At 39.5% G+C, this 270,858-nt stretch overlaps 3 protein-coding genes across 3 annotated transcripts; all 3 read left to right on the top strand.

The window, feature by feature from the left end:
- The first annotated feature begins 47,314 nt into the window (after positions 1 to 47,314).
- Positions 47,315 to 166,438, top strand: LOC111573629 (ephrin-A2-like). The gene is made up of 4 exons (XM_055019435.1): positions 47,315 to 47,478; positions 153,965 to 154,257; positions 157,505 to 157,570; positions 162,349 to 166,438. The coding sequence occupies exons 1-4, from the start codon at positions 47,315 to 47,317 to the stop codon at positions 162,471 to 162,473; spliced, it is 648 nt and encodes a 215-aa protein (XP_054875410.1). The 3' UTR covers positions 162,474 to 166,438.
- Positions 166,439 to 185,686: 19,248 nt separating this feature from the next.
- Positions 185,687 to 231,122, top strand: st3gal3a (ST3 beta-galactoside alpha-2,3-sialyltransferase 3a). The gene is made up of 11 exons (XM_055018229.1): positions 185,687 to 185,891; positions 187,825 to 187,976; positions 197,226 to 197,268; positions 197,504 to 197,596; positions 206,852 to 206,946; positions 215,644 to 215,707; positions 217,579 to 217,674; positions 218,638 to 218,824; positions 225,380 to 225,526; positions 225,941 to 226,087; positions 227,306 to 231,122. Exons 2-11 carry the CDS (start codon positions 187,862 to 187,864, stop codon positions 227,408 to 227,410), a joined length of 1,092 nt encoding a protein of 363 aa, XP_054874204.1. The 5' UTR covers positions 185,687 to 185,891; positions 187,825 to 187,861; the 3' UTR covers positions 227,411 to 231,122.
- An 11,278-nt stretch (positions 231,123 to 242,400) lies between these two features.
- On the top strand, positions 242,401 to 270,119 carry LOC111564037 (neurturin). The gene is made up of 4 exons (XM_023263368.3): positions 242,401 to 242,783; positions 252,999 to 253,060; positions 260,381 to 260,543; positions 266,646 to 270,119. Exons 1-4 carry the CDS (start codon positions 242,753 to 242,755, stop codon positions 267,053 to 267,055), a joined length of 666 nt encoding a protein of 221 aa, XP_023119136.1. The 5' UTR covers positions 242,401 to 242,752; the 3' UTR covers positions 267,056 to 270,119.
- The last annotated feature ends 739 nt before the right edge of the window (positions 270,120 to 270,858 follow it).

The raw sequence follows: 270,858 nt of genomic DNA, 5'->3' as shown, positions 1-270,858 counted from the left end.
TGACACACTGAATAGACAGCTAGTGGACCATGAAGAAATATTCACTGGATTTGACAAAAATATTGGTTTAGAATTGTGTCACGTGATTCTAAGTTGTATCACCTTACACTAAGTACGTTGCTTCGAAGTTGAACAGTAGAGTATTTGCTCATGTAAATTTTTAAACTAACAGTTTAGATTTATGACATTAACGGAACAAAAGTCAGTACTGAGAGTCTGTCATTTGTTTTCAACATCTTGTATTTTCCACATCTATTTTTAGTGACGGACTCGATCCTCCTCCACATGGAGTGTTGTGCTACTCATCAGAGATTATTTAGTTCAGCTGCTCTTTGCTGGAGAGGTTGTGTTGCTCTGCCTTTTTCTTTAAAATACTTCAAGCTGTTCTGTTAAATCTACATCATATGACATACTGGTTCATGTCACAGCTTTCACTTTGTGCTTCTTTAGAAACTCTCGTGTGATTTTGCCAGTGTGCTACGGGTCCATACAGGTTGATAGTTCTTCACACTGGCTAAGCTGTCATAGAAACTCATAGCTGATTGGGAATCACAGTTACACTCAGTTTTGTTTCAGTGATCACAGGTTTATTACTCTGCCAAGAAATGCCATGGATTTATGTGACCATCGGTGTCTGTCTGTTAGCAACATTACTCAAAAACTGACAAGTGGATCTGGATGAAATTTCCAGGGAAGGGAAGGGAAGGTCGGAAATGACCAAGTGATTAGATTTTGGCAGTGACACGGCATAAAGTCTGGATCCACGGATTTGTTACAGATTTCTGTATCATTGCAAGATAGTGGCACGGTGTCACTGTAACTATGACAACAAGTGAACACTACGTCAGCTGCCTGCTAACGATTACATGATTGTGATCCTACTAATCCACCGCTGTGGACTTATCGGGACTTATCTGTGGGAAATGATACAACGACCGAGCAACCTCAGCAGAGTACTGCACTTTCTAAGTGCTTTTCCTGCTCATTTTTGTTTTAATTTAAGCTTTGTGGCCTGTATTATTAGCATACTCTTTGTAAATTTACTTGACTGTTTTGTTCAAGCGGAGGTATTCTACTTGTCTACATAGAAAAATGCAGTTATTGAGAAGTGCTTCAGTTGTGAATATTTTGACATTTAGGTGATGATGCACAGGGGTGTGCTCACTTCTGTTATATACGGTATTAAAATGTAACTTTTTCAGTGCATATGATTAAAGATAAACACACAAAATGTTTGTTTCTGAAATGTTCTAATCATTCATAGACGTCAGAAAAATGTGTTTGTTCTAACTGGATGAATAGTCAGGTCAGACTGATATACTTGTTTCTTCTGTCTTAGCTTCCAGCCAGCTGTTGCAGCCTCCCACATCTGTCAGCCCAGTAATGACTAATCAAAGTCACATGCTTCTGGATATTGCACACAGCTACAGTGCTCCACTTTTTTGTGGTCGAGCATAGACAAAGTGTTTCCAATCATTGTTTTTGCGAGAACTTTTCAGCTGAAATGGTTCTGGTTCTGGATTTCATCAGCCTTAGGAAATTGTGGCTTCTCTTTCCTTTACTGCAACCGTGGCCATAGCAACCAAAGACCAGTATTTCAGCAGAGAGTTTGCCAGATCGGGGCTGCACAGTGGCGTAGTGGTTAGCACTTTGGCCTTGCAGCGAGAAGATCCCTGGTTCGCGTCCCGGCTTTCCCGGGATCTTTCTGCATGGAGTTTGCATGTTCTCCCTGTGCATGCGTGGGTTTTCTCCGGGTACTCCGGCTTCCTCCCACAGTCCAAAAATATGCTGAGGTTAATTGATTATTCTAAATTGCCCGTAGGTGTGAATGTGAGAGTGATTGTTTGTCTATATATGTAGCCCTGCGACAGACTGGCGACCTGTCTAGGGTGTCCCCTGCCTTCGCCCGAGTCAGCTGGGATAGACTCCAGCCCCCAACTAGGAGGAAAGAATGTTTGAAAATATTTTTTAATATACCAAATATGTCTGGAGTTCCCCCTAAAATACCATTTTCCTCTTGTCCCACCCCCTTGATGACCAAACTGAAGCTCAAATAAAACTGTTAAAATAAATTTCAACTGAATTTTTTCATTGATGTCTCTCATAATTGTGGGAACATTTTTCAATCAACATAATATTTTAAATAATTATCATACAGGGCTACAAGGTGGTTAGCACCGTTGCCTCCCTCGCAGCTGGAAGATCCCCAGGTCACATACTGGTTAGACCACCTGGGACCTTTCTGCATGGAGTTTGCATGTTCTCCCTGTACAGCGTGGGTTTTCTCTGGGTTCTCTGGCTTCCTCCCACATAGTCCATGAGCCAGATAGGTTGGTCAGTACCACTCAATGGGGCAAATTGCCACCTATACCATTTTATTGTGCTGCCCATGCATATATCAATTTGGTATGATAGACCTCTCAAAGTGGCAGCTTAATGTATTTTATGCAAGTTGCAAGTTTTTGCAGACTGTGTCCCAGTAGAGCAAAAGGGCTAGCCATTTACCAGCCTATCCCTTGCTTTAGTTTGGGAAGAATGTCTTGAACATTTCCAGAAATGTTCCAGAGTACATTTTGGGATGGCCCTTTGTGTTCAAAACAGAACTTGATGTAATCTAAATGAATAAATTTACATAAATGATAATATTTTTATTGTTTTCATATGGCTGTAATAAGCTGTTTTCCCTAACGCATGAACTGGCTGAGTATACACTGTTGCTATGACTGTGGGCAGCTGTGAGCTGTCCTAGGTGTTAACATTACAAATAGTCCATAGGCCAGACAGATATTGGTACCATCTCAGGCAACCAAACCTAAGTGGTACTAAAATGTACATTGGGTTAATATAAATACATTAGGATGTGAGAGCTTTTCCACACTGGCAGCTTTATCACTTATTTGTGAAACAGTCACATTTGCCATAACCGTGGTTTTGCACAATTCTTTTAACCCTCTGAGGCCCACAGCTGCAAAATTGCAACATTTTTTTATGGCTGTCTCGCTGTACCTATTTCTGACTGAATGTAGACAAACAGTACATATCCCAGCACAAGACACTCTGAACTACAAAACTGCAACATTTTTGACAGGAAAATATTAGTACAGTGAAACATACCACATTCCAAGTTCAAACATGTCTTTCCCAGCTCTAGCTTTAGGAACAATTTCAACAATTTTCCTAGTAAGTATTTGACCTGTAGTATTTTTTTCTTCATCCTAAACATGTTTAGCGATAGACAACTCAAACTATTTTTTTTAGAAGTATAATACATGTGATTTTTAGGATTTCTTTCAATGGTTCAAAAATGCAACACTGGGCCTTAATGGGTGCTACTTGTTTACACAGAAGGCCCCATCACAGGTCATGAGTTAATTCATCAATTGTGCCATCTATGGCAATATACAGTGTCTATACTGTATCTATACAGTCATGGAAAAAATTATTAGACCACCCTTGTTTTCTTCAATTTCTTTTTCATTTTAATGCCTGGTACCACTAAAGGTTCGTTACCTGATGAACATGACAAAAAAATGCAGCTGATTCCGTAATACTTTATGTCCTATTTGACATGCTTAAGCTTAACTGTATTCCTAGGGCAGTGTTTCTCAAATAGTGGGGCGCGCCCCCCTAGGGGGGCACAGAGGCATGTTGGGGGGGTTCAGACTCCAAAGTACAGACTCCTGAGAACGGGAGAACGCATCGTTAATGTGCAGTCGGAACACCAGCGTACTTGATCAAGTCACGTACTCGGCTCATCTCCTCCGATTATTTTCACCAGCAATGTCAAACATATGGCCTGTGGGCCAAAATCGGCCCACCAGACGGTCCATTTCGGCCCGCGGGACGACTTTACAAATGATAATAATTACAACAACATTAACTGTAAATTGTAAATTTGTAAAACTGTAAATTTAAAATAATTTCTAGAACTTGACAAGTTGTTCTGATCATGAAGTGAAATACTAGATTGTTCAGTTCCAGATAGCTGTGACTGAATGTTTTGTATTTTTGTAGATAAACTGTGGTCTGGCAGTTACAATGCATGTGTAAATGATGAACTGAGGCATAATAGGCTACTGTTGAAACTTGTTTTCCTTAAGAAATTTCAGGTTCATAATATTTTGTAAAAAGATACTTCATTAAATGTGAACATTTTCAGAATGTACTTTTTTTGAACTAAAACAAAGGGGAAAGTTGGAGTTGTGGTTATTTATAGGTTATTATGCTGTGATTTTACTGGTGGGGCCCACTGGAGATCAGATTGGATTTATGTGGTCCCTGGACTAAAATGAGTTTGACACCCCTGATCTTTACTGTGAAAAACAACAAAATGGAATCAGATAAAATAACACAGCCCTGCATATTCATGTTTTCACAGATTTTATATATATATATATATATATATATATATATATATATATATATATATATATATATATATATATACATATATATATATATATATATACATATATACATATATACATATATACATATATACATATATATATATATATATATATATATATATATATATATATATATATATATATATATATATACGCACAAAGTTTTTGGGGGGACACGAAAGTTTTTTGTCCTCCGAAGGGGGGCCCGACAGAAAAAATTTGAGAACCACTGTCCTAGGGTATATAAGAGGACATTTCATGTCATAAGCAGCACTGCACATGCAAAGGCCTAGAGTGGTTTCCTGCTGACATTCAAGCCGTCGCACAACTCAGAAGCTGTCTGCTCTCACATAACGCCTAAAACTAAAGAATTACTACGTGAAGCCACAAAGGCAGCCATCTTGGCACTGCTGGAAATTGACATGAGTAAGAGACAGGTAGCGAAAAAACTGAAGATCTCCAAGACAGCCATTCATCACACCAAGAAAAAACAAGCCCAACATGGTTCTACCAAACTGCTAGCTGGTCAGGAAGCGTCTTTCTACCAGATGACCATCACTCATTTGTTCCTGTGTCAAAAATCGTCCTCAGACCTCCAGGGACCTTAAAAATGAGTGAACACTGTGGAGAAATGGGACTTGTTCAGCAAGGATAGTGGGAAAATGACTTGTGGAAGCTGATCTGAAGTCACACAGGGCAGGAAGAAGCCCTTCATCAAGGAAAGGCAGAGGAAAGCCTGGTTACTCTTTGCTGGGATCACAAGAATTGGACTGTTGATGATTGGACTAAAGTTCTCTTCAGGGATGAATCCAGTTTTCACTTGATGCCCACTCCAGCCAACTTGCTGGTTAGGAGGAAGCCTCGAGAAGCTACAAACCAGACTGTCTGCCCCTACAGTAAAACATGGGGGTGGATCAGTGACCATCTGGGGTAGTTTCAGTCTGGGTGGAACAGGGCAAATGCAATTGTGTGATGGGCCAATGAACCAGGGTATGTACAGGACTACTCTGGAAAACAGTCTTCTTCCATCAGCTGTAAAACTCTTTCCTGCTTCCAATGACTGGATTTTCCAACAAGACAATGCCAACAAGACAATGGTTATGGGGTTAAGGTTAAAGGTTAACCCTGGTACAAGGACGGTCAGAGAAATTGATACTGCTTTGTGTTTGCAAAAACGGACTGAACACTTCAGCTAAAAGTGTTCCATTGCCACCTAACATCCGGCTTCATGTTCCGACAACAGTGACATGGGACAACATTGATCACAATGAAGAGACACTATCTGGGCCTGGAACATCACACAGGGTAAATTGTATAATTGTGCAACCAAAGGTGTATGGCTCAATACCTGAGCCCAAACCCACAAATATCATCCAAAAAGACAAGCAGATGACTATTGAACCAAGATAGGTGTTTATTCTAGTTTACAATGCAGGAGAACGCACTGGCTCTGCCCCATGTTGCCTTAGAATGTGAGGAAATACTGAGAGATGCTTGAGCAAAGAACCTGCTCTGGTTGTTAGCTCGCATGCATTGTTCCTCCAGACAAACTGTAAGTGTATGGACTGGCTTCAATATTCAGACAAGAGATGAGGAAGAAGTTATCCAAGACACTCTGGGATATCTTCCAACATTTCCAACTGACTTATCAGCAGTTCTCACACAAACTCTGAAGATTAAGAACATGTTGCAACTGCCACATATAGTGGTAGTTTTTGACCAAGCCTTCTATCCAAAAGCCACTGACATTTTGTGAAAACACAGAGGTTTCCGAACATCATTCAGAAGATGGGAGCCTTCCACACCAAATGTACGCTGCTAGGAGTAATTGGCAAAAGAGTCCAAGACTTGTGTATTGAAGCAGGCCTGATTGCAGAGGGATTGGTAGCTGGTGCTATAGAAGGACGCAACTACAACAGGGCCATCTGACTACACAAACTACTGTATGAAGCTTTGTTCCGCCTTATATGGAAAGGCTTTCTTTCTTGGATTCAGCAACAAGAAAGTCCATGTAGACAACATTTCATTGTCTATGGAAGAGCTGTGTGAGAATGTGAGACAACAAACACTCCAAGAAACATTGAACAATCCATCATATCCATATTTGACCCTTTTGAAGAGTATCTTGATCACCTGTGGAATCACAATGGAAAGTTGTCATCTTATTGGCTGTCTTACATGGATAACCCTTATGGTGACCCTTAATACTTCCATGTAATGGTCAAAGCCCAACCACAGAGGTGGCAAGGACATAAAAGGTTATAAGGACACATTTTCCCCTGCTCTATGTCACACTAAAGATGTATTACATAAGTGATGGATGTGTTACAATCTACCAGAAGGATGACAAAAATTAGTGTTAAATGCTCTGCTTTAATTTCAATTTCTAAGCTAAAATATGTGGATAAAAACATTCTTTTAAGTTCTTTGTATCACAACATATCAGTAATAAACTCATTATAGTTTCCAATGCTTTTGAATGTCTTTTATGAGTGCAGTTATCAATGTATATGCTTGCATTTACCGTATCAGAGGCTAGAAAATTGTATTGACGTACCTATTAAAAACCCATGGATATCTCACATAAAGCTGCCACCTGTGCATGTCTATCATACAGGAATAGTTACTAGGGATATTGTCCTTAACAAAAATTCATATGAGCATTTGCCCCCCAAAGTGGTACTGGTGACCCCAATTTTACCTACTTGGCTCATAGACTAACAGTCCAAAAACATGCTGAGGGTAATTGATGATTCTAAATTGTCCGTAGGTGTGACTGTGAGCATGCTTGGTTGTTTGTCTCTAAGTGTAGTCCTGCGATAGACTAGTGACCTGTCCAGGGTGTCCCTGCCTTGACCCTAAGTCAGCTGGAATAAACCCCAGCCCCACCGTGACCCTTGTGAGGATTAAGCGGTGTATAGATAATGGATGGATTTTCATGCATGGAATGTGTGTCCCACAGCATGTTATCATAACTTTTTTAGCTGGAAGAAGAAGAAGAAAACAGTGATTCACATGAAACGCTGGAATTACAGTTTTTTATGATTGCTTAAGCACGATTTTGAAAACAGGGCTCGGAATTTCAAAACACTACACACAATTAACACAGCCACACATAATATGCAGAACACCTCAGCTCCTCTGCAAAATGAAACACTCTTGCAAAAACAAAATACACATTTATAAAAACCATATTATGTTACCATATGAAACACATGCATTTCATAAGGCTTAATTCTGTTTGAACCAGTTACACACTGCTGTGTTTAATTTAAAACACTTTTAGCAATTCTACCTCAGTGAATCGATTACTGCAAGTGAAGTACACAGAGAAAGTGCAAATACACAACATGGTAAATTCACCAAACACAACACAAGATCAATGCTGCAGACTATTGAAAATATGATTTATTTCTCTTCATATAACCAAAATCAGTCAACACAGACAGTCACAGCAAAACATGTCCCAACACTGTAAGCCCAGAAAATAGAAAAATAAAAATATTGTACTACCAGTACAGGTTAAAAGTACTGTAAAATAAAAGAAGAAAACAAAAAGAAATCTGAATAAAATAAATACTACACATCTCTTTGCCTAGCTGGATCTGACCAGAGAATTTCATCAACATCGCTGGCAATATCCTCATTGGCAAGAACCGTCTTGAATGATGGATCCATCCTTGTACAGATTTGGTCACAAACCTCCTCCATGGCCTGAATGAGGGGCACCTGAGCCTGGGGTCAGAGATCATAAACCTTCCACCGCCATGCTGAAAAAAACTCTTGGATGAGGTTTAGAAATGGAGAATATGGTGGAAGGTACAGTACTGTAAACTGTGGATGGTGTTGAAACCAGTTCTGGACCACAGCAGAGTGGTGGAATGACACATTGTCCCAGGTGACAATGTGTTGCATCTGGTACATTTAGTTAATTACTGTAACGAGGCTGTGCAGTCGGTCCAAAAATATGAGAATGTGATCTGTGTTGTAAGGGCCCATATTGGCATGATGGTGGTTTTATAGTGCTCAAACCTGATTGGTGTGTCTACAATAAAGCAATCGTGTTTGCACACCTGATGTGTGTGTTTAACCAACTGACTCATGGGTGTAGTGATTTATCAGTCAGTGCTTTAAAAGAAGTGACATCATGATATACTTCTGTGTCTAATGTATACAAGTGTGTTTAGTGTTCAGCAAATCACTGTGTATTGTTCTGCAAAAAGTGTGAGGCTGATTTTGTGCTTATAGTGGTGAAAATCTATTCCAATGTTTTGCTCCTTGAGTGTAAGGTGTTGATAATTAAGTGATTCTTTTTAGTGTTTATGCAATCATAAAAAAAACTGTAACATCGTCAGTTTTCCTAAAGAATGGGTTATGTCCTCTCTACTATTTTTCATATTTTCACAACCTTGTCAGTCTTGATTGAATGTCTCACTCTACCTCATATTATCAGGATCAGACGAATTCTTTTGATTTTTTTTCTTGACTTTTTCCCCATCACTAAGTTTGTCCTCATGGTCAGCAGTAACAGCTAGCTAAATATCTAGCTTCTACTGCTGAGAAAAAGCTAACAGTAGCATGGATTAGCAACCCTGTTACTGTGATTAGAGTAGGGTTAGCAAACAAAACAATAAATGGAATAAAAATGGTCCCATTGATGTGTAAGCTGAGCTAATCAAGCCTTTGATAGTTTGTTACCGATTATTGATGAATATATAACAGAAAATTGTAAAAGAGAAGGTGTATTTTTCATAACATTTGAAGCTCAATTGTCCTCCAATTCTGGAGTGACCCTTAGTGTGACTTCCTGACATATTATCCTCCTGGTCCTCTGGACCCCACTCCGTCACTGTGGGGTCTGCTGCTGGAACCCTGTCACACTGTTGTTACCACAGTTCCACTCTGCTGGTGTCACAGTGACACAAGACACGTTTCCACCAGCAGGGGACGACTGTGAAACAGGAATGACTGAAGCTGCTGTCTGTCTGCAGCTCTAACAGGACGGCAAGCTTAGAGTTTTTGTTTCAGACAGCGCCACCTACCGCAGTGGATGACTGATAAAGTGTGCAACTTTCAGTTTCAAAGGCAGGTTACACCCGAAAGTACTACTTGATGTCCAAGTACTTACAGATTCAAAGGTCATTGTACCAAAATACTACTTGTAGTGTTAAAGATTTATTCCACCCAAACAGTACTTTCTGTCTAGTTATGGATTTAAAAATTTATCAAGATAAAATGTGTCCTTCATGTCCAAGTACTGATCATTTTAAAGGTTTATTCCACCCAAATAGTAGTCTCTAACTAAAAAGTTGTGGTTTTAAACCTTTATTTCAAAATACCACTTTCTGTATTTCTTCCTTACTTAGAGTTGCATTAGAACAAATTGTGTATAGTGCATACTGAAGTTATTATCAGGTCAAATAAGACTCGAATCATAAGTTATGGGCTTTGTAGTCACTTGAATTCACGTTGGAAAGTTGGAAAGGTAAGAGTTGGCTTCACAGGAAGTTGTAATTATTTAAAATGACAGTTGACAAAGTCTGATAATAAGTTAAAACTAGTGGTGGGACGCGAGTTTAAAAAATTAATCAAATTAATTACAGGCTTTGTGATTAATCATAATTAATCGCATTGTCAAATCACAATATTTGACACAATAAGTAATTATTTTCGATTCAAATAAATTTTGGTTGACAGTTGAATCAATGAATAGACATATATGTGTTTATAATTTAAAATGTATGAAATTAATATAATTTTAAAATGGGACATTTAGAAAAAAAAGTGATTTTCATGATTTAAGGCCTGAATTTAGTTAAGTTTTCCCACTGTATGGCACATAATATCAGCATAAGCAGTTCAAGGAGCTTCAAAAAGTTGAAAATCCATAGATTCATTCTGTTTTCATAGTTTCTGGGTCTGATAAATGGTGTCATTTTGATGGTTCTTTTAGGAATATACATTTTTATTTATAAACAAAAATATTTTTTCATATACTAAAAGTTTATAATTAAGTTATTAAAAGACAGACATTTTTGTGGTTTAACTTATTATTCTGCTGAGGCTACGCCTCTTTTGCAGTGTAAAAACTTAAACCACAAAAATGTTTCATTTCTACTTATCTGCATTTTTCATCTGTCAGCTACATTGAGATTACTGCAAACTCAAAATGCAATTATAGCAATTATATTCAACATTTTACGAGTTTTTGTAAACTGAAGCACTTTCAGTGTCTTCTAAAGTGGTCTATTATGGGATGGCTACACCGTTAGCAGGACTGTTTTAGCTAACATGAGCTCTGGTGCTAACAGCAACATGTTTTACACTGAGGTGATCAGAAAACTCGTTGTTGCTCAATTTACACACAACCAGGCTTTTATCCAAGCTGTCATCAGGAAGATTTTTAAAAGAAAACTTTCCTCCCAACAAGCACAATGTGTTCTTGTCTTCCTTCCCTGTTCACCAAACATCCTATAGGCTGTATCTTCTTCATGGCTGCAGACCATAGACCGTATGCTGCAGACATAGATTATTACCGCCACCTACTGGGCTGGAGTGTTCATCAGTGTTACCGGTGTGCCATAAATTAGGGAACTGAGAAAGGTGCGATTAAATGCATTATTTACGTGGTAATTAATTAATCGAAATTAACGAGTTAAAGTCCCAGCCCTAGTTAAAACATAGTTTGTTTCACACACTTTGGCAGGTAACGATAACTGTGCTGTGCAACATCAGAAGTGTTTTAACAATAAAGCCTGACTCAGATTCAACAGTCACACTGCCGCTGCTACTATTGCTCAGAAAGGACGTCTCCTGCAGACACACTTCACTTCAAAACATATTTAAGGTAAGTGATGGTGTGTTAATAATGTCCTTTAAATGTGAAAGTTCTTAAAATGTTGGAATTTTTGTTAGTTTTCTTTTTAAACTATTAATTATTAATTTTAGCAAGTGTAAAATGTGTTATTGTTTTAGTTACAGGTTAATAGAGAATTTTGTTTTGATATGTGATAGAATTGTGTAAAGGATATTTTTAGGTTTTTAATGTATTTTTCCATTATTGATTTTATTTTGGTATGTGTACATTTAAATTCTACTATTAATATTGCTTAATGTTTAACTCTGTTATTATGAATATATGTTATTATTTTATGCAACTGTTATTTTAATTTATGTATATACAAGCTTGAACAACTTTCTTTTTTAATAAAAGGAAAAATTAATGTTTTGAGCATGGTCCAATGCCTCTGAGTGCTTCTTATGACAAGTTATGAGGGAACAAAATACTTCTAAATTATGTACGATGCTGCCTATATGGATGAGAATTTGGAAGTACTTCGAAGGCTCATATTTCAAAGTAAGATACAGAGAGAGCTTGCAGACAACTGAGTGTCATATATATATATATATATATATATATATATATATATATATATATATATATATATATATATATATATATATATATATAAATATAAAAAAGAGTGTTTACTCTGTCCATATTTTGACTTTATCCAAAGTGTAAACTTGCATATTTGAATGAAACTGTTGGAGAGCTTTCTGAAGTCTTGGTGACCTTGTTCAAAGTTTTCAGTAATAGCTCTTACTCTGCTCTTTTGAAAAATGTCCTGTTGTGATGCCACAAAGTTGGACCCAAGTTGAAAATCTTGTGTTTTAAATGGGAACTTGTAACCCTCAGAATCATTTCTTCAGAACATTCCTGGCCACATTTCTATCCAGCGGAGCAGGTTTGTTTTCTAGTCATCTCATTATCGATTTACTATCAGGAAAAAATGTTGTGGCTTGTTAAATAATCTGAAAAAGAAGTAAAGATCAGATTTCAATAGTTATAATAGCAGTGGCTAATGTTTTTCTTGGGGGCTAGAATATTTCCTTAATATATTTATAATTATTCCAAAACATATCAGACAAGTTTGATATGATTGAGTATTAATACTTTGATGAGTCTGCAGGCAGTTCAGAATTCAAAATTTGCAAAAAATGGATTAACGGATTTAGATGAAATTTTCAGGGAAGGTCAGAAATGACACAACGACCAACTCATTACAGTTTTGGCAGTGATACAGCTTATAGTCTGGATCCACGGATTTGTTAAAGATTTCTGTATCATCGCGAGATAGTGGCATGATGTCACTGCAACTATGACAAGTGAACACTACGTCAGATGCCTGCTGATGATTGCATTATTGAGATTATACTACAGATCCACTGGTGCAGACTTACTGGTACTGATCCGTTGGAAATCATACTAGGAACAATTGATTAAATTGTGGGGGTGTTTCAGAGTCCCATCAATTCCTGTCGCCCGCTACATATTTAGGTCACGCGATTCGGTATCTGTACATAACATACACATGCATAACACACACCTGTGCACAGTGCAAGGTCATTTTGTTTGTGGGTACATCTATGTTAAATGGACACACTCTATGTTGTCGTGATTTCTGATCATCAATAACTAATAAACAAATATTGCATTTCTGACAATGCCATATGGGGGAATGAACAGCCTTGGCAGAGAACTGCACTCTCTGAGTGCTTTTCTAGTTTAAAAAGATGGAATTGTGTTCAGAAATCAGTGCATTATCTCAAAAAATGCTGTTTTTGGTTGCTCTACAGCCTGTAGAGAAAAACAATAAGGTTCCAATAGATTGCACATCTTGCTTTTGATGTACGGCTAGATTACAGTTGGGATATGGTTAAATTAATACCAGTTAAAGATATTAAGATTAAACTAAAGTTAGATTAAGGTTTATGGAAGGCTAGATTTAGGTCCCAGTATTTATCTATGAAGCCAGATGAAACTAATCAGCTAGCAAGACTGCAAGATTGTCTTAAGGACATAAAGACCTGGATGACCTATAATTTCTTACTACTAAATTCAGACAAGACTGAAGTCATTGTATTTGGCCCCAAACATCTTAGAGAATTGCTTTCAAAGCATATAGTTACTCTGGATGGCATTACATTGGCCTCCAGTACTACTGTGAGGAACCTCGGTGTTATCTTTGACCAGGACATGTCCTTTAACTCGCTCTTAAAACAAATCTGTAGGACTTCCTTTTTCCACCTGAGAAATATTGTGAAAATCAGGAACATCCTGTCTCAGAGTGATGCAGAAAAACTAGTCCATGCATTTGTTACTTCTAGGCTTGACTACTTTAATTCCTTATTATCAGGTTGTCCCAATAGCTCTCTGAAACATCTACAGCTGATCCAAAATGCTGCAGCCAGAGTACTGACGGGAGTTAGCAAGAGAGATCATATTTCTCCTATACTGGTTTCTCTTCATTGGCTCCCTGTTAAATCTAGAATAGAATTCAAAATCCTTCTTCTGACATATAAAGCTCTTAACAACCAATCTCCCTCATATCTTAAAGACCTGATAGTACCATATTATCCTAGCAGAACTCTTCGCTCTCAGACTGCAGGCTTACTTGTTGTTCCTAGAATCTCTAAAAGTAGAATGGGAGGCAGAGCCTTCAGTTATCAGGCACCTCTCCTGTGGAACCAGCTCCCAGTTTGGGTTCGGGAGGTGGACACCCTCTCTACTTTTAAGACCAGGCTTAAAACCTTCCTTTTTGACAAAGCTTATAGTTAGGGCTGACTGGGGGACCCTGACGGGGTGAGCTGGTGTTTTCATTTGCACAACTGACTTCCCCTCTAAAGGTCCCTTTAGTTTGCCCCTAGTTATGCTGCTATAGGCCTAGGCTGCTGGGGAACCTCTCTGGATGCACTGAGCCCTTCTCTAACTACCTATGTATTTACTATATTTACCATTATTGCATTACACTCACTCTGTTTCTCCCTGTGTCCTTTCTCCGAGTGTCCCTGGTCCCAGAGCTGGATGCTGGATGCTTCAGATGTGTGGCTGTGTTTTATGGTCCTTGTGTCCCACCCCCCCACCTCTCTATCTCTACCTCTACACCTCTACCTCTTCCCCTCTACCTCTACCCCTCCATCTCTATCCCTCTATCTCTACCTCTTCCCCTCTACCTCCATCCCTCTATCTCTACCTCTCTACCTCTTCTGTCTCTCTCAACCCGCCCGGCCAGCAGGCAGATGGGTTCCCCCACATTAGAGCCGGGTTCTGCTCGAGGTTTTTTTCCCTGTTAAAAGGGTGTTTTCCTTGCCACTGTCACCTTTTGGCTTGCTCTGGGGGTCAGGCATATGGGTTCTGTAAAGCGTCTCGAGACAATTTGACTGTAATTGCCGCTATATAAATAAAATTGAATTGAATTGAATTGAATTAACGTTAGATTTAAGTTGGGGTAAGGTCAGGGTAATTTTAGATCAAGCCTCAAGTTAGAATAAGGTTAGGGTTTGATTGGAGTTAAGTTCAAGGTTGGCTTAGAATACCATTAGAGTAAATGCAGGTTAAAGTAAGGCTGTGTTGATGTAAGGTTATTGAGGGTCTCGATAAGGTTAGGTTAATGTTAATCACTTGGGCAGTGATGGAAGTTGCTAACTTTCAAACCTGTGTTGGCTCTCTGATGCAGGGAGTGAACTGGGTCGAGTTTTTCCTCCTCCAGTTATCTAAAGAATCAGACATGCTTAAAATATAAAACTGTATAATCTGATTATTGTTAAGAATAAAGAAACAGAATAGCTGGAGCCAAACTTCCCAAAATTCAGAATAGAGCTTCTCAGTTTTTACAGCTGCCATTTTGCAGAGAGGCTTTAAATGAGATCATGTGGCAGGCTGCTTCAATTTAAACATTTCAAGCTGTAATCCTGAATATAAATACAGACAGTGGAATTCAAGAATTGAATTGCTCTGTTAATTAACCTTAATATGAAACACTGAAGCTTAAAAATTGAAATTAGATTTTTTCTTTAGATTTTTTTTGGGGGGGAGGAGGAGGCTTCTGTCTGTCGGTGGATGTAAATGGTAAATATGTAAACCTATGTAAAGTGATCTTAGAAAGTTTGACTTTGGTGCAGCAGGATGAGGTTTATCTGAAAGGACGATCAAAGCTTCTGCTGCTCCGGGTAGACAGAAAAACAGAAGGGGAGAGAGGGAGGGAGTGGCAGAGATAATAAAACTGAAGAAAAGGGAAAAGAAGAGAAGGAGGAAGAAGGAGGGAGTAGTGGAGATATTACACAAAAGAAGTAGAGAAGTGAAGCGTTTACTTTCACACTCAGTCCGGTGGACAACAGAAGATCTGAGGCTTTACAGACTGGAGGAAGTTCATATCCGTGTCTTCTTATTCTCACCACCACCACTATGTTGGACCAGTGACACGCAGCCGAACAAAGAGGGATTGTGGGGAAAAAAATACTGGCACGCCAGCTTGGTCTAACACGGCTGTCAAACAGAAATCCTTCCAGTCCAAACAGAGTTAGCATAATCCCCTGAATCTCCCATACCACATACACACACATACATCCAGAGTTGTGTGTTCAGAGAGCAGGCAGAAAACAGAAACACTAGCATGAAAGTGTACGTCTCCATCAGAAATAACTGGAGAATTTAAATGTTTCTGTAAACTGTTTCTGTTTTTGCTGCAATTAAACAAGCAGAAGTTTGAACCGAAGCTGTTCAGCTGAATTTGTTTTTAACCCTTTTAGTCTTTGCCTAAAGGCCCATTTTTCATGAGCAGTCGATAGCTCATATGATTGTATCATCTCAGCCCATCTACTGCTGCCATCCCCTGGTTGACCTCTGGAGGGTGTTGTGAACCATAAACTGTAAGATGCAGCTATATTTGTTCCTTTTACAGTGGCTTGCAAAAGTATTCATACCCCTTGAACTTTTCCACATTTTGTCACACTACGACCACAAACATAAATATATTTTATTGAAATTTTATGTGAAAGATCAACACAAAGTGGCATACAATTGTGAAGTAGAAAGAAAATCACACATGATTTTAATTATGTTTTTTTTACAAATAAAAAACTGAAAAGTGCAGTGTGCAAAAGTATTCAGCCTCCCTGAGTCAATACTTTGTGGAACCACCGTTTGCTGCAATTACAGCTGCAAGTCTTTTGTGGTATGTCTCTACCAGCTTTGACTGAAATTTTTGCCCATTCTTCTTTGCAAAATAGCTCAAGCTCAGTCAGATTAGATGGAGAGCGTTTGTGAACAGCAGTTTTCAGATCTTGCCACAGATTCTCAATTGGATTTAGGTCTGGGCTTTGACTGGGCCATTCTAACACATGAATATGTTTTGTTTTAAACCATTCCATTGTAGCCCTGGCTTTATGTTTAGGGTCGTTGTCCTGCTGGAAGGTGAATCTCCGCCCCAGTCTCAAGTCTTTTGCAGACTCAAACAGGTTTTCTTCCAAGATTGCCCTGTATTTGGCTCCATCCATCTTCCAATCAACTCTGACCATCTTCCCTGTCCCTGCTGAAGAGAAGCACCCCCAGAGAATGATGCTGCCACCACCATGTTTGACAGTGGGGATGGTGTGTTCAGAGTGATGTGCAGTGTTAGTTTTCTGCCACACATAGCGTTTTGCATTTAGACCAAAAAGTTCCATTTTGGTCTCATCTGACCAGAGCACCTTCTTCCACATGTTTGCTGCGTCCCTCACATGGCTTCTGGCAAACTGCAAACGGGACTTCTTGTGGTTGTCTTTTAACAATGGCTTTCTTCTTGCGACTCTTCCATAAAGGCCAGATTTGTGCAGTGCACGACTAATAGTTGTCCTGTGGACAGATTCCCCCACCTGAGCTGTGGATCTCTGCAGTTCATCCAGAGTCACTATGGGCCTCTTGGCTGCATTTCTGATCAGTGCTCTCCTTGTCTGGCCTCTAAGTTTAGGTGGACGACCATGTCTTGGTAGGTTTTCAGTTGTGACTCTTTCCATTTCTGGATGATGGACTGAACAGTGCTCCGTGAGATGTTCAAAGCTTGGGAAATCTTTTTATAGCCAAACCCTGCTTTAAATTTCTCCACAACTTTATCCCTGACCTGTCTGGTGTGTTCCTTGGACTTCATGATGCTGTTTGCCCCCCAATATTCTCTTAACAAACCGCTGAGGCCGTCACAGAACAGCTGTATTTGTACTGAGATTAAATTACACACAGGTGGACTCTATTTAGTCATTAGGCCAACATTCGATCATTCAGCAATCATCAGGCAACTTCTGAAGGCAATTGGATGCACTCAGAGAAAAGGGGACTGAATACTTTTGCAGACCACACCTTTCAGTTTTTCATTTGTTAAAAAAAAATAAAATCATATATAATTTTCTTTCTACTCCACAATTGTATGCCACTTTGTGTTGGTCTTTCACATAAAATTCCAATAAAATATATTTATGTTTGTGGTCGTAACGTGACAAAATGTGGAAAAGTTCAAGGGGTGTGAATACTTTTGCAAGCCACCGTAGCTCTGTTCTTAGGCTCCACCAGCTACTAGCTGCTATCTGTTTTTTTAACTATTTTCTCTCAGAAAACAACAAAACTGCAATACAGCAAGATTTGGCAGACAGAAATGCTTTTGACATTTACAAGCTCTGGAGATGTTTAGGAAGGGCTCCATTTAAAGGGGAAAAAAGTTCTTTTAGTTCAGACAGACAGCAGAAACTAAGAAGATGCATCTTGACTGACAAGTTGCACTTTTCTCTGAGAACGATTTCATAGTTACTTGTGATTTCTTTATTTTATAGGCACAGAGAAGTTCTTCACTATTTTTTTCTTAAAAATGTAAACTTTTGGCCACTTTTGAGAAAAATGTCCTAGTAACAACAAATGAACTGAAAAACAACTAATCAAATTGCAGTGTGGCAACAGACAGTTAGCCCCACCCACCATCTGCTTTCATCACCAAAAATAAAATAACTTTTTATGTTACTAAAGGGTTTTCCTTTATTTTTACTGGGGATGTCCCATGCCAACCTCAAAGATCAGTATCAGGGCTGATCAGAGCATTTTTAAACATAAACCTCATTCTTTCTTTACATCTGCTGTCATACAGGTGCCATAAAGAGAGAGGAGCACAATTTGTGACCGAATGCAGAAGATGCAAATTTTGAATAATTTTCTTACTGACTACAACAATGCCTATTTTTAATTGATTCACTAAGAACACAAACTGAGCACAGTGATCATGTGTACTATAGTGATTTAGCTGTTGTAGATGGCAGGCACATGCAACATGTGTCATTATGATATTGGAACTCTGTCATCGTAAAACCCAGATTGCAACATAGAAGGATCTCTGTAGATGTCATGTGTCAAGTGTCTCAGAAGTCTTTGTCATTATGGCCTGTTGCTAGCCAAAAGCCCCACAATGCTCTCTGTTTGCCAACACACAGCAGCTAGTAGTCCACACGACCACTTCCTCAGGTCACTAGAGGTTTGGTCTGACTCAACATATTTAGTAGAAGCCTGCTATTGGCCAATTATCTTAGTTGGTATTCACCCTCATTTTCGCTTTCAACAGAAACATCCGAGCAACCAAACTACCACAATGAAAATGAAGCTGAAATGAAAATTTTGCCAAGAATTTAGATGATACAATAAGGCAGCTCTGCTTGTTTTTTTGTTTTGTTTTTATGGTGGATGATCCATTTAAATCGCAGTGCTCATCTCCCTGCTACAAATGTTCCACCACAAGTTCAGCCTTCACTATTTTGAGGGAACACAGAAGTCACTTTCTTTGTCTAGCCCAGCCCACTCTGACTGCAATCAGTTTAAAGAGATACAATCAAGACAGAGCATTACCCATGGCAGAATGATGATAGTGTGGTGCAGCTAAGTGAGACTACTATAGATTAAAAAGAGAGGCTCCACCTGGTGCAGCAACATATATGGTTTAACATAGGAAGACAAAAAGAGCACTTGCTGGCTGCTTTTCCTTTACTGTGCACTCCAACTCATTCCAAACCATCCGAGCTGAGTTCATCGGAACATGTGATGTAGCACTCCACCACTCTGCATGTTGGCCAAACAGCTAACAGAGTCTGGAGGTGTTCTGGTTCACTGCCCTGCTGAAAAACTAATGGGGGAGTCCCTCCAAACCCAGACCAGATGGGACGGTGTGTCTCTGCAGGATGCTGTGATTGTCATGCTGGTTAAGTGTTGTCTTGATTTCTGAATATATGTCCAACAGTTGTCTGCTGCTTGAACTCTGGGAAATATTAATGTAGCTCTATCTGAGCTGTTGATTTCAGTGGCTGCTAACTCTAATGAACTTCACATCACAGTTTGATAGTTTTCACACTTGAAGAAACATTTTTGAAATGTTCTTTAATGACCGACCTTCATGTCTTAAAGTAACAACAGACTGTCGTTTCTCTTTATTTAACAGTCTAGCAGTCTAGTTCTTGCTTTAATATGAATAGCTGCAGTAGTTGAATTGTTTGTTGAATTATTTGTTTGCGGTATACCAACAGTCCCTTAATACAACACAACTGATCGTCTCAAACACACACACAGAAGAATGAAATTCCACCAGTTAACTTCACCTGTGAAACTATTTCAGTTGATATCCTCATGAAGCTGACTAGCAACAGTGTGTGAAGCTATCATCAAGGTAAACTGTGGTTACTTTAAAAAATTAACGTATACAACAGATTTTGCTTTGTCTGCTTCTTTTTGGGGCTTTTTGGGGTTTGTGTCCCCGCCTTCCTGGGATCTTTCTGCATGGAGTTTGCATGTTCTCCCTGTGCATGCGCGGGTCTTGTCCGGGTTCTCCGGCTTCCTCCCTCAGTCCAAAAATATGCTGAGGTTACTTGGTGATTCTAAATTATCTGTAGGTGTGAATGTGAGTGTGATTGTTTGTCTGTATATGTAGCCCTGTGATAGACTGGCAACCTGTCCAGGTGTCCCCTGCCTTCACCCTAAGTCAGCTGGGATAGACTCCAGCACCCCACGACCCTACAGAGGATTAAGCATGTTTAGATAATGGATGAATGCTTCTTTTTGGTCCACTACATGTAGTTCTCATATCTTTAGCTTTGTTTCACACTGTAAGCTGTCAAAACCAATGAATGAGCAGGTATTTTCAAACTTTTGACTGCTACTGCGTATATATTATGTTGTGTTCTCATCCTGTGGGAGTAAAAAGTAATTATACAAACCTTCCCATATGTATGATGCCACTTTTTCATCTACTTGACTAACCATGGCAGCCGCCACTTATGCAGTAAAAGTTTGATTTACTTGACTGTGTTAACTGACAGTATAAATACGACTCATCATTTAAATCTTCAGGACAAAAGGTGAAATGTTTACTTGTTTCATAAAATGTTAAAACCTCCAGAAGCCTGCTGACTTAAAAGTGAACCAGCTACAGTTTACAAAGTGCATTTTATGAACATGCCAGAGAGCTTCACATTGTATTACTGAGGCTAAAGGGCACACTGACCTGAAAATTTCCTTCAGACTGATCAGAATTCAGTTTCATCAGAAGTAACAAAAGCATCTTTCCTGTATTTCTAATCCATCAACACCATCGCTCTCCTCCCCCTCCTCCTCTAAGAATGACAGACAGTTCAAAGGACTCGAAGAGACGCAGCTTGACTCGATACTTTTTTTTCAAGATGCTGATTAGAGGGTTTTGGCTTTCAGTTGACCTTTAATACTTAAAAAAAAATCCTCATTTCAGAACAGAATTATTTATTTGGCTCCACTCTCTTCCCTTTGTTTTTTTTCTCACTTTCTGTTCTGTCCTTTTCAGGAAACTTCATGTCTGTCAGCTCACCTGCTCTTTCTTCTTTTTTCTTCACATTTTCCTTTCTTTTGTTCTCTGACTTTAGCCCTCTACACTCTCCTCCTCCTCCTCTTCCTTGTTCCAGACTGAACAGAAGGTCTGTCCTCCCTCTCCGATGTCTCTGAGGCTGCTGGACGCTGAGCATATTGCGTTTAATTTTTGTAGTTTACTGGTCCTCTGATGCAGAAGCCACTATTATCCTCCCATAATACTACATAATATTTTACTTGAAATAATTGACTTCTGTTTTTTGCTCTGTGACAACCGGATTTTTGTATGCTATATTTTTGTTATTGTTTTGTCTAATTCTTTTTTGAAGATTTAATAAATGTATACATTATAAAAAAGGAAAAGGGGATGTTAGTGATGAAACAAAGTCAGATTAATCCCAGTAACAAATTCCAGTCTGCCCTGCAGCTGACAATCGACTCACCTGCAAATTAGCGTTGACTTTTTCTTGTTTGAATGCAATTACTTCTGATAAGTCTTTAAAATGTGTCATGTTTGTGGTATATGTTTAATCTGTCCCTAGAAAACAGAAAAAAAAAGTTTTCTATTTCATTTCACTGCAGACAGGCTGAACTTTGAACTTGTGTTCACTTAGTTTCCTGCTGGGAAACTTTGTAGTTTTGTGTTTCCTGTGGGCTTTAATCAGAACCTGCAGCGATGGACTCTGTGTGAGTCTTCATCTTCACCTGTTGTTTGCCCAACAGAGAAGAGGAGGATTTTATTTGGATGTTCCTGCAGGCTGTGATTAGAAGATCTGAGGAGGGGGAGGAGGGTAGTGGCTCTTCCTCCTGACCCCGCCTGCAGCCATGATGCAGTCACTTCATTTTTCTGCTTAGAAAATGAATTGAAGGCATAGTTACAGGTTTTATCTTTAAAAAAAAAAAAATAAACAAAAAATAACCAAAACTTGAAGTTAAGCTGGAAAAAGCTGTTTATGCCAACCAGCCTGCTGCAGTCCACATCCAACTGGTGCAGAGCTCCTAAACAAGAATTTTAGGGTTTAACTTTAAAGTTTGTCTGGTTAAGAAACCTCCAACTTCCCTTTACATCTAATGTGTTGGTCATAGTTAAAGAAAATTCTGATGTGAATGAAACCAAACCAAGAGGAAATAAAAACAAGGATCTTGCACTGCTTCCAAACAAACTTTGGTGGCTTGTTTAGTGTGTCTCAGATTCCTTTTGAATGTTGTCCTCTGCAAAAGTGGACAATGTAGCCTGGATGTGATCGATTTGCATTGATTGTAAAATCTCTGTGGCTGCTCCATTCTGATTATTGTCATCATTGTCATTATTGTTACAACGTGTTTGCAGATGCATGATTTCACAAATGACAGCACATAAGCATGGACACTAGCATCAAGGGCCAGTTGGCAACATTCAGTGATGAGCCTTCAGAAAGTTCTGCCATTCAGAGACTTTGGGGGTAAAACCATCTCCAAGCGCTGTTATGAAATTGGCCAAATGAGCTCAAACCTAGAGCACCCAAAGTGTCAAGGGCCAGTTTAGAGCCTTTGTTTGAAACACGTCACACTTCACAAAATTTTGAGTTGAAAAATAATTATAATTATTACAAGAATTAGAAGACACAAAATGAACACAAAGAGGTCTACTTCTGCTCCCACAGACACATCAGTTACACGGAGATACAAAACAACTAAGAAAAGACTCAAAATGATTGTAAACGGTGAAAGGCAGACCACAGAGACACAACACAACTCTAATGTGTCAAATAGACACAAGACTACGATGAAGAGAGAAAAAGTGATGACACAGACACTACCACAAACAATTACATAATAGGAAATAAAGTAATATGTGATATATATATATATATATATATATATATATATAAGATATACATAAGATGAGAAATAAAGTAGTATGTGACATATATATGTATATATATATATATATATATATATCTCACATACTACTTTATTTCTTATTTGACATGCTTAAACTTAATTGTATTCTCAGGATATTTAAGAGGCCATTGCATGTCATAAGCATCACTGCACATGTAAAGGCCTAGAGTGGTTTCCTGCTTACATTCAAGCTGTAGCACAACTTAGAAGTTGTCAGCGCTCACATAATTCCTAAAACAAGAGAATTATGTGAAGCCACAAAGGCAGCCATCTTCGCACTGCTGGAAATTGGCATGAGTAAGAGACAGGTAGCGAAAAAAAACGAAGATCTCTAAGGCAGCCGTTCATTACACCAAGAAAAATAAAGCCCAACATGGTACTACCAAGTTGCTAGCTAGTCAAGGCAGGAAATGTCTTTCTACCCCACAAGATAACCATGCACTCATCCATTCCTGTGTCAGGAATCGTCATCAGACCTGCAGGTCTCCACTAAAAATGAGTGGGCGCTGTGGAGAAATGTGACTTGTTTTGCAACGACAGTTGGAAATCGACTTCTTGAAGCTGATCTGAAGTCACACAGAACACGGAAGAAGCCCTTCATCAACGAAAGGCAGAGGAAAGCCTGGTTACTCTTTGCTGGGGATCACAAGGATTGGGCTGTTGATGATTGGGCTAAGGTTCTCTTCAGTGGTGAATCCAATTTTCAGTTGCTGCCCACTCCAGCCAACATACTGGTTAGGAGGAAACCTGGAAAAGCCTACAAACCAGACTGTCTTGCCCATACAGTATAACATAGGGGTGGATCTGGGGTTGTTTCAGTATGAGTGGAACAGGACAAATGCAATTCTGTTAAGGGCGAATCAACCAGGCCATGTACAGGGCTACTCTTGAAAACAGTCTTCTTCCATCAGCTGGAAAACTCTTTCCTGCCACCAATGACTGGATTTTCCAACAAGACAATGCCCCTTGCCACACAGCGAGGTCAGTTAAAGCCTAGATGGAGAACCAGAACATTAGAACCATGCCTTGGCCTGCTCAATCACCAGATCTAAATCCAATTGAAAACCTGTGGAAAATCATCATCAATGCAAAGTAGAGAACCACAAGCCCACAAACAAAGCAAATTAGTTTGAATTTGTGGAACAGGAATGGGCTGCTGTGACAGCAGAACAATGTCAGAAGCTGGTGGAGAGCATGCCAAGATCCATGGCTGCAGTCATCAGAAACAATGGTTATGGAATCAAGTAGTAACTCCTGTGTGTATCATGTGACTAAAACAGACAGAAAACATGGAATGCTTAAAAGCACTGTTTTTGGCAGTAAAATGCCATAGCTATTGATGGAAGAACTTAAGAGACTTTGGTAATCATCATGAAAACCACAGAAAATGGCTAGATATCAGCTCTGAAATTAAACTCTTGTGAGCTATTTTTGTTGTTATCATTATATTTGTCCAAACAGGCATTAAAATGAACAAGAAACTGAAGAAAACAAGGGTGGTCTAATAATTTTTCCATGACTGTATATGTATATATATAGAGAGAGACTTCATGTGCCAACTACAACCTGCTATCAACAGTGAAAGTACAACATCAAATTTATTGCAGCATCTGATACAGCAGCCTAACAGCAATGTGAAACTGGTCTAAACAAACATCAACACTGACAGGGAGGCCTCTGCTGCCAAAGATGCATGCACTCCAACTAAACAATTTCAGATGTAGTGGTGGAGGGATGTAAAGTGGATATGATCCAAGAAGCTCATCACTGGGTGCATCTTAGAGGAGATTTTTACCAACTTTTACAATTGACTCACTTTGTCGCGCTATACAGAAAATAGCCGCGGATGCCACAGAAAAATGTTTGCTGGCTCCAAAGGGAAAAAACGCAGTGATGGAAACTGATTTGAAGGCCACACTTAACAAGGCAGACCTTGTTTCCACCACTGCTGAAACTTTGACAGCAAACAATAAAAGCTATAGAATCTGTCTGAAAAATATGATTTACACGTATTTAGTGCCGTTCCTTTGATCCCTACATGTTCCAGTCTCTACAATAAGATGCTGTGATCAGCTGTATCAAATGTAGCACTGGGATCCATTGAACAAGGATAGAATCTAGTCCACTGTCTGAAGCTGATAACAGACTGATAAAGCAGCACTCCATGTATCTCATGTCAGAAAAGGGGGTTTACAAGACTCACTGTTGTTATGGAACTTTACAGTCTACTCTTTGAGTCCTGATGTCAACAACCCTTGCCTTAAAAGACACCCTCTGGTCTTCTAGATGTCACAGTATGAAGGTATGCCGATATTCCCTTATACCTTTTTCGTAGTTGTGCAGTTTGGCTGACTGATTCCTCCTATAAGAAGTAGGAGGCCATGCCAGGTAATAAGTAACATAATACTAATATTAATATATATCATTCTGAAAGGGTAATAGGTAAAAAGTATGACACTTCGTAAGCAACACCAGAATTATAAAGAGACACAGAGGTAGATGCTTTAAAAGGAGAAGAAGTCATTGATACACAAAAAACACAAAAAATTGCCATCTGTCTGTTTGTTGAAATTCAGCTTATAAATTCTAACTGCGGGGATTGAAATATTAAAGCGTCATCAGCAAAGTAATCATAACTTTTACATGTGAGAGATTATTATTCCATTGTGATGCTGTTGCTGATACTTCAGTGAAGGATTTGAATTTTTTCTTCCTCTGAGGTGAAGGGATTTTAGATTTTTTCATAGTTTGGGAGTTTTCAGAGGCCAGCAGGGAACATATTGGCTGAGCTCACCAAGGTGTGCTAATGCCTGGTGGGCAAGTATTTTAAATGCTAATTCTACCCGCCTTCCATCCTGCACCAAAAAATATCAGCCGTTAACTACCTCTGAACCAATCTCTTCCTCCACATTTTTGCCTCCACCCCCTCCGCCTGGCTGCTCCCTGCTGAGTGACCACCGCAAACAAACACAACCAGGCTGTCAAACTGCTAATCCAGCCGCTGACCGCCCAAACACACTGTTTGTCTCATGAGCGGCCACCACTCGATGAGAAGTCACGCGTGTTTTGACATGTTTGAGGGGTAGAAAAAGAGGAAAACAGTGTTTAGGCAGAGAGTAGGAAAAGAGGAGAAGCTCAGCATGCAGCTAATGGCCATCCGGCTGACAGATCCATCATGGATTTAACCGGCCGCCTCGGCTGCTTTGCATCTGTCTGACAGCTTCAGTGCTTCTGCCTAAAAGGCAGATTATGCAGACGTTCGGTTCACTGGCCTCCATCACCACCAGTACCTCCCTGACGGTCCACCATCAGCAACCCCCCCAGGCTGCTCCATCCTGGTGTTTCTGTGATTGGGAGGCGGCAGGTAATTCTGTCCATGTGTGATGAGATGTGAATAATCGGCCATTTTCAGGTGTCGAACCAACGGTAGTCCTCTGGGTGATAATTAACCCCTTAATTCTCTCTGAAAAGGTACCAACTGGTTGGTTTGTAGGAGACTTCTAGAACACATACAGACTGGTATGATAATAGTTGGGAGGACCCTCATTGACACATAGCATTCTCTGGTACCTTACTCTAACCTAAACTGATTCTGTCTAAACCATGAAACGCTTTGAAGCAGCAATGTAAAAAAAGAACCTAACTTTACCCCAACATTACACCAAGTTTTCAACCTAAAATGTCCTCATTTGCATCTGGGAGACTTGATTTGTTGTAGCCGCAAATGGAGATTGCCAACAATGTGATGTTGCACACAGGTTAATGTCCCCACAATATCAGTAATACACTAATACAAGTACACACACACACACACACACACACACACACACACACATACAGGCAGCAGGTCAATTAAAGGCTGATGGACGAATCAGCAGACAGTCCATTAAATCGTCTGTCTGTTTGATTCAGAGGTTGGACCCCTGCAGAGATGCTTTGTCTCCTTCAGCAAGGACAAACAGAGAACTGAGCTTTGGACTTAGCAGCGTCCGAGGCTCTCTTTAGAACCAAACACAAAAAGAACCATTGAACTCAAATAAAAATCAGACCTGATTTCCACCTGGTGTGGACCTGTGATCTGGATCTGGTTCATACTGGGATCAGTATGTAGAAAAACCCACACTCCCCTCTAAAAGTATTGGAACAGTAAGGCCAGTTCCTTTATATGAATGAAAACATTTGGGTTTGACATCAAATGGTGAATATGATGACAAGAGATCAACATTTCAGCTTTTATTTCCATGTGTTTAAATCTGGATCTGATACACAACTTAGAAAATAGCACCTTTTGTTTGAATCCACCCATTTTTATGTGAGCAAAAGTATTGGAACATGTGACTGACAGGTGTGCTTTGTTGTCCTGGTGTGTCCTATTACATTTACTATTCAAACAATAAATTGCGGCCAATGTCTAGGTTCAGTTTCAGATTTGGGTTTTGCCCATGTAGACTGCATCTGTAGTTAGAGATGTAACCAACATGAAAACCAGAGAGCTGTCTATGGGTGAAAAACAAGCAATTGTGAAGCTGAGAGACGATGGAAAATCAATCAGAGCCAAACAAACATTGGCCATAGCCGGTAGAAGCATTTGGAATGCCCTGAAGAAGAAAGAAACCACTGGTGTACTAAGTTATATGAAACGGGTACACCAAGGAAAGTTGGTGACAGAAACATTGTGAGAGCTGTAAAGAAAGACCCTAAAATAATTGTTAGTGACATCAGCAACAACCTCCAGAGAGCAGGAGTGAAGGAATCACAATCTACTGTTCACAGAAGACTTCGTGAACGAAGTACAGAGGCTACAACAGAAGATACAAACCACTCATTAGGAAGAAGAATAGGATGGACAGGCTGGAATTTCCCAAAAAGTACAGAGATGAGCCTCAAAAATTCTGGGACAAAGTTTAATGGACTGATGAGACAAAGATGAACCTTTACCAAAGTGATGGAAAGGCTGAAGTTTGGAGAAAGAAAGGATCTGCTGATGATCCCAAACATACAAGCCTATCTGTGAAACACAGTGGAGGTAATGTCATGGCTTGGGCTTGCATGGCTTCTTCTAGGACGGGCTCATTAATCTTCACTAATGATGGAACACATGATGGCAGCAGCAAAATAATAAACCCAGAAGTCAACAGAAACATTTTGTCTGCCAATTTAAAGAATGATGCCACCAAACTGATTGGGAGACCCTTCATCGAGCATCAAGATAATGACCCAAAACACACTGTCAAAACAACAAAGGAGTTCATCAGGGACAGGAAATGGAAGGTTTTAGACTGGCCAAGTCAGTCTCCAGACTTCAACCCCATAGAGCTGCATTTTACCTGCTAAAGATGAGACTGAAGGGAGTAACCCTCCAAAACAAACAACAACTGAAAGTTTGGAAAAGCATCACAAAAGAAAAATGCAAAAGTTTGATGATGTCAGTGGGTTACAGGCTTGATACAGTTATTGCAAGCAAAGGATGTGCCAACTAAATATGAAGTCTTACTCACTTAAATCTATTTTAAGTCTATCTGTTCCTATACTTTTGGCCAAAAAAAATTGGTGTTCTGTTACAAATAATGCTATATTCTTAGCTGTGTATCAGATCCAGATATAAATACTTGGAAATAAAAGCTGAAATGTTGATCTCTTGTCTCATATTCCTCATTTGATGTCAAACTCAAATGTTTTCATTCTACAGTCACTGTTCCACTACTTTTGGAGGGGAATGTATGTAGCTAACACTTCCTCCATATCCCTTACATACTTTCTTGGAAATATCCTGTAATATATTGCTAAATAGGGCTGCACAGTGGCTTGGTGGTTAGCACTGTTGCCTTGCAGCTAGAAGATCCCCAGTTCACATCCCAGCCTGGGCCTGGGATCTTTCTGCATGGAGTTTGCATGTTCTCCCTGTGCATGTGTGGGTTTTCTCCAGGTTCTCCGACTTCCTCCCACAGCCCAAAAACAGGCTGAGGTTAATTGGTGATTGTAAATTGCCTGTAGGTGAGAATGTAAGTGTGACTGTTTGTCTCTATATGTAGCCCTGTGATAGACTGATAGAAACACCTGTCCAGGGTGTCCCCTGCCTTCACCTTAAGTCAGCTGGGATAGACTCTAGCTCCCCTGCAACCCTAATGAGGATTAGTGGTGTATACAAAAAGGATGGATGGATGTTCACCTCCCTCCAGTTCCTTTTTGGTTTTTGCTTTTTTTTTTTTAAAGTTTGCGTTTTGTTCATTTAATGCCTGCTCTTGGTGTCTAAATTTGGGTCCTCCTAACTCACTGTTTCATGTCAATGCCTTTCATACTTAGAAAAGGTGATGAATGCAGACTGGACTACAGTAATGCACTTTACAATTACAATTTAATTAAGCAGACACTTTAATCCAAAGCAATGTACATCTGAGAGGTGATACAACACAAGGTAGGTAGGCGAGGCAGTACTAAGGACCTTGCCTGAGGTTCCTCATTGGACAACTGCGAGTGAAATTTACAGAGTTGGTTCAAAATATTGCTGCCAGATTTGTACTGCGTATTAAGAAAAGCAACCACATGACTCCAATCCTTGCTGCACCTAGCTTCCGATCTCTTAGCTAGTCACCAGAAGTAACTGGGTCTTTGATTTTTTGGCCCCTTGGCCTGTGGATCTCAGGCAGACAAACTCAGCAGTCTCTTTTAAATCTTTTCTTAAGAATCACTTTTATTATATTTATTTTTCTTAGCTGATGGTATTTGTTGTCACTACACAAGTCCTTGTTATGCCCTCCATGCAGTTAAAGTCTACTTGTCCCGTCATTTGCTCCAGTGTTTATGTTCTCTGGCTTGTTGTCTGTTTCTGTTATCATGTCTTCTCTCCCATTTCCTTCACCCGGTCAGGTGGATATCCACCCTCCCTGAGCTTGGTTCTGCTGGAGGCCCTTTCCTGTTACAAGGGAGTTGTTTCACTCTGTAACTACTCCGGTCTGACGAGTAGAAGGCCACACTTCATACAGATGTCTTTAGACATTTGTTTTCCCACAGTCTGCCGACACCGTGAAAACTAGGACAATAAAAAATATACAAATATGTCAATTATACAAAAAATTTTTACAATTTTCACGTTTACAATTAGACAGACTCCAACGGTCTCTCAAACTAGCCGTCCGTCGCTAGACGGGTCCCACACGCCAGTACAACACTGTACCAAACAACACACTTGAACAAATAATAGAAAAAATATAAAACAAACAAAACCCAAAAGTCACATCACCGTGTGTCTCTCTCAGACTGCGTAGAATGGTGAGGATCCTCTTTGTGGCAATAGTGTTCTCCTCTGAAGCAACGATAGTAATCTCTGTAGCCGTGCTGCAAACGACCCTCAATCCCACACGGGTGACCCCACGCTAAACCGCGGCCACATGACTTTTTAAAGGTGTACATTCACCTTTCCCAACATGAACAATCATACAAATTCAAGCATTTATAAAATAATCACAAAAAAAATGACAACCAACTTGAAATTCCAAAATCACTGTCTTTGGACAGTTAGACACTCCACTGTCTAAAATAAAATATAACAACAGTCGCAACTTCAATACGTAATCTTGTCAGTATATAGGTGCTTTTGTATGCAGTCAAACAAACATTGCATACATAATACTTTTTACTGCAAGGCACTTTGGTGCAATAGCAGCAGTTGTCGGGGTAGAAGTATTAAGAGTCATTAGGAGTAGTGGTATAGAGTTAACAGTGATTTGGATTTTCACATCCGATTTAAATTCCAGTTTTTAATGATTCTTGACTGACTGCAGACAGGGTCAAAACAGAAAACATACCTATTTCACTTAAGTTGGCAAATATTTTGGGCATTTTTATCGTGTGTTTCATAGTTCAAGATTCACAGATGTCAAAATTTTCATTTTGTTTGTTGATTAATTAGTAGTTAGATTAGTTAATTAAGATACATTTAATGATTTTGAATGAATTTATCTTGTTGGAAGAATACAATAGGTCAGTTTCTCAAAATAATGACATAATTTATCACAAGAAAACCGATTGTTTTCTGAAGATCAGTGCATTATTATGGAGAATGTAAGGAGTTTCTAATTCACTTGATCATGCCTGATTTCAGTATTTAAGATAGTTGTCATGATTAAACAATGTCAGGATGATCACTAACAAGCACTTTGCTGTGAAACGGCAGATGAGTTAGGTCAGACAGGACTTGAAACAGTGCCCCAGCTATACATAGTTATCACGTATTATGTATAATGTGAACTATTCATGGCCATTGAGCAATACTTGATTGTGTTCAGGCATTGGAAATGGTCATATGCTGCCGAGGATGAGTGGAAAGAATGGGTCATGCAGCTTAGGTGAGAGTCCACGGTGTTGACATCGGATGTGGAGGCAAGCAAACCAAGGCCCGGACTGGGCCTTCCCAGAGTCCTTGTTGAATGAAAGCTCATCTTGCATTGATTAACCCTTCCAGTACTGACTCATAGAAGAAAAAGAACAGAAAGCAGCTGAGCGCTGGCAATGCAGATCAGAGCACCTTACAATAGTATTAATCAGCCTAGATGCCTATGGTCAATGAACTGCTTATGCTCATCTGGAGAGAAGACAGATATAGTGAGGTCATACAATAAATAGATTTTTTCCCTGCATGAAATGAACTTACAAGCACCCTGAGCCCACAAGGACAACTGTTCGAAGATGGTATCTTCTTATAACCCTGGACATTGAGAACTGACTTTGCACCAAAAAAATATATTAGTCAGATGTTTATTGTTGCCTTCTGAATGAACTTCTTTGGTCCACTGAAGAGGAGGTTAAAATATCCTTTCCCAAGAAAGCAAGAACTGCAGGGTGTCGAGATGTGCAGGAGATGATATAGTATCTTTAAAACTTCTCCAAATACATCTAACTTGTCCTGGGGCAGATACTCATTTGCTGTAATCTAGAGACAAAGTCAAGTTGCCGATAATGTAGCATATTTAAAACAAGAGCTGTTGTGTCAAAGTGATCTCCAACAGAGAAATACGAAAGTACGTACTACCTAAATGAGTAAAAGTATTGTGTTTAGGTCCATATAGGGTTATGATGGTGTGAATTTCCTGTAGTAAAAGTATTGGTTTAAGTCTCTTGAACATATATGATACTACTTTACCTGACAATAATACTTGGAAAGACCAAGACCCTATGGTGTTATTAATTCTGGACATTAACCCACCCAGTTTAATATTATAGCTCAAATTTATGTAATGTATGCAAGGTGTTATTAAGTGTGGAAATTTTGTTCCATTTTACATCAGAAAATTTACCTAAATTTAATAAAATATCTCACAGATTTCAATGCTATTTTAAAGACAGATCAGCCCGCCCAAGCATTATCATGGTCAGAAGATAAAAACAAATGTCCAAACACTGAGTTTTATAACCTGTATGAGGGATTTCTGACAAGGAGATGAACGGCAGCAACGATTTGTGGCTCTTTAGTGGCTGGAGTAGCATTGATGCAGTGAGTTTGGAGCAGGCAGAATGAATGAACACTGCCTCAGTTATAAAGCACATTAAATGGGTGGGCTAGACTTCCGTAAACGATTGACAGAAAAGGGCCTTGTGATGCCCTGATTCAATGCTTGTGTGAATTGGCGCAAAGCTCCATTACCCTTACTCTAAGGTGTTAACTCTAAAACCAGATCTACACAATATTTTTGGCTTTTCCAGAAAAAAATGACCAATGCGAGAGGACTGTGGTTGGACGTAGCTCCAAAATGGTGCTCGTAGGTCAACAATTGTAATTGCAGCTCTTGGATTAGTATCAAGCCAACAAACACACACATACAAAATGTAGTACATTGCAAAGTCATGTCACTCTTTTGACAAACATAATTTACATTTTAAAATAATGTGACACTTATTGTCTCTGGAAGGCCTCACAGTTGAAGCAGTAATAACCTATTCAGTCCTCTTCTGCACTCAGCAGGGAGTGCAGAAGAAGGTTATTGTATGTTCACTTTACATTTCCACTATGTATTCCATTGCATTAAATTGAAATTAGTGGGCTAAATTTGTTAACAGTTAACAGCTCGACTTCCTTATCTGGTACAATTATCGTATTAGTTCATGTGAGTAAAATTAAATGTCTTATTTAAATCACTTGTGCATAAAACTCAGGTAAATAACTCTAATTTGCTCAAGTGTGTAAGTAGTATAGTGAATTAGATCAAATTGCCTAATTTAAAGTATAGTGGAAAACAGGTTTCACCTTGGCATCATTTAACAGGTTTCATAAATGTATAATAAAATCTAATATAAGAGGTTACATGTCCATATTTTGTCTTTCATTCAGCTAGATCAAATTACACAGCCATCAGTGCTAACAACAACACCTGGATAATTTTGACACCAAGGATCTTTTCTCATCAGCATACGCTGCACAGGACCCATAGCTGCAGCATGAAGCCTTACGTAGTCCAAGTTCAAATTTCAAAACAATACCAGCAAAAAATGCACATGTGGACAAAATTGTTAGTACCCTTCCATTAAAGAAAGAAAACCCCACAAAGGTCACTAAAATAACTAGAAACTGACAAAAGTAATAATAACTAAAAATTTACCAAAAATGACCTGATGAAAATCACACATTGCTTTTAAATCATGGTTCAACCGAATAATTTTAAAAAACAAACTAATGAAACTGGCCTGGACAACAATGATGGTACCCCTAGAAAAGATTGAAAATAATTTGACCATAGGGATTTTTTTAAACTAAGGTGGGTCCTGTAATTAGCTTCACAGGTATCTTCAAATGTGTAATCAGTCAGTCTGCCTATTTAAATGGTGAAAAGTAGTCACTGAGCTGTTTGGTATCATGCTGTGTATCACACTGAACATGGACCACAGAAAGCTAAGGAGAGAGTTGTCTCAGGAGATTAGAGAGAAAATTATAGACAAGTTGTGTGTCAAAGGTATGTTAAAGGTAAAGGTTATAAGACCATCTCCAAGCAGACTGATGTTCCTGTGACTACAGTTGCACATATTGTTCAGAAGTTTAAGGTCCACGGGACTGTAGCCAACCTCCCTGGATGTGACAAGAGGAAACTTGATGACAAATTGAAGAAACTGATAAAATGATTATTAACCAAAGAGCCCAGAACAATTTCCAAAGAGATTAGAGGTGAATTCCAAGGTCAAGGTACATCAGTATCAGATTTCACCATCCATCACTGTTTGAGCTAAAGTGAACTTAATGGAAGACGACTAAAGAGGGCACAACTGTTGAAAACAAATCATAAAAAAGTGAGACTGGAATTTGCCAAAATGCATATTGACAAGCCACAAAGCTTCTGAGAGAATGTCCATTGGACAGATGAGACAAAATTGGAGTTTTTTGACAAGTCACATCAGCTCTATGTTCTTGGATGCAAAAATGAAGCATACAAAGAAAAGAACACTGTACCTACTGTGTAACATGGAGGAGGTTTGGTTATGCTTTGGGGCTGCTTTGCTGCATCTGATACAGGGAGTCTTGAATCTGTGCAGGGTACAATGAAATCTCATGACTATCAAGGTATTCTAGAGAGAAATGTGCTGCCCAGTGTCAGAAAGCTTGGTCTCAGTTGCAGGTCACTGGTCCTCTGGTCCTCCAACAGGATAATGACCCAAAACACAGCTAAAAACATCCTGGAATGGCTAAGAACAAAACATTGGACTATTGTGAAGTCCAGTGATTTAATCCTATTGAACATCTGTGGAAGGATCTGAAACATGCAGTCTGGAGAAGGAACCCTTCAAACCTGAGACAACTAGAGCAGTTTGCTCAAGGGAGTGGGACAAAATACCTTTCAACAGGTACAAAAGTCTCATTGAGGGTTTCAGAAATTGCTGGATTACAGTGATTTTGTCTCAAAAGGTTGGGCAACAAAATATTAAATTAAAGGTACCATCATTTTTGTCCACATGTGAATGTATTTTACACATTTTTCTACAGGTATGTCTAGGAGTTTACTGGAAAACATCATTTGGGGATTCCAAGGAGTCTTGGTTTCCATAGTCACATATACAAGGGTACTTCAATAAGTTGTCACCAGAAAACATCCCAGGAGAGAGATTGTTCTTGCATTATATTACAGCAGTATTTTTTTTTTTTACCTTAAATGCACTTGATCCACTTTGTTCAATCTACAGTATCCATTTGCAGAAGAAGCTCACATCTTGAGCAGAGCTGGGATTTGGATAGGCAAATAACAAAGATTCAATCTACCTGTTTTAGAGGCCAGTTGTTCCTAAAACAACAACAACAACAAATACAAATGTGGTAAAAGAAGCTGTTGTCACACTACAACAGAAACACACACACACCTGTGCAGACTGTTATCCAGTGAGAAGTCTCGCTGACTAATTATGACTCCCTGCTTGGACTCTAATTAGGTTCATTAACTCAAGCACTAATTACCTGAGGTGAGGCTAAGAACAGAAGAACAGCTTTCTGAAACTCATTCATTCGGAATCATTTCTCTGCCAGTGTGGTTTGTTGATAGACAGACTCAAATCAGCATTATCAGGGAGTGAGAACTCACCAGTAATTTTAGCAGTAGAAGTAGTAGCAGCATAGAGACTGTAGTAGAGGTAGCAGAAGTTTTAGTGGTACTAGCAGTAGTTGAGACATAGCTTTGCTGTAGTGGTTGGGGTGTTAGAGTAGCTTTTTAAAATTATTAAAAAATTTTAATTTACACCTATACAATTTCAATCCTGTCAGGGTATTCGACTGGAAATCAATTTAATAGTTATTAAATCTAAAATTCCTGAAATTTTTATTTTGTATGCTGTTTTACAAAATCAGTTAGGGGCATCCTTATCCAACGGAGATGAAGGTTTTATAATGTTTGCTAATATAAGCTTCAATTCTAACTGAGAAATATAGCAGGTAATTACAGTAGTGCTTGCACGTTTGTGAACTCTTTAGAATTATTTGTATTTCTGCATTAATATGATCTAAAACATCATCAGATTGTCTCCTAAAATGAGGTCATAAATCTATTCTAACATCTAGTACAATAGTTTACATGTCTGTGTTTTGTCCTCCAATCAGCTCAAATTTTACTGCCATCAATGCTAATGTTGAGTAACACGGCAGTAATTCTGACATCAAAATCTTTCCTCATCAGTATACTCAGCACAGGACTCACAAAATCTGTGTCTCGTCTATACTGGACACATTTTAGATTGTTTTCTAACAAATATGAAGCAAGTCTTTGCTCAACCCTTGATATTGTTAAACATTTGCCAGAAAAACACAGTTATGGCGGAATCGTCATCTAATTCCATACTCTAGCAGCTTATGCCATGCAGAATGAAGAAGTGCTTAGGGGGGATTTGTGAATGGTATAAGTGAACTGATAAAGAATGAAAAAGCCCCTCATGACAGACCTCCCATGTAAAATGAGGTAGAAAAAACCTAATTAAGCAAATGACACAAAAATATTCTAATTGTTTATTCTATGAGTGGCAAAAACTTTTGCGCTGTCTATGACTCCATTGTGTGGAAATAACTGCAATAATCAAGGCTTAACAAGCTGTCAGTTACCAACGTGTAACTAGTGGCTAGAACTAAGAATTGGCAGTCAAAGGCTAAAAAAGACAGTTGTAAACTAACAATTCCTACCTCCTAACAAACAACCAGCATCCAACATACAACAACTGGCAACAACAACTAACATGCAGTTGCCAAAAATAAAGAACCACTCATCAACATAGTAGCCAGCTATCAGCTACCTACTAACTAACAACCAGGAACCAGTGATCAACAAAAGGAACCCCAAGATAACACTAAGTATCCATTAAAACGTAGTGAGCAATACATGACAGCGATTAGTCAGAACTAAAAGCCAGTTGCAAATAATCCCCCCAAAATCAGTTGCTAACATATATAACTAACAACCAGTAGTACGAAATCAAGATTAGTACTGTCAGTAACCAGAATGAAAAGCCAGTAGTCAACAACTAAATGCGGTAGCCACAAGTTAATATTCAATAGAATGACAAATAGAACGAGTTCTTCTCTCTGATTTAAAGGTATTCTTTGAAACCAGTCAGATGGCTTCTTAAGAGCAGAAGGACCAGTGGAGAACCTACTTTCCTTCTGGTTGATGTTACCTGGACCAGATGTTTCCTGAGGGTTAAAAAAAATGACTGAGGTAATGCAGTTTTCCTATTGTGCAGTAAGTTCTCTCTCTCTCACTCTCTGTATACATGGTCAGTGGTTGTCGAACGCCCGGCGGTCTCTGCATTTATTCATGGGACCCTCTGAAAGTTTAATGGTGCAGCTCCATTAATCTGTGGGCCCATTTTAAAAGCAAGAATTAAAGATTCATCTACATTATGCTCTCTCTCTCTCTCTCTCTCTCTCTCTCTCTCTCTCTCTCTGTCTCTTTCTCCCTCTCCCACTCTTTTCCCTCTCTATCCCTCCTCCTCGTTCTCTTGCTTTCCCTCCGAAGCTGGCACTCTGAAATATTTATGAATGCTGAATCACTGGATGAATGGAGGAGAGTCCTTACTGCATCAGAGAGTAGAGTAACGGCTTCACTGCCATCTGTAGTCAAGAAGTACTAATACTATACATTCTTAAATAAAAGCTGCTATTCGGGAAATAGCTCAGTGTCAAATAGTACAACCTGGTATCATAAAAAGGTGTGTGAATAACAAGCTAAGTCACTTTGTGTGTAATCAGAACGCAGTTTCTGCATTTAGTCTCAGTGCAAACAAATGACTTCCCTCCCCCTGACCTCAACCCTAGCCTTATGTCATGGGTCGTGTTTTGGTTTTTGTTTTTCCTTGCTCCTCTCATCCCCTCCCTGTTTTTGTTGTCATACCCTTTAAGTGTGTAGTTGAGGTTGGGGCTTGACTCACTGCAGCTGGCTGGTTGAATGCATCTGTAAATCATCTCACCTCATCCAGCCCTCCATAACAGCCTTGTTTGCTACTCCACAAAACTTCTATGTTGTAATGTATAGATCCTTCTGTGTCCTTCACTCAAGCAGTTAATCCTACTCACCGGTGTTCCAGCTTTCTTCATGTTCCGCCAACTCTTCACACCCACCATGCCGTCTCCTGTTGACCACCTCCACCAGCCAGCCATCAGCAGAACATTTGTACTGATTTTGGGTCCAAACAAAAAACAAAACTTAACCGAATAATCTGGACCCAGCAGAAACTGAGAAAATCCGGCAACCTCTCTCCACCCAAGGAACCCTTGTCAGGCAGTATGAGGTGGCTCTGTGGGAGATCTGCAGAAGCCCTGCATGGAATAACTGCGGGTGTGTTGCAGCTGAGCAAATGCATGGACCATGTGGCCACCATACTCACCTCCATGGCACCCGTATCCAGCGGTATTTCTTCTTCCTCTCTAACTGTAGCTCCAGTCTCCACTTTGAGCATTCCTCGCTAGCCCTTCATCCTCACTCCCACAAGATACTCAGGTGACATAGGGACATGCAGTCAATTTTTACACCAGTGTAGCCTTGTTTTTGACCACCAGCTTCAAACACTTAGCTGCTAAATGCCTGCTCCATCTGTGCACACAGCAAGGCTTTACACCTACCTCCTTCAGAAGGTAACACTACAATTCACACTATTGTTGACAGGTTTTCTAAGGCCTTTCACTATGTTTCACTGCCCAAGCTCCCTCTGCTTGAGACACGGATACCCTCCTAGTACTACACATATTTAGACTTAATGGTTTCACACAGGATAATGCCAGATTGTGGCCCCCAGTTTGTCTCCCCAGTATGGAAAACCTTCTATCAGGCACTGGGGGCTGTGGCAGTCCTGTAATCTGGATATCCCCACACAGACAGAGTGGGTGAACAATGGGCTGGAGTTGACTCTGTGTTGTGTTGTCCACTCATCATCCTGTCTGGTGGTCAACAAATAACTCTGTGGTCAGCTCCCCCACAGGTATGTCTTCGTTTATGGCAGTGAATGGTTTCCAATCCCCACTCTTCTCTACAGAGAAGACGGAAGTAGCAACAACTTCAGCATGCCCATTGAGCCTGGTGAGAAGTTTGGATCACACTCACCAGAACCTCTGCCAGAAATCAACAACTTGCAGATCATCACCATACCCCACTTCTTGTGTACCAACCTGGTGACAGAGTTTGGCTCTCTAACAGAGATCTTCCACTTCACATGGACTCCGTAAGCTAACTCCCAGATCTTTGAACTATGTGAAATAGAATAGGTTACATAACCTGTCTCAACCACTGATCTCTCGTGTTCTTGTGTGTTGATCTTTCTGTGTGCTTCACTGTCAGTAGCTAATTTCTCCAGCCTTCTTCGTGTTCAACCAAAGCATCACACCACATCACCTCCAGTCAATCACCTCTTGCCAGCCAGCCTTCAGCCACCTCTGCTGCTCAATAAAAACATTTTTTAAATAAATTCACCTTTTCTTCAACAACTTTGTGTTGTTGTCAGGCTACCTGGCCCAGCCCCTGATTTGCTAACAGTCTCTGGTCGTCTTTTCCCTCTCTCCCAGTCTGTATGAGCTGTTTCCTAATCAGCGGCAATCTGCAGCAGCGGCCATGGAAAAGTCGGAGCAGGACCAGCCGGTGAGGGGGTAAGGCAGAATCGGGCTGGCGAGTGTGTCGCCTGTGAGAAGCCGGAGCGGAACCGACCGTAGGCAGGGCAGGGTCGGAAATGATGAGTGTTTCACCGATGCAGGTCCGCCAAGAAGCAGTGGCTCGGGGACAGCAGACGGGAGAGAGCTCGAGGACCGGCAGGAATCCAGGAGGCTATGGTCTGGCGGTGAGTGAATGATCGAACTAGGCTTTTATTGACTGGGGTGATTACAGACAGGTGAGCCAATCCCCGCAACTGTTTCCAATCACTGTGATCAACAGGTAGCAGGCAGAGCAGATCTGATAAGAGAGGGAGAGAGAGGGTGAGTGAGGGCGAGAGGAAGAGAGAAACAGAGACAAGGAGAGAGGATAAGAGAGAGGATGAAAGGGAGAATAAGTGAGGGAAAGACAGAGAGGAAAAGGGGGACATAGAGAGAAAGGGAGGGGCTGGAGCAGGGCTCATGACACACTCCTCTCTATAAAAACCCCAGCTCACTGTCTGCCAAGCATTGACTTCAACCTTGATACGTGCTCAGGCTGGTTCCCTGTCTGAGCATGTATCAGTTCTCCGTTCTCCACTCTGGATCATTTTCTACCAGGTCCTACTGCCACAAACTCTGCACTCTGAAATAGTCATCTCGTTTTCCTGCTTGCCTCTTACCAACCAGTTCTGTCAGTTAAGCTATTCCTAGTTTTGGTCTGCTTTAATTCTGTCTCTTAGTTCAGTCATTAATTTATGTCTCATCTTTTCTGGTACTTTGTGTTCCATATATAGCATCCCTTGCCTCATGTGAGTTGGCGTTCTTGGCTCTCAGTATTCAGCTGAATACAAAGGCAGCTGCCTTTGGTAGCTGAGCTTTTTGTTTAGTTAGCTTGTCTGTTACACTTCCTTAGTTCATATACCTGTTGTATAGCCACTGTGGTGGCTGTATCTTAGTGTTTGACTCAACACAAATCCAAAAGAAAATAATATCCACAAAAAAAGTTTTAAAAATAAGGCATTATTTATTGTAAAATAAATTTCTTGAAACTTAGAAACAAAAAAGGCATAGGATGCTACAGATAAATTGAGGTTGAATTTGCTGCAGGCCTTGGATGTGTGGTGCCATCAAAAGACTGACTCTCTCTGGTAGGCCACACCTTCCGGCAGCCTCCCTGGCTTTTATCCCCATCTTTCAGCCACTAGACGTGGATGGCTCAAGAAAAACGGAAATTAATAAAAGAAAAACAAATATCCTGGCTCCTACACCTGTTAGTTTGGTTTCTGTTTTTGTTTTCTGTATATAGAAGTTCACCTGGTCATCTCCATCCATCCATCCATTATCTATACACCGCTTAATCCTCACTAGGGTCGCGGGGGGGGGGCTGGAGCCTATCCCAGCTGACTCGGGCGAAGGCAGGGGACACCCAAGACAGGTCACCAGTCTGTCGCAGGGCCACATACAAAGACAAACAAGCACTCTCACATTCACACCTACGGGCAATTTAGAATAATCAATTAACCTCAGCATATTTTTGGACTGTGGGAGGAAGCCGGAGTACCCGGAGAGAACCCACGCATGCACAGGGAGAACATGCAAACTCCATGCAGAAAGATCCCGGGAAAGCCGGGACGCGAACCAGGGACCTTCTTGCTGCAAGGAGTGCTAACCACTACGCCACTGTGCAGCCCCCTGGTCATCTCACTCATTGTAAATAAAATCCTTCTTCACCAAGTCTCTGATCCCCTCGTCCTCATTAGCATCTACACCTGGGTGCTACCTCACCAAACCATGACAGTTCTGCATTTGGGACCAAAGCAAAACCCATATGTTATTTTAAAGTCATAAATGGCAAGAAAAAGCTTAAAATGTGTAGATATAACATGCAATTCATGTCTGAAATGGTGTGATCCCATTCTTTAATGTTAAAACAGACAACATTATTAATCAAACCTGTATGGCCAGAAAATACAGTAAATCTGAATAGTTTTCATTTCCTCTTTTCAAAGATGAATCATCTCATGTACCAAAGGCTTTTGTTTTGCCAGACTGTTTTAAGGCAATTAGTTTTCATTTGTCTCAGTGAAGTGTTGATAAGAATTAAGCCAGACTGTTGGATTGCAGTTTCTCACTTAGGAACCAGTAGTCAACAACTAATAGTTACAAGCCAGAACTAAAAATTATCTGACAACTTGTTACAAAACCTTGAAAGTTGTCAAGACCCAAGAAAACAGTAGCCACTAGCTAAAAATGCAGCAGTCAGCAACTAAAAAAAGCAATGGTGGCCAACAACTATTAGCCCACAACTAGAAAACATTTGTCACCAGCTAACAACTAATACCCAAAACTAAACACAGCTATGCTCTAATAACTAGTACCCAGAATTAAAATCAGCAGTCAACTTCTAACACATCATACTCAGAACTAAAAACAGTATTAAGCAAGTAGCCACTAGTCAGTAGAACTATGAACAATAATATAAATGCAATGACTAAAAGCAGAACTAAAAACAGTTGTCAACAACAGCAAAACAGTATTCAATAACTAAAAATACATTAGTGAGCAACTAAGAACTTGTAGCCAGAACTGAATCCACTGGTCAACAAACGACAAATAGCCAGAATTAAAATCCAGTAACCAACAACCTAAAAAAAATAGTTGGCAATAAATACAAAAACTAAGAGCAAGTATCTAAAACTTAAAAAAGTAGCCAATAACTAAAGAAGTACTAGCAAGAAATGAAAAACAAGCACCCAAAACTAAAAATCCAGTAGGTAATAATGAAAAAGCAAGAGCCAGTGATCTAAAAACAGTAGCCTGTGGCTAATAACTAGTAACCAGAACTAAAAACCAGTAGCCAATTATGAGAACTGAATAAGTAAAAAAGAACTAGCCAATAGCTAAGAACTAAAAACAGAAGCCAAAGCCAAAAATCGAGTATTTAACAATAATAAAGGAGAGGCGACAACTAAAAAAATTGTTTGGTATAGGCAACAACTAAAAAACACACAACCAACAACCATAGAACTAGTAGCCAGAACTGAAAATAGCAGTTAACAACTGACAACTAGTGGCCAGAACTAATTGTCACGTTTAGTTACTTTGAGTTGCAGTCACTTAAATTACAACACACAGTGTGTGTTTAAAATTGATTTATTAGCACTTTGACAATACATTATTTTTTGGATTGAGCATGCACATTTAGTTTACGTTGTTTGCCATTTTGCTATTTGCTTGTATTAATTCATTTCTCCTTTGAGTTACATGGCTGTTGTGTGGCATTTCCTGCTTAGAGACAGACACAAATTGGGGCTGAGGGTGGAGCTGGGCTTTATGCAGAAATCCCTCTCACAGACCAGACCAAGAGCTTTTCCTCATGGGGGCATCAGGGCTTCATTGTGTCAGTTTTAGGTATATTGTATATAGCTTTCCCCCTGTGTGTTAAATGTGGCCTGTTCAACCACTATATATGTTTCCCCAGTGTCTCATTCTGGCAGGTCTGTCAGTTGAGTTGGTGTACAGTTTTTGTCAGCCGTATTGTCAGTAGATTTATTTATTAAAAAAAAAAAAAAAGTAGATTTATATTTAGTTTACCTCTTTTAAAGATTCGATTTACCTTTAGTCATTTATTTTGTAAAAGCTACTTTTTTTTGAAGATGAATCCATCCTTTTTTGGAATTTTAAGTCTGTGTTTTTTGTGCTTGACTGCTTGGTCCATGACACACACACACACACACACACACACACACACACACACACACACACACACACACACACACACACACACATATAGTCAACAACTAGTAGCCAGAACTAAAAAAACGAACAAAAAAACAAAACACTAGCCAACATCCAGCAGAACAGGAGGGAAATGATGTTTTGCAACCACAACAACAGATGGACTCCAAATGATTTCTCAAAACTATAAAGTCACATGAAAAAATAACTACATCCCATGGAAACTGTTGATTTGTTTAATTTGAATTGTTTGACATACCTGAACAAGGAAACACTCCCCAGCAAATTCAGCCCAACAGAAGAATATATGATGCAAAAACAAGTTTCTATGAGCCCCATAATTTTATCACATGAACTACAGGTAACTCAGAAACTGGTCCTGTCACTGTGCTGCATCTTCAATCAGAAAGAGGTTCCACAAATTTGACTTGCAATGGAAATGTGCAGGGAAAAAGCCTTTGCTGTTCAAAAATTCCATTAGGACAAGACTGCAGTTGTCAATGAACATACAGGCAAAGGTATAGGAATAGTGCCTTCTGGCAACTCAAAAATCGTGTTATTTGGCCACAATAATAACAGACATGTTTGACACAAAACTAAAGCAGCTTTTCACGGGGGAGAATCTTATACCATGTGTGAATCATGGTGGTGGCAATGTTCTAGTTTGGGGTTGCTGCTCTGCCTGAGGGACTGGGCACATTGCTCACTGATACAACTATGAATTCTGCATTATATCACACTTTGAAGAGTGCTTGAAGATAACATGAGGCCATCTGTCTGAAAGTTAAAGAGGATGTTTTCGCAGGATAATGATGCTAAGACCACTAACAAATCCACCACAAAATGGCTAAAAGAGAAAAGAAGAAGGTTTGTGGAATGGCCTAATCAAAACCCAGATGTTCCAAAATCAACAGAGGGTTAAACAGAAACTTGGCCTTCTTGTTCTGTAAAAGAAATCCATATCTGATTTCTTTTAGACAGAAACCAAGAAGAAATCGTCCTGGCTGGGAGCAACGTTTAGCGAGTCAGTTCTGTGTTCTTGAAGCGGTGTGATAAGACAGTGGTTAATTTTAATCAATGATGGGGTATTGAGGAGGAAGAAAAAGATTATTTCTTGTTTTGTATTTGAAAGATTTTAAAGAGGGCGGTCTCCAGCCTGAGAGGACAAGAAAGTGTCATCAGATTCAGTAGAATGATCCAACAACAGAATCCTCAAAGTAATGAGACATTCTACTCAAACATCACGGAAGCCAAATGGTTAAAACCAACAACCCATCCCACTCTTCGTGTTTGCCACTACCAGTCATCCTAAACTCCAAGGCAGGCTTCAAGTCTTGCTACTCATCCCTCCAGTGTGTCTGTCCTCTCTCTAAAGGCCTCTACACACTGTGTGATTTTAACAACCTTATAATTTCACAGTGTACTACACTGTACGACGTGAATCTAATAATCTTTGGGCACGATGTGAAGTTTGCTCTGTGCAGACTGCACAATGAAAATTCAGCTGAATCGCAGCCTACGATGTACGTGAGTTGTGCAAGAAGAATGAAGAATGTGCAAGAATAAATCGTCATAAACGTGCACCGTCCATCCATGAAAAATAAACAGCCAAAGCATAAACGGAGCGCCTACAATCACAGGGAAACTCGCCAAACATGAACGGAGCCCTCGCCCTTGTAACAGGAGAAAAATCCCCCAAAAAAAGGAGAAGGAGGAGAATATATCCTTCCATGCTTCGTCCTTTTCTGTCCGGTTGTGGTATGAGCTGGAGGACACGTCAAAAAGGCTTCTGCTGCCACAACTTTGCTAAGCTGTTTTCTTTGTTTAAATCCCACATACTTGTTTTGATGCGTTTTTCCAATGTCAACGCAAATCATCTATTTGGGTTTAGCGCCAGTGTTGCGCTGATCAGTACATCATTTCATACTGCATTTCTATTGGTTAGTTAGTTGTTGTTGGTTGCAACAGCAGTCACACTGTGAGACGATCATCCCAAATTTGTGATACTATCAGAATTGTTTCGCAGCTTGCCTTTGATTGAAAGAACATGACAACGGTAGTAAATCTAAATTGCTGTTAAACTGTATGTCTTATGTCAACATACAGTCTAACTACTGTATATGTTTACACAAAAAAGTATACTTCACCTTGTATATATATATATGTATATTTGTGTGTGTATATATATATATATATATATATATATATATATATATATATATATATATATATATATATATATATATATATATATATATATATATATATATATATATATATATGCCTTAACGTTAAATATTTCCCAAAAACTTTTAAGTCTGGAACAGGAGCACAATGCATTTCACTGCACATTATACTATGTATAATTGTGTTTGTGATAAATAAAGGTCTTGAATCTTGAGTCTTGAAAAGCCAGTACTCTATTGTTCAACTTGCAATGCAAAAAAGTCATACAAACTTAATTTCACAAGGGGTATTCTTACTGTTGTTGTATACTGTACTTTCATTGTGAAAAAGGGTTGCCTGATATTGTTTTAGTTCATATTCAGCTCATTGTGTTACATAAAGTTAATTTCATTTATGTGTGTCAAGTCATTAACTTACAGAAACCCTCAGACAATTGATTCAATCAGAGGACTCAGGCTGCAACCATCACTTACTTTCATTCTGAATACATCTCACAGCTGATTCTTTTAAACAGCATTGATTCAGAGTCTAAATGTCTGGAAATTATGAAAAATGTCTACTCTTACTCTTTTAAGCCCCCAAATAACAAAGACAAACAAATATCGATGTGTGGAACGTTGAAAATAAAGTTTTTATTTTATTTTTTATATTTAGTTTAGAAGAGTCTGAGGTGAGCAGGTGATCCTGATGTGAAGTGGGTCAGCAGGAACCTCGGTCCAGTCTGGAAGACATCAGTGATCATGGTGTTATGATCGTATATTGCACTCTCCCATGTTGATGCTCAGCTGTCCACATACTTTTGGTCGTGTGGTGTACTACTGATAGGGGAGAGAGAGCGGGGAAGAGAGGAACGCCGTGAATGTGAAGCGCCGCCCTCCAGGACGCACCGGGAGCAGCAGTTTGGAACTAAGCCGGTAAGCAAGCCAAACGCTCCTCCTGCTGCTGCTACTAAACTTTCACTAGGATTCCCCCTCTTTGTTCTTGTCTTTCGTGGTCTTTTCTCCGGTCTCCTTGGCTCAGCGCAGCTCGGGTTGGTTCTGTCTGCAGCAGCAGAACAAGAAGCGAACCTCGGAAAGTTTGGCTCCACGTTCAGAGAGAGGACGGAGCGGGAGAGGAGAGCCGCTCCTGCTGCGGACTCACGGCGGGGACTTGAACTTCCAGAGCGGCTCCTAACGAACGGCGGGGACACTGGCAAAGGTCGCGGCGGAGCTCCAGTGAACGGCTCGGTGCTCTGAGCTGCTCCTCGGTGATATTTAATCGTTTGCAAGACAGCAGCGGTCTCTAAAAGTGTGGAGCAGTTACATAAGAGACACAAAGAAGACATAAATCGTGCCTGGGAGGCCCGCGGTATGAGCAGAGACTGATCTGGACTTGTGCCCTGCGCGTAAATGTGGAACTGAGTTGAGCGGAGAGGGAGCAGGACGCACATGAGGACGGACTGTGAGCACACGGTCCAGCTGCGGTGCTCATCTGGTTCTGACTGAGTGAAGATGAAACTTTGGGACAGTTGGTCCCATTGGCCGCGGATTTGGAAACATTTTACGATTTTTGTGGTGAAACCATCGCCGTGAACATTTATTCGTCCACACACGAAGAAGTGATTCCTGCAGCGCTGCATCTGAATGAAATGGATTCTTGTCAGTCTGCCTGCTGGGAAATAAGAAGTTCAGCGTGTGAAAGCGGGAGAATGAAGCCAGTAATCACTGATTACTGAGTATCGATCTTCACTCAATACATTTCATTTCCTCTCTGTCTTGAACCCCCGGAGCCGCACAGTGTTTGATGAGTTGTGGTTCTCCGGCCTGCGGGTCACATCGCGCTCAGAGCTGAGTAGAATACACGCGAATGTTTGCCGGGACGCAGCGCGCCGCGCCCCCGCACATGGAGCTCTCCGGGCGGCCGCTGCTGCTGCTGCTGCTCGGCCTGCTGCTCCGACTCTGCTCCGCTGTCACCGACGACCGCATCATCTCCGACCGGTACGCAGTCTACTGGAACAGCTCCAACCCCAGGTGAGTCCCGGGTGAAAACAGGGGAGACCGGACAACTTTGTAGAGTGAAAACCCTGGAAACATGTTCTAATGATCCTTAAATCCAAAGCAGTTTTCTTTGTGCGTTCAGGGGACAAAGCAGCCTGAGCAAGTACATCCTCAATGAGAGGAAATGTTGAAGATGTTAATAATGAATAGGAGCAGACAGCAGGAACATGTAGTGCTCTGCTCGGATCTGCTGGAGGTCAAGTTCGGCCATAAAGTCTTCTTGTGACTTCAGCTGCTCCTGGTTTGCAGACTTTTTGAATGTTTGAGTGTCGTCTAGAAAGGCTCCTCGTCTTTCCGAGTCACATTTCTGCACATTTGTGTCACATGAGGAGAGAAAAGACAACATTTCAGAGGCATGTCAAAGAAGGACGTTGACTGTCCATGATCTTCTGGAAAAATAAAAACCAGCACATAGCAGAAATAATAGAGACCTCAGATTTTAATGTAGAATAAGGGGGGTGGGGGTATCTTTACATCCCACTATATTTAGAGTTTATGGAGGCACTATATGTAGAGTTTCCAACATCCTCTCTGGCAGAAAAAAACAAAACTATGAGGAAACAGCACAAGAGATGTGAATGAGGGTCATTGTGTGTGTTCAGTATTATATTTCTAATAAATCAGCTGTATACTGCATAAAATAAAGCTTTCTGATGCTCCATGGACATCCAACAAAGATCATAGGGCTCATTTTATTCAAAATAGATGTTTATTAAATATTGAGTGTTATCTCATCCAGGTTTTGTTAAGCATGTCAGAGTGTGAAGGTTGAGCTGAAAAATAGTTCACTTTGCAAAATTTAAAATGTGGATGTTTAGTTTTAAGTAACTGAGAGATTCATGGAACCAAAGCTCAGGTCTCTGAACAAAACAAGACATTTGAAGATGTCAACTTGGATGCCTTTATAGTATTTCCTTTCATTTTGTAGACTACATGAATAATCCTATCGTGTGTGAGGTGAAGAATTTAACTGATAACAGGGACACTAGTGCTGATTTATTTATTTTTATCTCTCTATACTCTTTAGATATTTTTTTATACATGTAGTGTATGAAATATAAAGAAAAGAGGAACAAATGGGCAGCAGTCTCGCTGAGTTAAAGGTGACATTTTCAGATGTGCTGTTTTCCAAAAAAAAATTCATTTCAAATGAAATATGACAAAGTAATACACAGAATCCTCCCGTCTGAGAATGTGGGGATTTTTCTTATGATGTTTGTTGATAAAATGACTAAAATGATTAATAGATGATCAAAAGAGTTGCAGAATATAGACAAACAAGATATCTGAAGATGTCACTTGGACATTTTTATAGACAAAATAAATAATCAGTTGATTGGTAAAATAAGCCGAAGGTTAATTGATAATTTCACTGCTTCTGAGTGTCAAATAATCTCCCAGTTATTTTTTGAGTAATTGATAAATATGTGGAATAATGCCTAGCGCAGCTTTGCTGAACATCTTCAGTCTTGGTTTGTTCAACCAGAAAGCCAAAATCTCAAAATTTTCAATTTACAATAAATTATGACAAAAAATATCAACAACAAAAAACAGACAAACAAAAAGAAACAGCTGGAATATGACAATTTGGCCAACTTTTCACTAATTTTACTTGAAATATGGCTGAAAAAGTGAATCGATGATCAAAGTAGTTCAAAAGTAACATTTTTGCATTAAGCAAGAAACTCAAATATTTGCTGTTTTAAGCTTCTAAGTTGCGGCACTGAAATTTTTCTTTGTCACATGATGGTAAACCGAATCTCTTTGGATTTTCGACTGCTGGATGAAAAAAATCAAGAGATTTGAAGACATCACTTTGGTCTGTTGCAAAATTTCATACATATTTAGCTGTATTTTCTTCCACTTGACCAGTGGTTTCAGCTTTATAACGAATCATTAGTGGCAGCACACGCTCAGATTGAATTTGTAATGACATGAGAGTTTAGGGACTTTTTACATTTGTGTTTTCTTTTAGCTTAATAAGCAGTAATTCAGCATTTCTGCACTGAAACTGGGTCACAAATTATCAAGTAATCCTGTATATAAAGGTGACTGCAGCTGCCACAAAAGCAGATGATATTCTTGAAAATCCGTTGTTAAAATTTGGTCAGAATGTGCAAAGTGGTAAAACAGACCCCAAACTGACGCTGGCCTTTGACCTCTGCTGGCAGCATTTCACTGTGTTGGCTTTTCTCCTGTTCTTTTTCAGTAATATTTCCATTAGAGCTCGCTGTATTCTGAGCCTGGTAGCAGAGACTTCACGGCTCTCTGTTCTGTACTCTGATTGGCCGGCTGATAGCTCTGTCCAGTAGGATCCTGAGGTGTTTGGATTGTTTTGTAATCTTGGGGGGGTTTATGGTTTTAATTCGGAGGTCTTACAGAGGCTTCAAAATGTTTCGATTTTAAATAAATAACTGTGTTACTAAAAAGAAATGAGTCACTTCTGGAGACTTCAGTACCCAGCTAGACTCTGTGGCAGGAAAAGCTTTTATATTCCGGCTTCATAATGTGTTCAAATGTGTGTGGTCCTCCAGATGTGAACAATATCCTCAGTTTGCAGCTGCCTGATCTTTAGTGCCCATGTAGTATTCCTGTAATGCTTCATTAGCAGTATTCCTCCTTTGAGCTGCACTTTCAGCTTTTAAAAATTGATGTCATCTCCTCAGAAATGACTTATTTCACATAATATTTCTCATGTGAAATATCATAATCCACTTGTGTCTCAACAAGAATATATATCACATCTGTAAGTTCAGGAAACTCCCAAAAAGTATGTTTCTGTAAAACCAGTCTGCTACTTCAAATACATTTGAAAGGAAATAACTAGATTGTGTCGTTATGTTACTTTAATCAGAAAATGCTGTACATTTATGTCGTTGACAAGTTGCAAATATATCCTGAAAGTGTCAGTATTCATTCAACCAAAATATCTGACCATACAGTCCTGTTTATATCTGTACTGTCAACGTTCCAGTTCAGGCAGCTCCTGGTTCAGGTTACAGAATGATTGTGGTCTTCTTAAGACAGAATAAGTCCACAGTGACTTTTGATTCATATTTGTTCACACTGCCCCAAAACCACTGTATTTCCCACAACATAATGCACTCATACGTTGTGCTGCACCTAAATGTGACGGGAAAGACAGATCAGGTGTGTAGAAACATAATTTCTGGGAGTCATGGTTGGTTGATGACAAAATGGCAGCTCCGCCTGCTCAGGATGAATATAACGATGATAGAAAATTCCAGAACAGAGCGTGCTCACGTGAAATTTTGTATGTGAAATGGCTGTTGTGACGTGCAAATCTGTGGAATTATCAGATATATAGATGTGACAAATGTGAAATGTATCTAACAGGGAATTTTACTACAATCTTCACATGCGTCTGAATACTCTGTATGCTGAAACACAGCTTTGCTGAGCTGAGACCAATGTATTCCGATACCTTTATTTTCTTATTTTTGTTTAAAAAAAAAAAAAAAAAAAAAATCACAAATATTAAAGGTCGCGTCAACTAATAGCAGCAAAGTCAGCAAATATCTCGTCACTGTCCGCTGTGTGTTGTGTGTATGTGTAGTGCTGTAGCTCATAAGGTCATTCTTGGTCTCAAGACTACGTTTTCAAGGTCACGTCTTAAAATCCGATTTCAGTTTGCTCAGTCTTTCCTTGGTTTCAGGCGTAGAGCATTCCATTAAATTGCCCGTGCCTGTCTGACTTTTTCGTCAACATCATTACTGTGATCGGATGTAAAACTTGCTCATACAAATGCAACAAATAACTTGACTCATTCTAAATACAATAGAAATTTGTGTTACAGTTACTGGCTGTCACCCTTCCCTTCCCCTTTGTACACAGCAAAGAGATACTTATTAAGACGACTGGGACCCCTTAAATGTTTGTCATCACACAGATGCATGCAGACAACCACGGCAGTGTAGTTGTTGTTTTTTACTGCTTTTCTAGTCTGTTGGAGTCTGCTCTGTTCCAGACATGTTCAATACGTCATATCTACGTATAATGCACATACATACTACTATCCTTATAGAGTATTTTCCATGCAGACTGTGTGCAGAGTGGTCCACATGAACTCTGGCGTTACTGAGAAAATGACTGAATGTACATCATATGCAGCCTTGCACACTTACACAAAGCTTAACACTGGCCATGAAAGTGATGCAAGCACAGCTAGCTAGCAAATGCTAACAATCTTCTTCTTTCTCAAAACTCTTCAGAAATCTGTTAACCCCCTGACCCAGAGCGATTTATCAAATATGAACTATACATATTATCTACTAGTGCATACAGTGTATGTTTCAGGGGACTAGTTTTGGGACTCGTACTAGTCTTGACTACAAATCCTGTGTAAATAAATGGTGTTCGTACCCAGCACTGTCTCAGTAAACGGTTAAAAGCGTCTCAGACTGACACACAACACTGTTCCAGTGTGTCCGGTTCATGTTTGATCACAGTACACGCTCTGGCACATTGTAACAACGTCAACACATTAACTAGCCAAGGCTCAACAATGTTTCTCTGAAGTTGCAGATTCCACCTTAAAATTGACAGTAAAAGATGACAAAGGAAAATGAGAATTCCTCTCATCTGACGGGCCGGAATCAACGAATTTCTGTTTATTGTATGTAAACATGGTTGTGATACTATGCCAAAAATTCTAGTGCACAAGCTCTAACTGAAATGTGTGTCTATCAGCTAAAGCATGCTAGCTGGATAAACCGTGAAAGCTTGCAGACTGAACCAGTTTTATCAAACATGTATGATGTGGTCATCAATATTACTTGGTGAGCTTTATTAGCTCACTGCATGCCATGTGGAGCTAACATTGAGCACTTTGATTGTGACGTCACCCATCAGTTTGTGGACAGTGTTGTGGGGCCTCAGCTTTGGAATATGGTCGCCCCAATCCTGGCTTTTGAAACTGAATTTCTATGCGATCAGACATTTGTTTGGAAGCAGAGCAGGAGCCCCCTGCTGGCTGATTAAGGATCTTTTGCATTGGCTTTACTATGTAGACCCGCAGGCTACATCCATCTTTTCTTCATTTCCATAACCAGTCTGTGGTAAATACCAAGCCTTTGTCCAGTGACCATTTCAAAAAAGCCTTTTTCCAACAAGATGGCTGTGTCCTCACTGTTGGAGAGAGAATGGCAGTGTTTTTTACGTACAGTTTTTATAGCTGAAACTGCATTGCTGGATTTAATGGTGAATTTAACTTTAAGTACTTGTCTTAACAGAGCGTTTTTATTTAATTTATTTTATACTTAAGAGTGAACAGCTCAGAGTCTTACTGTCAGTATACGGCATTTGAGAGCTTTGACAGTTACAGTGAGAATTGTGGCCAGTTTGGACATTTTTGAACATTTATTAATTTATGGGCATTTAAATATTTTCATTTTTAGAAAATACTTAAACTTCTGACACCTAAAAACACTGTTAAACATTTCATCTTGTTTAACCACAACTCCAAAATTGCAAAATATTCAGTTTACACTGAAATATAAGGAAAGCAGGACATCCTCCCATCTAAAAGGCTGGAACCGGAAAATTCTGGTCAATGTTTTCATTATTTTTGGTTCAAAAATGACGGAGAGGCTGTTGTTCCGTTACTGTGTGTACACTGACTGTGTGCAGAGTAGCTGCTCGCTATTATCTTTCCTCGTCTCAATGCAGTTGACAAAGAAATCATGTCTAAAAACATTTGAGTATAAGTGATTGAACAAAATCCACAAACATCCACAAAGTTCAGCTGAAGTTAATGTGAAGCTTCAGGAGTTGGAGATTTTCCAGTTAGTGTTTGAAACAAAACAGCGTCTCTGGGTCACTCAACAGGGACGAGAAATGAAAGGAGGAATTTTAGAGCCTCTGCTCTGCTGGTTAGATAGTAATTAGAACATGGATAAAATACGCACTGCACACTTGTGTGTCACAAATCTATCATGATATAGTCACTTTTACAGAAATTCAATATAGAATGGAATTATTTATGCATAAATCTGACAGGAATATCTGTTTTTCCTGTAATCACAAGATTAAATCCGAGCTGCAGATCGACAGAAAGGCAGCTGTTTTGGTCATGAATCATTGTAGTCCTTTTTCTTCTCAAATGTTACGCTTTTCGGCTGTTCGTAGTTACTTCTGATCGTAAAATGCACGTCGTTGGTATTTGGTCAAATGAAAACATCTGAATTTATCGTCCTAGGTTATGAGAAACAATGGGATGCCCCTCTTGCTGTTTATTTGTTTTTGCCATTTTGCAAACAAATTAAAGAATTAAGACTAAAATAATCATCCATTCTGAAATAAGCAGTATTACTGATATATTTTCACTATTAATTAATTATTACGGAGATAAAACATTTCCATCACGATATCCCAGAGCAAAAGCACTTATGTCTGAAACACAAATATTCAGTTTTTGATATAGAATGAGGGAAATCGGCACATTCTTCAATTTGGAGACACTGAAATTATAGAATTTTTGATTTTTTGCCAGAAACGTGACTTTAAAATTGATTAATTATTAAAATAGTCGGTGACTAATTACTTTCCATCGACTAATCTTTGCAGCTGTAAAACCTCAGCAGACACAAAAGCTTCCACAATTTAAATATTCCAGAAATTTGTGTCCTCTCTCATTATATTATTATATTGTCCATCCATATATATGTAATTCTGTGTTTTTGGCTCCACATTTTATTTCCTGTAGTTTCATTTGCACGGCAGATGTCAGTGCGCTGATCCCGTCTACTGGAGCTCCTCTGACCTGATGTGACCCTGTCGTATTTTTACTACCAGCTACTTTTTGCTACAGTTTGGTACTTTCCTCTCGCTCTGATTGGCTGATGAGCTGCTGGTTTTCTGTTCTTTGGACGCTTCTGCACGATAGCATTGCAAATATTTCATGTCGCTGGTATATTTCTGTGCTTTTCTACATTGTGTGTCGGCGGAGGATAAAACTTACAAATACAGTACAGGCAAATAGAATTTATCTGAGGAGTCATTTCTGTTTATCCACAACAGTGCTGTCAAAAATGACAAATGTGTTGTCAATTGTTAAAATGGAGAAAATCTGATGTTGGAGTTTTGTTCAATTTACCAAAGAATTATGTTTTGTGAAATTCCTTAATAACGTCATGAAAATTTGTATTTGTATTTGACTAAAGGTCCTGTATTTCGCTCACACTACATTTAATCGGCATGACTGGAAGATTCTGCATCTGCATTTATTGTGTTATGAAAGTTTTGAGAAAGGAACGTTTCTACAGAAGTGCCTCATTTCAAATTCCATTTAAAGGTCAGTGTCTATTTCCACACCTTGCAGTTTGACTTTATCACAGCTTGTTGAGAGAGTTTTTCGGTGCAGATGCAGGTTACAAAATCATAATGTCCCCAGTTGTCTCATGTTTGGAAACCTTTTTTGTGTTGTATGCTCCCACTCTGTCTCTCTCGATGACCCTTTCTCTGGTTCTGTGATTTCTATTAAGGCCAAAGGCTCTTTCATTTGTTAAAGTATTTCATTTCATTTTCAGGTCAATTCTTTGTCAATTTATTTGAGGCCTACCAGATTATACTATAATATTTCTGTTAGACTCCCAATTATTCATTAAATATTAGATGTTGTAAGTCCATATTTATTGGGATTTGAGCAAACTGTATGTGTATACTGGGACCTGTAGTAGATTTATGAGACATCATGTAAAAGTTATGATGTAAACTCTTAAAGAAAGAACTTCAGTATCATCGTGGAGCCTCTTATTTTTTTGGTGAAAGAGCAGATCTGGCGTGTTTGGTTTGCCTTCTACTGTTGTAGTGGCGTCACTCATGGCTGCCCACAACTATTGCTGCTCTTGTGATCAGCCCAGCACACTGCCACCTGCTTATTTAGGACACAGAAATGTCTAAATGTGAGGAATGAAAGCTACAATTGAATTCACATGGTATTTCGAAAACAGGTTATATTATTTTAATGTTTTTATTTTTTTTAGCGCAGACAAAATGAAATGAACACGCAAATGACAAGAGCACACAAATGAATGCAAGGAGGAGACAAACACAAATAAAATAAGTCCCACTGAAAAAAAATAGTTATAAAGCCAAAATAAAAGCCCTTTTTAAGTGAGCTCTAAAAGATTTTTAAAAAGGCAGACACTTTAACACAGTCAGGCATTGGCTGATCTGGTTGGAGCATGGATCTAATGAACTTCTGGTTTTAAATATTTGAATGATGTTTGAAAATTCTGTGAGTTCAAATGACCAGGGATATTTCCTTACTGACTTGTCATTTTTATGTAAAAATGCATATTTGAGTGAGTTGAAATTCTGACAGTGAGGAGTCGAGGGAGATGCGCTCATTCAGATTATATCATGTTCTGCGCTCATGTGCTGCAGAATAAGGCAGACTAGCTGTGGTTCACATGTGAGCTTCCGTTCTTTGCTATTTAAATTATTCTTGTAATTTCCAAATACTTTAGCTGAAGGGCTCATCTCTGCTCTGAAATTTGGGGTAAAAATGAACTGGATGGTGACGTTCTCCGTGCAGACATGTTTGATTAAGACAATATATGTGCTGCAGTGTTCTCTCCTGAACTTCATTTCAAACATTGTGTGTGTGTGTGTGTGTGTGTGTGTGTGTGTGTGTGTGTGTGTGTGTGTGTATATGTGTGTGTGTATATATATATATATATATATATATATATATATATTTTTTTTTTTTTTTTTTCTGTAATTAATTAATCAAGATTAACACGTTAAAGCCCCAGCCTTAATTAATATATTAGGGCTGGGAAAATGAATTTGTATATATGTGTATATATAACGCATTAAATCGCTCCTTTCTCAGTTCCCTAATTTCTGACACACCGGTAACACTGATGCACACTCCAGCCCAGTAGGTGGCAGTAATGCACGTACAGTCTGTTTTCCAGCCATGAAGAAGATACCCAGGATGCACTGAGTGATGTCAACACACAAGAAAGTTTGGTGAACAGTGAAGGAAGACGAGACCACATTGAACTTGTTGGGCAGAAAGTTTTCTTTTAAAAATCTTCCCGATGGCAACTTGGATAAAAGTGTGGTTGTGTGTAAATTGTGCAACCAAGAGTTTTCTTATCACTGCAGCACTTCAAGCCGACGGTATCACCTCAATGTAAAACATGTTGCTGTTAGCACCAGAGCTAAAGTTAGCTACTACAGTCCTGGTACCTTAAAGCGGTGTAGCCATCCCTTAATAGACGACTTTTCAAGACACTCAAAGTGCTTGAGTTCACAAAAAGTCAGACAAAAAATGTTGAATATAATCTCGAAAATTGCACTTTGAGTTTACAGTAATCTGTGAATGCAGTAGACAGATGAGAAATGCACATAAATAGAAATTAAACAAACATTTTTGTTGTTTAATTTTACATATATGTCTGCTCATTGATTCAGTCATCAACAAAAATTTATTTCAATTGAAAAACTTTGCTGATTGTGTCAAATATTGCTGTGATAAAAATGTGATTAATCGAAATTAATTAATTAGAAAGCCTCTAATTAATAAGATACATTTATTTAAGTGAAGTGTGTCCCACCACTAATATATATATATATATATATATATATATATATATATATATATATATATATATATATATATATATATATATATATATATATATATATATATATATATATATATATATATATATGTATGTATATATATATATATATATATATAGTCCCCGACTAATGCAGTGTTCATGCTGTTTCTCTGCATCTGTTCACATGATAAACTGCATTTCCTTGTACTGGAACTTACTGAAAAGTGAAACCAGAACAATCTGAACCCCAGAATAAAATGAAGTGAAACAGTCACTGCACGGCCATTTTCAGATTTCTTACAATAACAATCTATGACAGCAATATCTTTACAATATGGACTCCAAAAAGCCTTTTACTGTACCAGGCCATATTTTTACAGGAAGTCTTTAACGAACAGTTAATTAATCAGGTAAATTAACTCATTATGCTTCAGGCAGTTTTCCACAGCCTTAAGGCAAACAGATTCAGTTTACTGTGACAGGAGACTCAGTCACATTTGAGGAGTGAGACACTTTATCTTTAAAAAACAACAACATCAAACAAAAAAACACATGGACAGATAAGAATTTATTGATTATTACAGGTGAAAATAATTGATAAACTTCCATTCACAACTTCTCAGAATGTGATGATTTTCTTTGTCACATGTTATTGCCAAATTTATATTTTGAATTTTGATCAAATTAAGCAAATAACCAGAATTTTGCCCATTATTTTATCCAAAAACTCTAAATATTCCCTTTACTGAAAGCAACAAATTTTCACATTTGAGAAGCTGCAATCATTTTTTTTTGACATGTGGCATTTTAGTGGGAAAATGACTTCAAGATTAATTGCATATGAACATTGTTGGTGATGGTTTTCTTTCAGTCAACTAACTCATATGCCGAGTCATCTTTGCTTCATCAGCAGATACAGGAATTTCCACAATTTAAACACAATAAATGATCAATCAAACAATCAATCAATCAATCAGTCAAAAAAGGATCCATCAACAGTCCTTTTTTGCTGTTAGCTGTAGCCCTGCCAGATCATAGACTTACCCCTCAAGTCACGGGAAAAAAGCCACCTGGCTGTTTTTGTTCAAGAAATCTGCTAATAATTCTTTAAATGTTGGTTCCTTCTGTTCAGCTACATCAGAGCTACACGTCAGTCTACAGGAATGGAAGTGATTGGTTAAATGTGCGACCTTTTTCTCCTGAATGATGGCCTTTGTCCCTGTTTGGTTCGGTGTTCCTGCTGATGGTTTTGCTTCTCGTCGTACTAAAGCCCTTTGTGTTGTCTTCCTGACATTTTTTGTCTCCAGACTCTCTGCTCAGACCTTCTGCTGTTTGGGGGTCAAATAAAACATATTTTAGTTGTGACTGGACTATTTCAGTAAATGAAATTATGAGGAAATTAAGTGGTTCTCTGTGGCTGTGGCGTCTCCCTGCTGCCTCCCCGCAGCCAAAAACATGAAAACCCCAAAAATGTTAACTTCATTAAGGTTTCCTCAAAGCAGAAAACTCCAGAAATGTCCCGAGGCTAGAAAAAAGCAAACACCCGAGTAAAGACTTAAGTGAGCAGAGTGGAAAGCTCCTGATGGATTTAATAAAAACCAGTGTGTGAGTCTGACAAACAGCGGAAAACATGTGCTCACCCTGAATGAATCCAGTGCAGATGGATCGACTGTCTGCAGGCTCCAGTTCTGACTGTTTTTTTACAACATGGAAACTTGTAGAAACAAATGCACAAATCTTGAGTCTGCACTTTTAAAGCAGTTGTTTCTTTTTGCTTGGCCACTGTGTGTGTTTACTGACTTTACGGGAAATATTTTATCTTATTTAGTGGTAGAACGCGATTTTAAAAAAATTATCTAATTAATTGCATCTTTATAATTAATTAATTAATCAATCGCAATTAATCGCATTTCAAATAGCAATATTTGACATGATAAGTAATTATTTTCAATTCAAATAAATTTTGATTGACAGTTGAATCAATGAATAGACATATACGTGTTTATAATTTAGAATTTATAAAATTAATACAATTTTAAAATGGGACATATAAAGAAAGAAGTGATTTTGATGATTTAAGGCCTGGATTTAGTTTGTTTTTTCCATTGTGTGGCACATAACAAAAGCATAATTAGTTCAAGGACCTTCAGAAAGTAGAAAATCCACAGATTCATTCTGTTTTCATAGTTTCTGGGTCTGATAAATGGTGTCATTTTGATGGTTCTTTTTTTTTAGGAATTAAATTTTTATTCATAAACAAATATGTTTTTTCATGTACTTGAAGTTTATAATTAAGTTATTACAAGACAGACATTTTTGTTTAACATATTCCTCTGCCGAGGCTCTGCCTCTTTGACAGTATAATAACTTAAACCACAAAAGTGTTTGTTTCATTTCTATTTATCTGCATTTTTCATCTGTCTGCTACATTCAGATTACTGCAAACTCAAAATGCAATTATAGCGATTATATTCAACATTTTACGACTAAAACTAAAGCACTTTCAGTGTCTTCTAAAGTGGTCTATTATGGGATGGCTACACCGTAAGCTGTTAGCGGACTATCGTAGCCAACGTTAGCTCTGGTGCTAACAGCAACATGTTTTACATTGAGGTGATACAGAAAACTCTTTTGTTGCACAATTTGCACACAACCAGACTTTTATCCAAGCTGACATCAGGAAGATTTCTAAAAGAAAACTTTCCTTCCCACAAACACAATGTGGTCTAGTCTTCCTCCACTGTTCACCAAACTTCCTTGTGCCCTGACGTCACTCCTGTGTATCTTCTTCACTGCAGACCATAGACTGTATGCTGCAGACAGACTTTAGGTTCATTAATGCCACCTACTTGGCTGCAGTGTTCAACAGTGTTACTGGTGTGCCACAAATTAGGGAACTGAGAAGGCTGCAATTAATACATTAATAAATACATTTATTCAATGCGTTATTTTTGCTGTAATTAATTAATCAAAATTAACGCGTTGAAGTCCCAGCCCCAATCTTATTATAAGGAAAGTGTTGAGGAGGATTTTAACATCAAACTAAAGCAAAAGCTTCCCCTGACCTTTTGTGGAATGAGATTAGTTTAAAGCCTCCGGTTGTACGTCGGCCTTTGTAAACCCGTGAAAAACTCTCATTATAAATCCAAATGTGCAAATGTTTAGAAATGATTTGTAATTGTATATATAGAGTATGTGAACAAATGATATCACCAAGTGTTTACACAAATACTCTGCTGCCAGGATGTCGGGGGTCAGACTGAAAGCAGAAAACAGAGTCTACAGACACAAATTCAAATTGAATTAAGTACATTTACTCAGAACTGAGGCATTAAGAAAGATGCTCCACCTGCCCACCAAGTATCGTGTTTGTAATGTAGCTATTTATGCTGGCCATAGGTCCATCCAGAGGAGACATTACAGATGATTTTTGCAGGGTAGCTCTGTGCGCAGATGCATCCCTAATGGGGTTAAATTAATTAATTAATGCATTTGATTCCATCACCACAGTTTTACAAAGAACCATTGGACATAGAGAGGCAGGAGCAGGGTAACAGGGGCCTAATAGTTAAGGTTCCTCCTGGGGGTTCCTAGCATGCTGGTCCCCCTGCACTGATGGGCAAACTCAGTTTAACACTGGATGGAACTCTTTCTTGATGCTGGTAAATTGGGGAATCTGACCAAATGCGCTGTTGGTTTGTTTTCTGTCTGATCTCGCTCTGATTAACTGCAGACTTCAAAGGAAGTGGAGCCTGATGGTGGACAACATGAATGTTCAGGTGTTATTTATAAACGTCTCAGTTGGCTTCCATTCATTTCTGCAGTCAGTTTCTGTTTGTTCCGGATGTCCAAAAACACAACCAGAAAGCAAATCAGAGCTGACATTTCAGTTCAAGCCCAGAGGGAATGACAACAGTCAAACATGTACAGTAAAAACTGTCCATCTTCTCTGTCATTGGATATTCAAATGAACACACAGCACATTAGAATATAGGTCCTTACAGTATTAAGTCATCTGATCGCTCTGATAGTATTTATGTGACTGAGATCTTCGTTGGACACATCTATTCAGCCAAAATCAAACTTTCAGTTTTTGATTTTCACGGGTAATTTTGTACATTTATGCTCTGAAACCCAGCACCTGCCAGTGGGTTTGAAAGGCATGTTAGGTTTAAAAATGTCTAGTAAATGGTACGATTCAGCAGAGTTAGAAACTGTAAAAAGACAAACTATTGTCAGCTTTTAATCTTTCCGACGGTCCTTGAACAAGTCATATGTGACACAATTTGCATTGGAAAAATCGGCATTGCATCATATTCTGGATAATCGTAAAAAATCTGCACTCCTTCGCACAACTGAGAAATGAGTGACTGAGCCATGACTCAGCTTTGACCAACAGTTACATGACAGAAACCTTTTGACTAAACTGCAGGCTGTTTTCTTTTTTTTTTTCACATTTTATTTTTATTTGGAAAGAGCACATGTTTACAGTTACCAATTCACTCTTTATGCAGTACAGACTTTGCTTTTATATACATTTTTGGGCATCTTTTACTTATAATATTGTATTTGGTACATTTCACTCACAGGCCCCCATATACAAAAAGAAGAAAACAAAACAAAAGAACAATCAAACGTACAAACTTTGTACAGATGAGGGGGCATTTACAGCCTAAAAATTCAAATATTGAGTGATATTATACCGAAGCACTTATGCGACTTAGAGAAGTCATAAAAAATCCGCTCTCATTGGGGTTATATAAGTAATCCATCCATCCATCCATTATCTATACACCGCTTAATCCTCACTAGGGTCGCGGGGGGTGCTGGAGCCTAACCCAGCTGACTCGGGCGAAGGCAGGGGACACCCTGGACAGGTCGCCAGTCTGTCGCAGGGCTACATATATAGACAAACAAGCACTCACACATCCACACCTACGGGCAATTTAGAATGATCAATTAACCTCAGCATATTTTTGGACTGTGGGAGGAAGCCGGAGTACCCGGAGAGAACCCACGCATGCACAGGGAGAACATGCAAACTCCATGCAGAAAGATCCCGGGAAAGCCGGGACGCGAACCAGGGATCTTCTCGCTGCAAGGCGAAAGTGCTAACCACTACGCCACTGTGCAGCCCTATATAAGTAATCCATTTCTTCCAAATAATATAGAATTGGGGTTTTTTTAGATTTAGTGTATAAGTCAGTTTCTCCATTTTAAAGATTTCAAATATTATATCAATCCAACCATTAAGAGATGGAGCGGTTGAAGTCAGCCACTTTTTTGTAATATTTTTTTCACTTGCCGCCAGAAGGGCTTGTAACTATTTTTTATCCCTTCTACAGTCATGATAATTAGAGTAGCCCAACTAAAGGTTTTCAAAGTTAAATGGTATATCAGTTCCAAATACACAGTTAAGTGTTCTATGTATCTTTTTCCAATATGTATTTCATTTAGGGCAGGCCCAAAATATATGATAATGGTGAGCCTCCTGAGAGCCGCATGATCTCCAGCACATTGGTGCAGTAACATATTTACCCTGTGTAGGGCTCTTAAAGTATCTAACCACATTCTTCCAACAATGCTCTCACCAGAATAACGAATTAGTTGAAGACCAGCAGGCCGTGTTTTCACAGTGAAAACACCACAATTAATTAAAATGATTATTAAAAGCATTGCATATGTTGATTCCAGTTTTTTTTTCAAATTATGTAAAATAATAAAGTCCAATTTTGTCTTACCATTTTTAAAAAGATTTATGGCATTCTACTGTGTTATACTGCACAAAAGATATTTCTGCATTTTCTCTATGTCTAGCCATGGCCGTGCTGTTTCCATAGAGGCGCAGAACTTAACATTGCAGTGAAAAATGTAGCCACAGTGAACAAAAATGTAACATGAGCGACAAAAAAAAAAGTAGCTGCTTGCAGTTCAGTGGGTTATGGCAGTTTTTAAAAAGAGAATTAGTGATGTGATTCCCTGAGTCTCCAAGCACCATCATCACCTGTTTATCACTTCCTCATCTCTGTTAATCAGCGGATAAAGACAGTCTGATTGATTAAGTGGCTCGTTAAGCCGCCTCCCACATGGTTTGGCAATTTTTATTTATTTTTTTTAATCCTTCCCAGTTTGGTCCGTGTTGGTCCGCCTGCCTCTCTGCACCACTGGAGGAGAAAATGGCGGACCGTTTTGTGCAGATTCAAAAACAGAAATGCGCTGCTGCAGCCGCCATTTTGTTCTGCCTCTTAACTCCCTCCCCTTCCTCCGCTAACCTTCACCCCAACCAGCATTGAAGATCAGCCGGGCGTTGCCTCAGACAGACAGCGACGGGACAGAAATAGATTTACTAAAACACACCAAACTGCTCCGAGCTTTTTTATCAATTAATACTATAGTCAGTATCTGGCAAATTCAGGAAATGTATACGGAACCAAAGAAATCCACTGTATTTACTGATGGAGGAAAGATTGCAAATTTGATGGGAAAAATGGGAAATGATCCATGTCCTTGAGTGATATATATATATATATATATATATATATATATATATATATATATATATATATATATATATATATATATATATATATATATATATTTAAGTTTGGGGTCACCCAGGCAATTTCATGTTTTCCATGAAAACTCCCACTTTTATTCATGTACTAACATAACTGCACAAGGGTTTTCTAATCATCAATTAGCCTTTCAACACCATTAGCTAACACAATGTAGCATTAGAACACAGGAGTGATGGTTGCTGGAAATGTTCCTCTGTACCTCTATGTAGATATTCCATTAAAAATCAGCTGTTTCCAGCTAGAATAATCATTTACCACATTAAAAATGTCTAGACTGGATTTATCATTCATAATGTTATCTTCATTGAAAAAAACTGCTTTTCTTTCAAAAATAAGGACATTTCTAAGTCACCCCAAACTTTTGAACAGTAGTTTACACACACACACACACACACACACACGCACACACACACACACACAATATAATATAATATAATATAATATAATATAATATAATATAATATAATATAATATAATATAATATAATATAATATAATATAATATAATATAATATAATATACAAACTCCTAAATTCAGAAGTCCAAAATCTTCAGATTGTCTGAATACACACATTTCTCATAGAACATTTTTCATTATAGGACACATTAAACTGCTCATTAAATCCTCATAACTCATAGCAGAGTTTATCATCACCATCATCTGGATTCAACTAAAGATTTGGAGAGTAAATGTGGAGGATTCAGCCTAAGAGTCACTCTGCAATTATCTGAGACTGACGTACGTTAATAATGGTGATCATCTTAGTGCTGCTCTCAATATTTGGTTTAGTCAATAGTGGCTTGACAGCAACCATAAAAGAAATAGTAAAAGAATCCAAACTTTGGTACTTTTCTTGAACATCACCAAACTTGCTTTGCAGTGCTCATCATCCACCTAAATGACATGAAAAATTGGAGTATCTCACTGCAGACAGCCTCCAAATTTTACAGTTAAAACTGATTTCATATTTCCGATAATATTTCGGGAGAAAGACATTTTATTTTGCAACTCTGCACTAACAAGTCTGTCTGGGTGAACTGAATGAGTAAATTGTGGACAAATTAATAATTTATGTCTAAATTACAAAAGCAGTCCAGTAAGAATAGAAATAATATTATGAAGACATTTGTATTAGCAAGTGCAAAACAAAAACAGCAAAAATGTATTAAAATCATTAGGATTTGCTTCACCAGTCCTGTATTTGAGATAAGCAAATATTACATTTTACTTTTTAACCAAAAATGAATGAAAATCCACCAACCTTTGCAGAATCTCATGCAGAAACTTGCTCTGAATTGAAAAATTAAAACAGAGCCATGTGGACTTTGAAGTGAACTGTGGATGTGCATGTGGTTGTGTTCATACTACAATAGATCTGCACACGTCTACGTAACTGTTTGCATTTTCCCTTATTTCACAGAAAAACATACAGGGCAATTCTGACAAGATGTAGAGCTATTTACAGATTGGGTAGTAACACCATGTTGGTGACTATTCCAGTGGTGTGTCGAGCACACTGGGTGACACCACACAGGACCTCTGGAGGTTTTCAAACTCCCAGCTGTGTTTCGACTTCTTCGATGGAAAGCATGAATGAGTCAAAGCACCCCCAAAGTCTGCAGTGATCACTCAATTACAACTCTTTTCAGGATAAATTAAAAGAGGTCTAGAAGCACACACGTCTGTGTTTGTAGATGCGGAAAACATTAACTGGCCTCTACTACATTACTTTTTATTACCGTGTCTGTGTTCTGTCAGGGTTTTTAAATTGTCTTAAAAAAACCAACACATCACTTTTGTTTTTTGATCATAGTGACATCAGTGATTTGCCTCAGAATTTGTCTTTGTCTTAGATCAAACTGAGCAAAATTCAAAGTTCTTCCACTTTAGAAACAGTTTCCATGAACACAGTGATTGTGTTACTGCTAACAATCATGCTAAAAACTTCAGTCGTCTGAACGCAGACTATAGCAGATAATCTCTCATCAAAATGCTGCACTGGAAGGTGATTTTCATAGAAATTAAGTGAGACCAGTCGCTGGAAGGATTACCCTAAAAATGCTGGAATGGTTCTTAAAACATGACAAGGCTTGATGTGATGTGATGTAACAGCATGATGTGATATGATGCGATAGAGCAGCACACTAAGTAAGTAAGTGACAACAACAAGTGGTGTAAAGTTGTAACCTGATGTTTGGTGGACTCTCCTCCTAAACTTCTTTCCCTCCCACTCCTCCCACATGCCCTCTGCTCAGTCTCCACCTGCATACACTCCAACTGCACTACCTGTGTGATGGAATAGTGATGTAAAAGAGCGATGTGATGTGATGCTAAGTAACATTGTGAAGTGAAGTGAAACATCAGCAGGGCTGGAAACTCTTGATGAGGGTAAACGTGCTGTGATGGAACAGCTTGATGTGGTGTAACACTATGGTGTAAAAACAGTGAGATGTGATGTAATGATGTAAGCTGGTGTTGGGATGTGACGACACACGGCAGGACATATGATGTCATAATAGTGTAACGTGAAGGATAACATGGTGATGTCCTGTGATGAGAGGGAGTGACGGGATGTGGAATCATATTTGGTTGTTGGCCTGGTTTGGTCCAGTCTGACTTTTGATAAGATAAAATAACTTTTTACATACTGAACTTCAGTGAAAGTCCTAATTTTTGGTGTTTTCAGCTGAACTTTGTTCTGTCGTTTGACATTTGAACTTGTCATCTTGGACTGCTTCATCTTCACGGAGGTAAGCTGCCTCTTGGTGTCAGAAATTTTGGTGCATTTAGTTGGTTGGTCAGATCACATGATCACAGATGCTGCTCCTCTGCAGGCTGAATAGAAGATAGTTAGCTACCTTGTGCTTCTGGTTCTGATTTATCCATTGAAAACAAACCATGGTGCGCCATTAATCTGATTGAATAATTATTTTTTTTATTGCTAGTTTGAAAATACGACCAGCATTCCTGACAATCATCCATGTTGTCTCAGATAAGTGTGGGTTTGTGTTGGTGGTGATGGGAGCTGTGCAGATCGTCCAGGCAGGAGGAAAGATGCTTCTTTCTTTTCCTGTTTTTTATTTTTTTCTGTGGTTGTAGGGACCAATGGCTTGGCAGCATGGTGTCAGCAGGGAGAGGTTTCTGTCAGAGCTGCTCCTCCAGTTATTTTTATATTCTCTCCTCCTCGTGTCTCAGCACTTCATCATGCTTTCTGCTCCCCGCTCATGCATTTTAATGTCTGACCCACATTTCATTGGATCTGCCTGCACACACACACACACACACACACACACACACACACACACACACACACACACACACACACACACACACACACACACACACACACACACACACCAGGGAAACTTTGAAGTCCTGGCTTGAGCACACAGAGGAGGAGGAGGGTGAAAAGCTGCAACCTTTCACTGTTTTCTGATGAAATTTGCCCTGAAAAGCATCAAAAGAGTGGAGCAGGTCAGATCAGGAGATGTGTATGGCATCACTGCAACCGAACCCCTTGGAAGACTTCAGATGATGCTTTTTTCACTGTTTCTGTGCAGCATGCATGCGGTTATACTACAGGAAATTTATTTTAAAGGAGCTTGTATCAGTTTCATGTGTGTGTGTGTCCAGTACAAAGATGCTTGTAGTTCAGTATGTGTTTAGCCTCGCTCATTCAGTGGACAAAGAGAATACACCTTCCAACAACTGCCAGTGTGTCTTTTACCAGTCAGACCAGCAGTGAAAAGTCCTTTTTTAGAAAAAGTCAGCAAGTGATGTTAGATTGATTCTAAACAAATTCAAGAGAGACTCTGTTCAAATTAACAGTTGCTTGTCTGATTCTGTGCGGTTTCAAGATACTGAAGCTTACCGTTTCCAGAAACTAATTTTTAAACTGATTAGACTGATGGTTCTTTCTTGTTTGAAGAGAGCCTGTAGGCCTTCAGATGAGAAAGACCTCTTAAAATATATGTATTTTTAAAATGTAGTCCTGTATGTTTGAGGATTATGTAGTCTAATGTCTTGAGTTTCATATTAATGGACAGAAACAGCTGCTGTTTTGTATCTTGAGTGTTGAATTGGATTTCCATAACTTTAAGGGTCTTTAAAAATGACTGAAGAATAATTTGTAATCTGTAATTACGTGAGAATGAATGACTGCTAAGAAGCAGTTCTCAACCAAACTCTAATGTTCAACCTGGGAAATAGTATTTTTCTTTAAATGGGATCCTAACATTATGAAAAAAATAATCCAAAAAATGAAGCTTGGTCTAGCAAAAATTCATATATGCAAACATTAAATGAAGTCATATTTACAATACTGTAAAAACAGTATTTTTTTCGTGACTGCATTGTATACAGTACGACCCTTTGCAAAACCTCAGTTGACCACGAAAAATGGTCTTCTTCATTTTTATGAAGTATCAAATAAATCAGGAGACTGCAACGTTGCATATATAATTGTGTGTTTATAAAGTGGTTTACCAGTGCTTATTATGGTAGACGTATATCTACAGGATATTTGTGTCTTCGTCTACAATGATGTTATTGCAAAAGGATCTATCAGTTTGAGGTTCAGAAGGCGCTGAAGTCTTAATATGAAGGGACTATTACGTATATACTAACATTTAATGTTAATGTTACTAACCTGCCTTTTTCTTATTTTGTGTTGTATGTAAGCTGCTGAACACTTGAATTTCCCTCGGGATTAATACAGTATCTATCTATCTATCTATCTATCTATCTATCTATCTATCTATCTATCTATCTATCTATCTATCTATCTATCTATCTATCTATCTATCTATCTATCTATCTATCTATCTATCTATCTATCTATCTATCTATCTATCTATCCATCCATCTATCTGTAATATTTTGTGGAAAGTAAGCATAGTTAGGTTCCATTAAAATGAGTAGGAGGTGATATCAAATTTCCTGTTATACTTTTTATTAGCATCATGTATAATTGGATAGACTGGGGAGCTTTGGATATGATTTACTCAGCCGCTTATTATTCAGCCAACTCTTAAAGACCTACAAAATGAATGTGGACGTTTCATTTATGCCTGTGAATACGAGGGAATTCCCTGTCTAGTGTGTGTGTGTGTGTGTGTGTGTGTGTGTGTGTGTGTGTGTGTGTGTGTGTGTGTGTGTGTGTGTGTGTGTGTGTGTGTGTGTGTAGGTGTGTGTAGGTGTGTGTGTGTGTGTTACAAACCATCCATAAATCCATAAAATGAATAAAGTGGCAATCATTCAATCAATTCTGGTTTTAAAATGATTACATTTTAGATTTAGATTTACATTGGTGATGATTAGATTGAAGGAACAATGAAAAAAGACAAGAAAGGCAGCAATTATTTGTAGATCCTATCTGACATCTAGTTATAATGTGAAACAAGAGAAAAATGTTTTTTATATTTATGTATTAAGGCCTTGTAGCCTGTTGATTTTGGTGAAATGTGAAAAAAGAAGTTGGAGTTTAAATCGGCACACTGGTTTTAAAGAAAAAGATTATTGAAGTCTATGCAGATTTTGGGATTCTTTCAGGATTCTAACTCACTGTCTCAGTGAGTCGCGGTGAGATCAAAATCTGATTTTTTTTTAGACATGAAATACAGAATAAGAACACTGTCACAACAGCAAATACAAAATAAAGAGCCCGAAGATGACTGCTATGAATTTCCAAATCTAATAAAAATGAAGTAATTTAAACTGAGCTCCAGTTCAGCGATAAACAAAAATTCATTGAGTCCTGATGGACCCGAGTCCTTTTAAAATGCATTTTATTGCTGCTATAGAGATCAATTTGAACTGATTACATCTTGTACCTATAGCTAATAGTGCTATTATGGATTGATGATGACTGTATTTTGAGAAATACAAATAATTTTGAGCAAGAACTCTCAATCTGTTCGTACCTCTGTGTTAAGCTTCAAACACAACATACAATAATTAAACTAATACATCACAAAGAAATTTAAGAAGAAAACACAGTAAACTATCAAATATAATCATGTATTTTAGACTTCATAATACGGATGCTTTGGTCAAACCATGTTTGTTGAATGAGTTTTTGCTATTTTAAAAGTAAATGCATAGATTTGTTACAATTTTATATTAATAAATGATTCAAGTATTCATTTAATTTGACATATACAATTAATAATTCAATATTTGTTTTAATCTGAAAAATTAATGTTTCACATGGACAAAAAAAATAGAGATCGAATTACACTGTGTGCACAATTATGACACAAGTAAGTATACTGACCTTCTCATTATTTCTTTTGCACATTTTCCAGCTTCAAACTTCATAAACTTAATTTCTCGTTGGACTTAATCATTTTATGGTCGTATTCATTTGTGTACTGAGGGAGGCTGTGGCCTACAGTAATAAACACCTCATATGAACTTGTGTATAATTATTAGGCAGCTTTATTAGCGTAGCTAAATTGTGCCACAAAAGAGATTTAACACATGCTAAAAAAAAAAAAAAAAATTGTAAAGTAAATTTCAGAGGGATGCAATGCTCCTGAAATAGCTGGTATATTGAGGCGTGACAATCAAACACGGACACGAAGGAGGTAAAACACTGAAATGTGGCAACCACTAAAAAAAGATTCGAAAGTTGAGGATCAGGATCGAGTGAAGAAACGCCTAAAGACAGCTTGTTCACCAGTTTTATTAACAGATGAAATTAGAGCGACTGAATGCAGCAGAAGGATGAAGGTGTCAGGATCCCTGAAGGACGTCAGACATCCCTGTGTGTCAGCACTGTCAGGGTGGAGGAGGGCTGCTGGTACAGATTGCCATCAATATTATGAGCGACTTTTATTAATATGAGCTAGTTGGATGTTTTCAGGTTAAAAATGAACTAAACATCAACTCCTGCTGCCAGTTTCTGGATGATACTCTCTTCAAGCAGTGGTTCAGGAGAAGTTTTCAGGAAGGCCACGGGGTTTATGCAGGACAATCCTCCATCACATGGATTCTGATACTCCACTGCTTGTAGGTCCTTCTCAGATGTGATATTTACAGTGAGTGAAGACAACACACATGTTTGAGCAACATTTATGATTCTGTGGTTTCACAGAAAGTTGATGATGAGCAGATGAAGAAAGGACAGATTTCATGGACTGAAGGCTCATGACACTTACTGAACAATATGGCTATACTGGCCACTGAATATTCAGGAAAGGCCAAATTTAGTTTCTTATGTGACATTTACTCTAAACAAATAGCAATGAACAGTGAGTTGGGATATAAATAAGTTGCTCAATCATTGTGCACACTTTTGTTTTCCTCTGTAAAAGACAAAACTCCCCTTTTCTGGAGAAATGGACTCTTTTTCTGTATGCCAGTGTGTCAGGAAGCAGGGCTCAGACTGCAGGGTCATCCACGGTAAGGTGACCCCAGAGCAGACGGGGTGAAGGGCCCAGTAGTGATTACTTGGGCTTGACCCCAAGGCCGAACCCACAGCTCCCCACTACATGACATGGTGTCACATTGTGATAGTGTGATGTTACGTGATGCGTAAGTGTTGCGTGATGGTGCGATGTGCCAGTGTGCTGTAATGTTAAAATCTGATGAAACAGTGGCGTGATGTGACATGAATGTGTCATCACTATGTGGAGTTTAGTGGCACAACATGATGTGTGACAGGACATGAGAATGTGATCATGTGACAGTGTGGTGTGACATGATGTGAGACTTACAGTGTGTTGTGAGGTGATAACTCAGTGTGACATGATAATATGTGATCATGTGATGATGATTATTCAGTGTTCTGTAGCTATCATACTTTACAACAGATGTAACTTTCTATTAGTTAGTGATGTCTTCGTATATGTTTTTATGCAATAGCTGTGAATTCTCTAATTCACGGACTCAGTATATTAAACATGAATACATAAACACATTAGTGCTTCCTGAAGTAAAGTGTGTAAAGTGTGTCACTACCTGATATGAGTCACTGTGATGATAAAAGCATAGACCACCTTCTTACATATGGAATAAGGTCACTTATTCCTGTTATCTCAGCTCAGGAGTTCTGGAAGACCACTGATTTACCAAAAATATAAGCGTAGCTTTGCCAGTTCATCGTCGTCGCTGAAGCCTGCTGTGCTGAGGAGGTCTTTCAAACTGCAGGGACAGTGGTATAGTTGTAAAAAGGTGTGATGGTTGGAAAGATCTCCAGCACCATCCATCATTTGAGCCTCCACTGAGTCAACAGCATTAGCCCGGCCTCAGGTTGACGAAGAGCAGCTGGTGAGCACCTTGGTCCGTTATCATAGAAACTATAGAAGCCGAAGTTAATGCTGCTCTCAGTCTGTTGCTGGCCATCCCATGGTTAGAAAAGCCCACTTAGGATCCAGGATTTTTCAGCACTGCCTGTCTCTTTACCTCCCCTCTCTGTGTGCCTGTCTGTCCAGGTTTTCCACTTAAAATAATAACGTTGGTATCAGAAACTGCAGGAATTCACAGAAACATGTATGCAAGTACTACAGAAGTATACAACTTGTATCTTTACTGACTTTATTGTGAGTTTACATATTTCTAAAATAACCTCAAGCTAAATTTAAAAGCTGATCGCTAAATAAGAGTCATTAAATGGTTGCGCAATTCATAATTCCAGTAGTTATTCTTTTCACTAATTGATAGATTATTCATCTATCAAAATAGTGGTTACTGGCAGCTCTAATGGGTAACCTGATGCCATGTCGCAGGTGGCTGCTGTTGGATTCTCTACTTGTGCATTCTGCCCTGTCTCCTGATTGGTCCGTGGGGTCCTCGCTGAGGGAACTGGAGGTTTCTGGAGCTCAGAGCAGATGGTGACTTTTAACCTTCCAGGCAGCTTGAGAATCGAGGAAAGGAAAGAAAAACAGTGTAACATTACACATGAGATCTCTGAGCAGACTGTCGGCGCTGTCAGTCGTATGTTCCCTGGAAGGTTGTCTTTAAATGTTATTTTCTTTTTCGGGTGAAAAGATGGATTTGAAGAAGAACCTCTCGCCCCCTGCATGCCACACTGACGTCCTGTCAGAGCACCTTCAGTCGTAGACTCAGACCACTGAGATGCACCACAGAACGCCACAGGAAGTTCTTGCTACTCGTGGCAATGAAACTGTACAATTCCTCCCCTTCTGCAGGAGGGATGCATAATCAACAGACTTAATTCCATGTGCAATATCATCGAACATTTCCTTAATAATCTCACTATCTGTATTATCATTGTTCAGGTGCAGTATTTCTAGTGCAATACATCTGCTTACTTTCAGCTCACTTTCTGTTCATCTGTTTCTTGGTATTAGTACACAGTTTACATTTTGTACTTGTGTTATTTTATTTATTTATTAATTTGTTTTTTAGACAGTATTCCTTGACATCCGTTTCGACACTTCACACACTTAGACACTTTTCATTTTGTACTTTGTATTCTTTTTTGATTTCTATTTTACTACAGACATCTGTAATTGTGTATATTCCACTAACCTTTCTTTATTGTTTATTGTATTGGACTCTGGAAAAACTATTTCCTCTCAGATGAATAAAGTTGATCTTATCTTAAGAAGCTGTCTAAGGTTACTGCTGGACAAACAAACCCACCTGTTGTGGTCAAAGACAGAGAATGAAACTTGCTCTTTACCGACTATCTCTAATACTAAGTTGGTACCAGTAATATTAGCTCTGTGTTTTGCCGTTTTAGTATCGGTTTCAAATGACTTGTACTGTAAAAGTTTGCTGCCGCAGTTTTGGATTTCTTCTTGCAGGCTTAGATTCTTTCAAATGTTGTTTGTTTAAGCTGGTTTTGATTTTCAACACTGACAGAGAGTTTTCACTCTGCTTGTTTTTGGAATCAAACTCACTTTCAACATAAATCATCAAAAGCAAAACAGACCTGTTCAGATGTTTCAGCTCTGGAGTCACTGTGGGATTCTGTTGATGGAGTAGAGCATGTAGAGGGAGGTTAAAAAAGCACTAAGTGCAAATTAGTGGAAAGTTGGTTTGAAACAAAAAGCTTTTAAAAATTCTTTTCTGGTATTTCCGGGACAGTGTTTGACCTTCTGCATTTGGAGATGTGTGTTGATCTTTTCACTATGCTTCCTGAAGTCTCCTATTCAGTTTTTGTTTTTGGTGAGTGCTGATTGGCTAGAATTGGCTTGCAGAAGTAACTAGGGCTGATAACGCTTGGCATGTTTGAAATGAAGGTGAAGAAGTTTGGTTTCTTAGATCAGGAATGCAGTGGAACTGTCATGCTCTGTCAGTGTGATGTGATATGATACGTGACTCAGGTGACATGCTGCACATGACCTTTAATGACCTGTCTTTTGACAGTGTGATGAAACATAACTATGCAACCAAACATCCTGTAACCTGAAGCCACAATTGGCAAATGACATGAAGCTGTAATGTAACATGACTCTGACATGTGATGCAATGTAACATTGTTACATGTAACACATGATGTGATTACACAGTGCGATGTAACATTACACAATGAAGTGATATAACTCTGCAAAACTACTCCATGCCACACAGTGATAACTTGTGATACTGGAGTAATTCCACCATACATGTTTGGACGAGGGCTGCACAGTGGCTCGGTGGTTAGCACCTTCACTTTGCACCTAGAAGATCCCTGGAGTTTGCAGGTTCTCCCTGTGTATGAGTGGGTTTTCTCCGGGTTCTCCGGCTTCCTCCCACAGTCCAAAAACAGGCTAAGGTTAACTGGTGATTCTAAATTGTCCATAGGTGTGAATGTGATTGTGATTGTTTGTCTCTATATGTAGCCCTGTGATAGACTGGTGACCTGTCCAGGGTGTCCCCTGCCTTCACCCGAGTCAGCTGGGATAGACTCCAGCCCCCCGCGACCCTAATGAGGATTAGCGGTGTATAGATAATGGATGGATGGATGTTTAGACCTGAAACTGACTCTGAAGAGGAATAATTAAAAGACCAATAAAGACGGGTTTTAACAGGACAGCCCCACCTTGCAAGCTGACAGGACTGATTATATAGATTTGTTACAGACACCCTAGAAGACTGAAGTGATGTGTTTATCACTGGGTTCTGTCCACTACAATTTTAATGCAGAAATACTCAGCCAGTGCTTATGGTGTGTCTTCTAGCATGTAAAAACATTATATGTATATGTTAACATAGTAAAAACTGCATTTTAGCCTGATAGGGTCTCAAGCACAATGCTGTAGGAGACCAGACTCTTCCATTAAGCAGGAGCTTAATGTTACCTTTCTACATCCATGACTGCTATCCTTTCAGAAAAACCTCAGGTTTCTAAAGTCTTCATTAGCCTTTACTGTCCGGACCCACTCTGCAGTGATTTGCAGAGGCAGAGAGGCTCCATCGTAATGTTGCATGAACCAGCCCTTCACAGTGGCTATCATACCTCTATATCTTAGTTGTCACAATGCAGCAGAGAAGCAGTCGCTCACTTCCCAAAGTCACAAAGTACTTGTGAGTTATTATCCGCTGCCTTATGTATGGTATTATGCAGTAATTAAGGAAAATGTGGGTGTGCCGTACTGCAATAATTAAATAAAAATGATTTAATTTAAATGTCTATATTTACTTTTTACAATTCAAATTACATTTGTCTTACTACAGAGAGAGAGTAATATAATGAAAAAAGTAGTTTGGTACCAGTACTAAATTCCAAGTACCAGTACTGGTATCAGTTCAAGTGTGCACCAAACAATAGTACAGCTTTACATAGAAAGATACCAGCTTTAATTTTTTGGATTTGTCAGAATGTGAGACTTCAACTGCATGCTTGTTTCTAAATATTAAAAACAACTTTATGAACACAGATAAACACATATTTGGTTTGGAATTTACATTCATAAAAACAAATGTGTAGTGCAAGTGTGTATACCCCGATGAAAAATCAGACTCATGTCACGGCCACCTCACATTCAGAGAAAGAAACAGCAAAAGTCAGCACAGAGCTGCCTCAGCAATCCAGTGTCATCTTTCAGAATTTAAAAATTGTGAATTTTCTGGCTGATGCTCTGAGAGAGGGCGTTCGAGGACACAAACACTGAGGTGCAGTGAGAGACTGAGTTAAAATGAGCTCAAAGTCTACAATTTGAGTAAAGGAGATGAAGCAACATCGAGAGACACTTTGAAGTCTGATGCCTCAAGGTGCATTTCACATAAAAAGATCAGGAAGAAACGTTTTTATTGGACTAGATGGAGCCCAAACTGAGTCAAATCTGGAAACCAGAGTCCGATAGTGTCAGGACGGAGAGACAGAGTTGCTGTCAGTGACTAACTTCTTATGAAGCCACGACAGATCCAGTATATCATAATGAGACGAGGTGCCGGGAACAAAGGAAGAAGTAGGATCCTGTTATAGCACCTCAAACCCATCTTGAGGGAAACACACCGCTATTGCTTACAACCGTGTCCATTGTTTTGTGTGTAAGGAACCCAGCTGGTGCAGTGTGTTATTGTTCCCAAAGCTTGATTTATGCTTCTGCACTGAATCTGTGCTCTAGGTGTGCTGTACCTGTGCATCCTACACTAAAGCTTGTGCCATAGCCAGACCTGTAACTACATGACACAGCAATGCAGACCGCCATAGCTGTGATTGGTCTGCTGGACTGTAAAATGCCACGGCATACTGATTTGTACAATGGTAAAGCTCAAGTGAAACAAAATGTGATAGGTTGGAGTTGTATTGTAAATGTATTGGTAAAGCACATGTAAGAGCCACTATTATACATGTGCAGTCATATATTGTTTTCTTTTTATAGCTTATCCTTGTATAAACTCACTCCGTTCTGACATCTCTTTTTTTTGTTACAGTATTTTCTTAGAAATAAATGTTTCACATTCATTAGCTCCAACTTCAACATGTAGAAACCGCACCGCACAAACATAAATACTCTAAATGATGGAGGCCACTTTCTTAGGTTATTGTCTAGGCTCTGTGGAGATTCATCATATTGTACAAATACAGCTTCAACATGCCAGACTACATTATCTCCTCATTTTTTCCATCACAGTAATATCTGGAAGTCCGCTTCTGTGCTCAGACTTTGATGTGTTCTGTGTGGCACGTTGGATGGAATACTGTAAGACTAAAATACAATGACCAAACAGCATGGTCACATTCCAACAGTATCATAGACTATATAAAGAAGGAAGAATCCTTCATGAAGTCACCCAGAGGTTTCCTGCAGAGCGGCTTTGAGAGCTGATCATAGCCGTGGTGACTCCGGCTGTTGCCATCTTGGCAGTGCACTACTCCTCCTAACTCCCAGCTAATCCTAAGACGGCACCCACCTGTGACCCAAAACATCCATGGCCTTAATTATGCACATGCATCATGCTTTATTTTTCAGCCCTTGCATGTTGTTGCTTGGCGAGAATGGAGCATTTGTTTTTTCTTTGTTTGTTTTTTTTATTTTATTATCCCTTATTAATAGCACGAGGGGAAATTCTGATTTTCGCATATCTCCCCAATTGGGGGAGTCAGAGCGACGGGTCAGCCACGTTACAGCGCCCCCTGGAGCAGGAAGGGTTAAGGGCCTTATTCAAGGGCCCAACAGTGGCCACATCAGGGCTTGAACCTCTGACCTTCTGATCAGCAGTCCAGAGACTTAACCGTTGCGCCACCACTGCCCCAAATAGTAAGCTAAGATTCCCACAAAATCTTTTGATAACGTAACATTAACATATTGAGCACTTCACTTCTGTGAACAGATGTCAACACGATGGATTTAGGTGTTGTATGCTGAGCCTATGTTTGTTTACAAATTTCTTTTTGCAGTATACCCATAGTTGTATAGATAACTTCTTAGATTTCTAAGTGGGTTTATGGGAATTCATTTACAATAGATATCAGATATAATGATATCCTGAGGAAGTGTAAGTTACACTGAATCTAATGTGTGTTTGATGTATGTGTGTTCAGATCTGAGTTATGAGTCAGACACAAATGGCATCAATCAGGTTGCAAATGTTTTAAAGTATCCTGCCCTAATTTAAAATGTCGATGTGCTGAACCTCCTGTTGTGTTTTGAACTCGTACAAGCACTTGTTCATTCAATTTGTGTAGTATTTCTTCCTCTGCACTTCTCGTTAAAGTTGGAGTACAGACCAATTGCTGAGAAAGCTGGAACCTAAACTGATGTGTAAATATTAGCCCAAATTATCACCACCCTCCCAAATCAGTCTTTATCTGCCCAATTAAAGAAAAAAGTAGCCATCCAGGTGTTGTTTCTGTCCGCTGTTAAGGCTCAACAGTCTGTTTACTGTGTGTGTGTGTGTGTGTGTGTGTGTGTGTGTGTGTGTGTGTGTGTGTGTGTGTGTGTGTGTGTGTTTTGAGGTTTAAACAGGATTAGCCTGCAGCTCAGGTGTTCCTCTAACAGGATTAGTGAGTCCTCCTGAGCGTTCACGCCAGTGTTAATCTGAATTATCGACCGCTGAAAACAAAAGGTGTGTCTGTGGATGTAGCTGAGACACAGAGAGGAATGATTCACGGCGGCTGGTGTTACTGTGCTGTATGTTCTCTCTGGCCTGCACGAGTCCTTCAGGTGCTTCAAGCACATCAGGCTCCAATTTGGTCTTTCAAGGGGCAGGAGGAGCCTTTTGGTGAGCTGGAAGGCCTCAGGTTGCTGGTTCAGATTCCTTTGGTGCAGCTGTGGAAGCATCAGGAGGCAGACATCCAGCAGTTTCCTGGCCTGATGCTGATGTGCCCTCGAGCAAACTGCACTATTTAGCCTGTTCACCTCCTGTTGGGGCTGTTTCCTGCCGATGGGATTCAAACCTGCCGCACTCAATTTTTCCTGCCAGCTTCTATTTTTTTTCATTTTCACTTAATCTCAGGACGAAAGCATGATTGAAATATTATACACTTTGGTTGTAGTTAATACATGAATAATATTAGCCTTTTATTGCAGTTATTTCTGCAGTTAAATAAGAGACAAATGTATGTTAAAAGAAGATTGAAAAACAAATTGCAGAAGCTCAATTTCCAATAAAATTCATCACAATCTTGAAATAAACACTTTGCTCTATAGCTCAATAATTTACCACCAATAAGAAAAAAATGCGATGTGAAAGATAAATACAGATGGCATTTGAGTCTGCACCTGCAATTAATTCATTTCAATTTTCAATGACATTTTTTTTGCTGCTTCCCCATTTTCCTCATTATTATTACCAAATAACATTTTTGTTTCTGATAAATGTGAGAAAATTATTTACTAATTGCTAAAATCAGTTCTACTTTTACTGTTGAATAAATGTAGCTGCCAGACTGTTGGGGATCCCCACTCGACCAGAAAGACCCCAAATAAAACCTGTTTGTTAGAAAGTGAACTGCAACAACAGTCTAATGAAAAATTAAGTAAGGTACAGTTTATAATAATGTGACACATAGACATTCAGCCACTTTTTAAATTAATCTCAGTTTCTAATCAAAGTGAAGACGTCGCATTGAGCAAAAAAAACAAAAACAAAAAACCCCCAAAACAAGCCAACAAAAACCTGTTCTGTTCATCTGTTCATTGATATAAAAAATAAAACATTTAATTTATTTCACATTAAAACCTCAGACAGGGATTTTTGTATTTCTGACAGAAATTCATTTCAGCACATGAAATGAATGTGTGACTGCATCAGCCAACACATCAGCACAGAGCAGATTTTATTTTCCTTTTTGCTCAAAGTATAGTGTGATTGACATTGATGTGGAGATGGATTTTAATGAGGAGCATTTGAATTCTGCCTGGTGACAGCCCAGCAGGGCAGGTGGAGTTTAGGAGGGGTAGGGGGACTACTGATTCGGATATTTGTGCTTTTTTTTTAAAAGCCAAGTTCCTTCATTCTTCAGTTGAAACCTCCCACCCTTCTCCTTTCTTCTCCATCCTTCAACCAGCCCAAAGGTGAATTAATGTCCTTGAGCTGATCTGAGGCCAGTCTGGATCCGACCTCTTCATGTATGAGCACAGATGCTCTGGCTGTGGAAGCCGTTAGCAGTGGAGCTATAGAAACTAAATTTTGATATTATTTAAATTTAGATTTCAAAGAAATTGGTCAGAAGATCAAAATAACTTAAACCCTAAATGCCAGCCTTAATTATTATTCCTACAATAAGAAGGTCTTGTGGTGATAGGCCCCTATATGCCGTAGAAACTATCTGGTTGTAATGTGCGGATACAGGGGGGAAGCAATAAAGGATTGGATGAGTGACATGGCTTGTGTGTGATTCACTGACATGTTGGGTGTCCTGAAGGTCTATCGTTGTACCTAAACAACAGAACATGGTGTTAGAAGTCAAACAGAAAGTCTCTAGAAAGTAACAGAACATAAGTTTGAAGTCATATATGCAATGTTTCGTCTAGGATTTTTTCCTGCAGCGGCGGCAGGCTCCCGACCCACCCCCCACCCCACACACCACACCGCCACCACGCACACACAAAAAAAGAGTGGATACTGAGAGCACCACAGTTATCTGTAGTTTACCTTAGTACTCGCGAGTACCCGACACAGTGCAGGACTGCTGTGAAGGTGGAGACATGCGGCGGTGGTGTATTTGCGACGATTAAAACAAAAAACAAAACAAAAAAAATTTAAAGGAGCGGCGCTGGGATTTTAGCAGCGGTGGGCCACCGCTGCTGAATGAATGTAGAGGAAACCCTGCGTCTATGTTATATCACAGAGTTGTGGTAGTTTGGAAAGTTACCGAGCCAGTAATGTCAGTAATGTCAGCTGCTAGCTTGATTGTGTTACGAGAATGTACCAGTTTCAAGTCACCCCACCAGAGAAGTTTTCCTACAAAAGCAAAGACTGAACAAAATGGATAGAGCATTTTGAGAGGCACTGTGTCACCTCTGGTTTGGATACACAAGCAGAAGAGAACGAAGTCAATGCTTTGATGTACACAACGGGCGAGGAAGCGGAGGATATACTGGTTTTCTTGCAACTTACTGCTGAGCAAGCGAGTATGACACTGTCAAAGAGAAGCTGGATGCTCACTTCATAGCTCGCAGGACAGTAATATTTCAGAGGGCCAAATTTAATCTCTGGCAACAGGAGATAGGTGAGTCGGCCGACAGCTTCATCACTGTGCTGCACTGCCTGGCGGAACACTGTTAATACGGTGCTCTACATATCAAAATGGTGAGGGACAGACTTGTGGTTTGTCTCAGAGACAAGCGCTTGTCCGAACAATTACAAATGGACCCTCAGCTGACACTCGAAAAAGCTGTAACAAGAGCCAAACAAAGTGAACTGATGAAAAAGTAGCAAGAAATCTAATTTTAAAGGTGACATCTCGATCACACAGTTCAACAGCATGACAGCAGTGGCACTAGCGTGACAGCAAGACAAGCCAAGTCACAGCCTAGACAGACACCCCAGAAAGCATCCGAAAGGCAGGGGCTCTGCAAAAGATGTGGAAACACAAAAGGGCACAGCAGTGTCCAGCTAAGGAAGCTACATGCAATAAATGCAGATAAGCAGGACATTATGCCAGAGTGTGTAAAACAACACAAATGTGTGAGATGAATGTTGCTACAGCAACTGAGGACTCTGATGTCTATGAAGTTGCATTTCTTTGACACAGGATGTAGACAGCAGTTCATGGGTGACTGAAATAAAAATGGACAACTACGCAATGGTTAAGTTCTGGACTACTGAGCCGAAGGTCAGAGGTTCAAACCTCGATGCGGCCACTGTTGGGCCTTTAAGTAAGGCCCTTAATCTTTCCTGCTCCAGGGGCACCGTAACATGGCTGACCCTGCACACTGACCCCCCAATTGGAGGGATATGCAAAAAACAGAATTTCCCCTCTGGGGATTAATAATAAAAGGTACGAATGCAGTATTCAAGGTGGACATCTGTGCAGATGTGTCAGCACTCCTTGAATCACTGCACACTGAAGGTAAGTTCTGCAGTTTAGTGAAGGCCACAAGAATTCTGAGGGGCCCTGGAAGGACACCTTTGGGAGTGAACGGCAAGTTTAAATCCACTCTTATCAGAGAAAACAGAAGCATGATGGAAGATGATGTCGTAGAGGGACTGAGCACGCCACCACTGAACCCACTGCCACTTCCTTGAAGTTGGTAGCTAAGCTGGATGGCATCAGTTGGGATACTAAAGAGACTGTAAAGCAGGAGTTCTTAAAGCTTTTCTGTGGGGTAGACAAGGTGGAGGGTGAGTACAACATTCTACTGAAGCCAGGAGCAAAGCTTTTTGCCATCTCAACACCTAGGTGCATATCCCTATCTCTGCTCCCAAAGGTTAAAGAAGAGCTGTATTGTATGGAGCAGCAAAGGGTCATCTCAAGAGTGGAGGAACCCACCGAATGGTACTCGCCGATGGTGGTGGTGCCCAAGCACACATGCAGGATAAGATTATGCTCTGACCTCACAGAATTGAACAAGTCAGTGTTGAGAGAGAGGCATCCACATCCTTGGGTAGAACATACTCTGGGTCAGCTTGCCGGCACAAAGGTGTTCTCAAAGCTGGACGCCAGTGCTGGGTTTTGACAATTTCCGCTCTCAAAACAGTCTTCTCTGCTGACCACATTTCTCACACCATTCGGGTAGTACTGCTATAACCGGCTGTGTTTTGAGATCTCATCAGCTCCAGAGCACCCCCAGAAGTGCATGCAGTGAATCCTGGAAGGACTGGAAGGTGTTCTGTGCCAGGTGAATGACATCCTCATTTGGGGAGCCACACAGGAAGAGTACGACAAGAGGCTGTGGAAAACACTGTCACGGTTACAAGTAGGCTTGAGTGACACTCAGTGATAAACGTAAGTTCTTCAAAAGCAGCACGATGCTACTTGGGCAGATCATCGAGGCATCAGCAGTGAGTGCAGATCCCGACAAGGAGAGCGTTGTGAAAGCCATGAAGGAACCCAGAAATGTCAGTGATGTGAGAGGTTTTCTGGGGATGACAAATCACCTGGGAAAATTCCTGCTTCATCTTGCTGAGAAAACATGCCCACTCAGAGATCTGCTGAGGAAGTCAGACATGTGGACGTGGGGTTTACAGCAGTAGCAAGCCTTCGACAAAATAAAGGAAGAACTTACCACTCCCCCAGGGTTAGCACTGTATGACCCAGATGCAGGAACACTAGTCTCAGCTGACACATCGTCATATGGACTGCAGACTGAAGGCCTGTGGCATATGCTTCAAGGAGTCTAAGCAGCACTGAACAGGGATGTGCAAAGATCAAAAAGGAGTGCATGGGTCTGCGAGAGGTTTGTCCTCAATGGGTGAACCTTTCTCACTGAAACCAACCACAAACCTCTGGTTCCTCTACTGGGCTCAAAAGGTCTTGACAAACTCCCACCATGCATACAATGCCTGCGCATGTGACTGATGAGATTTTCTTTCACCATATCTCGTATGGCCGGCAAGGATTTTGCAACTGCAGATGTGTTGTCAAGGACCCCACTGGACAGTACGACAAAAGGTCTACAAGAAGAAGAAACCAACCTATAAGTTGACTCTGTAGTAGCAAGTCTGCCTGCTTCTGAAAAGAAGCCCAGAGAAATCCAGATGCACCAGGACAAAGATAACATACTGAGGCGGGTCAAAAAGTTCTGTGCGGAGGGATGGCTGGACAAGTTTTCAACTGGAGTGGTGTTCCAGCCTTACCTGCGATTCTCCGGTGACCTTATGGTTCAAAATGGTCTGTTACTCTTCGGCAGCAGCATTGGGATTGCATCATCACTCAGGGAGAACATACTATCCATGTTACATGAGGGCCAGGCCTCAACAAAGAGTTGACAAAACTAAAACAAAACTGTAATATACGTGCCCGTGAGAGAACCAACCTGAAAGAAACTATGCTGCACAGAATTCCCACAAAGACCTTGGTCTACTGTTGGAGCAGATGTGTTTCAGACTGACAACAAAAACCGCTACTTAGTTATTGTAGACTGTTTCTCAACATACTTATTATTATTAGCCAAACTCACATCCACAACGTCAGAAGCTGTAATAGCAAACTTCAAGTCCATCATTGCATGTCACGGGATACCTGAGGTGGTATCTCAGACAATGAACCACAATTTGCCTCTGAGTTATTCCAGTTTTCTTTGGTGTAAGTGGGTTGCTTCTGGAATAGGCATGTTCCACCTGCTTCCAATGTTTGTGCTAAGCAAGGCTAATCACATGATAGACTATAGAAAAGATGCTCAGGCTTTTTAAAGCCCGTGGATGTAAAACAAATTCAAGTTTATGGAAAAAATACTCAACATTTCTCTGGTATTTGTTCCTTCAAACACGGCCAGAAGTATAATAAACGTGTTTATATGGAACTTGAAGTTTTAACTTTACCTCAGATTTTGTTCAGATTCTGAACCATAATGTGTGCTAACAGCAACTCTGCAGTTGGACCAGACTAACACAACTAAGCATGCCAGCAGTGTACATTTGTGTGCTTGACGTGAGTCTGAAAGAGAATGTTTCAAACCCTGGATCAGTGTCAGACACACACTGATGTGGATGTATTTAGAGCACTTGGCCCAGTGTCTACAGCCGGTTGGTCTGCATCAGTTCAACCTGTCCAGCAGACAGATTCAGCTTAAATTATCAGTCTGACTCTTTTGGTGACATCTCGCTACAACTTTTTACAACTATAAACCTTTTCTACACTTATTGTAATGTTTACACTGTGAGCGTCTAGCTTTGAATCTGAGCATTCTACGGATTCAAAGCTTTACTTTGTACTGAAGACCTTGTCTTTATTAACATGGATGTAAAGCTGAAGAGAACAGAAAGTTAAACATATGGATATGATGTTAGATTGGAAAACACACACACACACACACACACACACACACGCACGCACACACACACACACAGCGAGTGTAAGCCGCTGACTCAGCTGTGTCTGATGAGCTGCTCAGACCGCACCGTAAAAAATAATGTGAAGTTACTGCATTTAAATCTGCACTAAAAATCAAATGATCTGCCAGATACCCAGTTGTCCTGAAATAGACCTGTGTCTGGACACACAATGAAAGCTCTGTTTTTAAACTGTGTAAAGGTTAAAGGTGAAGGACACAAAAGCACAAAACAATATTCACACACATAAGTCCAAAGTCCAACTGCTGGTGCTTCATTAGAATTAGGACTCAGTTTTTCTTCTGTTACATTTCATCTAAACAGTAATTAAATCAGATGTTTCATTGAAGATCAAGATTAAGAGATCGGGTGTGATGAGTTCAGGTTTCTGGGATTTACTTAAGGCATCTGTGATGAGTGATGAGTTTGTGTGTCTAGGATAAGTTTGGATATTTGTAATGGCTTTAGCTGTCTGTGATGAGTTCAGGTACCCATTATGAGCTTAGGTATCTGTGATTTGTCGTGAGAATGATGTGATTATGTGTCTGTTATGAATACGTTCAGTTTTTGGCGTTAGTCTGTATTTCTGTCATGAAACAGCTTTCTGAACGTACATAGCTGTTCTGATTTTTTCGAATAACGTCATGATTATAATATGAGGATAATATATAAAAATGCTGCAGTGATTTTACCAGCAGTTTGAGAATGACTGCTGGTTTTTAATGAGTTGCATGAATTACAGTTTTATCTTCGCTCACTGGTGTGACAGCAGAAACTACCCAATACTGTGGGGAATCAGTGAATGAGTGAGGCTCACTGTTTAACTATGGTAGATCAGCAGGTTGACTTCACAGGATCACATCAAACTATGCTTTTATAGATCAGTAGGACCGTTTTGCTATTCCAGGTGTTCCAGTTGTCACTCTGCTTCTTTTTTTCCTGGCAGGATTCCTGACTGTGTCGATGCTTTTTCAGTCCTACTCCATGACTGTAGGTCAGAATAATAGGGGAAGACTTCAATAATATCTAAACTCTCTGTCATCTGATCACCCCTTTTAGAATGATTAGCACAAATATATGCCCTGTTTTATCCGTAGCCTTGGTTTATTTGAAAAATGTTCTTACCGTATGTGGTGGTGATGCTTTGTTGGTGTTTGTAAGCTGAAAAGAGCTTGAAGAAGAAGGAACTTCACCTGTTTTCATGTCCAGGTGTTTACTGTGGATGGAGGATTTTTCACCTGTCCTGATTTGATTCATTTAGTTGACCAGCCACTGTTCTGTGTTGGTTTTAGTTTGCTTAGAGTCTCTGTTTTTTTGTGTATCTCTGCTGAAGGCAACGATAAGTAGTGGAAGAAAAACAGAGGTAAGAGGGCTCATAACGACAAAAAATGTTAGGTCCTGCGTCCAGACTGCAATCACTTTATTGGCTGTACAGATCTACAGCCTAGAAAATAAGCACTGACTGCTTCTGAATGGTTATATGTGTCAGTCCAACTTCTTCTAGCCCATTTTGTGTGGGGCTGTTCATTGAGAAACAGTTCCAGCTTAGGACTAATTTCAAAATTCAGGTTTGGAAAGAATAATAACCAAATTTTGATTTTGATTTTGCTCATCACTTCTGAATTCCATTTGTGCCAGTTTCAAACAGCAGCTATATATCTACCAGGACCTCCCTATCTGTCGGCATTGTTGGTCATGTGCTGAGTTCTTTAATTAGCACGTGAACAGTACTAACTGTAGATTGCCTTGTCACAGTCATCTTCATTTAGCAAATGCTGCTACACAAGGCTTTACAAGGATGCTGCTATCATTACAGTAATGCTGCTGTGGAATGAGAAAAATAACTGTTGCTACTGTTACCATGATAAGTAACACTTTATATGACTCTACTGTGAAGAATGCAGAAGGCTGTCACAGTAACACACCATGACCACGGACTTTATTCTTTGTTTCTCTTCTGTGTGGTTGTATCTGTCAGTCTAACTGGGTCTGTGTGCTGGTATCCAGCAGATGTAAGTGGTTCTTACAGGTTCTGCCTGTATTTTCTGGTGCAACCAAACACTTTGAGCTCTTCTCATGGACTTCCTTACAGATTCTCTTCTCTCTCAGGTCAGTATTTGTGTTATTTTAGTGTTTTTCGGAGAGCTCTGTCAGTACACGTCAGAGCAGGAACTCTCTTTAATGTTTGCTGCCATTCATTATGAATGACCCGGAATTCCTGCTTAGAGACGACTCATGAATCATTGAAAGCAGACCAATCAGAGCAGGAACCACTCTGTGGTTTTTGTTTTTTTTTGTTCTGCATGTCATCAGAGGGGGAGGGGGTTCTGCCTCTGTCACTTTACCTTTACAGTTATTCTGAATGTATTGTTTGTCCAGAATTTGTCAGCAACAAATTTGTCAGACTGATCTATTATCAGACTGATCATCAATTAATAATGAGTTTAGTAGAATACCTAATATCTACCTGATGCTGGTTTGCAGTTGGACAAAGATATTTCTCTCTTCTGATTCTTCTGATTCAGACGAATAGTTACAGGTAGGAGTTAGACTGATTTAATGAAATATAGGGTTTTGGTTCTGACATATCTGTAAACCTCTGTCTGTATCTGGAAATTCAGTTTTTAAATTGATTTCACAGAAGATGTATTGTTTATATATGTATTTATACATATAATATTTATTTATATTTTTTATAGTTAACATTGAAATAATATGAAACACACAGGATGGATCCACTTTGTCCATTTTATGACACAAATGTACAATCTCAGTATCAATAAAGGTATTTTCCATTATAAAATAATGTATACGATTTCTGAAAGTAATATAAACATGTCTGGAAAAGCTGTTTTTATTGACGTAACATGCACATTGATTGTGCAAAGTCCTTGCATGCTTCCCCCCGAAATAAAACATATCTGTATAGTCTTTTTTATCGATTGTTGGAGGCATTTGTTCAGTCTGTCTTTTGTCTCCATGTGTTTCTGTTTAAACATATTAAAGTTCTTGATTCAGGTTCAGGGAAGATAAGGGTCTTCATTAAACACTGAAAGAGTCAGTGCTGACTTGAAGTATAAGACTAGATGTGCTGAGTGTTCAGTATTTCGCCTTGACCAGCAGTCATCAGTCCAGATGCTGCGATGTATATTTTAAAAAAAATGAGTCACATTTTTATGAAGACTGCTGTCGTCGACATATCTTGACCCCTTTTTACTTTGTCATCCAAGTCTACTCTGAACTGTAGAACACAAAGCGGTTATTTTCTCTCCGTGGTTCATTACTGTTTCCCTCAGGAAGCATCTGTGGTTAATTAATCACCAGATCACTTTCCTGCTTTTTTTTTTATCCACCTTTTGATCTGTGATGGATGTTTCATTTCCGTTGTCGTCTTTGAACTCACAGCCCTCTGGATTTTTACTCTCTGTTACACAATGGTAAAAAATCAGTTTGGAGAAACTCTTAAGCTCTCTGCAGCCTGTTGAGGCTTCAGGTTTTCCTCAGTGAGGTCAAATTTGCTTGGAGTTGAAGGAGCAGCCAGTCGCTGTTTTACGAGTGTCGGTGTGGCGGTGAAACACCCGGATTTGGTCTGAATTTAAATCTGACCTACTTTTCTTGTCATCAGAAAGCATGAATCTGTTTTTCTTCTCCATCTGAGGAGGAGGAGGAGTGAGGGGAGGAGGAGGAGTGGGGAGACAGGAAACTGTAAGCGGACCTCTCTCCAGACATAGGGGAAGCACCACCAGATTTACACCCGGATGAAGCGTTTAGACTAAAAAGATTTTTATTTTGTCTTGTCAGAGCAGCTTTGGCTCAGTCTCCATTGCCGCCCAAAACTGTCAGGCCTCTTATTTTCGTCGTCTTTCATTCATTCAGGAACCTGACACACACTAAATCTGCCTTTTCTCTGCCATTTTTTCTTCCACCTGAGCTTGAGCTCCTGGCGGCTGTGGCGGTGTTGTCGGCTGCAGCGCTGCAGCTCCAGAGTTAATGGGATTATGCAGATGGCAGCGTTCTTAAAGCGCCCATTTGAAGTGTTTAATGGAGATTATGGAAATGGTCGAGTGGCTCAGACCTTCGCTTGCTGAATGAAAAGACGACACAATGACAAGAAAGGAGCAAAGCAGCAGCTGCTGAGAGGGTCGGCTCAGGAAAGTCGGGGTGAAGGGTCGCCTGGTGACTGACAGCTCGGTGCCTGGCTCTAAAGCCCTTCAGCAGGAGGGGGCAGCATATTTATTTAACAGGGCCGTCCAGTAAACATTGTTTTGCACAGATACATATTGTTATTTACAGATAGCACTTTCTAGGGCATGTAAACATTGTTGTGCCCTAAATCATTATGCACAGTTACATGTGTAGATATGACCCTGGTTTAGAGGACATTACAAGAAAGTGCTGTCAGGCCTTAAAGCAGGTGTGACTCAGAAGTTGTCTTCAACAGTAAACTTTGAATTGAACGTTTGTTGTTGAATGTTTCATTTACGGATGACGGACAGAAAAATGTAAAAAATTACCTCTTTGAAATGGATCTAAAGTGGCGCCCTTAGTCTGCTGCGTGCTCCTCAATAGCAAATGTAATTCTAAAATTGTAACAATAAATTATTTTTCCAGTAATGAAATTTTATCATGTACGCTAAAGTCTGTAAAAGTCCTGAAAGAAGATAAAAGCCATCTAAATGCTAACTCTTCATCCTGTGAAAGTCTTGTTAAAAGTCTTGTTGAATGACTTGTTAAAATGAACATCTTCAAGTGATGTTCTGAACATGGAGAGTTCGAACCTTGCAGTAATTTTTGAGGAACTTATTTTTTTCAAAATTTTCTTTTGTCATTTAGTTTGAGAAGAGTTTTTGTGTAGTTTACTGCAGGAACAGTAAACGCAGTTGTGGTGAAGTAAAATTTTGACTCTAACCTCTGTCTGTCTTTTATTTGTCACTGGATGGCAGAGAGTGTGTAAACTGAAGCCTCTCAGAGAGACTCCCAGTGATTATTCTGCCTGTATTTCTCTGTACAGTCGGCTCTCAAGGTCTGTGTTCTCTGCAGATGTTTCTCTGCAGATCTCTGCTCTCTCACAGCTTACTCATTCATAAAAAATGCAGTGTGGTAATAATAAAACCTAATATTTCTGCAAGTTGAACAGCTAGGGTAAACATGGCAGCAGAAGAAAAGAGGAATGCTGTCAGTGTTTCATGCTCTGATTACTGGGATATCTGAACGAGGCTTACGTTGTCAGAGGATGAGCTTCAGGTCCATACCAGGTCAATGTAACACACATACAGAATATTCATCTGAGACCCACAGGAGACTGCTGGCATGCACTAACTGCATTTATATATAGTGTAGAAACAAAAACAAACAAAAAAAGGCCTTCTTTCACAATACATGCAATCCTTCCCACCAGAAATGCATCAAGGGGATTTGATGTTTTTCACAAGGTGAAAATTTACCACCAGGCTTTAGAGGTGATTTTAGCACAGTTTAAACATGACCAGCGTTGTGTAACATGTAGCAAAGCAGAAGTCCACTGTTGGATACACACACACACACACACACACACACACACACACGCTGATGGAGTGTCCTCCGAGTCTGTGTCTGTCTTTTAAGGTCCACAAAGTTTTTCATGATTTTGTTCCCAGTTTTCCTCACCACATTCCTGCTGATCATGTTCCACATTACCCAGTTTGTAGAGTCATTTTCTTCCTTTCAGTCAACTTTTGGCTTCACTTGCTTTCTGTGAAAATCGTCCTGCAGGAACAAGTTTATTTTTCCTTTAAAAGCCAAAATCAGACTGGACTTATTTCTATGACTGATTTTAGAGGTACATCGACTTTCCATAGATTTTAATTTTGTTCAGAGTTCATGTATGTTGTCTATTGAAAGTGTGAAAGAAAGTAGTGAACAGTCTCTGTTACACCCAAAGGGATGTACATAAATTGCTTTTTAATAATTTCAACTTATTGTTGTATGTTATAAACAAAAGCATCATAGTCTGAAATTTGAGAAGCTCAAACTAATTCATATTTCATATTTTTTCACTTTATTTCTCTGAAAAAACATTATAACTACACTAGTCACCTGATAATTGATTATGTTTTGGCTAACGGACTAATTGATTCATCAACTAATCCTTGCAGCTCATATTAAATCAGAAAAAGAGTGAGGGGAGGAAACACGTAGAGATGGAATTGAAGAAACTCAAACTAGGTGAGCTGGAAATCAAAGGAAAGCAGACAGGAGGAGAGATGTATATTTGGCACCCAGTTACTGTGATCTTTGCATTCTGATTGGCTGACATTCTAGCAGCTCTGTGATTAGTTGACAGTTCGGGGAACTCTGTGATTGGCTGATGGTCTGCAGACTGTTTTCAGCAGCCAGTAATAATTGATGGAGTCTGTGCTTCCATAAATATATAATCCTCAGCACCTAGTTATTGTGTTTGTGTTTGTCGTTCCATTTAAAAACATTTCTTTCCTTCTTTTAGTGAACTCGACTTGATGTTGTTCCCTTCATGTGACTTTCTTGAAAATGTACAAATCACCTAAACTTGGAACTACTGCTGTTCACTGTGTTGGGGCCACAATAAATGTTTTCAATATTGAAAAGTCAGGCATTTGGTATAATATGACTTCAAGTTTGGATCCCTCTCATCCTGCTCTGTGTCCTCCCAGCAGCCTTTGCAGCCCTGTCTGCTGCCTCACACACAGGTGTACATGAGGAAAACAGCTGAGCTGATGACATGGCTTCCTACCTCCCTCCCTCCATCCTTCCTTCCGTTCTTCCTCGCCCCCCATCCACTGTCTCCTTAACCAGCTCTGGGCTCCATGGAGAATGTTGCCACGGTGATGTCTTCCCTGGCTGCCATGGTGATGAGTTGTTGGCTGCTCAGGGAACAGGGTCAAGACAGCTCAGGGTTTTCTCTCTCTCTGTGTTTTTCTTTCTCTCTGACCTGTCCCTGTGTGTCAGAGCTCTGAGGCATGCTGGGAGCTGTAGTTCTTTCTCTGCAACACATTGACCAGATGTGCAGGTTTGCTACCTTAAAAGTGGAGGTGTCAGCAGAGCGTTAATACGAGTTATCTGTCGGAGATGATGTGACAGCAGTGACTCTGAACAAGACGGTTGGGTCACAGTTTATTCTACTGGTCCTTTATTTACCAGCTAGTTTAATGGCGATGTTCCTTACAGTGACTGAAATATTAATTACTATTTAACTGTAAATTGTCAGCAATTTTTGAGAAAGTCCTATGCAGTTTATTACTAATTCATAGGCAAAAGGGAAAGTCTTTGCTTTGTCTTTCACCCTCAGAACCCCAAACCCCACAACTGGTTTTGAAAGGCACATTATCTTTTTAAAAATCCCCACAATTACACCGTTCAAGAAACTATAATAAAAAAAAGAATTGTAGTAAAAGAAAAGAAAATGCATCAAAATGTAGTTTCATTGGTCAAAACAAGCAAACCTAAGCTTAAAATTGATTTTTTTTTTTTTTAATCATGCTGAATCCATTCTACATGTCTCCGGTTGCATCACCAGACACTGTAAGAAACTCAAAATGTTGCACTCCTCATAGCAACTGCGCAGCAGTGACTGACTCAGCAGCGACCAACACTCACGCGACAGAAATTCACTGACTTTTGGACTGAACTGCAGGTTGTGTTTTCCCTAGTCTGATAGGACAAATTTTCAAGCTAATTTTACATGTAAAATTAGGTAAATACAGTCAATACTTTTTTGTAGTATTGAAAAATGTTGGACAGACCAATTCCAATTGTTTTTAAATTTTTGTAAAATGTATATTAAAAGAAATTCTTTCTTTGTCTTCTATGACATTATAACTTTGTTATGCTGCTCGAAAGACATGCCTAAGTATGTTGCTTTATTGGAGGTACATTACTTTATATGTCAGTGAAAAATGAGCCAAAATCAAGTAAAATACATCCAGAAACTGCTTTGTGTCCATAACATATCCCTTAACCATCATCAGTACACGTGGCAAAACCTATTAGTCCGTACACTTGGGGTCCAGCTGGACCCCAGTAGTATTTCATCTGTTTCACATTTCTGTACCTGTCCATATCCTCTCAGTATATATGTTCCTAAAACGTGTGTCATTTATAGATACAAATATGAAAGAAACAATGAAATTACTATTGATCATTACTGGCATGTATTGCTTACAATATTAGTGTAAAAACTCCTGAATTGAAATGAAACACAATGCAATTGAAGCAGTCCTCACAAGAGCAACATAACACAAACATACATACATAAAAGATGCACAGTCCAGCTGGGGTCTGGCTGGGGTTCCCGTGGACCCCAAATAAGTTTCCTATATATACACCACAAACCTAATTGGAATCAAATAAGCCTTGGTGTATGTGATGGCAACTATGTGGGTGACAACTTCCTAAAGGGACTGAAAAATCCAACTTGTAAATAAAAAAATATGACAAGTTATATACCCCTGGGGACCACATGGACCCCAGGTGTACTGATGAGGGTTAATATAATAATATTTTGGTGGGATCCTAAATAACAAAAAGAAAACAGCATCAGTTTATTTTAAGACAACACAGTACAGGACTGGACAGGTGTTATTCAAAGAGGAAATTTAAAACTGGATAAAGCTTTGTGTCATAAAACGAGATTGTTAAGTGAAATACCCAAAAATTCTATGAGAATTCTATGAGATCCGTGCCTCCAGTCTGCAGGGACTAGAATGCATGCTACTTTTATGCATACTGGTTCACTGCTACAGAGAAACTTAATGGAACTGAGCAATTGTTAAAATTGTTCATTCAAACTGTGCATTTCCTGCTCTGACAGACTAAAATGTCTACCGTGAAAAAACTTTATGAGACTGGCTTGACCTATAGAAAACAAGCAGGTAATGTCTGTGGGTTACGGGCAACATGGAGGGAAGTAAAACACACCAATGAGCCACACCATGAAACCTATGACAGGTGAAGTAAGTAACACCAATTATCTTGTTACACCTGTCACAAGTTGGAATATATTAGACAGCAAGTGAACAGTCAGTTCTTGAAGTTGAGGTGCTGAAAAAAAATGGGCAGTGTGAGACTCTGGCAAGCTGCTGTAGCACAAACTGCTGAAAATCTAAATGCTGCTACAATAGAAGTTAATATCAGAAATATACTTAAAGGATCTGCTGCACGTCTTGGTGCCTGCTTTGGCAGCCAGAGGGGGACCTAATAAGTATTAGACAGGTAATGTTGTGGCCAATCTGCATGTTCTTGACACAGATATATGTCCCAATTTATATTGATTTTAAAAAGCCTGTTGGAAAATGGTGAAGTTTTCCTTTCATACTGGGGTTTGGGTTAGGGTTCATACACCAAGAAGACAATGACCCCCAGCATACTTCAACGCTGTGCAGAAACTACTGGACCAAGAAAAAGGAATCTGGAGTACTGGAACTGATGGACTGGCAAAGTCAAAGTCCAGACGTGAACAGATCTGGCATTTATCAACTTCAAAAATAGATGGTACAAAAGCTGCATCCAAAGCAAGTCTCTGGGAACAGTTAGGAACTATTTGGAACTCAATAACAACAGAGACTGTAGAAAAGTCCATAAAAACAATGGCAGCAAGAATGCAATATTTTATATAACCAAAGGAGGTCATATAAAATATTAAGATGTTTGGTTAATGTTTGTGAATAAGGATGATTTAGTTGTTCCATTTTGTTATTTGCCAAATAAATAACAATACAACTTTTAATTTGAAACAAGTTTTTGCCAGATTTCTAAAATATTTGTATTTTCTTGTTCTTATGACAGGTGGTCTAAAAATGTGTTAGGCACTGTACATATATATATTGCTTTGGGGGGGTTTGTTCTAAAATATGTAAGTAGTGACACAAATATATTAATATATAATAATTATATTTAAATTTCTATGTTTCAGGTTCTACAGCATAAACTCCAGCTGTGCCAATGTAATTGGAGGTTTCAGACACCTAATAATCAAAATTTTTCATTTTCACCTTCAGCTATTAAGTTGCACAATGGTCATTTTCACGTCTATTGTATGATCATCAGCAGACAGTAGTGTACATACTGTGGACTTTAATTTCTATAAATTATTACTGTTTCTCATGTTCTTTGTATGAACTCTGACTCTTTGTTTTTGCACTGTGAACATCAATTGAAAAAAGAGTGGTAAGAACGCAGGGTTTAAACATGTTTTTTCATGTTGTTTCTTGGTAATGATCACATATGAGTGCTTTAAATTGTTTTCTTAAACTTTTTGGTTGTATTATACAGTATTATATCAGTTTCCAAATTATTTTCTATATCATCCAATTTTACCAAAATGCAGATGAAACAAAATGGCGACAGTCCGTACAATAAAACAGGGATGTCAGATCCCTAATGCCTAAATTTAATGTGTGGATGAAGCAGACTTTAGATCCTTCAAATCAGCTCAGACATGCAGCTCCAGTCATGCCTCTCTTCAGGAAGGCATGGGCAGAGTCATGCTGTTAGGTCAAAGAAACTCACTTTAGTCTTCAATGAATACATAAACAGGCCCCCTGTCACTTTGTCCTCCTGTGATGCCTTACAGTCATGTATTCGCTGTGTTTTAAAGGAAGCGGTGCCCGCGGAGCCCATTTTCCCCAAAAAAGCGACCCCAAACAGTGCCACCCCCACCCCCACTGCATGCTAGGAATACACCTTCCTCTTGCCATTCATCAGCTGTCTTCATCCTCTATGCAAGGAGCGTCGGCTTCCTCAACTCTTGCTGCAGGCCAGTTATGTTTTTGTGTTTTTAGCTGAAGTGAATTGTGGTGTAGATGAAGGTCAGAAGGCTCAGAGGAGAAATGCCAGCAGTTGCCTCAGTGGGAATCAAACTGTCCACTCTAAGTTCTGACTCAGCCATCATTGAGATTCATGTAATAGTGGAGCTCCTGGACTCCCCAGGACTCCGAAGTTGCTCACAGCAAGGAGAAAACACATTCTGTGTTGAAAATGTTACTCAAGTAAAAGTATTAAGAACATTAAAAGTCAAAGTACTCACTGCAGAAAACTGTTATACCGCCACATATTTTATATTAATGACAATTATTAGTTAAAGCGGAATATATTGCTGTTCTTTGAGTAGAAATAATTATTAACAATTTTATAATAAACTGCAATTACTGCTATATTTATTTTTTTTTATCATAGATCATAGAGTTACTTTGAACAAACTGCAGAATTAAAGCAACAAATCATTACATTTGAGAAGACAGAATCATGACAACATTTTTGCATGAAAATGTAATCATCAAAAAAGTTGATAATTTTGTCTCAGTTGACTGGTCAGTGTGTCCACTAATCATTCAGCTGCTCTCATATCCACTATTGAGTGTTGTCATGTATAACTGAGCATCATTTGATATGTTAATTGTTAGAAGTGTAAAATAGTATGATAAAAAAATACTCAAAGTAAAAGTACCTCAAAATTCTACTCAAGGTGTAATGAAATATACAAAATCAGTGTGATGCTGTGTTGTATTCAGGTTTGTAAGAATATCTCATTTCCTCCAAGCAATGTTGTTAACAGATCTATATCAGCTGGTAGTAGAAAAACCTAATCAAAAAATGAAGCTGCTCCTTAATTTCCTCCGACACCAAACTTCTTCACAACTTATCTGTGAGTTTTAGGTTGTTTTCAGACCCAGATACAGAACACTAAGAGAATATTGTGAGATGTGAATTTATTACCAAAAGCAGCGTTTGAAGTTGAGTTGTGATGACCAGAGGACTGGCTGGAGATGATCGGCATGTGGCGGCGTGAAGAGTTCCGTATGGCAGTGAAGGCTCGGGCATGTAAAACACAGAGCACAGGTGAGGTGAATCAGCAGTTGAAGGCACACAGGAGGATCCACACATGGACGTAGAATGGATCAAAAGAGTTGCAAACAAGAAGCACTAGAGAGTTATACTCTGCTGCTTCACAGGTCAGGACTGGAGAGCTGCTGTGACGGTACCGAAGTCATGGAACAGTCTGCCACTGGAGAGCAGGAAGAGCCAGGGTTTTATAGATGTATATTTATATTTCGATGGGATGAGATAAGCTGCAGATTGCAGATGTGTCTGCACCTCAGCCAGGTGAGGAGAGCCCCGCCAGGCCCTCAGCTACACACTGAAAGGGATTGAGTTGAACAGAAAGGAGGAGGGGTACAAGGGGAAAAAAACTAAAATAACCTAAACACAGAAAATGACGGTACACCCCTCCTTGCATCCCAGGCTTAAATGTATTGAATCACTTCAGTTACCAAAATTTAAAGAGCAAAACATCCATGAATGCTCCTCTCAGCCATAACCCTCCCAGTCCACCAGGTACTGGTATGCATGCCCTGTCTGTGCATGTCCAGCAGTTGTGGAAGGGGTTCAGCAGGAGGGCTCACAGCACTGATTGAGACAGGTTTCAGGAGAGACACTTTAAAGATGGCAGTCCGAGCGAGTGCAATCTGTGCTTCTTGCCAGACTTGGTGAGCAGCTGAAGGTTTTGCTACACCAAGGAGACATCCACTAGTGTCTCCTATATTGTGAAGAGTGGCGGTTGAAAACAATTACAAACCATGAAGAAAGACGTACAGTGTTTAAATTTTTTAGACCACCTGTCATAAAAACAAGAAAACACAAATAATGTAGAAATCTGTCAAAAACTTGTTTCAAACTAAAAGTTGTATTGTTATTAATTAGGCAAATAAAGGGGAACAACTAAATAGTCCTTATTCACAAACATTAACCAAAAATCTTCATCATATTTAGTATGACCTCCTTTGGCCCTGATAACATCTTGTATTCTTGCTACCATTGTTTTTATGGACTTTTCCACAATCTTTTTTGCTACTGAGTTCCAAATAGTTTCTAGCTGTTCCCAGAGACTTGCTTTGGATGAAACTTTTGTGCAACCTGTTGTTGAATACAATAAATCCCAGATCTGTTCAATAGAATTCAAGTCTGGACCTTAACTTTGCCAGTCTATCAGTTCCAGTACTCCAGATTCCCTTTTCTTGGTCCAGTAGTCTCTGCACAGCATTGAAGTAGGGTTGGGGTTGTTGTCTTCTTGGTATGAAACCATGACCAATCAGGTTCAATCCAGAAGGAATTCCATGATGCACAAAGATGCTGCGGTAAACCGTCTTGTTTATGATACCATTCATTTTAACTTATTTTCTAATTTTTCACAAATGGAACCCCTTACCATAATGGAATCTCCACCGTGTTTCACTGTGGGTACAATGATGATGCAGTGCAAAGATCAGCAGTGGTCTTCCTTCTGTCTCTGGTGTGGCTGGTTCCACTGAGCCTCTTGGACCACCTTCTCAGTTTCTCATCTGGCTGCTCTAACCACATGGGAGAAGGGGAGAAGGGTTTTTCCCGTGAAGATTTCTTCAGAGGGTGTGAATTATTGAGAGAGTTTCAGACTTTCTGTTCCTCTAACGGGGGCTGTAGGTGAGATTAGGAATGGACTGATTATTGACCCAACTGATTACTGATGCAGACGCTTGCCATTTTTCCATTGTTGGTATCATTATTTTTATTGACTGATTCTCACAAAAAATAAATAAATGCTTTTTTCTCTGTGGCCTCAAGCAATGTTCCACCTACAGCTATATCTGATGGGCTGTAACATGTCATGAATAACAGTCAGCTTCAACTACTGTTTATACAAGAAGACTGAGAGCTAATTTACAGAGAGCAGCTCCAGTCAATTAGCTTAGGAGGTCAGGTAGCAGATACAGCTGAAGGTTTAATAAAAATCACAGTCTTCCACAAACACTCCTAGTCTGCCTGTTGCACAGAAAAGACCCCAATAATTAATTTGTGGGGGCTAACAAGTGGTTCAATTAGAAGTTACTTTGCTGACAGTGGTAGGTTATGGCTATTGCTAAGAGGTTTGCTGTGTTTCTTACCTATAGCTATCGCTATCTGGAGTACTCAGCATCTTTCTGAAGTCAGATTCAATACTCTGATATAACTGACAGATGCTTCTCTTAAACAGAGACAGCCTGCAAAAACTGAACCAGAAACACAGCCATCTGTACAAATTAGGATATTAGCTGCTTTCACAGTGGCCAAGTTAGGAAACGATCGAGGTAACTGTCAAGTCAGATGTAACAATTCAAAAGAAGGAAAGATGAATTCACCATACTTATTTACAATTCAGATATCAATATTTAAAATGTGTTCAATTAGTCTAGTTTGCATCAGGTTTACCTCAGAGTCCTGCTCTGTGGGGTCTAAGAATTTATACTCATCCAATTAAACTTTAAACTAAACTGCTTTAATCAGCAAAACATCGTCAAGAATCATCCAGAGGTTTATAACAAAGTAGAGATAAATAATCGTCAGAGGAGAACAGGTTTCTGATTATATTTCAGCAGAAAGAGAGAATCAAAGGCTCATTACCATGAGCTGAACCTCCTGCTGATCATTTGACCTACATGAGTCTGAAAACAGCTGAAAGTTGCAGAGGGGCTGATTTATTTACAGATACAGTCCACGAACAGCTTCATGAACACACAGATGGCTTTATTCTACTTGACTTCTCATCAGAGCTTTGGTGAGGTTCTGGAGCAGGAAGGTAAATCAATCACTCTGCCAGCAGTAAAGATCTCTTTCTGTTTGTCACTTGAAAACATTTCAGAATTTTAGATTTTTACCAAACTATGAATCTTAATGATCTCAGTGACTACTTTTGCTGACTTTTGCTGACTGATATATAACTGTAAATTCCTTTGACGTTTCCTGGAAATGCTAAAAATTATATCTACAAAAAACATTTTTCTCCAAACAACGTAAACAATTCAACGAACATAGAGAAATAAGGTTTCGAAGCTATTTAATATTTATTTGAGTTTAAATGTAAAATCTCAAGAGATTAATTGATTATTATATTTGGAGTGTGATGACTGATCAGACCAACACTATCAGTCTGGGTCAGTTGATGTGTTCCAGTCAGACTCAGTCCGGTAAGGTCTGGTCCATTTGGAGTCAGTTGAGCCTGATCTAACCCAGTCTGGCTCAGACTTTATCACTTAGCATGTTCCAATACGGGTCATTTGGGTCAGTTTAGCCGCGTCTCTTCCACTTAGGGTCAGTTGACAGACTGCTGTTTGTTTAGAGACAGACCAATCGCTTCTGTAACATTTAGGATGAGGTGAACATTGGGATCAGGAAATGCATAATGTCAGTGATTGTCCTCTCAAGCATGGTCTCTCTCACACACACACACACACACACACACACACACACACACACACACACACACACACACACACACACACACACACACACACACACACACACACACACACACACGCTCTCTTCTCTCTCAAGCTGTCCACAGGTGAAGTCTCTGACTTTCTGGCTGTAAATACCTGTCGTCTGTCCTCAGGGACCCTCCCCTTCTTGTTATGTCATCTTAATTAGTCCCATATTAATCACCCTCTCCCTCTTCACATAATTACTGCAGGGTTGGTTTTGATGACCAGCGGGGCCAAACAATTAGTGTGTCTATTAGTGTTTGGACAGGAAGCATCACCAACAAACGCGCACACACACACACACACACACACACACACACACACACACACACACACACACCCACACACACACACACACACGCACACACACACAGATAATTAATTACTGTAACCACTGACATTACAAACCTTCAAAGCGGAATTGAGAAAAATCGACTGAAAATCAAAACTGGGTCTTTATTGTCGTTCTGCAGATAATTATTACTTGAAAAATCATACATAAGGAAGTTCCTTATAACTGTATAACATTTATGGGTACATTACAAATAGGAGTTGCTCTTATAATGAAAATAAGACAAAATGTAAAACAAGCAGAAGAAGAAAAAACCAAGATATGCAAGTTATGCCAATTTATTGCTTATACTATGTTCTCTATGATATCTTCAGATTCTGAATACTGTGTGTACTTTGTGTACTCTATGTATTCTGTATGTGGTATTTACTGTCTTCGTAGTCTGTATATTCTTTGAGCTTTCTGTATATTTTCTCTGTATCTTCTGTGCACTTTATATATTCTTTTTACTTTCTGAGTACTCTGTATATATTCTGTACTCTGTCTATTCTTTGTATACTGAGTACTCATGTATGTTTTGTGTATTCTCTGTATGCTTTTTGTATTCTCTGTCAGTCCTCTATGTGTCCTTGGCGTCTCATCTTCATCCACCCTCACTGCTCGCTCAATGCGTGTCTCCTCTTCATTAATTCGCTCCCATGCTGCCCCCTCCCTGCTTTCTGATTGGCTGCTGGGTGGGCCCGCTGTGGTAAGACGCCACATTTATACGGGACGGTTTCTGACAAACAGGCCGCAGCGTGTTGCTGATGAACTGAGAGAGATTAGAGAACACTGAAGCTGAGTCTGAACACGAGTGTAAACCAACGCTAACACATTTCCCACAATGCAGCTGTGAACCGTCGGTCCACAGGCCTGCAAATCTTTCTGTTATCACTCCACTACATTTACTTGACAGCTTTAGTTCCTGTTTTATTTGTTGTTGCAGATTTTAAATGCACAAGACATGATGAGCTGATAAATGCAAGAGTTTATAAAGTGGTTTAAAGTGGCTTCACCTTGACCTCCTACAGCAGTAAACTGTAGCATCATTTCAGCCGTGGTAACGGTAATGACCCACTATTACAGTGGAACCCACAGTGGACATTTTACACAACAGTTATTTGCAGTGAAATGTTAATATGCTGGAGAGCTACTTTCTGAATCTGAATCTGCATTTTAATTTGGTTATCTAACGTTATGCTCGCTTCATCATCTGCTTCCTTAGAGTGATCATCACTCCTAAGTGTTGGCTCATGATGTTTAAATGTCTTTTAGTGCATCTGTTGACAGACACAGTCAAAGCCGGAGAACACCTTTCAGTCTACCTACATTTTTTATCCCCTTGAACATTTGTTCTGCTGGTTTTACGGAGGTTTAGTGGTTCTTTTGTCTTCTGTGATCCTTGATGGTTTAGTCAGGTACTCTACTACTGATTTTCCAATGAAAAGCTCTGGTTCTAGAGCCAGTTCTTGCTTGGAACCGTGGAATCAGAATGTCACCCCCTGTTCCCGCTGACATTTTTACCGATTCTTAGCAGAACCACTGTGTCACCGTAAAGAGTGAATGTAGACCAGGGGAACCCAAGCAAGATGACTGATTGTATTGCTAACCTGCAGCTTTTATTTTGTGATGTTCTCTTGTTAGCTTGCATCGTATGATTTGCTTATTTCTGTCAGGTTCTTTGTAGCGACGTTCTCTCTGGTTTGTTTAGGACTTTGGTGTTCCTGTAGGTTCTACTACAGTTTTTTTGTGGTTCTATCTGGTTGTTTCCCACTGACTTTTGTGCCAGCTGTCTAATTAGTTTGTGCATTCTAAGATCGACTGAACCTGCTGATTTATTTTATTTTTTTAATTTTTAGACAGTACAAAAAATGTACTCCTATAACCTCTTGCAGCTTTTTCCACACCTGCTAAAGTACTTTAATAACCGTACACACACACACACACACACACACACACACACACACACACACACACACACACACACACACACAGTTACAGCTGACCTGCTGGGTGTAGAAACGTCCTCTGTATGCTCTCAGCAATCAGTTTTCTCATATTCATGTAAAAATGAATGATGATTTCAAAATTTGTTTTACACTGTTTCCTGCAGGTCAAAATGTCAATATAACTATTGAAGAGTTTATTAAAGGGTCAGGACACTATTTTTACTTATTTTATCTCATTTATCGTTTTAGCTGCTAAACTAGACCAGTGCAGGTCACATATTACCGTTTTTAAGCTTTCAAACTTTTTTAGCCCAAAATTTCATTGGGCTTTGACAGATCAAATCAAGGCACAAAAGTAGAAATTGTCCTTCAGCATGAATAACGCAATAATGTGACTATAACATAGTCGTAGCTTCATTGTCTTTCTATTGAGCTCAGACAACAATATAACAGATTGTGGATCGTGCTTCTGAGACACGATCAATAAAAGAACAATAAAAAAAAAAAACGCATTTGCTTACACCACCTATGAAATTCATTTCAGTGAACACTGATACATTATATACTGTATGTCATTAAATTAAAACACTTTGTGACAGATTTGTGAATTGATTCTTTGAAGCAGCTGGCTCCTTCGGATTTTACAGACCTCAATTTAATGAAAATCGAGGACGCAAGTTATTTTGGGCAAGTCAAGCACAGAAAATCAGTGAAGAAAAAAGAGTTTACTATTTCAGCAAATATATCACAACAATTTCGGCAGCTAAAATGCACAGTTTCGACTTCACTATAGTGCTGCTGTTGCCATCTGTAAGCTGGCGCTTTCAAATTTATAGATTTCTGGAGGAGAAAAACACAGTGAGAAAAAGCAAATGTAGGTAACTCAGTGTGGAGATAGTCAAATAGTGCCAGCATCCTGTTTCATAAACACATCATTCAGTCGCTGCACATAAATATAACTTGCATGTTGCAAATTTCCTCAAACAGCCTCCAGATGCAGAAAACCCTGCATATGCCATTTTCCACATGAACTGATATTCATGACAGAATAATGCGTCTCTTCAGGCAGACTTCAGATGAGCATGCACTTCTATAGCGCTGCAGGTGAAATTATGAGATTTAATCTTAAAGTAAGACATTGTTTGTTTGGCTATGTTGGTAGATTTTTCAAATTTTTTTTGTTGTTTCTGAAATCTGTGCCACAGTTAAAAAATATGTTTATATATGGGCCTAATTTTAAATGACTATTTATGAATGATGCACTTTATCTTTTTTTTAAATCACCGTAATTACTTTCTTTGTCAGTGATCTTTAAATAGCTTAAAATGAGCTTTACTGTAAAGTCTTTCTGTCTTTCAGGCATTTAATAATATGTGTGATAAATGAGCTGTCACTGCAGTGTGTAACAGTTGTGATGAAGACAGCTGCTCTCCTGATGAAGAACCTGCTAATGTGAAAGTCACGCAAACTGTACTTTATTTTTGCCACTTTTGTAATTTTCTCTACAAATAGAGGCTCAAGCATATCTTTATGTCTATTTGAGTTGAACTGTGATAGTGGAACTGAGGTGTGTACAGCTTTTTCAATCTGATGAAAAGAATGCATGTTTCTGCACCTTGTTTTACTGCTGAAGTAGAATCAGAACCTTTTATTAAGGCTGCATGGAAATTGAAGGGTTTTTTTTTGCATCAGCTATATGACAAACTGTCAGTGATTTCCATCAGGCGTTTCTGTGGCTATAGTCAGTTGTCACTCAGATGGTGCTGACTCAGTCAAAAGAGAAAAAACAGTGAATCCTGTATGTGTTTTCAAATCTCGCTACTTTTTCTTTATCAAAAACTAGCTGTTCACATTTCACTTCACACACACACATATTCCCTCTCTATAATCCCTGCAGTGGTCTGGTTATTTTTCCTCCTGAGTTGAGTCTTCTTGATGAATTTCTAAATGTTCTGTGTGTTTCTATTGGAGTCGGAGCTCAAAGGTCAAAGGCCATCTCTGCTTTGAGTTTGGGAGTCAGACAACAGACAAAAATTAGATCCATTCTGAACCCGGAGGATCAATAGAACCTGTGCAGGATTTTACAAATCAGCAGCAGCTAATTCACAAGAAACAAGCAAAGCACTCAGAGAGCGCAGTCCTCCGCCAAGGCTGTTCATTCCCCCATATGGCATTGTCAGAAATGCAGCCTTTTTTTTTTCTTTTTTAGAAATACAGAATTTGTTTATTTATTAGTTATTGATGATCAGAAATCTCGGCAACATAGAATGTGTCCATTTAATATAGATGTACCTACAAACAGAATGACGTTGCACTGAGCACAGGCGTGTGTTATGCATGTGTACGTTATGTATGGATACTGAATCGCGTCACCTATATGCAGCGGGTGGCGGGAATTGATGGGACTCAGAAACGTCCCCGCAATTTAATCAATTATTCCTTGTATCATTTCCCACAGATAAGTCCCGATAAGTCCTCAGCATTTGATTTGTAGTAGGATCACAATCATGTGATCGTCAGCAGGCATCTGATGTAGTGTTCACTTGTTGTCATGGTTACAGTGACGCTGTGATGCTATCTTACAATGGCACAGAAATCTTTAACAAATCTCTGGATCCAGACTATAAGCTGCATCACTGCCAAAATCTAATCACTTGGTCCTTGTATCATTTCTGACCTTCCCTGAAAATTTCCTCCAAATCTGTTAATCTGAGTAATGTTGCTAACAGACAGACAGACAAACGTACATTGATCATCACATAACTAATGATTATTATGAGGAAAGCCTCCAGGAAAATAAAGGACCTGTTAGAACCGTTTTAGAGAAAAGACAAAAAACAGAGAGAAAAAGGTTGCATTTTAAGGAGTTGTTTATTTCACACCGACTATGGATGTACACTTACAGAGACATCAGTTGGAGGTTTTCAGAAATTAAGAAAATTGAAATATAATGATGATATTAATAAAGTTTTTTTGATCCTTTATGGTTATTAGCTGCCAATCTTTAGAAAATAATGCTGGAAAGAAATGAATCATCAGTACAGGGGAACAGTGAGTCCTTTGTTTAACTGATGCTGCACCAACTCCTGGTTTGTGATTCCTCTCAGCTGGTTTTCTTCGGTCTGCTGAGTTCGTCTGTGTGGCTTTGACCTGTCTACAGGAAGGAGAGCATTATGGGTTAAACAGGCCATGAATTTCTGGTTGAAGGATGAGTTTTACCTCGGGATAAAACCTTTCACCCCCCTGAACAGGAAATGATCCGTCCCAGCTGACTTCATCTGATGAGTTATAGTCGGGCTGAGAGGCTCAGAGGATCAGCTACAGCAAGGTTAAACTCCTGGAGGGTGAGAGGAGGATACAGAGACAAAGATGAGGGAGAAGACAAGATTGGACAGCTGGAGGATGAGAGAGCAAGACAACGAAGACAGAGAAGACAAAACATGACGATGACAGAGGCAAGTATGAAGAAGATGAATGCAAACACGAAAACGGAGGAGATGAGGACGGCAATGATGAAGAGGAAAAAGGAAACCAAGAAAACAAGGATGAGGAAGGCAAGAAAGGTTAATCATCTGGTAACGAGCAAGACAAAATAGATGAAGACTCTGAAGAGGAAAATGAAGAAGACCAATACAAAGATAACAAAACGATGTAGTCGAAGAGGAAGTCCAAAACAGAAAGCAGTCAAATATCCATATATATATAAAAAGACTTAGGACTTCAAAACAGCAGGTTAGTTATTGTAGTTTGGCTGCTGCTTCATCCTACAGTTTATGTCAAGACTGCATCACCAATTGCTTCATTATCATCATTGCAATGTGCAGGACAGCCACATCATGGGAAATGCAATACAAGCTAAAGCAAATCAACTCAAATACATCAGGATACTATTTTTTGCTGATTGATACAAACAGAGAACTTACAGCGCACAGTTCTCATTTACAACAGAACTCTTTCTATTTAGAACATCATTCACGACAATTTAAGTGTTCTTGGATAGACATATTTCAATTTTAAATGTTTAACTTTATTAACAAGATGGAATTTGTTGACATGCAGCCTCCACATCTGTACAGCAAAATGAATGAGGAATAGGAGATACTCACTGAAAACAAAGATGTAGTTGAAAAAAATAAGTGCAATATCCATTGTTTATTCAGGACACCTGGTGAAAATTCTATGTAGAAATGACATATTTCACAGAAAACATAAAACTTGCAATGACAATGTCATGCAGCCATATTCAGCACCAAAAACCACAGTCTTCAGAATGAGAGCTCAGTTCAACTGTGAATCTTCATTCAGTGTGACTTTTATTTTCATGTGGGTAAAATTATTCCCGGTGTCAATTAATATCCTTTACTCACAGCTGCAGTACTTGCCTGATAAATCATGGCATTTTTCCATTTCCTATAGTATCACAGTAATCTGGTAAAAATGTTCTGTTCATTCATGGCTACATTACAAACAGAACAGAGCTCCTTTTCAAGCTGACAGTTTGACCACATGCTGTCTGATTCACCAGGTGTAGGTTGCAGGTGTAAGGCTGCCATTGGTCAGTAATGTCAGTCTGCATTCGCCCACCTTCCACTGTCTGTGTGTTACACTTCTCTTTGCCAAAGGAAACAACAACAAGCGCATGGGCTGCAACCTACTGCACTGCAAATGAAACTCAACGTTTTGCCAAGGATTTGAGTTGCACGGTCAAGTGTCTCTGCTATTTTTTTTCAGTGGATTATCCATTTTATTCACAGTGTTTGTCTCCCTGCATGCAAATGTTCCACCAAGAAAATTCCACCTGTCACTATTTTGAGGGAACAAGCTTTTGAAGTATTGCTCCGCCCACAACGACTGTAATTGATTTAAAGAACTGCAAATAAGCCAGAGTGTTTTTTCCTTCTGTAGCAGAATGATAATGTGGTGCAGCCGGACCATTATGTTCTACAGAATGTGGTGGCAAAGCAAGACGAGACTACACAAAAACAAATGCACACGAAAAAACAAAGATGTCGTTCTCGTGATTGCTGTTCATTGTTGCGATGGTTCCCAAACAGGGCTGTACGATGATGCTAACAGGTTTTCATCACACTGGCAAAAAGCATTTTGACACAGAAGTTGAATTTCACTCAGAGCTGGTCAAATGCAGGTGAAGGAAAAACCTCAGAGATTTACTTTAAAATACAGGGATAAAGCTCCAGACAGGATTTAAATTACAAGAGCAGCAGCCAGTTCACTTAAGAGCAGGAGACCATTTCAGCTGTGATAATTACTGGGCAGGGAGTGAAAAATGATTCTAATATGCTCTGGACTGGATTGAAATTACTGAGGGGAGCAGGTAATATTAAAATTACCCTACCTCCCCTCCAAACAGCAATCCCTTCTAAATGGAGCCTTAAAAATCCTTTGAGGACAAGTCTGTCAGTGCAGTGAGATTGTGTCAACCTCTTGACACCCGATGTTTTTTTTTTTTTTTTTTTTTTTTTTAATTGAAATAAAATTGTGGTCCATTCTTTTCTCACACTACTGGAATTTAAAAGTCCCACCTTGTGCCCCTTTTAACCCTCTTCAGTACACGTGGTAAAACCTATTAGTCCGTACACTTGGGGTCCAGCTGGAGCCCAGTAGTATTTCATCTGTTTCACATTTCTTTACCTGTCCATATCCTCTCAATATATATTTTCCTAAAATGTGTGTCATATATAGATACAAATATGAAAGAAACATTGAAATTACTCTTGATGGTAACTGATGTGTATTGCTTACAATATTAGTGTCAGAACTGAATTGAAATGAAACACAATGCAACTGAAGCAGTCATCATAAGAGCAATATAACACAAACATACATAAATAAAAGATGCACAGTCTGGCTGGGGTCCCCATGGACCCCAAATGATTTTTCTATATATACACCACAAACCTGGTTGGAATCAAATAAGCTTTGGTGTACCTAAAGGGACTGAAAAATCCAACTTACAAATAAAAAAATTTGACAAGTTGTATAGCTCTGGGGTCGGCATGGTTTACATTGACCCCAGGTGTACTGATGAGGGTTAAGCAAATGAGTGAACATCTCGTATCTCTAAAATTTCATCTCTAACTACCACAAAGGTGCTTCACATGACAATGACTGTTTAACCTCTGATTTTAGCATTATTCTAAATGAGCTGTTTCAGTGTCTACAGCTTGCAGTCTGAGCTGCTGTTGTCCACTCCCTCTTTAGAAGGAAAACTCTGCATCCGTGACCACACAGAGCGAACAGCTGACCGCACGGCTGCTGATGCAGATGTGAATCAATGAATGACAGCAGGATGTTCTGTCACTTCTAACTTTCTCTCTGAACAATCATTTTGCATGGAGATGGAACTGAATTCACAGCACAGTCGCTGTTTATACCTCATGTTTGAAATAGCTCTGTGGTGACATCTGGTTAACATGTAGTCTTACCGGGCTGTGCTTCAGTCACTATTTACTCGTTCCATTGTCTGATAACAGAATCAGAAAAAAACATCTAAATGAGAGCAGCTTTGAAGGGAATTCAGCTGTATTAAAATTGCCTGTGAGCACAGAGAGCATGAGGCTGCAGATATTCTTGTAATTTACAGTCAAATAGTAGCACAGTTTTAGGAAATTATTAGAAATGTTTCCACCAAAATTAACTTGAAAATACAGAACCTATATGTGCTACCATTAGTAATCTGAGGAAAAAAGAGAGAAAGGAATAAAGATCAGGGAGCTCTGAATTTTGTTTTAAACACAGAAAACCTGCAGTGTTTCTCTGCATTTCCTAATTCTTATTCTTCTCTCTTGTTTTTTTTCCTGGTGGCTGTCTACCTGCTGCTCCTCTAAAGGTAGGTGACATGATTTTTTTATTTTCTCTCTGTTTGATGTGCATTTCCTCTCTCTGTTCAGCAGAGATAAATCTCCGGTGTAACCTATTCTTATTCTATTTGGTTTCATGTCACCTGATTTTATGGCGGGAAACAGAAAAACGAGCTGCAAGTGTTCAGCTCATGATATCAGGTTTAACAGTGGAGAAATTCTCTGTGAGACTTTAGAGAAACTTCCCTCTCGTCTGTTCTGAAGAGAAAATCTGAATTAAGAGACAAATTCACCGTGAAACAGTTCATCACTCAGATTCTGGAATAGATGGCACACAATGTAATTATTACACACAAACTAACAAACTATACATACTTCAATCAAACAAACATCACTACATAATTCTGAGCATTTAAGCATCCATAAAACCCAAAAAAGAAATTTGCGACAAGATTTTCATGAAAAGCATCAAAGATGGAAGTATAGTAAGATTATTCAAGTCACAATGGAAGGAAATTGAAAGTCAGTTAAAATAATAAAATAAAACCAGTTTTAACGGTTTTAAAGTAATATAAATAAAAAAAATTAAAATTTGTCCAAAGTTAATGGTTAAACTGGACATTTATGTCTTGAGTCATTTATTGTATCATAAATGTGCACTGTGATTTGTTCTGAATGTTTGCTGTGAGCACACAAAAAAATAGAAAAGCACTTAGAGAGCGCAGTACTCCACCAAGGCTGTTCATTCCCCCATATGGCATTGTCAGAAATGCAGCATTTTTTTTTTAAATACAGCATTTGTTTATTAGTTAATGATGATCAGAAATCTTGGCAATAGAAAAGAATTTGTCCATTTAATATAGATGTACCCAGAAACAAAATGACCTTGCACTGAGCACAGGCGTATGTTATGCATGTGTACGTTATGTGCAGATACCAAATTGCGTGACCTAACTATGTAGCGGGCGGCGGGAATTGATGGGACTCGAAAACACCCCCAGAATTTAATCAATTGCTCCTTGAATCATTTCCGACTGATAAGTCCCGATAAGTCCACAACGGTGGATTTGTAGTAGGATTGTAATCATGTGATCGTCAACAGGCAGCTGTAGTGTTCACTTGCTATCATAGTTACAGTGACGCCATGACGCTATCTCACAACGATACAGAAATCTTTAACAAATCTGTGGATCCAGACTATAAGCCGCATCACTGCCAAAATCTAATCACTTGGTCCTCGTTTCATTTCTGACCTTTCCTGAAAATTTCATCCAAATCTGTTAGTCCGTTTTTGAGTAATGTTGCTAACAGACAGACAGACAGACAGACAGACAAACAGAACAGTACGCCGATCGCCACGTTCCTTGGCGGAGTAATTAAACCCCTTTACGACATCAGCTACCCTAACAATCACATTTCTCAAATAGACAGACACTATTTTAATGCTACTCAGTCTACTTACCAGGATTAAACTGATCTAAAAGCTGGTGCTCTGCTCCTGTCTTGCTTTTGTCTTTTGGCAGCCTGGACTCAGTATTTTTAAAAACAGGATTGTTGGAAGTTTGTCTTTGTATCCGTGCATGAGCCCAGCCTGGTCATCTCTTGTCAGTCAGAGGAAGACGGTATGTCTCGGTGTCTGTACAGTCGTATACAAGTGGAGGGACTGCAGTTATCAGATCGAGGTCGTCACTTCCTCCAGCGTCAGGAGAGACGGCAGCAGGCTACCAACGACTAGAGATGTTGTGCGACCAAAATTCTAGTAGTCCGTACCAATACAACTGAACTTGCACAATCCTCAATACAAAAACAATACAGTTAAATGAATGCATTGTAATGTAAACTCCTTTATTTTGTCTGTCTTTGAGCAGTTCAGATCAGTTGGAGAAGTTTGCTCCTTTACATACACTGTTTGTGTTCTGACTTGTGCTGTCTATAACCTGTCCCTGATCCTCGACTCAAACACTAAATATCTCCTTACACAACTCTTGGTGTAGGTTTCAGCAGTTCCCGTGGACCTCTTACTGTAGTTCACATGTTGTTGTTGTTGTCCAGTATGTGCAGAACTTGCAGCACCTACACTGTCTTCACTACCAGAACCAGAGAAACACAAGCAGTGTCACGTAAAATATTTCAGCTTTAAATAGTTTCGAAGTTGATTGTCAAATTGAGATTATTTTCTGTCCCGTTAAACAGAGATGCAACTTGGGAAATGTGTACAAAAATCTTTGTCATTCTGGAGATGAATTTGGAATGTTTTCATCAGAAGAGTCTTTAATTATTTTCAGAAATACTTTCAGAACAACGTGTGTTTTAAGGACCTTTTGGATTTTTCAAACTGTAAATGGCTTTTTAATAACCAAACTGTTGCGTGTGACAGAACGTCTGCTGATAGATGAGTGTAGAGTCCTGCATGGGACTGTTTTCTTACTCTGCTCCCATAAGGTGTACAAGATAAAGTTTCACTGATTTTTGTGTCTTCTCCCATCCCATAGGGGAAACATGTTATTTTACTGTATAGTATTGAAAAAGAGATGCATACTTGTCAGAAATAAAATAGCCGAATTACAGTTACTTTCATAAGGATTTTTCCAGGGCAGTAAGTTCACATTTTTCTACAGTACCTTGTTTAATATATGTCAAAAGACCTGGCCTATCTTTGAGGAAGAGCTGATTTTGACCAGGGAGAACAGAGCCGGAGTTGCCTCAACCCAGAGGTGGCAGATTTGTGACTGCTATATCAAGGATGTGCACATTTGTCACAACAAAGTCCTGTTCATTTCAATCTCTGTCAGTGACATCTGGGAAATGTATCCATGTCAGCCCTGCCTTGCTTTTGTACTGCTAAAAAGTATTTTAATCTTCTTTTTAAACTTCATCTATGATTCCATCACTCTGGTTGTGGTAAATCCAGGAACCTGCAGTTTACTTTTGACCATCATAAAGGGAAAACTAACCGCTCCTGCAGTCCTCTGCATGACTGCTTCAACCTGAAACCTGTTCTATCACAGCGTCATAGAGCAGTTCGGTTTATTACTGAACAGCAAAACAGACATAAAGGAGTAATGAATATTAGAACTAAATATGCAGCGATGAGCAGATGGAGTCAGTCTGAGTGAGTGAATGAGGTAACGACTGCCTGGATGTTACACTGTAGCTGTATATTCTTTCTGAATGAGTTGAGACAAAATTAGAAAATATTCAAGATTCATTCATGATTCCGATGCCAATTTGTACTGCCTGTTTGTACAGTAGTAAAATAATGCAGTGTTACAGTAAAGCTGTTTCCAGGACAGCAGCTCCCATCAGCCGGCACATCAATAAACAGAGTAGAATAGAAGGGCTTTCCTTGCTGCTCCTTCAGCCTCCTCTCCGCTCAGAAGCCACTCACACCCCACCTCCTCCACCCTAGTCAGGATGGAAATCCACTTCCTGTTGGATCAAGGAGGCAGTGGAGCTCAGGACGTATCCAAGTGTTAAATCCTGTGAAGGCTGTCAGCCGACTCTGAGTCAGTTTATCAAACAGAGACAAGCCAGCGTGACCTGATTAGAAACAACCAATCAGAGTCTGAGCTCCTTTCATGAATGAATGAGAGAAACCGCCTCATGAAGTCTGAAAGGATCCACAGTGTGACAGAGGTCAGAGGTGACAGAAACAACAAGCACTGTTTGAATGTGGAGGTCAGGGCAGCACAGTAATAAGTCTGGGCAGTAACAAACAGATGATACAAATACCATAGAAATAACTGCAGGGGCCTCAGTGGAGGAATTTTAGTCGTAGCCACAGTGGAGCTGTCCTGAGGGTTAACACTGGCGTATTTTAATAGATCACATCAGCTGAAATATTTTTTGTGTGGTGCCTTTTTTTAATATTTGTTAGAGACAGAAGATATACAGAAAGAGAGAGGGGTGGGATGACATTTATTAAAAAATAGGAAAGAAATGTGAAGCTTGTTAAAGCTGAATTTAAGACAATCAGATCTTTCTGTCCTGAACTCTACTGTGCGTTGCCCCCCTCAGAGGGACACTTAGCTATGCAAGTTCTTGTACTGAGCCGAATCTGCAGCTGCTAAAATGATGACTCCCAGCAGCACAGAAACACTGTTAAACCACAAGGTTGGGTTTAAAGAGAGATGAAGAGGTTTCAGGCAATTTGGCCTCAAATGAGATGGGAATTGTTTAACTGACTGAAACCTCTTTTCCATTGGTAAAATCAGCAAGAGACTGTCTGACAGTTTCTTTAAGTTTGCAGTACAGTAAATGTCTGCACTGGTTTGTGGAATGTTAAAAACATTTGTTCCACTGCAAGCTTAGCTTTAGTCAAATTTTAGCCATTTTTCTACTCAAGTTAATTTTTAACAGTGTTCAGTGTAGTTAGGTTTCAAAACTGCTTTGTTCAACCAAACCTGTAAACTGTCATGATGGGTCTGGGAACCCACACAACTACCAAATCTCATTCAAAATATAGGCAATACCCACATAATTCTAAACTAACAACATAGGGAGGAAATATACGAAAACCACAGATTCATTAACTAAACTAAGCTAACATAGCGGGGTGCTTACGAAAGGAGGGAACTCAGCTGAAAGGGGCAGGCAGACTCTGGGGATCCGGGGTCTGGAGAGAGGAGCCAGAGCTGGTGAAGGCCGGGGAGAAGCCGAAACGGGGCGTGCAGCAGGAACAGGCAGGATCGGTGTGTTCGTGTGTGTGTGTGTGTGTGTGTGTGTGTGTGTGTGTGTGTGTGTGTGTGTGTGTGTGTGTGTGTGTGTGTGTGTGTGTGTGGGTGTGTGTGTGTGTGTGTGGGTGTGTGTGTGTGTGTGTGTGTGTGTGTTTGTTTGGTTGAACCATTTTCTTTGATGTAATAGATCCATCCATCCACTATCTTTACACCCCTTAATCCTCATTAGGGTCATGGGAGGATTTAGGACCAAATTAATGGAATGCTGCATTTCTGTGGAACAATCTAAACAAGGAGTCAAGAGTATAAGATTATCATAGTGTTTGTTATGAGAGAAAACTCAATGAGTGAGAGTAGCTGTGCAGACCTCTCCGACATTAAAGTCATTTTGTTTTTTTGTTTTTTTAAATGCTCATTGTAAACTGATTGTTTGTTATAAAGGTGTAGATTTCATAACTTTATTCTTCTTTCTGTTCCCATTCATTCAGACATTTAGAAACTTCTGTTTTTGTGTTGTTTTGAATTGCTTGAAAAGTCTAGTTGACTGACTTTTTGGTAAAGAAGGTGAATGAAAAGTGCTAGTTTTACAGGCTGTAGATTGTGCCTGCAGATCAGAGGAGATAACATTTTCAGCAACTCTCTAAGCCTTTGACCTTTGAAAGCTCAACCATATAGAATGACAGACAGATCTCCATGTTCCCACCTGCAGTTAACAGCTTTGTAGTCACAGTTGTAGGACACAGTTATTGTAGACGTGTTCATTGTATCGAGTTTATGAGTAATTGCTGGTTATCCAGATGAATTCAGTGGAAAGAAACATTTCAACCCATAAGATATTCACATTTTTCATTTATTATTTGGAACGTTGTTCTTTGCTTATGATGAATTGCAATCTTACCTGCAGATAAATGTCATATTCATGTTCAGCACAGCTGCTGTACGTACACATGTACAGTGCTGTATAAAAGTATTTGCCCCCATATAGAAGTCTTCTATTTTTTGCATATTTCTCACACGTAAATGTCTCAGATCAAATTTTTTTATCAATATATTATACAGAGAAACCCCACAAAACATAGCATGCAGTTTTTAAATGATGATTTATTGAAAACCTATATCACCCCTGAGAAAAAGTGACTGCCCCCTGAACCTAATAACTGGTTGGTCTAGTTAAAGGGTTTGTTCCAGCTTATGGGAGGAATTCTGGTCCATTCTTCTCTGAAAAATAGTTTTAATTCAACCACATTAGATGGTTTTCCAGCATGAACTGCCCTTTTAAGGTCTCACCACAGCATCTCAATTAGGTTCAAGTCCGACTTTGACTTGGCCACTCCAAAACCTTCATTTTGTTCTTAGTGAGTCACTCAGAGGTGGACTTGCTTGTGTGCTTTGGTTCGTTGTCATTCTGCATAAACCATTTGTGTTGAGATTTAGGTCATGAACTGATGGTGGATATTCTCCAGGAGGATTTTCTGAGCAGAATTCATGGCTCCATCAGTGATGACAAGTCATCCAGGTCCTCAGACTGTCACACTACCACCACCATGTTTCACTGTTGCTATCATGTTCTTCTTGTTGAATGCAGTATTAGCTTTACACCAGATGTAACTGTTACAGAGTGTGTCGGTGTTACGGTGTGCTGTGTCTTTGTCACACGCAGCACGACAAAGACACAGCACACCGGTACTTAAATGCAAAAATGATTAATTTACAATACATTTCTAAAGACATATGTATACTCAGGCCAGATAAGGGAAACCAAAACGAGGAGTAGCAACTAAACAGGTTATGCACGAGGGTGTTACTGAACACGGAGGCAACAACATAATACACTATACTGTGAGACAGAGTAAATCATACAAGTAAGATTTCAATATGAAGATGACTGACAGGACTTGGTACTACCAAGCTAGGAAAGCGAAACAGGCTGAACCCAAGTGCCTAGGGTACTGACAGGAATGATACGATACAGGCTGTAAGGGCAGAATTACTATTGAAAATACCATAGGCTACAAGTACACAATTTTACTAAGCACTAGACCAGCTACGAGAGGGGGAGTAACTTAGTTGGCAACCGGGTAGGGAGAGGAGCCGAGGGAATGTGGACGGAGTGTGACACGTGGCCTGGCAGATGTGGCATTGCAGATGGAGTGACGTCAGTAACCGGTGCAGGTAGGTGTGGAAGGTGGCGATGTGATCGGGGAAGCCCAGGGTGGATGACAGTGATGTGTATTTCAAGACATAGGCATGCTAACCTGGCAGGTAGAATTGGCAAGCAGAGCAGGCAAGTGGAGCAAGCAGGAGTTTTCACAGAAGAGGGTTATTAAGGGGGTTAAGAAGTTCCACCTTTAACTCATCAGTTCAGAGGGTGTTATTCCAAAAGTCTTGGGGCTCATCCAGATATTTTTTTTAGAAATGTCGGATGAGCCTCTATGTTGGTTTCGGTCAGTAGTGGTTTGACTCTCCCATGATGCCATTTTCACACAGTGTCTTCCTTATTGTGGACTCATGTAGACGGACTTTAACTGAGGCAAGGGAAACCTGCACTTCTTTTGATGTTCATCTGGGTTCTTTTGTGAGCTCCAGGATTCAATGTCAGTGCGTTCTTGGAGAAATGTTGGTCGTTGGTCTCCTCCTGGGAAGGTTCACCACTGTTCCATGTTTTCTCCATTTGTGGATAATGTCTCTCACTGTGGTTCTCTGGAGTCTCAGAGCCTCAGCAATGTCTTTGTAACCCTTCAGACTGATGAATGTCAATGACTCTGTTTCTCATCTGTTCTTGAATCTCTTTCGAATGTGGCAATATGTGCTGCTTTTTGAGGCAAGCTCTATTTAGTGATGTTTAAAATCAAGCCTGGCAGTAGTCATATATGGGTGTGGCTGGTGAGACTGAACCCACCTACCAAATGAATTTGGTAATTTGGTAGCTCGGTAGCTAAGAGGGCAATTACTTTTTCGCGTAGGGCAATGTGGCCTGGACACCATTTTTCCTTCAAAAACTAAAATGATGTTTCAAAAACTGCATTTTGTGGGGTTTTTTTGGTTATCTTTAATCTTTTTTTAAAAACTAGTCTGATGATCAGAAACATTTAAATAAATATGCAAAAATAGAAGATTTCACTGAATACTTTTGCACTGCACTGTACATATATAAATGTGTTGATATATACATTTACATATATATGTATATATGTCAGTAAACTTGTTTATAGTGAGGTCAGTCTGAGGTCAGTTACCCAGTTAGTGCTCTGGGGGTGATTTTGGCAGTGCGCTCTGACTGACGGGCTCAGCAGATCACGTGCTTATCAAGCTGCAGCTGATTGGCCAGTCAGAGAACCAAACAACAATGGTGGCTCCCAGCTAACCAGGACGCAGAGCTGAGAGAGGAGAGCAGCTCCAGTGTCAGAGCTTTCAGTCTTTCTCGTCATGTCTCCTGGCAGGATTTGCGTTAAATATTAATGAGGGGTCAGATTAGCAGAACTCCCAGCAGCCACGGGGGCCATGTAATCCAGGCCGTGTCGGGGTGGTGATAAGACCAAGCAGGGGTCCACTGAGACCCCTGTCAGGAGCTAAGGGCCCGTGGCTCCCCTCCTCTCATGTTTGGGTTCAACACTGTCGCTAGGTTGTAGAAGAGAAGTGCTCTTAACACAGCAGTGAAAGCAGGGACGCAACTTTGAAGCTATCCTGATGATGTTGAGTTGAGCTTCTTGGTAGTTACTTAGATTGATGGGTATTGACTATTATTCTGTAACAAACAACTATTCTCATTACCGTTCTGTCTTTAAAATGTATAGACATAATGAAATGTGGCTTTCAGAGTTTCTCACAGCCCAGGCTGAAGTCAGAATTAGCATGATTGTTGTAAACAGACTCAGACTCATAGATGACTTTGTCAACAGAGAAAAAGAAATATTTTACAATAAAACTATTATAATTCAGGAACAGTAGACCATAAACAGTGAAGATCAGCAATAAAGCAATTTATTTGATTTCTAGTTTCTTTCAGTGGTATGTGGATGCTGGCATCTACAATTTGTTTCTGTGGGAAACAGCATTAACTTAAACAAAGTATTGTATCAAACAATATAGAATTATCAGTTCATACATTACGAATACATGTGAGGGTGCTGTTGATGTGTTGTAATTAATAAAAATTGCAGACTGAGTGCACCATGTGGACATTAAGGCTATTTAAAGGCAGTTCGTTTAACTTAAATATATGCAATAAAATAATTTTTGATAGTTGTGTATTCAGTGCCCCAGAGGCCCAGTACCCAGAGATAAATAATTTGACTGACTAAAGGAATAGTGGTAGTAGAAATATTTAGATATTTATATGTAGAAGTACAAATATATCCCCGTAAAATATGTGAGCTCCTGCATTACCATGTGTTTGCAGTAAAATGTCCCCTGTGACTGACGTTATATACACCATTATTAGACTGTCTACACAGATACAGTAACATTTTATTGTCAGGGCTGCTGTCTGTTCAGTTTTTTGAGTTTTCTGTGGATGGGAAAACCGTTTAGTGACATATAAGCATAATTTGAAGTTACAGACTGAACAGAAACTCGGACACTATCAATGTGTGCCTGGAGAGACTGTCTAGAAGTGGGACTAGTTATGTCCATATTTAAACAGTAGCCGGTCCCCCACAGTACTCCACCTTCCACTGTGGATAACTGGATCACTTCGAAACAAATGGGGTGTCAGAATGTGGACAGACAACACAGTTCTTGATGGTTGTAGCATCATATTACAGTGTAATAAGATGCTGTAAAGAGTGAGTGAAGGTTGAACAGGACTGACGGCATGTTGCTGGATCACTCAGAGGATCACTGGCTGCAAACTGATCTCCATAAACTTGAAGATGATCAGAGAGGATTTCATGGTAGCAACTGTGTACAGCGACAGAGCAGCCTCAGGTTTCATCCAACACAGCATGGACAGGGGAGGGTTTGGGGGCCTGCTGAGTAAATTAATGGAAATTACACACTTGTCCATTTTGGTAAGATTCAGTGTGGGGCTGATTGCAGCTCATTGATCAGCAGGACATCTCGACCTGTTGAACCAAACTTGTTTCTGTTGGGTTCTCACCCATCTGCTCAGGGACAGGGGTAACAACAGCATGTCCATGACCAATTGGTAGGCCGGGGGCGGGCATCTCTTCTCCACCCACCCCCATAGACTGAGGAGGGTTAGTGAGAGGACACACTGTTCCCACTGAAAGTGACTGCTGATCTGTATCATGCAGAGGAAACTTGAACAAACGGTTCAGGTTCTACTGATGGACTGTTCTGATCTCACCTGTAGGTTTAAGTGGAGCCTTGTTAAATGTGAAGTCTTTCTTCAGTTATATTTTTGGCATAAACACATTTGACATATAAACTGCTTCTTCTTTAGGATTCTGCTAGCAGGAAGTGAGGTGACGTTGTAGAGCAGCAGAATTGGTATCAGGAGGAGGTTGGAGCAGACGCATAGGTCAATAGAAGGTTGGAGTCAACATAGAAGGCTACTGTTTATTTGCTGTGTTAAACCAATAGTAATAATATATAAATAACAAAATATATAATATATTAATATATAATATAATATTAATAAAACCTAACACAATACCCATCTCTAAAGCTCTTTGCTGCTCACGTCTACAGTAGACTTAGTGTTCATCTGTTGGTTCTTTAATCAGTGAATCCCAAAGCACCTCACATGTTTTTAAACCTCCACCATTCTGAGTGTCTTATCCATGTTTCAAAGTACATTTGGTGGAGATAATTTTGTATCGACTGATGTTTGGTCTCTTCTTATTTTGAGCGAAATGTCAGATATTCTCTGGTTTCACCTTTCCAAATGTGGCAATTTGATAAGTTTCTATCAGTACATTGAATCTCTTTGGGTTTTGGATTGGTTGACTTGTGAGATTCTAAAATGGGAATATCTAAAATTTCATAGACCAAATGACTGCAGATGAAACACAGCATTTCAAAATGCACCAGACCATTTTATCACAGATAATCTACATCCACATACTTACTTGTTCTGGACTTTTCAATCACACAGTCGTCATCAGGTGATGGTGCTGGATATAAACAGTGACAGTCTTCTGCTTTTCCTTAAGCTTTGGAATATTTTAATTTCATTTTGAAGTTTATTTAGTTGATAAAACCTGTATTATATTTAATATTCATCAGCAATAATATTCTAATAAAAAAATAAGACTCATTTTATTTCACTGGAAACTTTTAGTTTAATTACTTATGTACAGTTTGATTATCCTTACACACTTTTACTTAAGTAGTAACATCAATGTTGGATTCTTTTTGTAATGGAGTAATTTAACAGAATGGACAGAATTTTTACTTACATAAAGGATCTGAGTTGTTGTCCGTCTACAGGCTGTAGGTGCTTAAACTGCACTTTTAGGGCTTGTCACCCAGTAAGAGGACAGTGAGTGGAGACAGTTTCCTCAGGTGCTGTTTCCAAAGTCAAGTCCAAAATCTCAAAGTCATTTGTCCAAAAAAAACCTAAGCCAAAACCAAGCAAGAAAGATCCATTAGAATATGAAGCTGGAGAAGGAACTGAATCTTGTAAAACCATAGAAGCACTTGATTTTTTAATGTATTTTTTCATCTGAATGTCATGACAAAAGCTGACAGAGGTAAAAAAAAATAATAATAATAATAATTAAAAAATGATTTACACTGGTTTTAAATAAAATTTTAAATTTTGAAAACTCTCAGAGAGCAGACTGAAGGTGGGCTTTAAGGTCAGAGGTCTACAGCGTTTGATTTGTTGCTCTCCAGACGGTGAAACATGAAACCTTCCTGCTCTGCAGAGACACACTGAATGTGTGCACCTTATTTTTGGAAAATACTCAAGTGTAAATCTGATCACTCTGTCATCTTCTGTACCAGACTCTGTTTAATGTTTTCATATATTTACAATTTCAATCACAACTGTATTTTTCGGCCGAGTCAGTCAGATCTGTCACATTGTGCCCATCATTTAACTGAAAAAGACGTCGTTGCTGCTATTACAGTGCTTTTCACTCTGTGTGCTCTCTGTGGATGTAACAATAAAAACACCATAGTGATGTCATATCGATGGGTTTTCAATTTTTTGTTACTATAGACGTTATTAAATACCTCTCATATCTCTGATGTTTTATTTTCAAACTAATTTTGATTATTAGACGTACAAAAATTGAGAGTTCAAAATGTTTGGTTTGGTGCAGACGAAGACGTTTGGAAAAATAGGTTTTAATCATTTAAATCACAGGAGCTCACTTTGTGCAGCTTGAGAAAACCCTACGATAAGTTCAAATAAATAAATAAAACTGAATTGTCATTGTGTAACCTAGAGGCTGTTTTTGCAGTGAGCAACTTGTTTCCTTTTGCCGATAACAAGAAGCTGAAGTCGGTCATCTGTGTCACATTTCATCAGTCGGCAGCATCATGAAATCTGCATAAGGATCTGGTAACCACAGGGAAACACAGAAAATTAAGTCTCCATGTGTTTCATAATTATCTGTATTTCCTCAAATGAATCTGATCAAAGTGTCACTACTAAAGTCTGCATTCTTTGTAAACCACAGCTGAAATGAATCATTTCAAACAACTCTGAAAAGTAAAATTTTTTTCAATTTTTCAAGCACAAATTTTCAGAATTCAACTTCTAAGATATGAATATTTGCTTTCTTCAATGTTTTCCCTAACAGTTAACTGAATCTCTCGTTTTTTTGCACAAGCATCGGAGAAGTCTCTGATGGACATTTCTTTGCAATTTGCAGGCATTTCTTCTTCAGCTACTGTAGCAAACAGGCAAGTCTTTGACAAATGCAAGTGAAAAACAAAGTGTTGATTGCAGCACTAAGTTAAAACAGGTATGAATATCCTGCAGTTAGTAAATTACTGTAGTAAATTAAGTTTTACAGTGAAGCTGCAGGACAATTTGGGCTCTAACACAGTAATGTTAGTTCAGGAAAAGATTCAACGATTTAGATTTCAGTGCAGAACTGAAGAAAACGTGTAAAATATTACAATATATTTCTTTTTTTTTTCAAAATCGCATGGAGGACAATATTCACGTGTATTGTTTAAATTCTTAGAAAAGATTAAATAAATGCGCTAAAGATATTTTAATTTTTTATATTCTTTTATATTGTAGTTTTGATAATGTTTTGTACTGTGTTAATATTGCTGATTTTAACAAACTGAATCAACACACACACACACACACACACACACACACACACACACACACGTATTTATTTATGCCTTTTACTTTCATCACCGCAAAAACAATTTGATTGTGTTATTAGTATTATTATTGTGTTATATTTGTATTAAGGAAGCCCATGAGAATAAATTGCATATCAGTAATACTGTTAAAACTGTATTAATATACTATTATCAAAATATATTAATACAAAATATATCATTATTATAGAAAGCCTTTTCTATTCAAATTCATACATATTATCAAAATGTGTGCAGATTTTTCCATTTTTATATTTGAATTATACTAGAATTTTGTAAAACTTAAGCATATTAGAAGTTGATGATAATAGTTATCACCAGCACTCTTTTTAAAAACTACTAATACTAGGACTGTTATTATTTTAAATATGAGATGTTTTTGTAGTTTTGAAAATGGAATGTAGAATAAAATATTCTTTTTTAGTCATACAAGGGGAAATTTGCACTCCATGCAAAAATGTCCCAGGCCAGGACATGAACCAGGGATCTTCTAGCTGCTAGGCAGCCATGCTAACCACCGAGCCACTGTGCAGCCTAATGCCTTTAAAAAGCAGCTAAAAATACAAATCTTTTATTTGAAGAAAAAATATACTGAAAAGACAAAAGTCTGGGTTCAAAAAAATAATCCAATATTGAAAAAGTGGAAAAGACTAGAATCTAATTGGAATTTTTAGCAGCTATTAAAAAGCTGTAATGGAAAATTAAATGAAAAATCACATAAATAAAAGAGATTATAAATGTTGTTTTTTACAAAGCCGTTCAGGGTTCAGGTTTGGACTGAACTCTGGGTTCCGTTCTTCTTTGTGACCCTGCTGCCCTGCAGAGCCACCGGAGGGGGGAGGGGGGTCTGCAGGGTCTGGGCGTGAGAAGAGGCGTGAGTCTAGGGGGTGAGGAAGGGCTGGATTAGTTCTACTTGGTCGACCGTGACCCCCCCTCTCTTTGTCCCAGCTGTCAGAGGCAGACACGCTCCACCAATCACATGCTGCCGTCAACAATAGCTGCCATCATTCCCAGAATTCCCTGAGAAGACGGAGAGTTTTCTCTAAAGCAGGACAAGCTCCCACTCCTCATCTGACCTCCAGTCTGGTTTTATCAGGGAGGGTTCGGGTCATTTACTTTAGTGAAAGCAAAATTCTTCAGTGTAAAAATACACCGGTACAGGCTTGTGACTGTTCGGCTGTTATATAGTGGGATATTAGGACCTGATGCATTCATGTAGAAAGCACATTTTTACTGCTGCTGTTGGTTTAGGTGGACAAATGTGTTTTGTTTTTTTTAGCTGTTCAACATTTACAAATAATTCATATTAGGGATCCACCAGCTGATAATTTACTGAATTCATTGATTATTTTGTCAGAAAATAGTGAGAAACGCTTTCACAGTGACCCTCAGTGACACCTTCACACTGTTCGAGTCCAAGTCACAAAATAAATAGAAAAAATTATTTAAAGTTGATAAAAATCCTTAAAATACTGTGAAGGAATGTATATGACCATTAGTCAAAAACTCAAAATGATTAAAAATAACTCTAATTATTAGAATGATTTAAAGGAATTTATCCAAACCAATATTACTAATCTCTAAATGAATAGAAATAATCTAAACTATTAAAATTAACAGCAGGATTTTTCCTAATACTACAAACCTCTGAAATATTTGACAGATACTAAAGGTAATGGAACAATTCATAATAAACAGAACATTATTCATTTAGCGAAATAAGTGAATGGGGGGAAAAAAGCACTTACACTCAGTGTAAAAAGACAAGTTAGTCAAGTCATGGTGGAATTTTTCTGTGCTTAGTGGATCTTGGTTTTTCTCTTTTTTCTTTTTTTTTTCTTAAACCAGAAGCTGGCAGTCTAATGGTACATTAAATGAACTGCATGTCATCATGCAGACCTCCGTTTTCATTAAAGAGCAGCTTGTTTCAAATCCAGACAAACTACAGATGCTTTTGTCCACACTGCAAACAGGAATTACTAATGATCAGTATACAGCCTATCAATAGTTCATGGTTTAAATTAAGTTAGATTGTTATTTTTAAGGCTCAGTGTTCCTTCTTTCAAATCCCTAAACCATAAGAAACACTTTACAACACTTGTAAAATTGTCTGAGATAATGACATTTACGTTTGTTTCTTTCATCTTCATTTTGAAACCAGCCGCAGTTGAACTAACCAGTCCACTGGCTCCAGACATTCTAGTTTTATTTTCAGTGCAGCAATTTGGGATGTTTAGTGTGTAGGCTCATGAAGTCATTTATTATTCTTCTGTATCACAAATCCAGCTTCAAGCATGAACACCTGTGAGCGCTCCTCCCTCTCAGCAGGTGACTTTTTATTAACAGAGGGATAATCAACACTCAGGCTAAACAAAGGACTGCTGCGGCCTCTCAGGACCCCCCCGATCATTGAACTACAATGCGTCCCTACTGCCAAGCTCAGAGTGTCTCTTTATTTTTGTGACAACACCGACTGAAGTCTTTGTTTCAACAAAGACACAAAACAGAGAAAGACTGTTCAGGTTGAGCTGATTCTGGATCAGGTCTCATTGTCATCAGATCTGTTCTGATCCAGTGTGGCTTTCCTCAGTTTGAGTCTGTCTGTTTTTAAAAAAAAAAAAATAAATCATGCACACACATCAGAGTTGGTGAGATTCTTAATTTCAGATCATCTGTTTCCCGGTAATAATAGGAACATTTTCTAAAAGTTACAAATGCTCTCAAATTTCTTCATGTATTTCCAAAGCAGCACTGGGGAGCAAGTTCACTCTGTCAACCACTTCTTAACATCAGCAGTCTGTGAAGCGGATGCTGAATACACTTTAATAAAACCCAGCTAATGTAACCTTGAGTAATCAGTAAAATAGTACAAATAATTTTTAAGAGTTGGAATTGTTCAGTATTCAAGCCAAGATGAATGTGCAAAAAAACTAGTATTTGGCCTCAACACTCGGACCATGGATTCACGGTGCACAACGAGCATGTTGCTCCTGACCTGATCCGCCTTGTCTGGTTTTAGAAACCTTCCATCATGAGAATTGCTGTTTCTTCTTTCGCTGGTTACTGTAGACCCACCACTCATCACCAATCATCATGTTTGCTAAATAACACAATGTGATGCTTTCTGCTCTGCACCACGAACACTCCAGAAATTTTTAATCACCCCTCGTAGACCAAGAAATATATATAGACTTACAGGAGTGCATAGTTTTTCAAAATGATGTCTTTCCAAAATCCCCATATTACATTTTACATGCATCTCTCCAAAGCCAGAAGCCTCTGTCTGTGTTTTGTTCATTTTCCTCCATAATTATGCAGCATCCTTCTGGCTCTTGAAGCCCAAAGTCAAACAGTTGCAACAAAGTTTACAGGGTGTGTTGCAAGGACTCATAATTTAGCCTGAAAAAGGAACTCCCTTTCCAAATATAAAGCCTATCCGCCACTGTAGCTTCCTGTAAACAGACATTCAGTTCTACCTTTTTCCACCCTGTACTTCACACAAATATTCACAACACACGGAAACATTCCATAAAATACGTTCACATAAACTCTCTGAATTGTAAGAACTTATATTTTGCATTAATGCAGTGAGTCTGGGATTGATCCACTTCTTGAATTACTCCAATATTACTACTTCCCACAGTGTAGAGTAGTGTAGTGTAGTGTAGAGTAGCGTTACAGGGTTTGAGCAGAGTTCTTGGTGAGCTGGTGTGCTGAGCTGCAGCGAGTGCAGAGAGGTTCATTGCTCTTTACTGTCTAAAGGAGTGAACAATGCAGCGCTACATCTACGCCATTTTTTATAACCCATTTTTTTTCATCAATCTGAAAAATTTAACATAATATAGCACAATGGAGAGATTATATTGTTACAGACCTCTCCCTCCCCACAACCATCCCTCGCTACCCATAGAAACATGAAAATAAAGTGGACAGTGTGAAATGATATATACATATACTTAAAAGATAGTAACAGTAATAGTAAATAAATACATAAATAAAATGAAATTGAAATTAAGAAAAAAAATAAAGGACAGATAGGAAGGAAAAGCAAGCATACCTCCAGGCCACCACCACTACCACTATTTCGATCCACACAGTCGCCCAGCATGTAATTCTGAACCCGTCTACATCCAATGGTTATGTTCCTGGGACCCTAGTCTAATGAAAGGGCCTGCAATGTTCTGAAATGGGAGAATGAGACGTTGCCAGTGTTTGTAAAATTTTTCAGATGAGCCATGGACAGCAAATTAATTTTTTTCTAACTTCAGAAATGACATTCAGTCCTGCAGCCAAGAGAAGTTTGAGGGAAGTGATGGATTTTTCCATAGAAGAAGAATACAACGACGAGCCATTAAGGAAGCAAAAGTGGTTATGTTACGTTGTTTAGCAGTCAGTTTAATGCCCACCTTGGGGATGCCAAAGATGGTTATCTGGGGTGAAGGAACCAGAGGCAGCTCCAGTACCTTGGATAAAATCAAAACAGGATCTCCAATATTCCTTGAGACTCAGGCATGACCAGAACATATGAGACAAGTCTGCTGGTCCCTGAGAACATCTGTGACAATTATCAGACAGGTTTGGATAAATGTTCATCTACACCATTTTAAGGCAGTTTTGAATGTCATAGAAAACTTCTAAATATGTAAGTTTGAAACAGACATGATTTTTTTAGGGGTTAAAACATCGCACTGAGAATTAATTCTAGCTACTGAAATGTGGTGTTTCAGATGTGAGGGACGGTGTAGCAAAAAGAGACGACAAGGACAAATACATATACTCACACTCGCTGTATACAACAGCAGATAGGGGCAGGTGAAGTGAGACTGATGACAAGAGCTGAGGTGTGTGCATGTGTGCACACATGCACATACACACACATACACACACACACACACACACACACATGCACACGTCTGCCTCAGCACGTGTGTTTCTCTGGGACTGTTCTATTAGCTCAGTAGTTTCTGACCACACACATATAATCAGGAGCTCATGTTACACAGCTGAAGCCCTAACAGATGTTTCCTCCATCAGCTGCATAGTACATACTACACACACACACACGTTCTACATACTACACACACACACAGACACGTTCTACATACTACACACACACACATGGTCTACATACTACAAACACACAGTCTACATACTACACACACACACAGTCTACATACTACACACACACACATGGTCTACAATGTAGACCATGTGTGTGTGTGTAGTATGTAGACTCTACATACTACACACACACACACACACGGTCTACATACGACACACACACAGTCTACAAACTACACACACACAGACTACATACTACACACACACAGACTACATACTACACACACACACAGTCTACATACTACACACACACACAGACTACATACTACACACACACACAGTCTACATACTACACACACACACAGAGTCTACATACTACACACACACACACAGTCTACATACTACACACACACACAGTCTACATACTACACACACACACACACACAGAGTCTACATACTACACACACACACACAGTCTACAAACTACACACACACACAGTCTACATACTACACACACACACACACAGAGTCTACATACTACACACACACACACAGTCTACAAACTACACACACACACAGTCTACATACTACACACACACACAGACTACATACTACACACACACAGTCTACAAACTACACACACACACGGTCTACATACTACACACACACAGACTACATACTACACACACACACAGTCTACATACTACACACACACACACAGAGTCTACATACTACACACACACACAGTCTACATACTACACACACACACAGTCTACATACTACACACACACACACAGAGTCTACATACTACACACACACACACAGTCTACATACTACACACACACAGAGTCTACATACTACACACACACGATCTACAATACTAGACACACACAGTCTACATACTACACACAGTCTACATACTATACACACACACACACACACACAGTCTACATACTACACACACACACAGTCTACATACTACACACACACAGTCTACATACTATACACACACACACACACACACACACACACACACACATGACACAGTCTGATTAGTGAAACTGTTACTTCCTAATGAGGTTATGAGCAGCGAAGATTGATTTGATTGGTTGATTGGTTTAATGAGGGGAAAAAATGAGACACTAATTATTGAGTGTGTGTGTTTGTGTATCATGGGATGTGATTTGTTTCTGTGTCTCTTTATGAGGCTTCAGGGAGCTGTGGTTGCTGTGTGTGTGCGTGCGTGCGTGCGTGCGTGCGTGCGTGTGTGTGCGTGTGTGTGTGGGTGTGTGTGTGCGTGCGTGCGTGCGTGCGTGCGTGCGTGCGTGTGTGTGCGTGTGTGTGTGGGTGTGTGTGTGTGTGTGTGTGTGTCACAGAGGTCGCTTTGTTTCTGAGAAGCTGTTCAGACACTAACAACTGTACCTGAGAAAGAAGAATGTTTGTAGTAAAGAAACATTTCAATATGGCTGTTTATTTATTTGCTTGTTGACACTTTTCATGGGTGTATATGACAGTGTCAACCAAACCTGAACATTATAGGCACCATAAAAGTGAATTAATACCCCTCAGTTTTCATCAGATAATTGTCCGTTAAGACTTGTTAAAACACAGAATGCTTCATGCTGCTAATGTTTTGGTGAAAGAAACATGCTGTGGAGTAAACTTTTGATTCTGGTAATGTGAAGGTTTTTCTCATTAACTGGTTGTCCATCCATATATGGCACAACTTTTTCACAGCACATTCACAATAGAATAAAGAAATTGCAAACTAATTCCAGATTCTCTATACCCCCTTTAATGCAGTATTCAGTAGATGCAGTTGTAGCATTCACCCTGCATGGACAGGTCTCAATCAGTGTTGTACATCTGGACACTGCAATTTTTCCAAATTATTCTTCACAAAATTGTTGCATTGCACAGGGATTGTGTGTGAACAGCCCTTTTTGAATACAGTCACAAATTCTCAGTTGGGTTGAGGTCTAGGCTCTAACTGCCACTCCAGAACATTCAACCTTGTTGTCTTTAAACCATTCCTGTATAGCTTTAGCTGTAAGCTTTTGGTTGGTGTCTTGTTGGAAAACAAATCTTCTCCAAGTCTCAGTTGCAGACACCATCAGGTTGTCCTGCAGGATTTCACCTAAACTTTGCATTCATTTTACCTTCTACCTTTACAAGACTTCCAGCACCTACTGCTGAGAAGCATCCCCACATCGTGATACTGTCACCACCATCCATCACAGTAGCAAACATAGTGTCTAGTTTGATGGTCGGAAGGCTCTATTTTGGGCTGATTAGACCACAGAATCATCTCCCAGTTGAATTCATGGTCTTCCACATGCCTTCTGATGAACTCTAGTCAAGAATTAAAATGTGTTTTTTCAACAGGGGCTTCCTTTTGCTACTCTCTCATACAGCTTTGCCTGGTAAATAACTTGTGCCTGGCCAGCTCTAGGCAGATTTACACATGTGCCATATTCCTCCCATTTCTTAATGATGGATTTAACTTTACTCCAAGAGGTATTCAGTGATTTTGACTGACTCATGCTTTTCAGTCAACTGTTTGAGCTGAGACTGTCCTGAGGCCTCTGCTGCAGGACTCCTTGACCATAACTATGACATTTCTATTTCTACAATTCTATTTGATCAAGTTATCCTCCTCGTCTTCCAAATACCACTGTCCTTTATAGTTGTGTAGTAGGGCTGGACCCGAATGTCCGAATATTCAGTCCCGACGGTGGTATCCGGATATTAATTTTGAGATCCCAACATTCGTCGCAGTTCAAAGCCATGCATGATAGTTTAATTAGTAATTTTAACGTGACTGTAAACGTGAGAATGGGTGTGCATGGTTAACTTTAAAGGCAGACTTTAAATTCAACCCACATTCATTTCTAGACACCTCAGATTGTACTTCAGGATGGTTCTTGGAGGATTGGGGAAATACTTCGGCGCTCTGCCGGTATCTTATTATTTAATCACTAAGGCTTAGCACCATGTAACATTTTTTTCTAAGCGCCAACATCTTTTTTTCAAAAGTTCCCCATGATGAGAGAGCATAGGAGGCCACATGTTGCTAGCTAGAGAGAAAGTGCTGCACCCAGTGTCTTTTTTAGAGCTGCTGCTAGTGGTTTAAATTGAAAATAGCTTTTTCAGAAAGGCGCTGGCGTCGTCACTGTCACTGCCTTTTCAGGCAACCAGTCATACCTATCACTCTAAGAGTGGTGTGTGTGGTGATACATTGTCAAGATGTTGCATGGCTTTTTTAATGAAACATTGGGATAGTGCGCTCCTTGACATCCTGCCAATGTCCACATGCCCCAAGTCTGTTTGGTCTCTTTCTTGCAGCTTTTCCACCTCAGCCAAGCAGGGTAATTTTTTGGTAATATTTTAAGACTTAGTACAATTTTTAGTGTTTCCACTTAAGCACAAAATGAGATTGCACACAAACAGGAGGATGTAAACACACTTTTAGTTTCATGGAATGAGCGATTATCTGATTAGACTGCATCTGTGTGTAAGTGCTCCTCTACCTCTAGCTTTGTAGGAAGTAATGTGTTTTTTAGACCTTCAGAGTAAGGACATTTTTGGAAAGTGAGAACATCACTTTAAAACAGATCCTGTTCAGTGGAAGGGGTGAATTTGTTTTGATGAGAGTCTTCGCAAAGATGGGCATGAGCATCACAGGTGAGGGCTGCTACTAAGGTGAAAGGTGCATCATGGGAGAGGAGGTCATGTTTGTACTTATCTCTTTAAAACTAATAGTACCTGAACTCTAAAAGCAAATCTGAACCCCCAGACAGCGTTGTGAAGTCCTGCCCCAGAGAGACAACCACACAGCATGTCCTCACAATGCACGTGTCCTCACTACAGTAACCAAATTTGTCTACACAAGCATGCAAACACAGATCAACACACACACTCTTCCTCTTTGATTGACACCCTGGTGAATGATAAATACCATGCTCTTCTTCTTTCACACTTTCCTTCATTTCTTCCTTCCTTCTTTCCCTTCTTCTTTCCTAGCTCAGATTAACTTTCTGCTGTCACCTTTCTCCTTACTTCCTCGTCTTTATCAGCTCAGTGCACATCACTGTTTGTCGTTGCCACAATAACAACAGTAAGGAGCTGATCAGTGTTGAATCTAACAGACTCAGAGGGACGGAAGGAAAGAAAGACAAGAATTATGGAGGGAATGAGAGATTAGGGTTACGGGAATAGGAAAATATAGGAAAATAGAAGGAAGGAAAAATATAAAAGCAACAAAACAAACCATAACTCTAGCTTCAGCAAAGAAGGTAGAGAAAGGATGAATGGAGAAAAGAGAAGAAGAAAATAATAAAAAAAGACAAAACAAAGAAGACAGAGAAAAGAAAAGAAAATGGAAGAAAGGAAGAAGCACAGAAAAGAAAGGAAGGAATGTTGAAAGAAAAACAATAAAAGAGTTGAAAACTGATGAAAAGCCTGCAGCAGATTTCACTTTTCTCTCAGAGTCGACAAGAAATTTGTTGAAGGTCACCAGCATCACTGTTAGTTTTAACCCCTCCTCCCCCATTTAGTCCCCCTCCATACAAGACTTTAACCTACACTCCCCTCTTCGCCTCCCCTTCCCTCCCCTTCCACCACCTGAAGAGCTTTGAAGTGCTAACGAGCTGCTGAATTTTACACAGAGAGAGAAACCACCACGCTGCATTCATTACTGCTGCCACAGGACCGTGTTCAAAGCTGCACTGGGGGGGGACTAGTGGGGGGAGGGAGAGGGCGATTCAGAGAAGTGGTCGCTAATAAGTCTGTTTCTTATATTTTTGGGGAAAACCTCTGATTCTCCTTCGCTAATGTCAACCAGTTTTATTTAAGCTACAGTTCCTCCTTAAGAGCTGCAGTCCAGGCTCCGTTTACATGACAACGGTTTTAGGATGAAACACAAAGGTTTTGTTGCCTCCCTTTTTTTTTTACACAGAAACAGCGTTTTAGACGACCTAAAATAGAAACTTCTGAATACGGCCTCCACAGTGGAATTTATCTCAAACGCAACAGCAGCCGTCGCCGTGTGAACGATGAGCCAGAGTTTTCAGTGAGAACTCTGTAGTCATGCTCCGCTTTGTGTATTACACTTTTATTGTAGTTGCCATGCCCAAACCAGCATCAACAGTAACAATGGTGGACTACCATGTTGGGCTTGTGCTGCTGAGTCTGCTGAATTTATTGAATCTCCTTCAGCAAAATGTGCATTTGTTTCAGCAATCAGCGAAGACACATTCAATATATATGTCAGATAATCAGCCCACAGCTATATCGGCAGCTGTACTTCTTCTGGTCTGTGGAGAAACGAGTAGTGATCACGCCTGGTGTGTTTCTATAAAGTAACATCACTGAGTACCGGTCTGGCATGCATACTGCAGCATTTTCAGTCCTTCCAGCGTTCCAATGTAAACACAGATTTTTTTTCACTCTGTGGTCGTGTAAACCCGTGTAATGCTTTGGTGTTTTCGGGTGAAATGTTGTTGTGTAAACGGGGCCTAATTGTGTTTCTCATATTTTTGGGGGAAAACTCTGATTCTCCCTCACTAATGTCATCCAATTTTATTAAAGAGACAGTCCCTCATTAATAGCTGCAGTCTAAAGGAGCTTTGTTTTACATCTGAATTTATCTTGACAGCATGAGACTGTCGGTAAAAGTATCTTTTCTCACTATGTAGTCTCATTTCAATATTGTTGTTTAATGACCTCATCATAGAAGCTCAGACTCTCCTAGATAAGACAAACCAACCACAGTTTAATGTTCTGACAATCAGTTTCAGTTTTTTCAAGTGTTCCTGTGTAATTAAACTCATTCAGATATGTATTCCTCTCCATTTCATCCTCAAGTCTCAATAAACACCCTGCTAACTTTCCCCTTTTCTTCTTGTCAAATTAACTTTGGCACACAATTTACATCTTATAGCTACACTGTGAAGAAAAGCGAAGGTAAGACTAATGAAATTCAGAAGTAATTAATGTAATCCAGGATTGACAAAATGTGGACAGGAGCTAAAGTCCATTCTGTTGCTCCCAGCTGTTTGTAAGAGTCTTTCCTCTGAGTTTCTTAAATACCTTAAATAACAGCGGCAGGATCTCAGGTGAGAATTTCAGGTAAGCGTTTCGAAAGCAAGAGAGCTGTTGATATTTATTTAACATCATTAATTATTTATAATAATAACTTACCCCTGAAGTTATTATTGTAAGTAGATGAAAATCTCACAAAAAGTCACAATGTGTACTTTTCTTGATCTTCAACAGGTGAACTGTCACACACAGAATCACAGATTATCAGCTGCATTCAAATCATTTGTTACATAGCGGATTCAGTATTTTGTTTATTAGCAGCATTATGAACCACTTCTACTGTTCAATTTCTCTCGTTCGACAGATATTACGCACGTACCATGGCTCTTTCTGTCAGGGTGGTAGGTATGTCTGAGTGAAGCTGTGAGCAACAATAATGTAAAAGTCAGACTGATGAAGGTGCAATTTTATGTATCCATGTCTGTAAAGGGTTTTAGTCCGTTTGGTGTGCAATATATACTGCAGTATATACTTCCACTGGGAGCAGAGAGACAATCACACACAGGTGGAGCACATTAGTGTGGGGCAGGTAATCACATAGACAGGAAAGCAGACAAATGCCGAAGAGTGTAAAAAAACCCTGCAATGAGACAAGGGCAAGTACAAATACACAACAGAAAATATCAAAATACAACAGAAAGTACACAAAACATGACCTAAGAGCGGGTATTGGTTGTGTCAGTACCTTCCCTTCTAGGGCCAGCACCTGATGGCCAGGCTCCACAGGATGAATGTGGTGAAAACTTTGGATGAGTTCAGGATCTTGGGTGTTGCTAGTTGAAACCCATTACCTTGTAGGAAGGTATACCATAAGTCAAGTGGGTGGAGGAGGAGAAGGTGTGGCTGTAACCAACAGCTTTTAAATGACAAGCTTGGCACAGCTGACATTGAAAGTGAGTTGGATCCTCATCAATCAAGGGAGTTTCATCCTCACAGCAGAGGGATTAATAACTTTTTGACACAGGAATAGGACCAACAAAGTGTCAACTTATGAGACTCTGTGCAAGGGAGGTCCTGGGTTGCCAGCCACACCTTGTCACACACATTATATTGGGAAACAACGGTCCAACAGTAGCCCATGACTTCTTGTAGCGGGTGGCATTCCAGAGGAATATCTGTCGGGCGCAGGTCTGAGTGCACACTACACTGTCAAATAAGGGCCAAGGTAGATTGTGCCTCAACCTCCTTTTCCAGGGCAGAGAACAGGGGTGGTTGGTAACCATAGACATACTGACAGGGTAGAAACCAGTGGCAGAGCAAGGCAGGGTGTTGTGGTCGTATTCAACCAGAATGAGCTGGTCAGCTAGGCAGCAGAGTCAGTCTCCAATTCCTGGTTTAGTCTCTCCGTCTGTCCATTAGACTGGGAATGGTATCTGGAGGACAGGCTCACCACACCCCCAACAGAGAGCAAAACATCTTCCCGAACTGGGAGATGAATCAGGACCAAAAACATTGTTGCGAACAGTGTTCTCTTTACTCCAGGGTGACAGGTGAGGACAGACTAGCGAGCCCAGTGAATAACCTGGGAACGAAGGTTAGAGGGAACAAATAGCTGTTTTGGGGGGCACCCTTAAATCTGCTGAAGAATGGAGCCCAGCTGGCCTGTCTAGTGTTTAGCCTCTTGGCAGTGCAAAGATACTCCAGATTCTTGTGATCAGTCCACACTAGAAATGGTTGCCCCTCCCCTCCAGCCAGTGTCGCCACTCCTCCAAGGCCACCTTAATGGCCAGCAGTATTCTGTTAAACTCATAGTAGTATCTTTCTGCTGAGGAGAGTCTGCAGGAGATGAAGGTGCAGGGGTGGAGTTTCCCATTACGTGGGTCTTGTTGGAGAGGATGGCACCCACTTCAGAGGCTTCTACCTGCACCACAAATTGCCCATCAATTTCTGGTGACACTGGCACTGGAGTGTCCACGACACTTTCGTTTAGCTTCTGGAAGGCTTTTTCAGTCTGAGGGGTCCACTGGAACCTGGTCCTAAAAGAGGTAGAAGCATGCAGAGGGGCAACAATGCTGCTGAAATTTCTGATAGAATTGCAGTAGAAATCGACAGAGCTCAAAAAGCTCTACACTTGTTTGCGGTTTGTAGCAGTGAGCCACTCCCTGACCACTGTCACATTCTGTTCGTCCATCTTCACCTGCTTCTTAGACACCATGTACACAAATAAGGAGGAGGAACGTCTAACTCACACATTTCCACTTTCATATAAAGCTGGTGTTCCAGGAGGCATTGGAGAACCCAGCAGACATGCTGGATTTGGGACTCAAGGTCAGGAAAAAAGATGATATCGTTCAGATATACAAACAAAAACATATTAAGCATGTCCCTCCGAACATCATTAACCAGGGCCTGAAACACACGATGTTGCTGAGTCCATAGGCATGACTAAGTACTCTTAGTGTCCACTGGGAGAGCACTCTTTCATTCATCTTCCTCCTTAATTCTGACAAGGTGGTAAGCATTTCTGAAGTTTAACTAAGTATAAACCTTTAGAGAGGTACAGGTACCCTCTAGGTGGTGAGGTTACCAGGCTAGTTACTGGGGTAGTGTGGTGGGTCTGTGTTCTTAGATAACAGAAAATGTTCTGTAAAGTATCTTATAGGCTTGTAGCTACTAGGAAATGTTTTTAAAATGTCTCTTTACATCTCGAATCAAGTTCTGCAAAGAACTGTTTCAAGTTTGCTCTAAAGAACATTTTAAAATGATTCGGTTTTCAGCAGGAAACTACACTGATGTTTTTGCTCTGGTCTCTCTGTAGAAACCTGGTTCTGTTGCCCTCAGCACTGCTGTAAAGCTAATGTCACAGAGCTCAGACCTCCTGACCAGCAACACGTTTACAATCTACAGGCTTGTAAACCACTCAGGAGGAGGAAGAGGAATGATAGCAGCCTCCTTCTCCTGCAGCTCAGGCTGGACATTCAGAATGTGACCGTCCTGAATCACTAATAACTCACAGACACAAATCCTACTGCTTTCCAGAAGAGAAGAAATGAGGCAGAGTAGGGGAGCTCTGCTTGTGTGCATGTGTGTGTGTACATCTTTAAATCTGTTTACACAGTCACACTGGGACTCATGGGGACTCCACTTCCTTTGAGGATAAAAAGCCAAAGTCCCCATAACGTAAGTCATTAGGGTGAAGACAGGCTTGGGTAGGACTGGGTGATACAGTATCCAACAGAAGAGCGCTCCCCTGTGCAACATATTTAAATGTCTTGTAATATTAAATTGTATCATTTGAGTTAAACAGTAGGGTGTTTGCTCTTTTGCAAAATAAAATCTAATAGTTAAGATTTAAAAACACAGACCACACAGTAGAAACTCAAGCAACAAAAGTCAGTACACCTTCAATTACTGAGATTCTTTCAGTACTTCATATGTCCACTATGATTTTTGACTATAGACACATGGAGGACACAAGTGTTGCACTTATTTCTAGAGAGATGTTCAGTCATTTTTCAGAGACTATTTTTTAGCAGCGTTTTTTTGTTTTTTTTTTTTTTTTGCTGGAGGTGCTGTGTTGCTCTACTTTTCACTTAAAAATACCCCAAAAGGTTGGGTTGTTGGATTTAAATCAGGTGACATACTTGGCCAGCTCATAGCTTTCATTATATTCTTCTTTTTCTTCTTTGAAAAATATTGAGTGATTTTGGCAGAGTGCTTTGAATGTTTATCATGTTGGAATATTCCTCTTCTGCCAAACCCTTGCAGACTGGGAGTCAACCTTGGAGCTTTGACAGTCAAACACACCTAAATGATAGCAGCAACAGCCAAGTTAGACCAAAGGCAGGTCATTTCTAACTACAGTGACATGGAAACTCTCCATTTTAACAATGACTTATGTCAAACAAACAGTTACATGGTGCATTGAACTGAGTATAAGGAAAACATTTCCCTGATATGTCATTAGTCCAAAGAGAAAATAGTACTCTTCACTGAAGCATTTTCTCTGATGGAAAAAATGAAACATGAGATACAGTGATATGTCAAACCCACATTAGTGTATCTGGTCTATCAGTGACAGACTCACTCTCACCTGTCAGGCTTTGGAAGCTCTGAATATTTTCTTTGACAGTTAGTATTTTAACACTGTCTTTTTGAGCTCATCATCTGTGACAGCTGTAATTCTCCCTTCTTCATTTCAGCAGTAAAGATGTCATGAGAGTCCATGATCTAGTTTTCAGTTGTCAAGTATTTCCTGTGTGGCAGCAAAATATGTTACTGGAGTCTTTAAAAAATCATTTTTAGTGCTTGATCACTACACACTAGCCACTGTCACTAGAGTTGCAACATCAAGGCTACCAACATCCCATGAACTAACCCTGTCCATGGAAGAACTTGTTAGTTACACTGCTACTATGTCCATTCAGAACTATATCTGTCCCATTTCTAATGTGCACTTCTTTTAAAACCTAACTTTTACATAAAATGTCATGATGTTCAGGTCTATAGAGTTATCATTGCATGATGCGCACCAGCAATGTTTTATTTTGTTTAAAGTGATATTTTTTAATAAAGCAAATATTCTGCACTGATGCGCTGGTGCTGCTGTGTTTTGTTCTTATTGCTTAGCTGCTTGTGGTGCATTTCTTTCCAGTAGGGGCAGTCCAGTACCTGTACAATATTAGATAATATGCCAGAAAGATGTAGAATGTCTTGTTACATAGTATTGCAAATGGAGTGTGCAAAAATACCAGAATGTCCTGCTACATCTGGTTAGATTTTGGAATTTACAAACCAGCAGGTTTTCTGAATCATTCTGAATCACAATCCTCTGTACAGTTGCTTCACATATGTACCAGTTTCTTGTTAAGTTATAAGCAAGCTTGAGATGTTGAGAGTGCACAGACAGATGACCGATCATTTTACACCACAGACTGTGATGGATACATGATGGTGAAAGTTTAAGGTGCAATATTATGACCATAGAATACTGCATGTATTTGAAACACAACCAGTGTTTACAACATGGAATGAGATAACAGCCTTACTTGTGATGCTTTGATTTTGTTGGCCTTGTACATGCAGTCACAGTTTACTGAGTGAAGTAAAGTAATGAAAAGAAAACTATGTATTAATCATGCTTTGTTGAAGTTAGTACCATGACCATTTGCTTTGCTTAAAAAGCCACTAGTGGGCTGTTGGTCGGGAACCGTATTGACATTCGCTTTCAAATAAAATCCCCATTTTGTCCAAGACCAAAGTTCTGGTTTATTATGCAGATTAATTCAGCTCACCACCTGCCGATGTTCGACAGTGTCCACTTTATTACTGTAGATGAAACAGGACGAGGTCCACAAAGACACGTTGCAAAATAGTTGAACAAAATAAAATCTGCATCCTGATAAGCCAGCAAAACATAAAGCTGATCAAACTTGACTTCTTTAAGGACAAGAAGTCGAGTTATCCTTAAAGAATCTCACTGATCTAAAGAGGAGAGATCTGCTTGGTGGTCTGAGTTGTAAACGTAGGCTTAAGTTGAAGTTATTGTCAGTCTCACCTGACCAGGAATATAATGTAAGCCAATGTAATGCCTTTTAAAGGAATTGATTTGCAAGTGTGTGTACATGTGATTGTAACTGTTTATGAGGACCAGTGTGAGCTGTTGACCTTGAGAGTGAAGATGTTGCACCTTTGGGTCTGTCCTCAAAACTTCACAAGACTATTAATGGATTCAACTGTAGGTTCAGGCTAAGAAGCTAGACAATGTCAATGACCTCATCAAGAGACATTCAAATCTATGTGTGTGTGTTTGTGTGTGTTTGTGGGTGTGTGGGTGTGTGTGTGTGTGTGTGTTTTCGCGGTTTCTCCCCTGAGAGCTGAACCCTGATTCTCGTCATGCAGCTCTTCATTTCTACATTTTCATCCCTGTTGTCTGTGTGAATCCCTCGTTCACATCATGTTGCTGAGATTAGAGCAGCCAATCAGCTTTAACTCTGAAGACCAGAAGCAGCAGGACACCAAGAAGAAGTGGTGGAAAGGTCATAGAGGGATTGAACAGGATGTAGTTATGGGCTTAAGAGGAAATAAATGTTTTTATTAGAAAATCTGTTCAGAGGTGACCAGAATTCCAAAAACCCTCCTAAATATTGCATTTACCCTCATGGGCAACAAATAAGACCAGCGCATCGTCTATTATGGATGATGAAATCTGTAAATATTTGTCATCTTCATTGGTTTTGCTTGAAAATTGATAGAAATGAATAACTGCATATCAAAATAGTGCTTGTATCAGAAGGTATCAGTAAAATATCTGCTGACAACACATTTTCTGTTTTGATGGTTTGATGGTTCTGTTTACATTCAGCACGTCTTGAGTTAGGTTCTTAAAAAAGAGTGGCTTGTTTATGACTAGAGATACAAGGTATTTATTCCCATTAAACCAAAACCACCATCATTCCCACACATTAAGATGTGGCTCATGCAGCATCATGTGGTGCATCTCAAGCAGAAGTGCTCAACAGGTGGTGAGGACAGTTTTCACTTTCTTTCCTCTTCAAAAAAATCAAAACCAGCTTTCCACAAAGACTTATTTCAGTCCATGATTTACACAGCACAGTTAATGACTCGTCAGATAAAGCTCTTACAAGACTTATTGATCATCCTTAATCCTGAGTGCAGCGCCCCCTGGTGTGTGGATGCTGTTTTTTCTGCAGTTTGTCTTTTTTTTTTAACGTGAACAAAGTTGCTCCTTAACCACAACCACTAAGTACATTTATAGTAAATCTATATGTGCTGCTGTAATTTTTTGAATTATTAAAAAGATTTTCCAAAACTTTACACTTCTATTACAACTGAGTGCATTTTCATTATAGCAACAAGTAATAAACATTTTCAATCTGAATATATGAGCTAGTGAAAAAATTCTTAGGGCTAAGATGGTATTTATTGATAATACTGTCAGAGACTTTTTTATAGTGACCTATTGGAGACTTTTTAAAAGCTGTAGAGTTCATCTGTCCCGTGAAAGCAAACAGAACAAACCTTGTGTAATCCACTGAGCGGCAAAGCTGTGACATGTTGCATCTGCAGCTCTTTGTAGAGAGTTTATCAGACAGAGGATAGCGAGGTGAAGGGGTGAAGGAGGGAGGTGATGGAAGGATGAGGGTCACATTTCCTCCGTCTTGTGTATCACAGTACAACCTCTGTGAAATTAGTCTAAACTCTTGGTGTCTGCAAGCTGATTTCAGAGAAGGAGGTTAATTCCAGGATTTTCTACAGCAGAAGTGTGAAGTGCGAAGCGTCAAGGCAGCAGGCCGTGCCGGCACTGAGCCAGCGTCAGGCTGGACTCAGAGTTAATAGATGTGATAAAGAGGCTGCCAGCTGGCAGGAAAAACCTTCCTGTCCGCCTCTGTGAGCTGGGATAGCACCAAAATCCTCTGGAGACCAGCAGCGAGGAGCAGAGGGTGGCTGAGACAGGACTCTTATTCATGTTCAAAACTTGTTCTTGATGGCTTGTTGTTCAGGATATTCTTGTTCTCTGTTGTCTGGGACAAAGGCTAAGGTCTCTGACACGCCTATTGGTCTGGAATTTTTTTTTTTTTTTTAAAGTATTTTTTTCTGTTTTCTCATTTGTTCATGATTTCTCTGAGACTGGAAAACTGTCAAAGATCAGTGGAAGAGTTTTAAAAATGTCCAGGTTTGTCAGGATGTATCGAGACATGGTCCAACATCTTCAACCAGCTATTTCTTGATGCCTGTCTAGATAAATCCACCTGTTTGTTCTCGCTTCTCGTCCTCTACCTCCCTCCCTATCCTTCTGCCTCTTTTTCCTGTCTTCTGTTTTTTTTGCTGATTTGCGACTAAGCTTTTTCCCCACACCACATCAGCTCAACTCAGTCATCACCAACATAATGATCCTTTGCATGCAATAAACAATCGAGCTTTAAATCGATGGTGTGGTCCTAGCTAGTGAACTGTTTGAATATAGGCGGCTCTCGGCCCTCCTCTTCTTCATTCTCAACTGTTCCACTGAAAAGGCTTGATTGACAGGACAAAAGATAATAGAAGGCCAAGCGGGGTCCCAGGGCCGAGAGGGGCCACCTGACCCACACCAGGGAGGGGAGGGGTCGCCGTGTGTGTGTGTGTGTGTGTGTGTGTGTGTGTGTGTGTGTGTGTGTGGGTGTGTGTGTGTGTGTGTTAGTATCTGACAGGCTTCACCTCTGGGATCAGAAAACACAAGGAGCAGCAGCCTCATATTGTATATTTCTTTGTTGGGTTGGGGGCAAGGGGCGGGTTAACAATATGGGTGGGGTGAGGGCGGGGGGCACTTTGATTGACAGATGGTGAGTTTTTGCATCTCTTTCTCCCTTTCCCTCTCTCAGCTCTTTGTCCTGTTGTGGACTTGACATGTCTAACTTTAATCTTAATCTTACTTCAAACTCAAAGCATTCTGGCTAATCCTGAAGTCTTTTGTGTAGTTAAAGGACAATATCGATATCAGTTTCAACTCTGTAAGTCCAGGACAACATGCAAGTCAAACAGAAATAGGTAAAAAGGGAATTTGTTTTCATAATGTGGATGATGTGGAGCTACGCTAACAGTTTTCCTGTACTTTCAGCATTTGAGCTAAGCTAGGCTAACTGCAGATCATTTTTTTACAATTTGACATTCAAACTGATTTATACACACACACGCACACCCTGTGTGAAGTTCATCATGGGTCGCCGTGGTAACACCAGCAAACAGGCTGGAGTCATGTTACAGGGAACATGTGGCCGCTGCTGCTGCTACATGTGTGTAGCATGTTCCGTTAACATGATCTGACATTTTCTGAATATTACAGCACTCAGGAATCTCAAATCACCACAACATCTGCCAGTTCTGCAGTACTGCCACAACCTTTCTGCATCATTAGTGCAAATATCAGCTTTCAATACTACTGTAATACTGTAGTAAAATAATGCCTGTAGCACTACTACTGTTACAGGGAGTGTGGTTTTAGTGAACCCAAGGTGAGAATTCACAGAGAGATACACAGGTAAGTACAATCAGAACTCTTTATTTTTAAATCGTAAAAATAATAATTAGGGTGGGAGGGTGTTGGGTGTCACATGCTGTCCATGACAACTACTACTACTACTACTACTACTATCTGTCTGGTAGTGCTACTCTCAGGACAAACTTTACATGTGAGGCTTGTGCTTTGGTCAGAAAAGGTGAGATGTAGTTCAGTCAGAGTGGACTGAAGGTGCACATCAGAAATTCTGCAGTTAGTCTGAAGGATTTTATAACTCAGGTAAGTTATCCCTGTTAAAAGGGTGTTTTCCTTGCCACTGTCGCCTTTTGGCTTGCTCTGGGGGTCAGGCATATGGGTTCTGTAAAGCGTCTCGAGACAATTTGACTGTAATTGGCGCTATATAAATAAAATTGAATTGAATTGAATTGAATTATCAGAGCATATTGATTACTTTTCAGAGGATTTTAGGCTTTTTAAAAGTGCTTTGTCATGAGATTAACCCTCAGCATCACAAAACTGGCATTTATTATTTGATACCAGACTTACTGAATAATTATGATGTGTGTACTATGCAGTCCCTCCAGAAATTCACAATGTTGCAATCGCGCGAATTCACACGAATTCAACCAATCTCCGCGAATTCTGCGCGACCTTGCAATTTTGTCCAATCACCGCAACTCTTCCGCAATTTTGCCAGTAGTCCCCAGCACAAACATAATGTGCGTACGTCACCAAATTCACTTCCTTGTTTTTGGTTTGGAAATGCAGACATGTCCCATTCTAATGTCTCTCATTTACCAACAAAAATTACTGCTGAAGACTGTGCAAAACAATTAACTCCCTGGTGTTCTTCACCTAAGTGGACGTAAACTGTTTTACACCTGTGCAATACTGTGGTCGAATAAAAAAAAAAAATCATCAGTTGATAAACACTTTTCTACCATGAAACATCTCAGGAGAATCGCTGAAACAAACGGACCACAGACCCGACAAATCACCGCGATAGAAACTTGCATCCAGATCTGTTGGAGCACTGAAAGAATGAAGGGAAGTTAGATTATTTATTCCGCCAAGGAACGTGGTGGAGTTATGTGACGATCCGTGTATATAAATCCTTCCTCTGTTAGCAGTATTACTCAAAAACGGACTAAAGGATTTGGATGAAATTTTCAGTGAAGGTCAGAAATGACACAAGGACCAAGTGATTCGATTTTGGCCATGATGTGGCTTAAAGTCTGGATCCACCGATTAGTTAAGGATTTCCCATTGACATAGCGGCACGGTGTCCGATAGCGGCACGGTAACCATGGCAACAAGTGAACGCTACCCCAGCGGCCTGCAGACGATCACATCATTGCAATCCTACTACAAATCGACCACTGTGGACGTATCAGAAATGATACAAGGAACAGTTAATTAAATAGTGAGCATGTTTCTGAGTCCCATCAATTCCTGCCGCCCACTACATATTTAGGTCACGTGATTTGGTATGTACACATACATAACACACACCTGTGTTCAGCGCAGTGTCAGGTAGTGAACAGTCTTGGCGGAGTACTGCGCTCTCAGTGCTTTTCTTGTTAATTGACGTGACAAGCCATGAGCGTGTGAATACGTGTGTGCCAGGAAGTGAAATGAACTTTTTAAACCACTGACAGATATGTCCAAATGTGATTCATTCAATAGTAAATTATGATTTTGTGCCTTAAATCTACCAGCCACTTCATGTTAAATCAGTATCTGGCTGCTGCTAATTTCCCACCATGGTGTGCCAGCTTTTGTGTAAATGAGTTGGAGCATTTAAAAATTAATTTTGGAATAAATATTGTCAATTATAATGTTGAAAATGTTCTTAAAGCTGAAAAAAATGCAACTTTTTTGCAATTGTCACTGTCTCCAGCAATTTCATCACAACACATAAGCTTAAAACATCGCAACTTGCATCACAATTTTTTAGAAAAGCTGCCGCAAATTCAGGCATTTTGGGCCGCAACAATCTCAAAAAATGCCCACGAAATCCTGGAGGGACTGACTATGATTGGTCCAGTGTTTCCTGCAGATTTGCTAGTGGCTTAGCTCACAATTTAGCCCTGACTTGGTTCAGTATTCTCTGGTGTTTTTAGATTTGTTTGGCCAGCCACAATCTATCCCTGTTGTGGGCTAAGTAGTAATCTCTGGCGATGTAGCACTGGTTTGGCCAACAGTTTAGCCCTGGTATTGTCAAACATGACCTTGTGTTGTGGTTTTGGTGTGGTCCAGTATTTTGTCATGTTTTAGTCCTAGTTCGGCCCCCAGTTTGCCAAACTAGGTCCCTCGGGTTTGCTAAACAATTTATCCCCTTATTCAGTCAGTTTCTGTGAGGATAGCATCAGGCATTTAGTCTGAGTAGGGCCTCACTTTGCGCTGGTAGTACAGTATGATTTTTGTCATATTTTTACAAATAATTCACAAACTGTTGTTTTGTCTTATCCCCTGTCAGTCTGGTGGATTTTGAAGTTTTTGAACTGAGCAGTGCATCAAGGGAGGAGATGGAGGTTACTCTTTCCAACAAAACAAAAATGGTGTGTGTATTCTGCAGGTAGGATCAAGTGTTGGGACAGTTGATCAGATAGTTTTGTCTTGTAGCTTGTAGCTTCTTGTCTGAACCTGAGGGAAACACTGTGGGTATTGTAGCCAAGCCTGTCAGGACAGAGTCAGGTTACAGTAACACACAGCAACACAATGGACTGCCGAGTATCTCCAGGGGGCAGTGATCATGTGACTGTTGGACAGAAATAATAAAGCTGCTTTCTGCTTCTGCTGTGGGAAAATCCTGCTCCATGATGGACTCTAGATAATTCAATAACTGCAACTATGTGTTTACCTGGTGCTGACATCATACCTCTGAGTCTGAAAGAAATAACTAGAGGTAAAAGTAATTATGTGCAACTAAAAAGCTTTACAAAAACATTTGCAAGAGAGATTTGCAACTGTATATAGAAGAAAACAGAATAATTGCAACTATGTTAAACTTAAAGATGCATTAAGCAAAATCTGACTACGTGGGGGCAGCAAAATGCTGAACATACACATTCCTACAAATCAAAAATGTATTACAGCAAAATATTCTCTTTCATTTTATTGGATATGTCCAGTATTCTGTCCTGTTTTAGTCCTGCTTTGGTCTAGTTCAATATTTTAGCTCTGAATTTCTGTGTTTTTATATACTGTTTTTTGTCCAGTATTCTCTGTGGTTACATCTCTGCTTTGTTCCAGAATCTGGGCTCGGTTTGGTCCAGTACTGCTTTGGCCCTGCTGTAGGCTTTGTTATCCTAATTCTGTTTTAGTACAGTGTTCTCTGGTGTTTTAGTCCCTGTTTGGTCCACATCCTCTGGTCTTTTAGGTCTTGTTTGGACCAGTATTCTGTCGTGTTTTAGCACCAGTTTGATCTTGGTCATTGCATGATTCTTTCAGATCAGGTTTTTATCCCAGGGATCTGTGGTATTTTAGATCTGGTCACTATTTCAATACTGACTAGATTTTTGAAAGGCATATAAACAGAAAATTCTAAGTGACAAATGAAAACTGAAAACGTTATGCTATAACATTGAATTGAGAAAATGTTGGTGGAAATGGATCCACAAACTTAAAATCCTTGCTTTTAAATATGCTCTTCCACCCTGTCTGAGACCGCCCTCTCAGTTCAGACCACCTGAGCAGAATAAACCTGGTTCTTCATTCTGTGGTTCACATTTATGCTGTGTTGACTGTCTGAACAGATCTGAACATTAATCTGTCAGCAGGTCACTTCTGCTCAGCTCAGAGGATCGTTGGTGTCTCGGCTCTGTCAGGAACTCTGACGAATGACCTCGACCCGTCCCAGTCCACACCAGACCTGGATCTAATCCACCTAACCTTCACAGACCTGCACAGATTAAACAGTAAATCACACAGAGGTATGCTGGAAACTGTGACATCACAGGTGTGGATGGAAAAGAAATATGTTTCTTCTGCGGAGAAACCAGAGATTCAATACAGCTGCTGGAGGAAAAACCAGAAAACAAGCGGAAATCTCTCAGAACTACAGAGAAAATGAAGGAGAGGAAGAGACGTGAGGAAGGAAAGGATCAGACACACTAAAGGCATCTTTAGAAGCTGCATGTCCCGTTTCTTTCAGCGATGTGTTAAATCAAGGGTATGTTCTCCTGTGTTCTGGATTATAACACATACAGGAGCAAATGATTTGCATCCAACCAATGAAATGACAGAAAGAAGAAATGACTGAAGGATGAAGGAAAGAAAGCTCCTCTCCAGATGTTTGTATAATCACAAAACATCTGCGCTGCTTACATTTAGACAACAGTCACTTTGTTCAAGAGCTGTTTCAGATTTTGATGCAGGCTGTTGGACTCTGATATGTATTCTTTTTACCAACTTTGTACATGAAGCAGCAGCCATGTAACAGTTTTTACTGACATATGGGCATAGGTCCAGTATCTTCTGAGGTTTCAGTCCTAGTTTGGTCCAGTATTTTTTCTATCAGTATTAGTTAATTATCTGCTCATTAATTTTCTGTCAGTAGACTGTTAATCAATTAATGATTGCCAAGCTAAAGATAATTAGTGATGCAACTAAAGATTTTCATTGCATTTTTAGCATTGATTAATTCAAGTGTTTTTGTAGTTCACTTACTCATTTTAAAAACATTTAGTCACCTTTAAATGTCCTGCTCAAAGACTGAATTTAATACTGTTTAGATTTTTTTGCACAATTTGTACTTGAAAAATGACTCAAGCGATTAATTGATTGTCAAAATAGGTGCATTTTTTTTATTTAGTCAGTTTTCCAATCAATTAATCTACTAATCGTTGCAGTTCTAGGGATGATCATGCTGATGGTGGTGACCCAGCTGGGACGGAAACAGAGCCTCCCTCCATTAGAATGATGAGTGATGATGTGAGAGCTGAGGGGACAGAGTTCAGTGAATGCATCAACTGCTCTCTGAGCTGTTAGCGTCACCCGATCCTTCAGCTAACAAAGTTAGCCTGCACTTTGCTAATGGTGTTAGAAAAGACAAAGAGGGTGAGGCGGAGGACTGATGTTTCCCTCCATTCTCTCTCGGCATCAGGATCGTTGTTCCAGCTGCTCTCATCCACCCTGCAAACTCAATCAGGACAACACTGATGCTGCGTTTAGGTCAGACGGGAATAATCAGCATTGTGATTCAACCAACAAACTGTAAAGGGAAACTTTGTGTTTCAAATACTTATGATGCTGTGGTTTTAAGGAGACTTGTTTGTTGTCTATATTATATTACAGGTCCATTCAGAGAAAAATAGATAAAACAGTAGGGTATTTTTTAAGGCACGGCTTGTTGTTCTATCAGCATACGTAGTGTCAATTTCTCCAGTTGGAACCGCTACTTGATTGTTACATCCGGTTTCAAAAGCCCGAGGTGGTTCCAAACTCAAGTCTTCAAAACAGTTTTCCATAAACCAGTGGATGACTTCACGGTTGCTGTGTTTATCTTTTATGTACAATCTATGGTTATACCACAAAAGAGCATCTCTCAAGTTCGGCTGTGGAATGTAATAAAGTATAAGTACTTCGTTACTGTACCTTGCTACGCTATCTATGTATCAGTACTTCAAGTAGATCTAGTTAAGGGCACTTTTGACTTTTTCTTACAAAAATTACTATTTACACTGTACAAACACTGTGTATCTTTTGGTCTGGCTCTGTACACACAATCACAATCATAGAGAATACTGCTGACTTCAAAGTTATCCAGAAGACGATCATCAACATCCTCTACAAGGAGGGTAGATCACAGAAGGTCACTGCTTTAAAGGCTGCTGCCAGAGGGCTGTTTTGAAGCATATTAATTGAAAATTGACTGGAAGGGAAAAGTGTGGTAGAAAAAGGTGCACAAGCAACAGTAATGACTGCAGCCTTGAGAGGACTGTCAAGAAAAGTCAACTCAAGAACTTCGGAGAGCTTCACAAGGAGTGAGGCTGGTGTCAGTGCATCAAGAGCCACCAAGCACAGATATCTTCAGGAATGGAGCTACAACTGTGGTACTTCTAATATGAAGCCATTCCTGAGCGAGAGACAGTGTCAGAAGCATCATACCTGGGCTGAGAAGAAAAAGAACTGCAGTGTTACTCAATGGTCCAAAGTCCTTATTTAGGATTAAACTGAATTTCACATTTCATTTGGAAATCAAGGTTCTGGAGTCTAGAGGAAGAGTGGAGAGACACAGAATCCAACATGTTTGAAGTCCAGAGTGAAGGGTGTACTGTGTAATGCTAATGTTATCTGCTAGCGTTGGTCCACTGTGTTTTATCAAGTCGAAAGTCAATGTAGTCATCTACCCGGAGCTTTTAGAGCATTTCACGCTTCCATCTGCTGACAAGTTTTAAAAAGATTCTGATTTCCTTTCCTAGCAGAACTTACCACCTGTCCACAATGGTGTCAAAACTACTACAGAAATGGTTTGCTGACCATGATATTACAGTGCTTGATTGGTCAGCATACTCACCTGACCAGAACCCCATTGAACCCCAAATGGTGTATTAAGAGGAAGAAGAGAAGCATCTGACCCAAAGATACAAACTGAAGGCCACTATCCAAGCAACCTGGGCTTCAGTAACTCCTCAGCAGTGCCACTGACTGTTGTTGGACATCTCTGTATTGTAAGTCCTCATTTTGATTGATCTTAGGAAAGTTCCTATTATTTAAGATACTGGATTTCCTTTCCAGTACCTGTTTTTGTTATGCAAGCATTTCCAAAATAATAATCACAAACATCTTGATCAGTATTGGGATAACAATTATTTATATTATGTGCCACATTATGTGCATTATGTGCCTGTTTTGCATCAAGACAAGATTTAAAATAGGATTCTTCTTCACCTGAAATCAGAGTATCTCTTAGAGGCCAAATATAACTTAAGTTTTACCCCAAATGACTTGCTGAACATCTGCTTATCGATAGACACTGTGGTTCTGTGGTAGAACCGAGCCTGGCGGCTGTGCACAAGGAAGCCTCTAGTCTCCACTCAGTTCATGCAGAGCAGCAACTCAGACAGGTGTGTAACTGTTTTTTTTTTTTAAAGGCTGAAATAAGGCATTCCAATGTCACATTTACCCAAGTGCACATGTACATCGCAGTGTAGATGCTAAAATGATGTATGTAGCAGCCATCGCATGTGGCACATTTTGTGTCGCCCTTATTACAGATAACTATTCCTATAAATGATTCAGTTCGTAACTCAAAAGCCATCATGCAAACTGAACCGTGAGTTTTGTGATCTGTTGCACCCCTTATCACAAGTCCAAGTGTGAACTGTGTCACAGAGAATCAGCAAAATAATAATGATTCACTTGCAAATAATAGATATTAGATTGTTTGCCAGAGTAGCACCATCTGTAGCATTCTTCATTAAAATGTCATGGCCCAAAGTATTTTATATTAAATAAAATATGGCTTAGGTAGGAAAGCTTACTGATAGTGTAGACCATTGCACTGGAAACATTACATCAGTCAACCTTTGTGCCTGAGATTTTGAATTTGACAAAGAGTGATTAGTATTCACCTTGCTGTTTCTGTATCTAAATCTAACAGAATCAGTTTGATTTAATGGGTTTTTAATTTGAGGCCAGTAAACAGTGACTCATCTCATCACAAATTCCTCTCCCCCACACGTCCCACGTCAAACATGCGAGTCACACTTTTTTTTTTATTGTTAAATGAAACCAGAGCTGAATTTAAAATAAGCTGTGATTAACCAGCACTGTTCAGCCAATCAGGACGGACCCTGAGAAACCAAATCAGTCAGTTCAAACCTCATTACCAAAACCCAAATTAGCTCAGTTGATTGGACGTTCCTGCAACCCCAGTCAGTGTGTAGGACAAAGGATTTTAACTTCACTGTTGTTCCATAATACATGAATATTCAGAAAGACATGAAGTTTGATTAGTTTGTTTTGTAAGATCAATTGTTGCATCTGTCAGAGTATGACGGGCTGTGTGTTTGTGCTAAATTAAATTATGTAAATTACAGCAACAGTGTGACCGAGCAGCTGTGACAACGAATCATGAAACAAAAACACTTATTTTTTTACCACTGAAGACAAACTCGACGTTTCCATCAAATTAGTTTTGTTACAAGTGCAAACTGAGCTCTTACAGGTTCTATCGATCTGTGAGAATCTATAAAGTGATATCTAAAATGTATGAAAAAATTAGGATTGCAAATGATAAAAACTAGTGTGTGGTTACTAATGTACACTTGATAAAGATGTCGCAAGCTTTTGCAGACAACACTTGTTTCTGACACTGTAGGGCAATACAGCACCTTGTCTTAGGGTGCTTTCACACCTGTTAGTCCGCTAGAGTGGTTCGTTTGGACCCAAAAGTTGTTACAATGTTGCTATTTTCAACTGGTTCGGTTCGCATTCACACCAGTGTTTTCGCAGTTGAACCTACTCCAATTAATGTTATATCTCCCCCCAGTCGTTTGGCGGCGCTGTTTACAAAACAAGTTTGTCCCCTGTTCATCGTAAACGCAGGCTCTCGATCAAACTCGTGTGGAGAATGTGGTTTAGCTAGCGCGAGTTTTTTTGCGCCTCCCAAAATTCCCTGTGCAGGTTGCTACGGAAGCTCCCGTAGACCAAAAAGTCTGCTGCGCCATCAAGCCGGTCCGAATGGAGACAGGTTTGTGTTCTCACCAGGAGCGAACCGAACTGGAGTTCACATAGAAGCGGACCGAGACCACCTTCCGAAAGTGGTCTCGGTGCGGTTCGTTAGTCCGAACCAAAAAAATCTGGTATGCTTTCACATCAGCCCAAACGAACCGTACTTGCAGGTGTTGCGGACTCCAGTCCGCTTTAAGCGGACTAAAAGACGTAGGTGTGAAAGCACCCTTAGATGCACAAACATGCTATAGTTCAGTAAGGAAAAGACAGAAAACAAAATGAAACCACTTCCCCCGAGGTCTTTCATTTTTGACACATTACATGCAACAGTGCGATTATCAACAACACATTCACACTACAGCCTGCCCTTTACCCTGAGTGGACACAAAACGTGTCACCAAACCCTGAACCGTAGAACAGCATGCACATGTGTTTTGACAACCCAAATAAATATCTTTCTTGTCAGTTGCAACTAACCAACACCATATCTGAGCTACAAATATGTTCCAATGAGACTCACATGGTTTCTGTATGTCAACAGCCAGCTCTGGTGCATATTTGTGTATAGCCAGAAAATAAAATATGGAATACATGCCCACTGTAGCACAATCAGGCACAAAACATTTTGAAAAAGTAAAATCCTAAAGGTACTGCTTTTTACCAAAAACTACAAATAGCAATGACAGTAGATGTTTTACTAGTGTTAGCAATGTTTCAGCAGTCGTCATATTCTAGGAGTAGTGAGAGTGTTTTAACTGTAACAACAGCACAGTGTGTATTGAGCACTGGGATGAGTTGTTGAACAGTTCATTTCCAGAGAGACAAAGAGACACACTAATGAGGTTGATTTTTGAAAACATGAACACACACTCACACAGCTGGTGTCAACACCCGCCCACCTGGGAGTAAGTGGAGGAGGATGCAAACTGCTCCAGGTTGGTCCCTGCAGACGAGTAGAGAGAGAGAAGCACAGCATTTTAGTCACTTCAGAGAACATTACATGGATTCAAATTCATTTCCGAAGTCAAACCAAGCCTGCTTTGTGTCCCCAAATGGATGTCAAATCTGCACAGTCTAACTGTGGAGAGAGATTTATATCAGCACAGTAGGACTAATGCAAGTACACACTCATTTTGTGTGGCATCAATGCATCCTGAAAAGTCAGTTTAACTTGTTAAAGCTACAGTAACCCTGAGGAAATTGTACATGTGACCTCCAAATGTCAGCAAAGTTGATGTTGTTGTGTTGTCTTTCAGACCAAATGTCCGATATTTTCAAGGTCCATCCTGCTGATGTCTGCTCTATGTAGGGCTTGAAGAAAGATGATGTAATTTTCCCCTGATGGCATGTAGGGATATCAATGACTACAAAATTATTCACAGAAGAAACATCATTGATACAATCATAGGTTTAGTTTGATGTTGACGTGCAACTAAATATAAAATATGTTTTGTCTGACATTTATTAATATGTGGAAAATTGTCATCTGGTGCAAGATCCTGAATAAAAGGGTTTTATTCTGCCAAAAAATAAAGAAAATGAGAGGGGAAATCACTTTACAAAAACAAGCACTAAAGTTCTCAGCCCTTAAAAGAGGTCAGATGAATAGAACTAAGCTCAGGCTATGATAATGAAATAACTTAACAAACCAACTGAACTGACCCAACACACCTCAGACCTTACAAACCAAAAAGGACCCATATACTGGGACACAATAGGGGTAACATAAAACAGCACAGTTATTCTGCCTTCCAGTATATCAGGGTCTTATACATGTCCATAAACATATAAACACCTAACTTAAGTGAAATGAAGTACATGACTGCTGCTTCCTAGCTACCATCTTTTGCCCAAACCTGGCCAGACAACAAGAGCAGTGGATGAACGGACACCACATGATACCAGTTGGAAATATAGTACAATTTCAGATAACTCACACTGGCGAAATATAGAATTTTCAAAAGTTAAGCATATGTGCAGGCTACAGACAGAAGTAATATGCTAATTCATATAATATAAATTAATATAACAAATGTTTTGTAAGCCATGAGTATGTTGTTTGAAATCATGGATCATGTGACATGATTCATGTGTTTGTGAGTGCAATTTGGGTGTTAATAATGGCCATAAACACACTTGTTCCTATGATTCTTTGAAGCCACTGTGGGAACGTGACAGGGGGTAACATTTAGTTCCGAAGAGTGGTCCAAGATGAAGTACTTCAATTTCAATACAAGAACAAAATTTAAAATTTTTTCAGAGGACTAACTTTACACCTGTTCATCTCCAGAGGCTGTTCCCTGGCAGCTCTAGCCTTTGTTGCAAATGTCAAGCTTATAAGGGGACACTCATTCATTTGTTTTGGTCATGTGATCATATTCAATCATTTTGGAAAGATGTACACTCTGTCATACAGGAAGTCACTGGCAAATATTTGACATTGTCCACCTCATTTTATTTGTTAAACCAGCTACGGGGCAGTCTTTTTGATACAGACATTAGGTCCTTGTTAACAGTTTAAAAAATGCATATTATTGGAGTGGTCTGCTCCCCAAGTACCTACAGTAGATATGTGGTTATCACAGATTTCAGCTTTCCTCCGTCTGGTAAAACTGACTTATGATCAGAATCATAAATTTGAAGACTTTCGGAGAGTCTGGCAACCGTTGCACACTTTCATACAAAAACTCTAACTTTGCCTTTGTTGACTTTTAATTACTTCCTTTTAACTGTTTCCTCTTAAGAGGTACTATATATTCATTTTTGGAATTCTGTCAGATGGATAGATGATAAGTGGTTTTAAATGTTTATATAATTTCTATGTGCAACACACTGCAGCGCTTAGTGTTAATGTTGTGTTATTTTTTATGGTGGGATTTTTCTGTTATTTATTTTTACTTGTATGTGTTTTTGTTGTGAATGTTCTTTCAAATAATAAAAAAATCTATTTAAAAAGATGGCATTAGACTAAGAAAACTCAGGTGTACATGTGTATATACGTGGTGTGATCAACCTCTTCCATATTTGTGCGGCTGCAAGTGAGGCCATCATAGGCAACACAGGCTTAAAGCACTGTGAAGTGATATCAGTTTGTCAAACTGTATGAGACGGATAAATATGTTGCTCTTTTTGAAAAAAATATGTATGAAACAGGTACCAAGTTGCAATTTACTAAGCCTGATTGAGCTGCATAATTTAGCACATCATATAAATGTGTGTGTGTGTGTGCGCGCACAACACCTGTCTTGTTTGTCTACTAAAAACAGCATTAGCAAACACAACAAAATGCTTCTTTTAAACAAGCAAGAAATGACCTCATATGTCCTCTTCCTCAGGTTTTTTCGGGGCGAGTACACAGTGGAGGTGGCAATCAACGACTACCTGGACATCTACTGTCCTCACTACGAAGGACCGGGGTCGGCAGAGCGCATGGAGCACTACGTGTTGTACATGGTGAACTACGATGGATACATGACCTGCGACCACCACAGGAAGGGCTTCAAACGCTGGGAGTGTAACCGACCACAAAGCCCCAACGGACCACTCAAGTTCTCTGAGAAGTTTCAGCTGTTCACACCCTTCAGCCTGGGTTTTGAGTTTAGGCCGGGACATGAGTACTACTACATCTGTGAGTACTACATACTGTATACTGTGATACAATGCTGAGCAAGTTCCTGAGATTATCATGCTTCCCATTTTTCCTGTTTCGAACACGAGCTTCAAGAACTAAGTGTACACTTTCTGCCTAATACATCCCACCCACTGCATTGTAATGAGGTAATCATTAGTCACTTCACCTGTGGTGACTGATCTTTGTATATTTCATTTTAATTAAAACAAAACAACAAAATAAACACCAATAAGCACATTGAAAAAATAAAATAAACTCCCAAATTTTTGGTCAAACATCACAGAATTCTCCATGATGTTTTGAAGAAATACATTTGAGCTACGCAGTGTTATAGGAAATAAAAGCTGATACTTGAAGCATTATTTTCAGCAGACACTGACCTGGCAATGTTAGTGTTATGGTTAGGGTTATGTATTTAGGATATGTAGTGAAGTTCAGATTTTGAGTAAGCCAGCACTTTTAAAAAAAAATTCCAACTGGCTGTTCCAGGTTTTCTGTATTTCATTTTTTAAAATTTTAGTGACCTAAAAGGACATGAAAGCTGACCACGCAAATAGACCACACAAAGCAGACATATGTGTTGTTAATTGTGTTGATGCATTGTTGTGACCACTACCTTTTACAGAGACTGGCTCCAGTTATGGTTGGGGTTTACTATTAAAAAAAAATCACCTGTGATGAACAGTAAAACATGTCCCATCCTGACACCCTTGGAGATGTCAAGAGATGAACTTGACCAATAGGAGCACAGAGACAGTAACCATGGTGAAGGCAAAGACACGCTCAAGGACAGACAACTTATAGTATCCTCTTGGTGTGACCCATTATTTGATCCATTGTCTACGGATACACACCAAAGTCCCTACTGTCCTACTATAGTATGCCAGAAACAGATAGAGTATGTCCTCATACATAGTATTGAAAGCAATATGCCAAAAATACCAGGATGTCCTACCACATCCGGTTGGGCTTTGTAGTTTGCAAGCCAGCATGCTTTCCTGGTCATTATGATCCATAATCCTTTGTAATTCTGTGTAGTTACATCATATATGACAGTAATATGAGCAAAGCCCCAAACTATGACAAAGTAGTATGTCTCAGTGGTATGCATACTACATGAAACACTGCATACTTTGCAAGGGCAGCTGTAGTACGTAACTAAAGTAAAAATAGCTGCAGTTAGTAAGTAAGTGAGCATCAGTATTTCCTCAATAGGCACAAATGTTCTAATAATAGATACAGGGTTTAATGTGCTGAGCAAGTTTATCAGCAGAGATGAGGCAACATGTTGCTGAAGGGAAAGAAAGCTTAAAACCCAGAGAAACACAAGCTTTCTATAGTCTGTGTGTTTCTGTCTAGACTTAATTTGTCCTCCAACCTGGAAAACATTTCCTAAATTGTGGCTCATTTGGGCTGAAAGGCGTCCCGCAGAGACACAGACACATGGGCAGTTTGTTTTAAATGACACTTAATAGCTGTGTGTGTGTGCGTGTGTGTGTGTGTGCATGTGTGTGTGTGCGCGCGCGTGTGTGTGTGTGTGTGCATGTGTGTGTGTGTGTGTGTGTGTGTGTGCATGTGTGCGTATTTCCGCACGTGTGTGTGCGTGTGTGTGCATACTTGTGTGTCTCTTTGCATGTGTGTGTGTCTTTGCACATGCATGTGTGTTTTGCGTGTGTGCGTGCGTGTGTGCGTCTTTCCACGTGTGTGTGTGTGTGTGTCTGTGTGCTTGCATGCATGTGTGCATGCGTGTGTGCAAGTGTGTGTGTGTGCATGTGTGTTAGTGCGTACATGTGTGCTTGTGTCTTTCCACGCGTGTATGTGTGTGTGTGTCTTTGCGTGTGTGCGTGCGTATGTGTGTGTGCATGCGTGTGTTTGCGTATATGTGTGTGTATGTGCGTACATCCGTGCGTGTGTATGTGTGTGTGTTGTTCAGATAGACCCATGAATGACATGTCCTGTGCAGGTCAGGTGAAACAGCTACTGCTCTCTGAGCCCAACAGTAGAACAGAAGAAAAAATCTGAAATTGGAGTTTAGTTTGGACATTAAAAAATGTTTTTTTATTTAAATTAAGTTCACCTTTAAAGACTTGTCCAACCTGAAACACAAAGAGTGAATTTAACTTAGTAATCAGGTGACTGATGTGGCCGACCAACAAATGACCTGCATATGGTAGATATCCACTGTTCAACCTCTTAAGGAGGCCTTCAACAAAGAGGACAAAATAAAAATACTCCAGTTTCTAACCACAATCTGTCTCCAGCCAGTAATGAAGGAGGTGTCCTTCATTACATTTATTAGCGCTGTACATTAATTTTTACAAATACCAAATCAAATATATGGACTGTGCAGTGACTTGGTGGTTAGCAGTGTCGCTTGCAGCTAGCTAGAGATCCCCGGTTCGTGTCCCCGCCTTCCCGGGATCTTTCTACATGGAGTTTGCATGTTCTCCCTGTACATGCATGGCTTTTTTCCAGATGCTCTGGCTTCCTCCTGCAGTCCAAAAACACGCTGAGATTAATTGGTGATTCTAAATTGTCCATAGGTGTGAATGTGAGTTCTGCTTGTTTGTCTCTGTGTAGCCCTGTGATAGACTGGTGACCTGTCCAGGTGTCCCCTGCCTTCACCCTAAGTCAGCTGGGACGGACTTCAGCCCTCTGTGACTTAATGAGGATTAAGTGGTGTATAGATAATGGATGGATGGAAGATCAAATATATGGCCTCCAGAACTCTCAGGTTGTCTTTGCAAGAATCTTCTCACTGCCCCTGAGTTTAGACTGGAGAGCCGACACGTTTGCTGCTGCCTTTAATTAAATTAGAGTTGGGGGTGCCCATATAGCTCAACGCGTTGAGTGGGTGACCCATGTACAGGGGCTGGTCCCTGACGCAGCTGGCCCGGGTTCGATTCCCGCTCGCGGCCCTTTGCTGCATGTCTTCCCCCGACTCTTCTCCCCTGTTTCCTGTCTCTCTCTCTCACTGCGCCTATCTAATAAAGCCCACAAAAAGGCCAAAAAAATAACTTTCAAAAAAAAAAAAAAAAAAAAAAATTAGAGTTGGGAACTTTTTTATCTTGTACTGCACGTCTTATCTTATATTTTATTTTACTCTTTTGCGTATTTGTTTTGCCTTTTCAGATTGCTTCATGTTTCCTGTACATCTCACCTCTGTGTGTTTTTGCCTGATGCAAACAGCAGGTTGCTGTATAAGTAAACATTCCTCCCTCTGCTCTGTGTTTTTCTTCTGCAGCGTCGCCACATCCCAACCTGGCTGGAAAACCCTGTCTGAAGCTCAAAATCTACGTCAAACCAACCAGTGAGTTACCTTTCTTTTGCTACTGATGTTCAAATCATTGAAGAGTTCACATTGATTCAGTCTGAAACAATCGTCCATTTATCAAACCTCTACGTGAGTTCCACACATGAACTCAGTATTTATAGCAGGGGTTGGGAACCTTTTTGGCTTAACGAGCCATGAAAGCCAGATATTTTAGAATAAATTTCCGTGAGAGCCATGTAATATTTTTTAACACTAACTACAACTAAATACATGTATTTTTAAGTAAGACCAACAATTTTAGAGTATAACAAGAAAAGCACTCACAGAGCACAGTGCTCCACCAAGACTGTTCATTCCTCAGTTTGTGTCTTTGGAAATCACAGCAACATGGAATCTGGCCATTTAATATAGACCGACCCACAAATTAACTAAATAAATAATAATAAAAAAAAAAACTTGTGTGACCACAGGCATGTGTTGTGCATGTGTACATTATGTACAGATACCGAACTGTGTGACCGAAATATGTAGCGGGTCAAATGAATTGATACAGGTAACTGACACAGCGTTCACTTGTTGTTATGGTTACGGTGACGCCGTGCCAGCCGCTATATCTCGCAATGGGAAATCCTTAACAAATCCATGGATCCAGACTATAAGCCACATCACTACCAAAATCTAATCACTTGGTCCTTGTGTCATTTCTGACCTTCCCTGAAAATTTCATCCAAATCCGTTGGTCCGTTTCTGAGTAATGTTGCGAACAGACAGATTCATAAATGCACAGACAAACGTACACCGATCGTCACATATCTCCGCCGCATTCCTTGGCGGAGTAACAAGATAAGCACTCAGAGAGGGCAGTACTCTGCCAAGACTGTTCATTCCCTGACCTTGTGCTGAGTACAGGCGTGTGTTATGCATATGTACATTATGTACAGATACCGAATCACGTGAGGTAAACACGTAGCTGCTGCCGTAAATTGATGGGACTCGGAATCACTCCCACAATTTAATCAATTGTTCCTTGTATCATTTCCAATAAGTCGGCAGTGGTGGATTTGTAGTAGGATCGCAATCATGATCATCAGCCGGCAACTGACAAAGTGTTCGCTTGTTGTCATAGTTACGGTGATGCCCTGCCGGCTGCTATATCTCGCAATGGGAAATCTTTGACAAATCCGTGGATCCAGACTATAAGCCACATCACTGCCAAAATCTAATCACTTGGTCCTTGTGTCATTTCTGACCTTCCCTGAAAATTTCATCCAAATTCGTCACTCTGTTTTAGAGTACTGTTGCACAGGGACAGACAGACAGATTCACAGACAAATGTACACTGATCGTCACATAACTCCGCCACGTTCCTTGGCGGAGTATTAAGTCTCTGAATGTACTCTTTTTTAATAACGTTGTTATACTGAAGCTAAACCAATGATAAATAAAGTACTTCTCACCATTAATACAAAGGCAATTTCTTCTGTCCATTCGTGCTGAAATGTACGGTCCTCCTCATCTTTTTTGTTTTCGCCATCTTCTTCGTGAAAAGGGTTTACTCTGCATAAATTATCTAGCTGACTATTTGATTAAAAGACAAAAACTTCCCTCCTTTTAAAGGGGGGAAGTTTACTTCTTGACCTCACAACGACCCGTGTAGGCTACCCAATAAAAACAGAGTTTTGGTGTCGGACCCTCCTGTACCCTGAAGGACAGCTGGGATTGACTTCAGCCAACCCTGAACAGGAGCGGTAGAAGATGGATGGATTAAAATGCATGACAATGTTCTATGTTTTTAACACATTTCTGTAACATTTTACTTTAAAATGTTAGCAGAATTATTCATTACTTATCGTGTTAAGAAATGTCAGCTAAGATTTATCTGTGAGCCAGATGCAGTCATCAAAACAGCCACATCTGGCACCACGAGCCATAGGTGGCCGACCCCTGATTTATAGTATAGTTGATTAGTACTGTCAAACCGTGATCCTTGACATGATCTTATCAATAAAAGTGATGATGCAGTTACTTTGTCCTCTCTAAGCGTACCTAAAAAGGCAGGCACATAGGTTAGATACCCTTCTATGCAGAAGAATGGATTAAGAACAAAGGACCCCTGCTGACCTTGATTCTCATTCTAAGATGACTTAGTCTTGCTCATCTGCTAATCGACTATTAAAACCAGTAATATTTTTACTGTGAGCCACACAGTCTTTAAAAAAGTAGAAGAGATTGATTTTATCTCTCTCTTTGACAACTCTCTGAGGTACATACATTGCTGGACACATTATACTGACTGAGCCTCAGCATCTGACCCTGATGATGAGCCAGGATAATGGGACTGCATGTTCCACCAAGTTGTTGATGCTGCAGATTTGGTCATTTGGTCCCTTGTAAGCATGATAAGTAATCGTTTTATGGGTTTATAGTCTCAATTAGGGAAGTCCCGATCCAATATCAACGGCCAATTTTTTGTTCACGTCCACTGTCACACAGGCGTCGTACAGGGAGGATGTCAGTTCTTCAAATGTTGAAATAGTTTGTGAAGCAATAATTGCCATCATTATCAATCATGAATTGATTAGTACATAACACAAACTGCACAGTGGAAATTTACCCTCTGCTGAGATCAACTTTGTTACATATTCTACTGGGACAAAGTAATGTTGCGCTATTTGATCTCGACTTGTTTGGATGGTATGAGCTCTGGCTACAGACCATTGAGTGACCACCTCCTCGGGTTGCTACAGTAATAAACAGTCAGAGGCTGGTGGAAGAGCTAATCAACAAAACATTATCTGAAATGCATATAGCCATATAGAGAATAGTGAAAAAACATCTGTTAGAGCCTTTGGAACCACAGTAGACCCTACCTTGTCCACACAAGTATGGAGAAAACAAAGTATCAGAGCTTTACAACAAGGTTCCTAATTCCCGACATAACATTAAGGAACGGTTCAGATGCAGAAACACAATTTTTTCTTAGTGCATTGTATAGCTATACAGTTTTAAAGCATGTTTATTGAATTCATGTTAATAACTTTAATGTAGTTGAAGTGTGGGTTATCTAGGAGAAGGGTATTGGATTAGGCCTTGGTATCGGCAAGTACTCAATATATAAAATGACACCCACGCCGGCAGAGAACATACACAGAGAAATATCCCAGATGTGAAGGGATGTGAACCCAGGACCTTCTAGCTGTGAGCCAAAAGTGCTACCAGTGTAACACCCTGTCACACTCATAGTAATCCTTTAACATTAAATAACAATATAGACTAAATAATCTTTTTGAATAATGAGCACAGTTGGTGATATGTTTTTTCAAGCCCTTGGTAGTGTCGGCAGAGCTTCACGCCAAGCTGCAAGCAACTGCAACCAATAATACCAGTAGGCACATACGTAGTTTATGACACAAAATCCAGAGCAAAAGAAGGTCAGAAACACCTTACTGCTGCTTGTTTTTTTGAAAACACTGAAGAAGCCTCAGTTGATTAACATTCTTCTCTTCGTGTGAGATGGGCAGGTTCCACAGAGGACAGTGATCAGTGACTTTAATCAGAAAATTTGTAGTGAAACTTTAAAAGTAACCATTAGCGACTGTAAATTACATGTTTAAGGTGGAAGTGCTACTGTATAACACCTTGCTTTGATTTAGTGTTAATGTAAATATTCTCCAAAGGAAGCCAGTTCTACTTTGAAGCTGACAAGTGTTTGTCCCTAAGAGTTCTCTTCTACATGCTGTACATCTTGAGTGAAAACACCCTTATCAACAGTTTATTCAGAGCTGGGTGTTTACATGAAGTTTTTTTTTGCATTTGATCTTCAGTGAAATAAAAGCGTCGACAGTCACTGAGTGATGAGTCAGGCTCAGATGAAATATCTCTGAATTCTTAATTAATCATTCCTCCATGATATAAAACTCTAAATGTCAGTTTGAAGCAGGGAAAGTGTGAAGACTCCCAGCTGTCACAGTGAAGGCGTTAAACAGTTCCTCCTCACAGTTTTAAAGGAGTTTCTGAGAATTCAAGTGTCACAACAGAAAGCCACATTAACACATTAATGCTGCCATTGGCAGGAAATCCTCCTTCGTCCTAAGAAAAATCCGCCTTCACCAACACCTGTGCTGATGAAAGCTGATCTGTGACTGAAACACAGGATTGGGGACTTGATGCCGTGTGTTGCTGAGCAGGAAGAAAAGATGTTCACAGATGTTGCAAGTGGATTGTCTGCACAGGATACTGCTTCTGAAAATGTCAACCAATGAAAACACAGAATGTTACTATTTAGGAGAGAAAACATAAACTCTGGACACCCTAGGTTCCCAATCCCTCTGAAACAGAGGATTTACACCACTCTTTCTGAAACAAGGACATAGAATATAAAAAAATAAAACAAGTGTAATACTATGTGTCTTTATCAGTCCATGCATTTGTACAGATAGGACGTCCGAAGTTGATGGGCATAATGTTGAACCAAATTTCACCAAAGGTCCACATTATATAAATTTTGTCATCTGCCCAAGTCTGCAACAGTCTGAGTGGACACCTCCATGGACGCTAACATGCAGCCCAAACTTTGTCTGCATGGCAACTATTCTACAAAGACAATTGTGTACATGCTTTAGTGTGTATGTGCAGAATACGTAGATGCCAACCCACTGCATGTCATAACTTGTAAAACCAAGTATCTTCTGCTGGCCACCTATTTAGTGTTAACCTCAGTTCCAATGAATAATGCCAATCAAGTGTTTTGTTACTTCTCCCTGTTTTTAGAGTCTGTATTGATTAATGCCATTCCAATCCGACATCTCTTCCAGATGACTCAGTGTACGAGTCTCCAGAACCCTTCCTGACCGACGACACCACCGGCGGCTGCAGCCTCATTCTGCCCTCTGCCATGTTGCTCACCCTCCTCCTCATCCTCCTTCTCGCCTCCTCATAGCACCCCTTCTCTTCTGGTCATACTTCTTCCTGTTGGGCCGAGCTCTGTCCTCCTCCCGCTGCTCTGAGGACACCCTGAGGCAGGACAGTAATCCAGCACCGTCACCTCCAGCCTTCACTAGAACGCCACTCAGCACCTCCACCAATCAGAGGAGGCTGAGGTTTGTGGTGGGAGGAGCTTGGAGCTGCGTATCTACTCCACATAGAGTTTCTGGGATCATCTCTGCTCTGTGATGTTGTTTCTGTTGAAATGTCAAAACTGTGTTACAGATCAACAAGCTGAGACTTCATTGACTGCCCTGTTTCTGGTTTCTAATACATAGAATATAATGCTATAATGCCTAATTCTACGTTTTAAAGACTCTAAGGATGATTTACTGCCTTTTGAGTGCCACAGATTCTTTGATAATTTGGGGTTTAATTTTTTGTTTGTTTTTTTTAATTCTGTTGCTGAAAATGATGCGCCAATTCAGGTATGATGCCAAAACTAAACTTTTCCTAGTATTAAAACCTTTTTCTACAAATTCTTTTTGAATTTCAGCCAATCCTTAAGACCACACCAGTGGTTTAACAAGTTTTTAGCTGTTTAAAAGTCATTGTAGATTTGTAGTTATATTGCATGTAGAACTTTCTGACTTGTGTGCACAAGGAACTGCCTAGATGCAAAGCAAACAAACTTTTTTCTGCTCTCACAAAACTATAATCGTTTCCTCCTTTGTGGCTTTGTACAAACAAAGAACAACATAACGTATACATACAAAATTTTGATGTAATATATTGTCTAAAACTTTGTGTAAGATTTGAATGAAATTGTGGCTGTTTAAACTACCTTTTTTAATGACCTCAGTATATTGTTCAATTGTTTTCTAAAAAATATATATAAAATTATGTAGCTGGTAAGTGAAAAATATTTCAATTAGAGTTGATTAGATCTATTTATTTTGCATCCATCTGTGAATGATCTATACTGTACAGCCGCTGAAAATCAGGAAAAATCCACTGAAGAGTTTTAACTTGTGTTTCAGAAAACAGACAGATGCTGACATCAGTTCATAAACCATTTTTTACCAGCCTGGTAGATTATTTAGTGCTTTTCTTTTAAAACGTGGAATACAACTAGCAGGTTGGATTTTTTTGGAAACATGTTGTAATTTACAGCCAGAGAGCAGCTAATTCTGATGTTTTTTTAGTGTTCCAGGCAGCTGTTTAGTTTCATTCATGTTAATCCTGAATGAAAATCTTTCAGCAAACTCTTAACAATCAGGTGATCTTCAGGTCTGTAGTGATCTGAAATTAGTTTCTAATCAATTTACATATACCCTGCTTTATCCTGCCGCAATAATGATAACAAGAAATGTAGACATTAAACTATTTACAGAACACCTGCAGTCCCAAAGACATAACTTTTCTTAATCTTATGCAACAAGATAGTGTATTTTTTTCCAAGAGTTTATGCACATCTTGTTTTGCACCTCTTATATCTTGTATTTCATATTTTGTACAAGATACTGTACAAACAGATTATTATCCTGTTGCAAGCCATGAAAAGAAAACTTTAATTAGGATGTGTAATGTAGAGTTAAGCAGCTGAATCTTGCTAAAACATTGATGTGGTCTTTGAATTTGAGAAAAAAAAAAAAAGATTTAAACCAGGAAATATTTGACAAATAAGAGTCAGTGTCAATCAGAGAAGGGATCACTGCATGACAGTGATTCAAATCAAAGCATCTTCACACACACTGAAGTTGTTAAAAAACAAGACTGTCATGATGGTGTCCTGTACAGACTGAAGTATGGCAGTCAGTGGAACTTTAAGACGCTTTGGTCTGTTTCTCTGGAAGGCTGTAGAAAAAGGATGCTGTTACACAGAAACACATCAGCTGAATAAAACAAAGCCTGAACTCATCGGGACGATTGCCATCTTCAGTATGTCATCCTCAGCGTTCAGCACAGCTCTGGACTTCATCAACAAACAGAATGTCATCCGGTCTACATGAACACCAGCACAGACGGGCAGACTTCCTCAGATGATCCCAGCAGCGTTCACAGCAGCTCTGCAGTGACTTCTATCAACCTAGTTAGTCCTGGAAACATCCGTTTTATCTCTCGGACCTCTTCACTGATGACAGTCACAGAAACGAGCTGCAGTGGCCATGTAAAGAAGTCAGAGTGAATCTGTGAGGCAAACAAATCTAAAAAGACTCCGATGAATGGACATCTGACTGGGGTGTCACTGGTCAATTTGTTTAATGAAACAATTAACAATTTTGTCAGAAAGTACTCATGAATACCAATCTTCAGTTTCTAGCATCCAGAGTGATACTTTAAACTGCTTCAGACACACAGGCATTCATTTTATAAATCTTATCTTGTGTGCTCTGTGACAGCTGGGACAGTGTCCAGCCCCCTGCAACAATCTGCAGGATAAAGCAGGTATAGCTAAAAGACGGATGAATTACTAAAATCCAAACTTTTAGAATCTGAATATTTATGTTTCACAGTTTGAAGCATTCTGTCACTTTGATACTTGTGGATGTTGTGGCTGATTTCTGTGACTATAGTCTTCATCAGTGTCGAAAACAAAAATACTAATCAGAGGAGAGGAGCAATCTCTCATCCACCTCCATCCCTGCAGCAGCACACTTCTCTGTTCAGTCTCTATTCAGCCTTTTGTTTCTTTAAATCTGCCAAAGACTCTTGTTAAACTTTTCTAGTGGATGCTTGGGGGTGGGTAAAGTCATCCAGCAGCTAGGGGTCATCTTGACCCCGCCTACTTTGAACATAGGGGTGGAGTCACTTGAAGGGGTGGAGTCTTTCTCTTTCTTTTTCTTTTTGTTTTTTTTAATGGTGTCATTTGTTGTAAGAATAAAAACGAATGTTCTGCGCAAAATACAAACCAATCAAAAATGGCCTTTTCCCCCCACTGGTGCTGAATTTTTAATGACATGACTGACAAACAGCGACACTGTGTGGTCAAGGTGAAGCTTTTCATCAAATTCCACACTTTTGTTCCCTTCATCTCTTCATGCTATCCCTCCATCTCGCTGATGGAGGAAGAGTGTGTCCTTGTAAGTGGACGAGCAGGGGCATGCTGGGAAATGCAGTATATGTACTGGAAGCACTGTGACGGAGGACAGATGGACGATGTAGCACTTGGACTCCTGTGGAGAACGATGGAAACAAACTGGTGTCAATGTTTCCATGTCGGTACGAAAAGAATGAAAATTCAAGTTTTTTGTTTTATGTTTTTCATGTTTGAAAAAATGCAGGAGAAAATTCATATAAGATATGAATTCATTAACAGAGTTATGAAGGAATCAGTCTGTTTATTGTTGTTGTTGTTGTTGTTGTTGCTGCTGTTGTTGCCCCCCCCCCCCTTTTTTTTTTGTTCCTGCTTGCATCACAATGCATTCTGGTCCCTGTAGTCTTGTTTGTCCTGGTTCTGTTGGCAAGTAGTGGTCCAGTGGGTTGTCTGACTCTTCATATTTTTCTTCATTGATTTCTGTGTGAATGGAATCAGTTTTTAATGGCGTAAGGGAAGTTAAAAAAGGAAGGAAATTTTACAGAAATAAAGTTCTGCTGGTGGTTTTGTGAATGAGGGTGACACCTCCCTGCTGTCTCTGGTTTAGTGTCTCTGAGAAGAAAATGTTTTTCTACATCCAAATGTCTGCATATTCTATTCTTTGAAAGACAAAAAAATATGTTTTTGTATATTTTCATATTGGATTCTATAAAGTCCTGTTGAAAAGAATGCATTTATCTGATTGGCTAAAGAACTAACAAGGGGTCAGAGGTCATCAGGACATTTTCTTTGCCTGCACTGCATGAGCAGGAAAAATACAACTTCAAAATACATTTACTTCATTAACTTTGAAGAGGATTTCAGAGAGAAAATGTTAAGAAGTGTACGAATCTGTGTTTGATAAATTCACCACCAATAAAAAGAAAAAAGTTCCACGAAAGATTTTTTTTCTGCTTTGTCCAGTTTGTTCCAGGTTGTCTGCATTCAGAGAAAACATTTTGGAACACGTTTTGGAATTGTAACCACTTATGAGTGCAGTGGAATATAAAACTAGGAATGTGTTCACCAATGACTGCATACTCATGTTCACTTTCAGTAAATTTTTTTAAAAAGTAATTTTTTTTTTGGGGGGGGGGGTCGAATAATTAGAGGTCAAGGTGTCCTGATTCCCTTTTATCAACACTGTTTGTAATTTCTTTCAATTGGGTTGCCTCTGAAATAAAGCTGAGCTTTCTTTAGTTTAACAAACTGGAGTTTTAAGTCAGGCTCAGAGAATTATAAAATCCTTTTTACAAACCATCCTAAGATTACGATGTGTTTCCCAAAAGCAGCAAAGCTTAATGAGTAGCTTCTCACCACTGAGTGGGTCTTAAGACCTGCAAAAGGAACCCAAAAAAAAGTTTTTCTTTGATTTATGTTTGTATTGCTTTTGTTTATTTTTCAGTCTGTGATGTCATCCTGACCATGGACATTCCTTGGTAAAATTATAAAAATACACGACAAACACCTGACCTGACCAAGCCCATCCTGTACTTATTCCTGCACTTTAAACACATCAGCAGCCCCATTTTAATACAATCAAACAGAGACTGTCATTTGCCACATTTTGATTTTACTGGAAGTCGAACTCTGGAGTGTCTTTCAGTCCTTTCCAGTTAGAAATTAATTAAAACTCTGTTAGCACAACAATCATTCAGAGCAGCTGCTTTCAGCAGCTAAATCAAAAAGAAGAAGACATTTTCAAAAATAATAATTTAAGAAATGTCCTATAATGATACATCTTTAAAAAGGGACAAATAAAAATAAAATATTTCACTTTTTATTTATCGAAGCTTGTGAACAATTTTGCAGTGGTTGAGAACATGATCTAGACTACAAATTCACAATTCAGCAAACTGCAGGATTCAGCAATGCTTACAAAGGTAAGGAGGCACCACATCCCAACATGCAACATGGAGTCACATTAGTTTCACATTCAGACATCAGATCCTGTAGATAACTGCAGTAAAATAACGGTAGTGTTTAAGGTCACTAATGAAACCTGGATGATCAGCGGCAGCTTTTTAACAGCAGCAGGAGTTTCTCTCTGCAGAATCCAGACTTGATCTTCAGCTGTTTCCATCAGAGCTGCCAGTCAAACAAACAGTGAGTTTCAGACCAACTGCAGAAATACTGAGTTAAGGGAAGAAGATGGCAGTGCTCCAGTTCAATCATACTGCCATTATTGTCTCATTGAAAGGTCATGTTAGAGTTTTTCTCTGTTTTTCTGAAGAACTGCCTCACTGGGTGTCTGGTTAGAGGCCAGCTGTGTTTGGCACAATGCCTGGACAGCCCCCATCATCAGAGAAGAGAACAGTGTGGTGACAGCAGTGGAAAGTAATCAAGTACAGTTACTTCTTTATATCTATTACATTTAATTTACACACCATTTCTGAAAATGATCATTTCTGGTGGTTAAGAAAATGTAATGATAATTTTGACTTTTTATCTCATTATTTTTGATTCCAGGTCAAAACCATGACATACTCTGATTTTGAAGAAAATGGATCATTTTAATTATCTTCTTTTTGTAAATTATTATTATTATTATTTTTTTTTTTTTTTTTACAAAATGTCTGTTTCTCACAATTTTCCAAAAATATAAGGTAAAAATACAAATGATAAATTCCTATGGGAAAATTGACAGATAAAACATCAAAAATATTAAACAAATAGTCAAACATATGGCTTATAATGAAAAAACATTTTAAAGATTATTTCTAAAATTAAGACAAATCATTCTTTTCGATTTTTTTCTTTCCTATGTTTCACACTAAAAAAAATTTCCAATATGTAAGCAAATTTAGTTAATTTCAACTTGAATGTATAAACATCTGTAGACCTGAATTCCCCAAATCAGTTGTGAATGGAAACACAACAAGCTCAATTTTTTACACACACACACACACACACACACACACACACACACACACACACACACACACACACACACACACACACACACACACACACACACACTCACTTCACCAACATCAGACAGAGGTCATCACATGGTGGGGATAGTGTGTTTGTGATAATGAGCAGTGCTTCGTTTCCACCAAACATAGTGTGTTGGCTAAGAAGCTCAACTTGATCTTATCTGACCAAAGAACCTTCTTCCAGTTGACTTCAGTCTCTCACATGCATTCTGGTGAACCGGTGATTTAATATAACATTTTTTAAGTATGTCTCCTGTAAAGCTTAAACAGTTGTATCAACAGTCTCTCCCATCTCAGCCGCTATAGCTCATGAGTCCCTTAGAGCAGTCATATGTTTTTTGTCTTGGTGGCCTCCCTCAGCCATCCCCTTAGTAATGATGGGCGGAGCTCAGAAAAATGTGCAGCTTGGTGTTCTCTCAAAATATGGAACTCTTGTATTGGAACGTTTGCACACAGCGAGACAAGCACTGCGATAAAAATGAACAATACCCTGAAAAATAAACTAACAGGGTTGTTATAAGCATGATTCAGATCTTTGACAAAACTTTGAGTTTCTGTTCCATTTTCAGTGTGGAAGGTGTAGCTGCCCTGAGCATGCTGCTGTTGTTTTCTGGGCCAAAGAAAAAGGTAACCCACAGATAACGGAATGGAGAGAGAAATTGAAAATTTTCTTGTACCATCCCCTGAATTATCTTTCAATAACCTTTTCACAGAGTTGCTTGGAGTGATCTTTTACTTGATGTGTAGTTCTATCCAGGAATAATCCACCGGTGACAGGACCTTCCAGATACAGGTATCGTTATACTACAGTTACTTGAGACACATTCACCACACTCAGTTGATATCCATTTTCAGTAATGTGTGACTTGCGCTGCTGACATGAATTGGCTGTACTTATTTTGAGAATCAGGTGAATCACTTTAAAGGGGACGAATACTCGTGCACTTCACTTATTTTAGATATTATATTTTTAAATAATCTACATTTATTTCCAGAAATCTGTTTTTACTTTGAAATAAAACAGTCTTTTTTTGTAAAATCTTGTCTATGTTTGTGACATCTTGTGGTCAGATTGTATTTTCTATCCAAATCATGCAGAAAACCAGGTCGGTCTTGCCACTGTAGTTTGATTCTTCCCTTTGATACAACTAATAGGAGCATAGTGGCAGCAGGAGACATGCAACAGATGAACTGTTGAATCTCCCTGTCTGAAAGCTACTAGCTCTTGTATTCATGCAAATAATAAAATCAACAATGCTGTTAAAGGTTTGGTAAAGTTTAGACACACAACTTGGTTAGATTAAGTGAAAAATTATACTTTGGGCTCAAATATAAGTTTGTTTTCAATGAGGGATTCAGAGGGATTCACGAGTGTTTGCACTGACTGTGTTTGCATGGTGGAACCCTGTATCTTCTTCCTGAGTCCAGTAGAATGTATTCGGGGTGCAGTGCATGAGCGGTATCTGATAAAACATTGTCTGCCTGTCTGAGGGTCATTTGTTCGAACAGGTCTGGTGGGGCTTCAGGTGCAGGAATACTGATGACTTTCCCTGCTGTCTTTAACAGATTAACTATCTGAGCTTTGACTTAACTGTCAAAATTCCGAACCAGCTGATAATGCCATACCGTAACACAGACTCAGCTGTTGCTCTGTAAAAAACAATCAGAATATTTCTACAGACATCAAACACTCTGAGTCCATGGGAAAATGCAGGCGTTGGTGGATTCAGGCAGACACTTGCCACTTGTGTGTGCCAGCTTAAAGTCATTGTCGATATTCACACCTAGATGTTTGTATGACTTGACCCGCTTAATGTTGTCCAACATATATCAGCATCAGCATGAATACCACCTGGTAAATATTGTAAACATCGCAAAGAAGCTCCTTCAGCCTTAATGAGCAGATTACCCCAGATGAACAGAAAGACAGGAAGCCAGTAAGGCCATCCAGATGTGTGTAACAGTGTAAGGGCTGTGTTCTGTACTATTTATATATGTAATGCTGAATTTGCACATTGCACTTTTGTTCTGTTTTCAACCAGAGTGATAATGCATTTGCACTTTTATTTCCACCTGTGACTGATTGTAGTAGATTCTTTTTTCTTCTAGATGTTTGTTATTTTATTGTTGTAAGAGTGGTTTGTGTTTGTCTGTTGAGCAGACCTCTCTGTCCAAGACAAATTTCTCCCAAGGGAGACTAATAAAGACACCTTCACCTTGATTCAGATGTGTGTTTACATATTTTTACAGCACTGACTCTAAACAACAGCTGTACATGATAAAGAAGACAACAGCCTCCCGAACGGCTGCAGGTCAGACATCAGTGAAAGCCTTCAACTGTAGGAGCAGTTATTGTCAGAGTCACACTGACACCTGCTGGTTGGGCACAAACACTACAACCTGGTTGACCGAGCAGGTCTGATAATCAGCCTTTCTTGCAGTCATCTGATTGTCCCACCTACAGCTCTACGTGTCTGCATACCATGAGTAATAGCCAATCAACACTGGAGGATAAATGTTAAACAGTTTTCGTAGAGCAAAACATTTTCCAAGCATAAACAAAGACAATTCAAAAAAGTTTTTGTGTAGTTGCTGTTTTCTGTATTTTTGCACTAAGATTGTCATTTGTCCTGCCGCTGCATTTCCATTTGAAATATGGGTCTCCTGGATCACTGATAATCTGTATTGGACCAGGGAAACAATGTGAAAACATTTGTTGAGCTGAACCACCTCTGACATAAGTCAAACACCAGTATTTGTTTGGTACAACAGTGTCATTAATTTAATGGATTTCATGTTATGTTTTTTGTTTGTTTGTTTTTTTAAGAGCTTGTGGTTATTTTTGCAGAGATGGATAAATATCCAATGAGATGATCTCCACCAGCTAATGAGACAAGGTCAAATCACACAGTGAAGAGGTACAAAAGTTCTTGGACTTTGACACAAAAATGAAAGATGTTTCAAATATCAGAAAGGCTTTTTTGCAAGCTTTTTAATATTAATGAATAAATATAGTTCATGTGTAAAGAACACTGGTTAAATCAGTGTGTTTGTAGGTGATGAATGTATCAAGGAGAACTGGATATCATACTGACAGATGATGCCTCCTTACTTGAATTAAAATTGCATTAGCATTTCCCTGCTGGTCTAACCTGTGGGTGGTGGGTGCCACTTTGCCCTCAAACTTTTCATTGTAATGATGTTAGAAATAAAGCTAATTTTTTCCAAGATGCTAGGGAGATCCTCAAGCACTGTGGATTAAAAATGTTTAATTGAAAAGAGCAATACACAGCCTTGTTTGTAGGTGGAGATTTCCTGTCAACATTTTTGCAGACATGCTCCTTTTAGTGGTTTTTGTCCAACCAGGAAGGAAGAGAGGAATTTCTGCTTGAAAAATGTCTGTAATGTAGAAGCTTAATAGTTCAAGCACTAGACTATTGGAGATTTCACTATTAGTGTAGCACAGTCATTCATCTGTAAATGCATTGAACAGGTTTTATTTACAGTAACAGGATTTAGTATTTATACATCATGTACAGACAGGCTGTGCTATGAAGAAGGACATACATTCACATTCAACAGAATAAAAATGTAAGAACCTCATGAGGTGAATGTTGGTTATCAGTCATCAGTAAGAGGATGGGGTTCGCTGAATTTACTCTTTACAGCTTCTTTTTGCTGTGTACCAGTAGATGTACTGACAACTAGCGGCAAATTATTTTGTTACTGAAGAAATAGCAAACACTTGCGCATTCCCAGGCAAGCTCTAAAGTGTTCCTATTCTTGTCCCATCACTCTGTTGTACATTATTTCACAGTTACAAGAAAAGTATCTCAGTATCAGGAATAGAGTGCACATTAGATTCCACAGAGTGAGTCAATGTATCCATGTACAGGGTAGGAATTGGAACACGTCTGGTGAAGACCACAAAGAGACTGAAAGGGATTTACATTTAAACTGAGAGCTATGACTATGGGGAGGCGGTCTAGCCAGTGTACATAGAGCTTGTCGTGGGATTTTGCTTGTACTTTTGACTTGAGGTGTAAATTTCTGTACAAACAAAACAACTTAATCTTAGTATCAAATTCCTTTCAGAGTAGGTAGGGGCAAACGATAATCCTTTGGCAAATCCCTGTCTGAGGAGAGCACTCAAGTACTTTCCAGAGATGTTAATCACATACTACTGTGGGGTGGCAATGGCTCAGGTGGTACAGTGGTCTGTCCACTAATCACAAGGTTAGCGGTTTGATCCAAGGCTGTAGTCTACGGTACGCAGGTATAGGCCGTACACCCACTAGAAAAGGTCCCGAATTTCCGTATAACCACTTAAAAATGCGGAAAAATACGTATCAGTATGTTTTTTGACATAATGTTCACTTTCCCATTTATAAATTCTCCTTCTCTGTGTTTGGAAGCGGTGAAGTTGTAATGGGGAAAGGCTGAGAACAGGGGTCACTAAACTGCGGACCCAGACGCCGTCTATACGGGTCTAAATTTGACGGGTCGCTTCTATTTTACCTGCGCTGCTTTCCAGTGTTTATCGCTGGTCAGGAAACATACAGACCAATTACGTACGAGTTCAGCCATCCCACGTGATGCTTCTCAGCCAATGAAGTCGCTGCATTGCATCGCCGCTCTGCCTTCAAAAAAACAGTGGAAAGGTGAGGGACAGAGAGGACAGTAGTGATGGGAAGTTTGACTCTTTTCAGAGAGCTGGTTCTTTGGCCCGGCTTCCAAAGAAGAGCCGATTCTTTTGGCTCCCAAACGGTTCCTAATTTAGTATTATTTGTAGCCTCATATTTTAGCCTAACCAGGCAAATATGAATGATTTGTGTATTGACAAACTCTTTTGCATTCAGTGTTTTTATGAGAAACCTTGTAATTGCCTCATTTTGTGCATTTGTTTTGTTACAGAAACAGGCATTCTTACTTTTTAAAAATACTTCAATTAAATTTTTTTGCACAAAAAACAAATGAACAAAACACTGCACGCAAACTCACGGAACCAGAACAGAAACAAAACCAAACTCAGTATTCCAACAGTATAAATGTCCTCAGTGTAGGTTGGCATTTAGAAAAATCAGATACCTGAGCTTGGATGTGCTGATAGGATTCCTTCTTTTGGTATCTGCACTGTTTTTGAGAAGATTCTCTCAGATGGAACAGAAGTTGTCTCCCCTCCATCACCTTCACCAGGTGGGGAAGACTGAGGCCTTGGCCTGCTACCACCTCAGTGGGTCATCCGCTGGTTGGACGAGGGGTTCCTCAAGATATGATCTCAACTCTATTATAGCATCAGCTGTAGGATTTCTCCTGAATCATCTCCTGTAGCTATTCCATCAAAGAGCCTCCACACAGCAGAAGTTTGAGGTTCCTCCTCCACTTGGTCCTCTAATGGTGGAGGTGTCTGGCTGCTGGGGGATATTTTGCTGCTGCAGCACTTATTCTCTGAAGTGTCTCATCAACAGCTCTGTTGTCACTGAAGGCAAGCTTCTTTAATCTTGGATCCAGTAACGTGGTTTCTGCGAGGACAGTGTTAAACTCCATACTCCATTAAATAAGTTGGGAGTCGGTTCTCACTTGACGGGAGTCGGCTCTTCAGATTCATTACAAAGCATCAGCTCTTAGAGCCGTACCGTTTGCACATTACACATCACTAGAGGACAGACTGCAGTCACATACTGACCATGTTTGGCTCAACATACAGCTGCGAGGCAGCTTTCTCAACTATGAACATGATTAAAACTAAATATCGTTCCAGACTCACCAATGAGCTCCAAATGTGTTTGAGAATGACCCTGACACCATTCAGACCACAATTCAAAATACTGGAAGGGCAAGCAGCAGCTCAGTTCTCCCATTAAGCAGCAGAGATATAAGGGGAGTGATATAAGACAGGAAAAAAATGTAAAAGGGTTCAATTGTTAACATTTATGAGATTTAGATATTGTTAAAGATGTGTATAAGTTGGTTCAAGTTGTTCAGTCATGATTTTTTTTTCAAGTTCTACACTTTATTTTAAGATATACAGTTATATAAAAAGTTATTTATTAATAAACGCTGTCAAAATGTTTTTGAACCGTACTGAATTTATTTGACTGTCAGTTTTTGATTACAGGCCTAATAAAACTACCAGGTTACAACAACATATATCACACTAACTCAAGTTAGACATTATGATGTTCTGGACCTTTGCTTTAATCCATTTTCTCTGACTGGACCTCTTTGAATTTTTGTTGAATACCCCTGGCTTAGAAGGAGAGGGGTATGAGTCAACAACCTCTAATGATCCAACACCAGTCGGTCGAGAAAAAACAACAAAAAGAAAGCAAAACCAAATGACACTATTTCAGTGTTTTAATAAGCCTGCTGCTTGTCCTGTGAATACTACCACTTTAGAGAACACTACAGCTGGAGCTAACCTTAATGTTTAAGAAAGGGAGCCTGATAAAGAGGCCACATCAGCTCTACCTGATGGCAGGGAAGAGGAGGCTGCTGACACTATCACGTCTATAACTAGCTAATTGGTGGTTTGGTTGAAATAAAGGAGCTGCTGCTGCTGCTGCTCTGTGTGTGTGTGTGTGTGTGTGTGTAGGTGTGTGTGTGTGTGTGTGTGTGTGTGTGTGTGTGTGTGTGTGTGTGTGCGCGCGCGCGCGCGTGCGCGTATGTGTGCATGCGCATGTGCACACACACATATATGAGAACTTGACCTGGCTTTGGTTTATGAGGCTGAAAGGGGAAAAATCAGAGCATACCCACTAGAAAAAACTAGACTACACCACTGGTTTGATCTACTGTCTCTCCATGTGCTGAAGTAATTTTAGGCAAGACACTTAACACTCAAGTTGCTCCCAGTGGTAGGTGAGCACCTTGCACGGCAGCTCTGCCACCATTGGTGTGTGAGTGTGTGAATGAGAAAAATACTGTAAAGCACTTTTCAGAACCTAGCACACACGGACCATTTACCATTCATTATCATCATCTAAATACCAGAGTATTACCTGCCCCGTACATTCTCTCAAAATAGAACCAAGAGAAATTCTTAGATAGGGGAAAGCAGTTGAATTTTAGAAGCTGAACTAAGATTCCTATATAACAAAATCTACATGTTTTAGAAAGCACATAAACATGTTAAGAATCCTCCAGGTTCAGCCTTGCTGAATGAGTGTCAAGATATAATTTTTCATTAAACGTCTGATATATATGGTGACACAACCATAGGACGTAGACTGAGCAGCTCTTGGACATTTTTGAGTACTTGGCCAGAATCTGTAATGTCCCCCGATGATTTCATATTGTCACTGACAGAGTGCATTATCATTTTTATTTTTCAGGACACAGTATTTAAACAGACAAGGGGATGTGCAATAGGGGCTTCCTACAGTCCCTCTAATGCAGGTCTTTACCTGGGTATAGGCAAAACGTGTACTATCATGCTTTTTTTTTATCATCGCAGAATTTTTGAAAATATTTTTAGATTTCATGAATACAATCCGTCTTAACTTTTATAGACACAGAGACCAGTGGGATTCATGTCATCTTATCTTGTCTATATTATTACACCAGCCTTTTACCTGCCTGAACCAAAAATGTACTGATCAACTCCAGACTGTACAGAACTCAGCTGCCATGCTTTTAATGAGGACCAAGAGCAGAGATCACATTGTTCCTGTTTAAGCCTCATATCACAGCTCCCAGTTTGTTTTAGCTGGTATGCAATCTGAGATCCTCAAGCAGAGGTCTATTGACTGTTCCAGGGGCCCGGCTGGAAACTTCAGGGGACAGAGGGCTTGCAGTCAGGTTGGCTGAGTCAGTGACCTCTTTTAAGTCTCTTCTTGAAACATACTTTAATTGGAGAACCTTTCCTGATTATACGTGACTTTTGAATTTCTTTGAAGTGTGTTTATTATATTGAGAAATGTCCTTACCTTTTCTAACACTGTTTTGATTTTTCCACACAAAAATGTGCCTTTGTACGTCTTTTACGCCTTGGTAGTTTTATGACTGTCAGTTTTGCTGCTATCTGAACAACTTTGTAACTTAGATTCTGAAAAGTGAATTCCCCAGCAGACCACACCTCAAAAACTACTCCGTATTTGCTTGAGGAACACAACCAAGAGTCCAAGGCATCCATCCACCTGATGGTATGTGTCCGGGTGCTGCACCTTACAACCAACACGGACCAAAGAAACTCTTGTTCCAATTCCAAGTCCCATTTCCTGATGAGGTTAGGGCTGTTTTGGTGGCATGCGGGTGACTCACTAGGCATCTGGTTTTAATGTTGTTGCTGATTGTTGTGTGTTGTGTGTAAACTCCTGTCTCCAGGAGATTACACAACCCAAGTGGGTTGTGCCTTATAATCAGTTCCAATAAATGCAGTTAATTTGTGACCAGTTGTCACAGCCACAGTTTAGGCTGTGGGCAGTGGCAGTGCTCTCTCCTCCTCCGGCCCTGCTCTCTCTCTCTCCCCTACAGGTGTGTGCCGTTTCGAGGACGGCTCCAGGTGTGTTACATCTGTAATCAGTAGATCGAGTGCAGGTGGAGGCCAGCTAATCATCCTCTCCGGCGTCCTATAAAGACGGAGACCAGTCGTCGTCTGATGCCAGACCGTCTTTGTCCCTCCGGTTAGTTCTGCGAGCCGAAATAGTCTGTGCCATTTTTCCTAGTTCTGCCAGTAACTCTGTTTCTCCGTGTTAAGTGCTGACTTCCGCCTGTTTTTGGTTACCTGCTTCTTCCGGTTCCCTCGTCGGCTGCCTGCTCCTCCGTTCCTCCGTGGATTCTGCCTGTGGAAATTCCTTCCGTCATCAGCCACCAAAGAAGGACACCTGCAATACCACTTGGAAAGTGCCAAAATCATCTGGGGCTCCAAACCACCAGCCTTACCTCCAGACGCCATACTTACCACCTCCGCGTCTGTGAATCAAGAATGAGAAGTTTTTCCTGAAGGACTAAAAGGAACCTACCCCCACAGAGGACATTTCCCCCTCATTAAAGTCAGTAAGGTTTTCCAGACCAAGCAGTACCAGACTTAGTTTTTGCTTTCGATCGCTAACGCAACTTTCTATCTGTTTGCTTAATATCTGGGTTCAATAGGTTGGCGTTCTAGGTTTCTGTGCAGTTTACTGGTAGAGCTAGGACTCAGTAGTTTTGTATTTATCTCCATTTTTTTGTTTTCCTGCCTTGGTGTTACCAGTAGTGGGTTAACCGTAGTTTTTGTAATTTGTCCTCCTAGCCACTGGAGGTTCTACGTTCAGTCCGCCTTACGCGGTTCAGTTATTCTTCCTATTTCCGGTACTTAGTTTCTGGTTCCGTTTGTAGTTCTTTGTCTCCCTGAGTGTAAAATGAAAGTTTCTTAAACTGAAGATCCTCTTGTTCTCATTTCCTGCTCTTGAACCTCATGCACCTGCCATAACACCAGTAAATGCAGGTTGATGTCAAATTGATAGAAACTGTCATGTTGCATTTATCTTTCATAAATGTAACAGGTACTTTCATACAGTAATACTAATTGGGATTAATTTAGGTAAATTTGAGTGGACATGTCAAGGCCTTTGTACTGTTCAGGCATTCTTGCACATTTTTCTCTCTCAAACACTGACCCTTGCTACATTAGTTTGCTCTGCGAGCAGCTGTCTGACCAACCTCCTGCTACACCTGAGAAACATCTGCCTGGCCTCAGCCCATTCCCCTTTTGGATCAAGCCAGACCTCAGATCTCTCTGCCTGTCCCCATCACCTCCAGCTTCTTGTTCCAACCTCTGTTCTGTAAGCCTGCTTCAGTCATGGTTAACTTGCTGCTCAACAATGTTCCTGATTCCAGCCCCGCTCTCACAGACTGCACGGATCAGCCTGTCCATTAGGTGTACAAGCCTTGCCTGGTCAGTTCTACTAATGTTACTTGTGCAATCCCTATGCCTCAACCCTGTAGTCTTGTTTGCATGCTGCTAATGCTAATTTGTGCTCCTTGTTTCTGGCTCTGTGCAGTTCAACAACTGCACTCTTGTGAACTTCTAATTCATCTAAGGTTATGTCTTGTTGGCAGCCTAGCTAGCCCTGACCTTGTTCTGTTAGTCTGGGCTTCGACCTTGTAGCTTCTTTCTAACTCTAGTTCTCCTGCCATTTTTGTCAAAAGTTCTGGAGAAAATTGTTTATGCTCAGTTGCAAGCTTTCCTGGACGAGCATGATATTCTGGAAGTTCTTCAGTCTGGATTCAAAACCCTTCACAGCACAGAGTTGGCATTAAGGATTTTTAATGACATCCTCCTAGCATTTGGTTCTGGTGATTATGTGATTCTTGCCCTGCTTGATCTTACCGCTGCCTTCGACACAGTGGACCACCACATTTTAATATCTCGATTGCAGCACCAGGTGAGCATTTGTGGCACTGCTCTGGACTGATTTAGATCCTAGCTGGCAGATAGATGTTTTAGTGTAAGCCTTGAGGGTTTTGAATCCTCCCCTGCTTCCTTGTTATGTGGGGTCCCACAGGGCTCAATTTTAGGACCCTTGTTTTTCTCATTATACTTCCTCTGGGATCCATTCTTAGAAAGCATGGTATCTCCTTCCACTGTTACGCTGATGAAGGTCAGCTATATGTTCCTTTAAAGTGGAGGGATGCCTTTTCTATTAAACCACTCCTGGTGTGTCTTGATGACATCACAGCTTGGATGGCTTTGAATTTCTTGCATTTTAATGAAAAGGAAACAGAAGTGATGGTGTTTGGTCCCAGTGGGTCTCGTGAGCCCTTCTGTGGTGACTTGGGCCCTTTGGCAATGTATGTGAAGCCCACAGTTACAACTCTTGGCTTTATGTTGGACAGGGATTTTAAACTGGACAGTCAAATTCGGTCAGTCGTGAAGTCTATTTTTTTTCATTTAAAGCGGTTGGCAAAGGTCAAATCTATCCTCTCTAGGCAGCACCTTGAGACAGTAGTCCATGCTTTTATTTTGTCTCGGCTGAACTATTGTAATGCTCTTTATGTTGGAGTCAGCCAGTCATCTCTCTCACGTCTCCAGCTGGTTCAAAATGCAGCTGCATGCCTTCTAACTGGAGCACGGAGAAGAGAAAATGTCACCTCTTCTGGCCTCTCTTCACTGGCTGCCTGTAAATTTTAGAGTCCATTTTAAAATTCTTTTATTTGTTAATCTTTAAATGGTCTTGCCCCAACGGTCCTCTCTGAGCTGCTTCACAGTTATACTCCTGCCTGGTCGCTTAGGTCAGCTGATCAGCTACTATGCACACCAAACTCTAAGCGGAAGCTCAGAGGGGACAGAGCCTTCTCTGTGGAGCCTTCTCTCCAATTTTATGGAATAAATTGCCGTTGCACCTAGACAGGCCCCTTCACTGTCCATCTTTAAAACTCATCTTAAAACACACTTTTATTCCCTGGCTTTCCATCCGACATGAGACACTGATTTTATTTGTTTTTAGTGCCCTTATTGTGTATTTCTTGATTGTATTTGTTCTTAGTGCTTTTATTGTCTGATTTTTGTGTTTTAGTGCTTTTATTGTGTATTTCTGTTTTTTTTTATTTTTGTTAGTTTTTATTTGTTCTTAGTGTTCTATTGTGTATTTCTGATTTTATTTGTCCTGTTCTGGATGTACAGCACTTTGGTTTAATCTGTTGTTGTTTAAAGTGCTATACAAATAAAGTTGGATTGGACTGGCCTCCTTGGTGGTTTTAGCTCTGGGGATTTTTTGTTTCAGTTGGTTATTTCTGAGTAGTTTCATTTTCTCACCCTTTTGTGCAAACTTGATTTAAACTTGGATCTGCCTGCTTAGTAAGTACAGTCTGACTAACTTTATACAGTGACGTTTTTCCACAGTCCTGATGAATTCTTTGTTAAATGTGTTCTTCATGTCATAATGATCTCCACTGGATACAGGGAAAAGACAAAGGATTATTTCTCCCCCTCCTATTTAACTGCAACCCATGTCAAAGTGGAACATTCCTGTTAGTGCAATACCACTAGAAAAGGCCCAATAACTCTATCAGATCTGTTGGACTCTTGAACTTGATGCTAAAACTTCATTCCTTTGAGGTGCAATTTTTCAAATGGTGGCACACTTATGTGGCAGATTTTCACTTGAAAATTGGTGATGACCGGAGTCATTTAAATGGTTTGAAAATAGATTCAATAAAAATTTTTCAATAAAAAAGTGCCAATTCACATCATATGTTACCTCATAGCACTTCACAGAGTAAGGTGAAGACCTTACAAAATTTAAAGAGAGCCTAACAAATCCATAGTTCCCCTTGGACTCCCCTCAGATATGTGCAAACATTATTTATTCAGTTAACTACACCACAGGATCTTCCTTCGTTGAAGGTAAGCATTTCTAAGCATAAAAGAGTAAGCAGGGAGCTTCATGTTGGTTTTGCATACTCATTAGTTTTCCAGTTGGAACGTGGCACAATATTCAGAGAATATACCTGGAGTATGTTGTCTCTCACTACTGCTAATAGTTATTTGTTTTTGTTTATCAGTGCATACATGTACATGTTCTGATAGAAATACCAATAGTTGTATTGAGACAATATAAAGTGAAAGTGCTGCATTGTAAATACAGACTGTGATGTGCCATAAAGAGGTTATATTTTATTCTGATTAGATGAGGTAATGGCACATGGAATGTAAAAAATATTTTAAGAGATTTTTCTTTAAGATGGATTGATTTCTTGAAAATGCAGGCCTGCATGTTTTCAGTGTGAGTTCCTGCAGAGAATCTTCATTTGAGCATCCGCCTCATTGACTAGGTGCCAGTCATTTTTAAAAGAGTAGGGATGGTTGAGACCATTGGTCACTCACGCTTATCATTTGCTTATGCTGGCAAGGCTGCCATGTAAAATTATAGTGGTGGACAAAGTTTTCGGACACACCATGCATTTGTGAAATATTGCATTAAGAATCACTCTTAGGTCTTCAAGTGTAATTTCTTTTACTATAGTCACAGCAAAAATACTAAACAAATCCTAAAAAGCCATTGAAAACTTAAAATTGATTGGTTCCATTAAAATACACAAGAAATTTTGAGTACTGGGCCATTTAGGTTCCAGTGATCCACTAATGAAAGTCATGCTTTTTATTAAAAGACAAAATTTTTGTTGCCATGCTTCATGTCTACATAAAGCCAGTATATTTGAAAGTTCTTCAGAGACAGAAATGTCTGAAACAAGGAACCTAATGCAGGAAACATGAAGACCTGAACCTGAACCTGAAGATACAGATTTTCATCCAGGAAGGGTACAGCTGCCGCCAGATAGCCAGGAAATGCAGATGCAGTCCTCCAGCAGTTGGAAACACTCTGCAGAAATACAGAACAACCAACAACTTGGAAGAGAAAAACAAGATCTGTGCGTCCAAGGGTTCTTCAGCAAGAAATTACAATATCCTGATCCACATGTGCAGAGAAAACCACCAAATGACATCACAGGAGTTTCAGCAGCAGTGGTCAAACCAAACTGGTGTCCAGTGTTCCACTTGCACTGTACTTGGCCGACTTTAAGATCATGGCTTAAGGTCCTATAAGGCTGTCAAGAAGCCCATCGAAGTCAAACTGGATGTTTCAACAAGATAATGCCCCTCGAACACATCCAAGACCAGTAGAACTTGGCTGCAGGAGCACAGTATCCAGGTCTTAGTGGCCAGCTCAATCCCTGGACATGAAGCCCATTGAAAATCTGTGGTGGATTATCAAAAGGCCTGTCTCAAAATGTAAACTGAAGAATTCAGAAGAATTAAAAGCAGTAATGTCAAGAAGAATGGGACCAGATTACCCCTCAACAGTGTGAAAGGCTTGTAGGGAACATGCTCTATGAGCTCTACTGCTGCTGATGGCAGGACTACTAAATATATTTGATGATGGCTTATTTATTTTTTGTTCAGTTTTGAACACATTCTCTGTTATTTGTTGATTTTGAAACCAACAATGTTGAGAACTGACATTGAAACTGTCAAGAATTTAGCTTAGTTTTTTCCTGTAAACAATAAACAAAATAAATATCATTTGTATTTGTTTGTGTCTATCTAATGCAGCCACACATTTTGAAACACACAAAACAGATTTTTCACGAATATTTCATGATAATATTTGCGACTGTGTAAAAAAGGGCGTCCAAAAACCTTTTTCCCCCCACCACTGTAAATGAGGACAGTTAGGTAAAGTTGGCAAGATATTCACAGATTCGGACTTCCGCCATCAATAACTCATGAGATATACGTTGTAAAAACATAAACAATGCCTCTTTCCCATCGTTGTAAGCTGGACGATGTACTACAAGGTCAGTTTTATCAAAAGTCGCTGTTTTTCACGATGCAGAAATAACATTGATGTCTATGAGCAGCTGGCTGTGCAGCGAGTGAACAGGGACCGTCTGCAAATAGCAAAACCGCTGCAACAGCGAAGAGAGGCACTACACAAATATTCAATTACTTGACTTTTATACACTGTAGGGTCACCAAATTTACTGCAGCCATCAATTGTCTCCTGCTGGTCATACTACAACTCTTGGTTTGACACTAAATACAAAATCAGAATTTTAAGGAATTTTTATTATTTTATTATTATTTTATTAGTCATAAAATTCAATAACTTCACTCCTATGTACTGTAGTGTCACCAAAATCACTGGAGCCATCAGTTGGCTCCTGATTGTCATACTACTATGCTTGGTTTGATGTTAAATAAAAAATCTGAATTTTAAGGAATTTTTGTAGTAAATAAAATTCAATCACTTTACTCTTAAACACTGCAGAAAAAATAAACTCCATCCAACCATCAAAAGGTCCTACTGATCATACCTTCAGGTTTTTTCTTCCAAGTATTGTCCGTACAGTCCTTAACTTGGAAAATATTATTAGCTGTTTAACGTTATGGTTTAAATGAATCAGTTAACACTGCAGCCTTGTAAGAAGGCATCTTATTGTCTTTGTTCCCAATCGTCAGTACTTGAGGAGACAGTCTAAACAGTTTAGTTTGGCATATTGGTGTTATCTGATCCTGTCTTTGGTGAGGATTCCAAGTTCCATTACTATTCAGTATCATGTATTTGGACAAACAGGTGCACTGTGGATCTAAAAATATAGCACCACATACATCAAGAGAAGAGCCATCAAAGCTAATTTACTCATAATCCTTAAACTTCACACACAAGCATGCACACTAAGTAGTGTGCACAACTTCACATGGCAATAAACAACCCAAATAAAATAAAATTCAATTACTTTTGGTTATTAATGTTCCACAATCTACCAAAAAAATGGATGAGCACTTTTATCTGTTACAACAAAAAATATTTGAGATATATAACAACAATTTCATTACTAATAAAAAAATCCTTAAAATCATGAAAAATAGTTAAATATCAAACCAAGAGTTGCAGTATGACAATCAGGAGCCAACCGATGGCTCCAGTGATTTTGGTGACACTACAGTACATAAGAGTGAAGTTATTGAATTTTATGACTAATAACATAATAATAACATAATGAAAATTCCTTAAAATTCAGATTCTGTATTTAATATCAAACAAGCATTGTAGTATGACAATCAGGAGCCAACTGATGGCTCCAGTGAATTTGGTGACACTACAGTACATAAGAGTGAAGTTATTAAATTGTATTACTAATACAACAATAATAAAATAATAAAATTCATTAAAATTATGAAAAAATGTTTCTATGTCAAACCAAGAGTTGTAGTATGACCAGTAGGAGTCAATTGATGGCTCCAGTTATTTAGGTGACAATACAATGTATAAGATTGAAGTTATTGAATTTTATTACCAGTAAAAATTCCTTAAAATTCAGATTTTGTATTTAATATCAAACCAAGGGTTGTACTATGACAGTCAGGAGACAACTGATGGCATCAGCGAGTTTGGTGACACTACAGTACATAAGAGCGAAGTTAATGAATTTTATTATGAATAAAAATATTTAAAATTCAAATTTTGCACTTAATATCAAACCAAGTGTTGTAGTATGACCAGCAGAAGCCAATTGATGGCTCCAGTGATTTTGGTGACACTACAATGTATAAGAGTGAAGTTATTGAATTTTATGACTAATAAAATAATAAGAAAATTATAAAAATTCCTTAAAATTCAGATTTTTTACTTAATGTCAAACCAACAGTTGTAGTATGACCAGCAGGAGACAATTGAAGGCTCCAGTGATTTTGGTGACACTAAAGTACATAAGAGTGGTTATTGAATTTTATGACTAATAAAATAATAATAAAATAATAAAAATTCCTTAAAATTCAGATTTTGTATTTAGTGTCAAACCAAGAGTTGTAGTATGACCAGCAGGAGACAATTGATGGCTGCAGTAAATTTGGTGACACTACAGTGTATAAAAGTCAAGTAATTGAATATTTGTTTAGTGCCTCTCTTCGCTGTTGCAGCGGTTTTGCTATTTGCAGACGGTCCCTGTTCACTCGCTGCACAGCCAGCTGCTCATAGACATCAATGTTATTTCTGCATCGTGAAAAACAGCGACTTTTGATAAAACTGGCCTTGTAGCACATTGTCTAGCTTACAACGATTTGAAAGAGGCATTGTTTATGTTTTTACAACGTATATCTCATGAGTTATTGATGGCGGAAGTCCGAATCTGTGAATATCTTGCCAACTTTACCTAACTAATGAGGACTCGTAATTTTTTATGTAACAAAGAACTGGTTGAAACCTTGAACGTTTGCGAAAGATATGTTGTTGTTTTTTTTAATTTCTGGTGAATCTCATAATGTAATTACACAAGATAGATGAAGTAACACACGTGTGTCAAAAACATCCTTGTGCTGCTCAGGACACTTTCGTTTTGTCCTCTTTCTCTGGGTGATCTGGTTCTGTCTCGCATTGTTCCGCAGTTTGCTTTCAGAGTTCTAAGTAAGTTTCATCCCTACAGTCTTTAACAGTCTGTAGAAGAGCTTCAACTAAGTCCACAGATACACCAAAATGTAGCTTCAGTTCTTGGAGTCTGTGTGTCTTTCTAACTGGCTTCACTGGGGTCCGCTTAGCACCGTCCCTGGCGCCAGCTGAGTGAAAATAAGGAAAAAAGTTGACATATGATTGAAAAATGTTGGTGCGGTAGTTTGCTGTTGTAATACTAAACAGTTAAAATATCCTGAAACTTTCTCCGAAGTGTGCACGTCTCTAAAGGGCTCTTTAAATGCTCCACGGTAAAAGCAGCTGCTGGTGACGTCTCTCCACACGGAGCTGGACGTAACGGGACCCCGCCGAGCAGCAGGGAGGAGGGGGCTGCCCTCCGCTGGATCCGCTAATCACCGACATTCCTCATTACACGGATGTTCTATTACCGCTAATGCTGACCGATGCATATCAGCAGCCCGGCCGACCCGGCGACACGAACCACCGACGGATTTGAGGTCAACTTGAAAATTAACGCTATCCGTCCAGTAAGTCGGTGAATCTCCTGCTAGCCTAAACAGCTACTCTTGCCCATTAGCTACTGGTAATATGTCTTATTTCCAGCATACTGATATCGCTGTCGTCCTGCTGTTGTGTTGAAGGGCAGCGGCTTGTCCAGCCGTCCTCACCGGTCTGAGGGCTTAATAAGGCGCTAATCAGCTGTCATTAATGCGCGACATGCAAGCATACTTAATGAGCTAACTGGCTGCTAGCTGCCTCATTTCCCTGTCCCCGTGCTTAATTTACACTGTTACGTGTTGTTCTATTTTATTTTTATCTCATATGATAACCCACATATAACATACTGGTTTAAATGTAAAGACAAAACTCTAACATACAAGAATTTAAGTCAACATCAGCCGAGTCACGTGAAGCACAGTATTGGCTGCTCAAAGCTAATCACAGGCAGCATACAAAGCTAATACAGTGTTATGTATGAAGTTGAAGCATAACACGGTATGAACCCCCTGAAAAGTTCAAATGATTTCTTTCCTTAGCAGCTCTGGCCTACCCATACTGATGGTGTGAAGTTTTAACATGGAGATTACAGATATTGTTCCTTCAGACACCACACTACCTGTGTTGACATGGTTCCACTTACAGTTCAGTGTAAATGAAGTTCACTATTAAGAAGAGCAAACATGCATTGGAGGTTATAATTCAGCGCTATTTTTTAAAGTCTCTCGGTGCAATGATATTAGGACAAGATCACAGGCCTTGAATGATCAGTCAGGATGAATGAGAGTGCAAAGAGGTGTGGTGACAATCACGTGCAGAAGTCTAAATTCTGCTTCTTCCTTTCAGGACACATTTAGAACAAACTGACTGCTGCAGAGGCATGTTGCATCTTTTGTCCAGTATTTAAACAAAGTTGCTATTTCACAGATATACAGTGCGTGCCATCATGGCGAGGGCTTCCAAATTCACCTCCCAAGTATTTTTCAGTTATCTTTTGTGTACATGCGAAATAAGCAAATATTTCAACAGACAGAAAAGATAAATCCAAAGAGATATAAAACATGTAGTAAAACTGCACTTCAGTTGCCAATGTAGCACTTTGTGTTGCATATAATATGTACACTAATTTCTTTTATCATTTTAAATTTACACTGTCAGGAAGAATAAACCAAAGAGCTGTTCCAATATCTTTCTGAAGAAGGCTGTACTTGTTCACTGATGTTTGCCTTGTGTTATCTACAAACCCTGTGGAAAAGCTGCCCTGCTTGTGTTTTGTGATATAATACATTCACACAGTTTTATTCAGTGCTAACTGCTACTGGTAGTTCACTGTGTATGAAATGGAAGAAACAAAACAATAAGAACAGCGTGAATAACAAAGGGTTACTGTATCAATATCTGTGCTAATATTGAATTTTTACAGTAGTGCAGCCCTACATTTAACACATAATAGCAGTTTTAGATTTTTTATCCCTTTATTTGCAAATTTCAAAATGACCAATTAAGTGTGAAGTGCAAGTCTATGGAAAAGTGTGCTATTTTTGTGATTATTTATATATTTTTAACTGTAAAGCACTTTGGTCACCTTTGAGTGTTGTAAAGTGCTCTATAAATAAATCTTGATTGATTGATTGATTGATTGAAATCATCTAGACAGTCCCCAGGTGGAAAGATACTGTGACTTGTCAGTGCAAAGCTAATTTGAAGCCAAACCTTGAGTGTCATATGTTAGAACTAGAGGTCTGAAATGACTCCCTGGAAATCCCACCTGAACCTGACATGCAAAACTACATTTCCCCCACAACAGACTCCTGAAATGAAAAGACTACCTAGATCATGCTTCTGAATTTGATACGTTTCGGTGCTGAGTCTGAGGCATTTAGCCCCTGTGGTGGATTGTTATGAGTAATAACATGCTGTCTGTGAGTGCAGGGCTGACCAGTTTATTTCCATTTCAAACAGGCTCCAGAGTGGGATGTGCCATGTCTGCTAGGTGGAGATGAGAATGAAACCCAGTCGCAACCTCCTCCTGGGCATGTGCTCCATGCTGGCCCTAGGATTCCTCTACTACTCATCAGGGAGGATCAGTTTACGAGGTTGGGGCCACAAATCATGTGAGTCTTCCCTTATAAGTGGGTATAATGTAATGTGTGGAATTTATTAGCTAATTTTATTGACCACTGGCAGCTGCACCAACAGTGATCGAACTTAACTCCTCTACTTGCGTCACTAATACAGGTGATTCCCGTGAAAGTTGTCAGTAACTGACACAAACAAAGTCTCACGGTCAGAGAAGAGCCACATATGCTGCCTGTTAATATGTTAGCTAGCATATGCTAAATGTTATTGTGGATTTTAAAAAGATCAGTATCACAATAAATGACCACAGTTACGTTCGTAACAAGTAAGAACAATGTATTGGTTGGGAATAAGGCCATTAAATAGATCAATACACTATTGGAATGCTATATTTTAGTCATCCGATTGACGCCAAGACATTTAGCTAATTGATGTATAAATTCATGGAAAATTTGCAAAAGCAATTTTAATAATCAGTTAGTCTTTTCAATCATTTGGCAAAGATTGTGCCAAACATTTTTGGTTCTTTAATTATAAGGTATTATTATGTATGTCTCTGATTTCATGTAATTCTACTGAATCATCTGAAAAAATTGAACTTTACATTGATGTTCAGGCACAACAGGACTACCGATGTTTAGGGTTGGGTTCCATTTACATTACTAGTACCACTACTTGGAATCCGGTCCCTGTACTTTTTTGGTTTGGGTAACCGCCAGTTTATTTATTTATTTTTTGTATTTTATTTATAACACCAAATATATAATTTCATTTGTACAAAGTGCATAAGCCCAAGCTCGTTAAGTTCAACATTGTTATTTCTTTAGAGCATTTTACACAGAACAGAAAATAAAACCACCCCTTTTGTCCCTGCGGACTGTAAGCCTGTCACCAGAGGAAAACATGGGAATGCTGTTGTGTGTATCATTTTCCACTGGAAGTGCATGTCACACAGAATTTGTTCAAGGACTGTTGAAAAGATGATGAAGAAGATTTTTTTTAGCTGTTTTTACAGTTTGTGGCTTTCAGTGATCTTTAACCCCCCCATCCCTACTCACCCAACCGGTCGAGGCGGATGGCCCTTCCCTGAGCCTGGTTCTGTCAGAGGTCCCCCCCCTCCCTGTTCCAGGGTTTTTTGTGCCTTCTCACTGTTGCTCATAGGGCCTGTACCTTGCTATACTAAGTGCCGTGAGATTACTTATGTTGTGAATCTGCCTTATATAAATAAAACTGAACTGAGTTGAACATAAAATTGAATTGAATTAAACAATCACATGCCTTTCAAGCCCAAGAACCGATCTCTTTCTGACCACAGTGAACAAAAGGAACAGTACATCCTCTGGTTTAATTTAAGAAATATAAATAAAATGCAAACCTAATCTTGAAAATTCAGTGCAAACATTTTTTTTATTATTATTATGCAAGTGTTAATTTGGAACTTTCAGTAATTTGAATCAAAATGACCTCACACAGACTTTTATGCAATTTTTCCAGTCAGGGAAATGAAGCATTCATGTGTTTAGATCCACTTTTGATATTCATCTGTACTTACATAAACAATAACCCATAATAAAGGAAGATTCAATTATTACATTAAAGTATGTCTTGTGGTTTCTCAATTTTAAATGTTCAAAGCAACATATTTGATAAAAATTATGAGCCCAACACAGCTTTGTGTATTAAAATGGCTTTGGTAGTCATTGTACTGTGCATTTTTTTGCAATCTGCCTGTGTAGATATTAACACCTTTAACAAAGGATTGTGGAGAAGAGACGTAGTCATTCCCGTGAGCAGTCACATCACAAGAGACCCTCTGCTAGCTAGCCATGTAAGCTTTTACCAGAGGGGGGAGCCAGTCTATTTAAATACAGGAGGGATGAGTTTTTTAAGTTTACCCATATGTTGCTGTATCCTGCCTGTTGACTGCTTTAAAGTAGAGAAATATTTAACATACATCATCTCCTTGCTGAGCTCAAGTGAAGTGGTGAAATTCCTACATATTGAATATTTCCTAGACTGTCCAGTTCAGAAACATTAAGGCCAATTTGAGGTGCTGATAATTACACAGAGAATTGGCTTGAATCTAAATATTTCCCTGACACCCACGGAAGCTGTGTTCTACACCTTGTTTTATTTCTTGGCAACTTGACACTTTATGATTAAATAGTACTGGTTTTTTTTTGTTTGTTTGTTTTAGATGTTTAATATTCCATTCTGTCATTTATTTTATTGCTGCTTAGAAATAAGCCACTGTTGAAGCCAATGTGGTTTACAATATACAGCCTTAAATCATGTATATGGAAAAGATTATTTGTGATTCCCGAAAAACTCCTGATTTTTATGTCATATTACCATTTTTCACACAAGAGGCAGAGCAGCTTGGATAACTGCAAGGCTGCCACCATTTTTGGAGACAGTAATATTAAACTAGAGCAACTTGTAATATATTCCAAGTGTTATTTTGTGTTTGTTTGTTAGTATGCCATGAAAAACACCAGGAGTGAGTGAGAACTGATGAGTGGAGAGCTAACACAAGGCTCTCATCTTCATAACAACATGGGATGGGGATAAAGCAGAGCAGGATGCCATCTACCTGTGTCTGTTCCACAAGTCTAAGAACTCCTGCTCTTGCTTGGCCCTTTGGTGACAGTGAAACAAACGACAGTCTTAAATTTTTGTGTAATGACATATGATGAATCAGCAGCTGATCTCTTTTTTTAAAAAGCTACTCTTGAAAAGAGGAATGACTCATGTGGTTTGCATGGCTGAGATATTGCAAAGAAAGGAATGCCATGGATTGTTCTTTGTTTCTCTTTGCTATCATTTTCTCTGTCCTTTTATCCTCCCTTCAACTGTTGGAGGCAGATGGCCTGCCTCCCTGGGCCTGATTCTGCTAAAAAATATCTTGATACCTTTGTTGTCAGGCGCTTGTCTTGTCTGTGTGTTAGGGATTGACCGATAACGTTTTTGTCAGGGCTGATACTGATTCTGATTATTGGTTATCAAGAAAGACCAATAACCAATATTTGGAACCCATATACATTACATGTTATCGGCATGTCACAGCAGGAAACCTATCATTCATAACTAGACATCTTCATTAGTAAGAATTGCTATAGCTGCATATCAACGATAGCAATAGAAAGGATGCCGTTAGGATGCTATTACACTCTGCTCTGTGTACTGTTAGATCAACTGATTAAGACTGAAGAGTTTGTGTCCTGCAGTTCCATCTGCTTTTCTTCTCTATTTTGTTAGTCTCTCACTGTTCTATCACTTCTGTTGTCCACTAAGGCCCCTATCTTACAGCATTATTAGTTAATGATTTTCAGACACTACAGTAATGTGTGGATAATCTCCTAACCTCCTAAAATGAGCTGTTAGCGTAACCTCAGCCACCGTGAAATCAATTTATTTCCTAGTTTATGGTGGTTTGTGTTACTTGATCAGTTTTTGCAAGTTGTATCTGTGGTAGAGAGAAATTGGTAAGACCACACAGTGACTACTGACAGAGACACAGCTGCTTCAGACCCAAAGTCGTGGATTTAATAGATTTATAATCAGTTGGTGAAAACAGCGATACTGATTAAAAAAAATAAAAAATTTTAAAATAGCCAAAAATCTGCCCCGATTGGGGGCGTGGCCTGGCTGATTATCTGTAAATGCAGGGTTCTTGTCTGGAGACACCTAGTCTTACCCTCATCTGTCATTAAAAATCAGCGATAATGATATCACAATCATCTATTGTGATACATTTTTCAGTTGCCCAGCCCTGTTTCATAATATTCTGCTGTTTATGGGCCCCAGGATGAATACCTTCAGTGGTATAGCTGATGAGCATTCTAAAAAACTAAAATAAAGAGAGGGAAGTTGATGATATTGTACCACTACGTTTCAATAGTGATGGCAAGAACAGCATCCCTGTTGGTACTGATCTGATGATTCACTAATGCATTAATCATACATCAATAATGGCATCATTTTATGAATGATCTATGAAGATGAAGTAACATAAAATTTAATATGCCTGATGAAAATAGCATCTTGTCAATATCTTAAAGATCTCCTAAAGTTTCATGTATCATATTTTCAGATTGTGTCTTGGTAAGAGGTTCTCACTCCAAACTCATAAGCCAAGGTAAAATAAGGTCAAATGGCCGGTATTTGATTCCTCTTTCATGCTGTAGTCTTTTCAGAGGTTATTGTCAAAATATACTCTCCATAAGTAAACACTGTGCTTGAGCTTTTTTTATTGTAATCCATCATACATACTAAAATCCAGCAAGATTCAGTTTAGACAACTAATTTGACTTCATCTAATGTGCTATTAGTTCTATTGAAGGAAACCTTTGCTTTTCTTTTTGTGCTGTTAGCTGGATGTTCTCTGAAAATACACTTGGAAAATTACTTTTTTACCTGAGGCACATCAGCATTTGATAGCAATTTGCTAGATGGTTGAAGTGGATGTTTGTTCGCAGCTTGTTATGGATGAAGGCTTCACTCAAAGTTCAGAAAGGGGTTGGTGGAGTTGAGGTTGGAGAATAACTGAGCCTCTGCAACCTGTGTCCAGACTTGATTAAAAAATGGTGGGTTAAGGAGGGCCAAGCAAATGCTTGTTATTTAGTGCACTTAAGATTTTCCTGACACTGTAACTGTTTGGCAGCCAGAAAAGAAACTGTGCCAGACAATTCAGCTGTAGAGTAATCCAGTCTTGTACACCAATGCAGCCTTGTAACAGCTTGTACTGTCTGTGTAGATTGTAACAGTAAATTAGTAATAGTATTTTACCCAGATTAACTACACTCTGTGAACAGAAAAATAAAACATCTTGTATAAATAGAGCAATCTCACACAACAGCCTCTAACATGATGTACTTGTGAGCCATATAGATCATTTTTATCAACCTCTACTAATTTTTGAAGGAATGTTTCCACAACTGTCTGAAACTTTAACAGCATTAGTCATTGGTACCTTTTTTTGTAGGCCTGTGGAGGTATGTGCCGGTAAATGGATTTACATTAAAAAAGCAATTAGTGTGAGACATGCAAAGTTTCACATGACTGACACAGAATGAGAGCCAAAGCGTTAAGCTGATGGCGGTAGGTTGGCTCTGCTCAGTTAGATAGTCCACCAGGAAATGTAACCTCCTGCAGCATCCAGAAACAACAAGCATTGCTTATCTTCCCTCCAGCCATGTTGTCTTTGCAGTCAAGTTTTCCGTCAGCCATCCAGAATCTTGCTTCAGCTGCTCACCCAAAAATCACGCACTGTTCTCCCAGAGACAGCATCAGCAAATAAATACAAACACATGCTGTATAATAGCAATAATATTTAACATAAAGTTACAAAATACAAACTAAATTTGATATTGGCCACTTTCCACCTCCACATTCTCACATAGTTGCATTCCCCACAGTTGTCCTTGTAAGAACTTGGAGGTGCTAATATTTTGTGAAATAGAAGTGTTAGTTTGGACTGAGGTAAGCCACATGAGTACACATAGTGTCAGTGAATTTGCTAATGATCTGGGTGTTTAGCAGTGACAATGAAAGACCATATCTTCTCCCAGCTTCACTCTGACTGTGTAAATCAGGAATGTAGCGAACTCATGTTTCCTCACTAACTCAGTCATCTGGAAATATGAGCGGTGGCAGTAATGATGTATTTACTATAGCCAGCTGCAAAGTTGATTGATCTGCTGTTTACCTTGACTTCAGACTGATTCGGTCACGTCTTTTGTATCGTAGCATCTTTCAGATCAATGTATGGGATCCACTGATACTCCGCTCTGGTCCTCATCACCTCCATCGTCTCACTGGCACCCTGTTTGGGAGTGAAAAACAAAACCTTATGCATCATATTCTACACAAAGTCTTCAGACTTTGCAAACTGCAGCTCAGTGTAACATTGCTGTTCCTTCAGTGCAGAAGTTAGCTTCAGCTGCATGGGATTAAAAACAATGACATGATGAAAATTAGTTTTTCTGCATTATATATTGCGCTATCAAAAAATAGCTTAGTAAATATGGCATTTTCTCCTGTTCCTCATTCATTTTGCTATGCAGGTCCTACCTACATGTCAACAAACTCTGTGTCTTGTGAAGAAGATTGAAAAAGGTCACTGTTATCCTTTTTGTAACAGGCTGCGAAAAAACATTAAAAGTTTGAGCTAATTTGCCTTACTTCACATCACACTTCCTGCAATGTAAATTTTGCACATCACGTGCACATGACGTCAATTCTGAGACAATATATAATGCAGGCTGGCCATAAATGTAAAGTAAAAATTGATTAGTTTGTTATGCACATCACTACAAAGGCTGTATGGAAAACAATAGAAATTTTTTAGAAAAAAATTAACTGCATGGTTTTTGAAGGGAGTCTGGATGTTTTCTTGCTGGGATACAAAGACCTGGTTTTTGTAAAATTGGACATGCTAAGTGCTAAAATCTTACAAATGAGAGTATATAGTGTATTTTTTTTACTATAAATCTTAAGTTCAGTTAAAACGGTATCTTCACTAACAATAGTAATATTATAGGTTAATTAATACACTTAAACTCTGCAGCTCTAATCTCTGCATGTCTCTTGATGTCTTTAAAAACAGTAATTGGTACTTACGACTTGTTTATCTGAGGCCTAAACAATCTTTTTATCATTAAACAAATGTAAATGCTGTTTTCAGTTGTCTACAAAAGGGTCAAATTGAGTTATGTAGAGATTCAGAGGTTTCAAATAATAAGTGATGGCGTCACACTATGCTAGCTGTGCAAAAGATGAACAGCTGTGGAGAGGACTGCCCCAGCCAACAAGTTGTCTTATGAAGTTTTATTATGATTCAATAACCCTTTGATTCTCACTGTGGTAATACCACAGTAATCTAGCGGGCTCAGAACGGCTATGAAGCAGCAAAGACAGAAGCTCTGGGCTTTGGATGGAAAATGGCCAGAGCAAATGATTGATAGAACAGGGTGTCAGGTCGTGGGGATGGGGAATGTTTAGAGTTTTGGTTTATCAGTTCTTCTGTGCTGAGATCAGCAATGACCTTGGTCCATGCTGGGTCCCATCAGTTACCATGGTCAAATTACATAGGTAGTCAGCTCAACGGTGTTCATGTGTATCCTCACCTTATTACATATATGGAAATCTGACAACTGACAGTCAAGCCATCTTTCAGGATCCATGGTGAGTAAAGGGTAAGGATTGCTTTGCAAAAGGGCCAGATTGGCAGTCACCACAATTGGCATATATGCCGAAAAAACAACAGCAGAGGGTAATAATGCATGAATGGGTACAGTCTTTTCTTTAAAAAGCGTCATCAGGCTTTTAAGTTGAATTCAAAATGGCAACTTTCTTAACTTTTCAGTGGCAATGTTTTTGAATTAATAGCTCATACTGTTTTTGTCCAAAGCAACTACAGCATGTTTAGTATGGTTGAAGTACCATATTACCAACAGATGGACAAGCCACAAAAACAGTCTGGGATGTTGCTGTCAAGCAGCCCCAATTTGATAACACAGCATGTCTGCCAATCAATGAATCCAGAGTTTAAAAAAAACACTGTGGCCAAATAGCCTGATTTTGCTTTATCTGACCACAGAACGGTTCTCCAGAAAGCCTGTTCTTTGTCCATGTGATCAGCAGCAAACTTAATTTGAGCCATATGGTGCCATTTCCAGAGGAACGTCTTCCTCTAGGTCAAGTAAAACACACTTGACTATGGACACTGACTCCTGTGTTCCAGCAGCTTCTAATTTATTGTAGGCCTGTTTTTTGGTGATTCTTGGTAGACTCTTTACCATCCTGACCAATTGTTGTTCACGGTCAGCAGCAGGTGATAGTTTGTTTACTTCCTCATTGTTGCATGACACAACTGTGCCATGCACTTGACATTTCCAAACAAAAGTGTGCACAGATGATTTTGGTATCTGCTGCTGCTTTGAATTGGCATCAAATGACTGAACAAGTCGTTCAAGTCAATGATTTGCTTTTTCAGATCTTTGCTGAGCACCTTAGATGTTCCCACTGTAGTGTTTGTGACTGAGTCTGATGAGTATAAGATCAGACTCAGCTCTCATTCATCTCATGAGAAGTTAAGATCCATGTCACTAAGAAAATAATGACCAGCACAGCTTTCTACATCACCAGAACTGATCATTTGAAGTTGTAAAAAAAACATGAATGGGTTTCAATGATTCCAGCACAGAATAATCAAAGTTATAGGAGTCATTGGAAACTCAGTGATGTCATGTACATGATCTTTACAAGTGTATGCAAATTTTTGTTTACAACTGTTCATGATATAAATGATGTTTTGTGCTCTAATTCACAGCTGTACAGTTACATTCAGCAACTCTTACTTCTCTAATTGTGTCTGTGCTGGTTCCTGCTTCCTCCTCCATCCTTTCCCTTTGTCTTTCAGAACCACGTTCATCTGTCGGTTTAGAATGTAGAGAGTTTATTAAGTCATTTTTTAAATAAGGCTGGCTCTTAAATATTATATCTTATGGACTATAATGGAAAAAAATTATTAATTAATTGTCCAGAGGAAAATGGTCAGATTTAGATGTTTAGTTAACCCATGTACAGTCGAATTTGACAACCATTTAAAAAAAAAACTACTTAGAGAAATGCAGCAAACAACTTTTTTTAATTGTTTGTGTACCGAGTCTGACATGTAAATCATGGGAATATCAAACCTGCAGCAGGACTCCACCATTAACACTTAAAGGTTAACAAAAGCATTTAGTTAGTTCATTAGCTGGACGGTGCATGTAAGAATGTTAAAGTTGTTGCTCCCTGCTCACTCCTCTGATGTTTCTGTTGCTTCATCACCAACCTCATCACCACCTGCAGACTGCCTATATACATCTGTTATAATTTACCACAGTTTGCAGCAAGCAAAGCTTTTTTGTTGTTTGTTTGGTACCTTGCCTCTTGTTTCTTTAAACAGTGCTGGATATATTTAACAGGTGTTCACTGCTTTCACTAGTGATAGCAATTGTGACCTGCTATTACAGATTTCAGCAGATGACCTATTGAATATCTATATATAGGAATGTAGACTAATGATGCTGGGGATTGGAAAAAAATAACCGGGAATATTTGCAAATTTCGAGCTGATCAGTCCACACCTGCACACTGTAGAACATGTAGAATACTTTAATATGAACAAAATTATTTTTGGACATGGTAATGAGTTCACAGATGTGCCAGAGCAGTTTCTACATTTTAATGCGTGCCTTTTATTGTCACCATATTTGCATCCTTTTTCATTTTTCTAGTGTATGACAAGCAAGGATTCCTTTTGAAGCTGGATGCAACTTTGTGAGTATTCAATTGATTATTCCTACAATTTTTGCTTCCCACTCTGAGTGGAGGCACTAATGGGCTCTACACTAGGAGCTTGTTTTCAGTCATAGTGCCAGTAATGGCATTAGGTTCATGGGTTAATACACGTTGAATTGTCCCTATTATTAATTTTTGTGTACTGTAAACTGTATATGTAATATGTGGGTGAATTTTTAATCATGGTTTGATTTCTTTTTTTCCATGTCTACAGGCCTTTGGAACTGATGTACAAGTATGGCAATATCAGTGAGGGTGTCTGTAAGCCAGGTTTTACAGCTGCCAAGATGACTGCCATTTATCCAAAGTAAGTAGACATGTACCATATTTTTCTGCCCATTTGAAATGAGCTTTTATTTTCGACATGAACCATGATTGTCAGATGCTCTGTTGTCGGTAGGACCTTATTTTACTGTTTTAAACTCATGCAGTCAATGGTCCATCTATTACCAGTACTATTGTTAATGATTTTGTTCTTTTAGAGCATGATTGTGTTTCACTTTGGTAACTTGATTAGGTCATACAAATCTCTCAGAAAGTCTCTGCATGCACATGATATCGCCAGTGTAAGGTTTCATAGTGAGACTGTAAGCTAGCGTTATTATTGCTGTGCTACCTTTGTTGCTTTCTTCAGTCGGTTCTTAGTTACATTAATGAGTGATACATATTATGAGGTTTACGTTTGGCTCTGTGGGTTGACTGGAGAATTCCTTGTTGCAGTTTGCTGGTTGGAACTCAAATTAGACAAAATGCTTTAGGACAAAAATAAATGCTGTAGTAGCTATTACAAATAGTTTAACAGTAACCATTTAGAAGTGCAAAATGTACATAGAGGTGATGGACTGGCATGGACAGGTGTTTGTATTATTTGGTCTTCTGCTTTTTTATCAGAGTGAGTGAGCTAAATAACAGAAACACCTCTCTGTATAATGCAGTTCAACAGACCAACTCCATCTTCCAAAATGATCATATGAGCTGACTTGACATCTCTCTAGAAGAGAAGAGAAAATTGTAATTTTCATCAGGAGGGGATTTGTTGCAGTACTGGTACATTAGATGAACTTGTTCTGATAAGGTGAAACTTACAAACCTGACAAGCAAGTCTATGTGCATTCAAATCCCAGCTGACTTGGCATCACATTTGTATTTAAAGTTGTTTTTTCAGCTTTTGCTGTTTTAACACTGTTGGGGCAGTGGTGCTGCTAAAACCGGCTTCATAGTATCAATAACGATATTACTCAGTAATGCATTAAGACAAACATGAAGAGCACAGGCATCAAGTTTGTTTAGACTCGGTACATTACAGATGTTACTGACAGTTTAGTCACATGTATCCAGATTATGACCTGGGAAGGACATATTGAAGCAAAGATATAGAATAGAATTCCTAGAATAGAATAGATCCACTTTTTTATTTCTTTTTTCCACAACATTGCAATGTGATGCACTTATTTATAAATGTGAAGCAAACAAAGCATCTGTCAGTTAATCACCGACTGAGTTAAATCAGACAGATAGTGGTGCATCTCATCTCACTGTCGGTGGAATTACTTAATTGCAATTCAAACAATCAGCAGATGTGGCCTTTTCTGTATGATGTAGCTCGACTGCTCTTTTTTTCATTCCGAATTTAATAAAAAGATTTGCTAAAAAATTGCCAATTTTATCTGACATTGGTAATAATACTCAGGTAAAATGTAGCCCTTTCTTTCACAGCACTTTAGCAGTTGAATAAAGCACCATTTATGCTGTTGGTGCAGACAAAAAATATTCATGCAGGCAGTGGCATTAATAAAGCACGGCAAATCATTTTATTTGGATTCTGTGTGAACACACATTGAGTTTTAATTACCGTATGTTTTTATGGACAGTCCCAGATAGGTCCAGATTGTTCCATATTTAGTTTTGTGTCCAAGGTAATTTTTAACAGAACTGTTCCATATTACTTTTGTTTTTTGAATACAGACTTTGTTGTATGTTGCTAGCAAACTAGTAAACTTATATACTTTGATTAGATACGCTATGTAGAACTCACTAAATGTCATTGTACAATGTACAGTAACACTAAAGCTATTCTATTCTATTCATCCAGAAACAGTTCCTGTTTTAATGCACTTGTTGTTTTGCTTTGTCAACATGCTAGGCCCTTATTTCCATCCCACATGTGACCGTAGCCCTCTATTACAATGCAGCTGTGATGTCTAATCCAGAGTCATTCTGCACATTTCTTTAAAATTTCCATTCTCACAGTGAATCCACACATTATTAGTTGATCTACAAGGCCTCAGCTCTGATTAATCAGTCTAGCAAACAGTACATTGAAAGTGGTTTCCCTTTGTACTCATTGTGGTTGTAATGGACAGATAAGAAGTCATAGAGAACCTGACACCAGCCCAGTGCTAAAATGGTGGGAGAATGAATCAGAGAAACTTCACCAGGGCTGAATAGAGTTACTCTGTGTGTAGATTCCATGTTCTACCCATGATAGGTGCTTCATGTAGTTCGGATGACTAAAATGTAAAGGACATCTTGCCATCTTGAGAGCTGAACATTTTCTCAACACTCAATTGTGCTTAGTTTACTAGTTAGCCTGTGGAAGTTTCTATCACTGTGTAGACAGGGCCTTGGCTGCTCATGTAGACATGCAAAAAGGGGTGTAAAAAAAAAAAAAATACAGATTTAATGACCAACAATACAATGGAATTGATTGACAATCCAAAAATCAAGCCATATCGTGCTCCATCATTTTAGAGTTACCTGGCACATTGCTAGCGCTTCCACTTTACCATTTCAGCCACTTCATGAAGTGCTAGCATTAATAATTAGCTAGCAATACTATGCTATCCACTAAGAGTACATAGAATTGTTTACATTTGCTTTGCTCTGAATTTTGTTATTACTCCACCAAGGTATGCAACAGAGCTATGTGATGACTGATGTACGTTTGTCCATCTGTTGGTCTGTTTGTCCATCTCTCTGTTAGCAACATTACTCAAAAAGGGATTAACGAATTTGGATGAAATTTTCAGGGAAGGTCAGAAATGACACGAGAACCAAGTGATTAGATTTTGCCAGTGATCCACAGGTTTTTTTTGGCCTTTTCGGCTTTTATTGGATAGGCGTAGTGAGAGACAGACAGGAAACAGGGGAGAAGAGTCGGGGGAAGACATGCAGCAAAGGGCCGCGAGCAGGAATCGAACCCGGGCCGCTGCGTCGGTGACCAGCCCCTGCACATTGGTCACCGTGCTTAACCTGTTGAGCTATACGGGCGCCCTGTGATCCACAGATTTGTTAAAGATTTCTGTATCATTGTGAGATAGCAGCATGGTATGGTGCCACTGTAACTATGACAAGTGAACACTATATCAGCTGCCTCCTATCACACGATTGTGATCCTACTGCAAATCCACCGCTGTGGACTTAACCGTCGGAAAGGATACAACGTCTGAGCAGCCTTGGTGGAGTACTTTTCTTGCTTTAATGTGGATTCAGAAAGCATGTGGATCAGCACCACATTTCTTCCAGTGCACAGTCAGAGAGAGACAGACACATGATAGCTGGCCTATGATTCTACAAGACTGTGCTACCTTTGCACTTACAACTATAGGTTAAGTGGTGACCTTGTTCGTTGTTGGTGAGTTGGTTTGAACTGCTAGAAGTGATTTTGTTAAAACATATTGTTTAAACACTAAATATTAGTGAAGGATCTATGAAGAAAATCCTGCTTTAATGATAAAGTGATTCAAAGAAAACCCTTAAACATGAGAACTGTGGCATTTGTAGTTAACCTTTTTAAAAAGAATAGACGGTTTATCATTTCATGATCATGATTTGATTCTTTTTTTCAGATCCAAAACAAATTTAGTGAAACCAGGCTGCAGTTGATTTTTGTGAGTTCATAATATAGCTGTAATTGATTGTGTTAATGGGCCAATATATATGCATATTGATCACCTCCTTGGAATCAAATCAAAAATATATCGTGGCAGACTTTGTAATGTCGACAATATCAGATTGTTGTTAAAGTCAATATAATATTGGATCATGGTGAAATCTGTGATTTTTTTTGTATAAATTAGTACAGGTGCAAATACCTTGCAGATAACGGTTTTTACATTGCTCTGAAACATTTCCTCCTCATTTTCTCTCACTCCTTCTCACTGTCCATCCAACGGCCACTAAATTTACACCGTCTTAGGATAACAGTGTTGTGACTTCCATCCATCCATTATCTATACACCGCTTAATCCTCACTAGGGTCGTGGGGGGTGCTGGAGTCTATCCCAGCTGACTCAGGTGAAGGCAGGGGACACCCTAGACAGGTCGCCAGTCTGTCACAGGGCTACATATACAGACAAACAAGCACTCACACATTCACACCTACGGGCAATTTAGAGTAATCAATTAACCTCAGCATATTTTTGGACTGTGGGAGGAAGCCGGAGTACCCGGAGAAAACCCACGCATGCACAGGGAGAACATGCAAACTCCATGCAGAAAGATCCCGGGAAAGCCGGGACGCGAAGCAGGGACCTTCTTGCTGCAAGGCGAAAGTGCTAACCACTACGTCACTGTGCAGCCCGTGTTGTAACTTAATTTTTCAAAATTTCCTGTTGTGATCAGTGATCAGATTATGTTACAGGAGGGGTCAGAGAACCCAGATGCAGGCACAGAAGCTGACAAACTGGTTTTAACAGAAAAAAGGACTTTATTTAGAATAAACAAAAACCTAGAGATACAAGCTAAGGAGGAACTAGGAATAGGCAGTGAGGAAAGGCTGAAAGCTGACAAGCAGTAATCTAACTGAGAAAACAGACAAGACTAAAAAATTCAACAAAGACTATAAACTAACAACTGAGGGGAAACCTAAGAAAACCATGATTGAATAACCTAAACTAGTCATCAAAACGTGGTACTTACAATGGGAAGAAACTAAACTGAAAGGCTAGGTAGCAGACTCAGGAAACTCTGGAGATGGTAGAACACAAAACAGAATATCCACAGGTTGATGAAAGAATAGGAACAGAGATGGAAATCCAAATGGGGGAAGGTGAGTCCAGATGGGAAATCCAAACAGGAACTGGCAGAGTCGTGTCCGAGAAGCTGTGGTGGTCATGAGTTGATGCAGGAATGTGACAAACTATGGTCCAGCGGGGAGTGACTGAATGAAGTGGGTTTAAATAACTGGAGGTGAGGTAGCAGCAGGTGTCCTGAGTGAGCTGATTACTGCAGCTGACACTCATTGCAGTAATCAGGTGGGAGCAGAATGCAGGCAGGTGAAGCAGGGAGAGCAAGAGGGTGAGTGAACAGGGAGAGAGAGACAGGAGGGAGAGAAGACAGACAGACAGAGGGAGCCAAAGAGACAGACAGGTCAAAACAGATAAACAGATGAGGAACGATATGAGAAAGAAGGAAAAAAAGGAAAAGGAGGAAGGGCAGGCGCCGGAGCAGGGATCATAAAAGATTATTGGTTTTAGGACCCTAGAATAGGATAATTTTTGTACAGAGCAACATGCAGCTAAAGCATTTCTGCAACTGCTTAGTGTTTTCTTGAGCTTGAAATTGTCTTTGCCTGTCTACGGTATTTTGGTGCTGAGTGCACTGTGCATATCTAGGTAGAGAAGGACTTTGCAACTCTGGTCCTTTAAAGAGCAAGGAAGATAGACAAATGGTGTGTTTCACTGATATTGTTTAGCCCTCAGATCAACAAGTTGACTCTTGTAAATTTTTATGACACTCATATCTGATAAATATTTGCATCCATCTTGAGTTTATATTACAGTTACTGAATGGAATACTCTGTGGCAGCTAACTAATGAAGTCTATCATAAGACCTTCACTTAAGCAAATGAATGCATCACCGGGAAGGTAGTTGCGATTTTAACACCTTTTAAACTTCAGTATAGATGCGTCAATACGCCACCCAAAGGTAGACTGATACAGTGACAAAGTAAGCACTTTGAAGGTGGTGCTGCTTCAGTGTTCTAGAGAACCACCTAATTCACTGACTGTACACCTAAAAACTGACCTCGCCGGCAAACTGTCCTGTTTTATACAATAGAAAGCTCTCTGAGCTCAGTATGGTATGACAGAGAAAGGATCCCATTTCTGGCTCTGCATTATTAAAGACTTAAGAAGTCCACACACTGTGAAAGCTCTTCACCTGCTTATGTTTTCAGCACTATGTATAAAATGAGTTAGAAGATGCAGCATTCTGAATGAACCTATGTCATGCACATCTATTTTTTGCCCCCTTCTGCTCTGTTGTTGTCCCAGTGCGTGAGAAAACCTCAGGTCAGTTCACTTACGCACTCACTCTGAGCACCAGAGACACGCAACTCTGCAACCCAGCAGCACCTTTAGACGGCAGTGGTAATGAAGTGTGCTGACAGAGTCCAGATTGTAACCTGTTAAAATAACACAGGAGGATTTTCCTTTGGAAAAAGCAGCGGTAGAATGCCCAGGGCGTCCTTGACCCATTTATTCTGCTGTTTTTGCCCAGGTTCCTCTGCTGCAACTGACAGCAGGTGATGCAGGTGAGAGAACAGTCAAGAAACTCTAACAGAGTCACTCCGCTCCACTTTGTTCTCACTAACCATTCTGTATCTAATCTGTCATTGCTTCAGTCAGAAGAAAAATATTACAACTGTTTGATGGCTTATCAGAGAATTTGGTTCAGACATTCACATTCACACACTCTAATCTGAAAGCAGACTGGAGATGTGACAGGAAATGTGGGACGGTTGATATGAGACAAATATTTTAATTTGAATTGATTATGTACATGTAGAGGTTCACTGCTGGGCAGATACCCCTGCTTAAGGAGGGAAGACAAAGTTGGGCTCACCTCAAAGCCCTAATTTCCATTCTCGTCCCTGGCTCTACCATTTGCAGCTTGGTAGTTTCAAGGTTGGGGCCAGTCTACAAATGTTGGAAATTGTCACATAATTACAGAAAATTCTTGAATTCTAGTTTCAAGAATTTTCTGTAATTATGTGACAAATTAGGGTGACATGTTTTCATTTCATTGATACTCTAGTCTCTTCAGACTGAAAATGCATGTTTTAGCTCATTTTTCAACTGGTTCGCTAAGAGTCAGCTTTTGGATGGGATAAAGAACTTGATGATGTTGTTGTTGTACCAAACGACACATTTTTTGAAAGGCCAAAGTACTGAAGTTAAACAGCAAAGGTACAGCATTTTTATAGCAGTGAGGAGTACTGATAGTAGCTGCTTAAGTAGAACATAATTTTGTAGGACAAGACATTTTAGACCACAAGAAAATCACATTCACAGAAAATAATCTCATTTTATTTTATTTGTAATTTTGGGGAAGAAATTGCTACCTTTCTAATTTATGGGGACTGATTTAACCAACTGCCTTTACAGATGGACATTAGAATGGGATAAATCCACCAAACCACACTGTCAATCATTAAAACAATAGTTTAGTGTTTTCAGGAAACATTTTCTTTCAGTTACTTTGTAGACCACAAACTATGGAGCAGCTACTTTGTGCTGCCAAATCAGAGTTCAACTGCAGTTCATTGTGTGATATTAAACATGAAAAAAAAATCAATGCATTGGTTGACTCAGTCAAAGGAGCATTCTCATTTAGTCTTATGGTTCTTCTGCAGCAAAATTGCTCTGTTAGTTGATGTACATGTTACCTTTTTAGAGGTTTTATAGAAGTCGTTTATTTTTTGAGTGACATTTTAAAGTAAAAACCATTAAACTGGTTTTGAAAATGAGTTGATCAAATTTCTTATTCATTTTAAATAGCAGCAGAGCATTTTGTAGTTTACTTTTAGAAACAGTGTTCTGACAGAGTATGTATTTAGTTATTGTCCAGCGTTACTGGAATAATTCCATATTGCAGTGTTGTCTCCATTAAAGGGAAAGAGTAGTAAATAGTTTACATTGCTTCTTATTTCTATATATTTTTATATATTTTCTGTCAGAATGTAAATTAAACCCAGTGTCACGTTTGAATGTACTGGTGACCAGTGGAAATCTCTGCCATCATTATGGTAAATTTTTCTTTGATTATGAATTCATGTTTTGTCAGCTCTTTCCAGGGGATCTTGACAAAGTACACATACACATGTCGATACTTAAAAGGACATACATGTTGAGCTGTGCTTTAACAGGAAGCTCAGCTGTGTTGGCCTTCATTAAGGACCAATCCTCAAAAGTGGAGACATATGTGAGGATTAAATAGAGCATAACATATTCAATGCCCTGAAGGACAAAATTAACAGTATACACTTTGTAATTTTTGTTTTACATGCAATGTTGAGCAGACACTAATTATTTATGCACTGTAGGTGGTAGCCAGCAAGTTCACCCCCCCAGAATAAGTTCTTCACCTTGAAGTGATTGTGTTCCCAATCTTGAAATTGTGGTGGTGTTAGCAAAAGTTTTGTTGTTGCAAGCAAAAGATCACACCAAACTCTGTACCCAAGGAGACTGATGTAATCACTAATATCATAGAATTCCAGTTGCTTCTGCACAGGTATAGGTAGCAGGGACGGCTTCAGGGTCATAGAACTGATGGCATCAAAACCAGCCTCAGTCATGGTCTCTGGAATAGTCTGGTGTGTTCTACCTGTGCTCCTGATGCTGTGACTCTCTTGAAGCTATGAAATACTATACTATGAACATATTTGAGCGCCGGCGTCATGGGTTAATCATATATGCAACATTTTTCAGTGTTTGATAATTGAAAAGATATTTACCTTAACCTGCTGCCCTCATTTACTAATGATTGTTTGCCTTATATTGAATTAAACATCAATATTCACAATATAAGTCATCTCATAGCACTTCACATAATTACGAATTTTAAACAAAAAAGAGGACCCAACAATCCAAAATTGCCTTCAGATATCTGTTTATCTCATAGAGAAGCAATGAGAGTACAAAAAACTGTATCGTCAGTGGTAGAAATAAACACCAATGTTACCACATTACCAGGAGGGAGGCAGTAAATGATGAACAGTAGTGTCCCCAACACTAAACTTCATGACAGACTGTGAAGCTTTCTAAATGGAAACTGGAGTGAACAACTACTAGAAACATAGAAATGGAAGTGCAACAGCACAGTCTTTGTTGTGGCTGTGACTGGTTTGCTTGTTACATCTGTGATGGAGGAAGCTTATCAGTGAAAGGGTTCAGATTGTTTAGTGCTGTCTTCAAACCACTGGCTGGGCCTTGGTGGAGAAAGGAATGGACCATGCTTGTCTGCTTTCCCGTTACCATTATTGAGATTCTTTTAAGCAAGGCATTTAAAATACTGCTCCCATGTTGCTGCTAAGTCAACAGTATGTCAGCCAAAAGATCTGTTCACATCCTTACTGTGTAAAGTCAGCTCTGTCCTTTTCCTCACTTTGTTTTGGTAAAGATTGTCTCAGATTGTGGATTAGCTGGAAACATGATCCTTTAAATCCTCTTAAGCATTCTGCTATTAATCAGTGCATCTACACTGTTCTCATTGGGGTTGTAATGCTAGATTCATGACTTCATTCTTACTTGTTCTAACATGTTTTCCTTATATCAACAGGTTCACTAAACTGGCTCCCATGTTCCTTGATCCAAACTACAAGCGATTCTCAAGAATTGGTGATTATTTGCCTCCGTTTGGAGTAAAATCACAAGGTATGATTCCACATTGTTGTTTCAGTTGGAGTCAGCACTACATCAAGGGAGCACTGCATTTGTCACCAGTTAAGACTAGATTCTTCTAAACACCATTTGGGAGAACACCCTATCACTGTCAGGGCATCATTATGCTTTAAAGAACCTGGTCTGTCTGAATGTCTAAAGACAAAAGTTGTTGTCCACATTTGAACAAAGGGTGTAAAACCTGCTGTTTTGGTATCCTCCTGGTTGGATCACACTGCTTTCTTAAACTCAACATAAATACTGTCGTTTGTGTTTCATTGTAGTTTTTGACACCATTAATCATACAAATGGGAATAACAGAGCACCATGTAGAACTCTTCAAAGCACTGCATAAATAAAAACTACAGGATTTGCATAAATAAAATAAAATGCAACAAAAACAATTTGACATTTTTCACAAAAAATAAAATACATTAAAAACAAATACACAAGGCCATTAACATTCCATTCTCACATAATATTAAACCATATTGCCTCTTAACGGAATATTTTACATCTTCACAACAATTTAAATAACACTCAACACATTTACCATCCATCCATCCATTATCTATACACCGCTTAATCCTCACTAGGGTCGCGGGGGGGGCTGGAGTCTATCCCAGCTGACTCGGGCGAAGGCAGGGGACACCCTAGACAGGTCGCCAGTCTGTCGCAGGGCTACACACAAAGACAAACAAGCACTCTCACATTCACACCTACGGGCAATTTAGAGTAATCAATTAACCTCAGCATATTTTTGGACTGTGGGAGGAAGCCGGAGTACCCGGAGAGAACCCATGCATGCACAGGGAGAACATGCAAACTCCATGCAGAAAGATCCCGGGAAAGCCGGGACGCGAACCAGGGATCTTCTCGCTGCAAGGCGAAAGTGCTAACCACTACGCCACTGTGCAGCCCTTCAACACATTTACAGTCTTTTAAATTCAACATCTCCAGTGTCCATTATGTGTTTCGGGTGCAACTAGCTCCTGGGTTGTTTGTTTCCAAAGCCACTGACTATCGCTTGGATCCCTTGGCCAGTTTGCTCGTGGGAGTTGTTCTTTTTTGAGGAGTGGGGATCTTGGAGGGCTTTCCTCCGTGTTGTCGGGATGCAGATCGCAGCATCACTCTGGTGGACTCTCAGACACATCTGAACACACAAATTGGATGTCCGAGATGTCAAAGTCAGAGGCGTCACTTCCTCTGCGACTGCTCATGAAAAATGACAGAAGAGTTGTGTAAAGAATTAAAAAAAGAGCCTTAACCCCGGTCTGGCTAACTATCTTTTGACTTGAGTTCCAGATTGGTAAGATAAAGAGATAAGCAATGCAAATAAATCTAATATGCAAGAACATGGAGCTATTCCATTAATTGAACCTCTTGACCCTGTCCCGTATTCATTTTCAGCAACATGATTCACTGTTTAGCAGAGCTGGATGATTGAGAGATAGAGCAAGTGTTTTATTACTCTCAAAACTTTGCTGTTATAGACAAGATGATCAGATTAGATGTTGGAGTACCTTGCTGCATTCATCTCTACTGTGTATTTTAAATGGAACAGCTATTTCTCAGAGATGGTTGAATATATCAATAGGGACTGCGGATGTAAATTATCATTGTTGCTATAATCCGGCATATTTACGTCTATTGCTGTCTAAATAGACGTTCATTAATGGGCAGAGTCCCTATCATATAAATAAATAAAGTATGTTTTGTGTTAATTTATCAATATATGATAATATATCAGTCATCAGTTTCCATGACTCCTACAGCCTTTGATTTTCTTTGACAGAATCGTTGAAACGCACATTTTTGTCACAAAAATTGATCATGTATTTTGGTTCTTTTATAAATTTATTTTAGATCTTCTGGAAATCTGCTGGGTCAAAAATATACATAAAACATCTTAAATTATTAGTTTTGGTGACAGTTATGTTTTTCTTAGTGTTTTTCTTATGTTTTTCTTAACTTCTTGTGAGTGATTATGATTGACTATAGCGGCTGACTCCTCTGAGCCAATTTAAATAGAGCCCATTTGGTCCACTCATTAGACTCAGCCACTATTGCTAAAATGGGAAAGTCTGAGGAGCTCAGCAAAGATCCGACAAAGGAAATCATTGACTTGAACAAGTCAGGAAAGTCACGTAGAGTTTTTTCAAAGCAGCTACAGATCCCAAAATCAACTGTGCAACATCCATCCATCCATTATCTATACACCGCTTAATCCTCACTAGGGTCGCGGGGGGGGCTGAAGCCTATCCCAGCTGACTTGGGCGAAGGCAGGGGACACCCTAGACAGGTCGCCAGTCTGTCGCAGGGCTACATACAAAGACAAACAAGCACTCTCACTTTCACACCTACGGGCAATTTAGAATAATCAATTAACCTCAGCATATTTTTGGACTGTGGGAGGAAGCCAGAGTACCCGGAGAGAACCCACGCATGCACGGGGAGAACATGCAAACTCCATGCAGAAAGATCCCGGGAAAGCCGGGACGCGAACCAGGGACCTTCTTGCTGCAAGGCGAAAGTGCTAACCACTACGCCACTGTGCAGCCCCTAACTGTGCAACAGTTGATTGTAAATATGAAGTCCATGGTACAGATGTGTCACTGCCATGATCAGGAAGTAAACACAAACTATCACCTGCTGCTGAAAGACAATTGGTCAGGATGGTCGAGAGTCTGTCAAGAATCACCAAAAAAACAGGTCTGCAATGTATTAGAAGCTGCTGGAACAGTTTCCACAGTCAAGCATGTTTTACATCACCATGGGCTGAGAGACTGCCATGCAAAAAGGAAGCCCTTTCTCCAGCTGGGTGACCTTAAAGGCAATTCATTCCACGTACACATCCACGTCTGCAAGGGTACACATGATGAATTTTAGCATTCACCCAAGTCCGTGAGGGTCTACACAGACAATCAGCCCACATTTTTTGACAGTGTGGACTGTCAGCACTACAAGTGCTAGAATTAGGGTTTCAGACTGGCCTCTCCAAAATCCCGCCTTAAACTCCACCTAGAACCTGTTGACTGTGCTGAAGAAGCATCAGAATACTAACAAATTTTGTTGAACTGCACAAATTCTGTCAAGAGGAATGGTTAAACATATAACTAGAAGATTGCCAGAAGCTTATGAAGGGTTACCAAAAAGGTCTAATTGTGGTAGAAACGGCTGAGGGACATTTAAACAAATATTAGCATTGCTGTATTTTTCAGCCAGCAAATTTTGTCACCAGAATTACTTTTCAAGTATTCGCTGTCCTGAGAATGATATCTTAATTTAACAAACATTTCCCATGCCCCAAAGAGCATCGTGGCTACAAGGATGCTCCTCAGCTTGAACTGCATTGGTACTGGCCGGGAGCTGTTACCTTTTATACTGTGTCCCAAAAGTTTGTTCTCCCCAGATAAACAAAGCTCAAAGACTGAATATACAATATAATCAAGTTATTCAATAACCTGTATTTCCCCCTTTCATTTTGATGGTGGCTTTCAGTCTTTCAGGCATGGAACGTACGAGGTTCTTGAGTGTGGATGGTTCTAACTTCCTCCACTCCTGACAGCCCTAGAGTTGAGCTGTTTCATGGCTGTTGGTGGTGGACTAGTAAAGATGCGACTGTTCAGGATTCCCCAACAGTTCTCAACTGGGTTAAGATCAGGGAAGTTTGGTGATCATTCCTTCTTACAGAAAGCCAGGTAGATGTTTAGAACCCCATTGCAGAGTCATACTGGCAGTGTAAGCAGGGGCACCATTTTGCATAAATACTAGTGCTGTCAAACTATAAAAATTTTTAATCAGATTAATCACAGGGTTGCTGTGGATTTATTTTGATTAATAGCGATTAAATATGATTCATTTTTAATCTAGATTAATTGCGTTTCATTTTGCGTCAGCAAACAGATTCAAGAAAGTAGGGAATATATCTACACTTAACATGTTTATTAAACACCTGTGCTTTGGTGAAAAGAAAACTCCTTCCCGTACAGTGTTCATATTACTGCAAGTTGGTCGACTGTTCCATCTTTGGGGTTTTTTTGTATTCAAAAAGAGGGCCAACGTGCTGTTTAGCGCAGGGGTATTCAACTAAAATTCAAAGTGGTCCAGTCAGAGAAAATGTATTAAAGCAAAAGTCCAGAACATCATAATGTCTAACTCGAATTAGTGTGATATGTGTTGATGTAACCTGGTAGTTTTATTAGTGTCTGCATGTAATCAATAACTGACTGTCAAATAAATAAATAAATTTGGTACTGTTCAGAAACATTTTGACAACATTTATTAATAAATAACTTTTGCTATAACTGTACATCTGAAAATAAAGTGAAAAATAATGACTGAACAACTTGAACCAACTTATATACATCTTTAACAATACCTAAATATCCCAAAATTTAAACAGTTGAATACTTTTACATTTTTTTTCCTCTTATATCACTCCCCTTATATCCCTGCTGCTTAATGCGAGAACTGAGCTGTAGCTTGTCCTGGGGTTGTTCTATTTTGAATCGTGGTCTGAACGGTGTCAGGGTCATTCTCAAATACATTTGGAGCTCAGTAGTGAGTCTGGAGCCATATTTAGTTTGGATTATGTTCATAGTTGAGAAGCTGGCTTACAGCTGTATGTTGAGCCAAACATGGTAAACATGTGCAGGGCGACTTTCCTCTCAGTGCCGATTTGTTTATTACTCCGCCAAGGAGTGCAGCGGAGTTATGCGACGATCGGCGTACGTTTGTCTGTGAGTCTGTCTGTCCATCTGCAACATTACTCAAAAACAGACCAATGGATTTGGATGAAATTTTCAGGGAAGGTCAGAAATCACACAAGGACCACCTCATTAAATTTTAGCAGTGATGCGGCTTATAATGTGGATTTGTTAAGGATTTTCCATTTGAAGATATAGCGGCCGGCACAGCGTTGTCGTAACCATGACAACAAGTGAACGCTGTTTCAGTTACTTGCATCAATTCACTCAACCCGTTACATATTTAGGTCACACAATTCGGTATCTGTACTACATAATGTACGCATGCACAGCAAAAGCCTTTGCTCACGCAAGGTAAATTTTTAATTATCCAGTTAGCTTGTCGATCCATATTAAATGGCCAGATTCTATGTTGCTGTGATTTCTGAATACACAAATTGAGGAATAAACAGTCTTGGCGGAGTACTGCACTCTCTCTGTGCTTTTCTTGTTTATCTTTTTGTCCGTCCTCCTCTCGTCTGTCCCTCACTTGTTTTCAGAACACAGCTGCAATGTTTAGCGGCTGGAATGCAGAGACCAATTCATTGGCTGAGTAGCGTCACGTGGGATGGCTGAAATCCTGCCTAATAGGTCTGTGTGTTTCCTGAGCTGATAAACTAATGCTGTAAACACTGGAAAGGCTGCACAGATAAAATAGAAGCAACCCATCAAATTTAAATACCAGAAATGCGTTGCCAGAAATGTTTCAGGGATTTTGAGTTATTCTGCGCTGCAGATGCGTTAATTGTGTTAAAAAATTTTAATCTGATTAATTATAGTGCTGGATTAATCCGCGTTAACGTGCTAATTTTGACAGCCCTAATAAATACCAATTCTAAATGTCTGTTAAACATTTTCCGTTCAGTCGCAGGCCCCGATTCTTTCCTCCTGAACAAAACTGGAAGTCGTACCTTTTCTAGAATGTTGTTGGTATAATATTGTGCATTAACAGTGGTACCTTAAGGCACTATGTGCAGCTGTGAGAGACCTGAAGTGGACATAGCCCCCCAAACCATACTATGGGCACAGAATTTCATTTGCTCAGAAGCCACTTTTCAGCCACTTTTCAGTAGATACGGTTGTTTTGGCTGTTGGTTTTGGAAATAAGTAGAGAGGGCATTCATCTGAGAAAATCCAGTTCTCCCAGTCTTTTGGAATCAGAGTTATGTACTTCTTAGCTAAAGCGAGTCTCTTCTCCTTTTGCAGTTTGGTGAGTCAAGGGGTACGTTGCCTCTTGTAAGCTTTCAGCCCCAATGTTTCTGTTAGATAACAATACACAGAGCTCTTAGAAACATTTTCTGTAAGATTTTTCAGCCTCTGACTGAGTCGCCGGCATGACTGGTGTCTTTTACCCTTGGCCTTTCTCATCAGATCCTTGGCTCTTGCATCTGAGAAATGACAAATAAACAAATAAACAACAAATAAATGACAAATAAAAGTCACTTGTCCATGTGGAAAATACACTGTAGTAAAACTCTGTTTAGAATGTGTTATTACTTTACACTCTAAACAATGTAGAGTGGTCCCTCACTATATCACGGTTCACTTCTCGCGGTCTCACTATATCGTGGATTTTTGGATTGGGTTTGGTTCCGCGGATGTTTCGTTATATCACAGAATTTTTCAGTACAGATATTTTTTCCGTAGTTCTTACTGTGGCAAGTTACATTAAAATGTAACACTAGACAACATGTACCTACTCTTTAGGAATGTTATAATTGCCTAAGGCTTTTATTTTGACAGAAGACTACAGTATAAATGTGGCAGGAAGTCATCAAACACACTACACTTCACACTCATGGTCCTGACAACATAACACTTAATCAAACTAACTAGGCTGACTAAACCACAAAAACACAATAAAACATAAATACCAATGACACGGGAACACTAACATAAACCACAATAGTGACATTTAAACCCCCAACACCCTGAGCTCCCATGGTGCATTGCAGCACAACAGTTCAGTCATAGCGACCAGCGTACGGCGCTGGGCTCTGATTGGCTCAGCGACCGTAGCATCAGTCTCCTCCGTCTATACCATATGGTATAGCGGCATTCAGTATCTGGCCAGCCCGTCTCACACAGACATCTGATCGCTGCAGTGTTGCTCTGCGGTGATGTGAGGTGTGTGGGGAGGATTTATAAAGCCTTAAAATGTATATCAACAAGAAAAACACTCAGCACAATACTCCGCCAAGACTGTTCATTTTCTGTCCTGGCGGTGAACACAGATGTGTGTTATGCATGTGTGCGTGAATCGTCTGACCTAAATATGTAGCGGCACATATGTGATGGGACTCAAACACCCCCACAATTTAATCAATCAATCAGTTGTTCCTTGTATCAATTACGATAAGTCGGCCACGGCAGATTTGTAGTAGGATCACATGATTGTCAGCAGGGAGCTGAGGCAGCGTTCACTTGTTGTCATGGTTACAGTTAAAGTGCTGGCCACTATATCTCGCAATGGGAAATCTTTAACAAATCCGTGGATCCAGACTATAAGCCACATCACTGCCAAAATCTAATCACTTGGTCCTTGCGTCATTTCTGACCTTCCCTGAAAATTTCATCCAAATCTGTTGGTCTGTTTTGAGTAATATTGCACAGGTCAGACAGATTCACAGGGAAACGTACACTGATCGTCACATAACTCTGCCACGTTCCTTGGCAGAGTTATAATAAAATAAATATTCTAGTATCGGATTTGTGTATGATTGTGTTCATTGCATTTACTTTATTTTGTTTATTATTTTTGTGTTTATTTATGTTGGGCCGGTAAGAGCAGTCCGTGTTTGTTGTGCTGACTGGTGAATAAAACCTGCAGATAACTGTCCTGTCCTGCTGGGGTTGTTTAGCATGGAAGACAGCAAAAGACATGAGCATAAAAACGCAAAATAATTGTAACCGGCCTGACCTACAGCCCTGGAGATGGGTGAGTCGACCAATATTTAAGGGTTACAATATGGTATATTATATCGTGGATTGTCGTCTATCGCGGGAGGGTCTGGAACGTAACCCCCATGATATACAAGGGACCACTGTACTGTAAAATGTCACTCAGGCATATTTCTAAAGTAATATTTTTTCTCATTCTCTCTATTTACATTTTAGTTGTTATTTCCCTGTTCATGATCTTTTCATTTCATATGGAATTGTGTAGTTCTTTGTCAAGTCAGTTTCATTGATCATTCTTTTTATGTTTAATAATGATGACTAAGATATCACTGTAATGATGGTTTACAGGTACATGTGATGAAGTAGTGGCATAAGGGCTATAAACAGTCACATCCATGAGCAGCAGTCACGTGTGAAAATGTTTCTAAATCCATTTATAGATGATTGTGCAAGTGACAATGAAGCCTGTGCACGTTCACTCGTTTCCACAATGACTGGAATTTATACAGTAGAGTCAGGATTACATGCAGCTTTAATAATCAGATAAAAATAAATCAGTTCTTCTCAGCACACCCAGTAGTACACCGCTATAAAAAGAAGTGTTCATACAACTTATCTTTCCAAAATTTAACAATAAAATCATAAAATGGAACTCATGTTGCAGCTCAGTGCAGTTCACTGCATCTGTGGCAATGTGTTCCTTCCCCTTTCTCATAAAATGATGACTATTCACATGGACTATTACAAGTACTTTTAAGTCTTTAAGTTCAGTGTTCACTGCATTCATCACTACCTGGAGGGAGCAAGTGAAGAGTGTATAGGCTCCTATCTTGCCATCTTTACCAGGTGTGTAACACTATAACCTGAAGTGACAGCCCTCCCGAATGTTGCCTCATAGACCTGCCTTATTTATCATAGCTTGTCAAGTTGTGTTGGAGATGAGGGCAACCTAGCTGGGTGGAATGTGTTGGGAAGAAATCTTCCATCTTTATCTCACATGTAATCTTTGCTTTTTGCCTCTTTCTCTCTCAAACATCTGCAGAGAAGATCATAGATATTCTTCTTTCAGTTACGAAGATGTATGGCCTTGGAGAAGAACTAGACAGGTAAAAGTTAAATTGCGTATTGTATTGCTCTACAGCACACTTTGCAGTCATCAAAACATCCCTATCTTTACTTTTCTTTCAATTGTGTATTTGAAGCTACTGTTTCCAGTTACTTTGTATATAGTCTGTCAATTAGTCATCAGACTTCTAAGTCTCCATAAGTATATTATATAGAAAACTGCATTATCATTGCCTTTTAAGAATAGGTTTGAATGTTAAAGATGGATATAAAAGAGTTAACTTGAAAAATTCAGATGCCTACAAAATGATTACAAAACATGCAGGAATGCTTGAATCTTAAAATACTCTCAAATATCTTATGCAAATTTTTAGTGACTAAATGCTAACTCTGTCCATCTAAACTGAAACTTCAACATTAATGACTAGATCTCAGGCCAATTATCAGGATAGCCATATGTTTGTATGTTTGATTATGCTTTGGCTGGTAGTTTCTGCCTCTATATGGACATTTGAAGTTGCATGAAAGATGTGTACTGATCCTGATAAATCAGCCAGCTCAGACAATTGTGTGTTTATTTTTCCTTTTAGACTCAAGCTGTCCAGACTAAAGACATGACACATTCTACTGACTTTACACCACAACATTGTAATTATACACTGCCTGGCCAAAAAAAAAGTCACCATCTGGATTTAGCGAAGCAAATAGGTGAGAGCCTTCCATTGTATAATTACTGCAGTGATAAATACGTTTCAGCTGCAAAAACTTATTTAACCCTAGCTGATGCAGTAAGGAGCTTCTCATTTCTTAAACAACCACGTCAGAAGACATATCCTGTGGTCATGGAAAGGATGTTAATCTGTCTCAGAAGGGTCAAATTATTGGCCTGCATCAAGCAAAGAAAACAAATAAGGAGATTTCTGATACTACTACAGTCTGGTTAAGAACCGTCCAACGTATTATTAAAACCTGGGAGGATAGTGGTGAACCATCATCTTCGAGGAACAAATGTGCTCGGTCATATGGTCTGATGAATCCAGATTTACCCTGTTCCAAAGTGATGGGTGCATCAGGGTAAGAAGAGAGGCGGATGAAGTGATGCAATCATCATGGCTAGTACCTACAAGCCTGTGGGGGTTAGGGTTATGATCTGGGGTTGGTCAGGTTCAGCAACGTTATGTTCCCAAAGAGTGAGGTCAGCTGACTACCTGAATATACTGAATGACCAGGTCTTTCTGTCAGTGGAGTTTATCTTCCCTGATGGCATGGGCATGTTCCAACATGACAATGGCAGGATTCATGGGGCTCACATTCTGAATGAGTGGTTCAGGGAGCATGAGGCATCATTTTCACACATGGATTGGCCTCCACAGAGTCCAGACCTCAGGCCCATTAAGAATCTTTGGGATGTTCTGGAGAAGACTTTGCATAGCAGTAGGACTCTTCCATCATCAATACAAGATCTTGGTAGAAAATTAATGCATCTCTGGACAGAAATAAACACTATGACCTTGCAGAAGCTTATCGAAATGATGCCACAGCGAACGAGTGCCATACTCAAAGCTAAAGGCGGTCCAACAAAATATTAGAGTGTGTTACTTGTTTTTTGGCCAGGCAGTGTATTAAGTAAAGTTGTGACACATTGACTGTTGTTGTCCCTGCTCTTCTTCTTTATTTGTCTTGATACTGATGTAAGGAGTAAAAAGTTAATACTAAACAACTGTGGCAGTGGTTATACTTTCATACATTAGTAACCCAAAGATTGGAATGAAGAAGAAAAAGAAACAACAAGAATGAGAGACACAGTTTTTAAGAGTGATTGTGTGTCAAATAGATCTGTGTCTGAATGGTCAGATAACAGGTCAATTTCATGGCAGGAGATTAATCATGTTGCCTTTGTTCTGTATTACAGTAAGAGCTGTAAGACATGCATCATTGTTGGGAATGGAGGAATCCTTGCTAACAAGTCTTTGGGACAAAAGATTGACGACTTTGATGTTGTTGTCAGGTACGTTTTGATACATTACAATACAACACAGATAGTACACATTTACTGCCACATTGTTGCCTCAATAATAATTTTCTGAATTGATATGATAGTGTCACACAAGATATAATCGCAGCTATACGCCCATATTGTTTTTTAAAAGTTTGCTTGAACAGTGACTCAGTAGTCCTCTGGACTGTCTCTAACATCCATCAGGGCTACTATTTTGTAATAAATGTTTGTGAATTACCACTAGCTAAACACATGGCTGTCCACAGCGTGGTCCATGAAGGCTGATCATGATGCTGAAGTGGTTTTAAATGGTGGTTTTAAAGCTAAAAATCTTAATCTGTTACATTTCAAAACAAATTCACATGGTGACCAACTCAGTTTCCAGGACAACTGTTTTACACCAGTCTTGGAGGTTTTTGTCCTTTTTTTATCCAAATTGTAACAAATGAGGGCTTTTTCATTCATGGGTGTTTTAATCTGTAAGGTCTATTGGACAGAAATTTTGGAAAATATTTTGTATATCCTTGGTGGCTGATAATTCTGACCTTATCTGTAACTTGGCCTCTGGAATATTTATTTATTTTATATTTGTATTCCATTGTCAGATTATTAGTGATTTCCATGACCGGTGATAGAACACCTCCAAACCTCAATAACTGTCTAGGGATCAGTTCCGCTGCTTTTCGCTGTGCTCTGCAACAGTGCTTTTGCTTTCTACCATTATTTAATGTGAAAATTCGTCATGATTAAAATCTTTTCTTCAAGACAGACTCTGCCAAGAGGGCACTATGACAACATTTACAACTATACACCAGCTTACCTGTCACTAACTAAAAAAGAACAGTAGGACTCTTTGCAGTGTCATCTGGTATATCATTCAAGCTATTTAACTGGGCAGTTTGGCAAATGTACAGTTCTTTTGTTTATTGTGGACTGCATTTGGTTATGGACTGTGTAGCTCTTGTGTTGCAGGTTAAATGAGGCCCCAGTGAAAGGTTTTGAGAAAGACGTTGGCTCCAAGACCACCATAAGGATCACCTATCCAGAAGGGGCCATCCAGAAGACAGAACGCTATGAGGCTGAGTCCCTGTTTGTCCTTTCCGCCTTTAAATCTCTGGATTTTAAGTGGCTCAGACACATGGTCTTCAACCAGCGACTGGTAAAGCAACTGAAAACAGTGTGTTTTGATATTACACAACCTGCATGCAGCTGTAGCCAGGCATTTTGCGATAAGGGTCACTCACTTACTCATCCCTTGACTTGTGAGCTGTGAGAATGTTTCCATCCACTCATTGTTATCACATATTTCTTTTTTTCCTTGAAAAAACAGAATGAAAATTTGAAAATAGCATAAACAATGTTGAAAAAGGAGATGTGATAAAGGTTCACACTGATTTTGTTGACATTTTGTGGCTGTGAGCTGCTGTTGACATTAAGTTGTATTTTGCTGGTATGGGTCATACCTGTGGGTGTCCCAAGGATATGGTGACTGTTTGTCATTGTCATATCAGGTCATCACAAACAGCTGGGACTGCCCAACCAGAAATGCACTCATGACTTCCAGTTATCTGCAGAAGAAAGTAACAGCAAAACATTCTGCTAAGTATTATAATGGCAACATCTAATAAGATGAATAAAGAAAAAGGGGAAATGACAAAGCAAGCAAAGCTAACTAACTTTACTGCTAGCAGCTGAAGCATTTTGGTATGATTTCCATACAGTTAGGCAGTCGGTAATTCTACTTAATCTAATGTTTCCTTTGCTTTTCTTGTGCCTTTAACTTTTGCAGTTTTTTTCTTAAAATTAGTTTTAAATTGTATTGGCTGGACGTCTGGGTCAGAACATTTCCATGATGGCAGGTGTTGTGGAGTGTTCTGCAGTGGTTAGTACCTACTGTGATGACTCCTGAGGTCATCTTGAGGGCAGCTCTAGTAGTTCATCTCTGAGTGGCTGCTTGATGTAATCAGGAGCACCTGTGGGCCCAGGTGTGATCCTGGGTGTCACTAGAGCTGTCTGCATTCTTGTCACTCTCTCTGCTTCCCTCTGCAGATACCACACACCCAGGTCTAGCTATGGTGTTTAAGTTCTTCTTTTGGGATTTTTGTTTGCACCTTATAACACCTGCACAGACATGATTCATGCATGCAGCACACCCATACACCACTGACTCTACTGATTCTCATAACCCCATACTGTCTCCTTTTGTTGTGGCCATTTTGGGCGAGGTCATGCCTGGCCTCATGGTCTCAGGTAGGACAAGCAATAAGGTCATAGAAGACAAGGGCTTATTGTTACGTGTGGGGAGTGAAGGCTGGACCATGTGGTTTGGCTTCACAGAAGAGTTAGAACAAACTGCTGAAAATCCTAATGCTGCTATGGTAAAAGGGTGTCAGAATACGCAGTGCATTGCAGCATGCTACACAGATTCTGTCTATCACTGAAAGCTCCTGCAATGTGCAGGTGAACATCAGACATCAGACCTAGACAACAGAGCAATGGAGGAACGTAGTATGGTCCATTGAAGGACAATTTTAGAGATCTTATGGAGTCTAGGCCTCAACACGTCAAAGCTGTTTTGGCGATGTGAGGTGGGGCTACACCATATTAGACAGGTGGATTAACAAAGGACTCTCAACTATTACCTGAGAGACTCATATTTTAAAGCAGGGATTGGCAGTATTTTTTTTTGCATCATTGTAAGAAAAAATAACTGCAGTTATGTCAAATCCAGCTTTAATTTGACTTGTTGACTTTTAGAGGGTAGACCTACTCAGCGACTGTGCATAAACAAACACACTTTGTAGAAGAGATGAGATTCTGTCTGTGGACTGTCTTTTAAGCCAGTTTCAGACATGCACTCCGATCCGTTAATCTGATGGCAAGTTCACCTGTCAAATCATGTCTGAATGTACACCCTGGTCATGCTTTTGTAAGAATTGTGCCTGCAACGTTACTAGTTTGGACCTAGTAACATTTCTGTATCACTTTAAACACAGCACAAGTCTGTGCTGAACTGTCACATTAGTGGATAGACGTGCACAAGCCACAGTACTTCCAGCTATGTGAGGTAATTAACTGAAGGATTTTTACACATTTCATCACCAGTAATCGTCCAACTATATTACTGAGAGTTTCTGTGCCACAATCACAACAATCACTCATTTTGCGCCACAATTTCAAATCTAGTGGACTCCAAAAAAGTCCATAACAATAAAACTTTTCAGCAATGAAAACAGACACAAACAGCTTGAAGATTAACGATGCTCATCAATGGTTTGAGTAATCCGATTTTTTTTTCTCCCACAGCACAGGCTGAAGTTTATTCCTTACCACTGTTGAGAACTATTGCCCCTGAAATTGTTTAATACTTGCAGCGTCAGACAGCAGCAGGAATAATGTGTATCTCCAAAGAGAGAGTTGTGCGCATTTTCACATGAAACAACAGGGTCATAACTTCCTGTAATAGGGAGGTGTACCTGTGTCTGCGACAATAACTATGTAGAATTTTATCAATATTGTTCCTGTCTTTAGAGCCCTAGGTAGTTATTCTAAATCTCATCATCAACCCAACATAACTCTTTACAGTTGCAACTGCCTCTGTCTGTTTAAAAAAAAAAACTAGCTGTGGACACAATATTTATGGTTGTATAAGTCTGAGTGGGAATGTATCACATTCCTGCAGCTAAAGTACCAACATACCAAATTTACACTCCCTCTCTGAGCCTTCGCCTTCACAGTTGACGAAATGGGTCAAATGTTCACAGACCTAAGATATAAACAGAAGGCAAGAATCGTGTAATATGCTACTGTGATCTTTTCTCCATAGAGAAGCCCTGTCATCACTTTGTGGGCCTTGTTAATTACAGAAACACTTGAACCTCTTAGGATTAGTGTCAGAGAATTGTGTGTCTTTTACCTCACAAATCTTTGAAAGTGATAAAGCACTGGCAGATGTAACAATGTATTTATTTGTATTGCGTTATGGGAAATTACTCAACAGCAGTTTGCATATCACAAAAACACACATAGAAAGAGACTATATTGGAAAAATCATTCTCTGCTACAGCTACAGCAGAAAGTGGGGTTAAAATGGCCATGAAGGCATTGGTGCGCTGTGTTAATAGCGTGGCAGTAACTGTGTTGATAACATCACATCTTCATCAACTGATGGAGGGATGTAAACGGCAACAACGATGCATGTGAACTCTCTCTGCAGATGACCTGGACGCAGACTCACTGCTAACCCCCCTTTACACCGCTCACCCTACAATCCCTACCGGCCCATACAATCTGAAAGCCTCTCTGAATATCTGAATGGTTACAGGGGAGTTAGAGTCAGGAATCTACTCATGCAGGTATGTCTCAGTAAACCACATAACACAGCATTCACAATATTTTTGCTGTGTCCACCAAGGACCTCACATAGCCTTTTACAATCGACTGAAGAAGTGGTTTGTATTCCTTGCTTTCCATTTGGCACCCACCCTGCATCCTTGGCGTCTACTCTTTAACTCGTTAGGGATTTAGGCTCCCTGGCGAGTTCTTCTCCACTGGCAGCAGTGGATTAGCTGGCACTAGTAGTTGCTCAGAAAGGTAAACAATACTTCCACCATTAGACATTGCAACCTGTCACAACAAAGCCAAAAGTGCCAGGAAAAGGAGTGTTACCACACAGTGATGACCTGCTGTAACCATCGTTGCTGCAAATGTTGGTGCTGTCCACTCTGATACTCTGGGTTGGATTTGGGTTTCAATATGATGGATGGATTTGAGACTTTGCCATTTCCAATCAAAAACAAGAAATTATAGTAGGTTTCCAGTTTACTTTGGAACCTTCACACAGGCAAGAGAATGGGGCAGTGTTCATGAATAAAGACTTCAGCAAAGCCAGCCAATCAGAAGAAAGAGAGGGTACTCTTTTTTTTTTTTTTTTTTTTTTTTTGAGCTGTGAATCATGCAAAGCTACTGCAATGAAGTCCCAGGTAAAAAAAAATGGAGACGGGAATGAACATGACAGTTCTCCTTCAATAACTGTATCTGTACAGTTGCTCCAAGAATATAGTAATATAATAGTTATTTTTATTCCATTTCTTAAATTAATTCGATGCACCTCTAGAGATATGTTGGCAACATTTTTTTCCCCTTTGATGGTCATAGATTCTTACCAACAACAATCTCCTGATGTTTAGTGTGCAAGCTTATCCAGCTCCCAGTCAGTTGAGGGTGAGTGGGGAGTATGAGACTTCAGCTCTGATGCACATCAGAAAGCAGCTGTCATTCTGCCAGAGCACTGGAGGCAAAACAGGAAGCCTAAGCTTCATGTGGCCTGTCAGGACGAGGTGATATCGCCAGGGTGGGCCCAGTCGTGGATCACATATCACTTCCGCTGACAGGTGGAGGAACAGGCAGTCTGGACACTATAGCAGCTGTATTGTAGCATCCCAATGCTTTGTTGTCAAGTCTTTCAAAAACCTACAGGCTCATGTCTCGTCTACAGTGGAAGTGACTTAAACACTTTTCTGTAACTACTGTGGCATTCCACATTGACTGTAGACATGCTCCATCGCATTGTTATCACTGGGATTGTGACTATTGTGACATTTCTGGTCTTTCTTATTTTCCCTGTGCGTTTAAACTTCTGTGTAAAACTGCTCAAACCATTTTAATATGCTTCTGCACATTACTTTTCAAACTTCATTTTGTTGACATATCAATGTATGTACAAGTTTATCTGTGGCAATTACTTTAATGTTCTCAAACTTAGGGTGAAGTATGCAGATTTAATACTTGCACAAACTACATGGTTTCAAGAATCCCGACCTTTTGAAGCAGCTGTCCATGGACATTGGCATGGAAAGTAGAATTGGTTGAATGTGTTATTGTTAGCTTTGTGTAAGAGCAGTACCAGTGTAATATGTGACACTGCATGCCAAAGTGTCCTTGGGCAAGACACTGAACCCTAAGTTTTCTCCTGATATCAAGCAGGCACCTTGCATGGCAGCTCTGTTGCCATTGGTGTGTGAATGTATGAGTGAATGAGAAACATTGTAAAGTGTTTTGAATACCACTAAGGTAGACAAACAGACAAACTAACGGCGATCGTCACATAACTCCGCTGTGTTCCGAGGGTATTAACACATGAACTCATGCACCAGACAAACAATTTTTATGTAAGTATATGGGTGCAGTCTTTGGTTTCTGTTCATGACTGGAATCATATTGTAGCTGTACTTTGTCAGTTAGGATGATTGATTTAATGTAGATATAGTTACAATGCTTGCATATTTTTCTGAAGTAAATATTTTGTATACCTATTCAATGATACAGTTATTAAAGAAATCTGAGAATGCCTTGTCATGTGATCCTCTCTGCTGTGTGCAGATGGGTTTTCCACAAACCTCCTCTGCCTGTAGTGTGGAGGTGTCGGGTTTCCAGCTCAATAGAAGAGCAAGATGGTCTCAGTCTAAAAGGATTTCCAACTGATCTGTTAGAGAGGAATTTAGAAGTCTGACAGGGTAACAGTGCTATGCTAGTAAGTAGCTCACATCATCACTGCGCCACACTTCAATATGCCAGAGTGAACCCACAAGCAGGTATCCAAGTAACTGTTAATAAAAAGCCATCAGGACTGCTAGTCAGGCTACCTGTAATTAGTGTAATGGCCCCAGGTATACTGATACAGGGGCTTCCTTGTCTGGCTGCCTTTGTTTGCTCTTCTTGTTTTTCATTGGTGTTTTAATGGTGTTGACCTCTGCCCCCAAACCTCAGTTCAGGATATATCTTTCACTGAGCACCTTCATATTTTCCATTCCTGTCCCTTCTGCATCCCACCTCACCATGTGATTGTCATAGGAACTGATCAGTTTTTACAGTGTCAGCATTGATGGGGATGACTGAGTGTTAACATTTCTAGTAACTAATGTATATGTGCCTATAAATATGTAGATTTATTTAACAATATAGAATTTCATATTTTGTAATAGCAGTAAAGAAAAGAACAAAAAGAGAAAACAAAAGAAATAGGTACCATTGTGTTTTAAGATTTTTAACAGTTTTAAAAAATATGTAAAACACAGTTACAATATAATATTTACTCCACCAAGGAACACAGCGGAGTTATGTGACGATCACCGTTAGTTTGTCTGTCTGTCTGTCTGTTCGCAACATTACTCAGAAACAGACCAACGGATTTGGATGTAATTTTCAGGGATGGTCAGAAATGGCACAAGGAACAACTGATTAGATTTAGGCAGTGATGCATCTTATAGTCTGGATCCACAGATTTATTAAAGATTTCTGTATTATTGTGAGATAGCAGCACAGCGTCACTGTAACCATGACAACAAGTGAACACTACGTCATCTGCCTGCTGACAATCACATGATTGTGATCCTACTACAAATCCACCACTGCGGACCACTAACTGTTTAAAAATTTCATCCATCGGAATCATACAACGACTGAGCAGCTTTGGCGGAGTACTGCTCTCCAAGTGCTTTTCTTGTTTACTATGTATCATATTTTTTGGATTATCTAAATTAACTCCTGTAAAATAATATTCGATTGTTTAAATATGCCCCATAAGGAAATTCAATTTGCCACACAGTTCATAGGAAGTAACTTGTACATTGCACACAACTGATAATTGTGCATTATTGTTTGGTGTGAAGGCCATGCTACTCACTGTCTAACTCTCTCTCCTTTTGTGTCTCAGCGCAGCACTGATGGCTTTTGGAAGTCGGTGGCCAGACACGTTCCAAGGGAGCCCAGTGACATGCGCATCCTGAATCCCTACTTCATCCAGGAGGCCTCCTTCAAGCTGATTGGCTTACCTCACAACAATGGACAGATGGGCAGAGGGGTGAGAGTCCTGTTGTTCCCCTAGCTGTCAGTTTCTGTGCCCTTTTAGGTGGAGAGGAACGGTGAGATGTTTTACACAGTTAGTTAATGGTCAGAGCTGGAGCTCTGGTAGCTGATTCCCTTGTCTGATTGCATTATGAAGGCCTCTATGAACACACAGCAGATGCTGCAGAGAGCAGAGCAGCCACACAGAGCCTGACATCACTCTGAAAACAAACATTGCTACCATTAGGCTGTTATAAATAGTTTCATGCTTCAGAGTTCACATATGTAAGTTGTCTACACAAGAACCACAGTATAAATGAGGCTCTGTTCCACATTCATATATGCACACTACTTACTGTACCTATTTTGGGATGTTCAGGTTATTGCTCAGTCATCTGGTTCAAAGAAATTCTTTGTGTCTGTTTTTCAGAATATTCCAACCCTGGGGACAGTGGCCATAACAATGGCCCTTCATAACTGTGATGAAGTGGCTGTGGCTGGATTTGGCTACAACATGAGCACCCCCCACGCCCCACTGCACTACTATGAGAAGATCAGGATGTCAGCCATTAAAGAGGTTAATGAATACCTTGTTTATTAGGGTACCTCCATTAGAAAAAGGAAACGATGGTGATTAGGGTAGGACAAATTGGTCTGACAATTCTTCCCTTTCAGTTTAAAATAACTTCATCTTTTTTTTCATCCATTCTTTCTGTAAAAGCGGTAAATAGCAATATTACCTGCGTCAGAGCATCTGCTCCTATCAAACGGCCTTTTCTGAGGGAGCCCACACACTAGTAGTGTCAGTACACACAACATTAACACATTATTTTCAGGAATTAATGCATCAGCATAGCCCATTGTTGTGAAGCCATTTTCTCATGTTCACTCCATGCATCATTTTAATCAGTGCAGAACAGCAACTGAGTCACCTTTACAGTCACACTGAAACACAGCTTTATCTACAGTAATATGACATATTTGTCAGTGTAGTCCAGTCGGTAGTGCAGTGCAATAAATGCCAGTTCAACTTGCTAGCAATGCTTGCTCAGTATTTCTATAGTTTATGCTTGCAAATGTGCAATGTGTGGATGAAAGTTTCAGTCTGGCTTCAGAAATGAATCCAGACTGCAACTTGAAATCTGAAACCTTGTGGCTATCTGATGAGGCTTTCTGTGCTTTGTTTTCGGAGGCAAAAACAGCCTAAATTTGAGAAGGACTTACTTGTAGTTTAGGTTGGTGATTCATTCCTTCCATCCACGTGTGTCACCCACTGTTCTCTGAACATTTTAGTCTTATTGGGTGATACTCCCACACAAGATTTCTAATATTTGTTCGTTAGTATTCTGACTGACTTGTCAGCCAACATTAGTTAGTTTTTCAGGTTTGCCCTTACTGCATCAGCTTACTGTGACCTTTCTCTCATTTAAAAAGCCTCAATGAATCTAGGAACGGTTTAGCCAGCATGTTTAGCAGTGGCTTGTGATATGTATGAAATCTCAAATGTAGAAACATTGCTGGTCTTTGAGAGCAGTGCAGTCACAGAGCACTACATACAGTGTCTAGCTGCTGTTTACACTACTTCACAATCTCAGTCTCTGGCCTGCTCATAAATCATTCTAACCCAGGTTGTTGAGACAGACTGTCACCTGGCATCCCTGTCTTTTGTTCCATTCTTGCACGGTTATGATGTTTTTACTTTGTAACAAATGTGACTGGAAATGAAGCGAGGGACAGCACTTGAATGTAAAAAAAAACAAGCTATACTTGCTTACAGACTCTGTTCTCTCTGCAGTCCTGGACTCACAACATATCTAAAGAGAAGGAGTTCCTGATGAAGCTCGTGAAGGCTGGAGTTATCCAGGACTTGACCAGTGGGATCTGTGGTGCAGGATGCTGATGGTCTCCACTCAGACTCATGTCTCCTGGTCTGTAGCATTGTACTCAACCTTCTCCAGCTACTGAAGGGGAAACACTCAAGGCTGTGCAGGCCATGTTACCAGCAGAGAGCAGCAGCTGTCACACACCACGTACGGTCCCTGCAGATAGACTGTGTGTATATGAGGCTTATTGAGCAGGACACACTGCCCTAGTGCTATATATTGACATATTGGAAGCAACTGGCCTCCGCATTGTATCACAGTATTTAGCTTTTTCTAGCTGCAGGTTAGTGTATATTTACATGGATTTGGAGTCCTGGCTCAGGGGTACATGTTTGGTTGCTGAGTTGGGACTAAAACCAGCACCTGGATCTGACTTCCTTCCTGCAACTGAAGAGAGAATAAAAATATTGGGTTTAAACATTGAGCCTGTGCCAAGAATACCTCTCTAAGTGTCCTTTTGCTCATACATGTGAATGTAATCCATATCAAACGTACAGTCACCGATTCATATCTTCCAGTTCCTGTGTTAAACAGGGTGCACACTACATGACATATGAGCTAACCGTCCTGGACCAGGGTACACCTCCTCATCAGAGCAACATGGCAATCATCAGAGCTGCTGTGTTCTGTGGGTCAGAGTCAGAATGTATCTATTAAGATCTTCACGTTCAAATGCAGTCTAGCTTACTATACTGATCAGGCAGATGGAAGCTTCCATGTCCACTGGACTTCACTTTAAATTTGGCCAGAGCAGCTCGTGTCTCTGAAGCATGAAATTCACGAATGAATGTACATTAATGGCTGTTTTTGTTGACTGTTGACTTCAAACTAATACCTAATGATGATTTTCATTACTGACTTTGCCTTTACGTACAGTAAAGCCGGTCTCACTTGCACTTGTGACTTTGTGTCACTTCGTCTTTAAGGAATACTACCGTTTCTCTCTGCTAATATTTGGTGTTCGGAGGTTATTGATAGGAAATAGAAATAAGTGTGCTATAGTAAAATAATTAAGTCCAGTCACACAGTATTTGTTGTTGATCATAACTGATCCTAAATAAGTTGCAAACATGTTTCCAATCTTCTGTCAAAGAAAAAGACATGCTTCTGAACCAACTAAAATTTTCATTACCACATTCCAGTGGACATGAGCTTCACCCCACACAGTCTTAAAGTCGCTTTTTAACGTGTGGCCTGCATCTGGATTACACTGTTGATTGCTAATGTGTTCAAAAGACAGAAATTCATTCAATCTCAGTATTTTTCTGACAGTAGTGTTCTGTTGTTTGTCTTTTACTTAGGTTTACTTGATGTTTTTGTGTCTATCTCATCAGCCAGTGTTGTCAGTGTGCTGAACACTGCCAGTATGTGCTCACCCCACTCAAAGAAGACAAGCGCCTTTGTGTTTCAGTTTTGTTTTTTTTTTTGTCAGACTGCTCAGTAATGGAGAGCATATATACACCTGTACATCACAGCTGTTTCTGTCTGATGAAATGAGTTTCTTGCATGACTGTTTTTAATCATATCACATTGCAGTGTTTTCATCACACCTGGGCCCTGTTCTTCGTATAAAGTGACTTGGCTAGATATGGTTGTTCATGATTTGACACTGGACTTCTCAGCGCCCCAAAGCTGCTTTGAACCTCAAGTGTGAAACTTTTTGTCTCCTATCTCTGGTAGGAGTTACACAAACACCAGTGCTATGACATATGCCTCACCATCAATGTTTCTTTTTTTAGACAGCAGTCCTTTCTATGAATGCAGAGTTTGTTTATCTGAAGCATCAGAATTTTCAGCCTACTTTATCTCTGACACTGCAGTTGCCTCCCTCTGTATCTTCTTTGCTCTAACAAACCACTCATTGCTGATTAAAATAAAATTCATTGCTACCAGTGCACCAATGCCAGATAGCTGCCATAGACAACAGATTAAAAACCTCTATACTTCAAAATAAAGAGACATTTAGCTGCCACTGATCGGCTTTAACAGCAATGTGTGAACTTGTTTGACTTGCACGTAGAAGATATTCATTTCTACATAAATGTTCCACACTCCAGCTCAGGTTCATCTGTAGCAGTTATTTTAGCAACAAGACTTTCAGCTCAAATCTGCAGAAGTGGAGCCAGTTCACAGGCAACTGTCTGACAGTTTCCAAAGTAAACATCAAATACTGAGCCAGTATAAGGTATAAACGGACCTTTCCTTTTGATCATGAATAGAAAAATAAACAATTCAGATTTTAGATGAGAGCATATAGCACATTAAGAAATCAAGATCTGTTTGTCTGTCTTGTTCTTCATCTGCTATCCTGCTATCCCCACCGCAAAAATCCATCATCCCTACTCTCACCCTAACCGGTCAAGGCAGATGGCTGCCTTCCCTGAGCCTGGCTCTGTGGGAGGTTTTTTCTTCTCTGTTAAAGGGTATTTTTGTGGCCCCTCCCACCGTCGCTGACTGCTTGCTCATATGGAATCCAAAGGCAGCTTTGGATTGCTGGGTTCTCTGTTCAAATTTTGTATGGTCTTTACCTTACTACACAAAATGCTATGAGATAACATGTTGTGAATTGGCGCTATATAAAATAGAACTGAAATGAATAAAATTTTTGTAGGACATAAATTAATTTTCACATTAAAGAGTAAAATGTGTATTTAAGATAAAATAGGCCAGACAACAATACAAATGTGCAATAAGCTAATGATCTAAAGTCAAACCTAGTTTTAGATACATAGTATGCTTTAACCAAATGAAGGACTTTCATCCAAACACTTCCCAATGTTAGACCAATGAGACAGAAAAAATGTGACTAATTAAGTTGATCAGGGTCTTAAAAAGAGAGGGAAGGGGGTGTTGTGGATTTTGATGATCTTTGTTTTTATTAATGTATGTGTTTATTGGGTTCCTGTTTTGTTTGTCTTGTGTGCACGCCATCAGGGTGGGTGGCACAGAGTACATTCCTGCCAATGATGTCACACTACTCCAGCGATTTATAGGTTGTTGTAATGGAAAAGTACACAAGCAAAGACATAGTAGTGCAAGCTGGTGAACACAGATGTAAACAGTGTTTGGACCTAGAGGGTATACACTGTGGTTTGGTGATCAACTACAAATGTAAATACAGCAAAAAAGAACTCCACAGGACATCTTTAGGCTGGTTACATCATATTACTATAGTTGTACCACTGTTCAAGAACAGGGTCCAGGTCTGATTAGTATTGAATCATTTTCTGCCTAAACTGTGTTTCAAGTGCACTGAATGATTGTGAATGTGTAGTGCCAGGCTATGCAGATGTTGATTTTAAAGACCCTTCTCTTCACATGTTCAAAAGCTCAGTCTGACCTTTCCCTTTTCTTTTGATCAACAACAAAACAGTTCTTTCTGATTATTTTGTGTGTCCATTGAACACAAAAACATTCCCCTCAGTCACCTCACTCAGTCCAGCCAAAGGCTGCAATCTCAGGCCCTTAGACATTTCTCCCAGTCAGTGTTCCTATCAAACATATAAACTGAGCTTTATCAATCTGTCTCACTTTATTTATCATGATCAACTGTAGTGTGAAGCCTGTATGTGTGTTGGTGTTGCTTAATCCACTCTGGCATGCACAGTTTGTGCTCACCTCACTGTAGGTGCTCATGGACTTGATGCTGATCAGATGCTGATGCCAAAGTATTCATATATTTATTGTAGATCCTGCACAAAACTGTTAATAAAGATAGAAGAATGCACATTTTAGGGTGTGAGTTTTTTTGTATTGATACAACAATATTTTAAGTACTTAAAGTGCTTTTCCATGCAGAAACAATAAAGGATTAAAAAGAAAAAACACTGTAACTTTGCAATCGAAACAGACGTGCTGCCACAACACAACAGAGAAGCTGCTTCTTGTTCAGACTACTGTACAACACCAGCAGCCCACTATTCCTATCCATCTATGTTTTCACACAGTACCGGTCAAAAGTTTTAGAACACCCCAATTTTTCCAGTTTTTATTAGAAATTATGTATGTTGATGTCTCATTGTACTCTGAAATCAAAGCATAGAACAAATAAACGAAGTAAAATAAATTCAGAAACCAAAATGCATTCTCAACTTTTACTCATCAAAGTAGCCTCCTTTGGCAGATAAAATAGCTGAACACACTCGTGGCATTATTTCCACAATGGAAATCAAATATTCTCCAGAAAGTTCTTCCTAACTCTGTTACAGAAGTTCCCATAAATGTGTGGCATTTGTAGGTTGATTTGCTTTCACTCTTCTGTCCAGTTCATCCCAAACCAGCTCCATGGGGTTTAAGTCTGGAGACTGTGCTGCCACTCCATGTTTTCAAGTTTACCATCTTGTTCTTTTTTCCTAAGGTAGTTCTGTCATAGCTTGGACTTATGTTTTGGGTCATTATCTTGCTGTAGGATGAACCTCTGACCAACTAGGAACATACCAGAGGGTACTGCATGGTGCTGCAGAATGCTGTGGTAGCTGTTTAGGTTCAGGGTTCCTCTCATTCTATACAAGTCACCGACCCTGGATCCAGCAAAACAGCCCCAGACCATCACACTTCCTCCTCCATGTTTGACAGTTGATGTCACACATTGAGGAACCATCCTTTCTCCTACTCGACGGCGAACAAAAATCCTGCGTGATGAACCAAAGATTTCAAATTTCGATTCATAATGCCTTCTTCCAGTCTTCAGTAGTCCATTGGTGGTGTTTCATGGCCCAAGCAAGCCTCTTTTTCTTATTCTGATGTCTTACCAATGGCTTTCTTGCTGCAGCTCCACCTGTCAAACCTGCAACTCCAAGTCTTCTCTTCACAGTTGAAACTGAGACTTCTTACTATGACCACTATTAAGCTGTGCTTGAAGCTGTTGTCCTGTGAGCTTCTATCACCAAGCTGTTGACTCTCAGAAACTTGTCTTCTGATTCTGTTGTGGCTTTGGGTCTTCCAGACCTCTTCCTGTCAGAGTTTCCCCCAGTTTCTGACTGACTTTTGATGGTGAAGAAAACTGGACTCACTGACACCTTGATTTTCTTCACAATTTCTCTGTAGGAAAGACCTACATTTTAAGTGTTATGATGGTCTGTCTCTCTTCTATTGTTAATTGCCTTTTCCTCTCCATTTTTATAGCAACACACTACTTTCTGCAGTACAATACTGTTCAAATAATGCTCTAGAGGATATGGTGCCACGATGTGTTCCAGCACTACTTTTATGCAGACAGAGTGGATTGGAAGTAATCAAGAAAAGTTGGGACACCTGTAGGATTTGGTAGCAACAACCAACTTTCAAGGCTTGATCAACCTCCATTGCTGCAGAACATCTTTAAGTTGTTAACCCATTTTTTCTTCCCTGATAAAGGCTTTTTTGTATAATTCTGAAATGTACATTATTTTTCAGTTTTGGGTAGCCTTACATGTTTTTAAACCTCTGACAGTTCACCATTTACTTTTGTACCATTTCAAGCTATTCATTGGACTTTAACTACTTGAATTTCAATTAAAAAAACTGGAAAAATCGGAGCATTCTAAAACTTTTGACTGGTAATGTATATGGATCACAGCTCTGCTGAAGTTTTGAGATTTGAATTAGCAGAACTCTTCGCTCTCAGACTGCAGGCTTACTTGTTGTTCCTAGAATCTCTAAAAGTAGAGTGGGAGGCAGAGCCTTCAGTTATCAGGCACCTCTCCTGTGGAACCAGCTCCCAGTTTGGGTTCGGGAGGCGGACACCCTCTCTATTTTTAAGACCAGGCTTAAAACCTTCCTTTTCGACAAAGCTTATAGTTAGGGCTGACTGGGTGACCCTGACGGGGTGAGCTGGTGTTTTCATTTGCACAACTGACTTCCCCTCTTGACGTCCCTTTAGTTTGCCCCTAGTTATGCTGCTATAGGCCTAGGCTGCTGGGGAACCTCTCTTGATGCACTGAGCCCTTCTCTACTACCTATGTATTTACTATATATACCATTATTGCATTACATTCACTCTGTTTCTTTCTGTGTCCTTTCTCCAAGTGTCCCTGGTCCCAGAGCTGGATGCTGGATGCTTCAGATGTGTGGCTGTGTTTTATGGTCCTTGTGTCCCACCCCCCACCTCTCTATCTCTACCCCTCTATCTGTATCCCTCTATCTCTACCTCTACCCCTCTATCTCTACCTCTCTACCTCTTCTGTCCCTCTCAACCCGCCCGGCCAGCAGGCAGATGGGTTCCCCCACATTAGAGCCGGGTTCTGCTCGAGGTTTTTTTCCCTGTTAAAAGGGTGTTTTCCTTGCCACTGTCGCCTTTTGGCTTGCTCTGGGGGTCAGGCATATGGGTTCTGTAAAGCGTCTCGAGACAATTTGACTGTAATTGGCGCTATATAAATAAAATTGAATTGAATTGAATTGAATTGAATTGAATTGAATTGTTGATGTGCAGAATTTGGATTTTTATTTATTTGATCCTATGCTTAAATAATTCAACTGAGCAATTTATCAACACTGTACTCAAACAAATCCTGCAGCTTTTGACATGGTGAGCCACCAAATCCTCCTATCATCACTAATCTGAAGTAGGTATGGAGGTAGTACTTCTCTGGTAGGAGTACCGGTCAGTGACTGGATCCCTGCCTGTAGTACTAGTGTCAACTGATATGTATTGGAAACAAGAGAGATGGTTCTGTCAGATTCAACCAAATGCCCTGTGAGATGGAGACGTTTGTATGCTGTTGACATACATGCTGCTGCAGTCAGGAGTAATCTGAGCTGCAGTCAGTATGCAGGAACTGCAGTCAAATGTTTAGGAGTCGGTAGTGATAAACCTGAAGTGTGTCACTGTGTGATGGTCAGGCAGAGGCACAGCTGTTTCCAAGTCATCTGTGCTGCATTCATTGTAATGATCATTTAGTGAAGACAAACATTCTAATTGAAACCACTATCTAACCACAGAACCTTCAAATAATCTCAATAGTTACAGAAAACTCGCTAAAATACAACCATGTTCAAAGAGTTCTGCATCATTTGTAATCCAGTCTTTCAGTCAGTTCACACCAGAGGAAGATAACTAATATGAAACACAAAATTCCCCAAAGCTTTAGAGTAAAAGTAAAGCACATCGTTCTGATACCTTGAACCACTCATTTTGAAGAAAGCTGCTCATTACATGACACCTTCTCTTCACTTACCGTTTGCTTTAGTGTTATATAAAAAATCCTTTAATGTAGTGTTAATTCAGTTCTTTTTACTGTACTGATTTGTCTAAAGCCTAATACTGTGGACTGTGCAAACATGAATTGAGATTTCTGCTTGAACTGTACAGTGATTTGCCAAATATGATCTAGCAGGACACGATCAAGAATATTTACTGAGACTGTCACAAATTTACACTGAAGAGCCAAACTCAATTTAACTAGAATTACTGTAGGTATTCCTTTTTATGAATTCTGAACATTAATAAGCAAAAGCATCAATGACCAGAGAAGTTCTGAGAGTTAAAAGTACATTATTGAATAATTAATAACACAGCTGTGAACAACACTTTATACACACTTGTAAAGACAATTTATTGTACATTTATATATTAAGAAAGAGAGTGATTCAGTGATGTCTACTTGTGGAGTATCAAAAGGATGTCTGAGAGAGAAAGAAGGCGTATTCATAGGTAGGAAGATCTGTCTATAAAGTGTTGATGAAAAAACAAGTTTTCCATGACAGTGCAGAAGACATATTCATTTTCATCATATTTTACTATGTATTTTGCATGACTACTCTTAGATTGGCAGGTTTTTCAGAACAGCCCATCACAACCAGTATATTAGTTTGATCCAACATGCTGCTTAAATGACTGAGCTGATCTTGCTACAGGCAACATAAGCCTTCATCTTTCTGCTGTACTCCACTAATAGCACTGCTAAAAGTTTTGGACCAAGTCTTTGGCTTTTCGCTGATGTTAGTAAATGTAGACATTTGGGAGGAAACAGTGAAGCTACTAGATTGCAAATTAGAGAGTAAAGCAGTGCAGATGTGAATTTTCTCCACACTAGATCTGTGTCATTATGTGGTGGTGCTGCATAAGCTCTCTGTGAAGGACCTGAGTGAAAATAAATCAGCACAGGTTTCAGTCAGACCAGAGTCACACTGAGGGGACCTGGTCCTCTCTGCCATCACTGAGCCATGAACCAAAGAATCTACCAGAGTGCTGTTAACATTATTTAGTGTTAACTTTAATTGCATTTTACCAGGTAAAGGTATTCTAAACTAAAATAAACTGAAATAGTGACATGCATTCCAAATAGAACAAATAGGGCTCAGGAAATGCAGGGTTTATTGAAAACATTCATGCAGCAAACAGTGATTTTTTTTTGCCAGGTGAAATTTACACAATCCATCCATCCATCCATTATCTACGCACCGCTTAAAGGGTCACGGGGGGCTGGAGTCTATCCCAGCAGACTTAGGGTGAAGGCAGGGGACACCCTGGACGGGTCACCAGTCTATCACAGGGATACATATGCAGCCAACGAATCACACTCGCATTCACAACTCTGAGGTGCCATTAGGTTCTGATCTGATCCCGAGCAGGTTGGCTCTGCAGCACTGGATCGAATGCAGAAGTAGTTTGTTTGAAAGTGAGCCAGCATTGTGATACCAGAAAACCAGCCCAAAGGTATCTCTATACCTCACCAATCTTACTTCATAATAGAGGCCAATGGCTGGTTAAGGAGACCTAACTACAGCTGTACAATTATGAGCCATGAATAAAACAGTGAGCTAAAAGAGGCTACAAAGCTACATGATGCTAAGGGAACTCTGTGTGATCCAATAAAAATACTGATCTGTGCAGCTGTAATAATGTGCTGTTTACAGGGTGAGGGAAAGTGTTAACTTGTTGTTGGTTTTACTGGTGGTTTTCTTAGATATGCCCCTTATGCCCAGTGTAGTATGAACAGCATGCAGTGAACAGAAAACAGATTTAGAAAGCGTGAGATTACAAACAGCTTTGCTATGGCCTGAAGGAGCAGGTGGCCACTATTAAAAGAAGATCCTTGAACTGGACGTGTTCTCAGCCTGTAGTGGGGGAGGAAGGGGGCTCATTGGGTGAATGCACACAAACAGACAGTCATCTCTACTATGTAGGTGGCCTCAGGATGACAGCATGGGAATGGTGAGGACACAGAGAGACAACGTCCACATACCAGCTACAATGGCCAGCCGGGCTCCAGTTACAGATGAGGTTCTCGTCTCACTTGCTCTCCTTTCATGTGAGGAACCTCAGCCCAGCTGGTCGTCCCAGACCATCATTTTGTTTTAATTAATCCTGGAGCTGGGCTCTGTGCTGCAGGAAAGTGTAACTGCACAGGCTCATACTGCATTCTCCTTTATGCCCAGTGACAGTACATCTGCACTGCATAAGGTCACATCAAGCTGCCCTTTGACAGCCTCGACTCCACAGTGGTACAGGGGGGCTCCTGCACATGGAATCCATGCATCTGTCTTTACCTGACATAAAATCCTCAGAGGGATCCTTGTAAAGTACTTTTGACTATGTAATGTCACACTGAGGTGAACAACGGAAGAACTCTTGCTCCTAACCACTGGAATGTAACTGAGTACTGCTGTTGTTTGTGCTGTTGTTTGAGTCAGTGGTTACTGTCACCTCAGAACATATTTCTTCAAACCAACCAGCCAGCAGAGTCCTTTCTGTGTGTAGTTTGCGTATTCTCCCATTGGTTCTGTGGGTTTACTGCTAATGTGTTCTGATTAGACAAACTAAACAGTTAACTCTATGCTATTTGACAACTCTAAATTGGCCATAGGTATAATTGTTTATGGGTCTCTGCCTGGCCCAGTCCAGGATGAACACATCCAGGCCGTGTGAGCTGGTACAGGCTGCAGCCCCAAACGAGCCTAATCAGGGCAGGTGGGTCTAAAAACGAATGGTTCAGTGAAAATGATTAAAAAATGATCTGATATGATGGATCCGGGAAATACAACTCCAACAAAACAGTATATGATAGGACACACTGTGGGGGTTTTCATCATCATTTCAAACATTAAACAAAAACTAGATCTGACATGGTTAAATTCCAACAATTGAGTTCAATTGTAATTCATTTATATTTCACCAATTCATAACACTAGTCTCTGGACACTTCACACAGGAAGTGTTTAACTCTATTTTCAAATATGAAAAATATCAAAAAATGTTCACAAATGAGGCCCAAAATGTCTAATGAGCTCCCCTGTATTCAGGTTTCTTTTCTGCATTAGTTTATCAATGGAAACAATGCAAACTTTTTATATTTTAGATTTTTTGACACAAAAATGTTCTGATATCAGACGTGCTCCTACCTTATACTGGCTCCTCCCTGCTTATTAGTGTGGAATCTATGAATCGTGGGCCTGCATGCTGCCACCAGCAGGAGATGTTAGAACTATGCATGACCACCCAGGATACCAACAACCTCATGTCACCCCCAACCTTCCAGCTGGACCTCAGAGGGCCACTGGAGTCAGTAACAAAAGGTGGCTTGAACAAAGTGACATTAAGGTATCAGGTCCTTCAGCAGTATTGTGAGACTTGATAGCGGGAGCAGCGGTGTTCTCTGTGAGACAGAGAGAGAGATCGACAGGAATCCAGTCCTGAGGGCGTGTGCTGATTGCAGGTTAATGTTGAGCTTTCAGCGTACACGCTGATGATCAGGGTTATTTTGTCAGAAGGCCTCTGTCTATGCCTGCCCGCGCTCTAACATCATCTGCCAGTTGTAATTGGCCATGACTGTAGTTGTGATGTGAGGTTTGGCAGTCGGCTCACATCACTCCATCACTCACCAATGCTCTATAAAACACAGACATATGTGTTGCTGTTGGTTCTAAAGTCACATGTAGGTAGCAGCTTACAAGCAAAACTACATCAAATAGGAGGTCATGTTGTGGTTTGTTCAACCTCTCCTGAGATCCAATTTCCTCCGCATTATTCATCCTGTACTAACATACTGTTTGTGCAGCTGATAACCATACACCTGAAAATACATCATACTGGCAGGGGCTCCTCTGACCTCAAATGAGTATTGAAATTAAATCATTTCAGTCATCAATTCCTTTCTGAAGGGTTAAGTCATCATTCTGTTAGCAAGGAAAAGTTAATTATTTCCTTTGGGAAGTGTGGCGGACAGGACTGATGATGTAGTGCACTGTGCTAAGTGGAGATTTATGGATAAATAATTAGGTGCAGGCAGTCAGACATGCAGGAGGATGAGAAGTCAGACCTGGCAGGGAAACAGAGCAGAGTCTACTTCTGGAAGTGCCAGAATGGAAGGCATAACAAAAGTGGATTTAGGAACACACGGGGAAAAAAGGCTTCTTCAAAGTAAGTCGACTCTCAAGATCTTAAATCTGCCTGAGGGAAGATTTACTAGAATTATAAGATCGTCAGAGCTACGTGATTCATGAGGAGCAGCCCATTCCACATTTGAAATGTTGTTTGCTCACTTTTGTTGTTGTTACCATTTGAACAGACTTACCTTAGAGCAAGAAACATGTACAACCTGACAAGTTTTAAACAACCCATGTCACACTGTTGGACCTTCTTTACACTACAGGATGCTAATGTTCTGCTAATAAAATCTGTTTCACTTTGCACAAAATGTAAACTCAGAAGCAGTCTCCTACACAGCAGTAAGCAGAGGTTTGGGGATCTTGAAACAAAAGTGGTTAGCTGGCAAACATGGTTTTCAGTTCAATGTAGAGTCTAGAGAAGTCAGAGACTCACACAAACTGGCCACAGTTTTACAAGAATGATCTTATAAATGTGTATTACCACTGATTCTCACAGGGAAACGATCTTTAAATAGCAAAGGTTGCTGGCTATGGCTGATCATCAGTTAGTTTATTTTAATTTTGATCAGTTACAATCCTCCATCTTTGTCCACATATTTCTAATCATAGAAGACAGAAAAGAAACAAGGAAACACTAAAAAAAATCAACCTGTGTACTTACTGGCAGTATTGAAGCTATCCTCAAATGATTGCAAAGGGTAGCTAAATGCTGAATGTGTGAGCAGGTGGTCAGTGTTGTCTTTGAGGCTGGCTGAGGTGATGGAATTGGCCTGCTGAGAATGAGACTCCCTGCTGGGGGGCACAGCCTGGACCTGAGGAGGATTGTGGTACTGCTGCAGCTCAGGAATTGTTTCTTAGACAGCAGAGGTAAAGAAGACACTCCAGCTTGGTGTGCAAAACATCAGGAGCCAGGACTGACTGCATTTGTCTGCTACTGGAGGCCGCCTCAACTCAGTCTTCCAAAGTATACAGCATAATACGTTCCTGATAAAACAACAGGCAGAAATGATGTTTAGTGAGGGGAAGCTACCAGGAGAATGGACACATTCACCTCTTACCCTGGACATGGGTGCACCCTCTCCTTACACGTACTATACTGTATCTGCAACCATCCTAGCTGACTAAAGTAACTGTCACTCTGCTTCTCACAGTGGCACAGATTTTGTGAAGCACACTAGTATCCTGGTTATCCAATTTTAGACATTGTGATTATATGTTTGTGGATGTAAACACTAAATCATGAATGTAGAAAACTGGTCAATGTTTAGTGCTGGTTTTGTCAGCCAGGACTGTGTCCATGACTTGAGTTACAGAGCAATTAGTCTGATGATGAGTGCAATGAAATGGAGACAATAAACTATATGGAGCTGTTGGGAGAGAAGTGTTAGTCCATGATGAAGGATCCTGGATTGATCCTGATGCTCTGAGTGGATGGTGATAATAATTCCACTGAGGCACAGGTTCAAAACTTCAGAGGTGTCCAGCAGGGTTTTGATAAGGTTTTTGTTGTTGTTGTTCACAAGTTTCACAAGTATCTTTGACTTAGTTAGCAGCAGGAGGAGCTTCTTCTAGTGGAGCGGATGCAGGAGAGGTTAGACATAAATAAATGTGTGGCTGAAGAGGTGCATCCCAGGTCACTCCTCAGTGCCTCTGTGAGCTGCTGTCTCCTGCCCTGCTGCCCCTGCCCAGTCTCCACCACCATCCCCTCACCCCATCAAACAGCCTTTCAAGCTGAGAGGGGACCCTGGTTGGCGGAGGGTGGCGGGGTCAGGCTCCAGCAGTGATCAGCCAGCCGTCGCTGCCCATAAATGGAGCTGCCGTCTTCAGAGGGTTTTAATCTTGTGTTTCTGGCTTGAGGGCTGCTGGAGATGCTGTGTACAGGGGAGGGAGCAGAGGTGGGTGTTCCTGACTGGAAAGCAACAATCAGGACAGGGGTTTAAAAGGCTGGAGTGGAGTTTTACTTGAGTCCCAGCCAATCTTGATAAGTCACAAAGGATGGAGGATTGCACACCAGTACTTGGTGGTATGATGCGTGTTCCTGAAACCTGCTGACTCTTTTACAGCACTCTCTACATAAAAGTTTGCTGTCTGAGGGGATAAGCATTTAAAAGAACCATTACAGTACTTAGGACTCTTTAACCTCATGTATCTCTTCACACGTCTTTTTCCCCCACAAGCTCTAATTAGGCCTATTTATCCATCTATTCATCTACTCACAGAGCTGATGGGATGAAAAGCTGATAAATGACTTTAGGATTTGGACTGAAAAAACATTGTTCATTTATTATTTAGTTTTTTCACAACAATCTACTGTTCTACTTCAGTGCTTACTTTAAATATCGCCACAAGGTGGTGCACTGATTGATGAGTTGGATAGGTAAAAATGAAGGCTTTTACATCACATCACATTGCAAAATATTGTTTTTATTTGTGCAGCAGATGACAACAAATGAACACTAGTGCAATGCACACTGTGAAAGTGAAAGGACCTATGAAGCACATGTTTCCACATGCTTGGGTATGCAGCACATTTGCACTTGTGGTCTTTGCATACATGGATATCGACATTAAATGTGCACATATATGTGTAAATAATGAGTGAATTCATAACTGCAATTGAGAAAGTTGTTGTGGCACAGAAATACAATGCTTTATTTATATCATGTGTGCGTCTCACAGATTATACATAATACATTGCAAAATAAATGACTTTTGATATATGATAGATACATACCACTGTTGTAAAAAGAAAAGACTGACAAAAACTAATCAAACTCTGAGCATGTATTGAGGGCAAAGAGGCTGAGATGATCTGTGATTGTATTTTTCTAAATGCAGACAAAACTGAGGTTACTATATTTGGCACCAAACATCTAACACACTATCTAACCAGATAGTTCCTCTGAATGGCATTGCCTTAGCCTCCAGTTCTACAGTAGAAAACCTTGGAATTATTTTTGATTAGGATATATCCTTTACCTCACACATTAAACAAGTCTCCAGGATGGCTTTCTTTCACCTGCCATCGTGTCTCAAAGTGATGCTGAAAAACTAGTCCATGCAGTTGTATCATTTCTATTTGTTGGGTGTTTCTCTGAAATAACAATATCGCAAAGTCTTCACCCCACTATTTGAAGTGACCTTAACTGAATTGACTTTACAAGGAACCAACTAAACTTGTAACTGCATTTTGTGATCTGATGCCACCATCAGCAAATGGTTGCATCATTTGTCTGTCTTACACAAACTGCTACTGGTCACATGTCAGACAACTGACAATGTTATGATGCAGGTTTGGTTAGTTTTAGACACAAAAACAACAAATTGCTTTGTTTTCCAGTTCGTGTTTTTATGCACATTTTATTGTGTGCTCGTTGTGAAGGTTGTCATTGTCTTAAACAGTGATTAAATGCACCTGTCCTGACAAACGTGTCATGACACTGATTACTGACTGTATTTGGGATAAAACGTGTTTAAAAAGAACCTTTCAAACACAAAGACATCAACCCAAAGAATATATGCAAGCTGATGTAACTACAGTAAATACCAGATGTATTAATGAACTCCTTCATATTAAAGAGGCTGATGCTTCTCCTGCCTTAGAATGTAAGGGGCAAATACTGCGTTTGTTTAGAAAAGAGCAGGAAAAGTCAGAGTTCCATCCCATGAGCACTGGTCTCCCTCAGCGCTGTTGCGCATTACTGTGTTCTACGTTATGTAAAGATGTAGCCGACACTCTGGGGATTTTTAATGCAACACGGAGGGATCATGTGATGGAGGAGTGACACGCACACATCGGTACGCGGAACTTCACGGCCCACCTGTCTGTCCTGCAGCGGGACAGCAGCTCCTGTCAGCAGGATCCGCCGCACAGCAGCGCTGCGCTCACATCTCCGTGCGTCCAGCCATGAGCAGCACCGCGCTCCGGACTGCGCCACTATGGCACACAGAGTAACCCGGACAGCACCGCAGGACTCCGCAGACAGGCTCCGAGCCGGTGTGGATTACCACAGAACAGGGACGCCTGCACTTTGTTTCTGACATTCACGTCCATGACCGGGAGGACGAGCAAACTCGGCAAAGGTAAGACTAGGAGTGAACCGCTGAGACAGCCGGACTGACCTGAGATCAGTGTCAAAGTTCCTGAAGACCGTCAGAGTCACTGAGCCACAGTGTGGAGACATCTGTGCCATGTCCTAAAAGGGTCAGTTTGATCCAGCCTACATGCACGTCTTAACAGAGAATAGTCAAACACTGGAAACTAAGCCCAAAAATGAAATGACTGAATCAGAAATGAATACTGTTTAAGGAGGTTATCATCACATTGCGATTTCATTGGCATCCCAGATTCTTCCTCGACTGGCCTACAGAAAACCTACCCAGGAATTAGTCAGTATGACCAAAACTGTAACTCTGTTTTCACTGGATAAGCTGCAAGAACAAATGAAAAACATACATTGTGTTGATTTGTAGAGATGGAGCTTCATGAGCCATAACTCAGATGTGTCCAGCTGCTAGGGTTGCTCTAAAAGTTTGATTTCTTTGTACATTATTTGGAAGAAACAACTGAGAACCTTAGAGCTGGAATCAAGCTCCTTCCATTCAGTAAATATGCTGCAGCTCGGTACCACTGCTCAAAGTTGGAGGTAGTTTTGTTTTGAAGGATTATATTCTGTGGCACATCTTGAAAGAAACAATAAGACAGCAGATGCAAAAATACAACTGTGCAAAATGCAGTAAATATTTATTCCTCCAAATTGTTTCTAAATATGGTGGGACTTGTCAAAGGATTTACAGTAGGAATACTCCTAAAACGTTATTGTCCCAAAGAGCTACAACTGTACTAGTTTCATGGATAAAAATTAGTTAAATGCATTATCACCACAAACTGATAGATATGTTGAGATTTCACTATGATGATTACCACTATGGTAATTACTATATTAAACTGTGTTTAACATAAAAAAAAAAAGCTGCGATTTTGAATTTAGTAAAACTAAGATCAGTATTTAGTGATGCCACATGTTAGTCTAGAAAATATCTCCACTGAACTTTTTTTTTTGGCTTTTTGCTGTACTGCATCTTGCAGCATTAGCAAAGTGGAGAACAATGTCCTTTTCAACCTTTTATGCTCTATAATTTCAGCTTTGTCTGCTTCTCATTAGCTGCATTCTTACACATAAGACAATGTGGATAGCAGCTCATATTGAGGACATAGATTCTGATTAAACTAAAGTTGACAATCACTCTGGGACGACATTACAGCCAATGATTTGTTGGACTGAGCTGCAGCTTAGCAGCAACTTGCTTTCCTGTCCAAGTGTCTATTTTAAGTACATCTCTGTAATGTGTTAAGGCAATATTTAACAGCTCTGTGTATCGCTTGCAGAACCAGAAGCTATTTGCCAAGAATGTGGGAGGAATTTATGACTTCAGATGCTTTCACTGAAGCTTTTATTAGGACAGGAGCATATAGGTTACAAAAGGGACAAGCAGATTAGCAGGCCATTGTTAAACATTTTAAATTTTTGGTTGACTATCAAGACTTTAATGTCTGGCTCTGCTCCGCATCTCTCTGAGCTTTGTCATCTCTTTCAGCTCACTGTGTTGTTTTATACACTGCAAGTCTGTCACTACTGTCCTACTTTGTGCTCTCAATTCCAGCTCTACTTCCTTTGATAATTACATTTTCCACAGTAAAACTAACTTTTACTTTATAATTTATATCCCTTTAAAGTCCCTCTCTGGTCGTTTATTAAACTCATAAAATCTAATTTGTGGGTATTCAAGTTCTACATGTAGAACTGTTTTTTCCCCCCATGAAATTATTCTCTTCCTTCCTTAAAATGGTTTAGATGTAATTCAGCACTGTAGCTTTCTTTAGAATGTCTAGATCTAGAAATGACCTGCCTCTCTCTGAATGCACCCATCGCTACTCGTTACAGCTCGAGCACACCAGCTCACCTATGAACTTACACAAGCTTACTGTCTTCAAACGTCAGGTTAGAGACTAGCTGGGGAACAAATTGGGGCAGGTAAAGAGAAAGATCTTTCATAAGATGTTAGTGGATCTAAAATGCCAATTAATTTTGAACTGAGAACTGTTGGATGGACAAATTAATAACTAAACTTCAGTCATACGTCAATAAGCCAGTGATGCTGGATGTGGTGGCTCAGCTTTCAGTGTAGTTTAGAGTTTTTCAATGCAGCCTCATGTCCATTGAAAACACAGAATGCATGGGCATCTTCTAGTGCAAAAAGTCTGAGTCAGTCACTGTGAAACTTTGCAACAATAGAAAATCATATTGTTATGCATATGAGGATGACTTTGAGGCATGTGTTTGATTTATGTTAATTAGCTTATATTAGCTTATTTGCATTACTAAACATTGTTTTATTATTTCTGTACATTTTCTCCTGATATTTACTTTGCCCTGTTGACAGAATAACCAAACAGCCTGCAGAGTAAATGTGCACCAGCCTGGCCTCTCACAGCAACACAGTCTGTAGATGGTTTTATTAAACCAGCCAGTTGTTAGCTACACTGACTGTCAGGTTTACCTAACTCACTAGGCTACAACTCTGAATGGCTCGCTAGAAAAATCATCAGTATTTACTGATATCATGGAGGGAGAGCCACAGAAGGGCGCTGTTCCTCCAAAGCAGACGCAGATAAAACAGATGTGTTACAAAGACAGATGTGGGAAATGTGTTCTGAATGTGGAAAAACATAAATACTAGCAGCAGCCAGTAACTGCTGTAAGAGAGAAACTCTGGTGTTTCCAGACCCCCACTCCCCATTCAGAAACCAGGGCAGTGATGCAAAGTGGATGAGTAAGACTTCAGGCTGGCAGAATGACAGTTCCCTGCTTTATTGCAACCCGTGCTAATGGTCAGCTCAAAATCAAGTTTGGTGGACATAAAAAAACCCTACAGCAGCATGTAGACACTGATCATCTATCACCTGTAGGAAGAAAACTCTGCCCTGCACCTCCTTAGCAAAATGACTGTTTTGTGTTTAGTATTGACATTTTTAAACTTCCCTGTTCACCTGTTTTGTGCCTTGAGATTAGATTTTATGTGTACTGTATTCACTTTGATTTCTTTGATTTGTTTCCATTTCGGGATATTAACTACACAAGCAGATTCATTAAGGCAATTTTAGAAATAACGACAAGCTAAATACACACTACTGTTCACGAGTTCGGGGTCTCTTAGAAATGTCCTTATTTTTTGAAAGAAAAGCAGTATTATTAAGTGAAGATGACATTTAATGAATCATAAATCCAGTCTATACATTGTTAATGTGGTAAATGACTATTCTTGCTGGAAACGGCTGATTTTTAATGGAATATCTCCATAGAGGTACAGAGGAACATTTCCAGTAACCATCACTCCTGTGTTCTAATGCTACATTCTGTTAGCTAATGGTGTTGAAAGCTAATTGATGATTAGAAAACCCTTGTACAGTTATGTTAGCACATGAATAAAAGTGTGAGTTTTCATGGAAAACATGAAGTTGCCTGCGTGACCCCAAACTTTTGAAGGGTAGTGTAATTTTAAAAAATATGAAGATTGTCCTAACTTTTCCTCTTTTTCATATAGACTTTCTAGCAATAGGAAAAATCTCAGGCATTAGTTTTAGTAATGGTTTTAAACACATTAACAGTCAGATGCAGCTGAGTCATGGAAACATGTTTTTGAGCATTTAAAAATCACCAAACACAGATGCATATAATGCAAGATTTGAATTGTAGCCTGTCTGAATGACTGACATATGTTGGGCTATTATCTGGATTTGTTAGAATAATGAGACAGTACACATGCACAAGTATTTCTGTGTAAATTGAGCTCCTTTAGTCTTATTTGGTTTATTTCACTTTAAGCTTCTAAATAAATCCACAGCATTGCCCACAATGAAACTGACATGAGACAGACCGTTTCAAGTAGTTTTGTCATTTTTGATGATCAGTTCTTGACCACAGTAAGTGTTGCCCCTCAAAAGTTTGAAATGCAACCATACTTTGGACTTCTTCTGAGACAGGGTCACCTTTCACAACCTCAGTCCACTGATGGGTCTCTGACATGTCAACTTCTGGAGGTCAATCAGACAACATTCGTAACAGAAATCAACATATTAATTAATGATATTTTATATGCATTTAAAGTCCCTCTTTGGTCATTTATTAACCTTTTAAAATTACATTCTTGTGCATCAAAGTTACATCTTAAACATTTTATTGTTCATGAAAATGTTCCCTTCCTGCGTAAAATGGTTTAGATCTAACTCTACACCGTTGCTTCTTTTAGAAAGCCTAACTGAACTGTCTATGAAGTCCTTGCCTTTCTCTCCATGCACCCCTCACTGCACTCATCTATGATTCTGCTGTACACAATTTTGTCACAACATTGGCAGAAACTTGTTCATAAGAAGAATAATGATACAGAAAGTCCCACCCTTAACAGTACTGGTCCTAATGAACCCTGGAAGTCTGAATCTGTGTTTTTCAAACTGTCATCACTGCAGTTTCAAGGTGGAAATACTCAGCCATGATGTTGACTGCTTATTTTGCACATGGTGTGTATTCTAGCACATGAAACACACCATATGGACATGTTAACAAGTAAAAAAACACACTTGACTTTTGCCAATATGTGCATCTGTTCTAGTATGTGAAAAAAATGACATTTATTCCAGCAATGTACATAAAAACAAACTGTATTCAGTTATTTTTTACATATTGAACTTCAATATTTCAAAAGAAAGATTCCTTTCTGTCTGATGTTGTCATGTGAGCCTATGATCTGGTCTGTTAAATTCATGTCTTAAATGGAAAGATGGCTTGGTGAAATAAATTAGTGTATTATAAAACTGTCTGTGTATGGGCTGAAAACTACCTGTTAATGAGTCAGTTTGAAAAAAAGTTTAATGCTACTGACAACATGCTGGCAATGTGGTACGTGCCACTATAGGTATACTATGCTGTAGGTCAGTCTGTCTTTATACATCATCACACAAGTGTTTTTATAATGTTATTGTCACCGCTTAAGAACAGCAATAATTCATGGAGAATGGAGAGCAGACAAATCTAATATTTCACTCAGTCTTATTCTCTGAACTCTGTGTAACTCAGACAAAACACAGCAACCCTCAGCATGTCAGGCCACGTAACTCTGGAAGAACTAATCATAGAGGAAGTGGATTCAGTTTGTCTATCTCTGATCATAAATTATAACTTCCAAAACTCAAATTGACTGCACGTTTACATCCATGTATGGCACTGGTATCACGTAGTTTTATTTCAGGCTGCAGCAGAAAGGTGTTCTGTGCCTGAGCTCCAGAGATGCTTGTTAATTAACATATTTGATCAGTAAGAGAGCTCTGCTACTGAAGAGATATTTGACTCCGAGAACTACACCATCGCAATCATGCTATGATATATAAATATAGGTATCTGTCCAACACTGTCAGTTTGTGTACACAGAATGAGCTCAACACAGTATTGTATGTGTGAGTTACCAGCATTTTTACAGTTTGAGACATACAGAGCTCAAGTGAAACACCTGAAAAAGAAGTTTGTTCAGTGAGACACATTTGAATCTGAACACAGCTGAAACGCCTCCCATACAGACATACTGTGAGATAAACAGTATTTGTGGCTGTGAGAGTTGACTTTGATTCAGACTGGTCCTGGTAAGCTTATAGTATGACCCTGTTGTGGGAAATGTGGTTCAAAACTGTGCCAGTAGAGGGTATCCCTGTCGCTGCTTGTCCTGAGGACACATTTCATCTCCATACTGGTACTCTGTTCCTGTCGCTGGCCCTGCATTCACCTTTTCAGTCTCTGTGACTTTTTCACACTTTAGTTTATCTGAGCTTTTAACTTTACGGGACCAAAAAAGAGCTCTGAGGTCATCCAATCAGCGGCTGCTTGAAGTACCCAGGTCTAAATGTAAACACTGGGGTGAGTGGACGTTCTCTGTAGCTGCACCCAGGCTCTGGAACAAGAGCACCATCACTGGCCTAGTTGTTTTTAAATCAAAATTCAAAACCTTCCTGTTTAAAATGGCTTAAAATGGTTATTTCTTTGTATATTTTAATGCTGTCTTATTGGTGTTTATTCTATTGTCTTATTGTACATATTACGGGCTGCACAGTGGCGTGGTGGTTAGCACTTCCCGCCTTGTAGCTAGAAGATCCCTGGTTTGCACCCCAGCCTTCCCGGGGTCTTTCTGCATGGAATTTGCATGCAGAAAGACCTCCATGTGCACGTGTGGGTTTCCTCCCACAATCCAAAAGTATGCTGGGGTTAATTGATTATTCTAAATTTGCTTGTAAGTGTGAGTGCAAGTGTGATTGTTTGTCCTGCTTTAAGTTACTGTACTGTTTTTAAGTTATTTTCTTGTTTTTTACTGTGAAACACTTTGGTCACCCTTTGGGCTGTCGTAAAGGGCTATGCAAAGAAACTTTGATTGATTTATTGATTGATTGGTAGTTGAACTTGTGTCTTATTTCAAATAGTCTACAAGATTGTGATCATTCTGTCTTCTTAAGAAGTTGTGTTTGTTTCACTGCATAACCCACCTTACCCGAATGAAAGATCATGCACCTTCTTCTATTTTTGAACATTAGAATATCTTACATTTCTCAATTTTGTATTTTACAAACCTAAGCAACAAACATCTGAGTTGAATATGAAGATGCCTATCATTGGCTTTCCATGAGTGAGCTTTGAACCAACACGGGCCTGTCATTTATTAGTATTTGTCATGTTGGAGCTGCACTGTTGCAGATTGTGTAAATCACTGCTGCTCTTTGAAATGTGAAAGCATGTGGTGGTGTGGTTCTCTGCTTGTGTACTTTGCTAAATCATGTGGAAAGGTAACGTGATTACTTGTGAAATATGAAGTCAGTTGAGTTCTATGAACACTGAGATGTGGGAATGATGGCTAAAAGCATTTTTGTAAATGGAGCTAACCTCATCCAGACTGCCTAGACAGTGACATCCTCCTCAGTGACTCATGTAACCTGGATCACGTACAAGTTTACAGTGTCAGTGTCAGGACAGTGTACTACAGCTGTTATGTTAGTGTGGCTGTTCCTGCCATATTAACTCTGGTATATTGGATTTTTCTGATCATTACTCAGCTTCTGCTTAAACAATGATTTTAATAATAAGAAAAATAATAAGTTTTGAGTGAACAGTAAGAAAAAAAATAAGCTCCTGCCACATGCCTGATGCTGAACCCCATCAATGTCTGTTCTGCAGTCACACTGGGAAAACAGACAGCCTTCACTTTATTTATCAAAGCTCACTTTATATGAAATGTCTTCTGGACATATCAAAAGCTTAGACAAGGTGTACTGGTTCACCTGTCTCTGTAGAGAAAAATGAATCAATACACCACCCGTCTAGCTTGCTGGCGTTCATAAGAGCTTCATTCACCTGACTGTCAAGTTGGTAGTTTCATCACTCTTATTTTTTTGCCTGTTCCATTTGATCTCAACAGAGAAGAGCAAAATGATGTACTACTCTAAATTCAATAAATTATTGTATTTATTTAATTTAGATCAAATATCTCAAATGACTGCACAGTGGCTCGGTGGTTATAACTGTTGTCTTGCAGCTAGAAGATCCCTGGTTTGCATCCTTGCCTGGGTCTGGGATCTTTCTGCATAGAGTTTGCATGTTCTCCCTGTGCATACGTGGGTTTTCTCTGGATACTCCGGTTTCTTCCCACAGTCCAAAAACATGCTGAGGTTAATTGGTGATTCTATATTGTCTGTAGGTGTGAATGTGAGTGTGATTGTTTGTCTCTATGTGTAGCCCTGTGATAGACTGGTGATCTGTCCAGGGTGTCCCCTGCCTTCACCCCAAGTCAGCTGGGATCGACTCCAGCCCCCCGCGACCCTAATGAGGATTAAGCGGTTTATAGATATTGGATGGACGGATATCTCAAATGCACCAGCGTGTTGTCCAACCACACTGAAAATTAAAAGTGTTACTTCTTTTGAATGACAACACTAAAAGACAAAATTTCCTGTCATAGCCTCATCTGCCAGCATCCCACTGCCATCTACAATAGCTCCAAAAACCTACGTGTCTCTGTAGTTTCGGCAGGTTTTGGCTAAAGTCCAAGAATAATTTGCCAATTTATGCTGCACTCCACCTGCCTGTGTATACTTGATGTGATCTGTTCTACTCTGGAGTAGCTGCCTGCAGGTTTGGCATTAGTCACTGCAGGCTATCAGTTACACACACAGTCAGTGTTGTGTAATCTGATCCGGATCTTCTCCTGCAGCCTGGTCACCATCCACATGTTACTAAAGTAGGCACAGAGTCTGTCTCAGCTATTTTTAGAAACATGAAGTTGTAAGACACACACATTAAAAGCATGGGATAATAAGCTTTACATTTGTGTCCACTTGTGTTGCTATTTTTACATCCTAGTTGATGTACAATGGATGTGTGTCATTTAGAAGGTTGCATTTACAGTATGGAAACATACATATGTGTCTCTCATTTTAACCAGCTATAAAGTGTAAAATTATAATCAACATAGCGAATTTGATCAGAGATCACTTTAGGGAAGTTGCCTGCTTTGCTCATTCTTTAAAGAACTTATGATGATGATGATGATGATGATGATGATGATGATGATGATGATGATGATGATGATGGTGATGATGATGATGATGATGATATTTTAATGGTCTGCTAGCTGTCCATTCTGTGTGTTGTTTAAGTACAACCTGGGGAAACAGAAGGGAAGGGGACTTTGGGGATGAAGGAGCAGTAGGAACATACAACCAATCGTTCTGGCCAATCACAAAATGTTCACACTGATTTTGTAGCAGTTCAAAGATTGTGTATTATTGTCACTGAAAAATGTATACAGAATATGTACATGTTGTTATTAGTTGCAGTGTGTATGGTTTACTTTCACTATTTGAAGGAGGATAAAATGTTTGCTTATTTAAGAAGTCAATAATTTCTCTACAACCGCATCACAGGTTGTAGACAAAACAAGGTTGAAAAAGTTCTGACTTGCAACTCGCAGACCTGCTCCACAGACCCGTTGACAAATCACACATCAGCAGCCAATAAATGCAAAACTGGATAAATTGCTTGGCCTCTGTCTGTCCCTGCTCAGAGGCTCCACATAGAATTTACTACAGTATCTTGAACACAACAGGAGAAAACTGTAGAAAACTTATAACTCATACTCATACTCAACTTATAGATCAGTGTCCTCAGTATGCTACAACAGTAGCCGGCAACACTAGATGGGAAACAATAAATAAATGAGTAAATAACAGACTCTGTCAAGACCAAAGACTGTAATAGATGAGACTGATTGCAAGTTTGAGTGAAAACACCAGACCCACAGTGGACAAGTTCAGAATCTGGTAAATTGCCTGCTCAAGTTTTAACTAACCAATGTAATTATCTGAATGTGAACCAGAGTGAACTGTCATCCATTTGTTTCTTTGAATATTAGAACAGGATTGTGGGCGTTTGGGGAGTTTTCACAGCTGCAGCATAAAGACTCAGGTGGTCAGGTGTGAAGTTTTCTGAATAGCATTTACTAATAGCGTCAGAGGGATCATAGTAAAATGTTCCCTCTAAATGCAGACACGTCTCATCAGAAGGAATTTATACAAAATGAGTAAAGTGTGTCAATCTGAGTGAAAAGGATTTTATAACTCTGGCTCTGTCCCTCTCTGCGTTTCAGCGATACGTGTTCAGAGATACTTCCTGCCTTAAACCTGCCGTAAAAAGTCTTAGATGTAACTCTTCACTGCTGTTTGCCTGAAAATGTACAAAAGTGTGAAGCCTCTCTCTCCACTCACCCCTACTCTACACTACACTACACATGTTTGAAAACTGGAAACCGATTAGAATGATTAAATTAAAAAGCTTGACTCTGAAAGCTGACAGGAGCAGTTCTTCAGGTTTGTTCTACATGAAACCGCAGAAATCAGTCTGTCTTTTTGAGACTGTTGGTACACTGCAGTATCAAGGTCAAACAGCTTGACTATGGTGTTGACTGATTATTTTTCTTCTCATATGTCTTCCAGCATTAAACAAAACACCATGTGGACATGTAAATTAAGATACAGAACTTGATTTTCACCAGAGGGCATCTTTGAGAAAAGTAAATGAACCTTGTTATAAACATGAATGAAACCCTCACACCTCATGAAAAATAATCCACGAGACATTTGAAAAGAACTGTTCCTTAGACCACTGAATAAAGAGTGCTGTTAAATGCCACAATTACTGTTTGTTTCAGATGGAAAATTGTGGTGGAGGCAGGAGACTTCGGCTACCCAGCATCACCTGAAGAACTGGAAGGTGAGCATAGACGTTCATGTCGCATTTCACAGTAAAGCAGTGTGTTTTGTCATCAGCTGGATGGTCCATAATCATTCTAGTTCAGCACATTTTAAGGTCTTAGATTGCACAATATGTAAGTAAACCAGCATCTTCTTTCTATTGTTAAAAAAAAGTTGAACGTCAAATGCAGGTCCAATACAAATCTGAGTCTTCTGCATACAAGTCTGACATGCTACACAGTCTACACAGCTACATGTAGATGTTTTCGGCATTTTATGTGATCTGTAACCCAATAGCATCAGGGAGGTGTGTGCTTTGGTCAGTCTGAACTACGTGAAAACATACTGACATAGAATGAATCCACAGGAAAATGGTGACAACTTAAAAAAAATACTGAACAACTTTTCACCTTGAAAACAATGACGTATAAGTGAACAGCAAAAACAGTCATTTCTGTTATCCCTGAACCATTGAAACAGAACCAATTCACTGGTGTCACAACAAATACTGATACTGAAATATTTTACTTAGGTTTAAAACTATTAATGGGGTTATTTTTCTAAACATACTCACTTGACTGTTAGTGTGTAAAACTGTTGCTCATATACTCTTCACCTCACTACACTGTTTTCCCCCTGTGTACTCAACACTGTCAGTGGATGTAATCTGTGTGGTGTCCAATTGTCCAGGATAGCTGTGATTCCAAGGATGCTGTCCTGTATTGACAATGGCCAGCACATTCTATCCTTAAAGTAGGGGGAGGCTATAAATTCCTTTTGGGAAGAAAAACATCTGATAATGAGTTTAAATCAATCTTTATTGTAGAACAACAAGATATCCTCGGTTAATTATTCTGTGTGATTTTGCTTTTTGTGGCTACTGGTATTTTATGGAATACCACAATTGTGCTCAAAATCTTTATTTTTCCAGAGAATGTTCAACATGCATCCTTGTATGTGTGGCACACAAAAGGCTGTGCTCATTCAGCCAAGACCTAATGTAAGGGGAGTTCCTCCATGGCTAAACAAAAGTCTCTCAGTGTCACTGTAGACCTCTCCTTAGTCCTGCCTAACAGAACTTTAAAGGGATAGTTCGGGATTTTTGACATGAATCTCTATGGCATCCCTATCATTAGTAACGTACACTCTCACTGTCTTACCCCCGACAGTGTCCCGTGAGCCGAGTTCTGGTCCGGTTCTGGTCGCGGCGAAAGTAGTCCGGCAGGTTTCCAGGGTCACTTAAATAAAACGTATTTCTTCTAAAAACAGCATGTGTTCAAAAGAGTGATTTATTTGCATCACAAAACCCATTTCCACGAAAAAGTCACACCACGTAATCACTTGGCACTACTTCCTGTCCCGTCGTATCAATGCGCGCTGTCCTCCAGCTGACTGCTGCGTACATGTGTTGATATCAACAACACATGCGCAATCAATGCGCGCTGCCTGGAGGACAGCGCGCATTGATACGTACATACATACGTACATACATATGTACGCAGCAGTTATCTTGTAATGTATTGAGGTGAAATTTCAAAATTGCTGATATAAACAAAGTCTTTATTTCAGGTTAAGGCTAGTGCTATGCTTCCTATGTTCATTCACATGTAAATTCAGTCCTCTCTCTAAATCCATGAGAGTTTGGTGGGAACCCTCCACACATGTCCATGTGCAGCCCAGAATTTGTGTCTGAACAGATTACAGGACATGTGCTACAGAGCACATGCTAAGCTACAATGTGTAGGCTCAGAATGTGTAGTGTAGCGACTTCAGGAAACAAACTAAAAGTCAGTGAGAGGCTGAGATCAGGCCAGGCTTCTCCTGTTTGACGGCCAAACATTCACTGAAATCCCAAAAATATATCTTATGCAGCCTTCATTGACAGAAAAATAATCAAGTTAATTACAATGTGCACAAATAATATCAGAGTCACACTATCACCAAAAAAAACTGCGACTCATTCACCCTCTCTGCCTCTCCCCACACACAGGTGAACAAGTTTTCAGTTCAACTAGACCTGTGAGGGTCACTGCCCCTATTCATGTGATCACAATACACACAATAATAAACAATATACAAACACTAATAACATACATACAGTACAAACCATTACAAACCTTACTAATGCTAGCAAAATCCATGACTTACTGAATATAAATAGGGCTTCAACATGTAGAAGCAACCTACTGTGTATGTACGGAGTGAAGTCCTCCAGTCAGCCCATAGACTAGAAAAGTGGAATAATACTAACAACTGCATGTCTGTTGGTGCCTGCAGCTGTATGTGAATATAATCCAGGCTGTAGGATCCCAATGTGAATGTATTACTACTATTCCCATCACTGTGCCACCTCAGGGGTCGAATTGTTAGAAGGTTTCAGGCAGTCTAAGGCAGTATGACCAACTCTTTCACTTGAAGCATCCTGAGTCTTTTACACTTTCTCTTGAATGAACAAATGTATGTGAATCAGGTGGAAAAGTAGGCTATTAGGATTTACTGTCAGGCTGTTGGGATATATGTTTCATTGTCAGTCAGTTTTCACAGCCTTGCCCATTTGATCTGGATCCTCAGTTCCTGCCAGACAATGCAGAGAAACTCATTTTATAAGTGATGCTAAAATATTAACTTTACCTGCACAGTGGAAAGGTGTCACGTGTCGGTTAAGTAATTAAAGAGGTGCTGGTGTTGGCGGTAGATGTCCCATGAGGCTGTGGAGACAGGACCTGCACAGAGCCAGACACAGGGAACCCAGACACAATTTCCATGTCAAAGCACTGATGGATCAACTTACCTAGAGCTGCACTCAGTTTCCACAATGTATGTAACATTGTATATCACTAAACTAAATGCAAATACTAAAAAAAAAAACCCAGAGTGGCATGACTCTTGGGATACAACGTTGCTGGTCAGTCAGTCTCCACAGACTCAAATATATCAATGACTCCTTAGATGAATTGTCGTTAAATTAGGTTTAGACAACAATGGTTTCAACAGAATAGACTCTGATGCCTTTTTTCCTGAATTTTCATGTAGCTGCCGCTAACAAGTCAACTTTTTCAGCCTACCATGAGATGGACTGACATGAAATTTGGCACAAACTTTTATGGTTTCCAGTGGAGCTTTTGTACACAAGTAGCAATGCTCAGAAATGTTTTTAAGGGTGAGGACTATGTACATCTATCTATCTATCTATGTATGTATCTATGTATGTATGTATCTATGTATGTATGTATCTATCTATCTATCTATCTATCTATCTACATATATATATATGTATATATATATATATATATATAATATTCACGCTGACATCTGTTGTTCTGTTACTCTATTGCTCTTTGAATCTGACTCTGTAGATGTTTCTTTGTAAACTTGATAACTCAAGAATGGTACATAGAAGACATATATATATATATATATATATATATATATATATATATATAAAAAGATTAATTACAGGGTTGCTGTGGATTCATTTCGATTAATCACGATTAAATATCATTCATTTTTAATCTATATCAATCGTGTTTCATTTTCAGACAATTTTCAGATTCAAGAAAGAAGGGAATATATCTGCACTTAACATGTTTATTCAACACCTGTGCTTCGATGAAAAGAAAACTCCTTCCTGTAGTGTTCATATTACTGTAAGTTGGTGGACTCTTCCATCTTTGGGGGTTTTTTGTATTCAAAAAGAGGGTCAACATGTTGTATAGTGCAGGGGTATTCAACTAAAATTCAAAGAGGTCCAGTCAGAGAAAATGTATTAAAGCAACGGTCCAGAAAATCTTAATATCTAATTTGAATTAGTGTGATATATGTTGATGTAACCTGGTAGTTTTATTAGTGTCTGCATGTAATCAATAACTAACCATCAAATCAAATAAATTCAGTACAGTTCAGAAACATTTTGACAGCATTTATTAATAAATAACTTTTGATATAACCGTACATCTGAAAATAAAGTGAAAAATAATGACTGAACAACCTGAACCAACTTATATACATCTTTAACAATACCTAAATATCCAAAAATTTAAACAGTTGAACACTTTTACATTTTTTTCTCTTATATCACTCCCCTTATACTCCTGCTGCTTAATGGGAGAACTGAGCTGCCAGTATTCTGAATCGTGGTCTGAATGGTGTCAGGGTCATTCCCAAACACATTTAGAGCTCATTGATGAGTCTGGAACCATATTTAGTTTGGATTATATTCATAGTTGAGAAGCTGGCTTTCAGCTGTATGTTGATCCAAACATGGTCAACATGTGCAGGGTGACTTATTACTCTGCCAAGGAGTGCGGCGGAGTTATGTGACGATCGGCGTACGTTTGTCTGTGAATCTGTCTGTCCGTCTGCAAAATTACTCAAAAACAGATAACAGATTTGAAAGAAATTTTCAGGGAAGGTCAGAAATGACACAAGGACCACCTCATTAGATTTTGGCAGTGATGCAGCTTATAGTCTGGATCCACGGATTTGTTCAGGGCTTTCCATTGCGAGATACAACGGCCGGCACGGCGTCACCGTAACCATGACAACAAGTAAACGCTGTTTCAGTTCCCTGCATCAATTCACTCGACCCACTACATATTTAGGTCACGCAATTAGGTATCTGTACTAGGTAACGTACACATGTATAAAACATGCCTGTGCTCACGCAAGGTAAATTTTTATTTATCCAGTTAGCTTGTCGATCTATATTAAATGGCCAGATTCTATGTTGCTGTGATTTCTGAATAAACAAATTGAGGAATGAACAGTCTTGGTGGAGCACTGCACTCTCTGAGTGCTTTTCTTGTTTATCTTTTTGTCCGTCCTCCTCTCGTCTGTCCCTCACCTGGTTTCTGAACTCAACTACGATGTTTAGCGGCTGGAATGCAGAAACCAATTCATTGGCTGAGTAGCGTTACGTGGGACTGCTGAACTCGTACCTAATCGGACTGTGTGTTTCCTGAGTTGATAAACTAATGCCGTAAACGCTGGAAAAGCTGCACCGGTAAAATAGAAGACCCATCAAATTTAAAATACCCAAAATGTGTTGCCAGACTCAGGGATTTTGAGTCATCCTGCACTGCACATGCATTAATTGCGTTAAAATTTTTAATCTGATTAATTGTAGTGCTGGATTAATCTGTGTTAAGGCGCTAATTTTGACAGCCCTAATAAATACCAATTCTAAATGTCTGTTAAACATTTTCTCCAAGTAAACAACTTTAAAATGCGAGATTTGCAGTGTGCAAAGACAAAACATAATGGTATGACAAAGCTTTTGTTATTGTTTTATTTAAATAAATACATTTGCAAACTGGTTTAATTAGGACAGTGAGGTGCAAGTAATTCATAGTCAGACTTGCATATTTATACCACATGTATCCCAATGTTGAGATTTTCTGATTAAATTTAATTCTTTAAATGTCTGAATTAATAAGGTAAAACTGTTATTTTTTAAATTTTGTTTTGTTTTTAGTAAAAGCTGTGTTAATAAAAGCATTTGAGAACTAACTATTCATATTGTGATCATACAGTCATGGACAAAAGTATTGGCACCCCTGGAATTTTTCCAGAAATTTTCTCCCAGAAACTTTTGGAATTACAAATGTTTTTGGTATACATGTGTTTATTTCCTTGATGTGCATTGGAAAAACACAAAAAAGCAGAAGAAAAAAGACGAAAAAAGACAAAATTGACATAATTTTACACAAAACTCAAAAAATGGGCAGACAAAATTGTTGACACCCTCAACTCAATATTTGGTTGCACATCCTTTGAAAGGAATAACTGAAACCAATCGCTTCCTAAAACCATCAACAAGCTTCTTACACCTCTCAAATGGAATTTTGGACCATTCTTCTTTTGCAAGCTGATCCAGGTCTCTCAGATTTGAAGGCTGCCTTCTTGCAACAGCAATTCTGAGATCTCTCCATAGGTGTTCAATGGGATTTAGATCTGGACTCATTGCTGGCTACTTCAGAACTCTCCAGCGCTTTGTCTCCAACCATTTCTTGGTGCTATTTGAGGTATGTTTTGGGTCATTGTCCTGCTGGAACACTCATGACCTCTGACGCAGATCTAGCTTTCTGGCACTAGGCCGTACATTGCGGCCCAAAATATTTTGATAGTGTCTAGATTTCATGATTCCTTTCACACCATCAAGGCATTCAGTGCCAGTGGCAACAAAACAATCCCAAACATCTTTGAACTTCCACCATGTTTGGCTGTAGGTACTGTGTTCTTTTCTTTGTCGACCTCATTCCATTTTCTGTAAACAGTAGAATGACGTGCTTTTCTAAAAAAGCTCTACCTTAGTCTCATCTGTCCACAAAATGTTCTCCCAGAAGGATTGAGGCTTACTCAGGTACATTTTTGTAAACTCCAGTCTGACTTTTTCATGTCTCTTTGTCAACAGTGGGGTTCTCCTCTGTCTCCTGCCATAGCGCTTCTTCTCATTCAGATGACGACGTATGGTCCAAGCTGACACTTTTGCACCCTGAATTATAGATATTTCAAATCATTCATGTGACTTTTAATGTGGCATCGACACTAAGTTAAATAGTTCTGCAGTTTACAGTCAAAGCTACAATAAATTTTAGACTTTTTACAGAAAGTTGATGGTTTTAGTCCCACTGCAGGTATGCCACATTCCAAGCCTGATGCATGCATGTTTATTCCTAGCTTGTAATCTACATACTCATCTCTGATTGAGCAGGTATTTTCTCACATGACCAAAATAAGTGTAAAAAAACAACCCAGAAATGGCATTTATATATTCCTAAATACTTCTCTAAATGGTGCCTAGGGACTGCTCCATCTGCTGCACAAAATCTGGAGGGGGTGCTCCTCTGAGCTGAAAATGTGGAGGGACTCATAGGGCTGTCCTGTGCACAAAGTCTATGCCTAGGCATGAATGCCCCCTGTTGTTGGCTATCTGGAATAGTGTTGTGTGAATCAATCTGAGCCACTATTTGTTTCCCATTTACAGAGCCAGGGCTGTGTATAAACACCACAGAGAGTGGACCATGAAGAGATATTTCCTGAATAAGACACAAAATGTATTGGATTAGAATAGCTTCCTCTACCTTTAAAGCATAATTTGATACTTCTACCCTGCTTAAGCTCCATTAGTTTCCAATTAGTGATCTTGTGTTTTTTTTGTTGTTTTTTTTGCCTCCACAATGTGCTCCTGTGAATATCATAAAACTTAACCACATGTATCTTGGCAATTGCAAATTCTTTCCTGTTGATCACGATGGTTTTACTATGAAGAGAGAGAATCAGTAAAAGGTCTGACCAGCCAGCTATCCTTCTGACCAGAGCTGTCCCTCGATGTTCCCAGGTGATGCTGTGGGTGGTGGCTTCATTGCTGACTCTGGTGGAAGATGTGTTTTCTAAGGAGGACAACAAAGAAGCTCGGTCAGACCTCCAACGGTCCTCTTGGCCTCCTGCACAGCATCTAGAACAGGAAAGCAGCATCCACTCACCCTGGCCTAAGGCATTTGGTAGCTATTTCATTTTGTTATTTCATCAGCACTTTATCAGAATGGTGTCAAGTTGTTTTTTAACCCATACAGACAGTTTGACATGGATGAAGTTCAGTCAAACACTAAAATAAAAACTCAATGAAGGTCTCAGATGAAGGAACTTCATCGCCTAAGACTAGACTTCATTCTTTGCCTGTGATTTTATTCATATGGCTTCACCTAACATACTGTCATTAATAACCAACAGGAATGCTCAGTTCTGCAGAATTTCAGAGACAGGTGATGGATGACCAATTAGATAGATAGATAGATAGATAGATAGATAGATAGATAGATAGATAGATAGATAGATAGATAGATAGATAGATAGATAGATAGATAGATAGATTGATAGATAGATAGATAGATAGATAGATAGATAGATAGATAGATAGATAGATAGATAGATAGATAGATAGATAGATAGATAGATAGATAGATAGACACTTTATTAATTGTTAATCCCGAGGGAATTCAAGAAGAGGGCAAACTTCTAATAAAATATGTAGAGAACAGAGATAAGATTTGATTTGGCCCTAAATTAATCCAACAGATAACTTATGATTGTTTTGTCCATTGTCTCCAAGTTGCAATTTTTCCTTCAAACGAAACAATAACATACATTGTCAGTGTGAAATAAGAAAATTGCAAATCTTTCACAATGAGTAAATATTCACCGTCATGATGAAAGTGCAAATGTAAAAGTAATTTCCCTTTATTAAAATCTTTTATTGTCAATGTGTGAATGGATTTTGATAGAACTTTCTTGATTGCACATAACAGGTTGTGAACTGATTTCTATTTAAAATAGTGAATATTTTCCAGGAAAATCCAAAAGATGTAATGTTTATGCTAGCTGCCCAACAGTGCCCGCTAAGGATGTGCACAAGGCCTTGCTAAGGTTGCCTAAACAGCAGCCCATTTGCCCTGTTTGGCTGCATAAATACAAGTCACCCAGACTTGCTAAAGTTAGATCAAGTTAAATCACAATTTATGTATTTTTGATTGGTTGCCTCCGTGGCTTGGTGGTTAGCATTTTCGCCTTGCAGCTGGTGATGGCAGATATCGATATCGATATCGATATAGCCTATAGTCTATAGTCTTAAATGTAGTTTACAGCCAAACTGTTAAACAGCTAAACTTCTATTACCTCATCTATTAACATAATACTTACCGGTCATGTTCAGTCTTATCTATGCCATGTTTTGGTCGATGCCAGGATGCTCACTTGTGTCTACCTATAGTGCAAGTAACAAAGTAACAGGATGCTGACTGCAGTTCATTTTGTCATTAGCAACAAGGTTTTCTGAGTGTTACACCTCGAACAGAGAACAATGCCCTAGTGTCAGACTCCTTAAGACATCCCCAGGGGTCCTGTGTTCATGCCCCAATGGGTCAGAGCAGCTTTAGAGCACAACGGGGACTCACACCATATTTGGCAGGTGACTTTAATGTTGTGTAATGTGTCTGATCGATGGACATTCACCTCTTATCTGAATAGCTGGATGTAGTGTGGGTATAAGCCTGCCATTGGCTGTGCATTTCTCATGGCTTTCTACTTCCCTTTTGCTATCTGCTTCTTACTATTTTCAAAATCCATTTTATTATGAGAAACAACAACAATAATATCGGAGCAGCGACCTATCATAGTAAAAATGTCAAGCTCTGTGAGGATTTGGACTGTGCAATGAGGCAGGGTAGCCTCGTTCTTTGAGAGAATTGTATATTTCAATGACAATGCTCATTTCCCTGCATACAAATGTTCCATCAAAACAATTTCCCTGACACTATTTTCCAAGAACACTTTTTCGGTTAGTGTAGAGTATTTTAATGAACAGGTTTGATGGACTATGTTGAAAACACTGGTCCCAAAGTAGAACCTGTAAGGAACAAAAATAAGTACACCCAAAACTATCACAATAATAATAAAATTTAAATATATTTATTAAATAATATAGAGTCATTATCTAATATCCTGATAAGGCTAATTACATGACTAACGCTAATAAAAATCCCCGTGAACAACCTGGGTTGTGTTTAATGTAAAATTGCAGGAAATTGGTTAGGCAATTTAGGAGACTGTAAAACTTCATGAACATTTGAGAGGTTACAAAAGATGAAACTTGACAGTGTCCAAGAGCACAACCATTGCTCAAAATAGATTTATTTGGATCAAATGAGGTCCAGCATATTTGATCTGTACCTCTCAAGAGGCTTGACAGGAAAGCGATACTCTAACATGACAGTGATTCCACACTGCAACAACCACTCTGGGTTTTAAAGGAGAAAAAAGGGATTACTATGACCTGACCAAGTATGTCATGTTAAAGAATACCTTTAAGCAACTGAAAAAAAATGGTTGGAATGACAGAACATCTCTCTGCAGATTTGTGATGGATGGGTATGAGCCATACAAGCCATGCCCAGGAGGATCTATCTGTCATCAAATGAGAGCCAGGAATAAGAAATTTTAAAAGAATAAAAAGAAAGAAAGAATGGAATTTCATGGATAAGAGTGTGCTTACTTTTGCTACATTAAGGTTTTACTTCAGAGCCTGTATTTTTAATTATATGTAAGATCAAATACCCTACAACTTCAAAATAATAGAGATATTGTAAAATGATGAAAATGATGAATGATTACGAATTGTGACATTTCACAGTGATGTTCTCAGTTATTACTGCATACAATACAGCTGCCAGACCTGAACATACTGTATATATTCAGACATTTGAAAAAAGAAATGATGCTGTTGTTGTCGATAATCCAAAAAATAATCAATGAGCTACTGTACTTTTATCATAAATCATGCAGCAGGGAAAGTTGAAGTGGTCAGTGCTCAGGGTGCTGTCCTGTGATGATTATTAGCCAGAAACTTGTTGGTTCCCAATGTGATTGTATGGAATTGCAAGAACAGTGAGGAAAACACAGAGATCTCATATTATTTAGTGAATAGGCACTTTTCATAAGACATGCTCAGTGGGAACACAAAGTATTTTCTTCAGTATAGGAGCTATGTAACACTGGCTTCCTGTAGACATACAGTGAGGGGTTAACTCAGAAAAGGCACTCTTTTTCTTCTTTATTACTCCATGATGTTTCTGTGCAGTTCAGAATCTTTCAGAAAACAAAACTTCGTATTTCTATGGTCATGGCCATAAAATACAAGCATGCCACTACTGGATCACTTAAATAGCCCCTGGAAATTTGTCTGGTAGCTTTGAACACTGAGTATGGCCTGGTATGGTCAGCTGAGGGAAGGCCCCTGTGTACAACAGGCTAAAGCTCATCAATCCACTGTGGAGGTTTCTGTTATGCATCATAGCTGGCAGAGAAATAGAATCAGCGCCTGTGGAATGTATGTCTGTTTAATCTACTAGTTGGTTTGGTACACAGCACTTCACACTTTTTTGTTTACTAAATAATTCCGTAAATGTTCATTCATAGTTTTGATGCCTTCAGTGAGAATCTACAATGAAGAAAATAATTAGGATAAGAAAATAAATGTTTTGAATCCAGTATTTGATGAGACATGCATCCTCTCCATAACCTAAAATATAGAGGAATTAAACAAAGATTAATAGCTGTTCCACTAACGGTTTATCACACTTTATACATGTGGTGCTCTAAGTACTGTTTCTTAAAGTTTTATAATGATAATATATGATGGAAATATTGCAGATACAAGCATGACACTAAGAGTATATCCTAAATTAAAAAAAAACAATAATGATGATTAGTGCAGTTAGACACGATTGCCTGAACATCTCCCCATTCAGTTGTAACATGAAATAAAATAGCTTTATGATTACATGAAATAATGCAAATCTATGTGGCATGTTTTAACATGGCTGAATATGTACTTGAGCAGGGTTTGACCGAGACAGCCCTGTGCACTTTGCCTGGGGAAGACTTCTTTGCATTTTTCTGTTCTTTTTTTTCTTCATGATTACAAGTTTTCTTTTCATAAACATCAAGGCATGAACTGACAAGCCCCTATGCTGCTGTAAATGAGCGTGCTGCCAGGGGAAAATACTGCATGGAGGCATTTGGAGAATGAACAGGGCAAAGCCATCCCCAGGTCAGGAAGCAGGAGTCAGTCAAACACCTGGGCACAGCCGAGTGCTTAAACCTTGTTTAAATGTTCCTGGCAACTGAGAAAACAACTTGTTGGAGTTGAGCCAGCAGCTCTGGTACTAACCCCTTACAGTGACAGTTCATTTTAAACCACTCTGCTGATGACCACAGGAATTTCACTCCCTGTTTCAACACTCATGTCTGCTTTCAATTTAATAACACGTTTTCCCCTGCTAACTCATAAAACTGCTTTCTAATCCAGAACATAAACTAAAGTGTGAGAAATTTCTCACCTTTTAGTCTCCAAAAGCCATACCACTGTGTCTTATTTCACCACTGCAAGTCCTCCTAAAGAGTTGACACTAGAAGCTACTTCTAAAGGGATTTGCTCCCTTTGTCTACACTGATGGTTTGACAGGTCACCAGGCAGATCCAATAATCAGACATACTCAAAATGGAAAGATTCTAAATGAAATTCATTGCTCAAATGTTTAGTTTAAAAAATCTGCTGCAAAAAAGTAATATCAGTCAAACACACTTAATGTCCAACCAATGTGGAAGTGAACATCTTAGCCAAGGGAACAGTTCTGACAGTCAGTATAACTAGGTCAGTTGGTCAAGACCAACTTTTACATGTTACATGGATTTCTGACTATGACCTCTGGTATCTGTGTAACTGTTGCTTTATGTTTGTGTTATAAACATAAAGCCCCGGTAACTGTACTGACTAACTCATCAGAGTACAGTTGCCCAAATGCCAAATATGGTTCATACAAGAGAAACTTGAAGTTTGAGAGCACTTTAACATAAGAACAAAGGAACAGAAATGATACAAAATGTCTTTGAAAATGGGTTTTGCTTGAGTTGTCTGAATAAATCAGTTACCTTGGTATTTCCATGCAATCATACATTACTTTCGTTTCAACCTTTACATTGCCGAATATATATCTAAAGTCAAAATTGTGATGAAATTAGATATTTTATGAGACTTTATATCTTTTCATATCACATATTGCAAAATACTGCAGTTAAAATGCCTTCATTGGTCTTACAAGCTGCAGTACATGAAAGATGAAAGATTCTGTATCTGCACATGTATCTCAGTGAACCAGTCAACCACGCTGTTATTTCCTTTTCTATGCATAACCCTTATGTACCCATTTATATTCCATCAATATTTGCCTGTAAATAAAGAATCAGTCATTGTATTCAGCCCTAAAAGAGGCACAAATTGTCATCCAGAGTGAAGCAGTATTACATTTCAAGCTTTATGTTTATATGAACTGATCAAAGGATAATGTGCAATATGTAATGAAAAGTGTTTCTCATTGCACAGACTATCAATAAAAGATGGACGTAGTGAATGGAACATCACCCATTGGTGTCTGGATTGTCATTTGGAAGCCTCGAAATTTGAAATTTGTTTTTGGTCATGCTGGTGTTGTGACGTCGAGTGTAATGAGCGAGGGGTGGATCTAACTAAAAATTCAAGGACACTACACATGGTGATACAGTCGTAAACCTGTCAATCACAACATAGTCCCGCCCCTTTCCTGCCTTATTTTCTATTATAGTAATTGGGACCATCATTTACCAAATAAACATTGTGCTCTATTGAACGAGACTTAGAACTAGTGACTGAGGTCATGAACTCTTTAGGAAAATATTTACTGTTACATCAATATTTTATTATTTTCATGTCGACATGTGGACAGTCTCAATTCTTTCTATAGCCAGAAAAATCACCTACTGGCTGTGCATTTTTAAGACACTTCTGCACACGCTTTTCAGACTCTGACACTTCAGTTTCCCTCAGCTCTAAACCATAATAATAATAATAATAATAATAATTTAACTGAATAAATAATCTCATCACAAACATTTAGACAATCCAGTTTTTCTTTCTGTTCTTAAATTCCCATGAAAACTTCAGTCTGTGAACAACATTTGTTTGTTGGTAAGCAAAGAACTGTCTCCCCATGTGCGTTTTCTTCTCATTGTAGAGGAGTGGTTACTGATGCAGAAGGAGGAAATCCAGCAGGACAGATGGCGACGCTCCCCTCGTGACCCAAACTTACCCAGGACATCAAGGAGGAACCACAAGAAAGCCAAGAGCAGCCGTGACTGCCACCTGGAGAAGAAGGAGATGCGGGTTCGGGATCTTGGCCTCGGTTACGACTCAGACGAGATAGTCCTCTTTAGGTATTGTGTTGGCACATGTTATAGTTCTCGGAAGAACTATGATGTGGCCCTCAAGGCTCTGATGAGCAACGGGAGAATCTCCAGCAAGAAAGTCAGCAGTCAGCCCTGTTGTCGACCCACCCGCTATGAGACTGTGTCCTTCATGGACGCTCAGACTACCTGGCAGACAATTAAATGGCTTTCAGCGGCCAACTGCAGCTGCGTGGGCTGATTGCAAAGAAGAGAGTCTATCTGCAGAACACATACACGGATAAGCTCTTATGCGAAGAGCAGGATGCTCTAAGAAGGGACTTAACCCAGGTTGATGTGGCCTCAGGCAGGGGCCTGGTGTTCACTCCACTCATAGCTGGGCTGTTGGTAGTGGAGCTTTAGATAGCGTTTGAGGCTGATGACGGGTCATCTGGATGACTGCCAGCAGTCAGGGGCAGAGGAGGGTTTCATTATTAGTCACCAACAATAAGCAGAGTGGAGCAAACTAGCAGTTCGTCCAGTCAATGGTGGTTTAGACTTTGTGCCCTTCATTCAGCCTATTTAATTCAGGTGATGGTGGTGCAGTGCTCTGTAGCAGTAACGTTGGAGGTCCTCCACCCTTTGGCAACAGAAGCCCTGAGTTGTCCATTACATTTGTAAGTGTGCAGCTCAGCTATCTCACCAAAATTCATTACGGTTAATTGCTAACTTCTGTGTCATTTTTGAGTTGGAGGTGATGATTTCAGCAGTAAATAGTTTATGAATCAGCTGTTTAGCTGATGTGTTTACTGTTCCTCAAGTAGAGGCCAGTATTAGGAAAAGCAAACTGTATCTGACTGAAACATACAGACTCCAGTAGGTATGAAGGGTAACTTAATTTGGGTTCAAATATTGTTATTTTTAGCCAGTTAATAAACAGAATTTGCCTTATTATTGCTTATCCTAAGAATTTTAAGGAATCTTGAATTTGCCCAAAGTCTAAAAGACAAAATCCATAGTCCAAAATATTTTGACACAAATTACTTTGCAAATTTATTTTGAAAGTACTATTTCCTAATTTAGGTTCATGTATAAATGCTTCAAGAAAAGCAAAGTGTAGATTAGTAGGTATGAATGACTTGGTGCTCACAAATTTATAATGTTTGCCCTTTATGCTGGATGCTTAACAACAAACTAAACTTCAAATCATCTGCAATATAGACTTTCTTCTGAATTAGTAACAGCCTTGGCACTCAGAATGTTTTAGCAAAATGAAGTCCCTTTTGTCTGAACTACTGCTTAAGTCATGAAAGTTCTATTTTTTTTTCTTTCTGTGTGTTATATCATTGCAATACAACAATCAACAGCCCAACCTAAAATACAAATGCAGCTTTAGAAGTTGCAAACATTGGTTTATATGCATAGTGATACATTTCAACACTGACATTTTCTTAAAGCAAGATTTTCTTCAGGACACAATAATCACAATATCTTAAAAAAAAAAAAAAAATGGATATAATGACTATTTTTGTTCATTTAAACACTACTCACAAAAAATCCACACCACAGTATCGTTTAAACATTTCTGTTTTCCTTGCTTTTTTTTTTTTTTTTTTTACAAGCTATAATACTTCAATGTTATTTGTCAAAAGTCAGTTATCAGTGAAACTCCATTAAGGAGCCAAACGTGATTTCGGGATACTTCTCAATCAAGTCCAAACAGCATGACATTAACAACCTCAGATCAACCAAAAACTCTGTTTAACCTGTTTAAAGACCAAATACTATGATGTTATGACATGCTAATAAGAACTTGAAAGTTTATTGTAGTTTTTTGTTTAATTTTGTTAAGTTTTGTTAAGACAATGGTCTTCATAAGACCAAAAATTGCTTTCACCATGTGATACAACTCTACCTTTCCTTCCAGGGCAGCTCCATAACGTACTCAATGCTAGTCAGTCTTCCAATGTCCACAGTAGTCTCTCTGTCTCAGACACACACAGCAGTCGATAGAGAGAGACTGAGGTGCTGACATTTTTGGATTAGGAATACAAAAATACATTGTTTAATTTAGTTGTCTGACATGTATAATACTTTACATGACCCCATTAACTTTCCAAATTCAACAGACAGATCAGCTCATAACATGCTGTTCTCTGGCCAACTATGCTAATTGTAAATGTCACAGTAGTTCTGGAGTACTTGTTACAACACAGCCTGTTTACATCTCTGTCAGCAGTCTGTTGTAGGATGCCATCACAAATATAGTCGCTAGCCAACCATCACTCAGGAGGACAGCTTTTCACCACAGTGTATTTTCACATCAGGGTGAGACATGATACCTCTCACAACCACGTGACCTGTAGTTTAGACAAACAAGTGTAGGAAACCAGTTTGAATGTGATTCCTTGTGTTACTGCAGTGGTGGGCTGCAGGAATATTACATTTTTATGTGTGGCTGTATTTGTCATTGCTGTTCCACAATTACCTGAAAAACAATCCATGAAACAAACTAGTTATACTACATATATGTTACATTTCTCATCAGCACATTGCTGGTGAGATTGCAACAACAACCACTAAATGATATTGACTAATTACATTATAGGCAAAAGTTTGCAATTTCTGTGCTCAACATTTTCACCACATTATGTGCTGATTATTTCATCTTTGCTCTGTTACACAGTCTATATCAGTATTTTTGTTACAAACTTGGCTCCACTCATGTGTGCTGCACATTTATGAGACTTGAGTGGGTCATATATAGCTCAACATGAAAAGCATTTGCAGTCTCCAGTCCTTCCACATTTGACTAGTAAAAAGATTTGGACCCTGACCAGTGGTAAAGTTTACAATGTAGTATCACATATCATATGCAGAAATATTTCTTTTGTACATGCAAGCACTCTAAGACAGTATTCATTCAGCTTTTTGTGTTCAACTGCATTGAAAACTAGTCTATAAATATTGAAATGAAGCTCAGTTGGACATTTATAGTCTGTTTTATAGTTTGATTCTTGGCAGTATATACCTCTGAAGAGAACGGTTCCACAGATAACACTGGGATAACAAAGCACCGCAAGACATTTTTTGTTTCCACTATTGGTTCTGCTCACTAAAAAAATCCCCTATATTTTCTTTTTTCTTCATTTGCTGTTGAGAATCATGTAAATAATGCTTATAGCCACGTTCACAGAGTCTAAAACTTGTTTTTAATTACAGTAACTTCAGTCTTTATATATACACATGTGGGTATTATGAAGCCAAATAGAAACCATCCACCAAATTTTCAAATAAAATGATGACAAATAAAGGTCCAAACACCATCCTACTACTTGTGTTTCTATGGTCCACAATGATCTCAACTTCTGTCTGACGGAGTACATTCAAATCATTTGTAGAACTCTACAACTTTCAGCTTAACAATATACACTCCCTTCCAAAAATATTGGAACAGTGAAGCCAATTCCTTTGTATTTGCTGGAGACTGAAAACATTTGGGTTTGACATCAAACGATGAATATATGAAAAGAGATCAACATTTCAGCTTTTATTTCCAGGTATTTACATCTGAATCTGATACACAACTTAGAAGATAGCACCGTTTGCTTGAACCCACCCTATGAGCAAAACTATTGCAATATGTGACTGACAGGTGTGTTTTGCTGCCCTGGTGTGTCCTATTACATTGATTATTCAAACAATAGAAAACGCTCAATCCCTACGTTCAGTTTCAGATTTCGGTTTTGCCTGTGCAGACTGCAAATATAGTTAGAGATGTAACCAACATGAAAACCAGAGACCTGTCTATGGGTGAAAAACAAGCAATTGTGAAGCTGAGAGATGATGGAAAATCAATCAGAGCCAAACAAACATTGGCCATAGCTGGTAGAAGCATTTGGAATGCCCTGAAGAAGAAAGAAACCACTGGTGTACTAAGTTATATGAAACGGGTACACCAAGGAAAGTTGGTGACAGAAACATTGTGAGAGCTGTAAAGAAAGACCCTAAAATAATTGTTAGTGACATCAGCAACAACCTCCAGAGAGCAGGAGTGAAGGAATC

The sequence above is a fragment of the Amphiprion ocellaris genome, chromosome 2, assembly GCF_022539595.1.
Source record: "Amphiprion ocellaris isolate individual 3 ecotype Okinawa chromosome 2, ASM2253959v1, whole genome shotgun sequence".
NCBI lineage: Eukaryota > Metazoa > Chordata > Actinopteri > Pomacentridae > Amphiprion > Amphiprion ocellaris.
Note: the sequence above shows the minus strand (reverse complement) of the source record. Positions and strands in the feature narration are given on the sequence as shown.

Bases quoted from the DNA above. Each gene is read 5' to 3' on its own strand.
- LOC111564037 (XM_023263368.3), top strand. From the start codon at position 242,753: ATGACCGGGAGGACGAGCAAACTCGGCAAAG. The intron at 242,784-252,998 runs GTAAGACTAGGA...TGTTTGTTTCAG, and splicing joins GACGAGCAAACTCGGCAAAG to ATGGAAAATTGTGGTGGAGG. The intron at 260,544-266,645 runs GTAGCTATTTCA...TTCTCATTGTAG, and splicing joins ACCCTGGCCTAAGGCATTTG to AGGAGTGGTTACTGATGCAG.
- LOC111573629 (XM_055019435.1), top strand. From the start codon at position 47,315: ATGTTTGCCGGGACGCAGCGCGCCGCGCCCCCGCACATGGAGCTCTCC. The intron at 47,479-153,964 runs GTGAGTCCCGGG...CCTCTTCCTCAG, and splicing joins TGGAACAGCTCCAACCCCAG to GTTTTTTCGGGGCGAGTACA. The intron at 154,258-157,504 runs GTGAGTACTACA...TTTCTTCTGCAG, and splicing joins ACATGAGTACTACTACATCT to CGTCGCCACATCCCAACCTG.
- st3gal3a (XM_055018229.1), top strand. From the start codon at position 187,862: ATGAGAATGAAACCCAGTCGCAACCTCCTCCTGGGCATGTGCTCCATG. The intron at 197,597-206,851 runs GTAAGTAGACAT...TTATATCAACAG, and splicing joins ATGACTGCCATTTATCCAAA to GTTCACTAAACTGGCTCCCA. The intron at 218,825-225,379 runs GTAAAGCAACTG...TTTGTGTCTCAG, and splicing joins TGGTCTTCAACCAGCGACTG to CGCAGCACTGATGGCTTTTG.